The sequence below is a fragment of the Sarcophilus harrisii genome, chromosome 6 (assembly GCF_902635505.1).
Source record: "Sarcophilus harrisii chromosome 6, mSarHar1.11, whole genome shotgun sequence".
Taxonomy (NCBI): domain Eukaryota; kingdom Metazoa; phylum Chordata; class Mammalia; order Dasyuromorphia; family Dasyuridae; genus Sarcophilus; species Sarcophilus harrisii.
The window spans coordinates 177,317,566-177,551,753 of record NC_045431.1 but is presented as its reverse complement, the minus strand read 5'-3'; the positions used below and the strand labels follow the sequence as shown (position 1 = coordinate 177,551,753).

At 44.9% G+C, this 234,188-nt stretch overlaps 3 protein-coding genes across 15 annotated transcripts; 1 reads left to right on the top strand and 2 right to left on the bottom strand.

Annotated features, from left to right (window-relative positions):
* The first annotated feature begins 10,623 nt into the window (after window positions 1-10,623).
* On the top strand, window positions 10,624-54,227 carry PDGFRL (platelet derived growth factor receptor like). Its single transcript, XM_012551934.3, has 6 exons — window positions 10,624-10,803; window positions 17,103-17,400; window positions 44,826-44,977; window positions 49,498-49,788; window positions 51,918-52,057; window positions 53,577-54,227. The coding sequence occupies exons 1-6, from the start codon at window positions 10,701-10,703 to the stop codon at window positions 53,763-53,765; spliced, it is 1,173 nt and encodes a 390-aa protein (XP_012407388.2). The 5' UTR covers window positions 10,624-10,700; the 3' UTR covers window positions 53,766-54,227.
* A 1,198-nt stretch (window positions 54,228-55,425) lies between these two features.
* Window positions 55,426-180,634, bottom strand: MTUS1 (microtubule associated scaffold protein 1). Of its 13 annotated transcripts, none has more exons than XM_031942188.1 (15): window positions 163,610-163,797; window positions 162,903-162,974; window positions 142,693-142,889; window positions 138,224-140,401; window positions 133,414-133,609; window positions 107,188-107,238; window positions 87,204-87,418; window positions 75,939-76,005; window positions 66,611-66,825; window positions 64,390-64,495; window positions 62,531-62,604; window positions 62,333-62,428; window positions 59,966-60,082; window positions 58,279-58,376; window positions 55,426-57,826 (listed from the first exon to the last, which is right to left on the bottom strand). In XM_031942188.1, the coding sequence occupies exons 4-15, from the start codon at window positions 140,213-140,215 to the stop codon at window positions 57,613-57,615; spliced, it is 3,441 nt and encodes a 1,146-aa protein (XP_031798048.1). In that variant the 5' UTR covers window positions 140,216-140,401; window positions 142,693-142,889; window positions 162,903-162,974; window positions 163,610-163,797; the 3' UTR covers window positions 55,426-57,612. The 13 variants fall into 13 exon arrangements, with proteins under 13 accessions (XP_031798048.1, XP_031798047.1, XP_023361440.1 ...); XM_031942187.1 differs by having other exon boundaries at window positions 142,702-142,889; XM_023505672.2 differs by lacking the exons at window positions 162,903-162,974; window positions 163,610-163,797 and adding an exon at window positions 180,377-180,634 and having other exon boundaries at window positions 142,702-142,889.
* Window positions 180,635-210,623: 29,989 nt separating this feature from the next.
* Window positions 210,624-223,158, bottom strand: FGL1 (fibrinogen like 1). The gene is made up of 8 exons (XM_012551932.3): window positions 223,016-223,158; window positions 222,143-222,206; window positions 217,232-217,412; window positions 216,310-216,469; window positions 215,772-215,869; window positions 212,465-212,553; window positions 212,154-212,341; window positions 210,624-210,845 (listed from the first exon to the last, which is right to left on the bottom strand). Exons 2-8 carry the CDS (start codon window positions 222,200-222,202, stop codon window positions 210,686-210,688), a joined length of 936 nt encoding a protein of 311 aa, XP_012407386.1. The 5' UTR covers window positions 222,203-222,206; window positions 223,016-223,158; the 3' UTR covers window positions 210,624-210,685.
* Between the last annotated feature and the right edge of the window lie 11,030 nt (window positions 223,159-234,188).

Below are 234,188 nucleotides of genomic sequence, written 5' to 3'. Positions count from 1 at the left end.
CCTCCTTGTGAGTCTTGGAGTACATCACTTCTCTAATTTAGGTCTCAGTTTCCATCTCTGCAGGGCAGTTGGGTGGCTCAGTGGATGGAGTGGGGTGGACTCAGGAAGACACCTTCATGAGTTCAAATCTGGCCTCAAATATCTTACTTGTCATATGACCCTAAGCAAATCAATTAGCCCTGTTGCCTCAGTCTCCTCATCTGTAAAACAAGCTGGAGAAGGAAATGACAAAGTACTTCAGTATCTTTGCCAAGAAAACCCTAAATAGAGTTATGAAGAGTCAGACTGAAAAAATGACTCAATAACGATTTCCACTTCTATATACTGGTGGGATATACTCCCTACCTCCATCCTCAGCCATCCATCGAAACAATGGACAAAAAGGGAAAGCTATGGCAGCCTGACAAAACTAAGTGGCACATAACTACATCTGATGGTTTAAAGGGTGTTTCATACCTATAATCTCACCCTTCTGTAAAGGGGATTTTCTCACTTTCAAGCTAAATTTGGTCATTCTATTTTGGCAGCATTCCATCTAGCTGATGTGACACTTTCCCTTCCTTGTTACAGTCATAGTAGCTGCTTCCTAGTCTTGTTGGCCTTAATCTGCATCAATTTCTATCCTTGGTAAAGGTTTATCTCTTGTTCAGCACTATATTTGGCTATTCCCTTGTTGATGAGAATCTACTGTGTCCAGTTCCTTGCTATCACACACACACACACACACACACACACACACACACAAAATTCTGTTAGGGCTGTCTTTGCTATTGGGAATACAGGAGGACTGGCTTTCTATAGAACTTTTGGGAATAGGAGTGAGATCTCTGAGTCAATATATGTAGACATTCTAGTGATTTTTTTGGCATGATTCCACATTGCTTCTGGGATAAATTCACGTTTGCTGTGTGTACCTGGTTTTCTCCATGCTAATCTTTTATTTCCTGAGTGTGAGATGCAACTTCACTTACAGTATTTAGATTCATAATTCTCTTATCATTAATGATTTGGAGCCATCTTTCATAAAGTTGTGGAGCATCCTATGGAGCCAAACCAACCAACCAATCCACAGACAGCACCTTTGTGGTGTCACACAAATGAAGTTAACCTCCTTAGGTGTGAGAAAAGATCTTCGAAAAAGAGATCTTACAAGCCATATTGCAAGGGATGTCACATCCAGGGTCCTCATTGATCCAGACTTTCTTAGGCATCCCCATGAAGAACACCTGATTCCCTTCTCCCCATGACTACACATGAGGACCCCCATTCCCATCCCCAAATCCCCCCATCACCATCCCCTAGAACCTAAACTATAAGTAGTGGGGAGGAAGACTTGTGCGCATAAAAACAGTGAAGAGTATTAATCCTGGCATCAGAGGACCTGGGTTAAAATCTCACTTCTGATATAGACTGTGTGGCCCTGAGTTAGTCACTCAACTCAATTTCCTCAGCCTCAGTAACTTTCTATACAAAGTAGCTTTGGATTTGATGGCTTTTCTCAACTCCAGATCTAGGATCTTGTGTTAGGCAGATCAGAGTCCTGTACCCACCAAATGGGTCTGTGGCCTCCCTTGGCCTTTCTGCAGAAGTTGTCCATTCCACTTTTGGATGACCGTCACTAGGAAAAAAAAGTATTTTCTTACACCAAGTTGCAATCTCTTGCCTCCCCCACTTCCCATTGCTTGGGATTCTTCACCATGGGGCCAAGCAGAAATGGACAACTGTCCCCTCAGACTTTTAGACCAGGCCCAAGGATCCCCTTCATTTCCTCCAGCTGGTGCCTGATATCAGCATTCCCCAAATTGGGAACTCATTTTCTCACTGGGAAAATGCACTAAAGGTTCCCAAAATAGACTCAGGGATGTCTCTCGAGTCCATGATGTAGTTGAAGTTCACTTTCCATTTACCTTGATATTTTGGGTCCTAAAGGTAAGGCAACTCCTGAAAGAAGAGCGTGTTCTGAGCAAAGTTTCTCTTTGTTTTATTCTCTCTCCCTTTCTGGAGCCCCAGCTCTCAAGCTCTGCCAGACCCTATATTGTGATAACTGGACCTGTATGGTCTACCCCCAGGGGTTCCATCCCCCAAAAAAGCCCCCCACTCCCATTTCCACAATGCAGGTAGTTTCATATTTAGAAGTCAAGGGTAAAGAGAAGGTCCTAGATTTGGAATCAGGAATCCTGCTACTTCCTAGATGAAATTGGACAAATCATCTGACTTCTCTGGGTCTCAATTCCCTTCTCTGTAAAATGAGGGATTGAAGTAGTCTTTTCTGAGGTGCTTTGGGGGTTCTAAAATGGTACAGTAATGGTGAAATGGAAAATGCCTCATCTTCTGGCGCCCTCTGGGGGCCTCACATGCGAGCCTACCTGATTGTTACAATGGGTCTCCACCATCTCCCTAACTCAGTATGTTAATATAGGAATATGAAATAAATGTTTTAAGTCTGGAAGCTGAAGAGTAACATTCTTCTATCATGCTCACCAGGGCCAAGGTTCCCTTTTATGTTACTTGTTAGCATGGAGGTTGATGGCTGAGCCCATGGAACTCAAGCTGGAAGGGAGCTGTCAGGAAAGAGCATTGAATGCAAGACCAATTAGGAGGGTACAGAAGACTTTCTCAGGAGTGCATCAGAATGAGGAAGGTCTGCAACAACAGCCCACTGGCTGGGGGGAGGTCATGCAGATGAAGGCCCAGGTCCTTGACATCCATTCTATTTGACATAGGTTTTTCTGCCTTTAAGTGGTTAAAAAAAAAAAAAAGGAATATATCTCTTTAACTGGTTCCCCTCATAAAACCCCTGAAGTGAACTTACTCCATTAAGCTAATGACCTTTTTAAAAAATTTATTTTATTTGAAAAAACAGAGTAAGAAAAAAAGAAAAACACAAAAGGAACACAAAACAAAATAAAGGAAAACAAAAGAGAACATTGTCATGTGCCCAGCAACACTTCAGGGAAGATTCAAAATATTTAACAATAAATTAGCAGATCAAGAAAGTAAATATATATATATATATATATGTACATATATATGTAGAAGAAATTATATTCATGAATGTCCATTTTTTCTTTATTTCCTTATAAAGTGTTCTTTGTTTTCTGCTGCACATCTTGTTTACTTTATTCTTTCCCTCTCCTTTCATTCCCCCAACCCCAAGCAAATGACAGTTAAGAAAAGATATATTTATGTATAAATGTGGAGATTATATATACACATACACACCCCCCCACATACACAAACATGTCTTTTCTATCCCTGATTCTTTTTTTTCTAGCAAATTTATTTATTTTTAATACATATTACTCTATGAATTATGTTGAGAGGTAAAATATAGCACAAAAGGGAAAACCATGGGAAAGATTTAAAAAAAACAAAACAAAAAAGAACTGAACATAGCATGTGATTTACATTCATTCTCCTTAGTTCTTTCTTTGGATGCAGAGGGCATTTTCTAACCAAAGTCTGTTGGGATTGCTTTGAATCACTGAACCACTGAGAAGAACTAAGTTTTTTCTAGTTGATTTTCATACATTCTTGCTATTATTGTGTACAATGTATTTCTAGTTCTACTTCTTTTACTCAGCATCAGTTCATGTAAATCTTTCCCGGCCTTTTTAAAATTAGCTTGTGCATCATTTTTTTTTTATCTTCATATACCACAATTTGTTCAGCCATTCCCCATCTCCAACCAATCTTCCACACTGCTGACCCAAAAAAAAAAATCTATACTTGATTGATTGATAATCAAGGCACAGTTCTTTGCAACTTCCTTACTGAAAAATAAATCTATGGCTCCTCATTGCCTCTAGGATAAAATACACCATTTTCCGTTTGGCACAGCATGGTTCCCACCTACTTTTTCATATTGCTTCCTTTCAAGTGTTCACTGTTTTGGTCAATCTGACCCACTAGATATTCCCTAATCCAATATCCCATTTTTGCACAGGCTGTACCCGAAGTCTGGAATGTACTTGTGATTCAATTTTGTCTTACAGAAAGCCCAATCTATCTGTTCAAAGCACAGGTTAGATGCTACTTCCTGCCTAACATCTTTTCTGATGGCCTCAGTGGTTAGTGTTACCGAAATTACTTTGTATAGATTTTGGATTTACTTATTTGTGAACACAACACACAGCCCCCTGTGAGGAATTTAAGCTCCTTGAGGTCAGAACCCAGCCAAGTACAGAACACACTGTAGATGCTTTATTAAATGCTTGTTAAATTGAACCCTTGCTCAGTTTTGCTTTCAGTCAGAAGTTCCTAATCTTTTTTGTAATCTTTTCTTTTCTCCCCATGTTAATCTGGGACTCCTGACCAGAAAAAAAAGTTTTTAAATGCATGTAATAAAATATAGAGGACTAAAAAAGAAGCAAATTATGTTGTAATTTAGTTATTGGGATAGCTAGATAGAGCACCAGCCAGGAGGAACCGAGTTCAAATCTGGTCTCAACACTTCCTAGCTGTGTGACTGGGCAAGTTACTTAACCCCAACTGCCTCAGCAAAAAAAAAATAAAAAAATAAAGGAAGAAAAGAAAAGAAATTTAGTTATCAATATTGAAAAAAATCCTAACCAAGTTCCTGACCTTCTGCAAGACTGAAGGTTTTCTAAAGATTATAGAGATGGTTCTGGGTCCAAGAATAGAAATTACCCCCTTGTTGATTAAGTTCATAACTCAATTGGATTTCAAAGTAAGACTGCATATTCCCTATTAGTCCAGAGGGAAATGTAGTAGCCAAATATGTGAATCCATGACAAAGGACATCAGAGAACATCTCCACTTTTCAGGGAAGGAAAGTGAGGCCTAGGGAGTTTCAGAGATTTATTTGCCCAAGATGATAGTTGCTTGTTAAAGGCGGAATTGGAATCCAGACCCTTTGATTCCAGTCAGGGCTTTTACAAATTGCAGCTTCCTGTTCCTAGAGGCAGAGTGTCAGAGATTAGGAAAGAAAAGCCATTTCTTCTCCTCTTCTTGATTTTCCCTGCTTACCGAGAAGGATGGGAGAAACACCATTCCTTCATGCACTGGACAGAAAAGGAAGTAGAGAAATGCCATTTCATCCTGTTCCCTCCACAGATTTCCTGGCTTGACCTATTCCTGATTTCCTGGGAAGAAGAGAAACAAGATTCATTGTGTTCCCTCCTCCAGTCTCCTGGCCTGCCCCTTGCCTGGCCTGCCTCCAGGGAAAGGAGAGAAACATTTCATCAAGTCCATAACCCTTCCCACACCTCAGCTGCCTAATGTCCAGTGAGGACTCCCCAGTGGGACTAAACCCTTATTAACCTACCAGAACTCATTTCATAATAAATAGCAAAATCCCACCAGTCACATTCTCCTAAACCCCGTAATTCTGACCTCCACAAGTCATTATTCAAACCCCAATGTCCACCTCCATCTCCCTGTTGTTGTTGAGTAGATTTCCAGTTATGTTTGACTCTTCATGAGTCCATTTGAGATTTTCTTGTCCCCATTTGAGAATTAAGGTTTGTATGCACACCTGCATTTTTGATTTCCTTCACAAGCTAATTGTACAATATTTCAGAGTCTGATTCTTTTTGTACAGCAAAATAACGTTTTGGTCAGGTATACTTATTGTGTATCTAATTTATATTTTAATATATTTAACATCTACTGGTCATCCTGCCATCTAGGGGAGGGGGTGGGGGGGTAAGAGGTGAAAAATTGGAACAAGAGGTTTGGCAATTGTTAATGCTGTAAAGTTACCCATGTATATATCCTGTAAATAAAAGGCTATTAAAAAAAAAAAAAAGAAAGAATTCCCAATCCCTTAAAAAAAAAAATTAAGGTTTGCCATTTCCCTCTCCAGCTCATTTTCACAAATGAAGAAACTGAAGCAAACAGCTTTAAGTGACTTGCTCAGGCTCACACAGCTATAGTGTCTGAAACTGAATCTGAACTCATGAAGATAAGTCTTTCGGACTCCATCCCTAAGAGTTTGAGTCCTCTTCTTCTCTTTGGTAGCTAAACTCTTGGAGAAGATGTTCTGCAATGGGCGCCTCCACTCCCTTTTCTCTCATTCTTTTCTCAACTCTGCTTTGGCTAACTTTATCATTCAGATGCACAAGCCCTCGCCAAAATTACCTATGTCCTGTTAACAGCCAAATCTAATGCCCTTTTCTCAGTTCTCATCCTTCTTGACCTCTCACAGCTCACTAGTGATCAGTCTCTTCTCCGTAGATTTCTTTGATTCTATTTATCCTGGCTCTTCATCCAGATTATATTCACTGATCGTAGGTGTCCTTGAAGGTTCCATCCTAGATCCCTTCCTCCCTTTATATTATTTTACTTAGCAATAAATTTAGTTCTCATGGATCTAATGATCTCTTGATTTAATTACCATCCTTCAAATCTCCCTATCTGTGTTGACTTCCAATTGTGACAATTAAAAAGGTTCACGAGACATAGTTTCTGGGTAATTTAATCATTTCATTAGTGATGTCAGCACTTTATTAATAAAAGGATGATCATTTGGCTGTCTCTTTTAGACCAAAGATTCTTAGTGCCTGTGGGGTCACCCCTTCAAAGAGTAGGGGTTCCTGAAAGGTGGCAATCAAGTCTGATTGCTTAACACAATGGAAGGTGTAGGCAATGTTAAAATGAAGGCTTGGGATATGTGTCTTAGGTCACTCAAATCTTGGTCAAAGAAACATCAATTTCCGTATCATCTGTCTTCATAATAGAGACTCAACATTTCCCCATACCTGTCTAAACAAACACAATGATCATTAATATATCCATTAGCCCAAACTTAAATTTTCTTTCACTGTCTGATTAGATCTTGACTTGGGTAAGAGAGATTTCCTACACTGGTTGGTTTCTGGATAAGGAAGTAGAAAAGGAGGAAAAACTTGGTCCTAATACAATAATTAGTTATTTAATACAGAAAGAAAATATTTCTCACACAATTTTATCTTTCCAACTGCTTTTCACACATTTTTAACTGGTTGTCCAGGGTTAATCTCAAAATGTTCAGAGCAGAACTCATCTTTCCCTCAACACTCCAATCCTCAATACCTTCCTTTTGACTGTAGAGGGCACCCCCTCCTCCCAGTCTCTCAAATCACATCCTAGGACTCATCTGGGATTCTTCACTATTTCTTCATATCCCTCCCTGGCAAATATCCAAGGTGTACCCAAGCCCTGTCATTTCCCTCATATATAAAATCCAATGATTCCTTACCTGCTTATTTCCACAGAAAGGAACAAAAAGCAATAGAAAAATTATAAAAGAGATTAGAAATCAAGGGAAAACAATCAGAAAAAAAAAGTTACTAAAATTAATTGAAACAATTAGTAACTTCAATAAAATACCAGGATATAAAATAAATATGCAAAGATCATTCAACCTTTTTGTAAATTAGAAAAAAAATTCCCAACAGAAATAGATTTAAACAGAAATTACATTCAAACTAACCACAGGATATAGAAAACATCTAAAAGTCCACTTTCCAAGGGATAATAGCAACTTTATGGATACAGCTACCAAAAAATCTTTATTGAAACAAACATTGGTTTAAACAAGAGGAGAGGTACTAATTGTTCATGTTTGGGCCCTGCCAATTTAATAAAAGTGACATTAAAATATTCATGTACAGATAAAGTATCATGGCATTCAAATTTCCCAAGGGCAATTTTATGTGTCTAGAATAAAAGTAACTTTTTTTTTTCCTGGAGAAACAAGAGCTCAAGAATCTCAAAAGAATTCATGAAAAAAAAGTGGGAAGGAAGAGAATCTAGCAGTTAACAGATGTCAAAATAAATTACAAAGTAATGATCAAACTGCCTGGTACTAGTTGAAAAAATTAGAAATATTGATTAGTGGAACAGATCAGGAGCACAAGACAAAGAAGCACAAGGGAAAAGGAAAAGGAAAGAGAGTGAGCATTTTTAGAGAAGTCATAAACATATATTCAGAAAATACAATTATTAAAGAACAGTAGATATTTCAAATGATTTTCCTACATTATAAAATATTCAAAACATAAATTCTTTTAAAAACCACACCAAGTCATGTTCATAGTCTAGTTAGATCAGCTTCACCATCTTTTCTATTAAATTCTGCAATATCAATATTAAATGTAAACACAATACTTTAACAAAGCTAATTTGAAAAATAGCAGAATAAAATAAAATCATGATGATATCTTTTAAACACATTTGGATCTTCAGGTTGCACACAATCAGACTACTATTATTTAGTGTTTATACTAATGATGAAAGCCAAGTCATATAAAATTGCTTTGAAATCATCAAAAAAAAAAAAAAAACCTCGTATTTCTCACTTGCAGAGAATAAGCATTTATTAAAAGCACCTACTGTGTGCTAGACATTGTGTTAAATACTTTACAAATATTATTTCACTTGATCTAGTATAAATATGCTTAAATATTTCATCATCAATAAGGATTCCTTTGATGGGGTGGTTCAGTACCTTAGTCTAGCCACCAAAGCCCTCAGTTGCCCTGTATGTGTAAGGAGAAGTACTCAGCTCTCCTCTGGGGCCCAACCTGCCAATGAATGTGAGAGGGAGTGCTGTGCTATACTTATTACAGGGAAGCCTTTTACTTGGTTTTGGGAGAATAAAGGGAAGATGAATGAGAACAATAACACAAATATAGGGGGAAAGAAGAAAAGCTTCAATGAAACGGTTTAAAAATACGCAGGAGAGGAAGAAGTTCAGAAGGAGATTCAGAGGAGCAGAGCAATGTAGAAACACACATCTTAAGTTTGAAATATAGTTTAAAAACAAGCTATAGGTGATGGATGTCCAATGGAACTCATCTTCCTCTTTTTATTCTCTCAAACATCCCTATTATTGCTGAGGGCCACACTGGTTTCCTGTGGGAGTCATGCGTGAGTCCTTCTCTTCCCTGGATTCTCCACATCCAAGCTGTTGCCAAGGCTTGTCAAGTTCACCTTTGCAATATTTCTCCAAGATGCCCCCTTCTGGGCCGGGGTTGGGGGGGGAGGAAGGGGGACAGGAAAGGACTGCCTACTTCCAGTCTCTGCTCATTCAACCACTAAAGTGACTTTCCTAAAGCTCAGGTCTGACTCACTCTCTCTCTCTGTCTCTCTAACACACACACACACACACACACACACATACACACTCCAGTGGCTTCCTACTGCCTCTAGAATCCAATATTCTGGCATTCACAGTCCCTCATCACCTGCCCCCCTCTTAACTTTCCAATCTTCTTCTATCTCATTTCTCTTTATTCATTCTATAATCGAGGCAGAATGGACTTTTTGATGTTCCTTACTTCCACTTCTGTGAATTTTCCATTGGCTGCCTAATATTCCTGGAAAACCTTCCTACCTCCCCTGTCCCTTCCAGAATCCCTTCCTTCACTACTCAGAGGCTCAGATCCCTCCATCTATATGAAACATTTTTAGACCTCAACCAATGCTTCCTTTTTTAATGCCTTCCTCAACACTTCCTTGTTTTTATTCTGTATCTGTATGTTATTTACATATAGATACATAAACAGGAGAGAGAGAGAGAGAGAGAGAGAGAGAGAGAGAGAGAGAGAGAGAGAGAGAGGCAGAGACAGAGACAGAAACAGAGATGGGAGAGACAGAAAGAGAGGAGAGAGAGACAGAGAATGATAAAGCGAGGCATATAGAGAGACAAGAGAGAAAGAGAAGAGGGGAGAAGGAGAGAGGGGGAGAGAGAAGGAGAGGGAGAGAGAAAGAGAGAGAGAGATGGACTTGAAGAGGAAGGGAGGGAGGGAAGGAGAGAGTCAGAGAGACAGAGAAAAACAGAGATAGAGACAAAGAGAAACAAAGAGACAGAGAGAAGATTTATGTATATCTATCTCTTCTATAGAATGCAAACTTCTTGATTTGTCAAGAAGGATTAAGCCTAATATTTATCTGGCATTGTGGTAAGACCTGGGAAGCTAATAGTTACAGACTTAGGGAATCAATAAAGACTTTCTGGTAAAAGTTGGCCACATCTATTAAGCATTTATTAAGCTCCTACTGTGTGCCAGGAACCATGCCAGTATATAAAGAAAGGCAAAAAAAAAAAAAATACATCTTGCCCTCAAGAAGCTTCCAGTCTAATGGGATCTCCCCTAACATGCCCATAAGCGCGGACAAACAAGCTAGTGAGAATAAAGGAGAGGACCAAAGAAGAGCAGTAGGACTGGGGGCACCAAAGGCTTTGGGGACTATTTTCCTTTGGCCTTTGAGTGCCCCAAACCTCCTGGCACCCAGCAAGTACTTAATCGGAGCTTGTTTATAAAATGGCTTTGATAGGAGCCAGAGGAGCTTACATCGATTCCTGGCATCCAGGCCGTGCCACTTACCCGGGAGTGACCTTGGGCAGGTGTTTTCCCCTCCTGCGGCCTCAGTTTCCTCCCCTGTAAAACCAAAGGGCTCGGTGCAGGTGGAGTCCGCGGTCCGGCTTTGGCTGCTAGAGGTGACCCTGAGCAGGTCCCTGCCTCCGCTGATGCCGAGTGTCCTCTCTCACTTGCCGGGACTGGCGGTCTCCGAGTCCACAAAGAGCCCGGGGCAGCAGCCAGGGGCCCGCCCAGTCCCTCCTCTCCGCCCTTCCCGAGAGTGGCCACCAGAGGGCAGGTGAGGAACCCTCCGCTTAGCCGACCAACTCACTCTCAAACGGAGTTCTGCCCTGGCAGGGGGGGACTGGGAGGCGGCTGGGGCTGAGCACGGAGATGGGGCTGGGGCTGCAGAGGAAGATGCTGCGGTCCGGGGGGCCCCGCCTCGTCCCCTCGCTGCTACTGCTGCTGCTGCTGCTGCCAGAGGCACTGTCTGCAGGTGAGGGCTGCACTGAAGTGGGGGGCTGCGGGCTGGGAGTGGGGGGACATTGGCTTCCGAGCTCCGGCACAGATTTCCGCCGAGGATGGAGTCCCCCAAACTGGATACTACCGCCGTGTCTAATCCATCCACGCATCCCTGCCAGTCCAGTCCGTGTCCACGTGTCTGGGGGGGGGGGGGGAAGGGAGCCCTCCCTCCCCATTCCTGGGAACGGAGCCTGCCACCCACCCCTGCAGCTGCTCTCCCACCCTGGAGGCGGTGGTGGGGGCTCAGAAGCCTTGGGTGGGAGGTGTGAGGAGGGGACAGGTCCACCCTCTCCCTGGATTGTCCGAGCTGCACGCGTCCGGCCAGGGAGGGACCGCAAGAAGTTTGCCGCACTTAGCTGGGAGCTCCCTCTCCCTATCTCAATATGCGATGCCCGACCTGGAAAAAAGGCCGGGGAGGCGTGTGTGATGGATGCTGGCCCGAGCTCACCGGGACAGCCAGTAACAGGGTGGGGGATTTGAACCCAGGTCCTTTGACTCCAGAAAGCACATTTTGCAGGGCTTTCCCCAAAGCGAAAAAAGCTGACCCCCAGAATTGATCCAAGTGGAATCGGCTGCGGGGGAGGTGCTGAATTCCTCTTCCCCGAAGGCTTCAGCGGGAGGTGGGGAGCATTTGGGGGGCAGGGGAAGAGGAGGGACGAGGACGGAGAAGTGAGAAGCTTGGGCTGGGGGAGAAAGGGAGCCTTTGCTGGAATGGGGGGCAGCAGCTGGGCAGGTGCACCCAGAAAAGCTGAGGCACTCCATGGTGACAGGATGGGGGCAGGCAGAGGACCTGAGGCAAGGCATAGAGACTGGTAGGTCCCCTCTGTGCCCTGATGCCCCAGCATGCCTTGGGGGAGCCTTCTGGTCCTGTTCTCCTGAGGACTTTGCTAGGGAGGAGAAAGAAGAGGAAGAGGAGGAGGAGGAGGAAAAGAAGGAGGAGGGAAAAGAGGAGGAAAAGAAGAAGGAAGAGGAGGGGGAGGAAGAAAAAAGGGAGGTTATAATGTCAACGACAGTGATCATGACAGTGGTTGAGGGCAGGAGAGATGTAACATGCAAAGAAGCAGATGTCTTCGTGGCTTCCATTGACAGGGGCCAATTTCCAGACACAAGAGGGAAGGTCCCCTGTCCTCTGCCTGCATCCCACCTCATCTGGACACATTCCCCTGGAGAGCAGCCACAGGAGGCTGGAGGAGCAGGGCACCGGGGCAGTGAAGGGCCTGGAGCCTGGGTCTCATGGTGGAGACTGTTTAAAGGAACTGGGCTCTGGCTCCTAGAAAAGAGAGGGTTCGGTGGGGATGTGAGTGCTGTCTTCAGGGCTTTCAGAAGCTGTCCCCTGGAGCTGGGATCAGGCCTGTTCTGCCAGCTTGACCCCCGAGGGCAGAATTAGCAGTTGTATGGATGTGGCTGTGGGACTGGGGGAGAGGAGGGGAATAACAAAATGGCCAATTGAGGCTGGATTCAGGAAAGCCTTCTAAAGAGGCTTCCTGGAGAGGTGGGGAGTAAAGAATGGAGGGCCCACCTGTGGGGAATGAGATTGAGGGATTCCAGTTCTGGAGGCTGGGCCATGGGGGCCTGGAGGTCCCTTCTGATTCCTGAGTCTTTGATATAACAAATGTAGTTTATGGTGACTGCAGAGAGAAGGTAAGGGTGCTTGCCGCAGAGATGGCAGAGGCCGCCAGGGGGTGCTAGATGGGCTTGGGGAGGCCTGCGTGTGAATCCTGGCTGGGACATTTCCCAGCTGTGGGATCCTGGCCGGGCAGTTCACTTTGCTTGGGGGAATAAGAACGTCCTCCTGCAGAAAGGCCCACCCCACCAACAAGAGGGTATGTTTTGGGAAGGTTGCCATCTGGCCTCCTGCTGGCCACCAGGACTCTTGTGTGTGCCAGTGTGGATGTGTCTCTTCCATCATGGGGACTACAGGGCTGATAGTCTTTCTTCTACATGCCTCAGTTTCTTTTTCTGAAAAATGGGCTGGACTAGGTCCTTTCTAGGCTAAATCTGATCTGTGGTCACTTAATTCCTCTGGGCCACAGTTTCCTCATCTCCTCAATAAGAGTGTTGGATTAGTTCATTTCTAAGGCTCCTTCCCGCCGCAGTCTTACTCCTAGGAACATGATTCTCTGAGTCTCATTCTTCTCGTCTGCAGAGAGGGAGTATTGGGCTCTGTGGCCTGTGAGGTCCCTTTCAACTCTGGACTCGGAATCCTATGCCCATTGCCCCCTCTGGGTCTCAGTTTTTCAATCTCTAACTTGGGGATGATAATACCCACTGTCTTCTCTCACAAAGGGGATCATGAGGCTTGGTGACATGTGAGTCTAGCTCTTTGAGGATTATGAGGTGCCCACCTGCTCTGAGGAGGCAGAAGGAGCAGTGATAGATCACATCTCTGCTATTTCTGACTAGCTACATAAAAAGATGGCAGGTCCAACTGCCCTACTGGACCATGATCCTAACCAGTGCCTCCTTTTCTGAGTTGCCCAGCATCTGCCCGGTAATAATAGCCTATGCAAAGGCAGGTTCAGTACCATGAGCCACACACTTGGGAGAGCAAAGCCTCTGCCGATGCCCATCACAGAACAATTGTGCCAGCCTTGGGCCTGTGAGGAAACCTGAGTTCAGGTCTGCTGGCCAGATGGTGCCTGGGAAAAGACCTGACTGTGTGTGTGTGTGTGTGTGTGTGTGTGTGTGTGTGTGTGTGTTTATACCAGTTTACAGAACCGGGAGCCGACCTGGGTGAAGGGTCCAGTGGGGCCTGAAGGAGCAGTTGGAGGTGCTGGCTCAACAGAAGAATCTGTGTACTCTGGCTTCCTGCCTGCAGAGGTTTTGCAGACAACTTCCCCTCCTTACTGCCCTATCCAGGCTGTCACCTTCCCCTAGCCATCAACGTGTAAGCAGAGGATGCCCACATCAAGCGCCCTGCTTGAAATTGGATGAGGGCTTCAATCTGAGAGACAGATCGTTTCCACCCCTTCTGTTGTCTGGGGTCCTCCAGGCTTTTGGCATGGTTCTTGGGCCCAGATGACTATGCACTGATTGTCCAGGAAATGGATTTAGGGCCAGCTTCATGCCTGGTGGGTTCAAATATTTGCTGTGAGTAGCGCCAGTGCCCATAGCCAAAAAGTGGCAGACACAGAGCCTCTGCTTGTCCCCAGAGTCTCCCTCCACTTCCCTGCATCTCATCCCCCACTTCCTAAAAAAGCCTCTGCTGTCTGCACGTGCTTTTTCAATGCCTTGGAGAAAGAGTATGAGTGGGGGCCCTTCTCCATCTCCTTCCCTCAGGTCTGGCAGCATGGAGTGGGACAGGCTTTCCTTCCTCAGGGGCTGGCTCCTGAGAGCTCAGAGGAGGGAAGAAATCTCCTGTTCTGGGGAAAATCCAAGAAACATGTGCCTCTCCAAATGAGCCATGGGCTTCCCCAGGCTTATCTGGAGGTATTTTTCCTCCAGACGGGAAGCAGGGGGGAACCTCCACAATCCTCTTTTTTTGTTATAGGGCTTTTTATTGACAAAACATATGCATGGCTAACTTTTCAACACTGACCCTTGCAAAAACTACTGTTCCAACTTTTCCCCTCCTTCCCCCATCCCCTCTCTTAGATGGCAGATAATCCCTTACATGTTAAACATGTTAAAGTTTATGTTAAATACAATATATACACGCTTATACAGTTGTCTTGCTGCACAAGTAAAAATCGGATTTAAAAAGAAGGTAAAAATGACCTGGGAAGAAAAACAAAAAACAAACAAGCAACAATTGAAAGAGTGTAAATGCTATGTTGTGGTCCACACTCAAGTGTTCTTTCACTGCGTGTGGCTGGTTCTGTTCATTACTGATCAATTGGAACTGACTTGGATCCTCTCATTGTTGAAGAGGGTCACTTCCATCAGAACTGATCCTCATATAATATTGTTGTTGAAGTGTATAATGATCTCCTGGTCCTGCTCATTTTACTTAGCATCAGTTCATGTCAGTCTCTCCAGGCCTCTCTGTATTCATCCTGCTGGTCATTTCTTACAGAACAATAGTATTCTATACCACTTATATACCATAATTTATTCAGCTATTCCTCAATTGATGGGCATCCACTCATTTTCCAGTTTCTGGACACTACAAAAAGGCCCAGTGCAAACATTCTTGCACATACCAGGTCCCTTTCCCTTCTTTAATATCTCTTTGGGATATAAGCCCAATAGTAACACTGCCCACAGTCCTCTTGTACACATGCACTCTTACTAGAAACAAGAGCAGGGAAGGACAAAAAGTCACCAAAGATAGCTCCCTCATGTCATATGGGGGAAACTGAGGCGAAGGAAAATTAAGCCATGAGCTAAGTCTTCCAAGCTGGGAATAATTGGTAGAGGAGGAAAATGTTGGAAGACTTGAGTTAGGAAAACCTGCCCAACAGAGTCATCCCCAAAGTGGAATGAGGTCCCTCTGGAGGAAGGGAGGGAGGAAAGATAGGAGGGACAGAGAGAGAAGAGAAAGAGGAGAAAGAGGAAGAAGGAGAAAAAGAGGGAGAGGGAGGAGAAGGAGCAGGAGAAGGAGAAGATTTGTTGTTGTTCTTCCTGTTTACATTGTTGCCATCATCCTGGAAGTTATTTTCCTGGTTCTGCTCACTTCACTTTGCATCAATTGTTGTTCTTTCCGTTTACATTGTTGCCATCGCCCTGTACATTATTTTCCTGGTTCTGCTCACTTCACTTTATATCAGTTCTCAAATGCCTCCATATTCATCATGGGTTGCAGAGCAGCAGTATTTAATTACCATCACATGCCATACTCTCTTTGCTATTTCTAGGTCTTGCCAATCATAAAAATAAAGATATCCCAGCAGTGTCTTTCCGATTCTGATCTCTGTAGGGGTGGGCTTGGCGTAGGAGCTGTAGGTCTGAAGATGTGGGCATTTAGGCCACTTTCTTTGCAAAGGCTGTGGGGGTCAAATGAGGTAATGTGCCCAATGGGCATTGCCAATCTTAAAGTGCCATGTGATGGTTGGCCAGCAGACATTCAAGCTGCCCTGTCCAGATGAGGAAGCTGTGTCAGAAAGGCTGCTGGCTTCAAAGGATGTGCACAGCTTGTTACCTTCAGCCTTCCCACTTGGATTCCAAGTCAGGTATCCTTCCCCCATGCACAATTCCCCTTCTGGAGTGTCAGGATGCTTTAGGCTCCCAGGTACCATTTAACTCTAGACCATTGTGTCAAGCAGGAGTTGCCACATCTCTCCAATGTCCCATGACAGCCTGCAGATCCTTAACACTGCCTGCCAAGAGCAGGATGGACCCCAACTTCTCAAAGGTGGGCCATAAGTCTAACCCTTATTCCCACACATACTCCTAGTACTCTCCTTTCCCATGTATTTCAGAGCTTCAGTAATGTGTGTCACTGTGAGCAAATGATCAATTAAGGCAGAAATGCCTGAGTTTCTAATTTCTGTGTGACCTGAGCTGTGGCCTGGCTCTCTCTGGGACTCTATAAAATGCCCAAGCAGTTCTAAAGTCCCTTCTAGCTTTGAACTGTGACACCTTGAGGGGAAACAGAAGTGAAAAGGACCCAATAGTTCGGCTTTGTAGAATATAGTGTTATCTGTGAGAAGTGTCCCAAGCAGGTGCCTTGGCCCCTTTTGGCAAACACATGAAGTCTGGGGGCTCCTTCTAAGAGGAATGAGCTTACATTCATCATGGAAGAAAGTGTTAAATTTCAGTAACAACTTAGTGGAAAATAAAGTCATAATTTACTGGATCTTTGGAAATATCTTGTTTGCTTCTCCATTGGGCAGGAAATCTATTCTGCCTTTGTGTTTCCCCAGCACTTAGCATAATGCCTGGCACATAGAAGGTGCTTCACGAATGTTTGTTGACCGACTGATTAATTACCCCCACCTTGGGTTCTGCAAATATCAGGTTAAGAACTCCCTTCTCCATTCTAGATATATAGAGAGACCTATAGCATAATCAGACTTTCATTCTGATTCTAATATTTTCCAATAGCCTAGAGCTGATACAGTTTGGAGTGATTGGGCCAAGGGAGTGCCCATGGACTCTGGAGCCCATTGGGATGATAGGTACAGAAGAAAGGGCACCAGCTTTAGTGGGGACCTCTTTCTCTCTGGTCCCAGCTCTTCCTGAGACAGTGTAGCTCCTGATTCTATGACAGAGTAAGAGGGAGGTGGCTGGCTCCAGTAGGACGATGCACCTGTGTTCTTCATCTGGCCATGGGCAATCTCAGTTATTTCCAAGAGGACCTGATATGACAGCATCATTCTTTCCTCCCTCCAGCTGCTGGCCAAACATCTGCCAAAAGCAAGAGGCCCAAAGAACCGGGAGAGAACAAGATCAAGCCAGCCAATAAGCGAGGGAAGCCGACTCTGGCTCCAGGGAAGGATAGGGACTCCATAGCCACCATGCCCAAAACCTCATCCATCATGATGCAAGTGATGGAGAAGGGGCGTTTCCAGAAACCAGCTGCTACCCTGAGTCTTGCCGCTGGCCAGTCTCTGGAACTGAGATGTAAGGGGAACAAGATCCAATGGCATTACCCTGAGTACCTGGACACCTTTAAGGACTCACGGCTCAGGTAAGCCTGCTGTTTTCTCTTGGTGGGCCAAATCTGTCCTCTGCACTCAAACTTAATTGAGGTCATCTGGAGGGCTAGGACCTCCAACCTGGAAGGAAAGAATGGTTTGCCAGAGTGAAAGTTGTTCATTTTTAGCCAGAATATATTTCTTTTATTCTGTTAAAACTATTCTAGTTACTAGAGACCTTGGAGTGAGAAATATTGATTTTTAGCTACAATTTCTTTCTTTCATTCAGGTAAAATTATTCCAATTAGTAGACATCTTCGTCTAAATCCCAGCCTTTTAAACTGTGAATTGCAATCCCATATGAGATCTTGTGGAATGTGGAGTTATGAAATTCTGATTTCTTTTATTTTTAAAAAACTATTGGACTGAGAAATTCTGGTTTCTTTTATTCTGTTAGTGATTTTTAGCTAGAATTTCTTTCTTTCATTCAGGTAAAAGTATTCCAATTAGCAGAAATCTTGGTCTAAATTCCAGCTTTTTAAACTGTGGGTTACAACTTCATATGGGATCTTGTAACTGAATGTGAGGTTACAAAATACTGATTTAATATCAGTAAATGTTTGATTTGCATACCTATTTTATATACTTATATGTGGGGTCATGTAAAAATTTCTCAGGTACAAAGGAGTTGCAAGTGGAAAAAAATTTAAGAATCTGTGATCTAAATGAATATCTCCCATTTGGGGGTACATCTTGGGAAATGCCCGCTAGGCCATGTCTCCCTTGGGCTGCCACCAGTCATGCCAGCTGGTGTGGAGTTGGGGAAGAAATGCTGGGCTTGTGATCAGGGAAGTCGGTTCTCTCCCAAGCACTAATAATTATGAGCTGGGTGACACTGCCCCTTCTGAACTCCAGTCCCTCCACCTGCCTGCCTCGCTAGCATGGTAGGAAGCTCTAGGGAGAGAGGGCCTGCTCAGCTCTTTGCAGTCACAAAAACAAGCCATGAATGTCTACATGGTTTTGGAGGGAAGTGCTAGAGAGTGTGGGGTGTTATTAAAAGAACTGGAATTGGTCATCATCAGCATTCACTTACACTTCGGGAAACCAAGGTCCAGAAGGGGGGTATTTGCATGTGGGAGAGCCCACGTGTAAGTCATAATAGCTGTCAATTCAAAAGGCCTGAAAAGCATTTTATAGGCATTAGAGCTTCACTAAGAGCCCTGGAAAGTAGGCGTTCCCTTTCTCTTTGAGAGCAGGAAAGCCCATAGAGGGGGTCATTGCCAGAAAATGTCAGAGGCAATATTCATCCCAGGAGTCTCCTGGTTTTTTCATGGGTATCATGGCCTTAACCCAGATGCCCTGAACTGCCCAGAATGCTAGCCTTGGCTTCCCATAAAAGGTTTTCCATTGAGTTGGGAAGTTCTGTTGAGATTTTATTCCTAGGAATTGAGCAACTGAGACCCTCAGGGACATCTTAGCCATCCTACCCCTTCTTCTTTACAGTAATCGTATGTATTGGGGACAGGGAGGGGTAAGAAAGGAATTCTGTGGATTAGGACCCTCAGAAGCCTCATGGGCATTGGAGAGGGTAGTCTGACCAATAAAGGGGGAACCAGGAGAGGCTCTCTAGAGCCCTCCACTTACTATTCAAATGGTTTCTGGGAGCCTTTTGCAGAAGGATGTCAGAACAGGGTCCACTAGATGGCATTCAGGGGCTATTTTATAGCTGTCAGCTTTATCCAAGGGCAGCGGCCCTCAGTGGCAGCAGGATACTTGACAATGAGAACAGAAGCCCATGTGGGTTTCTGTCTGGGGGCCAGGCCAGCCTCTCTAGGAGCAAACAGACACTGATATGAATTAGGATCTGGGCTTACTGGGCTTACCGTGCCAATAAGTGGTCTCATGGGGACTGGTCCTCCAGTGGAGAAAATTCCAATCCCTCTCTTCCCAACCCACTCTATGGGCTTCCAGAATGCCTACCCTGTTCCCTGGGTGCTTGTCCTTGCCCTGATTTTCTTAGGATTTGAAGGACCCCAGATCCTCATGGGGGCTGCCTTTGGTTGCTCCTCAATCTTATGTCACGGGCACTGTCATACTCCCCCATTTCTGGTCATAGAGTTCCTCAATGATAGATTGTCTGCCATTGTTGGTTGTGTGCTTGTGGAGCTTGTGCCCAAGCTGCCCTTTGGGTCAGGAGTAGGGTAGAATTCATAGCTAGAGGATATCACAGAGAGAATGGAAAGATGAAACAAAATAGGCTGTGCTGGCCACCTCAGAAGGGAGAAATAAGGGTTCTGGAGGGCGGCAGGGAGGAACAGAGTAGCATCAGAAGTCCCAGACACTGAGCAGCAACATGATCATACATCCTCTGCTCACCCTTCTAAGTTTTAAAGCTGGTCAGCAAAACTGGGGGCTTCAAAGGACATTGGTTCAGAGGACATTAGCCATCCATACTCCCAATTGGTACAGGGGAGTCTCTCCCCAGGGAAGAGAGTCACTAGTGTGAGGTCAAAGATTGACCTATGAAGAGCTGTACACCTTGAGCAATGGGACTGAGAATGCCCATCATGACACCACACCACATTTCTGCAGCACCTTGAAGTGGTCCACAACTTTTCCCAGCTCCTGAGGAGTGATGGGTACTACAGGGGGTCATTAGCCCCACTTTGCAGATAAAGGAAAAAAAGGTTTATAAGACTCACCCAATGTCACACAGCCCATGAGTCCTAGGCCTGAATTTTGAATCCTGGGATCATGAATCCAAAGGCGCTGACTCCTTTGAAACACTAGGTTGGGGAGACACCTTGGGAAAGAAATAGTAGGGTACTGCTGGCTCTGGATAAACGATCCTTTCTATGAGGCTGGTGCAATGGCTTCCTGATTGAACTCCTGATTCCAGGCTCTAATGCAGCCTCTCCAGAACTGTTGATTTTTCTTTTTTTTTTTTTTCCTTTTGTTTAAAGCACAAAGACTTTTTATTCTTTTTTTTTCAGCTCCAAATTCTCTCCCTCCTCCTCCTACTCCACCCATTGAGAAGGCAAGAAAAATAAAATTCATGACAAATATATGTAGTCAAGCAAAACACATTTCCACATTAGTAGTATTCCCCAAACACACGAAGAAAAAGAAAAAAAATCTGCTTCAATCTGACCTTTGAATCCATTCACTCTCTCTCTCTGAAGGAAGACAGAATTTTTCATCAGGAGTCCTTTAGAATTATGATGGGTCATTGTACTGATCAATTTACTAAGTAAACAATATTATTATTATCTCTGTACATTGTTTTCCTGGTTCTGCTCACCTCACTTTGTATCATTTTACACAGGTCTTTTTTCTGAAAGTATGCATCAGTTTAACAGCACAGTAGTGTACCATCACATTACAATAACTTGTTTGGCCATTCTCCAAATGATAGGCATTCTTCAGTTTCCAATTCTTTACCACTAAAAGAACTGCTATATTTTTATATGTGTGTCCTTCCTCCTTCCTTTTAAAATATAAATTTATTTTCTCTTCCAAATTCTCTCCATTGACCTCCACTCCTTCCCTACTCATTAAGATGGCAAGAAAGATGATACCCATTATACATATGAAATCATCCAAAACATATTTCTGCATTGACCATGATCTGGGAAAGGAGAAAAATAATAAGAAAAATAAAGTGAAAATATGCTTCAATGTGCAATCTGAGTCCATCAGTTCTCTATTTGTAAATGGTAGCAATTTTCTTTTTTTTTTAAACATCCTTTTTAAACAAATATTTTCTGTTCCAAATTCTCTCCCTCATTCCATCCCTTTGCCCACCCACTGAGAAGGCAAGAAAGATGATACCCATTATGCATGTAATTATGCAAAACATATTTTTGCATTAGTCATGTTCCCATCCTCCAAAGAAAAAGCAAGAAAAATAAAGAAGAAAAATCTGCTTGAGTCTATTAGTTCTCTATCTGGAGGTAGATAGCATGAGAGTCTTTTGGAATTGTGGTTGGTCATTGTATGAGTTATTAAATTTTTCATACTTGATTATCTTTACATTATTGCTAGTTACATATTTTTCTGGTTCTGATCACTATCCTCTACATCAGTTTATTCAAATCTTTCCAATTTTTCTGAAACCATCCAATTCATCACTTCTTAGAGTACAATAGTGTTCTGTTATATTCCTCTGCCAAAAGTTATTAAATTATTCCGCAATTGATGGTCATCCTTTTAATTTACAATTCTTTGACTCAATGCTGATTCTATTTTAGAAATGTGATTTTTATCAGAGAAACTTGCTTCAAAGATTCACCCCTCTTCCATTTTCTGCTTTTCTTCTCATTTTAGCTTCATTAATGTTGTTTGTGCAAAAACTTTTTAATGTTATATAATCAAAATTATTGGCATTACCTCACATGAACTTCTTTGTCTTTTGTTCTTTCCTCCTTCACTTTTTATGTCTAAATCATGGATCCACTTTGAGATCATTTTAGTATGAAATGTGAGATGTTGGTTTATGCCTAATTTCTACCATGCTACTTCCCAGTTTTCTGAACAGTTTTTGTCAAATAGTGAGTTCTTGCCCTAATAGCTGGGGTCTTTGGGTTTATCAAATATCAGATTACTGTGAGCATTAATTCTATATATTGTGTACCTTGTCTGATCCACTGGTCAATTTTTCTGTTTCTTACCCAGTACCAAATTTGTTTTGATTAAATAAAGGATAGTATAATATAGTTTGAGATCTGGTACTGTTAGGCTCCCTTCCTTCACATTTTAAAAATTAATTCCCTTGATATTCTTGACTTTTTGTTCCTCCAGAAGAATTTTGTTATTATTTTTCTAACTCTAGAAAGTAATTCTTTGGTAGTTTGATGGTAAAGCACTGGATAAGTAAATTAATGTAGGTAGTGTTGTAATTTTTACTACATTGATTTGGCCTACCAATAAGCTATGAATATTTCTTCAATAACTTAGATCAGTCTTTATTTGTGTAGAGTGTTTTGTGATTGTGCTCATATAGTTCCTATATGTATCTTGGCAGGAGCTCTCCCAAATATTTTATTTTGTCTGTACTTATTTTAAATGGAATTTCTCTTCCTATCTCTTCCTGCTAGATTTTGTTGGCTACATAGAAAAATGCTGATTATTTTTGTGGGGTTTTTTTTTTATTTCCTTCAACTTTGACAAAATTGTTCATTGATTTAATTAGTTTTCTAGTTGACTCTTCCCCCTTCTTTCCTTCCACTTCCATTGAATAAGATGAATTTCTGTACTCAACTCTGTGAGTATGTGTATTCTTTCTTCTTTAAACCAATTCAGATGAGAGAGTTTGTGTTACTCATTTCCTTTCATCTCTTCCATTGCACAAATTCTTTTATGCACCCCATTTTGTAAGATAATTTCCCCCATTTTTCCTCTTCCTTCCTCCCTTCTCCCAGTGCTTTTTTCCTTCTTACCTTGCCTTTTTTTTCTTTTGAGACCATCCCAATAAAATAGACCACACCCAGACCTTGTGTCTGACAGTAGACTCCCTCTAACAACCATTGTGATGTTCTTTTTTTAAATAATAGCTTTTTATTTTCAAAATACATGCAAAGATAGTTTTTAACCATTCACCCTTGGAAAACCTTGTGTTCCAAATTTTTCTTCCTCCCTTCCCCTCACCCCTCCCCTAGACAGCAAGTAATCTAAGTTAAACATGTGCATTTCTTCTAAACATATTTCCATATTTATCATACAGCACAAGAAAAATCAGATCAAAAAGGGAAAAAATGAGAAAGAAAAAAATCAAGCACACAACAACAAAAAAGAAAATACTATGTTGTGATCCATATTCAGTCCCCACAGCCCTCTTTCTGGATACAGATGTTTCTCTCCATCACAAGTTTATTGGAATTGGTTGAATCATCTCTGTTGAAAAAAGCCACATCCTCAAAGTTAATCATCACATAATTGCTGTGTACAATGTTTTCTTGGTTCTACTCATTTCACTCAGCATCAATTCATGTAAGTCTCTCTGGGCCTTTCTGAAATCATCCTGCTCATTATTTCTGATAAAACAATAATATTCTATAACATTCATATACCATAACTTATTCATCCATTCCCCAACTGATGGGCATCTACTAGTTTCCAGTTCCCTGCCACTACAAAAAGGGCTGCTACAAGCAATTTTTGCACATGTGGGTCCCTTTCCCTTTTTTATGATCTCTTTAAATATAGACCTAGTAGAGATACTGCTTAATCAAAGGATATGTACAGTTTGATAACCCTTTAGGCAAAGTTCCAAATTGCTCTCCAGAATGGTTAGTGATGATGTTGCATGTATCCTCTCTCCATATAAGAAAGGATTTTTATTTATTCCATTATGATCTCTCCTTCATGATTACTTTTTTACACTTCTCTTGAGTCTTGTGTTTAAATGTGAAATTTCTACTCAGCTCTAATTTTTCTGTCAGAAAAGCTAGCAAGTCCTCTATTTCATTGAATATCCAATTCTCACCACCACCACAACCAAAGAATTAAAGTTAATTTTGCTGGATAGGTGATTCTTTATTATAATCCCATCTTCTTTGCTTTCCAGAATATCATTCCACCCTCTCTGCTCCTTTAACATGGATGCTGCTAAAGCTTGTGTGATCCTGACTGTGACTCCACAGTATTTGAATTCTTCTTTCTGGTTTCCTGAAGTACTTTCTCCTTTACTTGGGAGTTCTGGAATTTGGCTATGATATTTCTGGGAGTTTTCTTTTCGAGGTTTCTTTTAGGAAGAATTTTTTCTTTACATTTCTTTAAATTTCTACTCTGCTCTTTGGTTTTAAGATCCTCTGTTCATCTTCTAATGTTTACTACCTGTGTGACCCTGGTCAAATCACTTCCCCTCTATGAGCCTCAATTTCCTCATCTATAAAATGAGGGAATTAGATTAAATGATCTCTGAGGTCCTTTCTAGCTCAAGATGTGAAATTTTAGAAGAGACACTTATGTGACTTGGAACATGCTTGCTCTTGTAACAGGGTTGGGACATTTCTAATTGCTTTAGAAATTTTGGTGGCCCCATGAGATGAAAGGCTACCTCTTTGGTTTAGAAAGAGGAGGGAGCAGACCTCATTCCTAGCCAAAGCAAATGTCAGGATTTCCATATCATACTTCCAAGTGAGGAGAGAGGGAGAAAAAGGACAAAAGGGATGCTTCCCTGAAACCATTTAAGAGCAGAGCAGACTCCCCAGAGAGCACTGAGCCCTGCATGAGAAAACCCCTCTATATCATCCCCTTTCAAATTCAGGTTCAACAGATATTCCTTTAGTTCCATTGTGACAGTGAGTGAGAAATCTGTAAGGTGAATCCCAAGTCCATGGTCTGGGGCATTTTTTCAGATCAACCCCTATTAATCAACCACGTAGACTTAATGTTAAGTAGGGGAGTAGAATTAAAAAAAACAACAACATTAACACAGTCTTTGCCCTCAAAGACCTTGCAGTCTAGTCTGGGGGTGTATATATAAGTAAGTGTACATTGGCAGTCAGGGATGCCCGATTTGGAGTCAGAAACACTAAATTCAAATCCACCCCCAGGTACTTACTAACTGTGTGACCCTGCAGAAGTTATTTAATCTGTTTGCTTCAGTTTGCTCATCTGTAAAATGGGGATAATAACCTACCTCATTGCATAAGGTCAAATGAAATCACATTTAAAAAGCATTTTACAAACCCTAAGGTGTTATGTAAATGTTAGTTATTATTTTTATCATTAGCATCATCACTATTACTCAAACATAAAATGATACCAGGAGGAAGCACCATTTGGTGGAATACAGACCCAGCATTCAAATCCAGTCTCCATCACTTGCTATGCATAAAAAACGTAATAGTTTCCACCCTCAAAAAGCTTAAATTCTATTGGTGGAGACATTATACACAGGGGAATAGTGATCAGAGAGGGGCTTTTTAGTTGGGGAAGTTAGAAGGATACTAAGTAGATTGACACCTCCTTTCTAGGAACAATGATAGTGTGGATACAATATGATCCAAAGCTAAGAAGTAAGGAGAGGATGGCAGAGTGCCACTTGCTGAGAGCCCAACCCTCTATGCTTTCTGCCACACTAAACTGAAAGGAATAAGGATGGAAGCAGGGGGACCAGGCAGGAGTCTGGATGAGAGGAAGTGTGGATGTGAACAAGGGTTTGGGTTAAAAGTGAGAGAGAATCTCTAGAACTTGGTGAGTGATTTGGATTTGGAAACAGGGATCGCAAAGCTAGAAGGCACCTCAAACACCTATTATTCTAACACTTTCATTTCACAGATGAGCAAAGTTAGACCAGGGAGACTATGTCTAGGTCACACAGGTAGTAAGCAGCTAATGTAGAATTTAAACTTAGATCTGTCGATTGCACCATGCTACATCTAAAAGAGCCAAAGATGACTCTGAGGTTTTGAGTCTGGGGGCAAGGGACTTCTTTCCCAAGAAATGGAGATATCAGGCAGAGTGGTCTAAATACATGTAAGAACAAGCTCCTTTCAGGTTTCTCCAGCATCTGAAGGAGACAACAATATGGCTAGACAAGTGGCCATGATAATGGCCTGGTCCCTGCACTCAGTCACTGTCTCTCTATAGGCTTTCCTCAACCTCATGGGTTACATGAAGATTGGAAGAGACTTAAAGTCTGAAAACCTGGGGAGCCTGAACCTTCAGAGATGTTTGTTAGTTACAAGGCAAATTACCATCAGCCCTGATGGACTGTCCAACCTCCAGATATGAAACGGGAAGTTCACAGCATAATCAGTCACCAAAAACTAGGAGAAGGTCTTTGACTGAGGTGCCCGAGCCCTAGTCCAGAAGGGGGATCCAAAGCATAAGTTGAGCTCAACCCAACTGCTGGCCTGGAATGAAGCTGTTTCCAGTTGTAAAGACCTTGGAAGCCAGGTCTGAGAATCTCCCATGAGGATGAGGCTGGGAGTTTTCTCCTGGTCCTCAGGCAAGGGGTTTTATTTCTTCTAAAATGTTATTTATTCTTCTAAAAGTCGACCAAGAAAGTTTCTGCTAAGAAATAGGATAATGAAACATCACTGTCTCTTGCACAGGAAAAATATAGTTCAAAATCACAATAACAGAGACTACAGCTACTCATTGTCTTCAAGTACAGAGGAGCAGGAGCCCTTTAAGCCTGGCAGCCCCCCCAGAACAGGAGAGCCTAGAAGGGGATGAACAGGCCTGGGGGGAGCAGCCCTGTGACATGGCCAGAGTCTTCATTAGCTTGCAGAGTCAGGGTGAGGGGTGCTTCCCCTCCGTGTGTGTGCTCTGGACATAAGCATTTGCTCCACATGCCCCAATCACAGTTATTTTCTCCACGTGTGCTTCTTGTGTTTGACCACTTTCTCTCCCAATATCGTTCATATTTGGGGGAAATAGCTTGTTGCCACTTTTTTTTATTATGTTGCTTTATTGATGTCTTTGTTTTTAACTTATTGGGTCTGCCAGCTGACTTTTAAAGGGCAAACAACATCAGTAGTGGTTCGTGAATCTTTAAGGGCTGCCAATGCCCAGAGTGCCATGAAATTGGGTTAACTGTTTGCTGGGGAACTATCCCTACAATTTGGGAGTATCCAAGGGGGCTACAAGTATTTCAGAGAAGGGAAAGTCACTTGTTCAGAGTCATATATTAGCACACAGGAAAGCCAAGAACGTGGGTCCTCTGACCCTGAGCCTAGAGCTTAGAACAGGTTTTCAATAGCTTATTTCTCCAATTCTTTAAGTTCATATAGGGCTTTCCTCACAACCCCATAATTATTCTCATTATACAGATAAGGAAATTGAGGTTCAGAGCATGGCTGAAAGTCACACAGAAAGTAAATAGCTGAGCTGAAAACTGACCCCAGATTAGCTGGTTGCAAACTCACTGTTCTTTCTAACTCACTTCACTTCCTCCCAAGTTGAGGATCCTTTGTAGCTTTGCTAGGTTACCTTCTATTTCAGTCTTATCACTATCAGAATTCCAGAATACCAACCAGAAGTGACTGGATTATAGAATGACTGATTCAGAGAAGGCGGCAAGACCAACGTAAGGATGGCTCCTCCCTGGCCAGCTGGCTTGGGGTTCCACTACCATTGGCTTCAGCATCCTGTACTGCCCTCCCAAGCTAGCCACACAAAGGCAGGGTGGGCCCAGGAAGTAGACTCCGGGGCTCCCCTCCGGCCTTATCAGTCTTCCCAGGCATCCTTCAAGAGGCTGAGCTGGAGGCTGGTTTCAAAGGAGCAAAGAGATGGGTTGTTTTTTCAGTAGGAAGTGTTTACAAATTACAAAATGCTAGCTAAACCTAGAAAAGGGCTGCCTTTAGTTCCTCTGGACCTTACAGCAAGCAGAAGCTCTCTCCTCCCCTCCCCTCCTCTTCCCTACCCCCCTCATCCCCTCTCCTCTTTTTTTCTCCCCTCACCTCCCCTCTTCTCCTCTCCCCTCATCTCCTCTCCCCAGTCCTAAACTACACTTTGCACAAATACTTGTCACTTTTGGTCTGGTGGCCACAGGAAAATGGAAGCTGAGAGCTAGAAGAGATGGAGGTGTGAACAGGGGATCTTGGACAGACCCCCTTCTCTGCAAATCACACTCATCATCACACCTTTATGTGGAAGGTTCCACTGGTCTCTTAGGTTCTTTGTTTGGCTATAACCATATAAGGCAAAGCCAGGCAGAGAAGGAGCCTGCTGCCAGTGGACGGGAGATATTCCCATCACACCAATGATCACATCAGTACTAAAGGTTGTGTTGTGGCCTTCTCCTGCTAGGGCACTCCCTCCCTCCATGTCTCATGTAGCCTTCTAGGCCTCTGGAGCTGGAGCCCAGGAGTTGCTAAGGCCGGGCCTCCCTGCTGTACTTCTTGGGAACTTAGCCAGACTGATCCTTGAACAGTAGACATAGGCTGCCAATGGCCTGTACCTGAAGCCTGATAGGACTGCTGGGGTTTTTCCTGGCCAGCATTAACCTAGAGAACCCACAGTGGCTTTCACGCCACAATGAGACAGCAAAGGAGGAATTGGAACAAGGAGTAATTTAGTCACATCTAACAGCATGGGTCCAAGCTGGAGTTCTGGTACTTTCCTGTGGGACCCCGAGGAGCTCATCTCATTAAACTGTCTCTTCGGCAGAGGTACCCTGACAGTGGGGAAGTGTGAGGGGTGGGAAGGGCTATAGCTATGGAAGTTGTAAATCAGGTAAAAGGTAGGGGGAGCAGGACCAGAATGAGAAACAAAGGAAGGCATTGACCAGGAGTATTGGAGGTCAATGTCTCAATGATCTGTCAAATATAGTGATAGTAAAATTAATATGCTTTCTTGTTTATTTGTTATATTTACTTATAATTTATTCATTTATTTACAAATTTGTAAGACAATTGAAGAAACTAATTCTTCTTAATAGATATACCCAAAAGAGTTCAATTTCTTCCTTTCTTAAAAGATTTAATATTTAATTTCCCCCAATTACCTAGTTCAGTTTCTTATAGTAATATGGTTTTGTAGCTTTCCTGAGTCTGTTTTTACATTTATATAATGTGATTGTTGATCTAGACTATTGTCAAAGAATTTCTGCTCCGAGTTCTATGATGTAGTACTTTATCCTTTACTTAATACTTTCTTTATAATAGCTGTACAAGGTCATTAGGTCAGATTATCCTCATTTTGTAGATGAGGGAACTGAGGCAAAAATCGCAGAATAAATTGTTTTGAGTGACAAAACTAGTAAATGTCAGGTAGAGGATTTGAACGTCTGTCTTTTGACTCCAACATTAGTATTTTTTTTTTGTAGTATATGAACATTTCCTCAAGTTTTATGCCTCTTCTTTTTTTTTTTTTTTATCATATTTAAAGCCTGTCTTCTTGGTTTTTATATGAGAAAGGGAAGCTGGACTTAGATTCCAGTCACTCACTTGTCTGTCTTGCTGGAAGCCAAGGCATTTGTTTTTGCCAGACAAGTGGGTGGTTTGACAGACCAAGATGGCATTGGAAACAGGATTTGGAACCACCTGTTCCCACAGCCCACATATTGGCGCCGGGGGTATTATTTTCATTGTGTTTTGATGTGTCTGTTTTTAATTAAAAACAGTTGGCAGCTTTTGGCTTGCTAGAGAGGCAGTGTTGTTGTGTGGAAAGAGCATTTTGAGTCCAAACATCTGCTCTTTGGTGTTGGGCTGGGCCTGGGGACCCAAATTTGAAAAGCTCCCATCTCAGAAATTGGAAGAGCTGGTGGTTCTGTTCTTTGGAGACTCCTGGAGAGAAGGAGAGGGCTCCAGGACACACGTGGAAGAGGACAAATGTTCTGGCTTTTAATATGACAGTCGGCAAGTCAACATACATGGATTAGGCTCTTACTGTGTGCCAGTACTGTGCTAAGGGTTGGGAATACATAGAAAAGCAGAAAGACTCAACGAGCTTACATTTGAATGGAGGAAGACAACAAACAAAAGGAAGCTGAAAAAAAAAAGGAAGGAATGGGGAAGATCAAGATGCAAAAGATATCCATGCTGGGATACGGTCGATAAATCAAAGAAGAGCCTAGAAATTTGGCTGGCCTGGGGACCCTGCTTAAATGGAGGTTCTAGAAGGAGCTGTCCAGTCAGAAGCTGAGACCACAAGGCTGGAGGATACTTCCAATGTACAAATTTCAGGGCTGGGCTGAGTTTCCCAGATGAAGAGGTTCCTTGTTTCTGGTGGAAAATGCTTGGAGTGCAGCCTTCAAAGGAGGAAATAATTAGAGTTGGCAAATGATCAGCTTAAAAGCTTGATAGAGAGTACTGGGCTAGAATTCTCATTTAAAAGGTCAAATAGATAGTCTTCAGTTTGGTACAATGAAACCTATGGATCAATCCAAAGAATGGTCATTAATGACTAGTTGGCACCTCAGAAGGAAGTCTGTAGTGGAGTGCCCAAGGGATCTTTTACTGGTCTTGTACTGTTTTGCATTTTTATCAGGAATTTAGTGGAGGAATTTAGAAAACAGAGACAATCTGCTTTTTAGCTTCAGCCCTCAATAATAAGTCCTTGATTGACTAAATTTAGGAAACAGTCAACAAGTATTTATTAAGGCACAGTGGATAGCAAGTACATGGTCAAGTACAGATCCCAGGGGCACTCCACTGGAGACCTTCTGAGTTAACACCCTGTAATTACTGATTTCTCAGTAGGTCTAGCCATTCAACTAGCCTTAATTCACTTACTTTTATTATTCTCTGTTCTATCCATCTTTACCATAAGAATAGCATGAGGGACTTTATCAAATATTTTGATAAAATATAAGTCAGTAATATCTGTACTGTTTCCCTAGTCTACCGACCAGGATAATAACCTGTCTACAAAGAGGAAATAAAATCCTTCTAGCCCACTCTGCTCAGTTTGAAGCCATGCTGGTCAGTGCTTTGGGGGTTCAGCTTCCTTGGCAGTAACTGATCAATGCTTTTCTGGATTGAAAGTCATAGAATGAAACTAGCCATGGAAATCATTTATATCTATCTCTCAGCCTTCATTCTCTTCCCTTTTTGGAAAGTCAGGCGTATCACTGCCCTGCAGAAATGCTGGGGTACTTCTCCCAGTTTTCACCCTTCTAAGATCACTGTCAATCTCATGTGCCAAGGAGCTAAATAACCTGGGTCAGGCGGCTGGGTGACCTCTCATTATCTCCTTGCTTAAGAATCAGCTAAGAGTTATCTTCTCTTTAGTCTTTCTGGTCCAACCATCATTTTCCTTGGCAGCATAAACAGAAATAGAGCAAGAATTGAGAATGAGTGATAAAAAGATGAAACCATACAGAGCTGAGCATAAATCCCTGGAGCATTTCACTAGAGACCTCCTTATAAGATGACCTCAAGCATTTAAATGCTTCTTCTTTGGGTCGCAGCTGTTCAGTCAGTTTCAGTATCATTTAATTGTGCTGGATTTATCTTTCTCACATCCATTCTCACTGACCCATCACCTTTGAGAAGCATCTTCTCTCCCTACTTTGAGCTTCCTCTTGTCTTAATGTCTACTTAACTACAAACTCATTTCTTGGCCCTATTCCTCTTGTGAGCCCAGCTTCTATTGAGCTTTAGCAGAGTCCCTGACATTATTCTTAGAGGGCAATGCTATACTTGGATATTTCTCTGTGATTCTTGATCTTGCTTATATCATCTATACTTTATTTTTTAATTTATTCATTTTTAACATTCATTTAAAAAATCAGAATTCCAAATTCTTTCTCTTTCTCTTCCTCCCTCCCTCATTGAGAAGGCAAATAATAGGATATCATTATTCGTGCAAAGTCATGCAAAAGGTTTCCACACTAGTGTATTGGGGGGGAAAGGCAGGAAAAAGAAAGGGCAAAAAAAAAATCTGCTTTAATCTGCACTCAAAATCCATCAGTTTTTTCTTTGCAGGTATATAGTATTTTTCATTATGTGTCCTTTAGAATTACCTTGGATCATTGAATTGATCAGAGTAGCTGTCTTTTTTTACAGTTGATCTTCATTATGGTATAGCTGCTGTTACCATGTTGTACATGTGTTTTTGGTTTTTTTTAACAAATCAAGTTTATTGGGTGAAGCTCCTGAATAATTATATTACTCTCTTTAGACAACAACCCCTTTTTCTTTATGGAATACTTTTTCCTTGTGTCTTGAGGGTTTCATTCTTGAGCACAATCCTTTTTCCTGCTAGATGGCATAGTGGTCTGAAATCAGGAAGACTTGAGCCCAAATATAGCCATAGATAGTAATTGTGTGATCCTGGGCAAGTCATCTACCTTTTATCTGCTTATGTTTCCCCCTAATTAACGCCTACCTCCCAGAGTGGGTGTGAGGATCAAATGAGAATAAATAATTCCTTCCTTCCTTCCTTCCTTCCTTCCTTCCTTCCTTCCTTCCTTCCTTCCTTCCTTCCTTCCCTTTCTGGACTGAATGACCCTTCCTCTGAACTCTGAAATCTCTTTCTTCAAATCTAGGGTGCCTGTTGATACTTGGCTTTCCTTTCCTTCTGTATCCCAAACCTTGATTGGGGGGAGGGGGGAAAGTGCTTATTTTCACTCTAAGTCTTATCATTTCTACCCAGCAATCACTTCCCAGATTTTTGGGACTCCCCAAGGGGGAAAATCAAATTCAGGAAAAGAATTTCCACATTTCAAGTCCTTTGGATTGAAGTCCTTCTGGATTCTAAGTGTTTCCTACAAACAGGCAGTGCCTATCCTGTCTCTGATATAAATTGGTTCTCTAACCCTGGCAAACCATTTAGTCTTGCACTGATATGAAACTCATATAAACGTGGAAGCCCTTAAACTGTATGTAAGGATCCCTTTGGGATGCATATCAACTTAGAAAATCACAGATTAACTTTATCTATGCTCTACTGTATTTTTATTTATTTTGTAAAATATTTCCCAATTACATTTCAATCTAATTCAGTTAATCTGTGGTTTTCCCTAAACCAATAAAATTGTGGGTCCAGTATTTATTCCTATTGTTAGATTTCAGCTTTTAATCTATTTTTAATGGACAATTTTGATTGCTATTATAATCATTTTAGCTGTGTTTGACTCTTAAACAATCCCTTTTAATGTTTTTTTTTTAATTTTTTTTGTTTTTTTTTTTTGGCAAAGATACTGGCCATTTCCTTCTTCAGCTCATTTACCTATGAGGAAGCTGAGGCAAACAGGGTTAAGTGACTTGCCTAGGGTCACAGAGTTAACAAATGTCTGAGGTCAAATTTGAACTCTGGTCTTCCTGACTCCACATCCAATACACTATCTGCTGCTTCACTTAGCTGCTTGAACAACTTTGATTACATGAAATTAAAAAGATTTTGAACAAACAGAAACAATGCAAACAAAATCAGCAAGAAAGCAAAAACCTGAGAAGAAATTGTATCACAAATTTCTCTGATAAAGGACTGATTTATCAAATGTATTGGGAACTAAGCCAAATTTATAAAAAGTAAGAGTCATTTCTCCAATTAACAAAAAGACAAAAAATATGAATAGGCAACTTTCCAAAGAAATCAAAGCTATTAATACTTATATAAAAATGTTCTGTCACTAATAAATAGAGAAATACAAATTAAAACAACCCTGAGATACCACTTTACACCCATCATATTAGCTAAAATGACAAAAGGAAAATAACAAATGCTGGAAAGGATGTAGGAAAACAGTTACACTAATGAACTATTGGTGGAGTTGTAAAATGGTTCACTGGAGAACTGTTGGAATCTTTACAAAGTGTTAAGCCATTGGAGTTGATTTGATCTTAGAAAGAGTTATTTTGGGCCAGAACTTGAAACAAGATACCAGGTGGAACTGATAGAAACAATGCTTGTGTTCACACCTCTAGAGAGCTCATAAGTATCTAAGTACTCAATGGAGTTCACATGTTTGGGAGGATGCAGGGCTTAGTAGGGCTTAGTCCGAATTCACACCTCCCTTAGGGCCAGAGAGCACTCTGGGAGATACCCCAGAATCCCTCTCCCTCCAGAAGGCGGAGTTAACCTTTGGGAGATCACATATATAGGGAGCTTTTGAAGCTTGAGCTTAGTTCTTCTTGTGGGACTGACTGGAGTTAGTTACTTGAGGAGTTACTAGAAACTCTGGGAGCTCAAGAGAGATTTACTTGGAGTTGGAGAGAGCTCTTGGAACCCACAAGTCCTATAAGCAAGAAGCTCTCAGGGCCACAGGAGACTCTGGAAGAAAGCCTACAAGCCCTATCTTCGAGGCAAGAGATTCATTGCATCTTCTACCTTGGTGCTGGCTGGAGGCTGAAGAAAGCAGAGGCAGAAGCCAAGGACAAAGCTGCAAGATCTCTTGGAACCAAGCAGAGAGATAGGGTTTGTGGATTCCAAGAGCTCTCTCCAACTCCAAGTAAATCTCTCTCGGAGAATGATATGGAACTATGCTCAAAGGGCTATCTTTTGATGCAGCAATACTGCTGCTCAAGTTTATACCCCAAGGAGAACAAGGAAAATCAGAAATGATCCATATGCACAAAATATTTATAGCAGCTTTTTTGTGATGGTAAAGAATTAGAGATTAAGGGATGCCCATCTGTTGGGAATTGACTGAATAAGTTGTGATAAATGATTGTGATGGAATGTTATTATGCTAAGGCAGCCTGGACAGGAGCCAGGAAGACCTGAGTTCAAATCTAGTCTCAAGACACTTACTAGTTATATGACCCTGGGCAAGTCACTAAACCCTGTTTAGTCTCAGTTTCTTCATCTGTAAAATGAGCTGGAGAAGGATATGGAATAGGAACCTGGAAAGATTTGCACAAATGGATGCAGAGTGAAATAAGCAGAACCAGAAGAATATTTTATATAGTAACAATGATATTGTACAATGATCAGTTGTGAATGACTTAGTCATTCTGATCAGCACAATCTTCCAAGACCTTTCCAAAGGAGTTATAATGAAGGATATAAGCCATCTCCAAAGGTAGAACTGATGAACTCTTGAGTATGGATTGAATTATATTTTTTCACTTTATTTTTCTTGATTTTTTTGCAACATGCCTAATATGAAAATATGTTTTGTATGATATCACATGTATAATAAGTATCATATTGCTTGATTTCGCAAAGGCTGTGAGAGGAGCTGGAGGAAGGAAAGAATTTGGAGCTCAAAATTTAAAAATAATATGTTAAAATGTGGAAGAAAATTAACCCATTTTGCAAATATGTCATTTTATTGGGGGAATTTAATTCATTTGCCAATTTAAAGACTACATTTGACTTTTTCTCAGTTATTCTGTTAAAAAGGAATTTATATTTTCTTATTTTTGCTATTAATTCAAACTCTTAATGTTTTCTCTGTTACACATTAATGCTTATAAATATTTTGCATTTGATTCATATTTTAACAATCCTCTGTTGCAAAATAATTACGTAAGTATCTTTATCTTGGACTTTTGGCAAAGATCAGAGCTCCCCTTTGGGATTACCCAACCCCATCTCCTTTTCTCTTTGTTTTTTCTAAAACTTCTTTCAAATTCAACATTCTTACACTTTTCATATTGTTAGTGTCTGATTTATCTTGATTTGAGAAGTATGAGTTATTTGGACTCCTTATTTTTTGGCCAGGAGACTTGGAAGATTTCCTTGAAGCACATTTTATATCTAAGCAATCTTTTCAACATTGAAGTACTTTTCACATGTCCTTTTCTCACCTTCCCAAAATATACTGAGGATTACTGGGTCAATAATGATTAGTTCATGGCCGATGCTTCTCAGTTTCATGTCTAGTATGTTCCAATTTCTCCGCTTGTTCCTTGTCCTCACTGAAAAGTCAACTGGAATCTTGATTAATGTTTCTTGATTAATGACTTCTATATTTTTCTCTGGCTTTATGGAAGAATTTTTTCCCCCTTATCACTACTAAGTTGGAGTTTAACTATGATGTGTTTGGATGTGCTGAATCTTAGGTCCTTCCTTCCTGGGATCCTATGGATTATATGTGCATGTCATTTTTTTTTTTTTTTTGCTAATTCAAGAATGTTTTCTTGTATAATGTGTAAGAATATAATGTTCATATTCTCCTATTTTTCTAAATTTTCTGGGATGTCAGTCATCTTAAATGGCTGTGAAATAGCCCAGGCAATAAAATTCAGGACAGCCAAGGTGTTTGCAATTTAGAGAGCAGTTTATTCACCAGCCAGGATGGATCTCTGGATTGAGTTCCATCCTGAACCCAAGTAGAGACAGGCTTATAAGCAATTCTTGTTCTGCCTTGTGGTTACAACAGTGACTCGACTTCTCGCTCGAGAAGGGGCGTGCTGGGGAGCTTACAGGATGTCTGACATTGTTAAGCAAGCATTCCGTCTGAACATAGTTGAGCAATATTTTCCGATAAGCCTGAGACCCCTTGACCCAGGGATGAGGGAGCCAGTCTTTTGTTCATTTCGCTCCCCCCTTTTTATGTTCATAGTTGTGACTCATCTGAGGCAAATGGGGAATAAGTCATTTTGAGGGTGAAAAGTTTCAGGCTCTGTAAGAGGTGAGGCACTTAATTAAGCAGGGAGCTATGAGGAGGAGGAGAAGGAACAAGAGGACTGGACCTTTGATTAGAGTGACTGATACCAGGACATTGAAGCCTTACAACTGGTCTCCTGGTCATCCAACTGCTTATGTAAGGAAGTGAGTGATTGCCTAGTGACCCCCAACCGATTTGACAACTTCTGCTAGGGAGTCCACTGATTTTTCTAAATGGATGATAAGACTCTCTAGAGTCTGAATCAACCTGAGAGCTAAGAAGGCAAATGTAAGGCCGGAGAAACTGAGGCAAGATAGAGATCAGAGAGCTCTCAACATTCTAATAATTGGAGAGTTTGATTGACTGGACAGGACTCTATTCTCAAAGTATCCAGTGATGAATGTGAGTTAGACCAAGGCAGGGGAGGGGTCAGAACATTGAGAGTGGGAACAGCAATCTGGTTCTGACAGCGTGGTGGGAGATACTGGACATTCTGATAGGAGCCAAGAAGTCTGAACTCCTTCTTATCTTGAGTCTCACATTATCAATTTATAACCTTAGAGCAAGTGGCCCTCAGTCTTCAAGGAACCAGAGAGGGGTTTGCAACTAAGGGGATTGAGGCAGAACAGTTAAGGAAACTGAGGCAGAACAATTAAAGAGGACTGTGGCACAACATTCCACACTCTCTCTTCTGAATCCTATGTGAAGCAAATAAACCAAAATAAAACTAGAAAAGAAAAAATTCAAGGACAAGTCTCCCCCTAATAACCCCAGAGTTAACAGCGCACAAAGGCTCCCTGTTGCAAGCATGTCAGGTCCTCTGCAGTTGGGGCACCATCTCAGCCAGAGAATCCAGTTTGAGAGGGACAATTCAGTGTGAGTTAGGTGGTGTGCAGTCACTTAACTAAGTCTCTGCTTAGGCCCTCTGCAGGGCTCAAGGGCTCAAGGCCTTTCAGAAGGCAACCCTCTCCAGGGAAGAAGGGTGAGGCTTGGAGTAGCTTCACCTGTCCCCGCCCAGAGGAACAGACAGGGCTGCAGAAAGGATCAGATTGCAGAGCAGATTATGCAAAGTTAGACCATCAAGGCAGGCAAAGCCCAAACTTTTAGATGCCTGATATTTTAATACAAGATCCTTTGCGATTGCTGAAATACTAATTAATGAAATGGGGTTACAGGACTGGAAAAACAGATCAGAGAGACTTCCAGTCCCAAGACAGTGTCTGATTTCTGGTTGTTTCTTAAAAAAAATAATAATAATAATCCCAAGAACTGAGTCTGCCAGGGCAACTCTGACAGAATAAGGGGTTCCAAAGCTAAAGCATCTGAACTAGTGAGATAGGGGGTGGGGTGGAAGTGCCTAAGGCAAAGTGAATAGGAGCTAGGGATTCATTCTTTCAGGTTAGAAAAATATATCAGTTTCCCCAATGTTCTATCTCTTCTTCCTTTATTTTTTCTCAAAGAAAGGAATTATCAAATGACCATTCCACATATAAATCCCAAGAGTGAATCAAAATCCCTATACATAACAGACTAGTACAGTAGCATTTCCTAAAAATCCCTCAAACATAACAGCAATAGTTACACAGTTTTAACAACTCCCATCCCAAATCTCAAACACACAATAACAGATGACCCAGTCAAGGTCTAACAGTCAGTCATCAACTATTCTCACAGTCTCCCATATCAGTCCACCAGGTGTGAGGGGACAAAGTGTGTGGCTCTCAGTGCATGCAGAGGATGGGTGTGCCATGCTGACAGTCAAAGCTGATCAAGGTCCCAAAAGCAAGTGAATATCTGTGATTTGACACAAATCTAACAAATAAAGGTTAGAACCATCTAAGATAAAAAGACGGGTCCACAAGACTGCTGCAAAATGTGAAGGGCCAGCAGCTTCCTATGTGAAGAGATGACTGCTTTACAGGACAGGCACCAGCTGTAGTCTCAAGTCTTAGCAGCAGTTAAAATCGGCTAAGTGGTCTGTGAGACCACTGTTAATTGTCCTCTTAGCATTTAGAAATTTAAAAAAAACCCAAAACACAAATACCCAATAACAGACAGATGACCATGCTAAATACTTATTTGCCTAAGCATTTAGGATACAGTGATTACATATAATCAGACTGAAAACAGCAAGGCATGACATGGAATTGCATTAACAATCCTATTGACCATTGCTCTGACCATAGAGATCAGTTATGGGAGGAAAAATTGCAAGAACTATAGCATAACATAAGCAGTCAAAACTCAATCTTCAGCACATACAGGATAAAATAGCTTTAACCCAGTTTTATTCCAATAAATTGTCCCACTAACTGTCAGAGAGTAGAGCTTTAAAACTCCCATAAAGCATCAACTAATTAACTATAAGCCCAAGAAATTTTATCTCCAATAACAAATTCCATTCATCAAATTTCTGGTAAATCCTAAACAAATATTTACCATAATCTTATAGTGATAACAGTAAGAAATGTGTCCCTATAAGTTCACAACTTAAACAATTATCCAGGTAGATGTTTCATAAGTAAACATTATACATACAAATCAGTTTGCTTTTAAAATACCCAATACATAGAAAAATATCCCAAATTGCATATTGTCCATAACAGAAACATTTTCAAAAGGACAAAGAAAAACCATTATTTTCAGAGGCCCTTTAAATAACTTCAGGATGACCCAATACAATCAGTTAAAACTTATACAGAATGTCCAAATAGCACATAAGAGTATCTGAAAGATTTTTTAAAAATAGCAATTAAACTTTTAGGAATAATCCTACCAAAGTATGGATCACATTTATGACCATATTCCTCAAACAAGAAAACCATTATGTATCAAGAAACAAATATTCAGTCAATTAACCCAAAAGTAAGCATGTCCCTTTAAATCAGTTTGCTGCACTATAGTAACTTGATTTAAAAAAATTGGATGGAACATACTTAGGGGGGTGAGGGGAGGAGAGGATTCCATGTGGCCGCCCTTCCCTCACTCCTGCACTCCTGGACAAAAATTTCCTCAGGTTCCCCACTCAATTTCTTACACAGGAATCCTTCTCAAGAGGTAGCCCATCAGTTTCTTCCCAAGTCTACCAGATTCCCAACTTTCTCCTTCTTCCATGCTACATACTTAAACAGTCTCCAACAACTTTCCTAACTAGATGCTCCACTGCTAAAGTAACAGAAAGCAGTGGGGTGGGGGTGGGGGGGTGAGTCGAATCTTTATCTTTGAAGACAAAGGATCCTCTTTCCATTTCTCTCTCCCCCACCTCTTCTTCCAGCTTCCCAAAACCATTATCTTACTTCCTAAAATTGTGCAAACCTTTCATTGTTCCTACAAACCAATCCTTCATAAACCACCTGCATTCTTCTTTCCAGTTCTCTTCAAAACTTTTATGATTCACAATATAGTGAATAGCTAGATGACTCCATAAAACATAACTTACAATGTTAACATTTAAACGGAATCAAATCAAATTTTTTACAGACTTTTTTTTTCCTGCCTGAGTATTGTCTGACAGCAATTAGCATCTCTCTTATCTGTCCAAGCAGAGCTTGAATTGTATTGCTCTTTCCCTTCCTGTAACTAAATCAGGCTGCTTTTTTTTTCTTCTCTTTAGTAATAAAGGTATCAATATTTAAACAAATTCCAAGATCTTATCCTCAGAATAAACAGATCTAGGATGCAAAGGCAATAGCAAAATTATTTCTCACAATTTTCAGAATCATCCCAAAGTTCCTAATCAATTTTTTTTCCTGATTCTCAATCAGATAAGGTTTTATTGCCCTCTACTCTAGCAGGCTCTGAAAACTGCTTTAAGGGAAAAACTTTCCTGTCAGTTTAAAATGGCCAAGTTCCATTTGCAACAAATTAGTACAACAGGTTAAAAAGTTTAAAATCACAAGCAAACTTTCAAATAACCAATTCCCAAATTTCTTAATCATTGTTCTTAAAACTTAACAGAGCTCTTAAATTAACAAAACAGACAGACAAATCACACAGAACACATACAACTAGAAGAGTGCTCCCAAAAGGCACTCAGAATCAGATCAGACCAGATGTGTCCAGATTTAGACACCCAGGACCATCACTTGGCGTCCCGTGGAGGTCGGCAAAGGGGCTTTAGCGCTGCATCCAGCCTACCCCACTTGCTACAGATACAGGAGTACTCACCAGACCAGACAGGTGGCTGCAGGATCGTTAGGCAACTGCAGGGGACCCTCAAAAGCTTATTAAGCAGAACTGTTTTTTAGAACGCTCTGTGCCAATTTTGAACCGAATTCAAAAATTTGGGTCTTACTCACCTGGTCCCCAGAAAGAGATTTCTGGAAACTGGGGCTGAGGAACATCTCTTGGTGGCCACCCCCTAGGATCCATAACCTCTTTTGCCCTTCAGGGAGAGGGACTGGCTGTTACCTCCAAATGAAATAGCCCAGGCAAAAAAATTCAGGACAACCAAGGTGTTTGCAATTTAGAGAGCAGTTTATTCACCAGCTGGGAGGGATCTCTAGATCGAGTTCCATCCTGAACCCAAGTAGAGACAGGCTTATAAGCAATTCTTGTTCTGCCTTGTGGTTACAACAGTGACTCGACTTTTCTCTGGAGAAGGGGGATGCTAGGGAGCTTACAGGATATCTGACATTGTTAGGCAAGCATTCCATCTGAACATAGTTGAGCAACATTTTCAGATAAGCCTGAGGCCCCTTGACCCAGGGATGAGGGGACCAGTCTTTTGTCTATTTCAGTTGCAACGTCTATTTTCCATATCTGCCACTTGGATCTGTTTGTTTTCTAATTGTGTGTGGAATGGAATTATTTTTCTATATAATGTAGTTCTTTCCATCTGCCCTATATGGATATAATTCCATTTTTCCATTTCTATGGAATTATGGATATAATTCCAAATTTGCTGTTGGTTGCTTCTGTACATCTTTTTTGTTTCTATTTTATTCTATATATTGACTATTTCCATCATTATTTCCTCCTAGAATTTTTTTAAAAGCACCTTTTAAATTTAGGTTGGGTGTTTACCTTGGTTCAGGAACTCATTACCTCTTACCTGTACTATTTTAAGAACCTCCTGAGTGGAGGGTCCAGTTCATCCTCTATAGAACTTCAAAATAATCTTTCTAGCCCTATGTCTGCCCATCATTCCCTTCTCATCTCTGCCTCTCAGAAACCTTGCTTTCCTTCAAGGTTCAGCTCAGGTGTACCCTCCTCTTGAAAGCCTTCCCTGATTCACCTCATTAAGGTTCTCTTCCTCTTTCTCTTGTTTTGTACTGTACTTATCTGGGCTTATGTTATTTTAGTAAAAAGTATTCTAAGGCAAGAACTACACTGCTAGTCTTCCTGTTCCAGGATATGCCTAGTGGTTTTCAGGAAGTGGGCATTTCACAAAGTATTTAGGGAAGGAAAATGAGTTTCTCCAATGAGTGTTTTAGTTTCTTCGAGTACTTTTTCAATCTATCCATCAGTAAATATTTGTTAAGCACCTATTATGTGCAAGACTCTGTGCTAAGTGCTTGAAATTTGATCTTGGGGTTTTTCCTATAATACAGAATCTAATTTTTTATTTCTTATTTCATGTGTCATTTTCTGTGTATGTAGGGTCTATTGCCTTTGTCCATTTGCTTTTTCTCTGGGACCTTAACTGGACAAGTCATTCTGTATAGGGGTATATTCCTTTGTTGTTTTTTTTTCACTCTATTCATGGGTGGATTTTGTTCCCTGGTCACTTTTCTTCTCTTTAGTGTTTGTCTTTATTATTTCCTTAGTCTTGCTCTTGGCAGATCTCTTACACACCATTGCTGTCTTTCCTGGAAAATCTCTTCCTTTTTGTGAGCCCACCTTTCATCATGTATTCCCCATGATCAGTGATGGTGACTCTGCCGTCTCCTTTGCCCATCCCTTCAATGTCCTGGGAGATGGTCCATAGGAGTCAGGCAATGACTGTGATCAGTGTAAATGCTTATGGATTGATTAGTTGACTTCCTGACTTTTGAGGGAATGCAATTCCGTTAGAGTGAATTTTGGCCTTTCAAGTCCAATAGTTGTCCTCCTTAGTAGAGAGAAGTCAAATGACATTTAAATAGCCCAATCTTCTCTTGGCCATCACTCATCGCCATCCCATTGGCTCCAGCACATGGTTGGAGCCTCATCTTTTCTCTTTATAAAGAAAGGGCTACTTTTTGTCTTTAGTTTTCCTACTGGACTTAGTTCAGTGCAGGTCTTGGCACCTCTGACCCTTTAAAACCCTGATATTTTGTCAGTTAATAAACATTTATTGGGCACCTACTGTGTCGAGGCTATGTGCCAAGTACAGAGTATACAAAGAAAAACAAAACTAAAATGAGAAATGTGAGAAAACACATTTATCTTAAGTACAAAAGTACAACTTGCAAAAATTGTGTACATAGAAGAGGAAGCCCTGATTAAATCTGAAAAATCTCTGTCCTTACAACAAAAAAATACACTACTACTCTAGTTAAACGAAAAACAAAGAAAGAAAAAAGACAAGTCTTGGTCTTAAGCAGTTTGTAGTCAAATAAAAGAGATAACATGTGCCAACAATCTTTTCCTTTCACCCACAGTCACTATCCCTTGATTCTATCTTGTATAAACATCTTCAATCTCTCTAGGTATTTCCTCCAGTCCCTTTTCATGAGAACCATCCCTGCTTATGTCTTTCGGGGAACGTCCCGCTATCTAACTCCTGAATCTCAATGCTCCTGAATTTAATAGGAAGCCATTGAACCTTGGCTAGCCTTCCTTTAAGCCTTCTGTATTCTGTGCTAATATCTAGGCCATGTACCAAACTGTAACTGGCTTCCTTTTCCTCCTCTATGCTGGACTTGCTGCTGGTCCCCAAAGGTCTATTTTCCTCCTCCATGACCAGATCCACCTTGGAGTACATCGGAAAGAGAATAGACTCAGGAACCAGAGGACCTGGATAAAAATCCCAAATGTGATGCTTATAACCTGGGTGATCTTGGATAAATCACTTCTCCCTGGGCCTCAATTTCCCCATCTGTAATAAAATACTTTATAGCCTCTGAAGTCCCTTTCAGTTATAGAAATATTGTTTATCCTTCTTGGTAAAAATCCAGTCAAGAATATCTTTTCCCTTCTTGTCCTTTCCAGTTTTTGAGAAATGGAATTATGAAAGCAGATTGAGAATGTGTCAGCTCTTCTGCTTTTGGAAGAGGGAGGAAGAGAGCAAGCCCTTAACCTGACTAAGTCTGACACCTCTTCTAGTGAATTCACCTCCTTGGAGATGCTTCCTAATTCACCCAGTTTACAACCCATACCTTCTGCATGGGTAATCTGAGTGCCACATCTAATGCCATTGGTTTTATAGAGTATGTGGATTGGGAATGATGCATAATAATATTTGGAGACTAGAGCCAGTCTGTGACCGGTTTTAAATGCTAAACAAGGTAATAGGGAGAAAAGAGAGCTTTTTGAGCAGAAGGGCATAGTCAGCTATGTGATTTGAGGATATTAGTATGGGAACTTGTTCAAGAATGGCTTGAAAGAGAAAGAAATTTGAGGCAGAGACCAATTAGTAAGGGATTAAATACTCCAGGTCAGAGGTAATAAGGGCCCAGACTAACTAAGGTGGTCAATGAATGAATGAAGCAGTTTTTATTATGTGCTTGCTGTGTGCCAGTGAATACTGGGGATTCCAAAAGAAAAGTGAGTTAATCCCTGTACTCAAGGAACTCATATTTTAATTAAGGGAGATAGCATATAAGGGAAGGCTCAGTAGCAGGGCAGTTAGTAAGGTCTACTGGTCCTCCATTTTACCAGGATTGTAGCTGATGATGTCTTGATATGACCAGCCACTTTGGCTCCTGAGGGAAGAAGGCCTGACCTATCACTATAGGGAAAGTGTTGAGGTTAACCCACGGGGTCTGAGTGAAGTCAAGAGTCTGGTTTCTCTCCTGAAGAGGTGGGAATGGTGACAAGGTCAGTGTCTACTTCTAGGGGAAGGAAGACAGAAAAGAGAAGGGTATCCCACAGCACTTTCTGGATGGGATGCTGGTCACTGGTGAAGTGAAGGATGGGAGGCCCCAGAAACTGTCATTCCTACCCAGAAATTGAATCCCATCCTCAGACACCATCTTGAATTGGCTAAAATGCTCTTGCCAAAGGCAATGGATAGCGCTCTAATTTAACAAATTCCTCTGGAAGTCTCATGGGAGTTTTCTTCCTTTGAAAACAATTTTTATTTATGATTTATTTAAAAGAAAGATGACTCTTCCCACCCCATTTTTTCTAAGAGCTGAAAAGGAAAATCTGTCCTCAGGCTTGGCCCTCACTCCCCTCTCCACCCAACCTTTCCTTCCTCTTCCTCTTCCTAGTCCCTGAACATATTGTACGGTCTTAAATTGTCCTCAGGATGTCATTAGAGAAGGCAGCTCAGGCCCACCCAGTGAGTCATAGGGGGAAGGGTAGCAGAGGGGGGTCTGCCAAGAAGCCCTTCTGTCCACCATGTCTGACCCCACCTCACGTCTGTTCCATTATTAGTATGAAGCAACATGACCGCTATGGGCAGCTTATCCTGGTGAATGCCACGGCAGCAGACACTGGGGAATACAGCTGCTGGCAACAGGTGTGCAGTGGCTATGTGTGCAGGAAGGACGACACCAAGACTGGAACTACCTACATCTTTTTTACAGGTAAGACACTGGCCCCAAGACCCACATCTGCTCTGGGCCCTCCTCCCAACATGGGCTCTCACAGGCTCATCCCTCCTAGTTTGACTTCCTGTGCTGGGGCCTGTCAAACTCTAAGGTCTTGGAAAATGGGCCTGAGGTGAGGGCCAAACTGGACAGCCACAGGAAGGCCACCAGATGGTCGTGTTTGGGGTGATCGCTGCAGCAGCAGCTGGGGATGAGCAGAGTGGAAAGCCAAGGGAGGACCGATACAAGACCAAGCAGGCCTGAACTTCCCAGCCTCTCCAGCTGGGCAAAGAGCCCAAAGGCTTTCCCAGATGTGGTAGATGGCAGGGACTGAAGACCCAGAGCTTTCCTTATATGATCACTCCACAGATCATGGATTTAGAACAGAAAGAGAGCTTAGAAGAGTGTGAGTGATCTGATCACACACACACAAACACACACACACACACATTTTACAAATGAGGGAACTGAGGTCCAGACAATTGAAGTAACTTGCTTAAGTTACTTTGTACTACTTAGTAAGTAGTCAAATCAGAATTTGAACCAGATCCTCTGGCTCTTTCCACTGCTCTCTACTCCCTCACATGAGACAATAATATTGCCTTCTATCGAGTTAGAGAATTGTGTGGGAGTGGGTTGTGGTTTTTTTTTTGGAGGGGGGAAGCACTCCTGAAATTTTGTTATATTCCTTAAGAAAAAAAAAAAAAAGGAGAACCAACTCTTCTCCCCCATCCTCTCCCTCCCAGCTGTGGATCCAATTGAAGGTTTCAGAAGGGGCTTACTGCTATGGAATGAGCTCCCCAATCTGCACCATGTGAACTTGGCAATGAGGAGCAAAGAGAGGAGCTTACAACCTCACAGGCAAAGAGGAGGGGCTGCAAGAATTATTACCTACGATTTACAGAAGAGGAAACTGAGGCACAGGGAAAGCCATATCAAAGATGCTAAGGAAATTGACAGAGAGACAAAATGGTAGAGAGATAGAGAAAGAGAAGAATAAATGACAGACAGAGACAAACAGGCAGAGAAATAGAGATGGATAGACACAGACAGAAAGACACAGAGAGACAGAGACACAGAATGGCAGAGAGATAGAGATAAAGAGACAAGACAACAGAGATAGAGAAACAAAGACAGAGAGAGAGAGAGAGAGAGAGAGAGAGAGAGATGTGGCAGTCAGTGTCCAGATAAAAACTTCTAGGCTCATCTTTTTCAATTTATCTCTTTTCCCTAGCTCTCCAAGCTGTCTGTAGCAGATACCAAAGGAAAAAAAGCCTTCTGTTTCTGCCTCTACCTCATGGTTCTGACCCAGGATCTCTCTCTGTCCCACTTAGATTTCTTCCCTCCTCCCCAACGTGCACAGCCCTCTGTCCCTGCAGACAGTCCTGACCTTGGAGTCAGACCTGTACTATCAGACCCTGGATGAGTGATTCCATCTTCCCATTTTACAACTGCTGGGAAGTGGCTGAGGCAGGCTTTGAAGTTGGGTGCTCTATTCTCTAAGTTACCTTGATGTTTTCCTGAAAGAAGCAAGATAAAAGAGGTAACTAATAAAAGGAAGGTGATAAAGCCCTCAGTCCCTGGTGGCCCTCTGATCTAGTTACTTCATTCCTTTGGGCCTCAGTTTTCCTACCTGTAAAAAAAGCATAAGAAAGCCCACACCATCTCCTTTGCGGGATTGTTGTGTGTTTCTTAAAAAGTTCAAAGTGCACTAGGTAATGCAGTTCATAGAGCACTGGTTCAGGAGTCAGAAGGATCCCTGTTCAAATCCAGCCTCAGATACTTGACACTTGCTAGCTATGTGATCCTGGGTAAATCACTTAATCCTAATTACCTTGCAAAAAACAAGACCAAAGTGATTATTTTTCAACAATGCACCATAACAGTGGAGCACCAAGTTTGTTGTCTTAAGTGCCAACTTTGAATCCAGCTGTTCCTTTCATTTAGTTGTGAATCTTTTGACCAATGAGGTCACTGCCAATGAGTCTTATTTCCATGGTGTATAAAATGGGACTGGCATTTATTGTCCTGCTTCCTTTCAACATGGTGGAGGGTTGGAGGAAGGCATCCATGTACCTCAGGATTAAAATCCAAGTCCTCTCACTTCTTCCCCTGTATTTCCCCTGTTGGTGTGTGGGAATACAGGCTGATTGTGTGCAGTGAACTTCAGGCTGGGCTGTTATTGAGTGATTTGTTAACAAAGCCACTGTTGCCCATTTCTCCACCCTGGCATGCTCAGGAGCTCTTATGGGGGTATCTTTGCTTCATCATTTCCTCACATAGTAGGACCACTTTGCAAGCTCCTTGAGGGCATATGACAACTGTGTGTCAGCTGAGAGGGGGGCCGTTTACCCTAGAGGAGAGGAAGGAAGGAAAGAGGAAGGGAGAAAGGGGGAGAAACAGGATTGTCTTCAAGCATCTGAAGAACCATCAGTCATTTGGGGGAGACAGGAAACTTATTTCAGAGGACAGAACGAGGACCAACTGGTGCAAATTTGGGCTGAATGGAATGAAAACATTGCCAACAGTGGGGGTGATTCTGAAGTGGAATGGATGCCTTGAGATAGAGTTCCTCATCACTAGGTGTCTCCTAGCAGAGGCTGCATCAGCACTTCTCAAGGTTTAGAGAAGAATCGTGTCCAGGCTTAGATCAGATGAGATGTCTCACAGGCCCTCTCCAACTCAGAGATTCAAAAGTACCCAACTGGCTTTAGGCTTTCCCGCCATTTTGGACACATGGCAGCCCACTGCCTCTTCTAGTCATTTGCATCAGTGACGATGTCTCCTATGGCATTCCTCCAGTTGCATGCTGCAACCTCCCTGACCCCTTCCTCTCCTGCATGACACTCCCTGCATGGGGTGGCCCTCAGCTCTCCTGAAACCTATACAGCGTTCTTTCAAACCAGAAAGACTTTCAGCCTGAGCCCAATCAATGTAAGATCACTACAGGACCAACATTGATGAGTGTGGAGAAGCTCATTAGCAAAAGGATGGACAAACCACTTGTGAAAGAGATGAACATGTAATGGGGGTCACCATATTGAAATTAAAAGCCAAACTCCATTTTACTCAAACTTACTCCAAGAGATGTTAAAAAAAAAAAAAGAACTTCTTTGTTTTTAAAGAAAAACAAATTAGAAAGATTTCTCCAAACCACTACTACTAAGAGAAATGTAAATCCAAAGAACTCTGAGGTTTCACTTTTGAGGGCAGAGATGACAGATAGTCAATGCTGGAGGGGCTGGGGCAAGACAGGATCACTGTTGCTGGAGCTGTGGATTGGTCTGACCATTCTGGAAAGCCCTTGGGTGTTATGTGAAGGAAGGGACTAAAATAGCCATTCCCTTTGGGCCACAGATTCCACTGCCAGGAATATACCCCAAGGAAGAAAGAAAATCCCCCATCTCCTTAAATATTCATGATAGTGCTTTTAGAAAGCAGGAACCAAGTAGCTGTCCATCATCTGGAGAATAGCTAACAAGTTGTGGTGTGTGAATGGAGCAACATATTAACTACTGTGACTGTGAGGCACATAGGGGAGTTTGAAAAGACATGTGATGGATACAGTGTGAACTCATCAGAACCAGGGAAACAATATAGATGAAAACAACCACAATGTAAATAGGAAGACTTATAATCACAACAGAAAAAACTGAACAGTTGGGGATCAAATCGAAAGAAGAGATGAACACATATGTACCTCCAGGGCAACTAGATGGTGCAGTGGTTGGAGCCCCATCTCTGGAGTAAGGAGGACTTCAATTCAAATCCAGCCTCAGATATTTAACATTTAGTACGCAAAAAGAAAAAAAAAAAGACAGAAAATGTACGTCCTCTCCCTCCCTCTTTACTGAGGTGGGGGGTGCCTTTCTGGATATAGAACACTGCATATACTATCATAATTGGTGGATGTATTGACTAATTTTGCTAAACTGTCTTCCCTCCCCCCTCTCCCCTTTCTTCTCTTTCTTTGTTACAAGTTATAACTCTCTAGGTAGGAGAAAATACATTAGTGAATGGATGTGATATAGAAATCAATAGATATAAATTAAAAAAAAAACCACTACTGTTCTTCCTTTTAATAGACAGGAATACCACTGGTTGCTAGATGGGTAAGATGGAAAGAGGGAAAGTAGTTTTCCTACTCACATTCCGGGCAGCCCTCCCCAGTGCACTTTTCTTGCTGGAGGAGTCTGGGTGGGTGACTCTGAATAACCATAATGCACATGCTTCTCTCTGCAGAGAAAGGCAAGTTCTTTGTGCCTTCTCCCAGCTCCTTTGGGTGTGATCTATCTAAACCCAGACAAAGAAGTTGTTGTCCCTTGCCGGGTGACCGTCCCATCAGCCAAGGTCACTCTACACAGGAAGTTCCCAGCCAAAGAGATCCAAAGCAAAGGCAGCATCATTTATGACATCAAGAGGGGGTTTGGGGTGTCCCTCCTCAATGCACTCTTCTTGCTGGAGGGGCCTGGGTGGGTGACTCTGAATAACCATAATGCACATGCTTCTCTTTGCAGAGAAAGGTGAGCTCTTTGTGCCTTCTCCCAGCTACTTTGGCGTGGTCTACCTAAACCCAGACAGAGAAGCCGTTGTCCCTTGCCGGGTGACCGTCCCATCAGCAAAGGTCACTCTACACAGCGAGTTCCCGGCCAAAGAGATCCAAAGCAATGGCAGCATCATTTATGACATCAAGAGGGGTTTTGTTTATCTGCATCCTCAGCTTGACCAACAAGGGGTGGTCTACTGCCGGGCAGAGGCCCATGGGGCCCCCCAGATTTCCATCAAATACCAGCTGCTTTATGTTGAAGGTAAGAGATGTGTTGATGCTTCTTCCAGGGTGTCAGCCATAGACTTAATTTCACATCAGCCATTTAGGAAAAGTGGATTATTTTCTAGCCAAGAGTAGAATGGACTGTTTCATGAAGTAGTGAGTTCCCATCTCTGAATATGTTCAAGTGGAAGCACTCTTACCACTTATCTGGGATGCTGGAGTGGGGATTCCTGGCCAGATTCAGGTTAGATGAGGTGACCCCTGAGACTCTTTCCAGCTCTAAGATTCCATGATTCAATGTTCATTTTACAGAGGGAGATATTGAGGCAGAGAATGCTTAGGGCAGGACTTCTTAAACTTTATTGGCAACTTATTTTCACCCAAGAAATTTTTTACAGGACCCTGGACATATAGGTATATAAAATAGGCATAAAAATCAAAGATTAACTAATAATGAATTTTAATTTCATGACCCCTTATGGGTCATGATCCCCCATATGGGATTGTGAACCACAGTTTAAAAAGCTGGGACTTAGGGAACTTTCCCCAGAAAGGGAATGCTTGAGATCAGTAGTGAAGGAACCATTTTGGGGAATGGAATCTTTGAGGTTACCATTTTTCTGGAATTAGAGCTAAGAATTAAGGACAAAGTGTTTCTAGCCTTTAGAATCACAGAATCTCAGAGTTAGAAAAAAGCTAAAAAACATCAGGTCTGACCCAGACCCAAACAGGAGTCCCCTCAATGACATCTTAGCCAAATAGCCTTGATCACCTTATGGGGAGCGTACTACCTTAGCCCTCGAGCATCTGAGACCCCACACAATTTCTTCTGGGCTGAACTCTCAGATTCAGATTTCCTTTTGCCTTTGCCCCCATGCTTTCTGAATTCAGTCCATAGCTCATTGTCCCCTCCCATGTCTCCTTTCCTCATATTTCAGGTTCCTCATCCTGCATATCCGATGCACCCCTTGCTAACCTCACACACATATGCCATCCTTGCACACTTTTTCCTCCCTTGACTCACATACATCCAGGCAGCATAACTGCCTCTCCTCAAGAGAAAAAGCTGGGAAGCCTTATAAAGCCACAGCCTTGCAATCTGGAATTATGCCCCAAAAGTTATCAAACTGTGCATACCTTTGACCCAACAGTGCTAATACTGGGCTTATGCCCCAAGGAAATACTAAAGAAGGGAAAGGGACCTGTGTGTGCCAAAATGTTTGTGGCAGCTCTTTTTGTAGTGGCTAGAAGCTGGAAAATGAATGGATGCCCATCAATTGGAGAATGGTTGGGTAAATTGTGGTATATGAACGTTATGGAATGTTATTGTTCGGTAAGAAATGACCAGCAGGATGAATACAGAGAGGCTTGGAGAGACTTACATGAACTGATGCTGAGTGAAATGAGCAGAACCAGATCATTATATTCTTCAGCAACGATACTGTATGAGGATGTATTCTGTTGGAAGTGGATTTCTTTGACAAAGAGATCTAACTCAGTTTCAATTGATCAAGGATGGAGAGAAGCAGCTACACCCAAAGAAAGAACACTAGGAAATGAATGTAAACTGTTTGCATTTTTGTTTTTCTTCCTGGGTTACCTTCTGAATCCAATTCTCCCTGTGCAACAAGAAAACTGTTTGGTTCTGCACACATACATTGTATCTAGGATATACTACGACATATTCAACATATATAGGACTGCTTGCCATCTGGGGGAGGAGGTGGAGGGTGGAAGGGAAAAATTTGAACAGAAGTGAGTGCAAGGGATAATGTTGTAAAAAAAAAATTACCCTGGCATGGGTTCTGTCAATAAAAAGTTATTATAATAATAAAAAAATGGTTAAATTAAAAAAAAACAAATAAGCATAAAGATGCAAAGTAAACCCATGAGTGGTCATATCTAAAAAAAAAAAAAAAAAAAAAAAAAATCCACAGTCTTATTGGACTGAGAGCTTAAGGGCGCTCAGAAACTACTTCCTCCAGTCCCCGCTTTTGCAGAAGGCAGCATTGGAGCCTATATAAATTGGACCCAAAGGAGGGGCCCAAAGCAAATCAGCAATAAAAAGAGAGTGTTCAATTCCTGGGTCCACATCCCATGCAGGCCAGGGTGTTAGCTCTGCTTTGCTCCTAGTGTGGCCCTGACTGAATCTCATGTGTCTACTAGTCCCCAGTGGGCCCCCTTCCACCACCATCGTGGCCTCCTCCAACAGGGTGAATGGCGGAGATGACATTACTGTCCTGTGCACTGTCCTGGGCGAGCCAGATGTCGAGGTGGAATTCCGGTGGATATATCCTGGGCTGAAGGTAAGTGGCCCCTGCCCCTCCTCCAGCAAGGAAGCTGAGCCTTTCAGAATGCACTGAAGCTTCTGCCTAGTCAGGAAGGCAATCGGGAAGTCAGTCAGCAAGCATACAGTGCCAGCTACTGCGCCAAGCATCAGAACACAAGAAAGCTCAAAGACAGTCCCTGATCTTAAGGAGCTCATTGGGAAGGCAGCATGCAAAATACTATTTGCATCTCCTAGGGACGGTGTGAGCCTTGTGCTCAGGGCACAGCTGCAGCCAGCTGCCTGCCTCAAACCAGAATGTGGCCCAGACTCCTGCTGGTCCAAGTTCAGGCTCTTGCTATGGGGGTGCAGCCTTCTCCAGGGCAACTTATGGCCCCCCAACTTCAGCTGATCTTGCATCCTATGGTCTAGAGATGAAAGAGACCATAGAGATCATCTTAGCCCTGTCAGTGACAGAGAAGGAAACTGAGATACAAGGGGATTAAAGGTCTCCACCAAGGCTACCTGGAAAGAAAACTTCTCTGTAGTGAAGTTCTCTGCACAGAGAGAGGGAATTGGGGTGGGAGGATGGTAGTGAGTCGAGAGGAAGCCCTACTAGGTCCCTGAGGATTATGAAGTGCCACCAAATTACAGTCTTTCTCCTCTTCAACTGACTCCCTTCTCCAGACTGGTATTGCCCTTAGCTGTCCCGTCTGTGCCTGGCAAGCAGATCAAATGTTTGCCGATTGAGGGGCTTTCAGGACCCTCTTGGTCTCCCACTTGTGATGACTGTTTTACATCGGTTACACATCTGCAGGAAAGAGTCATAGTCCATACTGGTGTCTCTTCTATCCATTTCGTCTCTCCCTCAGCCTCCTGTTCATCACTTAATTAGGCATCTTTTGCCTTTCTTCTGTTTGGGAGCTAACCTTTGCTCTCATGAGTTTATAGCCTAATTGCTCAGTGATAGCCTAGCTAGGGACTGTTCCCATGTGACTCCTTCTATTAAGAGATCACTGTGATAGCTTAGCCAGGGACTGTTCCCATGTGATTCTGTTAAGAGATCACTGATTTGATTTGATTTGATTTGCTGTTAATTGGTAGATTGGGGCCTTTCAAGCTTTTTGCAGAAAGCTATCACTCTACTGAGGCATGAGATTCTAAGCCGTCTACAAGCCTTTCATTTCTCTGGCCCAAACCATATTGAACTGAGTGTCCACATTTTCTTCTAGACTCACTTTTACACCAAAGCTACTGAGGATTAGTGGAGCCATTTCGTGTCATACTCTCCATTGCTGGCATTGAATCCCCTTCCTCCTTTGCTTTGCACAGGGGTTTCCCCACCTCCTCTCTTAAAATCCCCAGCTCTCTTTAACTTTAGGAGCAGTCTCCAAGTAGAGGCTAATCCCAGCCTACAATTGAGATCACTGCTGTGTCCCAGGGCTCCTGTGCTGTGAGGATGTGAGCAATATGCCATGTACCCTGGCCAGCCCGTGCTCCCCAGGGCTCCTGGCACCTCCTGTCTCACACACCCATGTGCTCCCTCTTTTGTGAAACAGGATGAAAGGCCCGTGACGATCCAGGACACATGGAGACTGGTCAGCCGAGGCCTTGGGTGCACCACGCGGCTGTCCCAGAGTGTCCTCGCCCTCCAGGACTTTGAGACCATCGACGCTGGCTACTACATATGCACAGCTCAGAACCTGCAGGGGCAGACCACCGTAGCCACCACCGTGCAGCTTTCCTGAGTCAGGCAGTGAATAGACAGTCATTCCAAGGTCTGGTCTTATAGGGAACTCAGATAACAGCTTACATTGATGCAGCCATTTGAGGTTTCCAAGGTGCTTTACAAATAGCGTCTTCTTTGAGCCTCATAACTGTTCTGGGAGCTCGGTGCTATTATGATCCCCATTTTACAGATGGGAAAACAGGCAGCGCGGTCGCGGCTCTGCCAGCTTATTTGGATCTGTGCTTAGCCAAAAGCCGCTGCGCCAAGGTTTCCGTGCCCATGTGTAGGTCTCAGACAAAGGCCCCAGCCAGACCAGAAGCCATCAGGTTCTTGAACAGGGTGCAAGCCCTGTTCCCACTCCCCATAAGACTTGGTTTGAAGGGGCTTACTTCCATGTATTGGTCTTGAATGAACACACTCACATGTACGGAGTTTGAGTAATATAATCGCTGAATAAAACATCGTTTGTTTAAAAGGTAAATGACTTGCGTAGCCTTGGGCAAAGCTGGGTGGTCCCTAGGCGTGACCTGGAAAGACTAATTCCCTCAGGTTGTGCTAGGAGAGTCGAAGCCACTTTTTGACTGGTAATTGTGGGATCCCAGATCTGGGGCTGGAAGAGTCACTTAGCTCACCCCCCACATTCTACAAAGGATAAAACCCTAGCCCCTTCTCGTGCCTCATCTGGCTATGGAGCTGGTGCTGAGTTCACAAAGGCAATGTAAGCCCTGGCAGGGCCCACTGAGGGCTCGGGGTCTGACCTGCTTTTTTCTCAGATTCTGTGACCTCTCAAGAAAGGGTTCTAAGCTAAGTTGGCTCAGGAGCACTGCTGTCAGCAGAGGGAGGGGCAGCGGAGTGATATCCCACTCCAGACTCCCAGTGTGCCTTCGGTGTGGAGATCTCTTGACATAACCTCAGTTTGATAGCACTTCCTCACTGGGATCCCGAGGTGCAGCCTAGAGGGCACATTTTGCTGATGAGAAAAGAGGCTAGAAGTGACTTACTCCAACCACCTAGTTGGTCAGTGCCCTAGCAGGGATATAATCCCAGGTGGTTTAGCCCAAATTCTTGCTATAGTGTCCCAGTTCACAGTATATTATTACTAATTTTTTTTCTCTTTGTTGAGGTAATTAGGGTTAAGTGACTTGCCCAAGGTCACACAGCCAGGAAATGTTAAGTGTCTGAAATCAAATTTGAACTCAGGTCCTCCTGACTCCAGGACTGGTGCTGTATCCATTGCACCAACTAGCTACCCCTCTAGTTCACAGTATTTTAAAGCTGAAAGATACCTCAGAATTCATCTAACCCAACTCCTCCTGCTTATGGAAGTAGAACTCTGCAAGGTGGACTTGGCCAAGGTCAGAATTTGAACTCGGGTTCTGATTCTAAAGTCAGCGATCTTTCCTCTGTCTGACTGCCCCCCGGACTCCATGGAAACAAAGCTGGAGCATAAACCTGCCACTGTAGATTCCATGCTCTTGAGCTAATCCACCCCATTGCTTCTCTAGATGAGAAAACAGATCCAAGAAGGTCATTCCCCCAGTGTCACATGTAGGATTACAGCCCTTGAGCCAGAAGGAGTTATTTATTCAAGTCCTCCCAATGTTCATACTCTGGCCAGGGAGGAGTAATTTTCTGTGGCTTATATTTTTGAGAATCATAGATAACTGGCCAGCAACAAGAAAGCTAAGTCATGTTTTATTTATTTTAATACACACAAACAATTCAAAATACATCAGCTCTTTCCCAAGCCCTAGCCCCCTAAATTTAGCACAATTGGAAGTTCTAAGGGTCCAATTCTAGCCCCTAGGCCCCATCTTTCTAGGTTGCATTCAGAACATCTCGGGGGAGGGGTGGGCTAGGTTCCTAAGCCTTGAACTCCTAGGTAATAGGGCACAACAGGGTTGGAAGACATGAATGTGGGAGGGCATTAAAACTGGGCACAGTCAGGGGTGCTCAGCACTGGCCGAGTCTCAGCCCGACTCTGCCCAGCTAGTCCCCCTGCACCTCCTACAATGTAGACCTGGAAAAGCATCTTCAAAAAGCCGTTCTCCTCCTCTGCTTCTCTATCTTCCACCTGGCTCAAGACTGGAGCAGCACATGTCCCCAGCCCTAAACCCTGCAGCAGGTGCCTGACCATGGGGGCCAGAGCAGGACAGCTCCAAGGAGATGGAGAGAATTCCGGCAGAATTCCACCCCCACTTGGAGCCTGAAGAAATCTGGCTTTCCAACCATCCCTACAAATGGAAAGATTACACATACAACAGAACGTTGGAGTTTAAACATGAGACAAAAGAAGGAATTATTACAAATCAACATGCCTCCTGAATTTCGACTCGCCCCCTGGTGTCCAAAGTTCGTGATGGCTGCCTGGAGGGTTCCCAGATTCACGGCTCATTGGCAACACAGACACAGATTCAAAGACAAGGAAAAGCCACAGTCTGGCTCTTCCGGTCCCCAAGCTTGCCTGGGGTGGAGAAGAAAGCTGGGGGAGCCGGGAAGGTCTCTCATAGAAGTTAGAAAGGAACAACTGAACAAGCCAAGGGCCCCTCTGCCCTCTCTCCAGAATTTCGCTAAGACGGACCCAAAGCTGCTATTTGGGGCTCCCATCTGGCTCATCCTAGCCAATACCTCTCTCCTAGTATATCAGTGTCTGCCCTTAAATACAGGCTTATGGTTTGCCTCTTCCCAAATTTTACTATTCAACAATTTTTCCACGCTGCTTCTCCAAATCAGCTAGTTCTGGACTTTGGTAGTTTATAATGTTAGAGTCTGGCCTTAAGTTTTTTGGGGAAATGATTTTCATTCCTGGAAAATAAGCTGGTTCCGGGCGAGCATATTAATTACTCTTGTCCCAGAGAAAAGGAGGTAGAAGGCTTATGTCATGGCTTTGTAAAGGAAAGGGGAGTAGAGAGAAGAGAGGGGAGAAGAGAATGAAAGCAGAAGGGAGGAAAGAGGAGGAGGAGAGGTAGCTCCCGTCTGTGGGTGACTTCAGAGCAAGTTAAAATGAGGAGGTTGGGGCTCCAGGGGAATCCCTGCCCCTTCTTCCTTCCTTGGAAGAATTGCTCCAGGACCGAAGTACAAGAAGTAGACCTTGCTCCTGGGGACCCAGGGAGACACATTAGTGTTCCACCTCTGTCCACAGCTAGAAAAACAAACCAGAAGCCAGTGATGTGTGTTCTCTCAGAGTACAGGGGGGTCATTGAAAAGTACAGAAATCACACTAGTTTCAGTTCTCACCGCTGGGCTTTCGATTTGAAGGGCCCCAATCTCCCCAGAATGCAGACTCAAAGGCTACCGAGTCAGGGTCCCCATGCTCCCAAACAGCCCATTCTTCTCCTTCTCCTCATGTCAGTTCTAACCAGAGTGGCCATGGCTAAACCATCCACACCAGTTCTGCAGCTCTCCATGTCCCCTCCAGAGCCAAAGGTGATGGCACCGGCAAGCCCAGCGTTAACCCCACTCCCCCAAGCCCACAGGAGGCCCAAAGTAAAAGCGTCTATGACAAGGAACATGAGAAAGGTTATACTCTATGTGAAGAGGCCCCTGAGCTGGTTCTCCCCCAGGCAGGGTGAGAAAGGCAGCGAACGAGACTCGTCTGGCTCGCCAAGTGCTCTGTGCATCAATGTCTCTCCCTGCGTGCCTGCGCAGGCGGCATTCCTGAAACCTTGGGGGCTGGCGGCAGCCAGGGCGGGCCAGAGGAGCCATGCCGGTGGCTTGCGGACTCCAGTGAGCCGGGTCAGCCGCCACCCGAGCCCCTCACAAGGCCGTCGCCAGCCCGAGTCCTGCTCCCATGAGTGGTGGAAGGGTCAGTCCCCTGGCCGCCAGGAAGCACTCTCGGGCAGCCGTCAGCCTGGGTTCCAGAAGGGTCATCTAGGTGAGCCTGTGGGGCTGGGGAAGGAGGCAGAATTCCTTGGGGAAGAGAAAGGCAGCACCGCAGATGGGGGGGATTTCTTGGGGCTGCACAGGTCCCCGTTGTGCAGCTTCCATAGCAGTTCCTCGTTCTCCATGGACAGCCTCTTGTTGACCTTTGACTCCTTCTCCAGGGACTCTTGGAGGACGGCTTGCTCTGTAGACAGTTGCCTAAAGGATGGGGGGGACAAGGACAATACATGGGTGTCCAACACAAAGGTCTGGCATCCAAAAGGAATGGAAAAACTGATCTGGGCTCTATGGAAACCAAAGGAGAGAGGAGGGAGAAGAGTGGGAGGGAAGGAGAAGAGGAGAAACAAGAGAAAGGGAAAGGGAGACAGAAGAGGGGGGGAAGAGGGGAAAAAGGAGGAGGGGGAAAAAGAGGGGAGTGGGAGAAAAGAAAAGGAAAAAGGGGGAGAGGAAAGAGGGGGAGAGATGGAGAAGAAACAGGAAGAAGGAAGAGAGAAAGAAAAAGGGAGAGAGACAAAGAGAGAAGCAGGAGTCCCAGATGATACTGACCACATCTACCCTGCCTTCCCTTCCCTCATGAGTGATCCCTCTCATTTCTAACAGCAGCTCAACCAGCTGAGGGAGGCCCTGAGGTTGAGGCCGGGGCATCTCACCTGGAGATGGCCATATGCTTGTCCATCCGCGCCTTCAACTCCTCGTTCTCCTGCTGAACTCTCTTGAGCTTGTCCACCAGGGTTGTGTTGTTGTCCACCTTGACACAAAGCAGCCGGTGGTCAGAGAGCATGTATGTATGGGCAAAGACAAACTGCCCTGGCCACCCAGAGCCTGGCACGTGCAGCTAAATGCACTGCAGAGAGAACCCCACAGAGCAAAAAGAAAGCCCCTGGCCTCTGATGGAGTTAGCCAGGGATGGCTAGGTGAGGGTCCATCCCAGTCACTGCATCTCAGAGCTGGAAGAAACCTCAGCTCTCACCGTGGCCAAACCTGCTCTGGAACAAGAATCCTCTCCCAGATGTCTCTGATAAGTGGCCCTCCCAGGAAGGGGGAGCTCACCACTTCCCAAGGAAGCCAGGCCCCTTATGGCTAGCTCTAGTGCCTTCCCACTCTCCTCCCATCATTCTGGCCCACAAAGAGTTTAACAGGGCCAGCCTGGGGCCCATCGACTACCCTGGGCCTGTGGGGCCCTGACAGACACAATACAATGGGTGACCCAGCCATGCTGGCCTTCTGCTGCCTCAGTGGGGGAAGGGGTGGCCAGGCTCTGACAGCCCTCAGTGCCGTGCTTTCTCTAGTTCTACATTTCCTTCCACCAGATGTTGAGGGAGTCTCCAGCAAGGAACCGGGCTCCTCTGGACCTCCTTCTCGAAGCTTCCTTGTGCCTCTCAGAGACCTTAGCTAAGAACCAAACGGCTCCCCAGGAGGGATGCTGACAACATCTGGACACCGAGGTCCTCCCTGCTCACTTTCCCAAAGAAAGGCCTGGCCCATGGAGAATATGCTTCCCAATAAGGGGAGCAAGGACCAGACCCAAGAACCTATTGTTGTGGTGCCCGGGCGTCCGCAGGGAGAGGCTCAGAATGACACACCCAGAAGATGGGTCAGTCAGTCAGCAGGAGGACTTGACCCCAGGGCCAAGGCTGGCTGGCTGCTTGTACCCTGCTTTCTACAATGATCAGTGTGCTGCTGAACAGAACGGGGAGGTCAGACATAGGAGTTGGAGTTCTCGTTGGGGGGTTGCTTTGTTAGCCCTACCCCAGATCTAAACCACCCTCCTAATGACTGGGGCAGCCAAGGCACCAGCTGGTGCCAGTCAGAGGCTAGCACAGCCAGGGCAAGCCCACGCCAGCTGCCGCCCTCCCCAGCCCATCCCCCACTTGTGCTGATGCATGTGGTTAAATAGCTGTTTGGAGGCAGCTGTGCTCCAGGGCAGAGGCTGCTGAGCCACAGTTGTCCTGCCACAGACCCCGTCCCAGTGGCTGGCAGTGTGGCTTGCCAAGCAGACCCAACCCAGGCCACTTAGATCTAGCTCAAGTCCCACGCCCAGTGCCCTCATCATTCTAGTCCACAAAGAATGGGAACAGTTTGCTCCTTCCTCCATGCAAGCCCCTAGAACACCCTCTTGGCAATGCAGGAGGACCCTGGCTGGCCACGAAATATGAGGACCTTGGCTGGCCATGGTAGGTGATGACCCTGGTTGGCCATGGTAGGTAATGACTTTGGCTAGCCACAGTGAGTGAGGACCCTGGCTGCCATGGTTGGTGGAAGGCAGGCCTCTCTCGGCATGCACATACTGGGCTTCAGGGCAAGTGGCCACATGGTGGTCTGGGGGAGGGAGCTCACCAGCTTCTCCATCTTGAGCAGTTTGACATCTTGCTGGTGCAGCTTCTCGTTCTTGATCTCCAGCACAGCCTTGAGGCTCTCCAGCTCTCGCTCCAGATACATGATCTGGGGGTTCTTCTGCAGAAATAAGTGGAGAAAGCCCCAAGGTCAGCTTTGGTCTCCCCCCAAGATGCTGCCCTCTCTGCTTAGAACATGCTGCCTGCCATTCATAGAGTGTTCGTAGCTCAGGAGCCTACCTGGTATCATCCCGAGTTTAAAGCTTGGGAAACCAAACACCAAGTAGTAAAGTGGTTGCCCTAGGTCTCTCAGCTAGCAGGAGGCAAAGCTGGCACTCCAAGCCTAGAACTATCTCCAGGGCACCTCTCTGCCCTGGCGCCCTATGACTGCTCAGAAACAGAACCAAAGCAAAGGAAGGCTGAGTCAAGTCAGGACACTGCTCACTGCTGGGTTCTGCCTTCCCACGTCAGGGGTAACTCCTAAGCCTCAGCTCCTCTTCTGATACACCAGGGGATGGGCCTGGAGGATCTTTAAAGGTCTTCCCAGCTCAACTGGGAGCACAGGAAGTAGAGCAGGAAGGGAACAGAGCCATGAGGAGCCAATAAGAGAACCCCATCATCCAGGCTCCCCAAAGAGTCAGCTCAGGGGCAGCTGGTGGCGCAGTAGATAGAGCAGCAGTCCTGAAGTCAGGAGGACCTGAGTTCAAATGTAGCCTCAGACACTTAACATTTCCTGGCTAGGTGACCCTGGGCAAGTCATTTAACTCCAATTGCCTCAGGAAAAAAAAGGGGGGGAGAGGTGGGGAGGCAGGGAAGTCAGCTCAAGGAAAAACCCATCTGACTTGTACTTCCAGAAAGAGACCTTGGAATCATTAGAGAACTACAAGGCACAATGAGAAGAGAGCTGGTCCGAGGACCTGGGTTCAAATCCTGACTTGACTATTTGTAATCTGTAATTTTTCTCTCTGATCAGAAAATGAGAAGGATTGAACTAAACATCTTGAATTTCATTCCAGCTCTGGGTCTGATTCTCTGGTTGAAGCAGTTCTCTCAGTGAGGAGGAAATGTCACAGAAGTGACATAGATGCCCGGCCACATGGCCAGCTAAATATGGGGACATATTTATCTGGACATTTAATCTAGCATCTTTTTTCCATTAGGTCACACTGCCTCTATTCCAGCTGTCACCTTCACCCTTACATAGCGTGTCTCCCCTCTGCTCTCTCTTATATTTCTAATCCATTCTTTGCGGCCAGAATGAGCTTCTTTATCCACTGGGCTGCTCGGGCTATTCTTGTGCTCAAAACTCTTCTGTAGCTCCCTGGTCCCTACCAGGCAAAGATCTAAGTAACTCTTTGACTTGGCTTTCGACATTGTTGCTTTCCTAGTCCCGTGTCCCGTTGCTCTCCTCCAGACACACTTTAGGTCAAGTTGAGCTACTCACTGTTACCTGTACACCCTTCTCCAGCTCTGCATCTCTTGTTCCAGTCGTTCCTCTGTGGGGAATGCCATTCCCGCCTTCCTCTCAGCTGTTATTTATTCTTTCTCTAAATCACACTGCAGGGCCTCTTTTTTTGCAGGAAGCCCCTGAGGAGGACCCTTCCCGGCACTGTTCTTTCATTCCCACTTGTTACTTTGTATTACCCTCATTGGTACCTGTGTCAGTCCCCTCAAAGTACCATAAAAGCAAGGGAGGGCTAACTGAAACCTTGTATCTCTCCTCCAATCTTGAGCATGGGAACTTTGCACACTGTAGGTGCCACATGCAGGCACAGCACACAGTAGGTGCTGAGTGCTTGAGGTGAATTTTTTTAAGGTCACTTTTTAAAAGTAGCTTTTCCAAGCCTGACACCGATCTGCTCTGCTCATTTCTACTCTCCTCCAATCCTGAGTGTGGGGGCTTTGCACACTGTAGGTGCATACAGGAGGTGCTGAATTTTGAGATGAATTTTTTAGGTCACTTTTTAAAAGTAGCTTTTCCAAGCCTGACACCAATCTGTTCAGCTACCTGTAGGAGAGTTCTACTCTCCTCCAATCCTGAGAGTAGGAGCTTTGCACACTGTAGGTGCACACAGTAGGTGCCGAGTGTTGAGGTGAATTTTTTTTTAGGTCACTCTTTAAGAGTAGCTTTTCTACGCCTGACATTTTTTGTTGTATTGCTCATTTCTAGTTTCATATCAGAGTCATCCCCAAAGCCACTGTAGAAAAGTCCCACCCTCAAATGCATCCCTAAAGCTGACGTAGACAAGGACCCCCTAACACATGTCTAAACCTGCACCCAGACACATCCCCAAAGCCACTGGAGCTAAGCTTCCCCAAATGATAGGTTTTCCCCTCCATTCCCGCTCCCAGAGGGGCTGCCATCACCTACCAGGTTGGCCTTCTCCCTGGAAGCTGCTTTCTGCTCCTCCAGTTTGAGTTTCTCATTCAGAGCATCATTTTTACTCTTTAGATCATGGATTTCTTTCTACAAACAAGACAAAGACAACATAAGACAACCGAGGTAGCAGAAAAGTAGACATGAAATGAATGAGCAATCGATCTGGCCACACTCTGGGGAGACACTCACCTCTAGTGACTCGTGTTTCTCTGACAATAACTCCTCCAGGGACTTCTTCTCTAGGTCATGACACTCCTTGATTTCTGAAAAGAGGAAATGCTTCTGAGGCCAGTCACCCACCTTTCTAGGAGACCAAGCCCTGCCTCAAGATGACCCACATTTATACTCTTTAGGGGCTCCACCAGCCCTAAGCCAGGGTTTTCCAGATTGGCTTGGGCCCTGAGCACTTGTAGTTTGAAGAATATGACTGATGCGAGTCCTTACTGGGACTCCAGGGAAGCTGAGGCAAATGAGGTCTGTGCTCATGGCTGGTAAATTTGACCCCCACAAAACTCCATGGTAATAACCAGCTGGCTGTAAAGACCTGTGAGCATTTTTTCCCTGCTTGGAAAAAGAGGAAGCTAATATGAGATCAGTGGGTTAGGCCTCATTTCCATTAGAAGGGACAAACTCCATGAGTATGACTTTATATTTCATCTCTGGAGAACACCAGCCCTGACTGTGGGGGGCCTTGGGGTGGGAAGCCTTCCCCAGTTCCAGTGCCTTCGCTCTCTTAATCTGTCCCATTTTTCCTGAACAAGGCTTATTTCTACATAGTTGTTTGAATGTTGTCTCTCTCATTGGACTATAAGCTCCTTGAGGACAAGTACTGTTTTTTGTCTCTTTTTGTATCCCTAGTGCTTAGCAAATGCCTCGCACATGGTAAGGGCTGTTTATTTCCCAACAATCTAGAATGAGAAAGCTCTTCAACACAAAGTCCATCCCTCCGCAGACAGGCTGGAACCCTCTCTGGCCAATGTTTCCCATAGAAACCTCCGTTCTTTCACAATTCCAAGTGTGGCTCATGATGCCACCTTCCCAAGCCCATTTGGCCAAAAAGTTCTGCTTAGGGATGGAAAACTGGACCTGACTAGAAGACAGGCTGATTGTAAGTCTATGTACATATCCTACCCCTTTGTCCCCCAATCCAAACCAAGCTCATCCTGGGAGCCTTGATGGTCAAGAGAAATGATCTCCATTTACAAAGTCCTGCTCACATTCCCATCTACTCAGTCTCAGGTTCATAGGAATGCCCCCTCTTCAATTACAAGAATTATACTGACAATAACTAGCATTTATAGATTGCTTTAAGGTTTGTGAAATGCTTTAAATATCTCATTTGAGTCTCACAATAACCCTAGGAGGTAGGTGCTATTATCCCCATTTTACTGATGGGGATAATATTTACTAAGGTACAAAGAAGTTATGTGGCTTGTCTAAGGTCACATAACTAGTAAGTGTCTCAAGATGGATTTGGATTCAGGTCTTCTTGACCTCAAGCCAAACATCTTCTCCACTGGCCCAAGGACCAGTCTCTCAAAATGTCCATAAAATTCAAGCATATAGCACATCTAAAGCAATCCCAATAGACTTTGGACAGGAAATGCCATCTGAATCCAGAAGAAGAACTAAGGAGACTGAATATAAATTAACACATGCTATGTTCACTTCTTTGTTCTGTTTTTTTTTTTAATCTCTTCCCTTTTGCTCTGATTTTTCTCTCTCAACATGAATAATGATAAATAATGTATTAAAAAGAAAAAAAAGAAAGAAAGAAAAAGCTATTATTTTTTTTTTAAGTATGGCATAAATGGGTTTCTAGGTCATTCTAAGTCCAGCGCTCTGCCTCCCAGACTAGTCCTGAAGAGAATCCTCTGTACCCCCAGAGGAAGGACCCGGCATTAGTGGATGATCACATTATGAGGAGGATCCTGGAGGGAAGCTAAGGAAGGCAGCAGACAAGTGAGTTCTCAGGAGGTTTCTTGCTGAGCTAGTAGTTGATGCTGGCCCATCATTGGCCATTTGTGGGAAGGTGAGAGTATTCTTACCTGTGAGGGAGGCTTCATATGCTTTCTTCAGCAAATCGACTTGCTCCGAATGGCTGGACTCGATTTCTAACTTGAAAGCTTCATGGGCAGCATTTAGGTCATCAACCTGCAAGGGAAAATCCTATTAGAATCAGACAGCCAGGGTACTTCATATAACATTAAAACTAGGGTGTCACCCCCTCAGGAGCACACAAACCCAACTGTGGCCTGTCCTGGGCTCAGTCTCAGGTCAGCTTGGCTAGGGGAAGTGGCTTCTCACCAGCTTTTGGACTGCTAGGACCAGAAGGTTTTCATCTACAGAAAATAACTGAGATTCTCTAGGAAGGGGTGTTGACATATTAAGGTAAAGGGCCCCAGCTTGTCTGGAATGCTTGGAAATAATCTTGGGTCTTGGGGCAGGGAGCAGCTCTCTCTGGCAGCACCAGGGAGGAACTGGAGATGGGGGCCAAGAGGGAAGGGCAAGTGTGAACCTTAGATTTCTCTTAAAACCAGAGCTTTGGAGTGAATTTAATTTCAAGTGCTAATAAAACCAATTAAACTTAATAACTAAGGTTTTTTTAATGACCAACATATAGCTATCTGGAACTCAGCTAATCCCTTGAGTTGTGTCCCCTTTTATAATCTCAATTCTTTTATCACTGTCATATGTGTATTATACACGTATGTACAAAGGGATATACGTGTATCAATGTGTGTACACACACAATATTGTAGCCAATGTGTATACAGACCTTCTGATCCTGCTTGACTGACAACAGGCCCTGTGCCAGGCACTTGGCATCCCACTCAGCCTCAGTTCCACTTCTATGAAACTAGAGGGCTGGGCAGGGGTCCCTCATTTGTCCTCCTCCTCCCAAGCCCTGCTCCATCTGGGCACGGGGTACTAGGTGATGCTCAGTCCTCTAAGCCAAGGGCAACAGAGTACAGGATGGGAGCTTAGTCTGTCTGTGGCCCCAGGACCCTCTGGCTGAGTTCTCATTCACAAATGGGCCATTAACCACTAGAGGTGGCAGCTGAACTAGAGCAGGGTCTTAGTTAAGCAATTAGGGAGGTTTAGCTGGGGCAGCATGAGACTTTGGCAGATCTAAGGAACAGTTGTGTCCAAAGGACTGTCAGTGACATGGAAGAAGCCTGACCCCAGAGGCAGAACCAGGAGGAATGGGCAGGAGCTGCCTGGAAGCCAAACTGGGCTTGGGCTAGACAAGACCTCCTCTCAAGGGGAGCTGTCCAAGGGTGGGATGAGCTGCTGTGAGAGGCGGTGGATCCTTCCTCCACATGGAGGCTGGGTAACCACCTGGCCAAAACTGCATGCATGCTGTACTTTCTGCCCACTTCCGTCCTTTTGGAAATCTGGCTTTCCTCAAGGCTCACTTCAAAGCTCACCTCCTCCAAGAGGCTAGTCCCGAGTTCCCCAGCTATGGGAATTCACCCCATCCAACCCACCTGTGATCGTGGCGTATCACCCCAGTGGAAGATTAAGTGGGAGGCTGTATGTTCTAGGATACAGAATGCTGGTATCTGGCACCAGAGGACCCAAATTCAAATCCCAGGTCTTCTATATAATATCTGAATGAATCTGGATAAGTCCCACTTGGGCTCAATCTATACAATTCCTTCTAGGGCATGATCCCTGGGACCCCTTGTCCATGATCCCTAAGTGTTGCTTTGTATTTCTATCCTTAGGGCTTGACACTTAATAAATTCTTATTGATTAGTGAAAATGGCCTCCCACCCATTGTCACAGACAATTCAGTTCACCTATGACACTGCATACAGAACTCCAGCCACAGATGAAAGCCTTGGGGTGCAATGGGGTCTTGGAATTAGGAGACCCAGTTGCATGATGGCTGATCCCCCTTCTCTTTGAGCCCGTTTCTTCAACTATCAAATGCACACATGGCCATGGCTTCCTTGTAAACCCTCCCCTGGCTCTATAAATGGCACTGAATAGACGGCAACAATATTTCCCATTAGAACTTGTTGACCATCACGGCAGGCCTGGGGCTTTGTAATAACAATCATAGTGACAAGCTGTACTGTGTCAAGATTGAAAAAACACATTCCTCCTAGTAGCCCATTTGCCAGGCCACAAAACTGAGGCTCAGAGGGCTGGCCCAAGGATTTGTCACATGGCAGTTCTGATCAGACCTCCACAGCCAATGCCCCTCCAGGCCATCTCGGGGTCCCGGCCCACCTGGGCCTCCCATTCTGAGCCACTGACCTGACTCTGCAGCTGGGCTTGGTACTTCTGCACCTCCTGCATACACACGCTCTGCAGCCTCTCGCACTCGCCCGTGTAGTGCTCCTTCAGCTGGCTCTCCAGCTCCACCAGATCCGCTTGGTGCTGCTGGTTGAGCTTGTCCACGAAGGCCTGGCACGCAGTCTGCAGCTCATTCCGGGCCTTTTCCAATTTCTCACAAGCGGCAGAAGCAGTGACTATGGCGGCATTGCAGGAGGAATGGGAGACAACAGGAAAGAGTCCTCACTTTTCCAGGCTATGAGAGGCCCTTTTATTGGACTCCCAGGGACCCGCCTAGCCCAGAGAAGCAAGGCTGGACCAGCAGGCTAGTCCCTGGGTGAGGGATGCTTGGACCAGGCTGCGGTCTGTGAACTAAACTCAAGGAAACTCCCCAACAATCAATGTGATCCCAGAAGGGAGTGAGCTCCCTGTTCTGGGAAGTCTCCAAACAGAGACTGCATAAGCACTTGGGATGTGCAAGTGGGGATGCCGAGACCCTTCCAATCCAAGATTCTGGGACTGCTGCAGCCATCTCGGAGCTGGCGTGGGGCCATCCCAGGGGCCGTCTCGTATGTGAGCAGGGACTCTGCCAGAAATCCGGGGCCAAGCACTCATCTCGTCTCTGTGAGGAGGCGGGCTCCCCTCCCAGACTGTTTGCTCCTGCTGGAGACTTAGGACTTAGACCTACCCCTGCGATTTCTGCCCTTGGCCTCGCGTTCTGAACTCAGGTTTAAACAAGGTAGGGCTAATCATTCAACCATGGAAGTACTCTTTAAGCAGCTGGGGACAGCTGTGTCATCCTCCCCTTCCCAAGTCTTCACATTACCAGCTAAACCCCATCATCACACACACACACACACACACGCGTGTCATAGCCTGTCTCCAATGAGGAAACCAGTTAGCATCCAGTGGAAGACATCAGCCAAGAAAAGACAAGGGAAGGAGCTGGGGTAGGTGGGTAGCTGGGGGTAGGGAAGCCCTGCCATTCCCTCTTCTTTGAGCTTTCAATTCTTCTCTGTAAAAGAACAGGGTCAAATGAAAGCATCATCTGCCAGCCCTGATTATCACTATCCCAAGCACTGAATTCTGCATTGCTCAATCTCAAACCACGGAATCCCAGTGGAGGGGCCCTGGCAGAAGCAGCAAGCCCCCTCCCTTTTAATCCTCTCCAGAGCTACGTGCTAAGACCAGCTGAGAAGGACTAAGACAGACTGCTCCTCACACAACCAGTAATGGCCAGATGGGGGAATAATCTTCCTCCTTCCCTCTCTGTCAGAACTCTGGCATCTCCAGGTCCTGGCTAGTCCAACGAGAACCTAGAAAACCAAGGTACAGGAGGGTGCTGACACAGCCAAAGGGCCCCAGAGACACTCATCACCACCATGTGTGATACCCTGGGATCAGGGACACTGGTGGCTTTTGGCTTGCCTTGTCCTAGCAGACCTGTAGATGCTGGAGGTCCCAGATGGGTCAACCACATGCTCGCAGAACATCAGATTTTTCAGAATGGCTAAAACTTGGGAGTCGGATTCCCATAAAGAAAATAAAAAGTGGTTCTGTCTGGCAGGTCCCATTGTAGGTCAACACTGTGGCTTCTCTTGGAAAGAGGAGGCACAGAGGGGAATGCTCCATATGGAGAAGGGCCAGAAGGTGGGGCCAGGCTTTTTGGTAAGGGAGTTGGAAAGAGAAATTGGGGCCATGAGATGGGAAGGCTCTAGGGAGTAACTATAACTTCTTGAGAAGTGGCTGTTTCTGAAAAGTACGGGAGGAATGGTAGTGAGGTCAAAATTGCAGATTAGAAGCAACCTAGCCGAACTCTCCCAAAGTTCCCTCCAGACAACTTTAAAGCCTCAAAATGAATTCTGTTATCACAGTTTCAGAGCCAGAGTGAAACATTCTTCCAGCCCAAGAAGAGTCTAGCAGGAGAAGTCTGTAACATTGGGGTAGAGATCTGGTAGAGGCTGATCTGGAGTCTACTCATGTGGCGCCGGCAACAGCTGCCACAGCAGCAGTAGCAGCTTCCAGAGTCCTCAGCCCAGAGATGGTGAGGGGGTAGGACAACTGGTCAGGAAGAGATTACAGGGGACCCTTTGCTGGCTCTGGTGTGACTGGCAACACTACTGTCCATAAGCAGTTGTGGGCTGCAGTTGAGGAGGAAGAAAAACACTTGGGGGTCAGTCCCAAGGGAGCAGGGATCCTGATTACAGTATCAAAACAGAGAAGAGTGCTAGTACATTCAGCAGCAGTAGCCCTTTCTGAATAAAGACCAGAGAGAATGACAATAATTTACAAAACTTATGGGATGCAGCCAAAGCAGTTCTTAGGGGAAATTTTCTATCTCTAAATGCTTACGTGAATAAAATAGAAAGAGAAGATCAGTGAATTAGGCATGCAACTTAAAAAGCTAGAAAAAGAACAAATTAAAAACCCACAATTAAATACCAAATTAGAAATTCTGAAAATCAAAGGAGAGATTAATAAAATTGAAAGTAAGAAAACTATTGAACTAATAAACAAAACTAAGAGTTGGTTTTATGAGAAAAAAAAAATAGATAAACCTGAATAAATCAGAGGACAGACAAGGAAAACAGTGACAACTTCTCTCCCAGGATGACACCATCTTGGAAGCATTGCAGAATCCCAGAACTAGCTCTGAAAACAATGGCACAAAAAAACCCGAAGTTTGGGATAGTGCTTCCCCATTCTCAGGTAAGCAGAGCCAAACTTTAATAAAAAGTTTAAAATCAATAAATTGGCTGAAAAAATGAGCAAAGAGAAAACAAATAAAAACAACCAAAAAAAACATGACCATGAAAAGGTACTATGATGGTATGGAAAATCAATAATGAAACTCAGAAGAAGTGAACAATATGAAAGCAACTACAAGCAAAGCCACAAAGAAAAATGCTAAAATTCCTAAAGTGTTAAAGAGATAAGACTGGTAGAAGAAAAATTTGGAAAAGAAATGAATGATGCAAGACAATTATAAGAAAAGAGTTAACAGCTTGGAGGCCCGAAAAGATACTGAAGAAAATAACATCTTAAAAATCAAAATTGGCCTATATGTTAAAAAGGTTATAAAATCTCAATCAAGAATAATTTCTTCAATTCCTTCCTCAAAAAGGTTATAAAATCTCAAATGTTAAAAAGGTTAAAAAATCTCAATCAAGAATAATTTCAATTCCTTCCTCTCTCCATGGCCTATCCAGATCCTGATTACATACATCTTCAGTTTCCAAGCCATTCCTCCTCTTTCCTCAGGGAGTTTATACCTTGGGCTAGAGCTTTCCTCTCCACTCCAGCCCCTGGCTCTCCATTCAGTGGTTATCCCATGCAGGTTTCCCCCAGTGCTCTGGCTTCTGCTCTATCAGCATACCTGATTTGGAATAGGGATCTGGGTTCTGACACCAGTCCCAACACCTACCAGCAGCATGGCTATAAGGAAACTTCCTGGTGTTTCTCTAAGTTGAGAACAATAATGTCCACACCACCTGCCTCACCTGGGAGCGACAAGAACCATGCTACAAAAGTGTCAGGATTCTTTCCTCTGTGACCACCAGGTCAGGGTCACCAGCCTCCAAGGGCAATGGTGAAGGGTCCCTGATTGAAGGAACAATTTCTTATTTTTTAAGGACCCTAAGAAGACATCAAGCCCAATGAATACTCCCTTGAGCAAGGAAACCCTATATCGTTATCCTTGGGAGTGGTCATCTGGTTTGGGCATGAGCCCAATGTATAAATGGTTCTCTGTGAGAAAGCAAGAGCTTTAATTGCCGGGAGGTTTCATCTTTCTAGCTAGCAAAAATCTGCCTCCCTCTAACTTCTCCCCATTGGCTCTAGTTGGGTTCCTTAGGACCAGTAAGAAGAGTCTTAAACGTCAAAGGTCTAGACTGGAAGGGACCGTGGAACATCTACATCTTAAAGGTGAAGAAACTGAGCCTGGAGAATAACAACAACTCATCCAAAGTCTTTCATGGGTAGAAAGGAGAAACATGAGACGAATCCGGGTCCTGTGGCTCCGCATCCAGCAGCCTCTCACTGTGTCACACTGGCAGGCTCTCAAGAGGATCCTTCCCTCCCTCAGCCTCCACTGCCATGTACATTTGTGAAAGACGGATGACACTGGGCCAGAGTAGAGGCAGGAAGACCAATAAAGGAGGCTGCTGTGGCCACAATAATGCCTCAGGACTGGGAACGGAAAACATGTACCTCGTGGCACAGAGGTATTGCCTCTTACTGCTGTAAGGTATAAGCTCCTGGTCCTGGAATGCCTTTTAGATGCCTTTTAGGTTCTAACTCCAGCCAGTGAGGCACACAGGGGGCTCCTCCCAGAGGAGTGGATGGGGAATGATGCATTAGGTAGTACAAGGCTGGGGAGAGGGGACAGGGAAGGGGGTCTGATGGTGGGAAGTCATTCCTCCTCAGAAGATGGTAACATGGGGTGCTCCTGGAGCATCCAGATCTTTATAGAGTACAAGTTGGGCTGTCCCTACTTGACTCAAACAGAAGGAAAGCTGCTCAGGGCTCTTTCGCTGCTGATCGATGGATCCCCATTATACCCCAAACCCCCCAGAGCACATCCTCTCCACTCAGCCTAAGCTACGATTTCCCATCACTGACAAGAATCCCAATTTAAAACCTGGTGATTCAGCATCACCTCCTCACATCCCATCAGGCAGAGGGCTCACAGTGGAAAGCTCACTCGCAATTATCACCCTTTCCAGGCAGGCACTAATTGGGCTCGGTGGATATAATATTGAATTATAGTTCAAGAAGATTGCTTCTCCCCCTCCTCGCTTCCCCTGCCCCCACAAGGGGTCATAACTAAGCTTAGCCCCACTCCTTCCTTCCTTCCTTCCTTCCTTCCTCCCGGTCCCCCACAAGGGATCATGACTAAAGGCAGAAAAGATGTCCTCTGGCCGGGAGGGAGGATGGTTGGCTGGGAGGCTCACCTAGGAGTACCAATAATGAAGGCTGGTGTAGCTACGGTGACTGCTTCAGAACTGGGAGGGAAAACAGATGGGCTTCAAAGGTAGCCATCGCCATGTGGATAATGAGTCACTGGCTAAGGGCGCTTCCTGGAGGAGGCGGATGGGGAAGGATGATCAGGCAGCCCAAGACTGGGAAGAATGGGGCGGCCTGGACAAAGGCCTGGTGGTGGGAAATCACACTCTGGGGCTGGGGCTGCCCAAGCAAAGCCCACAAAGAGCTGGTAAACCTCCAGAGGGCAATGACCGCTACATCTCTGGTCCTGCGTCCTCACTCTGGGGCCTGTTACAGGGCGCCTGGCACACAGTAGGTGCTTCATAAATGTTTGTTGATTGACTTTGTAGTGTCAGGACACCGGGACATCCCTGTTTCTTACCTAAGCCAGGGACTGTGCCTTCCTCCCTCCCTGAGGGCAAATCAACTCACTTATGGTGGCCATCCTCTGGGGAAAAGACCAACTGGTCAGCAAGGGAGGGCAAACCAGTCAAAGGCCTGGCTCTTGCCCACCATCTGGCCCCTCCCCCTTCAATCAACAGCAGTCTTGCTTCTGGAAGACATGACAATAGACCCGCCCTCCCCACCACTCCCCAGGCCAAAACTCTTCTTCCTAGCCACCATTCAAATGTCATCTCCTTGAGCAAAAGCAGGGACAGGCTCACCTGTCTTCCCATTCCTACTGCCTAGCACACAGTAGGACTCATCCGTCTTCCCATTCCTACTTCCCAGCACACAGTAGGACTCACCTGTCTTCCCATTCCTACTTCCCAGCACACAGTAGGACTCACCCGTCTTCCCATTCCTACTTCCCAGCACACAGTAGGACTCATCTATCTTCCCATTCCTACTGCCTAGCACATAGTAGGTACTAAATGCATGCTCATTCATTCTTGTGACTCCAGAGCCCATGGTCAGTGACTGACTGCCTTACACCAATAACTTGGTGGAAATAAGCTCCCTTAAAAATAAGCTCACAAATCATTGATCAGCACACCCAGGGGTGTCCTAAGCTAAGAGGCAGGAAGTAGAGAAAAGTCTTTCCTACACTAGGCTGGAAAATCCAAAGGGGCCAGAACTAGGCTGTCACTTAGCCATCTGCGGGCAGTGTGGGCAGGAGGATGACCCGCTGAATCACAGGGGCAGACGGTCAAAAAAGGGGCACCCGTGTGCAGCCTCTGAGGGCAAAGCGCACATGCTCTTCTCTATGGCATGGGCAGCAAGAATGCCCTTGCGCCAGGCTGTTCCTGCCTGGATGGAAAATCATTGCTGATCTGGAATAAAATGCTCAGACACGGTGCCCCACCAACGGGAGCCACGGGCATCTCCCTGCCAGCGGGTCATGATCTGACTGCCCAATGAGGCGGGCTCTCAGACCATCTCTATCCATGAGGGCTGCAGCAGCTGGGCATCCCACGAGGAGGATGGCTGGGGCTTCTCCCCACACTATTCATTGCCAGCCCTCAAAGCACACATGGTTATCGGACCCTGGCCCAGCCTCTCCCCTGTGCCTCTGATTGCCTCAAAGACCTCTTCATGACCATTTCTGGTCTCTCTCTTTGACTCTCAGCTCTTCTGGGGCCCGAGATCCTCTGGGCTGTTTCAAGGGCATCTGAGGCAGCCTAGCCCAGCCGCCACAGCCTGTTATGTAAGAGCTTCAAACCCCCAGTAACCGAAGGAATCCGGGGGATCAGAGCCTGATATTGGCTTTCAGACTATCACGAAAGCAGCCCGGGAGGCCCTTCTCACCTTCACCACACCTGAAAGGGGACCGGCCTGGGCCAGGGACACACAAAGACGAGGGGGCAGAGGAGCCCGGGCCCCAGACACAGCGTTCTTACCTAAGCCAGCCGGAGGACTCCCCATTGAAAGGGGTGTGAATGCTCCTAGTGTTCTGGCCAGAATGGCCCCCTGTGCCGGTGGGGAGGAGGCCAGGCTGTGGAATGGCCCCTTCCCTTCCTTCCACCTCAGAGACAAAGGACGCTTCTTTCCCCTTGTTTCTTGACCTTGCGCTTGCCACCTTGTCTGGGGTGCCCACAGCAGGAAGCGCAGCAGCCCCATCGGGGCCCCAACGTCTCCCCTGCCTCTGCAGCCTCTCCCAGCTCAGCCCCTTTTCCCTGCCCACACGACCTCTACCTGGCTCAGGCCGCCTCGCCTATCCCAGGAGCCTCTCGGTGGTCCGCTGGCCCAAACCCAGCCTCCATACAGCTGCCCAAGGAATATTCTCAAAGCATGGGTATAATCGAGTCCCTCCCCTGCTTGAAAAGTTCCAGCGCCTCCCTACTGCCCGCAGGACCGAATACCACTTCTTCTCCCATCTAAAACCCTCAGTCTGGCTCCAAGTACCCCTCCGGCTTCCTGAAGTGGCCAAGAGCTGATCATGGGAGAGTAGCTCTGCCCAAGCCTAAGGTCCCTGCTATGGACCAGTGGAGCTACCACTCCCCTCTGGTGTCCCAGAGATGGATTCCTGGTCACATGGGGCCCAAAGGAGGCCCTTTTTGCCAGCCTTCCCACCTCTGGGATGCTCCAAAGGCCTGAGGATGGCACAGGAGAGGAAGGGAAGGATGAGAGACAAGAAACACAACTCCTTTCTGGAAGAAAATGAGAGCAACATCACCAAGGGGTCCAAGGAGCTCGGTCCACGTCTGACTCTCCCTGGTTGTGGCCAGCTCCCCGTGGCCAGGCCAGGCCATCACCTTTATCACCCTTTCACTGCACACACACGTTCACACACATGGAAGCCGAAATGTCTCCCCCGGTCCCAGACAGTCTCATGGGACTCTAGCAACTGCTGGAAGCCGAGAAGCCAAGACCCTGGGGAACCTGGATACCCCCCATCCTCTACCTCTGGTCCCCGTCTCCAGCAGAGCCACTACCGAGATGGGGAAGCTGTCAGCCCCCTTCTCCCACACTGCCTCAGGGGCCCAAGCCCCTTCCCTGCTACATCCCTTGCCCTGGTTACAGTATTAAGTGAATACAGATCATTGCAGTTTTCAGTCAGTCAATAAATAAACAATGATTAAGCCCCTATTATGTGCCAGATCCTGTGCTTAAGTGCTAGGGATCCAAAAAGAGGTCAAAGTCAGTCTCCGTTCTAAAGGGCTGTCCACATCATAACCACATGTGGGTGGCTGGAATGCATCCAATGCCCATTTTACAGATGAGGAAACAGTGTCAAGAGAGCAAACTGAGTGGCCCGAGATTATGCAAGTTAAGTACGAGAGTCAAGACTCAAACCCAGGCCTTTGTAATTCAAAGTCTAGGGCCCAGCAGCCAGCCTGCCTATGTGCCCCCCCCCCTCCATCTCGGGGACATGCAGGAATTGCTTGAATAGCCCAAATGTGTGTGCTACACCAGCATCTGTGAAACACCCCCCTGAACCTACGAAGAATCAGACGAAGGAGGGGCATAAAGGCAGCTGGTGGCCCAGGGTGGGGAGTACCAGTTCAGGTTCAGATGCTACCTCTGTGACCCGGGCAAGCGAAGCGTTTGCCCTAAGCCTCAGTTTTCCCCTCTGCAAGGGGCCGGACTGATCACCGTCCCAGGGGAAGGCAGGCAGCTCCTACAGAAGCCACTGCAAATGAAGGTTGGGCTGGGTACCAGCAATGCCGAGTCATTGCCCCCACTCTCTGGACCGGATCAGGTCTTAGTCATCGGCCTATGGATCACCCAGAGGTGCCAGCAATGCGGGGAACTCCAGCCGAGCTACCTCCTGAGACCCCAGAGAAGGGGGGTCTTGGCTGGGGTGAAGATTGAGGGGTGCAGGGGGGGGGGCCTACAGTGAAAGTCAAACCACGGTCCGCGCTCAGGCAGACCCAGACCAGAGACAGGGAGAAAAAGACAGCCTGAGACAGGGAAGAGAAGGACAGAGAGAAACATGTAGGACAGGCAGACAAATAGCCATAGCCAGACAGAGACAGAGATAAAAGCAGAGACAGAGACAAAGAGAGACAGAGGCAGAGAGAGATAGACACAGAGACAGAAAGAGACAGAGATAGACACAGACAGACAGAGAGAGAGAGAGAGAGATGCAGAGAGAGAAACAGACAGAAGCAGAGAGAGACAGAGGCAGAGAGAGACAGAGACAAAGGTAAAAGCAGAGACAGAGACAAAGAGAGACAGAGGCAGAGAGAGAGAGAGAGAGATGGACAGAGACAGAAGCAGAGAGGGAAACAGATACAGAAAGAGTGAAACGGGCAGACAGACACAGTGGGGTGTTCACGGGCCAGCCCTGGGGGGAGGCCACCCCACAGGTGTGTGAGCACACACACACAAACACTCTCATACTTCCTCACACACACCCCCTTCCCTCAGCCCCCACTCTTACCCAGCTCTCCCCGGAGGCTGACCAGCTCCTGCGATAGTGCCTCGTGGTGTTTCAGAGCTTCCTCCCTCTGCGGAAGAGACACATCGGGTTACCAGAGCGCCCGCACGACGGTCCCTTTCAATCAGACCCACATTCGTTATCGGGAGGAAAACGAGAGTCCGCAGGGAGCGGGGACTGAGGAGCCAAGATCTGAATCACTCAGACTCCGTTTCACCCTGTTACAAAAACAGGGGCGTCCCTGCCGTGGGTGAGGGAGCGAGGCCGGCCCACCTCCCCCCAGCCCCGTCTCTGTTTCTTTATGGATCCCTGGCCGGCAGCACAGCCAAGACCCGGGTGGGGCTGGGATGGCTTGGGGGAAGGGAGGAGTGGGGGAGGGGGCTGTGCTCCCCCCTGCCTCCCCAAGGCTGGCCCCTCCCAACAGGCAGTCCAGCCGTCTTCAGGCTACTTTCAGGCTGGGGCTGAGCCACTTTGCCACTGGCCGGGTAGCCCCCTCCCCCTTACCAAGAAATCCCAGCCCTCTCCCCGCACCCTACCCCCAAGGGCACAGGAGGCGACTCTGCCCAAGGTAAATATTTGATGTCCCGCTTCCTGGGCTCCCCGGGCAGGCCCCGAGCAGGCACAAGTGAGCACTTCTCGTATGCTCAGATCCACCAAAGTTTTACGCCAAGCCCCTCCCGGCTGCCGGCACCGGGAGCCTTCGGAGGCACAGGGGGGGAAGCGGGCTGGAGGGGTCCCACAAGCAAGCCCAGCTTCCTGGGGCTCCCCGATTCTCCTCTGCGCATCCATTGGCTTATCCGAGAGCAGACCCCTCCCCCGGGCCCTGCCCCGGCCAGTGCCGGGAGAAGGGGGCTCAGCAAAGCCCGGAGCAAGAAGCTGTCAGCCCGCAATCACAAAGGCTTCTGTGACCCTTTCCCTCTGGTCTCCTCAAGAACAACATCCACATGGACACGTGGGCACGCACCCAGACACCCGCCCCCTCTTGGGAGCCGAGCTGCACTCCCTCCCGTCTGCGGAGCAGAAGCCCCCTCACAGGGTGGCACCGAGGGCCAGAGCCCACCTGGCCAGGCAGAGGTCCCCCGGCTTCCTGCAAAGCTGCCCCGGCTCCTGGCAGGTGCAGCTGCCTCCCTGCGGCGCGGGCGTCCCGCCGGCCGCTCACCCAGCAGAAGCGGGGCCCCTTCCCGGGGACTGGCCACGTGCCCCAGACCTCGCCCCCCGACCCCCCCATTACCCTGGTCGCCGCGCACGGAGAGGAGAGGCACGGCCGGCTGCCCGAGCAGCCCATTTCCCGGGCGAGGGCACAGGTGGCGGGCCGCGCCCTTGGCCAGTGACAGCACAGTAGGCAGGCAGGTAGGCAGGCGGGCAGGGTGGGAGGGAGAAGCCAGTGCCGAGACTTCAGTTACCTTACGGGCTGACTGCCTCCTCCAGCTCCCTGGCGCTCAGGCTCCTCTCCCAACACGGGCAGGACACTGCAGCTCTGGCCCTCCCTTCCTCCCTCCCTCCCTCCCTCCCTCCCGCAGCAGTAGGGGAGTGCTCCCTTAAAGCCACAGCCTGTAGGCCAGCCAGGCCTCCCGTCACTGATGAAAAACGAGCCCCAGACACGAGCCTCATCGATTGCCACTTCCTCAAATATCAGCTGGCAGCGGGGGAAGAGTGAGGGACTTCGTCCCCATGGATATCATCGTGGGATGATGGGGGAGGGGGGGAGGGGAGTGAGCGAGGGGCTTTAATTGAGGCCATTCACACTCATTAACATAAAAGGGAACCTCATTTCTGGAATTCTGAAGAGAGCAGCAAAGGAGGCTGGGAAGGAGCCGGGATCATGCAGCAGCACGTCCCTGAGGAGCCCCCTGGCCACTGGCCGAGTGGGCTTGCCATAAACCTCATAAGGATGCCTCAGAGGGCCCTGGGGATGCCAGAAGCAGCCGGGGTGAGCTAACGGGGAGGGGCACAGTGGTCCACACCAGCAGACCTGTTAAAGAGGGGGTCTCTGGGAGATGTAGCTGAACAGACTCTGCCAGGGGAAAGCACACTCATGCCCGCTTGAATCAGCAAACACTTATTAAGCACCCACTTGGGTGTGCTAGGCACTGGCGTTCAGGTCCCATCACCTCTCACCCGGACTTTTATAACAGCCATCTAATTAGTCTTCCTGCTCCATCTCCCACATGACGAACAAGCACAGAAATAATCTCGTCACCGCCCTACTCAAAAACCTGCCATGGCTCCCGACTGCTTTTGCCCTGGCATTCAAGGCTTTCCACCACTTAGCGCCAGCCCCCATTTCCTGCCTCATTTCACATTATCTATTCCATCCACTCTGCTCTGGCTAAATAAGATTGTGAGTCATTTTGGAATCTTGTCCTGCCTTTCCTGGACTCTAAGCACTCACCCAGGTCAGGCCTCATGCCTGAAATAATGCCCTCTAATCTCTTCCTGCTGAGATCCCCAACTTCCTTCAAGGCCCATTTCAGATGCCACCTTCTCCAGAAAGTCATCCCTGATCTCAGCTGCCTTCCCTTCCACTCTCCTGCCTCTTAAAGCACAGGCCTTCCCTTTGTCCTCATCACGTCAATCATTTGTCACGTTTACAGATGTGTGTCCCAGCATATTCTCTCTGCAAAGGCCTCATGCTGTGGGGGCTTCTGGTTCAGAGCCTTGCCCAGAGAAGAGGTTTATTACGTGACAGAAAGGGGAGAGAAAGGGGAGCCTGGAATCCATCCATCCACCAGGAAGGATGCACTCTGAAAGTAGGTGTGGCCTTGTTGCCACTGGAGGTTCTGGGTAAGAAAACACCAGAGCTGTTCTGAGAATTCAACCTGACCTGTCTAAAGTCTCCCTTTTGTGTAAAGCAGCCCAGAGGGCCAAAGGCGGGAGAGAAGAGCATCCTTGCAGAGTCTGGCACTTTGGGAGCCCCAGCCATGGCACATGGGCATGTGGCAACATATGGCCAAACTCTAGTGTTGTTTCTCCCCAACACACACACACAGTCCCAGAGAAGCCTCCCCTAGATGCCTGTGAGCAACACTGCCCCCCCCCCCCCAATGACATTCGTGGAACCTCCTGACAACTCTCAGCACCTGGTTGTAACTACTGGGAATCAATCATCTAGTGTCCTCCAGACAGATTCATGGGAAACAAATGAGAGCTTGAAATAAGCACCTGGACACTTCAGAAGGGCAGAAGTTCCCAAGAGGTGGGATCTAGAGTTAGAGGGAATCTTAAAGCCCACCCCATCACTGTACAGAGGAAGGGACTGAAGCTCAGGATGGGAAAGGGACTTGTCTAAGATTACTCAGGTAAGGGGCAGTTAGGTGGTGCAGTGGATAGAACACCAGCCCTGAAGTCAGGAGGACCCGAGTTTAAATAGGACCTCAGACACTTAACACTTCCTAGCTGTGTGACCCTGGGCAAGACACTTAACCCCAATTAGCTCAGCAAAAAATAAAATAAGATTACTGAGGTAATATGTTGCAAAAGTGGAACATCTAACTCCTAACCATTGCACAACACTACCTTTAGATGCAACAAAGGATATATGGAAACATCATGTTCCATCAACTTCTGGTTCAACATGGTAAGGAGGGCTTTGTGAGGAAGAAACAGTTTGGCATCCATGCAAGTGGGCACTGTGTCTCAAGAGTACTGGGTCTCATTTCTTGATCCCCCCATTTAAGTAGGCTTCCTACATTTTCCCATCTTTCAAACTCACTGTTTACACCTGCATCCATACTCGGGCCCTCACCAACTCAGGTTGTCCATTTCCCCTGCTTTTGAGTTCCAAATCCTGTAATTTTGCCACTAGAACATGAGACCTTTGCAGAGAAAATATGCTATGATAGACAGTAAGTATGACAAACAAGGAAGGTCTGGACAAGAGGATTTTGTTGTGTATTTGAGAGGAGAGTTGATGGGAAGGCAGCTGAGATCAAGGATGATTTTCTGGAGAATACATTTTCAACTAGGAATGTCCCTGCCAGTCTCCATATTTAGACTCCTCTGGCACACTAATGCTCCTAAAAGACCAGGGACCTATTCAAGCCATGGACAACCAGACAGGGAGATGGGGAGGGGTGTCATGTAAATGTGACTCCAAGAAGAGATGACTAGCCCACATGCTACTCTCTCTGCCCCTACAAGGTTAAAAGAACTAGCAGAAGATATGTAGGGGAGATGTTCCACGAGGGCTTTGTGAAAAGACACAAGAGCCACATAAAAGAGGCCCAGTGGAAGGGTTTCGATCTGTACTGCCCAATGATGGTGCACCCAAAGTCCAAACAGACTACTTCAAAGACTACTACAAACAGCACTTCACCCTTGGATAGCTCCCCCTGCTCATGAATTAAGTTTCCATTTCTCTACCCAGCCTCCTGTTCCCCCTTCCCCAATATAGCACCTCGTCCTCTCCACTCTTCTCAGGTTCTGCTATGTCTTGGAGGCCCAAGTCTCGCCCCTCAATAAAGACCTTCTTCTTAAGTGCTGGGTATCCTCTGTGCCCCTGAATGTCAGCCCCAATTGTGTATTTGGTGCACATAGCTGCTTTAGGATGCCCTGCATGTCCTGTCCCTTCACCCCCAAATCCAGATGACACTGACCCCTGGGCTAACTTCCACAACATCATATTCAGCACCTCACAAGTATGACCCCCATATATTCCTCTGGTAGCATAACAATCTTGGCACTTCCACTATGCAGAGGAGGACCCAGAGGTGCTGAGAAAAGTGACCTGCCTAAGGTCAAAGGAAAAGTGAAGCCCAATCTCTACATTCCCATCTCCAGTCTGACAGCTGCTGAGCCACATGTCAAATCTCTTTCCAAGGGGCTATGGCTGCACTCTACCAGGCAGCTCTTAATAATGGTATTGAAATCCACAGCCCAGACCTCCTGCTCTGTCCCTAGGGTGGTCCTGCTCCCTCCTCCAGTTCTCTTTCTCAGCATTCCAACCTCACACATTCAGGACCTTTGGGGAACTTGAGCTTTCTAGTCTTGTGTGTAGAAAATTACTCTCTCACCCTGCACTCGGTCAGCCTTGACCCAACACTTCAGCGTGCCCAGTCTCCTGTATTTCCTCTCTCTAATAATAAGGGATCTCTCACTAATAAGAAGGGATCTGAATAGTCCTGATCACCCTACCCTTCACTACCCACCCAGAGGCAGATCCTCTCTAGAGAAAGAACCAAGGACTAACCTCCCATCAGCACTGACTATTCAGGCTCAGGCAGAGGGAAGCTTTACTGCCTATAATACCAATCTATTTATAGAGTGCCTCATGCACCTATGGAATCTGGGCCTAAGGCCCAAAGGACCCATACATAGTGGAACCAATCTTAAGCATTAATCTCCCTCAGCACTTTTTTTTTTGCTTATACCATTCCCAACCTGAGCAACTCTGGGAAATAAAGTTTGAAAATAGCATGTATGATCTACTACATCCATATACACATATCCAGGAGTGTATATGTACACATAAATGTAGATATGCATAAGTATATACATATCTACTTATCTACTTTTCTATCTGTCCATTCAGCTATGTTCCTCAAATCCTGTACACATAAATGTAGGTATGCATGATATACATCAGTATGTACATATCTACCTATCTTTCTTTCTATCCATCCATCATCCATCCATCCATCTATCTTCCTCAGATCCTATATAAGCACTTAAGGTAACATCTGCATCCACTGGGCAGAAAACAGTTTTTCCTCTACCTCACAGAAAATATATGATGGGGAGGGGTGTCATGTAAATGTGACTCCTCACAGAAAATATAGGCTCATAGTAGTCCATAAACAATCAATGTTATTTCCCCATTTCTTAAGCAAGTCCCATCTTCCCCCAGGTTCCTCCAGTTGCACAATGTGACCTCATGATTTGAGTTCCCCTAAGAAAGAACTTGTTTAGCAAGGCAACCTGGACATTCCAATGGATACCACTTTTAACCTAGAAGCCCATGTAGCTGATGTTAATTCCCTGAGGACGTGACTTCCCAGAAGGCAGACAGCCCCCTTTTCACTGGACTTGTACAATCCAAATATTCCCTGGTAATAAGGACAAAGTCCGGGTCTTTTGGCCCCTTATTTCAAGGCTAAACCTCCCTCACTGTTCTGCCAGCTTCAGTCACATGTTTAATAGAATCTAGCTACAGCTGCCCAGGAATTCCTTTTCTCTCTCCAGGAGGCTGGATTTCAGCACTCCCCCGCCAAGGCTTTTTTCCCTCCCTCTTTCCAGGAAGCTGGGGCTTAAGTACCACCACTCCTCAGACCAGGGGCTTTACTCCTCAAGGATGAGACCTCTTGGGCTACCCATTTATGCTTCGGGCTTCCCAGGGGCCCTCAGCCCATCCCCAGAGCCCAGTCTACCTTTGCTCTGTTGCTACGTCCTGTGACCTGGCACGTCTCCAGGAAGAGGCTAAGTGGATGATGGAAGCCCTCCTTTACAAGCCAGCACAAAAGCACAGCCCCTCCCACCAGCTCTGACAATCTCCTCATCCCATCACCAAGTCTCATTGTCCTCTGAAGGAAGAGACCCTCCAACATTCCAAACAAAGGGCCCCCCCTGACCTTCCCTTCAGCCACTTGAACCAGCAGAGCCCCTTAAAGCCCTGGGTGGACACAGAAGGATGCTTACCTAGCAAGGCCAGCCAGGCTGCTTGGCGAGGGTCTCGCCTCCGGTCTTTCTAGGCAAGATTTTAACGTTAACATTTTGTTATTCTGATCTTTTCTCCTTATATAGAAAAACTGAAAGCAAGGATTGCACGAATCCTTTGCAAAGGGCTTGGAGTGCAACTGCTACTTTGTTCTCAAACTATGTAACAAATTATTCCACACTCATTTCTAAGCTGTCCTGCTTATCAGCGACTCCCTCTGGACTTCCTTCCATTCTCTTCTGGGCATTTCGAAACATTCTACTGACTCCCCTTTCTTTTCCTCTTTGCCCAAAGGTTTGGAGGCAAAGCCTGGTGGCCCCTAGCTTACGTGGTTGCACCCACACAAGAGGCTCAGAAGGTGGCCCTGCTTCAACTCTGCACGCATTGTGCCTCTGAGGACCCTGCCCTGGCAGAGACCTTATGAAATGCTCCTACTTAGCCTCTTGCATTAAGAAGATAATGAGCTGCTCCAGGGGGCATGAAGAACCATAATTTAATTAGGAGGCCTGCACATGAGACACTCTGTCTGCAGGCAGAGCATCAATAACCCCAGTGGCTGGGAGCTGTCCCCTAGCATGAGGGATTGTGGTGACACATGATGGCAGGGGAAGGACATAAGAGCTGATGGGGCACATGGTGGGGCTCTGCCAGCTGCCTGATCTTGCTCAGCTTTGCCCGAGCTGCTGTTAGAATCACTTGGACTCTTTCTGTGGCTGAGGTTCCCCCCAAGAGCCATCCTGGCAGATGTGCAGGGTGAGGCTCCTTCCCTTTACCCACTCAGCTTCCCCAGTCCTAGAGATGCTCTAGCCACTTTCCACTTGCAGAAACAGGTCAGCCATCAGGTTGATGAAGAATCAACCATATCAGGATAAACTTGCACACAATGAAAACTTTGTATATTTTAACCGTGTTTAACATCTATTGGATTACTTGCCAAGTAGGGAGGGGATGGGGGGGGGGGAGGAGGGGAAAATTTGGAACGCGAGGTTTTGTAAGGGTAAATGTTGAAAAATTATCCATACATATGTTTTGAAAAAAAAGCTTTAATAAAAAAAAAAAAAACTTTGATTTTAATTAGGATTCTTCAACTGGCACAAAGTCTGCCAGTCCAGATGGGACAGCAAGACTTATCAAAACAACCAAAAGGCACACATGAAATCCAGCAGCCCATCGGTCCAGAAGCTGGGGATGCAATGCTCAGGTAATACCCAGATTCAAAAAGCTTGGCAACATCCTCACCCACTATGGCTAGGGGGCTGTAGATATGAGATACATATAATCATTAAATACCTACTATGTGCCAGACACTGTTACTAAGCTCTCGGGATACAAAGAAAGATAAAAACAGATTAATGGGGAAAACAATATGCCCACAACTGTTCATAAACAAGATACAGCATACATGGCACATAGGGAAGCCACCGAAACCTGGGGCTGAGAAAGGACTCTTGGGCTGAGATTTGAAGAAAGCCAGTGAAGTGAGGAGGTAGAAAGAAGGAGGAAGGACATCCCCAGCATGGGGGGACAACTATGAGAAAGATGACAGATACAGCATCTCAGATATGTCACTTAACCCAAGGCTGGCCAAGGGTGTGGCTACACTGACAAACTTTGGGGATGGGAACAAGGATCTTCCCTAGCAAATATTCACTTTTTTCCTTTTCCTGTCTGGTTTCCTCCAAGAGCCTCTAAGACTCTATCTCCTGCATGACCCAATCATTTCAATCAACAAGCATTTACTAAATGCCTGCTGAGATCCAGGCACTATGCTAGGCTATAGAGAGACAAACCCAACTATAATACTTCCTATCCTCAAGCAGCTTACATTCTGTATACCTCGATAGACATGTATAAGATACACACCAAGTAGGTAGCAAAAAGGTAACCTTTCACTGAGGATGTAGGAATTCATCAGCTGTTTGAGAAAACAGGTCTCTGTTAAAAGAGGTGTCCGTCGTTGGCCCAGGTTAACAGGAGAAAGGGCCTCACCAAACTTTGTTCCTGGGTTTCCCAAACAGTTTCTATAATTCCCCTGCACATCCCTTCCCCAAAGAATCACAGATTCAAGTCTGAATGCCATCATGAATTGTTGGCCTTTTAATTAATTAGTCCCTGACCTCACCCCAACCTGTGGGGCATCTTCAAAGTGGAAGTATCCCGGCCCAGAGGGATGGAGGAGAAGGTGGAGAAGTTAGGCAGGTTTTGAATTTCTAATCTTCCCAGGGAGCTTCTTGCTCTCTGACTGTCTCATTATTTATCTTGGGTGGCAGCTCCTAATTAGTCATGGCTGTCTTGTCCCCTTCAGAGCAAAGGGCATTCTTCATTGCTTGAGAACACAAACAAGAAAGAACAGCTATAGTTAGCATTGCCCCCATCACTTTCTCGCCGGTCCCAGGCTAAGCTAGAAGCCATCCTGGATGGCTGCCGGGTTTCAGGGAGGCTCAGAAAACTGAGAGTTGCTCCCACCCATCCAGCCTCATCTTCCCACTTAACCCAGGTAGTTTACTTAGCTGCTCCTTGGGTTTGGACAACATGGCAGCCAACAGCTCCATTCCTTCTGATGAAATGGAGGTTTCACCATCTGCCCTGCTGAAACACCCTGTAGGGCTCTGGCACCAGCATCTGACCCACTTACATCACCTGAGAGCCTCTGAGAAACTTTGCACCTGTTTCACAGGTGAACCTTCTTCCACATGTCATCTTTCCCATTTCAAATCAAGGCTACTCTAGTTTAGAGTAGGGACTGCTTGATTTTTGTATTTGTGTTCCTGGCATTTAGCACAGTGCTGGATAAGCACTTAATAAGGGCCTTTTCATTCCTTTTTAATACAGCGCACACACACACACATGCAACTTTTTTGCTACCCTTAGTTTCCTTGGTCAGTCTCAATTCATTCTGAGCTTTAACTTTCCTAAAAAAAATCACTTTTATGGGACCTTTCCTTTTCATTTTCCATTACCCACCTTATAGCCATCATCTATAAAATCTAAGTTAGTTGGAGAGTCCCTGTGGAGCCTCATTGGACTCTTTACACAAATTCTATTTTTCTTCCTTACTGGAAATATCTCCCTTTGGGTCTTCAGAATTTCATTCCTGAGCACCTCCCTTCCTTCCAGAACTTCCTTTCCATGTAGCATTTTATGGGCGTCAACCCATCTCTCAGCACTTAGCACGATGTCTAACACAAAGAAGGTGCTTACTACATACCAGCTGACTGACTTTCCTCTGAAAGACCTAGCTGGACCTGACATCAAGAAAATTCGTGTTTAAACATCACTTCAGACATTCTGACCTGAATCCAAAACATCTCTTTCAGCCTCAGTTTCTTCTTCTGTTAAATGAAAAAGGCTAGACTCTATGGCCTCAAAGATCCCCTCGAGTACCAAAGCTATGAGCTTTAGTCCTACTTGTGGGTCCTAGCCAAATTACTTAAAAATCAGCCTTCAGTCTTCTACTAAGATGAGGAGGTTGGGCTTTCTAAGGTCCTGCTCTGTAATTCTCAATCAATGATCCTATAATCCCTATATTTCTCAGAAGGCTACCCATTTCATTTATTCCAAAAAAAAAAATAAAGAAGAGGAAAAGGGTAGAAAGTATTTGATCTCATTAACCATCGAATGACATATTTTAAAAGACATCCTAAAGCTGACTTGGGTGACCATGACCTTTTCCGTTCTTCTAAGCAGAAATCCTCATCCTATGACGTGCAATGTTGTCTGAAAGTCCCAGTCAAATACTGAAGAATACATAATTTTCATGCCCATGTTAGGATCACATGAGCCTATGAGAAAAATTTCTCCATAAAAGGTTCCTATATCCTATATTCAAAGTCAGGGGACACTTCTCTACCACATCAATGGCACAGGTCCACAGATAACATTACTTTCCTTTACACAGCTTAATCAGAGCTCACTGAACCATAAGACTCTGAGGAGCATCAACTCTCCCCTAGAACAACCCAGCACAGCCCTTCAAAAACATGGCACCACCAATTCTACTGGGAATGAAATATACCAGAAAATGCCAACAAATCAAAGATGTCAGGAATGATACTGATTGTCTGACACACCAAAATCTTCAACTGGCTTCTCCCAAAGAATTTGCTTCTGAGGATGGCAGCGTCTCTTTGTGAGGGGAGATACCACCACTAACAGATACTTTGTTCCCCAACATCTAGCCCAGAAGAAGACCTTTATGCACCAAGTAGACTACTTTTGGATGAATTATGGAAGAAGAGGGCCAAGAAGAGCATAGTATAAGTAGAGCTGGATGACCCTTGCACTGCTCAGCTCTAGCAGATCCCAGAACCTTTGAAATACCAAAATTCTTTAAATACCAATAGAAACCTTTAATCCTGGCAGGATATGAAAAGGATAAAAACAAGGTCTACTTTTACAAGTTTGATACGAAGAGAAAATGGAGAAGGGGGGATGAAGAAGAAGAGGAAATGACACAAATCTTGCCATTTCTGAGAATAAAGCATTCAAAGATATCATTCTGACCAGCAAGTTCTGCTCAGAATCTCCAAATCTCAGGAGAGGATGAGAGAAGTGTGATGGTACTCATGCAGAAATCTTTCCCTAGCACCCCCACCAGTGGCTGCCCACTGTCCTACCTCCGACAGCAGGTGCTGGATGACCACAGCCAATGCTTCCAACTTGTGGTTCCCTCCCACGAGAAGCTGCTTGAGATGCAGGATGACTTTGCCTTGGTGCTCACATTTTGCTCTATAGGAGGCCAATCCCAGGGCTTTTTCAGTAGAGAGAGGATCTGGAGAAGACTGGGACTGGCTGCAGGATGTCCGAGGGTGCCTCTGTTTGCTCTTTTCAACTGAAAAAAAGAAAAGAGATTTTTAGGAAGTGCCTCAGAAAGATCATTTTCACTGTCAAAGGCACCTAGAATCAGGACCCAAAAATGCCTATGTTGCAATTCCATTGTGTCAAGAATCTAAAAGTCAAGACAACAGATTGGGGAAATAAGGGAAGGGAAACAAAACAGCTTTGATTTCAGAAATACAATTTGGTCCATGCTGAGCATTGGTCTTGTCCAGCAGGTTCTGGGTTTGTCTTGTTTAAAATGCAACCGGCAATGGATAGAATTACTTTCACTTCAGAATCACACCCAATCACATCACCCAGTGAAACTGGGAACAGAGAAGATCCTATCCTGGTCACTTCTCAAGGCCAGGGAAGCTTTCAGCTGGGAGAGAAACAAGAAGCAAACAATGATGAAAGCTGTTAGGTGAGGAGGTGTTGGGATGAGAAGCAGCAACCCAAGTACGCGAATGCAAGTGTGAGCTCCTGTTCTGGCTCCTTCACAGAAATGGAGGGTTAGAAAGCAACCCAATGGCTACCTCGCTCAAGCCTGTGCCTCCAAGGAATTCTAGGCTTATCACACCTGACGAGTGCTTGAAGCCCTTCAAAGGGGCAGCCTCGTCCACAATGGGACAGCTCTGAATGGCACTAACCTCAAGCAGCCTCTCTGCAATGTCTCCCACTGCTCCTGGCTCTGTTCCATGGGGACAGGAGAATCACCTTTCTTCCCCCTCTAATACTGCAGTTCCATCAACCTCATCTCACATGAAAAGGATGCTCTGTAGCCATCACAGGTCACCTCAACCTTCTGGGTATCCTCAGACCTCCTGTACAATGAGGGTCAGTATTTGATGACCCTTGAAATTATTCTAGCTCTTAAAGGCTATGACACTGTCATGGAACTAATGGTCCCTCTTTTCTCTTATAGGGAGGAGAACAGATTGTTCTGAGGGACTGGACTTCTCCTAAGGGAAGGAATCCTGAAAATAGTAAGTATAGATAGATTGGGGTGAGGTGGGATGGGTCGCTAGGAGATCAAGAAAGGTTTTCCTCTTAGAGGAGGTGAGATCAGATGAGCCCCGATGGAGATGAGGGATTCTACAAGGGGGAGACAAAGACAAAAATGTTCAAGGCATAAGAGACAACCCAAGCTGAGGCACCAAAGGAGAAAATGAGATACTGAGTGGTCAAGGAAAGGTCAGTTGTTGGAGCCAAAGAGGACTAGGTCAAAGTAAGAGAGAGCCACTGAGGCTCTTAGAGCAGGAGAGTGATGTGATCTGATGCTGTCCTGAGCAGCCATGTGTTCTACAGACACCAAGAAGCTAGTTAGAACATTTCAACAGCCTGCTAAGAAGTGATGCTAGCCTGAACTGTGGTAATGGTGGGGAGAGGGCAATGTTATGGTAAAAGATCAGTTTAGGGGCAGGAGATAAAGAGGGCTTGTAGGCTGTTAAGAGTGAACATTATAGCAATTAATCAATGAGCATGTATTAAACACCTACTATGTACTAAACAGCTAGTCAGGAAACAATGAATCATCCTGGCTCCTAAGCAGTGTTCATCCTAGAGATCCAAGATGTGGATCTATACCGAGTAGATACAAGGAATTATCAATAAAGATACAAGGTAATCTGAGAGGGGGGACACCAGAAGGAGGGGAGGTTTGTGTGTTAAAGGAAGAGAGGGATTCAAAACACTGATCAAGCTCATTAAGGCTGTGGGAGAAACGGGATGGAAAGAGGCCATCGATCCTCAGAATCGACCCACCAGTTATGGCCGACCCTGAAGACTCCTAATAAGGAGTCCCAAGAGGAGTTATGGAAATCAGCAGGACAGAAAGGAACATGAATGGGGATCAAACTCAACTCACAATGTGCAGACTACGGAGGCCAGGAAGTCTACACACAGGCCAGGTAGGCTGTGGGTCCTGGACCAAGCACAAGAAGGCAACACCCATCACAACAAAAGACTTGGGTGGATAGGGGCAGCCTAGGATGGGAGGAGACTACAAGGGGGCTTTATATCTCCCAGAAACCCATGGGAAACACCAGCACTGGGCCTGGCTTGGGGATGTCAGAAGACCAAAGTTCCCTTCCTTGTCTCTGTAGCCCTAAGATCTAACCCAGATTCTGTTGGGCAATGCAGTAGGTGCTTAATGAATGTTCGTTGCATTCAACCAGACCAAAGATTGGTCAGAATAGTCCCCCAGAAGCCTGAAAATCTTTCCCTTTGAGATTGTCTTATAGAATGGAGGCCCAGGAGACACGCAGGGAGGGGCACACCCCATCTGTAAGCTTACTTGTACTGTTCTGGAAAGCTCACTACCCACTCACCCGTGTCACTATCCCTGACATCTGGAAGCTGGGAAGAGGTCATGGGAAACAAGCAAAGAACATGGTTGATTTCCTGTTTTGATGAACCCAAGTTCACACAGTCATTCAGGGAAAGGACAGCTCGGGACATCTGCCTCATAATAATAATGACGATAGCAAACTTTTGGGTAGCACTTATTTATGCGGAGCACTATGCTAATATGATCTCCTTTGCTCTTCACCATAACTTTGGGAGGGAGATGCTATTAGCAGCTCTGTTTAACAGATGAGGAAACTGAGGCAGGCAGCAGCTAAATGACTCTCCCAGGCTCTCACAGCTAGTTAAGTGTGTGAGGCAGGATTTGACCTCGGGTCTGACTCTGGAGCGCTTTGGTTTCAGGGGAATGAGAGCACGGGGAAGAGGGTTTTCAGGTGTGATAAAATCGGTGATTCTCCATGCAGCATGGCTCCTTGGGAACCTCCAATATCACTAAGGCATGGTTTGTGTTTGTGGTGCTACTGAGCTGGGCTAAGCCTGAAGTGACCCTACCAGCTGGCCCCAAGCCTAGATTTTAAGTGACATCATCCTCTGGGTCCCAGCCAGGGACAGATTTCTAAAGTCACAAGGAGAGTGTATCATTTGAGTTACAACCATTCCCACCAACTGAATTTATTTTCAGCTAGATCTGACTTGAATAAAAAATACTATTAAGCACCTAGTAGGTGCAGAGGAACATGAGGGAGATGAGACTGAGAGACAAGAGAACATGTGAGGGGGGAAGGGAGGAAAGAGAGAGAGAGAGAGAGAGAGAGAGAGAGAGAGAGAGAGAGAGAGAGAGAGAGAGAGAGAATGAGAATGAGAATCGATCCATTGCAGAGACAGCCCCTTTGACAGGTAATAAAATTCCCCATCCAGAAAAATGTCTAGAGACTCCTAGGAATCATTCCCTCAAGGAAGAAATTGTGGGGGTCTAGGAAACTTCTGATTGGGGGCTTGTCCTCTTCTAGACCCCCTGACTCTCCTCCTGCCTGCATTATACCCTTTTTCTGGGATATTCTCTACCTAGAACCATCCACACTTTCCATGCTGCAAACTCCCAGCTTCCTAGCCTATCAGGGGAGAAGCAGCCTCCCCTCAAAAACCCTGGTGCCCACACCTGCATCTCCCAGCTTCCCTGATGCATGGAGTCAGAGCAATCCCATCCTTTGGAAGCCTGGGGCAATGATGTGTCCAGGGCCAGGGGGCAGCCCCATGGAAGCCAGGCCAAAAGATCATCCCTTTGGAGGCTCTAGTAACAATTCTGGGCAGATCTCTTTCCCTTCTCCGGGGTCCTAAGACCCCAGCTAGCTCTTTCAGGGTAGTCTTCTATCTGTGTTTAAGTACTAGTTGCTGCCCCAAGTTAGGGAGAGGTTTGGGGCTGCTCCAGTTGTGGAGATGGGTCAAGTTGCCCTAGTCCAGAGGTGTTGCCTATGGTCCTGATTGGTGGAAGTATCTTGTTAATGTCTCTCTCTCATGGACCTTCACACAAAGCCACACAGCTGTCTCTGCAAGAACCAAAATGGGCCAAATGAAGTCTTGTTCACTCCAGGCCCAAACGAACGACTGATTTAAGTCCTGCAAAGTCTCCTTTAAGGTAAAGTACTGGACATGAACAGGAATTGAAGCCCCAGAGAGGAAGTGACAGGTAAGAAAGATGAGGGAAGTGAGAGGAGGATTTGCATTTGAGAGCTGTCCTTTCAAAAGGTCAGATGCCACAGACTTTTCTCTTCTCCAGCCAAAACCAAATGTTTGCTGTTATTCCCTAATGGGCAGACTCTGTCTTGGTGATTGGACTTTCGTATGTACCTTGGGGTTGGCCATGGCTCCCCTGTGAAAGGCCAGAAATGTAGATACACAAGTAGAGGAGACAATGACTTGACCCCCTTCTCCACTTGTCTCTCGGCCCTTTTCTCTACCCAATCACTCCCCAGTATTCTCTCATTTACATCAGAGAACTGAAAAAACCTGAAGAACTTCAGACTTTGGACCTCTGTAGTTACTAAGCAAATAAGCATTCTCTGACTTATTGACTAGCCTTCATCAACTGAAACATAAAGGCACTTGGAACACTTGCCATAAGTGAAGGTGAGACTTCTGGAGGATGGACCTTCACTCCTGGACCAAAGGCCTTAGTTGGACAAAAGGCTCCTTGTTGGACAGCATCTGTCCACAGATGCACAGGGAGCTGCTCTTCCTTCCATAACATATATACATATACACATATGTGTGTGTGTGTGTAATATATATATATACACATATACATACGTATGTGTATGTGTATCTTACCACTTGGGGAGGTAAGTCTTTGACAGCTAGACATCAGAAGGAATCTGAGGGAGGTTTTTTCCTTGGCTCCCAGGCAATGCTTCCAAATGAGCTGGGGAAAGGCTAGGGGCTTTAAGGTGGTACCCAAGGGATGTAATCAAGATGCTCAGAGGACATAAGTAAACAGGATCCTCCAAGGGCTTAAGGACAGTTAAGGTTGGTTATAAAATGAGAGAGACCACCGCCAGGATTTCTTTCAGCTGAACCGGAAACTGGAGGAAGTAGAGATAACAGCATGAATTTATAGATGACAACAGAGCAGGTGGGTGGCAGCAGCAGCTCCCAAAGACTATAGTGGGGCAGGTGTCAGTAGAGCAGCAGTGGTGTAACTTTAGCAGTATCTAGCAGAGGTTATGAAAGCAGCAGTCGGGAAAAGGTCCATGCTGACTTCTCTGTATCACATCAGCAGCCCTATGGCATCACAGACAGGAGCTGCCCTTCCTTCCATAACATATATACATATACATATATACATATGTGTGTATATATAACACTCTCTCTCTCTCTATATATATATATACATACATATGTGTGTATATAACTATATATACATGTGTATATATAACTATATACATACATATATACACATACATATACACATACATACATATATATACACATACATACATATATATATACACATACATACATACATTTATATATATATATAAAACTAAACATATGCTCCTCTATGTGTGACACTTATGTGAATCCATTCCCATCGATAGGTCATTTATCAGAGAAGTCACTCCAGTTTAAGGAGAACATGTTTTGTTGTGACTTTTCTTAACTTTGTCATTTCACCAAATGCCTTTGCTTTGAACTAATTTCTGTCTACTGGCTGATTATTAAGATTACACATGATGGGGGGCTCATGAGCTCTGGTTTTAGGGTTATAGATCCACAGGAAACCATCCCCTGGGCATCCATTCCTCGGAGAAGTCACCGTGCTAGCGAAGAACATTATTGAACACTAGGTTTAATAGCTTCGCATTCCTAGATTTGTTCTTCATGAGCAAAGGTCATGAAGGTCTCCTGTGCATCATTTCATCACACAGCTCTGATATACCAAATATTTCTTGCATCCTTGAGCACTCTCTCCATTGACAAAGATCACATGTACAAAATGAAGAGGTTAGATCTGATGGTCTCTGGGTCCTTCCTAGCTCCAGATCTGAGATCCTGACCAATGGCTCTCTATGACTTTCTAAGTGTCCTTCATGAGCTTTTGTGCCCGGACAATTCATACTTGGGGAGCAGCTTGCACACACCCTCCTGGTCACGCTGGTCCCATATCCAAGGGATGTCCCACTTAGGAAGCAATGCTCTCGAGTTTGGCTTCTGCTGCCTTGTTGTGGGTAGCCCCAGGTACTTCTTCCATACTAAGGGCACAGCAGTATCAGGGCCTGGCTTGTAAGCTCAACTATTTCTGAAACAAAACGGTTTCTGTTGATGTGGTTTGTCTGACAACAGAGGCATAGAAACCACCAGTGTTTTTTCAGTTTGAGGAAGAGGCCTTCAAAAAATTCCTCAGAACTTCCTCCCATCATGAAGGCAAAACAATGGTGACATTTCAGAGGCCCCTGTGGCAGCAGTGGAACAGGGAAAAAGGAGAGGAGGAGGAGGAAGAGTAACAGCAGCATTCCTAGAGTGCCTCGAGTTCTGGGCAGCAGTTATGCTTCCTTGTTCCCTTCCTAATCACATTTTACAATTTACTTTCCTATGGATCAGTACATTTATCCTTGATGTATTTTTTTTAAGTAAAAGTGAAAATTAAAGGAAAAATAGATAAAATGAAAGATTAAAGAAGACTATAGAATTGATTGATGAAAATCTACAAATTTTAACAAAAAAATTATCAAGTAATCTGATAAGAATGAGGAAGTAGAAAAATCAAATGATCAAAATAATCTTATCTAATCAATCAATTAATAAACATTTATTAAGTTTTTATTATATACCTGAAACTATACTGGATATGGGAGATAATTGTTTTAAAAACTGCTGGTGGATCCTACCAAGCATTTAAAAGCAATAAATACTTATGGTACATAGATTCTAGCATAAAACTATAACCAAATAGAATTTTTCAGAGGTTCAGAGACAGCTCAGCATCAGAAAAACAATTATCATGTCCCAAACCGCATGATTACACTAATAAATACAGAAAAGGCCTCTAACAAGGCACAACACGCATTTATGCTAAAAACCCTAAAAAGCATAGTCAAAGAAGAGCTATTTTTACTATGATAAAAGCATGTATCTAAAAACTAAAGCTAACATTAACATAATTCTAGAAATGTCAATCAGAATAACAATACCAGAGGGGAAAAATTAATGGTAAGAGTAGCAAAGAGGAAACACAATTGTCTCCAATTTTCAGAAGACATGATAGTTTAACTAAAAATTGCAAAGAACAATTAAAGAGAGAAAATTGATAGTTTTAGTACAATAGCTGGATACAAAATAAATCCACAAAAATCAAAAGCATTTCTTTGTAGCAGTAATAAACTAGAAGAGAAAATAATAGAAAGGAAAATTCCATTCAAAATATTTACAAAATACATAAAATATCTGAGAATCAATCTCAAGACTTATATAAACAGAAACATGACACACTGTAAACACATAAAATGGCATGCATAAGTGGAGTGATATTCATTGCTCATGGTTGGGCTATACCAATAGAATAAAAATGATGAAGTTACCTAAAGTTAATGTGTAGACTGAGTGCAATAGCAAATTATCAAAGGAATAATTTTATTGAGCTGGGCAAAATCAAAACCAAAACAACAACAGCAGCAACAACAACAAACCCCCCAAACTAAAAAACCAACATCATTTGGAGGGGGAAAAGTTCTAGAACTCAAATAATAAAACAAATAAGAATGATCCAACCTAAGTTATATCATAATTCATCAAAAGTGTTCATCAAAACTATCTGATAGTGGTTTAAAAAAATACAAAAGTAGATCAGCTGAGTAGACTCAGTCATGAATAAGTTCAATAATCAAGTATTTGACAAATTCAAGAATATAGATTACTTGGGAGAAGAACTCCCTCTTTTAGTAGGAAATGGGAAACCTAAAAAATAGTTTGGCAGAATTTAGATTTAGACCAATATATATTACAATAAGTCCAATAGATACATACCAGAATATTAGACATTACATTATTGAAGAAGGAAAAGGAAAACATGATCAGATCAGATATCTTTCACAGCTCAAGTGATCACAAGATAAAATAGATTGTTTTCTGATGACATAAAATGGAAAAGCTTTTGTGTAAAACAAAATCTATGCAGCTAAGATAGGAAAGGAAGATGCTAATGGGAAAGAGAAATTTCCTTATCAAATATTTTTGATGAGGCTTTAATAGCTAAGATATGCTGGAAAGTCACACAAATTTAAGAACAAGAGACCCAATAGACATGTCCAAAAGATATGAAGTTTTCAAAAGAATAAAAACTATTAACAATGTAAAAGATTGCTCCAAATTCCTAAAAAGAAGAGAAATATAAATTAAAATATCTCACAAAAGTTTTGTAGTTTTGAGCAGGTTCAATGATTTTGAAAAACAACATGGAGTTTATGATAAAAATCTAGACAAAAACATCCACACCTTTTGCCCCAGGGATCCCACTGCATAGCAGGAATTCAAAGACAGAAAGATACATGTAGATGCTAAAATATTTACAGCAAAATGTGTTTGTGTGTGACTGTGTGTGTGTGTGTGGTTCATGCCCCTGAGGCATGGAAATATGCTACAATAAAAAAATATGCTACAAATTAAAGTTGGAGGGGATCTCAGTAGACACCTAGTCTAATCTCCTGATTTTATAAATGAGTAAACTGAGGTCCGGGATAGGAGCTGGTAGGGACTTAGCCTGATTATACAGGGAGCAGTAAGTAATAACAATCATTAACATTTATACATTATTTCAAAGTTTACAATGTGTTACCCCGTTTGATCCTGTGAAATAAGTGCTATTATTGTACCCATTTTAAAGATGAGGAAACTCCACTAAGAAGCTATAAGGTGGATTTTGAACTTAGGTTTGCCTGGCCCCCAATTAAATCCTCTCTCCACTGCCCCACACCCAAGAGAGCCCAGCTTTGTCCAGCTCTCAGAGTGAGCAATGACCTTATACAAAGACTTCGGAGGGTGTGCCCTTTGATGCCCAAGGCTCTCCCAGGAAGGGTGGTACAGACTCAGACTTTATTTATTCATGCTTGGTTCCTCACGCCTGCTGGCTGTTACTCTGGTAAGGCACCATGTTTGGACTGCCACAACAACAATAACCATGTTCCCTTTCATTCATTTCTCTCAAGTTTGTCACAAAAATAAGCTAGTCTCTGAGGCTGAGCTGGAAGGGGAGGGAGAAAGAGGGGGCAATGGGTGGATGCTCTCCTGATCCCTGGCTGATACTGGTGCCCAGGGAGAGGGGCTGGCCAGAATAAAGGTACCTTCTCTGCCCCAGTACCCTTGCTCTCATCCTCCTTCGCCCATGCTGCTGACCAGCTGGGGCTGCTAGGCTCAGGGATTCCCAATTGGAAAAAGCTTGGATTTGGGAGGGAAAGGGGGGGCATTGGGCCTGAAGTCCCATGGCCTGGGTTCAAGTTCTGGACTCTGGTACTTATAAATGTACAATGGTAAACTATCAGCTTCAATTCCCTAACCCTTAGCTTCCCCGACTGTAAAAATCAGGAAACTAGTACAGGTGTGTGTGTGCGTGTGCTTGTATACTTCCAGGTAGGACCAGCGGTCAGGGGAAAGCTGATGTGGCTCCCCAGGAGGAGAGGGGACCCACAACGAGAGCCCTGGCTCTATTATAGATTTAGGTCAGAGATGACACATGGAGTCTCACACCTGGCTTGCTGCAATCTGTCTGGGGAGGCAGCGACCCTGGGAGAAGCTTCCTCCCCTGTCACCACAGGGAGGACTGAGGTGGGAGAAGTTGTGCCATTGGTTCGGTGATGTATGGAGGGATAGACAGCCCTTTGCCAAGGCCCTGATCTGCAGATTAGCAGCCATTCACATCCCAGGGGAACAGGGGTAAGGGCATTGAGGGAATAAACAGGACCCCTCGTGAAGGGACAATCTCCTTCTACCCTCCTCCACAAGCCCTCTTTGTATTTTCTGAATGGAAGAAAATATCTCTCTGCAGGTCACTTGAGACCCAATGAAGTGGGCAGGGCTTAAAAGGCCCTCTGGGGGAGAAGCTGCCCAGTGGAGCATAACAGAACCAAACCCAGGACATGCAGATTCTGACCCTTGGACCTAGTGCTGAAGAAGGGTCCTCATGGACCTTCCCTGGATCTCACCCCAGCTGTCACTCCTCCCCTTCCCAACCCAAACCCAAGAAAAGACTCTCCTCAAAACCCCTATACTCTGGCTTCTCACCTCAAGCCACTGAAACTGCCCTCTCCAAAGCACCAACTGACAAATCCATTGACTTTTCTCAATCCTCATCCCCCTCAATCTCTTTCTGCAGTCTTTGACATTATTGATCCCTCTCTCCTTTGCTAGCTTCTCCTATCTCTCTGGCCCGCCTCCTCCTGTTTCCTCCTGGATGCTGCTCCAGATCATGTCCCCTAATTGTATATAGACTCGTATATACACAGGAGGGGACAGAGAGCAAGAACCACAGGATTTCCCTCTACCCCTAGCACAGGGACTACCTTAGAGCATGTACTTAAAAAGGGCTTATTAACACCAAGACCACCAACCCTGGGGAGAAGAGGTGGATTCCCTCTCACAGCCTAGGATTTCTTAGCCCAGTTCAAAAATGTTCTGTCCTCCCTGTTCTGCCTTCCAACGTAACGATCAGCAGCATCCAGGGGGAAGTGTGGAGGACCCAACCAGAATCGTGGCCAATGGAATGGAAAATGGTATATGGGTCCAAGTATCACTGTGTAGGGAAGTTGGTGAGTGACTAACAGAAAGTGGTCGAAAGCAAAAGGGGATTGTGGGGGTCCCATCAGCACTGGTGTAAGGAGAAGGAGAATTTGATGGCTTCTGAGATCTTTCCCAGTCCAGCTCTATGCTCCTCTGAGAGCCAGAGAGAGATCTGTGTCCCACAAGTCCTATTTAGGACACTGGTACGGCTGACCTGGGAGTTAAAATATTCCTAGCCATTTCAGGGTCAGAAAAGACCTACAGACAGGAAATCTCTGGAAGACTTTCTCCACAGAGCCAGATCCCTCAGTTTCCAAATGGAGCAGGAGCTCAGGAAGCAGAGAAATATCACACCTGCCCTGCTAGATGGGCAAGGGCCCAGGTTCCCTTCTTAGTGACTCACTCAGCTACACCTTAAGGTGATGGGGAGTGGGGTGTGAGGAAATGAACAACTCTGATGAAGCTCCTAAGAAGCCTCAGCTGGGGGCCAGCTCCAGTGCTAGGAGAGTCCTTCCAAGCTACTGCTGGGAAGCTTCTTGGGAAGGTTTCCTTCTTACTTCCAGAAATGGAAGCTTCTCCCCAGTCAGAAAGTCAGGAAAAGTCCTTTTGGCCACATCGAATGGTTCTTCTCCTGGCATTCCCATCATTTGAACCCAGATCCTGTGACTCCCAATGCAGATCTCCTTGTATTATATCCTAGCTGCCTCCATTTGAATGGGGTCTGAGGCCAGTTCCATCCAAGGTCACACAGATAATTTAAGTAGCACCCCAGAAAAGGGCTTTCATCTCTCAAACTCTAAATGTTTCCCCTGGGCTATCCTGGACACCCCATTCTTTCAGCTCTGGGATGGCAAAATCTAAGAAAACTGATCATCACAGCTGTAGTCAAGCGAGAGCCCCCCTCCCCAATGTGTTTATAAACACCCAAGAAATCAGAGGCATTTCCAGGGAATAAGGAAGGAGGGAGTTGGTCCTGCTTGAATTCCAAGGAAATGAGGCTGCTACTGCTGGGGTTCAGTGCCAGCTTCTGTGATCCCCTACATTAAAAGGTCATAAAGTTTGGACATGGGCACTCAAGGTGAACCCAGCCCTGCATTGTAAGCCAGGAGAGGCAAGCCGACCTGGCTATAAGGGAGAGATGAGGGAGGTCAGCTGGGTGACACATCTGTGCCCAAGTTAGGACAAAAAGAGGCCCAGGACCAGAGCCAAACTTTGGAGTGGTCAGGGAAAGTCAGGAGACGGCAGGGGAAGAAGCAGGCCCAGAGAAAAAAAAAAGCCTGCTCCAGAAGCACAGCAGCGTAAGCCGGAAACGTCTCCTGGGGCCAGAGATCAGTAAGAAAAACAAAGTCTGCCCGAGGGATGATCTGTACATAGGAGGAGAGGAAGGATTCCGGTGTGTCTGCATGGCTGCAGTGCTGTGACCATCAGAAGTGAGCCCAAAACACCGGCAAGAGACGCCTCTGCTTTCCCAGTTATTCCAGCCATTTTGAATGTGGGGATGGGGCCCCTGGGTCTTTAAGCAAAGAGCTCTGTTTGCAATCTGTAGTCTGCAAAACACATTACATTTGATCCCGTCTCCAGCACAGATTAAATAGAACACAGATGGAAAGCAGTAGAATTTTGCGATACACAAGTCTGGGGCTGACTTCTCTTTGAGAGACTCCCTCCCCTGGCCAGCGCTGCTGAGCCCCAGGGAGAAAAGGCATCTCAGATGGAGGAATTCTCCAGCTCTCCTCCGTCTGAGCCAAAAAAAAAAACAGGCTACCAATACTAGTCTCAGAATCTCTGAGGAAGCATGAGGAAAAAGAGGAGGAGGAGGAGGAGGAGGAGGAAGGAGCTAGGATTAGCCAGCAAGGAAGAGGTCCAGTGGGAGGGGGGGAAAGGGGAGCAGGAAAAAGCATCTCAGACCCCCTTGCCTGGCCAAGGAGAGCAGTGCTCTGAGCCAGCTAATTATCTAAGCCTCAGTCTCATGAAGAAACACACTGTCCCTAGCTCAGAGTGAGACAGGTTCCACAAGCCACCCCACAAACCACAGCTAGCAAGAGCTAGCCCTTCCTAGGCACCCACCTTCATGGAAAATCAACGCACTCTTCCTGAACCCCGACGGGAGCCGGAGATTCCGGAGCAAGCCCTTGGCCGTTAGCCGCACGTGCATATTGGACAAGGAAAATTTGGGCAACAGGAGCATGTCTTCGGGAAGATGTGGGCAAAAAGCAGCTCCAGTGGATCATCCCCTGCCACCTGTGAGAGCCCGGCTCTGGAGAAGGCCACGCGAGCTAGGAAGCACCAAGTGAGCGAGAGCACCAGAACAGCACAGGCAGGAGCGCCCGAGACGGCCCAACGCTTCCGACGGTCACTTTCTCCCCCAGATGTTGCCCCGGCGCAACCCTCGCTCCCTGACTCCAGGCTCCTCTGGGCTGCTTGGCCCCCGACCGCTGGGTTACATCACACTGTGCACGGCTGCTCTGTTGTGGGACTCATTAGGGATGCTCTTGGGGAGGAGGAGGAGGAAAGGGGTGGTCACACCAGCTGTGTGTATAAATACCAGCCAATAACGGCCCGGATCCTGTCACCAGGCTTGGGAACTGCTGAAGAGAAAAGGACTTCTGCCCTCCGGGAGCCAGATGTTTCTTTCCTGGACACACGAAAGGACTGTCCCGCTGCTGGACAATCTACTGAGTGGACGCCTGTTTGCCGATCTCTGGGGGCCACTGGCCTGGGAGTTGATGGCGCCCACATGATACAGAAACAGCTACAGGATTGTATTGAGAAATCCATGTATTGAGAAATCGATATGTTGAGAAATCCAACAAACAACTGATGGAAGCTTCCTCCATCCCAGAATCTCACCCTGTCATCTCTTAGAGGTAGAAAAGGGCAATAAATGGGGTTTTTGCAATGACAGCTAGAGAGCAAGGAATGGTCTACACACTCTCAATGTCTGGCAAAGCTTAAAATCACACGAGACACACAGCATCTGTTCGTGAGAGAATCAATCTGCCAAACATGATCTGCCAATTAAATCTTTCATTCATTAAAGGCCCAAGACATTCCAGGTCCTATGCTCACTTAGCCCTGAGGTTCCCATGACAAAAAAAAAAAAAAAATCATCTATTTCTGCCCTCCTCATCCTTGACACTAAGATTAAAAGGAGAAGTGATGAAGGAAAGGAAGGAAAGACCTCAATGGTCTTCACTTCCCTGCCTGTTGGCAGAGTTCCCTCAGAGAGCCCTTCTCTTTGGCCCATTTCTTCCATCTTTAAGTTGGATCCCAGCTGACAGGGCAGCACCTAAATGAAGCCTGGGACTGTGTTCTGATCCAATCCACTGTACTGGGCAAGAGTTCCTGATAAGTAAGAATGGCCAACAGGAAAGAGCTAAAAGTAGAGAATGGTCTAGAGCAGAAAAAGGTCCCCACAACCACAGAGGACAATTCTCCCATTTTCCAGATGATGGAAGTGTAAAATCAGGCACAGGCTGGGCCAGGGTCACACAGGAGGAACAAGAAGAAGTCCCAGACTTTGAACCCAGGGCCACAGATGCCAAACCCAGTGTTCTTAACCCTCACAGAAGTCTTGGCTCCTTGGACGCCAATCCCATGCCTATACCAGTCTTGATGAAAGGGTTTGTTGTGGACCAAATACAAACAGCCTGCTTATTGGGCTGGCAGCAGCAACAAGCTCAGAACGTCAATGCTAGAGAGAAGGGGCTCCTCTTGAGGGAACAGACGCCAGCTACAACAGTCCCATGTGCAGGAGAAACGGAAAAAAGAAAGCACTTTTCAGGAGATCCCTGGGCTTTCCCAAACACCATCTGCCACCTGGTGGAAGCAGCCAAGCATAGGGAAAGCAGTCACTGGCAGTGTGAGGAAAAGGGGGCAAAGAAAGTGAGCTCATTAACCCTGAAATTGGATCATTCATGACCAAAGGACCACATGCACTGCTGGAAGGGACAGCAAAGGCTATCAAGTCCAACCTCTTCTTCCGAGCCCAGGGAAGGGGCTCCTCAAAGGTCACAGAGGTAGAAAGTGGCAGAACTGGCATTAGACTACAAATTCAGTGTTTCTTAGTGAAGGCGAAGCAGAGGAAGGCTTTATTTTACTTACCAGTGAAAAAAATAAATCAAATTGACTTGGGATTTGTCAATGAGATGAGGCTTTGCTTTTACTGGACAATAAATGCCATCTTTTCCAAAATTGGATAAGGGGAATTACATATTTGTTCAAATAATAGCTCCTGAAGTCTTACAAAGACAAAAGCACTTGAGCATTACAAGGATGAACACCTTTTTTAAATAAATTACTCCGATTCTAGCACCAGATCAGAACTAGTCAAATTATCTAGAAAAGGCCATGATCTTTAGGAAAGGAGCCAAGACTGCCAGCCAGATTCCCCAGCCACATCGGACTGCACAAGAGGGCAAGCAAAGCATTAGCCCTGCCCGTCGGTCTGTTTGAATGATGTGCACTTAGCGACCAGTCAAAAATGTATTTATTCTTTAACCTGTGTGCCTCTGATGAAGATAAATACAAGTCTTCTCTGCCAGAGCCAGTTCCTGAAGGATGGAGGGTTTGGAATCAGTCAGGGGGCTTTGATTTAATGAAATATATATTACACACATACACATAAATGTTGGAACTGGTGGAGTGAAAAAGTCTTGGATTTCAACTCTGCTCTGAGGCTCACTAGCGATGCGACTTGAGCAAATCTCCACCACTAACCATCTTTTTCCTAAGTCTGGACAATCAGCAAAACCATGAATCAAGCCCCGATTTGTGGAGTGTGATGGTGTCTGAGATGTAAATGATCAACTGAACATTTGACAGTCAGCTCTCTCTCAAACCTGGATGAACTTGCTCCATCATTGCCCTAGGTCTCTGGTGAGTATTTTCTTCAGCTCATTGTCTAAATTTCCCCTCCTCAAACTCCCTCTCTGGCCTTTTTCCTAATTCCTCTTCTTCCACCTCCTTCAGCTCACGCCCTTCTCTCTCCCCCTTCTGCCATACACTTCTATTCTTGAGCATCTTTCATGGGTATATGGCCTGATCTGAATCACATACAGAATGTCCTTTCTCTGAAGGAGGCAGAGATCTGAATCCACACGTCTGCAAGCGTACGCTGAACCCTCTGGGGATGTTCCTGCAAGCTTTAGGGATCTCCCTCGTGGTCCTCCCAGTCATGTACTTAGGATGGGCACTTAGCCCATCCCATAAACTCCTGGCTCTTCCAACCTCTGAGTACATGGCAAAACCTGCTCTGCCATCTCCTTTGTTGCCGCTCCACTCACCTGTCAACTCTGTTCCTTTAAGAAAAAAATGTCAATATTGACCAACTTAGTTCCTCTTCCTCAGTCATTAACCTCCTGGACCCTGGAGGAAGGGCTCACACTAGGAATGCCTCTGAGAAGTATGTTCCCCGCACTCAGGACCTCCCCATCACTGTCAAGACCAAAGTTCAACTGGGAGGCCCCGGACTCGGAGACACTGTGAATCCTTTGTGTCTCAAGTGGCCCCAGTTGATAGAATGTGAAATCCCCTCTTTCCAGTTTTGTCTCTCACCAATAGTATCAGTATGATAATCCAAAAGGAGCCCAAGCAAAGCTAAAATGTTAACTCCTGAAGATTTAAGGCTCCACCACATCCAGCACCATCCTCATGGTATAAATAAACCTCATCCCCACTCACCAAAGCCCCCATTTCAGGGAGCCCCCTCTCTGTCCTTCCCTACTGCAGCAGACTGGGCCTGCTCTTAGGTCAACTGAGGCTCAGGATGAAATTTTAGTGACGTAGAGAACACTCAGATCAGGGAGGAGGCAGAATAGGGAAGATGAAAGAGGAGAAAGGGGAGGCAGAAGGAAAGGAGGAAATAAGGAGAGGAAGGGAAGGAAAGATGGCTGAATATAGTGCTTCAAAAGGTGAACTCAGAAAACAGCTCTTTAGTTGGGCCATTGGGCTTAAATACTTATCCAAGTTAATTTGGTCTCTGGGGACCAAACTCTCTGAATACAGTATTTTTAAAAATACCTCCATCAGCCCCCAGAGATGTCTCTTGAATCTTATAGAACTAGGAGAGACCTTTGAAGAGGAGGTAGGGAGATGCTGGGGACACGGAGCTAGCTCACGAGAGCCAAGTTCAAATCCCACTTGTAATACAGCTAGGGCAAATCCTTTAGTTTCCCTGAGCATTGTTTTCCTCTCCTGTAGAACTGGATTGACTTCTGAGATTTTCCTGTCACATCAAAAGCTCTCATTCTAGAACCCTAACCTAGTCCCTCATTTCCTTGCCATTTTCCAAAGGAGGAAAGAGAGAGCCTATAGTCTACCAAGTAAAAGTTCATCTATGATAACCTTGTAGGATATAAATGGAATGTGCTAATAATGGGACTGAACTAGCCATATTGAAAACAAAAGCTCTGTCTAGAGGAAGTGGGAACTTGGCCCACACCCAACTTACTGCAGCAGACTTGGGCCACAGATGATAACAGACGGAACCCTTGGCAGCCCAATCCCAACAAGGCTGAAGGGTCTCCTGCGCCTTAGATCCTAGAACCCTAGCAGCTCACCAGCCTGCCAGAGGAGACATCAAGCCGGCTAGCCCATAATTCCCTCCCCAGCTTTATCTCTACCTAGAAAAATCCTGCTCTGAGAATCTGTGGGAGCTGCCCCCATTAACCAGATAATCCTGGGGGGCCACACCTGGCTTCTGACACACCATGGCTCCCAAATAGTATCACTGGGAGACAGGTCTCATGGACAGTGCCAGCCGACAGTAACACCAGTTTTATTTAGCGTGCTGGCCCCGAGCTCAGATGTCAGAAGCTCAAAATACCTGCCCTCACTGCACCCCAGGCTGTCTGCCCTTGCCACGCAGAGACGGGTTCTGCTTAGCTGAAGGACAGTTTGGGGAAATTCAGCTCAAAAGGAACAGTCCAAAGACAGGCCATTGCTGTCTCTGGACATGAGGAGGGCCACCTATTTCGAGCAGATCAGCAGAAATGATCCAAAAGTATCCATCCACTCCCTTACTCAGAACCTTCTTAAGGGCATGGGGGAGGGAGAAGAGCCCTCAATACTGATTAACGGAATTCATTCCAAGTCCTGCTTCATTTATTAGATGAGGATCCCTTGTGATTGAGTTACAGAATGACCAATGACAGGGCTCAACTAGTGAAAACGAAACTCAGAACTCTCTGGTGGATTAATTAAAGGCGGAAACTAGATGTGAACAGACCTTAATCAATCTGGAAGGGTCTCAGCCCAGAAACAACTACAAATATATACTCAAGGAGAGCTCCATAAGAACTGCACAAGGGGAAAAAAGGTTCCAGAAGCTTCAAGTTACCACTTATCACATACACTTTCTAAGCTCAAGCCCATTCTTCCCAGAGGGACTATGGGAGAATATTTCCCTAGGTCCCTACATCCTGCTTTGGGAAATGTTATGTATTTTTCTCCCTATGCCATCTTGGTAAATCATCCCCCTTCCTAAAAGCTACGTATGTCTGGTTGCAATCATTGGGGAGCACACTGGTGAGGGCTCAGGACCAAAAGTATAAGGAAACCAATCCTAATCCCTCAGAGTTACTCAGACTCTTGGGAGAGAGGTAGTAAATGCCCTCTGGAGTCCCCACCTAGAAGTTCCACCGGCAGTTGGGAGAGTGATTTTACAGTTAACACTGGGAACTATAGTCTTTGTCTTTTTTAAGAACTAAAGAAATCTCTCTTCCCAGAAACATTTATAAAGCCTCCCTTCATTTCTTTGAAAAAAATGGAGAGGGAGAAGCACTACAGGGGAGGATGATGCATACCCTTTCAGAGTGCTGGGCTGGCTGTTTTTTCTTAGCTAGTTTTCTTTGTTACAAAAAGATGGCTTATTGTGAGTAGGGAGTGGAGGGGGAAGCCTGAGGGAAGGAAAGAAGGAGGAAGAATTCCTGAAAATGACTATATTTAAAAAGGCATCAATAAAATTTTTAAATTTTTATTTAACCTTTAAAAAAATAAACATTTATAAAAAGAGAGATTCTAAGAACTGTAGTTTTTCTAAAAGTCAAGGAAAGAGCAACTATTCTCCTTAATATTGTTCCTCCAATTTTAGATTGCCCCGAGTCACATAGATGCTGTATTTCATATCTCTTGGGCATTAATGAGGAGTTACTCTCTTGAGAGTGAGTATGTACTTATACTGCCATCACACACAAAAATTAAGACCTCATCCACAGTTTCAAGACTATCTCTCCCCCCTCCCCATTATCATAATCTTATTCTATACTTTCTGCCCATTTTCAAACCCTGCTACTTGCCCGGACCCCCCTCATCCCCTTTCTCCTGAAGCTTTGACTCCTTCCTAGGCCTAGAACTCTGAGCTCTCACAGGTGAGTTTTCTCCTTATCTTATTCAGAACCAGACCTGGCACTTTACAAATTTGTCTAAAGCCAGGTACCATTCATTAGTGCCCATCCCTATGGCTGTCCCCCATTAGATCAGCTGAGAACATAATGCTGGTTGAGAGTTCTTCCCATCCATTTCAACTCAATTCAACAAATCTAAAATATTGCATCCCCAGTATTCCTAGCACAGGAAGTCCCAGAGCCTGATCTCAGGGAGCTTACATCCTTCTGGGGAGTAAGAGAGTTACATGGGTAAGCAAATACAATGAGATTTTCGTGGGGGGTAGCAAAACAAGCGAAAATACAGATGAAAATACAGATGAAGGAAATGGAATTCTAAGAGTTCATGGCAAAGAGGGAGAGCCTGCCTGGCGTGAGGCACAGCCTATGCAAAGTACTAGCGATGGGAGGTGGAAAGCATCAAAGAGCAAGTGGACCAGTCTGACCAGAACAGGGTAACTGGAGCTGGGAAATGGACTATCTGTCTGGAGAAAGACAGGAGAAAGATTATGAAGGACTTTAAAGGTTTATTACCAGAAAGAGGAGTGTGTTTTTTGTCCTAGAACTAAACAGGGACCACTGATGCTTCTGAAGCAGAAATGGCCACCCTACATCCCATCTTTATGTTGGTGTGAAGGCTGATGGGAAAGCAAAGCCAATAGGAGGCCAGAACAGGATGCCCGAGAGCTTGGAAAGTCCAGTAGATGGGCAAAGAATACAGCAAAGCCAGATCCATTTCACCCTCTGATGTACTGAAGGAAGCACCAATACACATCTCTCCTCCCAAACAATCCCCATAATTCACAATTTAAAAGTGGTTACTCACCTGTGCTAAGCACCGCAACCAGACTGGGGGATACACTTTTCCTCGATGCACCTGGAAAAACCAAGAAAAACAGATCAGCTGCATACCTGCAGAATTTGTATGAGATACAGCAGCCAAGGACAGCAAGAATGGGGGCTTTCCACTGACAGCGGCTGGTGTGAGTCTGAGTCTGGGGGGAGAGCATGACCAGGAGCATGGAGTACAGAGGGATGGACAGATAGGTGGGGCGCCGCCAGCTTCCCCCTTTTCTAAGGGCTAATCCAGCAGGGCTGGGGAAAAGGGCTAATCTACTTAACCCACGGCTACAAATGTAATCTCACCAACTGCCTTCCCGCCCAGCCCCGGCTGAGGTATCCCATAGCACCTGCCCCTGTCCTTCACCTTCAGGACAGACAAGACACTCCCTGCTGCTGTCCCAAGAGCTGGCAAGGTCAGAAATCCCTTCTCCAAGCCTTACTTAGTGGTCAGCTTAGAGGAGATGCTTTAAAGCATCCTTGGGACAAGGGGAATCCAAAAATATAGACAGAAGCCTTGTGTCCAAACAACGGCACCACTGTGCTGAAAATGGAATCATTGGATCACAGAGCAAGCAGTGGAAAGGCCCTAAGAGGCCATATGAGCCACAGGCCCTGAGAGAGAGAGAGAGAGAGAGAGAGAGAGAGAGAGAGAGAGAGAGAGTGAGAGTGTGTGTGTGTATGTGTGTGTGTGTATATGTGTGTGTGTGTGTGTGTGTGTGTGTGTCCTGGACTCTTGGGGTAGCTAATCAGTGAAGCCTGTGGAGCCCTTTCTCAGAATAAAACTTTTAAAATACATACAATAAAAAAAGAATTCAAATGAAATGCCATGTGTAAAAGCTATTATTATTATTATTATTAACTATCATTTAATCCTCACAACAACACTGAAAGGCAGGTGCTGTAATTGTTTTACAGCTGAGAAACTGAGGCTGACAGAAGTTGTCATCCAATTATTCTAAGGCTGAATTTAATTTGAACTCACATCTTCCTGACCCTGGTGCTCTCTCCACTGCACCATCAACTACTTCCCTATTACTGGCAAAATCTGTCCGACAGAGGTATTTTGCAGACCCCAAAAGTACATGTTGGATTCACAGAAAGTCCTTTGTCCCTGGCACTTGGCCCTATTCTCTCTGAAAGCAGCCCTGGAGCCACCTCTGGAGGGCCAGTTCTCTCCCCACTATCAGCACTGAGTCCACAGCCTGGGAGCAGATGGGTCAGGATGGTTGGCATAGGGGTCCAGGTGACACCTTTGGGAGCCAGGCCCACAGCCTCAGGGAGGCTGAGCATCTTCCTACAGAGCCATGATCCTCCTGAGGTTGATCTCTTGGCCCAGCCTAAATTGATGATTTCCAACTCCCAGTGGGGAAAGGCAAAAACCGCTCCTCCTTCCCCTTCCCTCATAGTCACTCCTGTGACTGGCCTGCTGGCCAGCTATTGGGAGGGAACGTTGTTGTGGGGACAAACGCCAAAAAAGACTGGCAACATCTCTCCTCAGAGAAGAAAGTCAAGAAAATGGGACTTCAACTTCTCTGGTCCCCATCCTTTCCTTCCTTCTTCTCAGGTCAGTTTTCTGGTTCATAGGGAGAAAGCTGGAGGCTGGACCAGTGTTCATATTGTCATAGAGATCCCAGAGGAGAAGGTTCCTTCATCAGTACCTCTTCTAGGACCATTAAGTCTTAGGAAGCAGCCCATGGCCCCAAGTGATTAAAATACTTGTCCATAGTCATACAGCCAGCGTGGGACCCAGTTGGACCCCAGTCCTCCTGGCCACAAGTTCAGCTCTGTTGTATGTGCCCTGAAGTCTTATCAACTTCAAAATGAAGAGAAATGCAGACAGATATACACACACATATTCATGTGTCCACCTATATACATATATGTGTATACCGAAATACGTGTATATGTATAACTACAACTATACAAATGCCTCCTACCTTCTGGTAAACCTTCAGTATACTGCAGGTATAATGGATAGCATCATTGGCAGTCATAACAGGCTCATGCTATAAATTCCAATCTTTTATCTCATTTCATCTAATTATGGGGAAGGAGCATTAAAAAAATCAAAGTAATCATTTAAAAATAAAAGAAAATAGTAACATTTATTGGGGTGAGAAATAGAAAACATTTCCCATTGTGACAGATGGAGATATCTTCCACACCACCTCCCATCAGACACTAAATGTAAATGACCCTCCATCCCTGGGAGCTGTAGCCACCCAAGGGCACTGAACCAAGCGAGAGAAGCCAACAGAAAGTAGGGCAAGTTCTCCAGCCTGAGGCGTTGGAGATGGAAATCCCTGGCCAGCCATCAAGAGTCAGGGAGAGTCAGGAAGCTGGTCCTGGTCCTAGGCTGATGCTGCCCTGCTGTGTGACCGTGGGAAGCCCCTGCTAAGCCCCTGCTCCTCTGTGATCATCTGCTTCCTCTTGGGTGGATTGAAGGGATAGACCCAGGGGGCCCCCCAGCTAATCTAATTAGACAGCTAATCAGATCAGCTAATCAGCCAATCACGGGGGCAAAAGAACAAGGAGTCTTGTCCTGTTCCCAGCTCAGCTCCTCGAGGCTAAGCCAGGAGAAGGGGGGCTTCGGCAGGACCCAGTCCCCCCCCCTGCAGCCTCACACCCACCACAAGCCTTGGACCCAGAGCCTCTCCCACCTAGTGAAACGAACAGGGACTTCAGTCAAGATAAATAAAAATGTGATAATTACACAGCCCTTTGGGGGCTAGAAATCACTCTGCAAGCTCTTTCTCTTATCTGAGAGCCTCACAGTGCCAGGATTTTACAGGAGGATCATTGAGGCAGGCAAACATTAAGGGCCATGAACACTGTCACATAGCCAGGGGCTGCATTGAGACTGAACCTGGGTTAACTCCAAGTCCACAGCAAGTCAGGAATCATTCATCTATCCCCAGGGAGGGCTGGGAGAAGGGGCTGAGAAAGACAGCTTATAACCAATAGGAACAACTAGGTGGAAGTCACCCACAGGGCATATGCGCACACTTTTTTTCCGATAAGGGAGGAAGGAGAAAGAGAAAGTATTTTTGTTCATTATAAAAATTAATTTAAAAACATGTATGTATATTTTTAAACTATCAAACTAATAATAAATTGGATTATGAATTGACTCCTTAGAGGCAGAGATGCTTCATTCTTGGTCTCCGCTTCCCCAGAACCGAGCACACAACTGGTGCCAAATTAATGCATCTGGCTGAACTCACAGAAAGAAGTCAGAGCACATGTATAAAAACTTCAGACACAGTGGGGTGGGTAGGTGACGACTTATCTCTAAGGCTCCCAAGGCTGCTTAGGTACCTCCCTCATTCTCCAAAGTCCAGAGAAGGCGGTTCTGTTCTTATCCAAACTAGCCCAGTGATCATAGACCCAGCCGAGGAGACAGAGAGAGAGAGAGAGAGAGAGACAGACAGACAGACAGACAGACAGACAGACAGACAAGCAAGACAGGAGAAACAGAGATGAGAAAGACAGAGACAGAGATGAGAGAGACAAACAGGCAGAGACACAGATATACAGGAAGACACAGAGAGAAAGACACACAGAGACAGAAACAGAGAGGAAACAGAAACAGAGACAGAGAGGAAACAGAGACAGAGACAGAGAGGAAACAAACAAGAGACAAGAGAGACAGGAGAGATGGAGATGAGAGAGACAGAGAAACAGGCAGACACACAGGAAGACAGAGAAAGAGAGAGAGATACACACAGAAATAGAGACACACAAAAAGAGATTCAAACACAGAGAAAGAGAGACACAGAGAGAGAGAATACATATATTGCCCACCACTTACAAGGTGCCAGGTGCCATATCAAGCACAGGAAGAAAATGAGACTCTCCTTTTCCTCAAAGAACTTACATTTTTATGAGAGAAGAGAGAACTCAAGGGGACTAGAATGCTGAGGGGGTGTTTGGGAGGCACTGGGGTGAGCAGAGCTCACCTGAGGGGCGGGGGCCCATCTAGAAATGGAGAGCAGGTCTCAGGACAGTGGGCAGGGGCTGGCCTTGGAGTCTTGGGTTCAGGTGCTGCCACAGAATAGCCATAGCAGTCAGTCTGTCACACGACTAAGACTATTGCTGTTGTCCTTTGTGCTCCAAGAGGACCAACATGACATCACAATGTCAGGGCCAAGGGAAGGTGTGGTGTCTGGCTCTGGCTGAGCAAACCTATACAAACTTGGAAGGCTCTAGCACAGGTTGGTCGCCAATAGGACTGTATGGGAGAGAAACGTCTCTAAGACTGTACAAGGCAGTAATGAAGGTGTCAGCTTGCACCAGGCGGGGCACTCTCCATCTACCTTCCATGGACACTGGGGTTCTCTGGTGGGTCTCCTCCCCTCACCTCTGGGAGCTCCATGAAGGAGGCCCTGGGGCTTAGCTCCCTGTAGAGGCCAGAACACAGCAAGCAATCAATAGATACTCTCTGAGTGGCACCAGTATGGTTTGTAGTGGCAGGAGCCTTCTTGGAAGGAGTCAGGAGCTCCTTGGCACTTTCTGCCCTCTCTCCCTCTCCACATGTCCCTCGCACTCACTGGGACTCTTCCTTCCTCAGGGCCCTAATTTAGGTAGACGTGATGGCCCCACCTGCTGCCCCCTCAGCTGGTTTCTACTATCTCTGATCTCCTGCACCCACTGTCAGCCAAGGCAGCCCCTCGCTCTCTTAGCCTGGGACCCTCGCTTTCAGATCCAAATGCCGAGCGCTGGATGGACCTTAGCAAGAGGCGGGACTGGTGCCCATACTCACTGGCTCTGGGTGCACGGCCAGACCCAACCATTCACCCTCAGCTCCCTCCCTTGGAAATGCAGGACTCAGACCTCAGCTTGCCATAGGCAAGAATGTTCTCTGTGACCTTAGTGAGTGACTTCATGATATCCCTGTGCAGGGTTCAAATCCTACCCCTGCCACTGTGTGACTACATCTATGTGACCTCCAGAAAGACATCACCTCTCTCCTTGGACCTCAGTTTCCCTATCTGTGAATGAGAGAGGACGACTCCATGGTCTCTTCAGTCCCTTCTCAATCTTCCAATTAGTTTGTGCATCCCCTGTCCTCAAATTGAATTTACTTATTAGTATTCAAATTTAAAGCTGGAGAGAACCTAACAAGCCCAGACTCCTTGTTGTACAGATAAAGAAAATGAGGCAGGGAGCTGGTGGAGTGACTTGCTAGCAAATGTTTGAGGAGGGATTTGTACCCAGGGCTGGGTGACTCATTCCTCTATTACCACATACACATCATAGGCTGTAGAGTTGAAGCTTCCTGAGGGAAGAGCTTTTCTGTCATCACCCTCAGTGTCCAGCATAGCTTATGCTTCTAGTAAAGGTCTGTTGACCTTGAAGTGGAAGCCCACCATGAGGAGAGACCAGTACAGAAGGAGGGACTGAGCAGAGTAGAGAGCAGAGGCTGGAGAGAGGAGAGAGGTCCCCAAGAGCCTAGCGAGTTCTCCCAGGACCAGGCAGAAAACCTGGGCTCCATCAATGAGAAAGTCTTTTTAGACAAACCAACCCCCAAACAAACAGTAAGATCTGCACCCACACCTGCAGAGGGACCTTGATACCCCTGAGATCTTTGCAAAGGAAAGAAATGCAATCGTGTGAGAGAGAAGGCAAGAAGCCACCCAAGCTCACTCAGAGTTCGACACCTTGTAGTGATGAGAGTAAAAATACTAAGTAACAATAACAACAACAGTAGCATTTATAGAGAGCTTTAAGGAGCACCAAACACTCATTTCATCCTGAGAAGCAGGGGCTACTATCATCCTCCATATTTCAGATGAACAAACTGAGGCAGACAGAGGCTGTGCCCAAGTTCACACAGCTGGATACCTACAGCTGGATTTGAACTTCTCAATTCCAAATCTAACACCCTGTCCATGGTACCACCTAGTGGCCACAAACAATACCAAAGCTCTAGTCCTGAAACACAGGGTTTGAGCTGTATCTCACATGCATTTATCTATTTATACACATATCTAAGACATATAGTCTAGAATGAAGGCAAAATTCCAGTGGCCTTGTGACGGAGAGAGCCATCTGCACCCAGAGGGAGCACTGTGGGACTGAATGTGGATCACAACAGAGTATTTTCACTTTTTGCTGTTTGCTTGTTTTTTTTCCTCATTTTTTCCCTTTTTGATCTGATTTTTCTTGTGCAGCATGATAAATGTAGAAACATGTATACATAGAAGAATTGCACATGTTTAACACAGATTGGATTATTTGCCATCTAGAAGAGGAAGTGGGAGGGAAGAGGGGGAAAAACTTGGAGCCACAGGGTTTGCAGGGGTGAATGTTGAAGACTATCTTTGCGTGTGTTTTTTATTTTTCTTTTTTTTAATCAAAGCCTTTTATTTTCAAAACATATGCATAAATAATTTTCAACATTCACTCTTTCAAAACCTTGGGTTCCATATTTTCTCCCTCTCTCTTCCTCCCCCTCCCTAGACTCAAGTAATACAATATACGTGAAACATGTGCAATTTTTCTAAACATATTTCCACAATCATCATCTTGCTGAACAAGAAAAATCAGATCAAAAAAGAAAAAAAAATGATAAAGAAAACAAAACCTTTGCATGTATTTTGAAAATTAAAAGTTGTTATTTTAAAAAACATTTTAAATAGAATGAAGGCAAGAACACTACAAAGAAGGATCCCTTCATTAAGGGGCTCAGGCCTAGGCCCATTCTGGCTTTTATGCCAGGTTAAATAAAACTTGGTCCCATAGCTGACATCTTATTACTGCTCTGGATGCTTGTAAAAGACTGGGAAGAAGTGTAAGTTTTTTGAGAGAGGCAGGAAGCAAATTCAGTGCCAATCTCTGGCACATAGTAGGCACTATATGTCAATAAATGCAATTTTGTACCAAGCAGACCTTGGTGAATGGACTATATCCCCAAGGGGAATCCTAAAGAGAAGCATAGTCTATGGAGGTTATAACTTAGAGAAGGTCCCATGGTCACAGTGAATCTCATTCACTGTATCAGGGAATAGGTCCCATCTGACACAAGGAAAACTTAATATACTTTTGATCAATCCATTCCCAATGGCTATATTCCCCTTGAACCATAACCTACACCTACTGAAATCCTAGTGACCATCCTAGTGAAGGTAAACTTCAATCTATCCCTGAAAACTTGCTAAGCTAATAGTATGTTCTCCATGTCCTCTGAATTCAGAGTCTACTGTTGGCAGCTGTCTTGGGCAGGAATTCCATTCTATTGGAACACATAACTATCTGCTATCTTCTCTTCCCAACAAGACGGCGAGCTCCTGTGGGCAGGACTGAGTCTCATCTTTCTAAGTATCTCTCATTGCCCAGCACAGGGCAATGGTGCTGGGTTCATCTTTTTAAATGCTTATATTATTCCAATAGACTTCTGATGGAGAGAGCCATCAGCATCCAGAAAGAGGACTATGGGAAACGTTGTATTTTCACCTTTTTTTGTTATTGTTTGCTTGCTTTTTTTTTTCTTATCTTTTTCCCTTTTTGATCCGATTTTTTTTGTGCAGCATGATAAATGTGGAAATATGTATGGAAGAATTGCACATGCTTAACATAACTGGATTACTTGCTGTCTAGGGGAGGAGGAAAGGAAAAGAGGAAGAAAAATATGGAACCCAAGGTTTTGCAAGAGTGAATGTTGAAAATTATCTTTTCATATATTTTGAAAATAAAAAGCTATCATTTAAAAAAACAATTAAAATTAAAAGCTATTATTAAAAAAAAAAAAAAACAATTGGGGCAGCTAGGTGGAGAGCAATGGATAGGACACCCATCCTGGAGACAGAAATTCAAATCTAGCCTCGGACAGTTGACTTTTACTAGCTGTGGGATACTTAACCTGGGCAAGATACTTAACTCCAACTACCTGATATTAAATAAATAAAACAACTGTGTCCCACTACTGGTCTTAGGGTACAAGGAGATCAGAGACAGAAAGGTTTCTGTGTATATTCCTCCTATCAGTACAATTGAAAATAACAAAAATGCAAGTGAATGCCCATCGACTTGGAAAAGCAAGACCAAGCTTCTATAAGTGAACACAATGGGATGTTGCTGTTTTGTAAGAAATGACTATCAAGGAACTCCAAGAACCATGGGAAGATGTGTGTGTTGGGGTAACAGGGCTGGGTTGGATTGCTTCCCAACGAGCTAGACATCGACACTACAGCTCTGGGGGCAGCTCCAGGGCACGAGGCTTTTGGATGATGCTCGAACACGCTATGACTAGAACCTGAGCCATCTACTCTGTGGGTGGCACAGAGCCACAGAGGGAGGAAGCTTCCAGAGTCTTTCTGTGCTTTGGGAAACAATTGGTGCTAGCTCTCCCTCAGACTTCTGGCAAGGAGGTGGAGACTTCTCCCACCCTTCTCTCCCTTAGCCCCAGCAGCTACAAGGGCTACTTAGGTATATCTGAATCTGGATTTCAAGCACCAGGCTGCCCTCGAGGGAAAGACTGGGAGGAGTGCAGCTAAGGGCAGGTGTCCAAGACCAGAGCAAGCTTTCCAGAAGTTCTGGACTTGTGGCTACCCAGACATGTGTGCAAGAGTATTCCCATTCATTCAGTAACCCCACAAAGTGTTACGCACTTAAGTGTCTGCCCAGGAGCACTTAGGATGTTTAGTAAGTGAGGAAGGAAATAAATCTTTCATCTCCACTCCTTAGCAGCTACCCAGAAGGGACCGTATTCATCCCTTGAAAAGAAGATGCTACACATATATTGTATCTAGGATATACTATAACATGTTTAACATGTATAAGACCATCTGGGGGAGGGGGTGGAGGGAGGAAAGGGAAAAGTCAGAACAGAAGTGAGTACAAGGGATAATGTTGTAAAAAATTACCCAGGCATATGTACTGTCAATAAAAAGTTATAATTAAAAAAAAAAAAAAAGAAAGAAAGAAAAGAAGACGCTAACACGAGCCATCCCTCAATTTAATATAAATGTTTTCTAGGAATGTGGGCCAATGACCCCAAGGGGGAGAAAGTTCTGATTCTCTTTTGAAGGTCAAGTTTACTTTGGACCCAAGTCCTTTATGGGAGGGGGCAGCCCCTAAGCTTTAAGTAACAGATTGAGGCAAAGGAAGGAAGCGTATATGGTAATGAAGCAGGATAAGGAACAGAAGGCCAGCGCTCAGGACCCAAGGGTGGCCAATGCAGGCTCTGGCAAACAGGTGAGCATGGCAGATGGGACGAGGGCTCTCCCCAAGGGTCTTCCTTTGTTACAACATGAGCCAGGGATGGACACGAGAGACGATCACAGAAGAAAGTTTAAAAGAACTATCCCGGCTCTGCAGTCCAAGGCCCTGGGGTCAAATCCTACCTTTAAAACCTAGCCTACCCAGGCAACCCCAGAGAAATTCTCAACTCTCGTAGCTAAAGGGCTATAAAACCAGGATTTGGCCCCAATATTTTCCGAGATCCCTCCTAGATTCAGAGCTATCATTTTCCTTAAAAGCAACTGAATGGTATAGTTGCAAGAGCACTGAGTCTGCAGACAAGAAGGTCCGGATTCAAATACAGCTCTGGATGCTGGGTGTGCCTTACAAAAAGGAATTGGACAAAGGAAGAAATGAGGAAATCAGCTCTGGACAAACGTGTCATGCTTGCTGGGGGCCAAGGAACTCTGCTAAGACTTGGGGATCAGTGCTTCCTGATTATATCTTTCTACATATAAGGACCACAAGTTTCAGTTTTCCCATTTGTAAAATGGGGATGAGTACCTCTGGCATATTCCTCACAGGATGGCCAAGAATATCAAGTGTTAACACTATTAGGTAAAGTGGTCTGTGAACCTTAAAATCACACTCAGACTAGTAACAATCATTCTAATAATTCTCTGGATATTTCCAAATCCTTTTTCTAAACATGTGATGTTAACATCAGATGACCTAGCAGCACATTTTTTGGATTAAATAATTGAAAAGCATTTTATTTAAAAGCCAAGAAATCTGCAAGCAGATTGAGCAATGAAGATTTTCTGAACCCAAAGAGAGCCTTTGATGCCTCATTTTTCAAAAATCTCCGATGGGTCTGAGTAACACTGAGAAAATCTGACTGATATCACACACACACACACACACACACACACACACACACACACACAGAATGGAATTCATATAAAACCTCCATTAAGCAAACATCCCCTCAGTACCAGCCCTTCTAGAGTCAGCCTTGTGTCCATCTCTTCAGTGTGGAGTTGGTCTCGAGGTTTTTTTTTTATCCCTGTATTTGACCATTTACACATCCAGATGCAGACACCTGACACCATCCAGTCCCAAAGGGGGAAATCCGGGCAGCCCAAGTACCTGTTACAGCTGAGGGGGAAAAAGCTCCTGCTACTGCCTGGCCCTGTCCACACCCCTCCTCACTTGCTCTCAAGCCCTCCGAGCCTTCTGAGCATCTCCTTAGAGTATCCAGGCTGCTGCTGCTCTACACTAGTCAGCTAGCTCACTTTCCCTGACCCGGTCCTGAAGGCTGCAGCTAAGGGGCCCACACAACAAAGGAATGAGCTGACTTGGCAAGAAGCCCCCAGCCCCTCCTCTGCTCGCAGAGCTTTCAGCCACTCCAGAAACAGAATTCTCCATCAGCACGACCTTTCTTGGAGGGAGCAGAAATGTCTCAGTTTCATCTTTTATCATCCCAGGCACGAGAAGAAAGTATAACTTGGAGTGTCCATCTCCATCTCCCTCTCTTTTCCCCCCCTTCCTTTCTTCCTTCCCTCCCTCGGTCTGTCTCTCTCCCTCCCTCCCTCTCAGACACACACACACACACACATACACACAGACAGAAAGCAAACTTATTTCTAATGGTAAACCTTCTTGTCTCTCCCCAATATATTACACACAAAACTTATTTATTTTTCCATCTTTTCTTTTCCCTTGGGATTTAAAGCCCATATGACACCCCTTTGGGGAGGTAGCCCAGGTTTGTGGGGAATTCCGTGGAATGCATGACCAAGACCTTAAAGCTCTCCTTCCCCATCAGCCCTGACCACGCCAAGATGCCCATCTCCAACTTCACAGCAATACCTCCCTCCAAAAAACCTCCAGGAACTATCTTCCCCTCACCTGGACCGCACCCCCAGCTCCCTCTGAGGACCACACTGCCTTAACCCTTAGGACACTCTCAGAAAACACAACACTACAGGACACAACAGGACAAAAGGAAAATCAAAGCAGAAGTCAGTGACCTACTTCTTCTTCCCGTAAAGGCAGCTAACAAAGGCGCCAAACAAAGGCTGTAGGAGCCCACCACCAGCAAGGTCAGTAAGGTGATATCATAGTGTCGCTGAGACTCGGCCGGAGGGGTCAGGGTGGAATTGATGAAAACTCGGGAAGAAACCTCCGTTTCTGTGCAGCTTCGAAATCCTCCGGGTCCGGTCATTTAAAAGGATCGGAGCTAGCTCAAGCCTGGTGAGCTGCAGCCATGTTCACTCGCTCCCACTCCTTCTGCTCGCTCTGAGTGAATTGGGGGGGGGGGGGGGCGCATATCTGTCAGCTTGCTCCAAGGTATGCAAGATCAAACAGTGAGGAGGCAGAGGACAGGATCAGGGATGGAGATGCGGAGCCTGCCTCTGGAGGGCATCTCCACAGCCGGCGGTTCGGAGGGCTCTGTGGGAAACCCCTTTGGTGAGAGGCACCGAAGAACACAAAGCATCTTACAACCTCCTTTGGAGCTCCGGTAACGGCACGGGGAGAGAATGGCAGAGTCAACATGGCTGTCAGCTTCTCCATAAGAAAGGCTGGCTCCCAAATACCTCGCCCACAGCCGGAGCCTGGCCCCTAATATCAAAGTGCCATCAGCCTCTAACTGATGCAGCCTGGAGGAATAAGGAGGGGGGAAGGATGTAGGAGGGGGGGTCCAAAGGCAGCACACACAGCACAAGTCCTGCATATCAAGTCGCCTTAGCATAACAAGGTTTGTATTATTCAAGTCACACACACAAATACATGAATAACAGGCAATTCATTCTATATCATAACATATCACCACAGATTCAACTACACCCCAGGAGAAATATCTTTAAGGAGAAAAACTTAATGATAATCCATTTTAATCCCTTCTATAATGCTTCTTTTGCTACCTGATGTAAAAATTCCCAACGTGCCATACATAGCCTTAAGGTTTCAATTCTATGACTACTATCTCTGAGGGAAAAGAGGGCAAATTAAATCTAACTCAACTTAGCCAGCATTTATTAGACGCCTTCTCTATACAAGTCCCTGAAAAGATCTAAGACACAGAGAGACTATGCTAGGAGCATTTCATTCAAATGAGATCTCTCTAGGGATTGCTCAAATGCAATCCAATCAGCAGGTTTTCCCCAATGCATCAGAATCTTCAAGGCTCCACTCCTCAAGCATCCCTCCTGAAGCCTGTCTAGCGTATTATTCCCAGCAGCCTTCAAACACAGATCAGGTATCCTAGATGAACAAAGTCTTTCCCCCCGGATACCTAATTTCCTTGTATACCTCTTCCCTCTCTCACCCCCTCCCTTCCCTTCCACAAAGAATTGTTATTTCCATCTTCATTTCCCCACCCAGGATTGATTCACACCAGGAATCAATGTTAGGAAAACTATGAACATAATAGATCATATGTTAATAATACAAAGTCACATGATTCTTTCAAAATACTTTAACCTTGTGGAAGAAAGAAGAGGGGGTAAAATAACAGATGCACACGAGTAAACAAAGCTTTGACCAACATGCAACACCATTTCTGTTACTAAAAAATACAAAAGTGCAGGCATACAAGAGTGTTTCTTTAATATGTGAAATAATACGTACCTAAAACCAGCAGGCACAAACTAGACAAAACAATAACTTCAGCAAAGCAGAAGGATATAAAATAAATTCATGCAAATCACCGGTCTTTTTAAGTATTATTAGCAAAACCCAACGGAAGAAATAGAAAAAGAAACTTCAAAACAAGTAAAGAATGTAGAAAATACCTAGGAATCCACCTATCAACACATACACAGAAAATATGTAAATATGACTATAAAACACTTTCCAAATAAAGATAGACCTAAATAGATGGATTGATATTAACTGAACATGGTTGGGCTGTGACAATATAATAAAAATGCCAGTTACTATCTAAAATGCCAAAACTACCTAAATACTACCTAAAAATAAATACCATGCTGATTAATGGATTACTTTAGAGTTAGGGAAAAATAAGAAAACTCATCTTCAGATTCAAAATATTAAACTTTGTAAGGGAAATAACAGAGGGAAATGGCAAGAAAGGGTATCTAGTAGTACCAGATCTCAAAATTATATGAAAAAGCAGTAATCAAACTTATTTGATATTGCCCTAATAATCAATGGAATATATTAGGTACAAAAAACAGAGAAGTCAAATGAGTATAATAGCCCAGGCTTGGATAAACCCAAAGATTTTAGCCAGAAGAACCAGGATTCCAATTTTTAACATATAGTGATTGTTTGGGCTTTAAAAAGCTCTATAAAGTGTGTGTGTCCTGTCAGATTGGCTAAGATGACAGGAAAAAATAATGATGATTGTTGGAGGGGATGTGGGAAAACTGGGACATTGATTCATTGTTGGTGGAGTTGTGAACGAATCCAACCATTTTGGAGAGTAGTTTGGAACTATGCTCAAAAAGTTATCAAACTGTGCATACCCTTTGATCCAGCAGTGTTACTACTGGGATTATATCCCAAAGAGATTATAAAGAAGGGAAAGGGACCAATATGTGCACGAATGTTTGTGGCAGCCCTTTTTGTAGTGGCTAGAAACTGGAAACTGAATGGATGTCCATCAGTTGGAGAATGGCTGAATAAATTGTGGTATATGAAAATTATGGAATATTACTGTTCTGTAAGAAATGACCAACAGGATGATTTCAGAAAGGCCTGGAGAGACTTACACGAACTGATGCTGAGTGAAATGAGCAGGACCAGGAGATCATTATATACTTCAACAACAATACTAGATGATGACTAGTCCTGATGGATCAGGCCATCCTCAGCAACAAGATCAACCAAATCATTTCTAATGGAGCAGTAATGAACTGAACTAACTATACCCAGAAAAAGAACTCTGGGAGATGACTAAAAACCATTACATTGAATTCCAGTCCCTATATTTATGCACACCTGCATCTTTGATTTCCTTCACAAGCTAATTGTACAATAATTCAGAGTCTGATTCTTTTTGTACAGCAAAATAATGTTTTGGTCATGTATACTTATTGTGTATCTAAGTTATATTTTAATATATTTAACATCTACTGGTCATTCTGCCATTTAGGGGAGGGGGTGGGGGGGGGTAAGAGGTGAAAAATTGGAACAAGAGGTTTGGCAATTGTTAATGCTGTAAAGTTACCCATGTATATATCCTGTAAATTAAAGGCTATTAAATAAAAAAAAAAAATACAAAAAAAAAAAAAATATATAAAGTGTGTGTGTGTGTGTGTGTGTGTGTGTGTGTGTGTGTTCAGTCATTTTATAGGGTGCAGGGTTCACTCAATAGAGTCGATTCAAATTACCCTAAACATAGGACACAAGCATTTATCTTATTATATTTCTGATTTTGTTTACACCCCCAACTAGAGAGTGTTCTCTTGGCTACAGAAATGATAAATAAATCTTCCTGTTCACATCCCAGTACCTTTTAAAAATTCCTTCACCACAGGATGTCATACTCCCCTAAATGGGTGCTCACCCTCCCATATTCTAGAAGGATACATGATAATGGTCTTGGAAGAAACATTAGATCTTCCTACTGAAAGGCAAATATTCTTTCAATATTTATGTCTTAGATATTGTGTGCCCGGCAACAAGAAGATTATATAATGATCAATTCTGATGGACATGGCTCTCATCAACAATGACATGATTCAAGCCAATTTCAATGATCTTGTGATGGAGAGAGCAATCTGCACTCAGAGAGAGGACCATGGGAACTACATGTGGCTCACAACATAGTATTTTCACTCCTTTTGTTGTTTGCTCATATTTTGTTTTCTTTCTCATTTTTTTTCCTTTTTGATCTAATTTTTCTTGTACAGCATGATATTTGTGGAAATATAGAAGAATTGCACATGTTTAACATATATTGGATTATTTGCCATTTGGGGGGGAGGAGTGAGAGAAAGGAGGGGGAAAAATTGGAGCACAAAGTTGAAAATTATCCATGTATATATTTTGAAAACAAAAGGCTTTAATTTAAAAAATAAGCATAATAAAAACATCATGAAAATTTTTTTAAAAAAGAAATTATGTGCATTTTTCTCCAAAATAAAATGCATTTATGAAGGCAAGAAAAATAAGAATGTCTATCATTTAGAGAACATTAAAAATGTTTCACAAATCCAAGTAAAGGCTGCCAGGAAGGCCCTGGGCTTTTTAAGCTCAAACTCCCATGGGGTCATAGGACCCTAGGGCTAGAGCTGCCATTTAGATCAAGTCCTTACATATGCAGAGGAGGAAATTGAGGCTCACAGAGAAGTGACTTTCAGAGTTCCAAGTTGGAAGCCCAAGTGATCCCTTGCCTACCCCTAACTCTGATTGAATCATAAGGTTCTTTTAGGACAAAGTTATATCTAAAAAGAACTGTTAAAGACATTTGGGAAGGAAGCCTGGGAGAGAAGTGAAAGGACAGAGGATGCAGGCCTTCCACTGCTATTTCAGGAGCCACAAGGAAGAGTATTGGCCAAATGAGCCTGTTCAACATCTTCCCTGAGCCTCAGTCTCCTATGCTGTAAATTGAGGGGCCCCCCATGTTCCCTCTCAGCTGGGATCCTGGAACAAGGCTCACTTTGCTAGCACAGATCCTGTTGAAGTTTAAATGGATTTTTAAAAACATTTTCCCCAATTACCAGCCATTTATTTCCTCTCCCTCCCAATGCTGGTTCCTAAAGCCTTCACACTCTACATAACAAACAGCATCTGCCCCACAGGACTGGAGACAAGCAGATGGCAATGCTGGGTGGGGCTGGGCCCTTATCACCAGGGGGCACTAGACCATTAAGAGTCACCCATCAGCCTACTGTGCCTGCCATTTACCCAGGGTACCTGCTCAGTGGCTAATCCTCAACTGGAAGCAATGCTCATGTATGTGACATCCCCCTCTTCAGATAGCCCCAGCTCCCTCCCCATACCTCACACTGGGCCATTCTGGGCCTTAGTCATGGCGCAAGCCTCCTAGTGCCACCTCCCAAGCACTCTCTGTGCTCTCCATCTCTTCCTTCCTCCTTGAAGATAGTACCTCTGGCACAGAGGGGGTCTGGAGGGAATGAGATTAAAGGAGGGGAAGAGGCAGGGCCTGGAGGGAGGAGGGCAGCCAGAGGCAGGGTCTGGGGGGAGGAGGGAAGCCAGAGGCAGAGTCTGGGGGGAGGAGGGAAGTCAGAGGCAGGGTCTGGGGGGAAGCCAGGAGCAAAGATGATTGATTAGTCATTTCCTAAAGTAGCTTTTAGACATCAAGGGTGGACTAGCAATTTTTCAAGAGGAGACATTCTCAATTTCTACCAAGCAATCAGCTACAAGCCCCCAGTGTCAGTAAACAGCAGCTCTGCTGAATCTGTATAATTGAAACAAGAAAGGCAAAAGGCCCGCTACACTCCCCTTTTTCAGAATCTCCAACCTGCAGCCGGAGGCTGTCCCCAGCAAGCAGGCAGGCTCCCGTTTCTAGGGACAATCCCTAACAGTCCCAGAAATTAGCCAGGTTTCTAACACCGGCTCCCACGTATGTGATGGGGTCGGGGGTGGCCTGACAAATATACCGTCCCATTTTTTGGTCCCCAAAATGGGTTTCTCCGATTATCACACAACTGGGTAAATACCGATTTATTCTATTGGGTCAATCCCTATTTTGTTTAAAGGACAGATGGAGGTCAGAATGCAGGTTGCCTGACTACTTCTTCAGTCCTCCAACTCTCTCTGCTTTTAGTGATCACCTCCCAGTGCCCCCTTCATTCTTTCTTCTTCTTCCTAGCCTCCCAGTAGATTCCTCTTCCCACCCCTTGCTGGTCATCAAGCCTATGTTTCACAAAACTGTTAAGGAGCTAAATGAAATGCATCCTCTGGACTGGGCTGGAAGTGGGACAGCACCACAATGATAGGATCTGGTGGGAACATGTGATCAATAGTGGCAATGGAGTCTCCTCCATCCCAAACCACCCTGCTCCACATGCACAGCAGCCCTGGCCAAGGAGGAGACCCCTACTGAATCTTACTCAGAGCCGGCCTGGGCTTGCAGCTTGCTACACTCAGGCCCACACTATAACTGCTCCAATCTACAACACAAACAAACCTCAGCACCCCAGGCACTCCCAGGGTAGAATAAGTCTTTCAGTACCTTCCTATCTCCCTACATTTCAACATCATTGTTAGTTTTGATTCCTTCTTAGCCTTTTATAGATCTCAGTCTTATTCCCCCAACTAGAATAAATATGTGTTCCTTGAGGACAGGGTTTGTGTCCCATAAAGAGGTCCCTGGCCCCCTCAATGCTCAGCACAGAGTCATCACTCATTAATTATTACCCGATCTACTCCTCCACATGCCAAGTGAAGAATCTCTTTCCACGTTTTCTGGTGGGTATAGCTAACCAAGTGACAGTTATCTAAACCACCATGAGTCATCCCTCTTTTTCCCCAACCTGTTAGGTAGGCCTAGGAGGGCAGAGCTGCCTTCCCAGGGTGGCAAGGCTCAACAAGTCAGGGAAGCTGCCTGCATCCTCGGAGGAACATTCATCATTTTGTCTACGCGTGCACCACACTGCCCAACGTTGGGTCTGTCAGAAAGCAGTCTGGTCCTCATCTCACCAGCCCCGACTTCCATCCGCTCCCCTGGCCCTTGGTTAGAGGGTTAGTCTTCCTTCCTCCTTAACCTCCATCTACTCCACTTCATACATAAGTATGGTCATAACCATTAGCCAACAGGGGCATGGCATGAACCATTCTGAGAGGGGCTTAATAAGTAACTCTTGGAAACTGAGGTCAAGCAAGATGAGAATTATACAACAAAACCACAGACAGATCCATCCATTTATCCTATTCTGAAGATGCCCATTGGGTTTTCGACTTGAGCAAAACCTGTCAGTGTGGCTTTCTCCCACAAGGATTTGAGCTTTCATACCTAGGGAGCTTGTGGACTCAGCTTTTTGCACAGACATGTGGCCCCATGACTAGGGCCCTGTATGGGGGCAAAAGAAGCAAGGATCATTAATGGCGATGGGTAGCAGAAGGACATCACAAACAACTAAAAAGCATCTCAAATGGCCTCAACGGGGAGATCTGGACTCCAAGATCACAGCCACCTCCTGCTTTTCTGCTATGTTCCTTATCTGAAGCAGGAGCTCTAATAAGCAACCACAACACAAAGATCTCTTGCAGAAGCAGTCATGCTCACTTAGCCCCAAATTCAAGGCTTTCCAAATTGGAAAATTCATGAATTGAAGTGCATTTCCTGACACATGTAGTATGTTTCATGGAAGAAAGAGAGAATAATCCAAATAACTCAAATAGAAAGCATATAGGGGTCACTAATCTGTAGATAAGGCCACAAACTGATGGTTTTATTATTAACTATTTTGTTGTAGTTTTATTTTGCTATATATTTCTCAATTGCATTTAAATCTGGTTCAGGCATTTGGTAATATTGTGACAGCTCTATTATAGAGTATCCTCCCTGGGCAACAAAAGTCAGTGTTTGGAACATGCAGGTCCAACAGGAAAGGGAGGCTAACTCACAAAATGGCACCCTCAGGGACCCCTTTTAGAAAAAAGGCATTACTCCATAATGCCAGGAGTTGCCCCAATCAGAAGCTCAAACTGAGGTCTCTTTCTTGAGAAGGGGAGGTGAGCTGACATACATTTGTTTATAGCCCCTGGATCTTCTGCCCAAAAGACTGTCCTGTGTCCAATATGCATTTAGGAATTTTAATATTTATATGAGATATAAGACCTCTTCTTATCCACAAATGCTTACGGACTAAGTGACAGGTATTTTCAACATCATTGAAAGTTTTCAAATAGATGGTCACTTAAAAGATTGCTATTTACATTGAATTCATCAATTCCTGAGGACACCACCATCCCCGAGATTCTTCAATTCTACTTTTCTATGGAAAGGGGTCTGGGTCTGTGGTTAAAGGACTGGGGTCAAATACAGGCTTCTGCCATTTTTAGTTTTCTGTTCTTAGACAAGTCACTATTCTTTCTGTGGGTCTCACTATCCTCATTTGTAAAATAGGGAGCTTAAACAAGATGATTTCTAAAGCTCTTTTCCAGTTCCAAATCCTACAGTCCTAAGATCCCATGTTTACCTAAGATTTTTTGTTTAAATACATCAAGAGAGGAAAGAAAAACCTAACTGGGTCAGGAATAGATATTTTATATTTACATTATTTTGCATAACATAACCATTAGCTATTTCAGAATCCACCTTATTCTTTGGGTGTGTTTTTTTTTTTCAAAGAAAAGGAAAAACTATAAGCAAATTAAGAATAAAATGTCTTAATAATTAGTCAGAAATCTCAATTAAATTAACAATGATCTTAATATTGGAGTAAGGGCCTTATATTATGGGCCTTTAAAAGGAGTTGGGCAATGGTTACTGAGCTTAGAAGTTAAAGCCAAGAACTAAACCACTCCTGAATGCCCCTCCCTTGTTTTCTACATTAAAATTTAATGATTCATCCATTCCAAGACCTCACTGAGTGCTTTTATACACACACACACACACACACACACACACACACACATACACACACACAGATACACACACTTTAGTCTCAGCATCATGAGCTTGGCGTCTGCCTCCTACATTCTTTAGGGAAAGGCCTGGAATGGCAGGCAGTTTGGGATGACCTAGGATATAGCCTGGGAGAGAGAAAGAGAAAGTCTCAGAGCTCTCCAAATATTAGCATAGAGGCAGCTCTCCCCAACTTGCCTCACCGAGTCCACTGTGATGAGACACAGCTGCTCCTCCCTAAGGTAGATGCTAGCCCTGCTCATATCCCAGTTCTGTGGCTGTGCAGAATCACCATTTATGCAAATCAAGCCCGGAGCCCCCATCCAGCAGCCACCACTGCCTGATCATGCAAGCCTCAAACCCAAACAAAAGCATTTAATTAAGACCTAAAATAGCATCACTTACAAGAGTACATGGACACAGTCTCTTGGTGCAGGGGAAGATGAAGGGAAGAAATGGTCAGGTGGTCCGCCATTTCCTCTCAGCATGATCTTAGGCTGGGCTAGAGAGCTGGCTGTTTCAGACCCGCAGGATGCCTTGGCTGCCGCTCCCTCCATCCACGTTCAGTCAATCTCCTCCTCCCATCCATCCTCCCCACTCTAACCCAGCCCACAATTTGCCTCTTTATCTCTGTTTTCTCCCATGGGGCTCCCTTGGAAGGCCGCCTTCAGTGAATTTCTCTCTGCTCAGCAACACCCAGGATGCCCCGATGTTGAACCTGGTTCCTCTCCGAGCCCTCTCGTCTCCTGATGCTAGCTCTGCTCTCTGGGCAAATCACCACACATCACCTAGCTCGCTTGCATCAGAGCTCCAGGCCCTGCCCCTGAAGTTCTGACAGACCACTTCCATGGATGAGAAATAATCTCTTCCCATATCACCTAGCAGGGTGGAGGCCCCAGCTTCTGAAAACCCAGAAAAACTATACAGCTCAATATAGGTTTCTAAGAGTATGCTATTCTGGAAAGGTAAGAACTCGAGCTATTGTGCTTTTTTGTCTATTTGTAGAAACAGAGTTGACTTGGAAGGGATCCCAGAGGTCAAGTCTAGTCCCCCCTTTTTGCAGAAGAGGGACCTGAGATGTCCAGAGAATGGTAAAGCCTTAGAAAAGTCAATAGTCAAGGTCATAGTCAGTGGTAGAACTAAGATTTGAACTGACTCCAAATCCAGAGTTCTTTCCATGGCCCCACTAAATTCAGCACCTCTTAGAACTGAGTTCTACAGAAGGCTTTGCAAGGGTAAATGTTGAAAAATTACCTATGCATATGTTTTGTAAATAAAAAGCATTAATAATAAAAATAAACAAATAAAGATAAATTTTGGGGAAAAAAACTGTGTTCTAATTTTGTTTAGTCATTTTCAATCATGCCTGACCCTTCATGAGCCCATTTGGAGTTTTCTTGGCATAGATACCAGAGTAGTTTGCCATTTCCTTTTTCAGCTCATTTTACAGATAAGGAAATTGAGATAGATTAAGTGACTTGCCTAGGGTCACATAGCTAGTAAATGTCTGAGGCCAGATTTGAACTCAGGGAGAGGAATCTTCCTGACTCCAGACCCCAACACTCACTGCACCACCTAGTAACCCAAGACTAATTCTGGTTAGGGAACAATTAAGTGTACTTTCTGCTTTAAGTTCAAATACATATGTGTGATCATGTTAATCTGCTTTCTACAAACCTCTATTTACTACATAAATGAAACTGCACTGTAAGAATCTGGAATACAAACAAGGTCCCGTCAATAAGCTCCCGGAAACACCCACTGTTCTAAGCCAGGGTTAGCCCCCAAAACTCCTTCACAACCACCCCAGCCATGACAATAAGTAGTTTCCTCTTACACCCAAAGAAGGATCTTATTCCCAGTCCTGGGAGTTCTAAAGGTTTATTCTAAGCACCAGCAGGTATAGGCAGATCGTTACCATAGCATGCTACAATGTTGTTCCTTACAGAGATTAACAGTTACAATGTGCTTTCCCATCACAACCCAGTCAAGGAGGTCCTGAAAGTAGTGTTTCTGTTTTATAGATGAAGAAAGCAAAGCTTAGAAGGAAAGCAATTCAAATAAGGAGTAAATTGCAGATCCAGTTCTCTAAGTCACTGACTCAAAATCCAGTGTTCCTTCCACTCCTCTCACAGACCAAGAAGGTAGGAGGCTTTGGGGTGCCTACTGATGCCTCTCTTTGTTCCATTAGGACACCGCTGCACCCCACATTTCCCATTATTCCTGCTCTGCTCTACATCTGCACACTGGTGTGCCCACCCGCTTACAATCTCTGCAGCAATCAGTCCCCAGACTCTGGGCTCTGGCCAAGGGGTCCAAGCAGGGCTCAAAAGTCAAGCCAGAGCAGCCCTTTCCCTGAGGGAGATACCACATATTCCAATGCTGCAATGACCCCAAAATCTCTCCAGCACTTCTACCTGGCCATGTCCTCTGCTCAAAACCCCTCAATGAATTTCCTCCTGTCTCCCAAGGCAAGGTAAAACTCTTCCACGTGACATTCAAGGATGCCGACGATCCAAAACCATGTTGCCATGGAAATCTCTTCTCTGATGATTCCCAACCCACCAGAATGAGTGATGTCAGAGTCAACCTTATAGGACTCCCGACTGTACTATTGGAACTCAGTTTCTCCTCTTCTCCTGAAGGATTTGTAAGATCCTATAAACCCAGCTCCAATGCCAACTTCATGAGGTTTCCTTCAATTCCCCGAGTTCCCTAGGTGATACAGTAGATAGAACATTGGGTATCGAGTCAGAAAGAAATGAGTTCAAATCCAGCCTCAGTCACTTACTTGTTTGTGTGACTCTGGGCTTAATCGTAATCTCTTCCTCAATTTCATCATGTGTAAAATGGAGATAATAAACAGCATTTACTATTCAGAAATAAAATGAGATCATATTTGTAAAGCACTAAGCACAGTGCCTGGAACACAGTAAGCACTTAATAAATGCTTATCTTCTTCCCTTGCTCCCTGTACATTTAAGTGGAGTTCTATCTACTGTGAGTACTAACTACTGAGTACTACGGGGTACTGCCTACTGCCTACTCATAGATTCCTACATTTCATTTTTCTAGAAGTACTTAAGTCCAAGGTGGTCACTACTATTAATAACAATAATAGTAATAGCATTTATATAGAACTTTTATAAAGGTTTACAAGTCACTTTGTAAATATCTCATTTGATTCTCTGAAGAGCCCTTATTATCTTCATTTTACAGATGAGGAAACTGAGGCAGAAAGTTGGTGTGACTTGTCCACACACATTTGAGACTGGACTTAAACTTAGGTCTTTCTGCCTCCAGGCCCAGCAACTAGCTGCGGATCAGTCAATGAATCCTGGCCAATTGATTGTTACACAAACACTCAACTTCCCCAATTCCTCAGAGCTTCCCACAGAAGCTTAAAAGAAGCTTAAAGCTGGACTCATGTCTAAGGACTACCCGACCATCATCCATGCCGAGTGTTCCTTCAGCCTCCACTCAGGCTTCTCTCTCTCTAAATGTATTAAACCCCTCCCTGCACACACACACACACAAACACACACACACCCTCTCACGTGTATAATGTTTTACACATTTCTAAAGTGCAGGTGATGTTAGGATTAATGCCGTAAGAGCCCCATTTTATGGAGGCAGATGCTGAGGCCCAGAGAGGGGAGAGGATTTAGCTTCTAGTCAGACCTGGTTCATTACTACAGCTGATCATTTTATGAATTAAAAGAGCCTATAAAAATCATCACTGACACAGGCTCCCCACCTGCAAGCCACAGAACTGGACCCTGCAGCATGAAGACCAGACCGATGGGCCCTCCTGAGGTTCCTAGCCTTGAAGGAAAACACTGAAGATATGAATCACCCCTCATCATTGCTCCTGGAGCCAGGCAAGGACATATACTTGGAAAGACCATCAGATCATAGAAATAACCTTGGAGGCCACTGAGCTCAATCCATTCCTCACTTTTCAGATAAGGAAACTGAGGAAGGATTAAATAACTTGCCCAGGATCACATAATGTTGGAGGTTGGATTTGAATTCAGGTTCTCTTAGATCTGAGACCAAATCCCTATGGACTACTCTACAATGCCTGTCGCTCTGAGTGAAGCTTCATGGGAGTCACTGTTTCCCTGACAGAAGCCTTGGGTACTAAGCCTGTGAACAATTAAATGAGGCTTCCAGAAACAAAAATGCAACACCCCTTCCCCTCCACAAACACACACACAGACACTGGCCATGCTTCTGCAGAGCTAACTGAAGCATTTCCTGTGGTACTATCTCTGAAAGGACGGAGGCAAGCACGAAGGTGCCATGAACATTTTTAAAGGCATCTAACACAAGACACAAGCCAGATTTCGAATAGGCCTTTGAAGGGGCCTTCAAGCTCCTCCCCATTTTCTCCTCTGGACAGAGAAGCCAGCCCTTATATACAGAAGCCGAGTTGCTCAAGGCTGGTGTCCAGTTCAATCCCATGAAGGAATTGATAGAAAGCGAAGAATCTGCTGGCTGAATTCCTGCTGCTTTCCTTGGAGCTTCCTCAAGAAGAAGAAGGAGGAGGGGGAGAAGGGGAGGATGAGGAAGAAGACAAATAAGGAAGGGGAGGGGCAGGAGGAGGGCCACCCAGCTGATGCCCATTTGGTTTCCATTTCCCACCAAAGAAGTCCTCTTGTACATGCCCACTGGACACTTGGCTGACCCTGCTTTCTTAATTCTAGTGACCAGCCTCTCTCCATTCTGGCAAAGGTCCTGACTAAAACCATCCTGATGATTTTTTTTAAGGCAATAGGTCTTGCACAGAGTCACACAGCTGGTAAATATCTAAGGTAGGATTTGAACTCATGTCCTCCTGATTCAGAGCTGGTGTTCTATCCTCTGTACCACCTAGCTGCCCCTCCTAGATGAGCATCAAGGAAATACTGCCTGAAGTAAGTCAGTGAAGTTCAGAAGAAAGATTCTAGGGGTTCACTGGAGGCTGGTTTGAGGAGTGTAGAAAAAAGAAGATAGATATTATTTCCTGATGAAACCACATCAATCATTTTTTTTTTGGGGGGGGGGGCTAAAGCAATTGGATTAAATGACTTGCCCAGTGTCACACAGCCAGGAAGCATCAAGGGTCTGAGGACAAATTTGAACTCGTGTCCTCCTGACTTCAGGGCTTGGTGCTCTACCATCAATCTTTATCTTACAAAAAAGATTCTTGAAAAAAGTCTTTAGTACTTTGAGTGAAGTGAAAGATGAAGTTATTTGCAGTGATAGCTAGAGGCAATGGTGGCTTTAATATTCTATCTGTAACTAAAATAATGTAAACAGTTTACATTTTTGTGTTACTATTGATTACACTGTCAATAAATTATATAGTTAATGAATTTAATGTCAAATTGATCACAAGAGATTAGGAGTTTTGCTATATAGATATATATGCTTTCTAATGTTTATGGGAAAAGAGAGTTTTTTTCCAAGTTTATTAAATAATACATAATAAACTGGTGCAAAGACTTTAAATTAGTTGGTTAATTAATATGCAATGTTGTGACTACAGTTATTCATGAGGAATATACAAAGATAGCCCTGGATTACCCTGGATCTCTGATTAGAATGAACGCGGTATCATGCTTATAAGTAGGCCGAGAGGCGTCCTACAAGTGATATTGGTTGACCTTATAAACCTTGTTATGGGGAAAAGCTAAAACCCTCTCTAATGGAGGAATTCTCAGGTAATTTCTCAAAAGGCCTCTTACCAGCATGCTCAGCTGGAAATTGCCAAGGAGGCACCAAAGTCCCCTTCTATTTGTCTTTGGGACCTCAGTTACTATTTATATAAAATGGGGAAGAGTAGTCAATCTGGACACTGCATAGCCTCAGGCAATCTACCTGTTATTCTGCAAACATTGCTCTTTTCTTACTTGGACTTTTAATATTAAAGCAATATAGAAGGGAGGCAGGCAGCCCAAGCAGGTAGTTTCCAGAACCTGCCCTCAGAGATCTTCAATTTGAAACCTAAATCAGAATTGTAGAACCAGGGGTCATACCCCAAAAAGCAGGTCCAAAAGGCTGGGTCTTCCTGGGCACCGATTCATGCCCCAATATGCTATAGGGAAGGGCTATATTCCAGGAAATAGTCAAGAATCTGGGTCAGATCATCAGCCCTAGGCCTTTGCTTTTGAGAAGCCATATGAAGCCACAGAGAAGGACTGGCTTTGAAGTCTTGAAGCCCTGGATTCAAGTCCCCCTGATACATTTTGGCTATGTGACCCGGGCACAAGATTTAACTACTCGGTTCTCACAAAAACAAGAAATTACAGGGGGGCTGCAACAATGGAGAGATGGACAAGATCCCAGGTAGTAGGCCCAAAATAGAGAAAGCACTTGGCTGGCATTTCCCAGATTTGCCAGGAGAACAGCAGAGACTGGACACAGAGCCACCTCATGTCACCAATGGCCCAGACACCCAGGGGTACCGATTCTTACCAGAAGTGGACCCACGCTTGGCTCTCTGGGAGGATAAAGCTTGCTCAGGGTAGAAATTCCTGGGCTCGGTGCCTCGCCTCCTACAGGAAACTGAAGGCCACACTTTCATTTTGGGAACAGGTATTTTACTCAGTCCCAAGGGATCATGCTTAGACCCATTCCTGTCTATGACGGGTGGCAATTTCCGTGTGGAAGCCTGTGGGAAAAGAGAAAATGTTTAATCTCCATAACTGGGCTGATCTTACTTTGTTTTTTAACAGTAAAAACCTAAAAGTAAAAATTTAGCCGAAAATAGGGGTCAGGGAACCTGGATCCAAATTTCATCCCTAATTATTTCTTGAGGCCTTGGAGAAATCACTGAGGTTCTCCCAAACTCAGTTTCCTCCAATTGAGAAGCTTGACAGGACAAGGCAATATCAAAGGTCCTCTTCACCTCTCAGTCCCAGGAGACAGTGGCAGGGAACATTAGCTCTAAAGGGTAAAGCTGCTTTGCTTCAATCACAATCTGGAACCCTCTGGGAGAAATACTGGAGGAAGGGATAGGTTTGTTGCCATGGGCTTTGGGAAGAGCTTCCTACAGCAATGACTACCAGACCACCAAGGGCCAGGTTGACCACCATAATGGGCAAGGCTGCAGGTAGCTGACCCAGAAGCAACTGATCCCAAACTCCCTGGCAGCCAACACTTCTCTTCAAAGGGAGGGCCAATTTAGCCCTTAATATTCTAGGGGGACGACCAGGAAACTAATGGATCTCTTCTGTTGGAAACAAAAACAAAAACAGCCAAACCATCTCATAAATGGAAATTTGGGGTTTTTATTTAAAACAAACAATCTAGCCACTGCCTCCTCCTGCAACTAACAGATGTTGCCCCAATTAAAGGAATAGTCCAAATGCCATGCTCTGTATCTGTCTTACTGTCCAGCATAAATACCTCTAGGGTTTGATCAGATGAAGGAGCAGAGTGATTAAGTACCAGACAAGAAGACCTAGATTCAAATCCTACCTCAGACATTTACTAGCTATGGGAAACCAGCCATGTCACTTAATTGCTTTGTGACTCTAGTTTCCTCATTTTAAAAATGAAAAAGCTGGACTCAATACGAACACTTAACGTTCCTCAAGAAGACTCAGGCAAGTCCTAGATCTCCTAGTCAAGCTTAACCCAAGTGTCGCCCAGTGTATCCAGCAATAATGATTCAGGCCGAGATGAGAAAGGGCTTGGCCCCCACCATCCAGCCTCAAGCTAAGCAGCAGAGTCAATTCCAGTCTCCCTAGAGAAGATAGTCTCAATTGAGATACTTGAAAAGATGGAAAAGAAGGGTGGATCATTTCTCAAATCTAGGAATCAATTTCACATAGTAAATACTGACTGAGGAGTGATGGAGAGAAGCATCAGTAGTCCAAGAATAAGATCTTCCCACTTCCTATTCAGGACCACACCAACCCCAGGTTTCTGGATATCCATTCTTTGCATGGCCACCAAATGATGGCATTTCCCCTCTCCTCTCCATAAAACTGCTTAAACTTCTCTTACACACAAGGTCTTCCTCACAAACTCAAGCTATGACCCCTGAATGACAAAGCCTCCATCCAAGCAGAGCAATTAATTCTTCTTCCAGGGATAGGTCTTTCCATACTTAAAAAGATAACAGCGCCCCATCTCCTTTCAACTAACTCTCATTATAGCCTAGTCTTGAGACTCCTTACCATACTGGCCACCCTTTATCCTCTAGACACTTTCAAGGTTGTCACCATCATTCCTAAAATGAATCTGGATCTGAACATAACTTCTACTAAGAGTTTGAATGAGTCACAGGTCAGTGAATGGAACCAATACTCCATGGCACCTTTATTTTTCCTGAAGCAACTGTGGTTAAGTGACTTGCCCAGGGTCACACAGCTAGGAAATGTTAAGTGTCTGAGGCCAGATTTGAACTCAGGTCCTCCTGACTGTTCCTCCATGGCACACTTAATGGCCAAATACTTGCACTTTTTCCCTTGCATAGCTGCTTTATGTAGAATCAACAGTCCCCACAGATTCCCAGATACACACTGTTCTCTGGCCATATCCCGCCCCCATCCTGCAGTTGATTTTTTAAATGCAAATTTAGGATTTTATATTTATTTTCATCAAATTTCATCTTATTAGATTTAATCCACCATCTTAGGCAGTTGCCGTCTTTTGAGATTTTACTTCCCATATCTAACATGCTAACAATTCCTCCCAGGTTTGTGTCATTAGCAAATCTGATTAGCAAATCCATCTTTGCCTTCATTTGAATCATTGATCAAAGTGTTAATCAGCACAAGGCTGACAGTCTCCACCAGAGACCTCCCATAAAGCTGACATCCACTGGTTAGCGACCAATCCCTGGGTCTGCTCCCTGGATGAGCTCCTGATGCACTCAAATGCTCTGTTAACCCAGAGAGCCATTCTGCTGCCGGCCCACAGCTGAAGCCCTTTTTTCTTGGCAGAACCTAAGGCAGAATATACCGAGGATCAAGGCTCACCTTCCATCTCGCTGAGTTTCTCCAAAGTTTTCCCTTTCAAGTAACCTTATGACCACCTCAGAAATCTCCAAACTAAGAGGTCATCATCCTAACAGGTCAGTGTTTAGAAAGGTCATCAGTCTGTTAGGTGAAGAGGATCTTTAAAAAAAAAAGATGATAAGGAATGAAGGCAAGGGTATGAAGCAAAGGTAAACAAGGAGGGCAATCCAGGCGGGCAGAACAAAGAAGGGAACGGCATGGAGACGAGATGGGAGGTTGTAGGCGAGAAACAGAAGGCCAGTTTGGATAGACCATAAAGGAAGGTGAGCAATACATGAGACTTGGATGATAAATTTGTGAAGGGCCTTTAAAATAAAACACCAGTTTATATTTCTTTCCAGAAGCAGAAATTCAATCTCCATTTATTAAGTACTTACTGTATGCATGGCTGATCACTGTGGATACACTGAAGGGATAGTCCTGGCTCCAAGTCAAGGAGCTCACATCTAACAGAGCAACAACTAGGATATGTAAGCTACAGACTAGATAAATCGGGGACAATTAACAGAGTGACATCCCTAGAAACAGAAAGGGCTGGGAAAGACTTCCAACAGCAGTTGGGACATTAGGTAGAACTGAAAGATCAAGAGTGGAGGGGGGAGAGCATTCTGGGCTTCAGGGATAGCTAGAGAGAATGCCCAGAGGAGAGAGAGAGAAGTGGTGTTCATGGAACATCCAGAAAGTCGGAGGCCCTGGTTGGCAGGGGACATGTCAGGAAGTGAGATGTAAGATTGGAAAGGAAGAAGAGGTCAGGTGATGAAAGACTTTGAATGCCAAACTGAATATTCTGTATTTGCAAGGCTTTAGGGACCCACTGAAGGCTGCTTAGTCACTGGGGAGGCAGAGGTGATATAGTCTGAGCTGTACTTTAGGAAAATGGAAGACAGAATGGAGTGGGGAGATATGACAAAACAAAGAGGCTTAGAAGAATCATGGCAACAGGCAATTTTGGAGAGGACTAGCGAAGATAATAAATTCTGTTTGGACCTTGGAGTCAGGAAGACCCAAGTTTAAATTCCATCTCAGACACTTGCTAGCTATGTGAGCCTAGGCAAGTCACTTAAACCCTGTTCTCAGTTTTAAATATAAAATGGGAGAAAAATACTACCTGCTTTCCAGGATGTGGTTACATATATTAAGACTTGCTCTTATGATTATTGTTCATGTCCTTGTTTAACTTCTTCAGTCCCTCAAAACATGTGAGCTTTAATGATGATACAGAGGCTAAAGCCCCCAGTCTCAGATAAGATCTCCTCATCTAATCCTTCTCACACGGGAAGAGACTTCTCTATGGCCACTGAATCCTTCAGGATGTTCACACAACTCATGTCAATTTGCAAGCAAATTACATTCTACCTCCCCTCACCACTGAGAGTGAGATTTAAGCAGACAGCTATAAATGGGTGCCAAGTGCTAGCAGATCAATCTCCTCTGAGCTCTTTCCCTCTCTTGGAGCCCATTGGTCTCTTCCAGTCCCACAATCCCACACTTCTGGGGCCCAAATGGAAATACCAGCCAAGCTCAGCAGTCTACATGAGGAAGATAGAGGAACAACCCAAAAGCTGCAAGAACAAACCCCTCAGTTTTCATCAACAACCTCCTACATGGCTATAGTTCATCCAAGTTTGCAAAAAGCATATATTTTTTAATATTACTACCCCCATTTTAAAGATGAGAAAACTGAGCCCTAAGAGGGTGGGTTAGGGGATTGCCCACAATCACATAGCTAGTAGTAAGTGGGAGACAGAGAATTTGAACTTGGGTCTTCCTGCATTTTACTGACTGGCTGACAGAATTATTAAGAAACCTTCAACACAAATCCCCCTCCACTTATTTATTTATAGTCTTTTTTTAAATTTTTCTTTAACATTAGCCCTTGCAAAACCTGTGTTCCAATTTTCCCCCCTTCCCCCACCCCCTGCCCTAGGATGGCAAGTAGTCCAATATATGTTAACATGTTAGAAATATATATTAAATCCAATAAATGCATACATATTTATACAATTATCTTGCTGCACAAGAAAAAGCAAATCACATCAGAAAAAAAATGAAAAAGAAAAAAAAATGCAAGCCAACAACAACAAAAAGTGAAAATGCCATGTTGTGATCCACACTCAGTTCCCACGGTCCTCTCTGAATCTCCCTCCATTTAGAAACCAGCCATCTTCCCAACTGTGGTTCTGCCTCCAGTGACTTTTGAGCTACTTTCTGGATTCCTCATCCCACTCCCCTCTGAGCCAGACCCAAGGAGTACTTACCAGGGCAGGATTGCAGGCCGGCGGAGCCATTCCCAGCTCTCCCTGCCCTTCCTGGGTGACCAGGGGCACTCCCACATCTCTGTCCTTACTCTTCTGCCTCTCGGTGGGAGCTCCATCAGAGGCAGGAGCTCGAGGCTCTTGCTGAGTGGATTCTGCCGTTTTCACGGGGGTATTGGGGGCGTCTGCGCCCTTGTGGGGCCCCATGGCTCCAGCCCCAGACCCAGGTAGGCGCCCTGCCTTGGACGGATTGGCTCGGGGGACGCCTCCTCCGTGGTGTGCTCTCAGTTTCTGAGCTGCTCTCGGAGTCTCGTGGGAAGCATTTCTGGAATGAGTTGTGACATGTATGACCTGGCTGCTAATGAGCTTAAGGAGGTGTTGCCTGTGGCTCTTCCCCGGGAGGACTTCTGCCTTGGCAGTGGCCTTGCCCTCAGCTCTCCTTGGCGCGCTTTTCAAGGGAGACTCGGCCACGGGGGGCCCAGGAGTCAGCCTGGGATCCGTGGCCGCCACTGCCACCACTGGTGGCTCTCGGGGCTGTAGCACGGCACGAGAGATAACTTTGGCTTTGACATTCTTGAAGTTCGGCCTGGGAAAGCTGATTTTCTCCATTTTGTGGAGGCCGTTTCCTGCTGCTGTCCCCGACTTGGGGGCTGGTTTTCCCAGGACTTTGCTGAGAGTGGGCTTTAGTGCCTTTATGGGGGCCAGTTTCCTGTTGGGGAGCTTGACCAGCTCTAGGGTGTTTTTTTCTATTTCAGAAGGTTTCTCCTTTGCTTTATCAGGAAGCAAGATGGGAAAGGTCTCGTTGGGGCACCCCAGGATAGCTGACGGGGGACAACTAACATCCTTGGGGCTGGAAGCGCTATCTGCCATCTCCCACCCCGACCCAAGCGATGGAGCCGCTTCCCAGCCCGGAGAAGGACCTCCTGCTCCTGGGGCTCCCACAGGGTGACTTATGATTCCTAGACTGCTGCCGGGAGAAGCCAACTCATTCAGCGGGTCTCCTAGCTGGTGTCCCTGTTCTTCGGGGTCACTGAAGGGTGGTCTGTCCACAGGACATTCAGCCTCTGACGGGGTACACAAAGTCTGCAAAGCAGGCTCACCGTTTGGTTGGTCTTTATATAAACCAAATTCCTGGTCCGTTAGAGATGCATAGGGAGCACTAGGACCTTCCAGACCTGGCTCCGGGGCTTGGACCTCCTCTGCTTTGGTTATTTCCTGTTGGAAACCATTGGTGAGAGTTCCAAGGAGCTTCTCTGAGGAGTGTGGGCTCTCATCATTGGCAGTGGCATCCATCTGCATGCCCGTGTCCGATATAACCAGGTACGTGGTGTTGGAGAGCTCAGAAGGCTCCTGGGCAGTGGTCTCCAGGGGGGTTCCCGAGCCCCCACTGGTTGACTTCTCGTTCATCACACAGATCTCAGAAGAAAAGGCAGGGGTCACTGGCGGCTGGCCAGGTTGGGGCAGGCTTCTCGGGGTATCTGTCATTTCCAGGGTACCCGGGCCCTCGCCCTTCATTTGCCACCCTTCTTCCAGGTTGAGTAAAGCATGGCCCATCGTCCCATTAGAATCTCCACAGTCGTATCTCCACTCTCCAGGCATGGAGGGCTGAACTCTCTGGGTTTGGGCAGCACAAGGCTGGGCACTGTTATACTGGTACTCTGGCTCCAACAGGCCCATCTTGTCGCTCACCCAGGGCCCCCCTGGAGCCTCACCACGTATCACTGACAGAGACTGTGCCTCCCGATAGATGTCCTCATCCCCAGCAAGCACTTTGGCATGTGAACTGGTTAAGGAAATCCTTTCCCCATCAGCCCCCAGCGTGTGCAAACAGGCTTCCTGAGCGTTCTGGGTGCCGAGGTGGGGAGCCGAGTCCCAGCGTGCATGAATGAAGGCTGATGGTGCTTCAAGTGCCAACTCATTCCCACATTTATCTCCTTGAAATAAGGAAAGCTGTGAGCCTTCTCGTGCTTTCTCTTCTGAATTCTGATTGTTCATTCTGAATTAACCGTTTCAGTTGGTTCAATACAAAGCCCCTCCAGCTGGAAGGTGAAGAAAAGTCAGCGCCCTAAATCACCTAAAATCCAACTTGTCTCCCGTTCAATGAGAAGGCTTCCGTCCCAAGACGTGCAGGCCATGGTTCTTTGTCTGACATTCACCAGGAAGGGAAACACACCTTGTTTCCTAAAATAAATAAAGAAACCTCAGTGTAAATTAAATGTCTGAGAATTACTCATCCTCACTTGACAATGCTTGCCCATTGAAGATTCAAGCTTGGAAACAAAAACTCACTCACCTAGGAGTTTATTATCAAGTTTCTGACCCACACCCTTTCCAGGGTCCCCTCCCTAATGTGGGGACCAGGAGCAAGGGGGAGATAGGGACTAGGGCCCCAGACACCCTGACTCTGCCCCAGCTGCCCTTTCTGCTCTGAGAGCCCCTGGGAACAATCCTGAGCACAAGCACTCCCCGCCAAGCACAGTCAAGGTTCATCCTCCAACCTGAAACCAGGAAAATGGGAGGCATGTATACTTGGGGAATAGACAGAAACACAGAAGTCCTTCTACATCTGACGTGAGGAAGGTCAAGATACCAAGAGCCAGATTTACGTTCCATTCTCATGTCATGGAAGTTAATGATGGGGGCCGGCATATTCTAGACATGGATTCTGTTAAGCCCTCAACCCTACCCAATCCTCTCCCATTGTCAGAATCCCACTGATAAAATTCCTAATGGAAGTCCAACCAGAGAGAAAGAATTTAAAACCCAGAGTCGTACAAGCTTGAGAAAAAAAACTGTCAACAAATAAATGCTCTTGATGTGTTCACTTCTTTTTTCTGTCTTTTTATCTCTCCCATGGTTTTTCCCTTTTGCTCTGATTTTTCTCTCCCAACATAATTCATAAAACAATGTGTATTAAAAATAAACTAAGCTAAACAAATAATAAAGAAATGGATAGATAAATAAATGAATAGATGGATGGATGGATGGATAGATAGATAGACAGGTAGATAAATGCTAGTGTCAAATGTGACTGAAACTCAAGCCACACACAGTGTGTGGCTACAAAAAGAGTTTTGAAAGGTCCCCAAGACAAGGCAACTCAAGACATGAAGTCAAAGACATTCAGGAAATGCTGTGGCTCCCAGGTGCCATGCAGATCCAAGACAAAGTCTTTTCAGGCTGGCACTGACTAAAAATCCTAGCTAAGTAATCCTAGTACGTAAGAAAGGGGCAGGCAGACTCCAGGGAAGCTGGCCTCCTGACCCTCACATGTGTGTGTCTCTTACCTGTCCGCTCCTTCCCCTGTCCCCCCTTGTCCATCCAATCCCATTTTCATGTTCTTTGAAAAATAGACATGCAATTCAGGCTGGCCAGGGAATCTGTTTCTCCACCACAGAGTGGAAGAGCAAGAGTGCCTACCCTGAATCCAAACACATTCAGAAATGTACTTTGTGTCGTAGGCACAAGACAGCATTGCTCATGGATGTACTGTGAGTCCCCAGGAAAGCTACTGAGATACTTATCTGATTGGCCCTCCCCCTCACTCCCCATCTGGCCTGCTGTTAAGAATGTCAACATAACTCCTCCCTTAGATGGATTCTGTAGAGCATGCAGACTTCACTGCAGAACACGGCATGTTCCACATTATTTCTCAATCCTCCTATAAGGTGACTAAGGTGACTTATAGATCCAGTTAGGGGCAAGAACACCAGCCCTGGATTCAGCACCAGAGTACTTGGATTCAGGACCAGAGTTCCTGGATTCCAATCTCACTCCTAAGGTTTAGCAACTCATTTTAGCACCAAAATCTCTACTTCCTCACCTGTAAAATGAGGGGGTTATAGGGTTATGGCATGAAATGATTAGCTCAAATGATATTTTATTTTTTCAACTACATATACAAATAGTTTTCAACATTCATCTTTATAAGACTTTGTGTTCCAAATTTTTTGCCACTCCCTCTCTTACTCCCTCTCTCCCTGATACAGCAAGCTCTGATATAGGTTAAATGCATGCGCTCCTTTTAAGCATATTTCCATATTTATCATGTTGTACCCAAAAAATAAAAAAACAGACCAAAAGGGAAAAAAACAAACTTTAAAAAGGTGAAAATACTGTGCTTCAATACATATTCAGGAGATAATTTTTTTAAAGCACTTTGTAAACTTTAAAATATTCTATAAACATTGGCTATTATGGTAGCTATAATTTATTATATCTACTCCTATTTAATCCTCACAACAACCTAAAAGGTAGATGCTATCATTATCCCCATATTACATTTGGGACTGAATCAGACAGACATTAAGTGATTTTCCTCAGACTGAATTTGAATCTGGGTCTGGCTCTGGGTCCAGTATTCTACACACTACTGGCACTTTCTCTTACACCTCTTAAGGGGCTATAAGTCAATAAATCTTAAGGAATATGAAGATTTGGGCAAGAATCTGAGGACTCAGCATCTCAGATACCTCACTTACGTGCCTTCTTTCCAGTTAAGGATCAGGAGTACTCCAGAAGACAGAGGTCACTTTGGAAAGCAAGCAGTCAGTGGTCTGTTCTTTCTCTGATCCCTGCCTTCAAGCACTCTCCATATACCAGGGCTGTGGGCCTCAGCACATTGTACCTCCCCCTCCTCTGCACTCCAGTTCATGCAAAAGTTTAAAAACTATTAAAAGAAAAAATTAAAATCCCCCAATTAATTACCAAATTAAAAATACTGAAAAATTAAAGGAGAGATTTAATAAAATATAAAGTTAAAAATAATTAAAATAATAAATAAGACTAGAAACTAGTTTTATGGGGGAATAAGCCTAATAAGACAGAGAAACCATTGGCTAATTTGACTTTTAAAAAAGAAACAAATCAAACAAGAGCGAATCACAAACAAAGTCAATTCACTGCTAATAAAAAGGGAAATGAAAGTAATTATTAGGAAATATTTTGCCTAATTCAATGCCAATGAATCTGACAATCTAAGTGAAATGGATGAATATTTACAAAAATATAAATTGCTCAAATTTACAGAAAAAATACTTAAAATAACCCTATTTTTAAAAAAAAGAAATTCCTCTCAAGCCATCAATGAGCTCCCTAAGAAAAATCCCCAGAACCAGATGGAATTCACAAGTAAATTCTACCAAATACTTGAAGAGCAATTAATTCCAAATCTATATAATCTCTTTAGAAAAATAAACAAAGAAGGAGTCCTACTAAATTCTTTTTACAACACAAATATGGTACTGGTACCTAAAAAACAGAGAAAGAAAACTAGAGACCAATTTTCCTAATGTAAATTAATACAAAAATTTTAAATAAAAAACTTGCAAAATGATTACAACAATAAATGACAAAGATCATACACCACAACCAGATGATATTTATACCAGAAATGTGGGGCTGGTTCAACATTAGAAAAACTAATTAGCATAAGTGACCATATCAATAACAAAAACCACAAAAATTACGATTACCTCAATAGATGCAGAAAAATTTTTGACAAAATACAACACATTTTTATTAAAAAAAAACTGGAAAGCACATAAAGCTTTCCTTAGTATTTGGAAAGCACATAAAGCTTTCCTTAGTATTAAAAGTAAAATCTTTCTAAAACCATCAGTAAGCATTAACTGTAATGGGGATAAGATAGAAACTTTCCCAATAAGATCAGGGATGAAACAAGGATGCCCATTATTACCATTATTTAATATTGTACTGGAAGTGCTAACTACAGCAATAAGAAATTGAAGAAATTAAAAGACAATAAGTCTGCAGACAACATGGTATTCTTCGAGAATCAACTAAAAAGTAATTAAAATAATTAACTTTAGCAAAATTAATAAATATAAAATAAACTGACAAAACATTGGTATTTATTTTACCAACAAAGCCTAGCAGCAAAAGATAGAAAAAGATATTTCATTTAAAATAATTGCAAACAATATTAAATATTTGGGTGCCTGCCTGCCAAGACAAACCTAAAAACTATATGACCACAATTAAAAACGCTTTTTACACAAATAAAGTTAGATTTAAGTAACTGGAAAAATATCAATTGCTCATGGATAGGTCAAGCCAACATTACAAAAATGAAAATTCTGCCTCAATTTTCTAATTCAGTGCCATATCAAACTACTAAAGAATTATTTTATAGAGTGGAAAAATAATAAAATTCATCTAGAAGAATAAAAGATCAATAATAGCAAGAGAATGAATAAAAAATGTGAAAAGAACATGTTATGTATATGATGTTTCAAACTGTATTGTAAAGCAATTATAATCAAAATAATCTTGTATTGGCAAAGAAATAAAATGGTGGATAAGTGGAATCGATTCAGAACACAATATACAGCAGTAAATGACTACAGTAATCTAGTATTTGATAAACCCAAAGATCCCATTCTTTTGGGACAAGAATTCACTATTTCACAAAAACTACTGAAAAAACTAGAAAGTAGGCACAGATCAACATGTCATACCACATACCAGGATAAGGTAAAAATCCATACATGTTTTAGACAGAGTGCTATCACAGAAAGTTAGGGGAGAAAGAATATTTTATTTATTAGAATTGTAGATAAGAGAATTTATGACCAATAAGAGACGAGGATGATGGGATTTTTTAAAAATGGACATTAAATCAAATTTAAAAGGTTTAGTACAAACAAAACCAATGCAGCCAAAATTAGAAAAAAAAGCAGAAATCTGAGACAAGATGGCAGAGTAAAAGCAGAAAATTGTTCACTCTCCTCCAAACTGCTCCAAATACCCTTAAATAATGGCTCTAATAAAATTTTAGAGCATAAAAAAACCAAAAAACACAGAGTAGAACATTTTCCAGCCAAAGGCAAGTTAGCAGCTCAGCAGAAAAGATGGGTGATATCAGGGTAGGAGTCTAGCATGCGTCCTGGTGCAGGGTGCATTGTGCACCCCGCACCCAGCTGCAGCCTGGCCCAGCCAACCTGTGAATCAGTGACAGTCGTAGTGACTTCCAGACCTTTCAGCCCAGAGACACCAAAGAGGACCTAGAAGGTCGGCAGAAAAGGTCTACGAAACCAGAGCAGGAACCTACCGGGCAACCCCTGCACAGGCCCAGACTCCAGCTCCAGCTGGACCCCAGCATCAATGAGGTGGGACCTCTGAATCAGCAGCAGTGCTGGAGATTTCTGGATCTTTCAGCCTTGATACATCAGGGAGGCCTCAAAAGACAGTGAAGAGGATCTATGCCAACAGGATGGGAGGCTAGTAGGCAGTCCCAGTGTAGCCTGGTCAGCAGAGCCCAAGTCCAATCTAGCATATTAGATCTTCAACAGCTACAGTGGGGAGGGGACACATCTAACATCACCAGGACATAAAAGAGTACTTGAAGTCAGATTCCTAGGATTTCTGAAAACCAATGCACAAAATTCCTGAAGCTTGGGACAGTGCATTCTCCATCCTGGAAACAGAGCCCTAGTTTAACAAATTAAAAGCAGAGTAATAGGCTAGGAAAATGAGCAGAAAACACACACTTAGAAGATGATACAAAGTCAAAGCTTAAATCCAAAGTCTACAAGAAAAATAATTGAATTCACTCCCAAGTGAGTCCCAAAAGGGACTTTGAAAATCAAGTAAGAGATAAGAGGAAAAAATAGGGAAAAAATTGAGAGATCTACAAAAGGAAATACAAAAAGCTAATGAGAGAATACCTTAAAAAGTAAAATTGGCCAAATGGGAATGGAGGTACAAAAGCTCAGTGAGGAATATAATTCCTTAAAAAACAGAATTGACCAAATGGAAGCAAATGACTTTATGAGAAATTCAAGATACAATAAAACAAAACCAAAAAAAATGAAAAAAATAGAAAGAAGGAAACTGGGGAAATGTTTTGACAAAAGTTTCTCTATTAAAGGCTTCACTTCTCAAACATATAGAAACTAAGTCAAATTTATAAGAATATGAATCATTCCCCAATTGATCAATGATCAAAAGATATGAACAGCACAGTTTTCAGAAAAAGAAATCAAAGTTATCTATAGTCCTATTTTTTAAAGTGCTCTAAATCACTATTAAGTAATACAAATTAAAAAACACTGAGATAACCATTCAAACCTATCACATTGGCCAATAAGCCAGACAAGGAAAATAACAAATGTTGAAAGAGATGTGGGGAAATTGGGACACAAAGGCACTAGTGATTTAATTGTGAATTGATCTAACAATTTTGGAGAGCAGTTTGGAAGTATGCCCAAAGGGCAACCAAACTGTACATACCAAAAGAGGTCAAAGAAAAAGAAAAAAGGCCCATATGTACAAAAGTATGTATAGCAACTCTTTTTTGTGTGTGGTTGCAAAGAATTGAAAACTGAGTAGTTTGTATTTAACATATATTGGATTATTTGCCATCTGAGGAGGGGATGGGGAAAAGGAAGGGAGAAAAAAATTCGAACACAAGGTTTTGCAAGGGTGACTGTTTAAGCTGTACCAGATCTAAAAGTATATTATGAAGCAAGGGTCATCAAAACCATTTGGTACTAGTTAAGAAACAGAGTAGAACAAGTGGAACAAGTTCACAAGGTTCACAAGACACAATAATCAATAACTAGTAATCTAGGGTGTGATAATTCCAAGACCCCAGCTTCTGGGATAAGAACTCATTATTTGACAAAAATTGTTGGGAAAATTGGAAATTGGTGTGGGAGAAACTAGGCATTGACCCACACCTAACCCTATACCTATCTTGAAATGGCTTCATGATTTAGACATAAAGAGTAATACTACAAGCAAGTTAGAAGAACAAAGGATCATTTACCTCTCAAATCTCAAATTTATAAGAATTCAAGCCATTCTCCAATTGATAAATGGGAAAAAATGATATGAACAGATAATTTTCAGATGAAGAAATTAAAACCATTTCTAGTCATATGAAAAAGTGCTCCAAATCACTATTGATCAGAGAAATGTAAATTAAGATAACTGAGGTACTTTACATACCTCTCAGGTTGGCTAAAATGACAGGAAAAGATGGTGAATGTTGGAGGGGATGTGGCATAACTGGGACACTAATACATTTTTGGTGGAGTTGTGAACTGATCCAACCATTCGTGAAGTCAATTTGGAACTATGCCCAAAGGGCTATCAAATTGTTCATATCCTTTGATCCAGCAGTGTCTCTAATGGGTCTGTATCCCAAAGAGATCATAAAAAAGGGAAAAGAACCAATATGTGCAAAAATGTTCGTGGTAGCCCTTTTTGTAGTGGCAAGAAACTGGAAACTGAATGGATGCCCGTCAACTGGAGAATGGCTGAATAAGTTATAGTATATGAATGTTATGGAATGTTATTGTTCTATAAGAAATAATCAGCAGGATGATTTCAGAGAGACTTATATGAACTGATGCTGAGTGAAGTGAATATACAGCAACAAGATTATATGATGATCGATTCTGATGGACGGGGTGATTCAGGCCAGTTCTGATAGTCTTTTGATGAAGAGAGCCATTTGTACCAAGAGAGGATTTTGGGACTTGAATATGGACCGCAACATAGTATTTTTATTTTTTTATAATTGTTTTCTTCCTTATTTTTTCTCTTTTTGATCAGATTTTTATTGTGCAGCATGATAATTGTGGAAATATGTGTAGAAGAACTGCAGATGTTTAACATATTGCACTTCTTGCTGTCTAAGGGAGGGGGTGGAGAGGAGGGAGGGAAAAAAAATTGGAACACAAGGTTTTACAACAATGAATGCTGAAAATTATCTGTATTTGTTATGAAAATAAAAAACTTTAATAAAAAATTATCTATGCATATATTGTGAAAAGAGAAGCCTTTAAAATTAAATACTTTTTAAAACATATAATAAAATTGAGTAGCTGCCCATCAATTAGGGAATAGCTGAACAAGTTGTGGAATAATATAATTGTGATGAAATACTATTTTACCATAAAAAATGATGAGGGGGATGGTTTCAGAAAAACTCAGGAAGTCCTACATGAACTGATACAAAGTAAAGTGAACAGAACCAAAACACTGTGCATACATAGTAGCAGCAATATTATACAATAAAAACTTGTGAGTGACACTTGGCTATTCTCAGCCATATAATGCACAAAGACAATTCCAAAGAACCCACGATGAAAAATGCTATTCAACATCCAGCCATTCTGGAGAGCAATTTGGAACTATACCCCAAAGAGATACTAAAAAAGGGAAAGGGACCTGTATGTGCCAAAATGTTTGTGGCAGCCCTGTTTGTAGTGGCTAGAAGCTGGAAACTGAGTGGATGCCCATCAATTGGAGAATGGTTGAGTAAATTGTGGTATATGAATGTTATGGAATATTATTGTTCTGTAAGAAATGACCAGCAGGACGAATACAGCGAGGATTGGCGAGATTTACATGAACTGATGCTGAGTGAAATGAGCAGAACCAGGAGATCATTATATACCTCAACAACGCTACTGTATGAGGATGTATTCTGATGGAAGTGGATTTCTTCAACAAAGACAAGATCTAACTTAGTTTCAATTGATCAAGGATGGACAGAAGCAGCTACACCCAAAGAAAGAACACTAGGAAATGAATGTAAACTGCTTGCATTTTTGTTCTTCTTCCCAGGTTATTTATACCTTCTAAATCCAATTCTCCCTGAGCAACAAGAAAACTGTTCGGTTCTGCACACATATATTGTATCCAAGATCTACTGTAATCTATTTAACATGTATAGGACTGCTTGCCATCTTGGGGAGAGGGTGGAGGGAGGGAGGAGAAAAATCGGAACAGAAGTGAGTGCAAGGGATAATGTTGTAAAAAATTATCCTGGCATGGGTTCTGTCAATAAAAAGTTATTTAATTAAAAAAAAAAAAGAAAAAAGAAAAATGCTATTCACCTCCAAAGAATCATTGGAATCTGAATACAGATTGAAGCATGATATTTTCATTTTATTTTTCTTGCTTTTTTTTGCAACCTAGCTAATATGGAAATACACTTTGCATAATTTCACATGTGTAATTAATATTACATTTTTTGTTTTTCAGGTGGGAAAGGGAAGGGTAAAAAGGAAGGAGAAAATTCAGAACTCTTATTTTTAAAAAAATGAATGTTCAAAAAAATACAGAGAGAGAGCAAGAGAGAAGAGAGATGGTCAAGAATAATTTCCAAAAAAATCAAACTCCTGTCCCTAGCCCTACTCAGAAATCCTTTTTGGCTGCCTGATAACCCTCGGGGAAACTCAACATATCCTTCCTCACTCCAGCTAGGACACAACCATACCTAACAGGGTTACTTTTGAGTCTTCACTTGGGGGGGGGGGGGACCAGGTCAAGCTGTTCTTTCTGGGTCTGGCAGCCAGCTGCCACCCTCAGCAAGCCAACATGCTCCCCAACATCTGGGCCACGTCAACCTTGAGAGACAATCTCAGAGGCCAGTGAAAGCTACAGAGGCTTAAAACCCAACATGGCCCCAGGCAGTCAGCCTGGGAACCTCCCCCCAGCCACTCCACACCACACCACACCACCCTCATTTCACAACTCCACCTCAAGCCTGATGCCCACATTCTAAGCTACCACAACCTGTCCTGGGGCAAACAGAACAGGTTGACCTAGCTGGGGAGGGCAGCATGCTTCTACCCCCCCCCCCCCAAGAAACAAATCCAAATGAGTCTGCCTCCTTTCCGATTTCCTAAAGCCCTAATTATTTGCCATCACGTGACTCAGGAGAAACCAAAGCATCAGAAAGGGTTTAATGCGTTTTCAAATGGTTGGCAATGGAGATGAGCTACTTAGTAGGGACTTTTAACAATTCAGAAGGCAAATGCAGACCTGAAATAACGACCATTTACAAGTTCTTGCTATCCTTGCTGTTGAGTTCAGGGATTAACTCTACAAACCCTAGTTTTGTGTCAAGATCCCCCCGTTGAACCCCTCCTAGGTACACTCCCAAACCAAAGGTTCTCATTATTGGACCATGAGCTTCTCAATTGCAAAGACCACCTTTTTGACTTCCTTTGAATTCCTGGTGCTTAGAACAGAGTCTGGCTTAATAAATACTTGGTGACTTGACTTGATTCCAAGATGGCGGGTGACCTTCCCAAGTCATTAAGATTCACTGACTTCTCTCAGCAAAACTGGAAAAAAGACAAATGCCTCAATCCTTATGGCTAAACATCTTCAAGGTAACAATGTGACTCTCTGGACAAGGTCAATGTTTCAAGCCCACAAGTTCAGAGTATCTTGGATCTCTAGCCAACAGAGTCCTGAAAGGTCACCCTGAATGGCCAGTCTTCTCATTATAGACAGCAGTTCCAGGGAAGCCCAAGATTTGAACTCAAGTCCCACATCTTCCCTTAAAACCTTGGAAACAAAAGGAGTTCTCCCAACTCTGGGTTTCCACTAGAAACAAAAGATTGATTTCCAAGTCTCTGTGACAAAATGAAAAGGATCATTGGTATTAATAACAATAATAGCAATGATTAGCAATAATACTAATAAGACACATATGGCACCAGGAAAATTTTAAAATTCCTTGCACATCTTATTTAAATCTCATAATATCCCCCTGAGGCAAGTGCTCCCCACTTGGGAGATAGACCCAGACCTATGATTTCATGGGTTTATGAGAATACCAGGTGAACACACTCCTTTGACCAAGACACAGTCTTAGAGCACTGTCTGGGGCATGGAAAGAATTTGCACAGGATCACATAGAACATTTCAGGGGCAAAGTTTGAATCCCAGGTCTAGGAGTTATGCCCATTTATCTTCTTCCTCACCTTACCCCCATTTTACAGAAGGGAAAACCAAGTCTGAATAAAATAAAATAATTTGTCCATGGTCACACTAGTAGCAACAAGCTTCAAATGCAAGACTCCTGACTCCAAATCCAACAAGTCATTAAGGATGAACAGACAGAGGAGAAAGGAACAATTATTGGTTCAGAAAAATGTTTTGGTGTTGTTCACACCCAAGTCAGCCTCTGATTGGCTCAGTAAGATGAGTAGGTTTTCTTTATCTAGAAACAGAACCGATATTACGTAGGAATAAACTACAGATCACCTGAATAGGAAGAAAAAATAGATGAAGAATCTAGGAAACAGATTCCACACACTGAACAAAACGATGCTATGGGAGTACCAGGAGCTTTAACAACCACATTTCTGCCAACAGACAGGTGCCCTTTGAGCCCTCTTACAGCCCAACTTCTGTAAGGTGAAATCATTTCCTCTCTCTGGGCCTCAGTGTCTCATCTGTAAAATGAGGGTGGGTGGTAGAGGGGATTCCTGCAACCATGCCATCCAGCCCCAAATTTCAAGAGTGTCTGTCTCTCTTTATCTCTTTCTGCTTCTGTCTCTCCTCTCTCCCTCCCTCTCTCTCTCTCTCTCTCCATCCATCTGTCTGTCTCTTGTCTTTCCCTGTCTGTCTCTCCATCTTTCCATCTCTCCATCTTTCTCTGTCTCTCTCTCTCCCCGTCTGTCTCCATATCTCTGTCTCTGTCTGTCCGTCTCTCTCCATCTCTGTCCATCTGCCTCCATCTGTATCTGTCACACACACACTTTACCTGATCATGTGCCTGGCACATAGCACACAATAAATGCTCAGAAGCCAACCATCCTGACAAAATTAGAAGTACCTGGCCCTTCAAATGCCACCTGCCATCACCAGGGATGGCATTAGGTTCCCAAAGACAAGGCTCCTAGCAGAGACGCCGTGGCACATTCCAAGATAAAAAGGATTGGCCTGGCACTGTGGGTTATGAAGATAGAGAACACAGGCAGAAAATCAGGAAAACTAGGATCCCAATCCCTTCCGGGTGTCTGACTTGCCCCCATGTAGCACAATGCCCGGTGCCCAGCAGGGCTTCATAAGTGTCCGCTGGCCCTTTTCTAACAGGCTGTGTGCCTGCAGGCCAGTCACTTAAGGACTGGGTAATCCCTCCCTCACATCCAAGTCTCACAAAAAGGCCCTGCACTTAGTAAACATTGAAACACTGCACAGAAGAGATGAGGGACAGGGAGGTACCCATAACTATACCCTTGGTACTAGGAGCAGTGGCAGTGGTGATAACTCATGATCCAGCCTGATGGTTATCCAAGAACCCCTTGCTAAGTTCCCGGATGATGGGGTGGGATGAGTAGGAGATGGGGTACATTTCTGGGGCAAATATGGGTCACAAAAACTACAGAGGGTCAAGGGTATAATCTGCCCCTAAGCAGGCCCTCTTTCTGCTGGGACGCCGCTCCCACCGACTTTTCTTACCACAATCACTGGTTCCAATATCCAGCTTCGACACACTTTTCTATTTCCAATTCCCTACTCTAAGGGACCATCTTCATTTGCTTTGTTTTTTTGTTTTTTGTTTTTAATTAAAAATATTTCACTCCACGTGGGCACAATGTCTTGGAAGACTGTCCTCGAGAGTCTCAGGTAGCCTCAGGAGAAGGCTCTTTTGAACCCTGAGCAGATACAATCCAATGACCATCCTGCCCTGTTAGTGCTTGCTGGTGGCACCTGCCAACCTCAGGCCAGTGGAGGCCCTGAAATGTTTCTGGTACTAATTCAGCCCAAACACACACTGGTGAAGGGCCTACTGTGTGCAAATTCCTGCATCCTGGAGGCACCTGAGGGAAGGCTGCGGGACCACTTTCTCAGAACCTAAGGCTGCTGCTACCAATCTGGGGAGGCTGGGACAGGGTCGAGCAGCTGCCAGCAGAGCCAGCCAAATTCTGATATGGGCAGTTCCCTCCCTCCTCTCTCTGAGCAGCCCCAGCTTCTAAGGCCTGCTGGTGCCCACCCATAAGAGTCTGTATTCCAGGGCTGCCCTCTAGCTCCCTTTCCCCACCAAAATTCAATTCAGGGTACCAGTGGGTAGCAGGGATGTTAACTTTACCCTACCAACAAGCAGCATTTACCAGAGCATTTACAAACAGGCTCGTGCTTGCCTTTATATGAGACTCAGGGAACCTCACAAATTATTATCCCCATTTTATAGCCGAGAAGAACCAAGGCTTGCATCAAACAACTTTCTCACAGTGGCCGCTAAAAGAGTGCCCAGAGAGCAGGGTCTGAAGTCAGAAAAATTAGAATTCAAATCCAGCCTCAGGCACTTATTCAGAGCAGGTTGTCTGACCTCTGTCTGCCTCAATTTTCTCAGCTGTAAAATGGAAATATTTGCACCTACCTTCCAGGGGTGGTTGTGAAAATCAAATGAGATAACTGTAAAGCACTTAGCATAGTCCTGGGCACATAGTAGTCACTTAATAATTACCACTCTTATGGTCACATCTTAACATGTGTCAAAGATTTGAATCCAGGTCTTGGTAACTCAAAGCCCAATGGCATCCAAAAAAGGGGGACAGGGAGGGGGAAATGGCATCTCCTGTGCAGCACTGTCTGAGCAGGACAGCAGGACCAGCTGTGACCCCAAGGAAATATTCATCTAAGGAGGAGGGATTTGCACATCCCCACAAGGGCTTAGTAAAAAGCAAGGAGTGATGGGACAAAGAAGGGAAGTGGGAAAGTGCTCCGGGACAATCTGAGCAAGGGAAAGCCACCACTGGCTGGCTGGGGGTTGGGGGCTGCCTGGAGCAGGCTGGGGTCCTATTCTTGAGTTCTTAGCCCTCCTCTGCATCGTGCAGATGCAGTTTCCAAGAGGCCCGGCGTCAGCTCAAACCAGCCAGATGTGCATTCTGCACCTGCACCCCAAGGAAAGGTCCCCAGTCACTAACTGGACCACTTTGGAGGCAGCAGGACACAAGAACCTTCCTGCTTAGTTTTCCTGTATCCCTGGGGCTGAACCGGCATCAGACGCAGAGCCAAATTAAATTAGCACACAGATCATTTAACCCAGCCTCACTTTACAGAAGAGGAAACTGAGGCTCTCAGTAGGTGACTCTCCTCCAATACCTTCCCCAAGACACAAAGGGAACAGCAAAGCTTAAATTTAATTTAACTGAATGCCCATCACCCCAGGCCCAAGTTTTGTTTTTGTTCCTGGCCACTGACTGCCCTGGCAGAGGGAATTCCCAGGGGAGGGAAGGCCCTCTACTGACATAGTCTCTGCACCCTCTTAGCAGCTTGTTTCCTTAGAAAGTCACTGACAGGTTCATCGCCCACGGACAGGGAGAGAGGCTGGACTTGGAGCTAGGTCTTTATGGCTCCCAGGATGCCTCTCTACCCACCGGACCACACTGCCTCTCCCTGAATTACTGCTCCCTGAACTGGCTTAATGCTCAGCTCTTTTATCCTTGTCCTAATTTTCTCCAAAACACACCCATTTATTACATTTAAGTAACTATTGTTTGAGGGTAACCACTAACACCTTTTTTGTGCCCTGCCCCTGTGCTTCTCCAAATCACATTTTTAAATATCTGACAGAAATGCTCAAATGAGCTCAAGGCAACTGAAAAGAAACCTGGCATTTTCCCCCATCCAAAGTCCTGGCTGCCTGAGCTCTATCCCGACCCAAGGAAGGGCTACTCTGGGGGCCGAGGGGACAGTCTGGGGGAAATGTCCTGGGCTCGGGCAGCAGGGGGCACCCCAGGCCTGAGCAGTGGAGGGAGAGAGGAAGGTTTGTCCAAGCTCACATGAGCAGATCTGAATCCAGGACCTTTTATTCCATGGTTAGTATTCTTTTCCACTGAATGGAAGAGAGTCTCTGTGAGACCAGAGAGAAAAGCAGAAAGAGTGATGATGAAGCTCTAAGGGGGAGGGGAAGAGAGAGATAGAGACAGAAAGACAGAGAGGAGGAATGGAAAAACCGAAGGAGGAAAGACAGAGAGAGAAGAAGGAAAGGAGGGGAGACAAGAGACACAGAGAGACAGACTGAGACAGGATAGAGAAAAGGAAGAAAAGGTGAGAGAAATAGAGGCAAAGACAAAGAAAGAAAGAGGCAAAGAGACAGAGAGACAAAGACAGAAACAGAGAGAAAGACAGAAAAACAGGCAGAAAGAAAGAGACAGAGAGGAGGAGGAGGAGGAGGAAAGAAGAGGAAAGAGACATACAGAGAAAGAGACAGATAGAGAGACATACAAAGAATGTATGAGCAGGCAGCAGATATCCCATGGAAACCTCTGGCTCAAGGAAAGGAGTTGTTGCTAGTGCTCTAGGGAGAGAGGGAAAGGAAGGGGAAGAGGGGAGGGGGGAAAATGAGGGGAAGGGAAGGAAGAAAAAGAGGACTGAAGGGGAAAGAGGGAAAAAGAGGAGGGGAGGGGAGAAAATAAAGAGGATGAAAACAGGGGGGAAGAGAAGGAAGGGAAGAAGAGGGGAAGGAAAAGAAGGGGAGGAGGGAACAGAGAAGGGCTCCCCCTTCTCTTGGGAAGAGAGGAAGGAGAGGAGTAGTGGAGGGGGGGAAAGGGGAGGAGGAGGAAGAGAAGACTGCTCAGATAACCTCTGAGCAGACACCCTTAGACAGGCTCCTAAAGAGCATCAGTCCACCAGATTCTCCTTCCCTACCCATTGGAAACAGGCAACTGACCAGGGCAAGGGCACCAGCTTTATACAAACTGACTCAAGCATCTTGAAATTAAGGGAGATCAGCAGGAGAGAAATGGGCCCCACACAGAACCGCATGAAAACCCCATTACTGGTAGCTGTGTGACCTTGGCCAAGGCCTGCCCCCCCCCCCCCCCCCCCCCCCCCCCCCCAGGGCTTCCTCAGGCTCCTCCAGCATAAGATGAGAGTGCTAGTGGAGGTGACCCATGAGGTCCTTCCCGGCTCCAAGGGAGCTCACCCAGTGGTGAAACAAAACCCCAGAAAGCGTGGGAGTCTGACCCCCAGCACTATTTGGAAAATGGGTCTTCCTTCCCAAAATGCCAGCCACCCCCACCTCCCCATACACAGGACAAACTTAGACAAGCTTCCGTCCCTCCCTGCCCCCCATGCTTTTCCTAGAAGAACCTTTGAAGCTTTGTTTTTTCCAGGCCATGCTCCTTTGAAGGAGAACAGGTCAGACCCATGAGCTATTTCCTGTGGTTCTGAGAGGTTTGCAGCAGGGCAGTAGGAAAGCAGGGCCCTCCCTCACCCCCTTGCCTACCCTAGCACTGACCTCGGGCACCTGAATTCCCAAAGATCAGAGAGGCAGGGATGGACGGGTCTCCATCATTCCCGAATCTCAACCTCCTCACTTTGCAGCTGAGGACAAGAGCCCCAAGATCACCCAAGCAAAATTTGGCTGGATTTGAACTCAGATGCTCTATGCTCCCCAAGCGCCCGTCTGCAGCAGCGGCTCCCCCTTCCCAACACCAGCCGGCTCCCCTGCAGAAGCTCAGCTCCCCCAGTCCTGGAGCCTCGGCCGTAAGAGCGTCTTCTCCGTCTCTGGAACCCCCGCTTAGGTCAGGGGCTACTCCTGCCCCCAGAGCCAGGACTCAGAAGTTGAGTAAATAAATGTCTTATCAAGCACCTAGGACGGACCAGGCGCCGCACTACGGGTTTCACAAATAGTTACGGCAATTACTCCTCACGAGGAGGAGCCGGGAGGGGGAAGGAGAGACGGAAGGGAGAAGAGGAAAGAGCAGGAGAAAGGAGAAATGGGAAGGCGCGGGAGGGGAAGGTCGAGAAAGGAGAGAAAGCGAATACAAGAAGCGTAAAAACAGAAGGAAGAGAGGGGGACAAGCAAGGGAAGAAAGGAAGGAGAAAAGAGGAAAGAAGAGAAAGGGGAGGAGGAGAGAGGAAGAGGAGGAGCCGCAGACGCCGCCGCACTCCCTCCTTCCTTGGCTCGCTCACAGACTCACCCATTTGGGGGCCTCCCGAGGGGGTCCAAGTTCAAGTCCAAGTGGGGCCGGCACGAGGGGAGCCCTTGCGGGGGGCGCCGTCCTCCCGGGGCAAAGGGGCTGGGGAAGGGGGGCAGCCTCAGTGGGTGACCGCCTCCCAGCCCAGCTTTGGCCCGCTGCGCAGGCAGGCGGGCAAGGGGCCAGCGGCAGGAGTCGGAGACACCCCGCCCCCTCCGGCAGAGGTCTGGGCCGGCCCCGCCAGGGCAGGCGAGCGGTCAGTGGTCCTGGGGAGCAGCAGCAGCCCGGCGCAGTGCGCCCGGGCATCCGCCGGGGGCCGGCCTGGGGATGCCCTCCCGGTTCTCTCGTCCTCGGCCCCGGCAGCCCCTACCCGTCCCTGGGCTTCTGGGCACCCCCTGGGCTCCTAGGCTGGCCCCAAACGGGAAGCCGGCAGCCCTGGGTCTCCCAGGCACCGCAGTCCCCTGCCGCAGAGAGCACCCCTTTCACTTGGGCAGGGATCACTTCTCCAGCCCGCCCACACACACTCAAACCCCTGCCCCGAACCAATGAGCAGGTACCTCTCCTTCATCCCCGGCCGTCTCTCCCCAGCAGCTCACGTACACTAGGTGCTTGACAGAAAGGCATTACGTCCGATAGGCTTTCAAAGCCCTCCTCCCAACAGACCCCGGAGGAGTTTACATTTGATCCTTGGAGGTCACAGACTAGTTGTCTAATTTTATCTGGTGCCATAAAGCGTGCCTCACTGAGATTGGTCATGTTGGAGTCCCGGGTTTATGGCCCGAGCCTGCTGACTCTCTGTACTACCACAGGGAACCAGATACACACTCATGATTCTTCACTGTCCACAGCTGAACTAACTCCACCCACCAGCCTTCAACAAGGAACCCCAGCTTCCTTCTGTACTGACCCAGACCCAGATGGGGGACTCCCCGATCACAAGGACACGAAGGACCCAGCTCAAATGAATTGCCCTCTGCACAGTGCCCAGCATCTAGTAGGTGCTCAATAAATGCCGAGTCTCTCCCCTCTTCCCCTACCAGACCATACAAGGAGAGCTCAGTGGGTGGCCACCCAGGTACCAGAGCTCAACGTTGCCCCACTCAACCCCCCTCCACACACACAGCACAGCAGCTTCTGACTTCTTCATAATCCAATAACAATCCCTCACATCAAACACCAGACTGGGAAGCTGGGGAACAACAATGCTTCAAATCACCTTACTCAGGTAAGTAAACAAACCAAGTTTTCCAGACTCAGAATTTCATAATCACTTCCTCCAGATTGAATCCACTCAGAGAATTTTAAACACACCCACAAAGAAGGAAGTGGAAGAAGGAAAAATTACAAGAAGTACAAGGACCAAATCCCACATTGATCCAGAAACTAATTCCTTGAAAATCCCTAAAGTTAAAAAAGAAGTAAATGATGATTTTTTAAATAGGGTGTAGGAAAAAAAAATCTTTAAAGGAATCCTTTCTTAAAGAAGATTTATAAAATCAGTTTCTTTAGCATCTATTAAAGAATTAGGGTTATGCTGCCTCATCCAGCCACTACAAAACTACCTTGTTAAGAAATAAAACTAAATAGTCCATAGAGCATAAAAATGAAATACTAGTAGCTGTCCAATGAGTTTCCTATGAAGCCATATCAAGAAAAACCATTTTTTTAAAAATGAAGTATTTTATATTACTGACATCAATAAGGCAGTAGAGGTTGATATGAAAAGTTATTTCAGCCTTGGAAGCTGCCCTTTGTCCCTGTCATGAAAGTTTATTCATGAAGGTTCCCGAGAAAGGAAAGCAGAGAAGAAGGCATAGAACTGTGCTAGAAAACCCCAAATGTCAACAGATTGCCTTCTTTCAACCCAACTCAAATGGCACTTCCAAGGCCCTCCCCGAATTGTTCATAGGCCTGTGCACCCCTCCGAAGGGGAGCTCCTGGAGACCGGAGCCTGCCTCTGAGCTGCAAATCCCTGCGGCTCCTGCCCAAGTACCTCATCCATCCTGCCACCCAACCACAGAAAGGAAGGGCTGGAAGGGACTTCGGAGCTTACCAGTCCAACCCATCCCAGTCCCAGGTTACCAGCTTCTTGGAGATCTCCCAGCATGACGAGGAACCCACCACCTCCCAAAAAGCCCTTCCACTCTGGACAAAATCCAATTGTCAGGAAGTATGGTACGGCACTTCCCTGCCTCTTCCACAGGACTCTGCCCTCTGGGAGGAAACAGAAGGGGAAACTGTTCTCCCATGTCAACTCTTTAAATACATGTAGCCAGCTACCACGCCCCCTCCCTGACTCTTCTCCAAACAAAGCCCCCTCAGTCTTTTAATCCAGTCCTCACAGAGCACCGACTTAAGGTCACACTCCTGCCGGGGAGGTGGAACAGGACCCAGAACAGAGTAACTCTCATCTCCCCTTCCTAATGCAGCCCAAGATAGTATCAGCCTTATTGGCTGCCCTACCGCACAGCTGGCTCACATTGAGCACACATTGAGCTTAGAGTCCCATTAAAACTGCAATCTCAGCCCAAGAGTGTCAGTTTTTAAAATTCTGTGCCATCCTCCACTCATGAATTCCTCCCCTCTTATCTATTGCTCCTCTTCTCTCCAAACTTCAGTCCTACTCATGAACCACAGAATTCTCCCATTCTCTCTCTCCCTCTCCGTCTCCCTTTCCCCCTCTTTCCTTCTCACACTCTTCTCTCTTCCCCTTCTCCTCCCTCTTCTTCTTTCTATCTTCCTCTCTCTCTCTCTCTCTCTCTCTCTCTCTCTCTCTCTCTCTCTCTCTCTCCCCTCCCCCTCCCTTTGCTCCTTTCTTCACTTGTTTCTTCTTTTGCTTCTCTTCTTCTTCTTTTGCTTCTTCTCTCTCTGGGTCTGTGTGTCTCTCTGTCACTCTCTTTCCTCTCCCTCCTCCCCATTCCTTTCCCTATCATTGATTCCTTTAGTCCTGCCTTCAAACAAGCCCAATTTTTTTCCTAACCTTAAAAACCCTTCATTAGACTCTGCCACTCCCTCAGGCCATCATCCCACCTCTTCTGTTTCTCACTCAACTCACTGAAAGAGTTAAACCAACCTCCTCCCACTCCTAGATTCTGATACTGTCACTCATTCCATGGAGCTAACCACTCCCAAGTCCCCAGTGACTTCTCAATCACCAAATATGATGGTCTTTCCTCCACCTTTCTGCTGCACCACATTTTCTACCTGGAGACCATCTCCACCCTGACTTTTCAGAACGATGCTCCCACCTGTTTGAGTGCTCCTCCCATGTGAGTGCTCCTACCATTTCCTCTGCTGACTCATCTTCCAAACCTTACCTTTAACTTCAGCTGTTCCCCAAGGCTCTAACCTGAGACCTCTCCTCCTCACCTTCTATAATCTCTTGATAACATTTTCAACTTCCAGGGATTTAACCACCATCTCTCTGCAGATGACTCCCTGATCTCTCTCTAACCCCAGACTCCCACCTGAGCTTCATCCATCACCAATGCCTGCTGGTTACTTCAAGCTGCATCTATGATCCAGAATCACTTCAAACTCAATATATTTCAAACAGAGCTCATTCTCTTTCCCTAAAGTCAGCCTTTCTGCTGAAGGTGCTTGATTCTGACTCCCCAGGTTTAGAACCTCATGGTCAGTCTCGACTCCCACGCTCCCTGAGTCCACATGTCCAATCAGTGGCCACACCTTGCCCTTTCTGCCGCCACACCGTATCTCAGGTCTGACCCCTCTCCATTCATACACCCCTCCCTAGCCAAGGGAGTTACCCACATCAGGGCCACAGCCTCCCCTGGGCCTGCCTGCCTCCACTCCACCCTCCACACTGCTGTTGCTGATTTTACTAAGTACAGATCTGACCATGTCACTCTCCTACCCTGCCCCACCACCTCTCCAGCTTCATTCTCTGTAGTTGCTCCAAATCTCTCTTTCCCCCATGTCCCATCTGTGCATCCTCTCTGGCCATCCTACATGGAGTGCACTCTGCCCTCACTGCTGCCTCAGAGTCTCTCCATTCCACCAAGATGCGGCCCAAATATCACCTTCTGCATGAAACCTTTCCTGGTACCCACAACATTCAAGCTCCTCCCTCCTAGACAGCCTTACGTTTTATCTACTATGGATATCAATATTTATTAGCTTCTCCAAATTTCCTTATTTCAGTTGAGAACACTGCCATCTTTCCAATTCTCCCAGATTTACAACTTCAGTGTCAAACTTTATTGCTATGTCCCATCAATGGCCACAGCTTGCCATCTGTCTCTAAGCCTCCTCCTCTCCTGTGTGTCTGTCCATCCCTCCCATAACCAGCCCTCTAGATGAGGGTTTCTTAAATTTTTTCCATTTCCATTTTTTTATAAAAGCTGTTTATTTTCAAAATATATGCATAGATAATTTTCTTTTCTTTCTTTCTTTTTTTTTGCTGAGGCAATTGAGATTAAGTGACTTGCCCAGGGTCACACAGCTACATAGATCATTTTCAACATTCACCCTTGCAAAACCTTGTGTTCCAAAGTTTTTTTCTTCCTTCCTCCCACCCCATCCTTTACATATATATATATATTTTTTTTTCTTGTGTACCATGATAATTATAGACATATATATATATATATACATCTATAATTATCATGGTACACAAGAAAAATCAGATCAAAAAGGGAAAAAATGAGAAAGAAAACAAAATGCAAACAATTTTAAAAAGTGAAAAAAGTGTTTTGATCCACACTCATTCCCACAGCCCTCTCTCTGAGTGCAGATGGCTCTCTCCATCACAAGCCCATTGGAACTGGCCTGAATCACCTTGCTGTTGAAAAGAGCCACATCCATCAAAACCAATCATTATATAACCTTGCTGCTTGCAACCCATTTTTGCCCAAGAAATTTTTACATGACCGCAGGTATAAAACTATATAAAACAGGTGTACAAATCAAACATTTACTGTAATAAATGCAACTCCTTTCACAATTTCACAACCTCTATATTCAATTTTGAGACCCCATATGGGGTCATGAACCACTGTTTAAGAAGTTACTTGGTCAGCCCCATTCATCAGTCTGCCCTGAACTGTCACCGCTTAGTCAAGCCGCCTCTGTTTCCCCATGCAGCTGACTGCCAAGAAGACTGTCCTTAAACACAGGTGGAACCATGTCACCACCTTCCCTCCTCCATAAAGTGCAAAGTTTTTCAATCCCCATTATTGTAAAATAATATATGTTATATTATATATTTGACCCCTAGGAACAACTTTCCTGTTTGGCCCTTAAAGCCCTTTACCACCTGTCCTTTCCTACCTTCTCTGTCCCCTCAGGCCTTGTTCCTCAAACCTTCTCTAGGTCCAGTCATGCCGGACCACCTTCTTGCTGGCCCCCTCACACGCCAGACGCTCCATGTCTCATCTCTGTGACTGTGCCATGGCCAGCATGCAACCCTCCCAGGGTAGAACTACATATAGCACTTGAGAATGATACCCAGGCCCACTCTTGCCTAAAGGAGTCTTTCTTGACCACAACGAGCCTCAATCAGCCTCTTTACAGCCTCCCTTCTTGTTCCTGTTTCTGCTTTCTGATGATTCCCAGAACAAAGTGAATCCTCATCCCATGAGCCCCTCCAAGTACCCCTGCTGCCTCAGACTTCCCCTCCAGGGTCACCCCACATACAACTTCTATGGGCATTGTACGATCTCTCCCTGATGAGTTCCCCGACGACGGGGATCTCCCTCATCTCTGTACCCCCAGTGCTTAGGACAGAGCCTGGCACAGACTCGGTGCCCGTACGCTCCACATTTTAGCCCCAGTGGGCCCAGAATGCCCCCCATGTAGCTGGGGTGCCGCCTCCTGATTTCAGGCTTAGTGTGCTCAGTCCCAAACTACCCACATGGAACAATCTGGGCTACTGTTGTTCCCCTAACCCCCCAACAACCCCCTTCAGAACACAAACTCAGAAGGGCCACAGTTTTGCCCCTATACCCGCAGGCACTTACTAATCTGTCCCACGGCTGCCCTCGTCCTCCGTGAATCCCGCAGCCCGGTCACTTCCAGCAGGAGTGTGGCAGCTGGCGGAGGCAGAGATGCCAGTCATGGAAAAGGGAACTCAGCCTTGGACCAGGTGGGGCAGGAAAGGGAAAGCTGTCTCCAGGAGGAGCATCCATGGGCTTGGCAATTAATTATATTATGGGAGGGGAGGGAAGGGATGAGTCGTGGTTTCTTTGGGAAGCTGGGAAGAGATTTTAAAGGTGGGAAGGGCTTTTGGGTTCAATTTAGAGATAAGGAAATGGAGTCCCACCTTTTGAAGTGTCTAAAGCAGGATTTGATTCCAAGACCACTGCTACCTTGGTGTTTGGATGCCAAGATGTACCAGTGGGCTCAAGTGCATACAAGGTCTGCTGACTGAACTGCAGAGCTGGGGCCCCTGTGTTTGCTCACCCACGGCCCACCCTCCCTGCTGGCGAGGAGTACCCCTCCTGCAGAAGCCTCGGCCCCTGAAAATCCTTCCTTGGCAAACCAAAACCCAAAGCTGACACGGGGCACCTGGGGCTCAGCCCCACACCAGGCACTCCCTGGGGGGAAGCTGGAAGGCCTTTTGCGGGCTGATCACCTGCTCCTCTCTAACTCGGGCTTCGGGTTTGATCCTACAAGCAGGAGCCAAAGGAAGGGGCTTGGCCTGGGGTCTGCTGCTTGCTTCACTCACCCCACCATCTCCCAGGGAGACCCTACAATCCACACCCAGGGCGAACCGGGGCCAAGGCCAGGGCCTCCTCTTCACCAGCAGGATCTCGGCTCAGACCTGGGTCCCTGCCCTCCTGGGGGCCAGCCTGGGGCTTTGGGGCACTTCCTCTGGCTCCTCCCAGAAAGCTCCGGCCAACACAGACTTTGCTCAAAGGGCCCATTTGTCCAGTGCCTTCAAACAATGCTCTTCTGTGACATCAGGCAGCTTGAAAAAACAAGACATGCCTTTCCCTTTCTGCTCCAGAGCCTCCTGGGGCTTCCTGAACCTTAGAAACATCCCAGCAAGTTCAGTCCTGGCCAAAAGACCCTGGCCCTGGGTCCCCCCAAAGCCAGGAAAGCCTCCTTGGGCAGAATCTGCTCCTAATTAACCTCTTCCTCCTCCTCCTCCTCTTCTTCCCCAATTTCCAGAGTGTGGCAAAGGGCCCAGCCCAGTAGTTCCCCCACCACACATACACACTCCAACAGCACTGCTATTTTTAGGTTTCTGCCCGCCAAGTTCTACTGGACCCTGAGGCCCCCTCCCTCTCCCCCAGCCACCCTGGTACAGGCTGTCCTGTCCTGCCCAGCAGATGAAGGTCCAGACAACCAACCCTAGCTCCTAAGGCTCCCCTGCAACCACAGCCAGACCACCCAAGCTCCATATGTAAACAGGCCCGGGACCTCCACGTGGGAGCTATAGCAGGGTGGGAGGCAAGGGCAGTCAGAGTCTACCGACCAGATACCAGGCCCTGCTGGGCTCCCACACGAGTCTATGAAATAGAATCTCAAGTAAGAAGAGATGACCGAAGCCTACAGAAAAACCCCAAGGATCCGGAGAAGGGGGAAACCATCTCCTACAGGGAGCCATTGGGTAAGAGAAGCTTCAGGAGACAAGCAGGATTTCACCCAGTTCATACCATCCATTAACCTGTCATCCATAAGCCTCCACGTCCTCCTCCCTCCTTTCTCAGGAACTAGGATTATTAAACAACTGACATTTATAGGAGCTTCAAAGGCTTCAAAGTGCTTCAGAGACACAGTCTCATCTGAGCCCTAGGACAATCCTGTGAAAGAGGAAGCCACGTCTATCCCCATTTTACAGAGGAGGAGACTGAGACTCGGAGGAGGTTAAATGGACTTGCCCAAGGTGACCCAGTTCAGAGACAGAACTGAAGTCCAAGGTCTCTGTGTATGTTTCTCTCTCTCTTCTACCCCCAATACTAACCTATAAATAATACCCTGCAACACTGTAAAATGGCATTTGTTAGGGTCTATTTGTATGGAGCACTGGACTTGGAGTCAGCAAGATCCAAGTTCAAATCTTGTCTGAGACATTTAACTACCATTTGCTTCAATTTCCTTAACTGTAATATGGGGATAATAATAGCACCTACTTCCCAGAGTGGTTGTAAGTATCAAATGAGATGTTTGTAATTTTATTTTTGTTTGTTCAGCCAAATCTGACTCTTTTTGACCCCGTTTGGGGTTTTCTTGGCAAAGATGCTGAAGTGGCTGGCCATTTTCTTCTCCAGCTCATTTTATAGATGAGGAAACTGAGGCAAAAGGGGTTAGACTTGGCCAAGGTCATACATCTAGCGAGTATCTAAGGCTAGAGTTGAACTCATGAGCATGAGTCTTTCCTGACTCCAGGGCCAGCCCTCTATCCACTGGGACAAGCCTAAGAGCTTTCAAAGGGTCACAAGCCTGGAAGAGCTGCCAATTTCAAAAACCAATGTTTTCTATCACATCAAACTTTCCATGAAGAATGTATGGGTGCTGGGACCTTTGATTCATGTTCTATAATGAATTAAATGACTATCAATCTTTCTTCTCACCAGAGGATATACTGAAATCTTCCTGAGGGCAGGGAACAAGGCTTCTTCTTCTTGTCTGTCTGTCTGTCTGTCTGTCTTTGTCTCTCCCTCTCTGTGTGTGTGTGTTTCTCTTTGTCTGTCTGTCTCCCTCCCTCCCTTGCTCTTTCTTTGTCTCTCTCCTCTTTCTCTGCCTCTCTGTCTCTTTCTCTCTATATGTCTCTCTCTCTCTCTCTTCCTCTCTTTCTTCTCTTTCTTTCTTCCTCTCTTCCTTTCTTTTTCCTCTCTCCTCTTCTGTCTGTCTCTCTCTCTCTTTCTGAGCCTCTTTCTGTCTCTGTTTCTGTCTGTCTCTTAAGTCTGTCTCTGTCTCGGTCTATCTGTCCCTCTATTCCCCATGTCTTCCCATCTCTCCCATTACAGACAGTCCACATGAGGTGACCCTACAGAGGGAGGGAGGGAGGGAGCAGATGAGGAATTGGATGGGCTTGGGTAAGGGGAGAGAGGCAAGGAGGCTACCACTGACTGACCATTCTAACTCATGCTTCTACAAAGGAGAATTCGCATTCCCTCACTCATTGAGGAGCTGGAAGGAAAGCCACCAGATATAAGTGATTGTGTTGGCTGATGACAAAGGCCCTCTGGGAAGATTCAGTCTTTTTACAAGAAGCACTTATTAACCCAAAAGATTTTTAATTACTAGAGGGAGTCAAGGAGAACCTTTTGAAAACCCAGAATCACAGAATGTTAAAGATGGAAGAGAACATCTAGTGCAAAGAGCTTATATTTTACAGATGGTCTCCATCTCCTACAAGAGGCCTTTCCTCATTCCTCCAGCCATTAGGGCACCTCCCCCTGATCCCTGCCTTCCAATCACCATCAACAATTACTTTTAATTACCTTATGCATGCTTTTGGGCTGAGTTATGTGTCAATTCAAAATCATAAAATATGAAAATGGGAGCCAATTTGGCCCCAGTTACACCCAATAAAGCATGATCCAACCTCTGCTTCAAGAACTTCATGGAGGGGAAGCCATCATTCCTGAGACAAATAATTACTTTTTGAACAACTTGAATTGTTAGGAATCTTCATCTATTAATGGGCTTAATTAGCTTCTCTTCACCCTACCCCCACCCCAGTGTTCCTGGTTCTGCCCTGGGAGCTCAGAAGAACCAGCCAGTCTCTATTCCCCATGTCAGCTCTTCCAGACCTTCAAGAAAGCTAACCCTCAGTCTTCCCTCCACGGCATTCAGCATCCCTGGTCCTATTTTACAGACCTCCTATGATACTGGCCTCTTCTGGATACTCTCCAGCTTAGCCAGAATCCTTGGAATGGAACAGAATTCTCCCGCTGAGATTCAACTGAGGCAGAGTTCCCTCCTGGAAGCCACACCTCTCAAATTCATCTCTGTCTCTCTGTCTCATCTGTAAAATATAAGGTTCTTGGATTAGATGCTCTCTTCCATCATTAACATTCTGTGATTCCAGGTTTTCAAAAGGTCCTCCCTGGGCCTCCTCTACTAGTCTGAACACATTATTGAGCATCTCAGGCTGGGAGATCCCTCCCCACCCACTATGATGTTTGTAGACAAACTGTTGTCTAACCAGACACACGCCCCATTCACTTGGGAAGGTGACTATTGAACCCAAGTGATTCAATTGCTATTTTCATTCATTGCTATTTGTCTAATTCAGTTCAGCCCTGTATCTGTCAAGATCATTTTGAAGGCTCATTCTTCCATCCAAAGTTAGTTCTTCCAGCTTAACATCCCTCGAGTTCCAGTTCCAATTCATCAATGATGGACAGAAGCAGCTACACCCAGAGAAAGAACACTGGGAAATGAATGTAAACTGTTTGCCTTTTTGTTTTTCTTCCCAGATTATTTTTACCTTCTGAATCCAATTCTCCCTGTGAACAAGAGAACTGTTCGGTTCTACACACACATATTGTATCTAGGATATACTGTAATATATTTAACATGTATAGGACTGCTTGCCATCTGGGGGAGGGGAAAAGTCAGAACAGAAGTGAGTGCAAGGGATAATGTTGTAAAAAATTACCCAGGCATGGGTTCTGTCAATAAAAAGTTATAATTGTTAAAAAAAAAAAAAAAATCTCTTGAGTTCACTTCCCTCTGGACACAGACTTTTAGGGGATGTTTGTACCAATTATTCTTATTGGACTACCTTCATAAAGCTCATTAAGTTTGACTGACTGGTTGATATAAATGGATGATGGGAGAAGTAGTATCAGTGGGGGTTTATGTGAGCAGATTTGGAACAACAAATAATCTCTAAAGAGAAACCCTCATAGTAACTATTCTAAAAGTCACAGAAGCAGTAAGGAAGAGCTGAAATCCTGGTTTCATCTCAGGACGAACCCAGAAAAACACTGCCCCTTGCCCCCAGTGACTTGCCAAGAAAAAAGTTACAAAAATATTGTAGATTTTCCTCAAAACTGGAGTCAGGGAGATTCTTAAGTAACCTCAGCAGCCAGTAGAGTGGGATTATCCAGAGAAATTGTGCCCATACCATCTTCTACCTTAGAACTTGGGAATTAAGCTATAAAATTTATTCATATCCAAAATGAAGGAACTGCCAGGTCAGGTCATTAGCCACACCTGGAGAGTCCCAGAAAAAGGTAAACAGAGAGGAGAAGGTGGTGAAGGAACTTGGAGGCCAAAATCCAACTTCCTTCTTAAATGAATGAATGGATACCATTTATTAAGTGATTTCTGTGTGCAAAGCACTGTGCTAAACATTAAGAAAGCACACAGGAAATTAATGATAGTCTCAAGGTGCTCCCCTCCTGATTAGGAAATAGGATATAATTTTTTTTTTTTTGTTTCATGGATGAGGACTTTGAGGAAGAAAATGATGAAATAATTTTTCTGTGGTTTCCCAGATTGTAAGTGGTCAAGGTGGATTGGAATCCAGATCCTCCTTGTTCCAAACACATATTCTACCATGCTGCTTCTAGGGTCCCAAACAAGAAGGGCTGGCTTTCTTGCCCCAGAATTCAGAACTTGGAACATAGGACTAGATGTGACATACAACCCAGTTTAGTTCTGGCACCAGAAGGAAAAAAAAAAGCTTCCAGTGAGAGCTGTCCAAAAGGGGATAGGGGGTGGAGAAAGGAAGGAGCTTCCCATAATAGGTGTCATTGAGCAGAGGCCCAATAACTCCTACCAGGGGCACCAAATAGGGGTTCTTGAGGATATGGGTTGGGTAGGATGGCTTCTGAAATTATGGGAGAGGCAGAAATCAAAGGAACAGTAAAGCTAGATGAAATACCTGGCTAAATTCAATATCCCCTTTTTTGGTGGGGGTGGATGGAGCAGGGGCAGAAAGTTACTTCTAAAATGAAGTCCTTTCTTCAAACATAAGTATGTCCCAACCCCTGCCCAGCCCATTCCCGGAGGGCTAGGCTAGCTGTCTCCCCAGAGTTACAACACGTCTTCAAAGTCCACTTGGCTGAAATGAAATAAATTTTCCATTCCGACTGTGCCAAGGACACATCGTGCACCCGAGGGAGAGCTGGTTCAGCTCCTCCTCCCTCTGCTACCTCCTCCTCCCCACCCCCCTGCTCCCCAGGAAAGGGCAACTTCCTTCTACCTGCTTCTTGGGTAAGGTATCCAGGTGGGGCTCTTCCTCGGGAGACCCGATGTTCTGATTCAAAGCCTCATGTTCGTCACCAGCCCCTGCCCAGTTCCCCGGCTTCCGGCTGGCCCAAAGCAGCAGCCTGGAGAAAGCTGGCCAGCCCTAAAGATAGCACTGCTGGACATTCCTGGTGCCGCCTAGGGCTGGAGAGCTCCCTGACCTTTATAGAGGCTGCTCCACTTCGAAGGGGAACCAAGGCCTGGGGATGGAGGGAGGGCGATTCCTCCTGGTTCTAAGCAGCCCCTGTCTCCCCTTCTCTGCTCTTCACTGTCCTGGGATGCTTCCAACTCCCCACTGCTCCAGGGCCTTCCTGCAGATCAGCAACGGGGACAACCAGCAAGTTTTCTTTGAAGTGGCAGTTGAGTAGGAAGGGAGGGAAGAGTGGTGACAGACTGGAGGACCCGGAGTAGAAGGAACCCGAGGCTTCACCCAACAGCTAGGGAAGGGCTGGGAGCCTGGAAGCCTTCTCTGATGCCGCAGGAAGTCAGGATCGCCCTTATTGTAAAATTCTCTTTTCTGGTCTAGGTTAGACAAAGAACAAGCCCTGACCCATCCCTCTAAGCCTGTTCAGCTCCTCTCCTGTCTCCTTCTCCTATAAACTGCCTCAAATCAGGGACCATCTAACTGGGTTTTATATCCCTGAAGTTTCTTAGTAAAGTGCTTGATACACAGTAAGTACTTAATAAATGCTATCTCCTTCATTCCTAAATGTATGACTTCCCTCCAATTTCAACAGTAATGACAATCCTTCAATATGCATTTATTGAGTACCGAATGTGAGCCAAAGACTGTGGCAGGTGCTGGGGGATATAAATAGAACTTAAGAAATGGCAATACAGAGGCAGCTAGATGGCACAGTAGATGGCATACTGGCTTGGGGTCAGGAGGACCTGAGTTCAAATCCAGCCTCAAACACTTAACACTTTCTAGCTGTGTAATTCTGGACAAGTCACTTAACCCCAAGTGTGTCTTGCAAAAAAAAAAAAAAAAAAAAAGGCAACACACAGGAAAATCCCAGCAACTGGACTCTCCTGAATGATCCCACGTGCAAGTTTTGAAAGAGAGATGATAGGCTCAAAAGGTCATGGAACCATGAGAATCCAGTTTCTAGCCCTTAATCTTCTCCTCTGGTCTACTATCCATCACTGGGCAAGACCCTTCACTGGATAGGTTTCTTGCTCTGAGAAACAAGGAGGATAAGCTAGACCATCCCTAAGATCTTCTCCAACTTCAAAAATGGCCACCTCAATGTTGAACTGAGTGGATATCTCCATCAGGACACCCCATGGATAGCACAAACCCATCATGTCCAAAGCTGACATTATGCCCGTCCTTTAACCTGCCCTCTCTTCCAAAATTCTCTTTCTCTAGTAAGAAGTAGTTCATAATTCCAGAATAATTTTTTTAAATTTTATTTTTCTGGGTTAATAATCTATTTTGTCTCCCTCCTCTTCCCTGCCATCCTTCACACCTAATCAATTTTTAAATGTCAATTCTATCTCTTCAGACTTGTCTCACATCCCTCCCTGTGTCTCTGCTTCCTAGATGATCTCCCTGCCTCCAGTCAAATCTCTCCAATGCATGCTCTTTGGAACAGCCATTCCTCAGGCACAGGTTTGTCTGACCCACCCCCTTCCTCCTTAGAGTCAGTGACCCAGCCCCTCTGCTTGCCAGCTCACTAATCTCTGTGCCAGCCTTAAGACACAGTGCTCCCCTCCAACAAACTGACCATCTGACTGTTTCCCAAACTCAACAGGCGATTTCCCATCTCCCTGCCTTTGTAGAGATGGTCCCATAAGCGTGGAATGCCCTTCTTTTTCTAGAAACCCTGGCTTCCTTCAAGGCTCGACTCAGCTACCAATTCTACCACAAAGATGCTCCTGACCTCCTTCCTCAATTGTAAATGCCCTCTCCCTCTTCAAATTTTTGTGCTTTGCTTAGCTGAGGCCAAGCTCAAAATACCCAAACAGAATTCATTAGTTTATCACAGTTGCTTTACCTCTCTCCCTACTACAGTCCATCCTCCATTTAGCCACTAAAGACATTTACTTAAAATAGGTCTGATCATGTCATCCCTTACTCAAGAAACATCAATAATACTAATTATCATTTTTCTTATTATTGTAATAACAACTTAACAGTTAGTCTTCCACATCACAGCTTTTCCCATTATGGTTTGATATTTCATAGGGATGGCATAAGAAACCAAGTAGGATTTTTTTTTTTGAGGGGGGGGTTTGCAAAAGCAGTAGACAATACTCAGAAGCCAGCAGACAACATAGAAAAAAGATTAGAAACTCAGAGATGCATCTATGTATTAACATCAACATATTTTATCTTTTAATACCATAATAATTCAGACTTCTCTATGCAGATTTTCCAGATCAGGGGAGGAATCATGTCCCTAGATCCCATGATGTGGAAGGGAGAACTATATATAACGGTTTAAACTTTGCAGAGCCCTTTATGTTCATTAAGTTGCCAGCTCCCAGCGGCTGCCTACTACCTCTAGGAATTCTTGGGTTATTCAAAACCCTTCAGCCCCTGGCTCAAAGATTATTTGGAGGCCTCATTACTTCCCTCTACATAGTCCATGATCCATCCACACTGGCTTTCTGTTGCTCACACTTAACTCGTCACCTCTCATCTCCATGCCTTTGTACATTGGCCCATATATTGCTGTGCATTCTCTCCTTGCCTCCAATGCTTAGCATCCTTTACCACTTAAACATTGCCTCCCACCTGCAGCTTTTCCTAAACATCTCCCCCAATCCAGCTGCTAGTGCCCACCTTCTTCCCCTCCCAAAACACCCCTGAATTTATTTATGTTATATGTATTTCCTATGGCTGTCCCTCCAGCCCCCTAGGCCAATAACCTCAAAATCTCATTCTCCTTCATCACATCAATGGCCACACATCTTGATTCTACTTCCTTCAATATCTTTCAATCCATTTCATCTTCTCCCCTACACAGTCCTCACCTCAAAGGATTAGACTATTGCAATGGCCTCCTAATGGGTTTCCTTATCTCCAGTCTTTTCCCACTCCCAGCCCTGCCCTCCAAACCCCCTCCCAAACATCTGCCATTTCCATAAACTCTCAGGATTCCCTTCTCCTCTGGGGTGAAATAAAAAAATTCCCTCTTTCTCCCTCACCTTTTATTCCCCTTGCTCCCATCTTCCTCCCCTGGTAGCCCTTCCAAACTTTCTCTTCTGTTCCCCAGCCCCCCACAGTGGAGGACATCCCTTCTTACTTTACCCCTCAAAATGGGGCTATTTGACATGACCTGCCTCTTCTCCTCTTCTCCACATCTCATAACCTCTTGACTTCTTTCACTAAGAACAAGGTCTTGGTTCCCTCCTCTCTCACTTTCTCCTGCAAACTGTCCCTTCAGTCGTCCCCTCTTCAATTTCTTATTAAGTTACTGGTTCCTTCCCTATTGCCTTTGAAAATGGCAGCTCGGTAGCTCAGAATCAGGAAGATTCACGTTCTTGAATTCAGATCTGGCTTCAGGCACTCACTGTGTGATCCTGGGCAAGTCACTTAACTCTGTATTCCTCAGTTTCCTCATCTGTAAAATGAGCTGGAGTAGAAAATGGCAAACCCCTTCACTATCTCTGACAAGGGAACCCCTAAATGGCCTTACAGGAAATTAACACACAACTGAGAACACCTAAATACACTGCAACACAGCTTCAAAGGTGCCCAATCTTTCTCATCCTTTATAAAAATCCAAAACATGTCACTAGACCCTGCCATCCCTTCAAGCTATCATTCTATATTTCTCCTCCATTTTGGTCTTCTCAGCCAAACTTCTAGAGAAAAAAAAAGCTTTTTTATTATTGCTATATCACCTTCCCCTCCTCAACTATTTGCAATCAATGTGGCTTCCAACCTCATTTAACTGAAACTCCTCATTTTCAGACACGATGGTCTTCTCGTTCCTCATTTTCTCAATCCCTCGGCTGACTGTGATACTCTTGATCGCTGGCTCCTCCATTCCCCTCTCTGGGTTTTCATAACATTATTTCTCCTGCTCCTCCTTCCTGCCTGTCTAACTACTCCTCCTCAGCCTTCTCTGCTGGCTCACTCCCCCTCATATCACATCAGCACCCGTGGGCGTTTCCCAAGGTTCCTCTTCCCTTCTCTCTTTCCACATTCTCTCATCTATGACTAGGCTGCCATGGATTGAAATTCTCTTTATGTAGATGATGCATAATTCTATCTCTTCAGGATGTGACTGCTGAGTGGCTGAGAGATTTCTGGAAGCAGAGAAGTAACAGAAAGTACAAGCTTTGAATAGCAAATGAGAGGCCCCAAAAGCCACTGGGGAGGGAGTACCCCTGATGTGTCCCCAATGTCTCACTACTTGCAACTCCCAAAAGCTTTTAAGGGACAACCTCTCCAATAACACTGTTCTCTCCCCACTGGACCTGACATTCCACCTCTCTATCAGAGGGCTTTCTATGACTCAAATGAATCTGTATAACTTCTCCAGTGACTGTTTTACTGCTTGCTTTGCTAAATAGGTTTGCTCACGATCTGTGACTGTCTTTGTGTAATAAGTAGTTAGTGGGAGGAGAGCTAAGATTGCTGAGATTAAGCTGTTACTTTCCAGATTTGGACTTTTATTTCAAAGGCATGAACAGAAGATGGAAGCAATGGCAGATATCTTAGCACAAATACAAGAGTAACAATATTAAGAGAAATGGCAGAAGTTCCGACAACAAAAAGATAAAAGAAGGCACTTCAGTTAGAGAAATGATTTAGCTACATTATGCATTGCAATCCATTTACTTGAGATTAAAAATTTTTAAACAACTTTAGCTGTATTGATATTAAAATATTGAATTTACAATAAATTCTTTTAAAAAGAAAAATACAGGAGAGTTAGGGAATGATTTCTCAGTCATGACCATCCACCAGCTCCCCACAAAGGTAGGGCTCCCTGCAAAGCAGATCTATAAACACCCATTACATGAAAGCTGCACCGCTCTATTATAAACTGTCTAAATTACTAGCAACTATTGAGTCAATCAGTCGATACACAATGGTTAAGGACCTACTATGTGCTAAGTATTGGAGATACAAAAAGAGACAAGAGTTCCAGCCTTTGTAGAGCTTGTAGTCTTTACCTCTCAGAGCCTCAATTTCCTTATCTGTCAAATGAGGGGATTGGAACATGCTTAATTCCTTGAGTCTCAGTTTCCAAATCTGTCAAACAGGAAATTGTACCTAATTTCACAGAAGGCCCTTCCAGCTTTAGGTGCCCTGTGCCTATACCCAAAAGCTCTCCAAGACTCCTTCCATCCCCCTAAGACTAAAGCTTGGTCATTGACTCTAGCAAGCCAGTCCTAATCAGGCCCCTAAAGCCATTGTTTGCTCACCACTCATACCCATGCTCTGAGTGGTTTCAAGGCATGATGCAATCCAGGATGAAACCCGGCTTTAGAATGGCTTTCCAGGAGAAGGAAGAACAAATAGAGGTGACCCCTGAGGGCTGGCTCTAACCATGTCTCCTCATTCCTCCAAATCCAGGGCCCTGCCCAGTTCCTCAAGCCTTGCTCAAGTGTGCTCAAAAAGAAAGCAGATCTATTACATGAGAAAGCAGCCTGCCCAGGAAGGGGGCCTAGTCCCAGGCCTCAACCATCACTCATCACCTGAGCTCTGCAGGCTTTGTGGACAGATTCCACCCCAGGGGGCCCCGGACACCCAGGGCAAGCCCCACCCCGACTCGTGTCACGAAGCTCCAGCTCAACTGAACACTTTAGTCCGAGTCCCATCCCCCACCGCTCTTCCTAATTAGAAGGTTTCCATCTACCCTGTTTCTATTTCTTCCCCTGAGAGCTGAACTGCCCAAGGGAGTGGTGCATCAGGTGGGGCACGTTCTATCAATTCTATATGCCTCTGGTTATTTCTGTGTCACGGTCCCCTTTGAAGGAGATCCCCTTGAAAGCAGAGATCACATTTCTGCCTTCCTAGGTATGCCCAGGTCAGTGCCTGGCACATAGTAAGTGCTTAATAAATGCTCATTGGCTAACCGATTTCCATCCAGCATTCAGTGCCCAGGAGGGCAGAAGCTCTGGTAATAGATTTACAGATGTCATAACTTCAGTACCCTGAATCAGCCCTCTGGAAAAGTGGGCATGGAAGAAGGTCCCACCTTTTCCCCAGCTCTCAGAGAAGTGATTCGCTGGGGTTAAATATTTCCAGGGCTCCTGGCCATTCGCAAGATCAGGTTACCATCCAACAGGTGGCTGGAACCCACAAGAACAAGAAGCATTCAGGAGGTGCTGGGACCACAACACAGTCAACCGCTCATCAAGAAGCCAGCAAAGGCTTTGGGCTCTACCCTGGGGCTCTGCTTTGGGGCCACTGCAAGGTGCCAATATTTTGGACTTTGGAAGATCACTTTGGCAGATCACCCATTTACACAAAAAGTTAAACATTAATTTTCTTAAAAAAAAAAAAAAAAATCACAAGCTTCTATCATGGCTGCTCTCTATTCTATGCCAAGGAAAGGAATCCTGTTTCCAAGAGAAATAAACTCTTCCAGATATCTTCCTATGGATTTGGACTCTTAGAAGAGGGCAGAATCCCTGTCTCCAAGAAGGCAGCCTTGTCTCTACTGCTCATCTGTCCCCAGGCAACTCTGCTTGGAATGAGTTTGAGACACCACATGGGCTCAACCCTCCACCTGCATTTCAAGGCCACCCAGACTTCGTTACAGGAGGACGCTTCACTTGGTTTGCAAGGATTATGTTTTTCACCCTTCCCCTTTCCAAGTCCCCAAGAAACTTGCAGCCTAAATTATTCCTTCATTGCCAAGAAGACTCCATTTTACCCAATCCATAAGGAAACATGTCTTCCAGGTCCAAACACAGAGAGGACTCTGGATGTAGGGTCAGGAAACCTCAGGTAGTCACTAAGGTTCTGGGCCCCTACCTCAGTTTCCCAGGCTGTCAAACAAGGACCCGTTCGCCTCTAAGGTATTATCCAGCTCCAAAATTAGGCCTCTCTGTTCAAAAAATAATGTTCATGCCTATTTTAAGGTGAGTTCATTTATGTTTCTAATTCAGGTGGCAAAGTTAGGTTATGATTCATCAAAGAGGTCAACAATTTTATCCTGGACACAGACAGTACTGGGTACAAACACTACCAAGCCAAGAAGGTACACTACTCTGCAGATGACTGCATTCAGAAAGGATAGATCAAATCTAAAAACATGAAGTTTGAAGACTGAGCCTCACAAGCACAGGATGGGGAAGGCATAGCTAGGTGGCAGCCGGTCTGACACTGATCTCAGTCTCAGTAGACCCTCAAGTCAACCTCAATATGCAAGGGAAGAAAATGCTGATAGGACTTGAGGCTGCTTTAATAGGGACAGGTAAGAGGCTCAGGATGAAGCTACATAATCTGATCAGACCACACCTAGATCAGTTTGAATTCCACATTTTCAAGAAACTAGGGTCAAACAAAATAGGGAAGGACCAGAAACCACACCCCCTGATGAAATGATTAAATTGGCCTAAAATGAATTAAAGAAGTTTAGCCCAGAGAAGAAATGACTGGGATGGAGTGAGGGAGAGGAAGAGGAGAAGCAGGGAAGGACAGGAAAGACCACGTGCACTGATCCTGAGCCACTAGACCTGAACCACTTTTCTGGAGCTGCTCCTCCTGGACATCCCACTGCAACCTTTTCAAGTGTCCTCCATTATCAAATCAGAGATGGACCAGTTGCTGCCTAAGCTCCTTTTAAATTCCTATTCCATAAATTGGAATTCAGGTCAGGAAGACCTAAATTCAAATCTTGATTCAGACACTTAACAGTTGTGTTAAATGTCATCTCAATTTCCTCATCTATAAAATGGGTATAATAATTGTGGCTATCTGCCAGACTTGTTTCAAGGATTGAATGATATATTTGTAAAGTGCTTACTTAGCACAATATGGGACACACAGGAAGCACTAAATACACGGTTAGACCTTTCCCTCCCTCTCATATATAAATACAATTTGTTTGTTTATTTGGAAGGGGGTGGGAGGAGCACTCACTCCCCAGGGAAGCAATGAGGAGGCTGGAGGAGGGGGAAAACAATCCTGTCCCCTTGAATCAGAGGCTCAAAACCTGCCTTTGAGGCTTATTATGTGTGTGGCCTTAGGTAGTCCCCAAAGCTCTTTTACTGGTCAAATGGGGGTTGAATCAGAAGGCCTCAAGTTCTGGGCCTCAAGTTTCCTTATCTGGAACATAAGTGACTGAATGAGATGATCTCTGAGGTTTTTCCTCCCTCCAACTAAATCTGTGGCCCAATTTTTGTACTTGGGCAAGTTGGTCCCTGTTCCTATTCCCACAGAAGTTTCCTTCTCTGTAAAATTAAAGGTTGCCCTCTCCAAAACAGGGCTGAGATCCATCCCAGTGGGACCTCCGTCCCAGAGAGTTACATGCATCTGGTCTCCCCCCAGTGCTCCTCACTCATCTTGGTCATACTTGGGTATGACTTTTCTTCATCTGCCTCTCTAATGTACCTGCTATGTATCAGAGAGTGAATTTGTGTCTTATCAGCCAAGTGGATTAGAAGGAGGTTCTAACCCAAAGTGTGCCCCTCCTCCAGCCTTGGACTGTGTGATGAATGAATGAGAGGTAGTTTGAGCAGATCTCTCCTATCCAGACTAGATCAGTCTAGAAAGGACAGAAGAAGGGCTTGTTATCAGCCTGTAGGAACAGATAAGAAGCTGCTTGTAGTACGAGATACACATCCACTTTATCATGGTCATATGTTACCCAGGGATGCTGGGGGCCACCTCATTCCTAACTGGAAGACAAAGTCCACCAAATCGGTCTTTTCACTGCTGGCCCAGCTCAAAAAGTCTCTGCTTTTCTACCACGGTAGGCACTAGCAGAATTTACATGGCCTGCAAGGCCTTGGGACCATCCCTATAGTCTCTTACAACAGTTTAGAACTTTGAGAGAAAGAAATTCAAGGCCAAAAAAGGATTGCGAGTTATATAAAGGCCAACGGTCAGAAAGAGAAAAGGAAGGCTCTCACAGGGCTTTTGGGCTGTACTAGTTGTTCCTATAAAAATGTAAAGCATTACAAGGCTTAGAAGGTCTCAAGCACACTGGGTGCTCATATACAATAATAATAGTGGCCTTGAAAGCCTTACGCAAGTGCTTGGAGGGTATGTAGCACTTTTTGTGATTTTCTCGTGGAAAAAGGTATACTTCTAGTCATCTATGGAGGCAGGGAAACCAAACTTCCAGAGGAGTCGTACAAATGGCTACATGGAGAAACCTGGGTCTCCCTTGGCAAATTCCAGCAGGCTTTCCACACAGTCTCCTATCTACCAAGCTTTCTAGGAAGCCAAATACTTCAGGAGATGGGATGGATAGTGATATGCTTGACTGGAGAGAATGACAGCCTAAAGGAAATCTGCATCAGTTTAGGAGTTCCCACTAAAGCTTTTTCTTCCTAGATGGAAAAGTGAGCTTCAGACCAGCTCAGTCCAAATACCACCAACACCTTAACCTGAAGGCTTAGTTCTGGAGAAGATTTATTGTTTCTATTTATGTCTTAAAAGCCACACCTTAAATCTTTCTCTAGCCTCAAGCCAGAGCTCCAGTCCTAAAAGGGGTCAACAGGAGAAAGTCATTCATGGCTACAAAAAGTCAGGAGGAAAGGAGCATTCTCAGGCCCCCAAAGATTCCTTCCCACTTCCTTAGGTCTTAATGTACTCCTATGATCAATGGGTGGCCTTCCACCAGGCTCAGGAAAGCTATAAACAAAGTCTCAGGCATTGGTGAGGCACAATTGGGAGAGAGGCTGGGAGGAGAATCCAGGATACACACAAAGTTTTCTCGGCAGCTCTCTATGCCTGGCCAGTGCCAACCTTCAAGGCAGGTTGTGGGCTCCTGCCTTCAGGGAGCTGATGCTCTCCCAGACTTAGAATTCTGAGACTTGGAAGAGTAACATTAATATTTGACATTATATAGCAGGTCCTAAAGTTTGCAAAGCGCTTCCCCAATTGCTCTCATTCTGTCCTCAGACCACCCAGGGATGGGATGGAGAGGACGTTATATCACTGTTCCTTGAGGCAGACAGAGGCAGACCTGTCCAGAATCCCAGTTAGAATGGTCTGAGGCCGAATTTGAACTTGGGGTTTTCTGACTCAGGTCCAAAACTCTAGGTACGTAACATCCCTTAGAAGCATACTCTCCTTGATAAAAGGATTTAGGAGGCATAAAAAGCCTTTTCCTAGAACATGGTAGAAAAGAGTCAGACCCCCTTTCTCTTCATTAAAGAGAACCCTGAAAGCAGTCATGGAGTAGGAGCAGGGGCACAGGGCAGACTTAGAGAGTGCCAGATAGGGGCTAGAATCTGGCCTTAGGCCCATCCTGGCTGGGGAACCCTGGGAGAGCTCCTTGGCTGCTGTGTGCCTCAGTGTCCCCATCTGAAAATGGGGATCATAACAGGATCCAAGAGAAGGACCTCAGCCTGGGATCATGAAAGCATTACCTAAGGGACCCGAGGCAGCCTATTGGTCAGTAAGACATTGCTATAGAAATGGGAAATGCTCCTATTTTGCAGATGCAGAAACAGGCTGGGAGCAAATGGGGGGAACCCCTTCCCCATACACATACTCACAGATTCGGAACACACACACAAACACACACACAGATTGCCGAGGCCAACCCGGCTTCTGAGTTCAAGGGCTGGGAGGGCTCCTAGCCCCTTCCCACAATTACAGAAAGGGGAAGGGCGGGCCCGGGAATCTGACCAGTTACCTATTTACCAAGTCTCAAACTCCCCAGGTTGCGTGCTACCGAGGAGATTCCTGGCCTGGTTCGCATGCGGGATCTCCTCGCAGGGGGCTGGCACCAAGGGAACCCAATTCGTAAGAGAGGCAGCAGAACCTTCCCTGCTCCCCTCCCACCAGGGCTCGGTGCCCGCGGGCTCCGGGACAAGAGTGTGTCTGTGAGCGCACTGCTGGCGCACAGGCTGGCCCAGACTTCTCTACGGATAGCTGGGGAAACTGAGACCGGGAAGCGCAGAGCTCTAAGGCAAAGTCCCCCTTGGAGGGAGTGGTCAGGCCGGCTGTCCCTTGGAGACGTGCCCTCTTCCCCAATCCGCCCCCCAACACGGCCGCGCACGGAAGGCGAGCCAGGGCGCCCAGAGCCGCAGTGCGTCCTCGGACCCGGCCCAGAGGGAGACCGAGCCACAGAGTCACGGGCTGCCCCTCCTCACCTGCTTCCCGCCTCCGCCTCCTCGGCCCTGGCCGTACCTGAGTGCTCGCGGGGCTACCAGTCGCTCCATCCCAAAGCCCGGAGTCCGGGTCCCAAACTCTGTCAGGCCTGGGACCGGGGCCGGGGCCGGGGCCGGGGCCGGGCTAGCCGCTCCTGCGCTCCAGCCACAGCCTCCGCCGATTTCAAAGCGTCCAGCCGCTGCAGGGTCAGCCAGTGACGCGCACCCTCGTCGGGGGTCACTCTGTCCGCACCTGGGCGACCTCGGCCGCCCCGCCCCCATCCCGTGGCCGCACGGCCCCGCCTCGAGCCCTCCTCCCGGGGCTCCGCCCCACGTGCCCGCCCCTCTGGGTCTTCCCCACCACCCCGAAGTGTCCGGCAGAGTCTGGAGTCCTTCCACAGCGCGAGCGCCGGCCCTGCGTTCTGTGGGCCCGCCGCGGACACAGGTCGCAGAGTTGGGGGTGGCTCTTCATTTAGGGTCACAGCCTGAGGACTGGGCAGCCCAGAGGCAGGCATGGCCCGGCCCCAGGTCACCCAGCAGCCCGGGGTGGCCTCTGTGACTAGAGAGTTTAGCCCTTACACGGGGAGGGGAGCGGGGGAGGAGGAGGGAGAGCAGTGTTGGAGGGGAGCATGGCAGCGGGCTCCGGCGCCCCTCCTCTCCCCTCCTTCTCCCACCGGCCTGGCCTGGCCCCTGCCGGATGCCTCGGGGCAGGTCCCGTGCCAGCTCCTCGGAGCTCTGACCCGCGGGTAACCCTGAGGATCGGACCCAGCCCTTCAGTCCCGGCCGCCTATTGTCTGCCGTGCCAGGGGAACCTGTTTGACTTCATTTTTTCCAGGAGATACAAATGGGGGGGGGGGGGAGAAAAACCCCAGCCCTGAGCCAAGAGCTAAGGGATCTCGGGGCTCCCGTAGCCACCTGGTTCTGGCGTCCACCTCTGCTACCCCCACCAGGGCCACCCTCGAGATGGGGGCAAGCCGCCAACCCCATAGCCACTGAGGAAAAGGGACCTGAAAATGACCTTTGCCCGGGGCACCTTGGAAGTCACACAGTGACCACAGGTTCAAAGGGCTATTTGTCCAATTTCCTCATTTAATAGACGAGAAAATTGACAAGTGTCAGAAGCAAATTTGAACCCAGATACTAATCATTGCTGGGGCTTGCAATCCATTTGCTAAGTTAAATGACTTTGGACAAATCCCAATCACTCCCTAGGTCTTTTCCCTCTCTGTAAAACACTCAGTAGATTTGATGATCTCTAGCATGAGTTTTTAGCTCTAGAGCTGGGATCTCAGCAGCCTCTGATCCAACCCTCTCCTTTTACAGGTGGGGAAACCGAGGCAGAAGTGACTCCTCCACACTCACATTTTGTGCACCATCATCTACAGCCAAGACCCTAAGGGCAGACCCACAGCTAATAGTCTCCCGGCTACCATCAGCCTCTTTGGAGCAGGGGTCCTGGACCTGTCCCAGGTCCTTTGGATCTTTCTGTAAAAATTTCAGGAGACCTGGCACCAATTCCATTTTCCAGCTAGGAGCCTGACGTCTAATTTTATTTGAACTATACATCAGTCCCTCTCTCCCTATTGTTTTCCTTTGACAGATGAGTATTACAAATAGCCATGTGGTTATTAGTACTCCACACCACAGACCTGAGTCACTCATCCCTGGCATCCATTCTGGCACCTCCCTGCCCGGCTGGTATTCGATTGTTATGTAACCCTGGGCATTGAGGTTCTCCAGCTGGGGGCTTATCCCTTACTACACACTGAGCTCCATGAGGGCAGGACCCAGGCTTTCCCTCATCTGTGGCCCTGGTGCTGAAGGATAGCATCCTATTTGTTGAACATAGATGGCACCAACACTGATGGGTGAGGGACCAAGGAAGATGAGCCCATGAGCAATCAATGGCTGTCTTTTTTTTTTTTTTTTTTTTTTTTAATCAGTGAAATTATTGGCAGAGTTGTGAACTCTGGAGCCAATCATTCTGGAGAGCAATTTGGAACTTTGCCTAAAGGGCTCTCAAACTGTGTATATCATAAAGAAGGGAAAGGGACCCACGTGCAAAAACGGTGGCAGCCCTCTTTGTAGTGGCCAGAAACTGGAAACTGAGTGGATGCCCATCGATTGGAGAATGGCTGAATAAATTGTGGTATATGAATATTATGGAATATTATTGTTCTGTAAGAAATGATCAGCAGGATGATTTCAAAGAGGCTCAGAGAGACTTACATGCACTGATGCTGAGTGAAGTAAGCAGGACCAAGAGATCATTATACACGGCAACAAGACTATACAAAGATCATTTCTGATGTATGTGGCCCTTTTCAACAATGAGATGATTCAGGGCAGTACCAATGGTCTTGTGATGAAGAGAATCATCTACACCCAGAGAGAGGATTGTGGGAACTGAGTGTGGTTCACAACATAGCATTCTCACTCTCTCTCTGTGTTGTTGTTTGCTTGCATTTTATTTTCTTTCTCATTTTTTTTTCCTTTTTGATCTGATCTTTCTTGTTCAGGAAGATAATTGTATAAATATGTATGCATATATTGATTTAATATATATTTTTTTTACCATGTTTACCATATATTGGATTACTTACCATTTAGGGGAGGAGGTGGGAGGAAAAGAGGGAAAATTGGAACACAAAGTTTTACAAAGGGTCAATATTGGAAAAATTATCCATGCATATGTTTTGAAAATAAAAAGTTTTAATAAAAAAAATAATCAGTGAACACTTCCCAGCTCCCTTCTCTCTCTCTCTCTCTCTGTCTCTGTCTCTCTCTCTCGGGCATTTGACATTTTATGGCCAAAGGAAATAACCCAAAGCATCATCTTCTGAGGAGTGACTCACAGTTGGGTCAGAGCCCCGTGGCAGAGGAAGGCTTTACTCCCCTTAGAAACTGTCTTCCTCTAGAAGAGATTTGTTTGTTGTGAATGGGTGTCCTAAGCAGCCAGCCGTGAACGTCCCTCCTGTGACCAATCGGAGTATGATTGCCCTTGGTCTTATTCATAATCTGGGGGCAACTTTCCTGGGCAAGACTAAAAAGTGCTTGTGGATCAGGTGATTTTCTGGGTAAATGAGTCCAGCAGGAAGGACCATGTCCATTCACGTGGCCCAAGCCACGCTCTCATTCCCAGTTCTTACCCCCTCTTCCACTAGGTAAAGGCTGCTATGTGTCAGAGTGGGTAGAATGGAGACTTGGAATTGAGTTCAAATCTAACTTCTTATATTTAACAGCTGTGTGATCCTGGGCTGCAGGCTGCTCATCCAACTGCCTCAGGCTACCAGGCAGGTACGTTTGGAGAGCTAGTGTGGGTGACAGAGCCAGAGAGGGGCTGGATCAAGTTCTGAATCCCCCACCCCTATCCCGGTCATCTCTGAGTGGGCAAAGTCAGGGCCAGGCCTGGCCACCAGAACACACCCAAAGCTTGAGCCCAAGATTCTGCCAAGGAGTATGGGAAAAAGAAAACATGACCCTTACCGGATCTGACACTCTTCTGTCCCATGCAGCCTCTGTTCCAGGGGCACGGTCAGAGAGAGAGTAACCAGCCTGTGATTTTGTTGGTCCGAGCCAACATGTGGACTTAGAGAATGGCAGAGGGCAAAGGGTCCAAGGAAGCAAAATTATGTCAATCATGTCCCTGGCCAGAACCTCAGCCCCAGAGAAGCACTCCAGGGAGTGTGGAGCAGAGCCCTGAACCCCAGTGTGGGTCTCTCTCTAACCCTCGAGCCCCCCAACTCCCCAGGGGGTATTTTTCCTAAAGGGAATCCCCCTGTTTGTATCTACCCTTACTTGTACCTACATCCTGACATGCTCCCACCCACTCACTATTCTCATCCATCACTATCTCTGGGCCCCTCACTCTCCTTCCCACACACAGTTGCTGAGTCCCTGGCCCAGATATCACAGGCTGGCCTCCCACCACCCTGGCTCCACAGAGAGCTCCCGCCCAGACCTCAACCCACAAAGCAGCATGAGACAGTAGACTTGGCCTTTGAGGGTTTGGGGCTCCAGTGCTGCCTCAGGCCCTTCTTAAACTGAATTTTAGATTTGTCAGCCATCCTTTCTGGGAGCTCTCCTTTCCCCATCTGTAAAATAGGTATCATGCTTGCTCTGCCTACTTGACTCAGAGGGCATAAGTCATGAACATGATATTTTGGATAGATAGATGGATGAATGGATAGACAGAGATAGATACACAAATAGACAAACAGGTGGTTAGATAGACAGACAGACAGACAGACAGATAGAAAGATAGATAGAGTGATAGATGGATGGATAGATAGATAGATGGGTAGATAGATGAATAGATAAATAGATAAATGGATGGATAGCTAGATAGATAGAGGATATAAGAGTCAGGTTGTTATTAGGAGACTGGTTCTCTGTAGATCTGCTGCCCTGCTCATTTCAGTCATTCATAATGTCAGTCCCAGAAGATCATGATGCGGATTTTCAGGGTATACTAGAGAGACTACCAACAACCATGGGCAAACCTCTTCCTGCTCTGTGCCTCAACCTGACAAAGCTGAGGACCTTGAACTAGATGACCTGAGATAACTTCCAGCTGGTGCAAATAAGATCAAGTCATTTTTATTAATCTCACAATGAAGAGGCGGTGGGGTACAACTAAGGAGCCCTGGTCCTGGCTTGGGAGAATCTGAGTTGAAATCCCTCCTCTGACACTTACAATCTGAGTGACCCGAGTAGATTACTGAAACTGGGTTTCCTTTCCTGTAACATGAGGGAGCTGGATCCAAGAGCTTCTGAAGTCCCTTGTGGCTCAAGAACAAGGATCCTGTGATTGGTAATGACCTCAGAAAGATCTCAGAGCAGTTGGATTTGCCCAAGTGGCAGCAAGCGCACAAGTGGGCACACACACACAGGGTCGGCTCAGCCCCTGGCACAGGAATGTAATCACAAAACAGTTTGGGATCATAGTCCTAGATCTGTAGCTGGAGGCTCCTTGCAGATCAAGTGCATTTTGTAGGTGAGGGAACTGAGATGCCTGAGAATGGCAGGGACCTGACCATGGTCCTACTGCTAGGAATTATCTAGGTAAGATTTGAACCCAGACTCTGGGACACCAGATCCAGGATTCTTTTCCATGTCTCTCTGTAACAAGCCACAGGAGGCACTTCAGAAGAACAGCCTCTCAGGAGGCAGAGGCTTTCCAAGTTTCACCATTAGCTGATTACCATTCATTTGATCCACCCATGTAACCGAATCCCCAGCCTGCCTTCCCAGGGCCATTATTCCCATCCCGAATGTCGGCCTGTCTGACATCAAATATTCATCTTCTCCTGTGTTCTCTGAAAAGTGAATGAATGCAGTTTCCCAGGCCCTCCCCTTTGTCGAATGGCTCACGTGTCCCTGGGAGGGAACCCTGTGCTCCCATCCATCCAACAGCATCAAAGGCGGGCAGAGGCCCGATTGGGAAATCTGTGGGCATATTATTCTTTCTCCTAAAGAAAACCAGAGCAGGTGAGAGCTGGGCCAGACCCAGAGACCTTTGAATCCCCAAATGGCCAAAGCTTCTAGTGGACCGTCAAGTCCAGCGGGGGGGCACAGGGTGGTTTGCCAGGCAAGGGACCCAGCCATTGTACCAACCTGGGACTTGAACCCTTCTCATCAGAAAACCTGCCTCTGTACCCTCAGGACTAACTGTAGTCCCTGGAACACCTTAGGAACTTAATCCATGTATATTGGCTAATAGACCGACAAGGTAAGCTTCCAACAAGTTCCACAGGCTGTTCCAGCATGAGAGGCCCCCCATTACCCACTTCTCCTGTGTAACAGGTTACTCCCTGCACACGCCCATGATGCCCTTCTCTGATTGCCCTTGGCTGACCAGAGTCACGGATAATCTGTTATTCCCTGGCAGCCTTATTGCACCACAAAAAGAAGATAAAAGTCGCAGAGATGACATTTTTGGCAGAAACTCAGGGTCTGTTAAAATGTTGCAGCATTGATAATCAAAATTGGTGCAGTGGATAGGGCACCAGCCCTGAAGTCAGGAGGACCCGAGTTCAAATTTGGTCTCATATTCTTAATACTTCCTATCTGTGTGTGGGACCCTGGGCAAGTCACTTCACCCCAATTGCCTCATAAAAAAAATTTAACAAGAGACACCAACATCATGAGACTCAAACCCAAAAGGTCATCTCACTCAAGAGTTCTCAAAGTGTGGTCCTGGAGTCCCTAAGACCCTTTCAGCAGGTCTGTACATTTTAATTTCTATAACCGTAAATAACAAATAAAGCTCACATAAAGGAAAACTCTTGGGGAATTTCAATCATTTTTAAAAGTAGAAAGGGGTCCCCAAACCAAAAAGTATAATCTAACCTATCATTTTATAGGTGAGCAAAGTAAGACCCAGTAAGGTCCATTTGTCCATAGCCCCAGAAGTAACAAGGGACAGAACCAACTTTGAGAACCCTCATTCTCACCCTTTCAATTCTCCTCACACACGGTTTCTGACAATCATAATACAGACCCTTGTGCAGGCAGTAAAAGTAACTCATTTCCTGTCTCAGGGTGCACATCCTCTATGCTAGGTATCTTTATTTCTTAAAACACAGCATTAATTAAATATTGCTTCACCTGCCATATGTCCAGGAAACCCTTGTTTAACTTAGTTGATCATTTTCCTGCCCTTTATTTAGACTCCAAATATTGTTGGGGAAGAGAGAAAAGCCAGACCTTCAACAATGAAGTAAGGGCCTATTCCCCCAGTTTGCCCAAGTACCAATGTGGAGATGGAGCCCTGGCAGCTGGGAAGAGGAAGGAGCTTCTGAGAAGGTTTGGACCAGATCATATTATCTTTATTATTTTATTTTTATCTATTATTATTTCCTATTATTTTATTTTTATTTATTATTATTATTACCTTATTACTTTTATTATTTAAAAGGGGCAGCCACAGAGCCGGGGCTTGAACCCAACCCCTCTCTTTGAAGCTTTCCCTGTGTAAAGGCTCCCAGGACCCGAGGCTGGCCAGCTGTGTGAGGGATGACTTTGAAATGGAAGAGACTTCCTCCCCATTGCCTGGAGTTTGGAATATATGGATTCTCTTCTTCACCTCCCCCCTTTCTGAAGCAGTTGGAGGGTGCACAAAGCGCTCACAAGGGGAAGGCCATCATCCCGAGGTCCTGCCAGCCCTGCCCCAAGTCTGACCTTACCCCTGGATGGACTGGAGGTCACTTCCCACCGCAGCTGGCAGACCTGCTGGTCTCCCCATCACTGGTAGAGTGACAGTGGCAAAGGGAGAGGGAGTCCCTCTCAAGGCTACATGCAGGGTACATAGGACTTCAGAGGGCTAGAGCTGCAAGCGAAGGCCCTTGTGTCCACCCTTTCATTTTACATATGGGGAAACTGAGGCCCAGAAATGACTTTCCTCAAATCACACAGTCAGGGAACATTCAAGTCGGGACTCAAACTCGTCCTGCCTGCAAGGCCACCATTCTCTTGACTATGTCACTCTACAAAGTTCATAGTTCTGGGCACACTGGCAAAGTGAGGGAGCAAATAGCATCTGTTCATCTCTTTGCACCCCATCCCTCTGGATTTATAAAGCAGTTTACAACTACCTGCAAATAGGAAGGGGCCAGCAGTACAAATTCTCTTAGTCTCATTTTAAAGGAGAGAAATTGAGGCAAATTTATCACTTTTATCATTTTTATTATTTATTTTAAAGGTGAAGAATGAGGCAAATTCATTACCTTTTATTATTTTATTTTTATTTATTATTATTACTTTATTATTTTTCTTACTTAAAAGGGGATGAACCTAGCCCCTGACTTAAAAGTTTCCACTGTGTACTCCTGATGAGGATCAGTCCTGAGACTGGCCAGCTGTAAAACCTACCACAAGTCATTTAATGTATGTGGGCCCCAGTTTCCCCAACTATTAATTGAGAGTCAGGTCAACTGAGTCAGGAAGAGCTGACTTCAAATCCAGCCTGAGATACTTTCTAGCTATATGACCCTTGGCAAGTCACTTCACTGCCTGCTTCAGTTTCCTCATTTGTAAATGTAAATTTGTAAAATGTAAATGTAAAAAAGTCAATAGCCCTGACTCTCAGGGTTGTTGGAAGGATCAGATGAAATAATATTTGCAAAAAGCATTTAGTACAATGCCTGGAACACAGTAGGTGCTCTATCAATGAGTATTCCCTTCCTTTTCTCTCTCAGGTTTCTCCCAAGTCTGATCAGCCGGGATTCCAAACCTGAGAGTGATTTTCCCTCCTGCTTTCTTTGTGACCTTGAATATCCATGGGGCTTTCCAGGTAAATTGAGGCTAAGTGAGCCCTGTCTCTGAACTTCTACACTTGGCTATCAGAAGGCACCAGCAGATCAACCCATTTAGCAGAGAACACAAACAAACTCCTCCCTCCTCCATCCAGGGCTGCACATTCTGGGAGAGCAATGGTGTGGTACCTCTCTCTCCCCTGCCCCCAGCCCCATACCCCACCCAGTCCTATAAATATAGAAGGATTTTAATAAGTGATTTTTAAAAGACTAATTGAATTAGAGCTGGAAGGGTCCTTGGAGATCAATGAGTATGACCTGCTCTTTTTTAGAGAGGAGAAAACTCAGAGCTTTCCAAGGTCACACAGGTATTAAGTGACAGGGACCAGCTTCAGATCCAAGTCTACAGGATTCTATTTGGTTGATGACATATGACTCCTGAAAAATAAAAGAATAAATTTTTAAAAGTCAGATTTGGGTTCATATGATTCTAAAAGCCAGTCAATTAATCTGTATTTATTGAGCACCTACTATATATGAGGGACTGGCAATACAAGGAGAAACAACAAAATAATCCTTAATCAAAGGAAGCTTTTGACAAGCAGTACATATATAGTACAAGATAATAAGACAATTATTAAACCCTTGCACTATGTTAGGCAAGATATGCTAGTGCCACAATACATACATATACAATATATATATATGTATATACATATAATTCATAGAATTATACATTCTATATTCCCCATGGTATATAAGTACATATTTATCATATAATTTATTATATATTATATAACTATATCACATTATTATATAGTATATTCTGTTATACTAATATATTATATTATTATATATTATATTCTATATAATGCTATATTGCATATTACATTATTATATATAATATATTATAATATAAAATGGTATATTAAATATTAATAATACCAAGATAAATGACTTATAAATGAAAGTTAATTTCAAGGTAATCTGGGAAGGAGCATGTCAACAGGTAGGGGGATCAATAAAGCATCGCCTTCATGCTGAAATTGATGCTGGAACAACCTTTTAAAAGAAGCCAGAGACAATGATAAGGTGAGAAGGGAGGGCATCCATGGCAGGGAGGATGGCCCATGAAAAGGTGGAGTGAGGAGAGAGGGACATCACTTGTGAGGAGCCAAGAGAAGACTTTTTGGGTCATCATTAGGAAAGACAGATTGGGCCAGTTCCATAGATGCTCTGATGATTGTTTGAATCCAAGCCCAAGAGCAGGGCTCCTCTCTTTGTTCAGAGGGCCAGGGCTGGACAGTGCCTCCCAAGGCTTGGGGCCCATCATGGCCTAAGTGCAGCAGAGAGGAGAGAGATCCTTTCTGGGGAGAGTGGGAAAACCATCAACTTTGGGCAGCAAGGTGCACAGTGAACAGAATGCTAGACCCGAAGCCAGGAAGACCTGAGCTCAAATCTGGTTTCAGACAAGCTGGGTAACAAACTGGGCAAGTCACTTACTCTCTTCCTGTCTCACTTCCCTTCTCTGTAAAATGGAAATCATAAATAGCCCCCACCTACTAAGATTGATGTGAGGATCAAATGAGATAATAATTGGGAAATGCTTAGAAATACAGTAGGCATTTAATAAACAGTTTTTTTTTCCTTTAGGAAATTTCCTTCTGCTCTTGAAACATTGTTTCCCTTCAAATAAAGAACCCTGATTTTCTAAGGTGTATTTTAACTAGAATTGTTGCTTTCATGAATGTATGAATTCAAGAGTATCAGAATTGGAGCAGTGCTGGGCACTGGTCTAGGTGCTACCCAGGAACCCCGTCCTCGAGCTGCTTCTATTCTGCATGGAAAACAAGACAGATTGTTGTTGTATGACCACAGGAGGACATGGGCTCTGGGCTGGATAAGGCAGCATTGAAGAGAACTTAATTGGCCGCAGGGAGATCCCTGTGAGTGGGGACACATCCTCAGGGCTTTTGAAGGTGAAGATGGGAGGAGACAGAGGGTCTTGGTGACTTAAGTTAAGACCTAGAGGTCAAAGCACAGAGCTGGGCTCAGGGTTGCCGAATACCGGGAAATCTCAACCAGTGCAGGGGTTTCAAGCGGGGAGATAATATTAGGGAAAAGTGGGATTTGAAAGCCAAGTGAAGGGATTCACAGAATCAGAATTTGGAGCTAAAAGAGCCCTCACAGGGTATCTGGTCTATCCCTCAGGGCAGGACACTGAGCTCCCAAACTGAAGGGATAGTCCCTACAGTTGTCTCAAATGTTCTGGGCAAATCCCAGCCCGGGGTGCACTCTGGGGAACAAGGTCCTGTCACGCCAAAGGCAAGCTTTCATGTTTGATTATATTAAATTTCATTTTACTGGATTTGAGCCGATATTCAAGATAATCAGGGTGCTTTTGAAGCCTGTCATTCCAATGGGCTGGTCATCCCTATTCACTACTTTGGTATCCTCTGAAAAAGTAATGATCACGCAGAAGTCATTGAGAAACTGTGCACCCCAGAGTCAAGAACCAGAGGACCTCACCAGAGACCGGCCTCCAGGAATGATTTGACTTTGGGTGGGACCATTCAGCAGGTGCAGCTGTCCTGTTATCTGTCCCATCTCCCTCCAATAAGGGGCAAATTCTTTCCCAGTACACAGAGCATCCTGCCCTTGGAAAGGGTCAGGCGTTATGTAGAGTCGCTGGAGGGACAGGACAGAATGACCTTGAGAAATCTATCCCATACTGCCCAACTGTGGAGAAGGATATGGGCTGGTGGACAGATATTAGCAGAGAACAGTATGGAGGCTAGGAATAGATTGGGAACTAAAAAATCATTGGATAAATAGCAGCAATGGGATCAATGAGCCAGCCAAAGCCCATTCACAGACCTTTCCTTCCCCTGCTTCTCCATCCCTGGGGAGGGTCTTTCCTTCCAGTCCAGAAAAGTGGAAGTTATTCATTCCCCTGCGCTTACTACTGCCATTTGCAGCTGGTAATTAGAGGCTTTGTTCCTTTAATTGCTTACACACGTAACCAGGCTGTTTGAAGCTGCTATTAAAACTTGATGATCATTTAGCACGAGTTTGGTTACTCGTGACTGTGGACAATAAAATTGACAAAGAAAATCCTCCCACCCAAAGATTGGATTTTCCTCCCGAAAGGGCTGGAAATGAGGGTGAGCCATTGAGAGAAAGAGTAACAGAGACAGTCAGGGATAAAGGCAGTTTCTGTGATTCTTTGGTCATACATTTGAATCTATTTGAACCCAATATTGCTTTTATGAACTTGGAGAGGTAAAGACAGTGGTTCTCAAACTTTTGTTTTCAGTATCTTTATCCTATTAAAAATTATTGAAGATCTCTCTAAAGCATTTTTATCTGGATTATATTTATAGACATTTATCTTATTGGAAATAAAAACTACTTTTGAATTTGTAGACCTTCTAAAAGGGTTTCAGAGATCCCCAGGATTCTCTAGACCATACTTTGAGAACCACTGGATAATGAGATTCATAAAGAGCCAGAAAGCCCTTCAAAGCTGATGGTGATGGTGGAGATGGTTGTGGAGGTTGTTATTGTGGTAATGATGGCTGCGGTTCTTGTGGTTGTGGTCCGCTGTGGATATCTCTGTAATCGTTTCACCTGAGGGCATCCTGGTAGTAAGGAGGCAGAAGCTGCTGAAGTTGGGGGTCACCTTGCCAAATATTGGGGACTCTGTACTTAGTGTTTCTGGGGGCCTTTCCTCAAGCCCCTCCCAAGTTCCCTCTAGGAACTACATGTGGATTTTTCCCTCACAAATTCTGTCACTGAGTGGTCACTTCCCCACCTTCATCTTCCTGTCCATGATACTTCATCTTGTAGTTCCTTCCCTAACCCCAATGTCATCCTAGACTCCTCACTCTCTCTCACCCCCCAGATGTGACCAAGGATTGCCCAATTTACCTTTGGAGCATCCCTCAGATATTTTTCCTTCTCTCCTCTGACACTCTCCCCACTCTGGTCCAGACCCTCATCCTCTCACACCTGGATGGTTGGAATAGCTATTGGACAGGAGGGGCAAGGGTCTGCCTGCCTTAAGTCTCTCCCCTTTCCAATCCACCCTCCCATAAGCCAATAAAGTGATTTTCTAAAGCTCGGGTCTGATCATGTCACACCCCTACTCAATAAGCCTCCAGGATCAAATACAAAGTGCTCTGTTTGGCATTTGAAGTCCCTTTTAACTTCCCCTCCTACTTTCCAATCTTTCTACACCCTATTTTTCCAGTCTTTGATCCAATGACATCAGTCCTCTGACTGTCTCATGAACAAGATGCTCCATCTCTTGGCTCTGGGCATTTTCTCCTGCTATCCCCCTGCCTGAGATGCTCCCCTCCTTATTTCTGCCTCCCAGCTTCCTCTAAGTCTCACCTAAAGAACCAGGGAGGGAGAAACATTCTGGTTTCTTCTGATTGATAGTGGTAGACTACAGGTGTGGAATGGGGCATACATTCTCAGCCACGGTCCATGTGTGCATTCGTTTTCCCTAAGTATGCTATAGAATTAAAATAAAAATAAGGATACAACTTAAATTAAGGGCTACAGGAAGCTAAAAATAATTCAGTGACTAGAGTAATGGGCTTGAAATCAGGAAGACTTGAGTTCAAAACTGATCTCAGATACTTAATTGGTTGGGTGACCTTAGGAAAGTCACTTAATCCTGTTTGCCTCAGTTTCCTCATCTGTAAAATGGGCTGGAGAAGGAAATGGCAAACCACTCCCAGTATCTCAGCCAAGAAAACCTCAAATGGAGTCACAAAGAGTCAGACTCAACAATAATAACAAATTAAGGGCAAAGAACTGATGATGAAATATACTTTCCTCATCTCAGGAGAATTATGATGAATTCCAGGAATGATATAAAGCATACCTTCTCAGTCATGGTCCAGGACTGGGTCTATTTTATTTATTATACAAAGAAGGGTGGGAGGCAGGGCAGTGTATATGAGTGGTATTAACAGTACAAAAGAATCAATAAGCCTTTTATTTATTTATTTTAGAAAAAAGAAATTGGGCACAAAGAAGAACTCGAGAGAAAGCATGCAATTGGATTCTGTCCATATGCATTTTATCAGTGCTAATCTTTGAAAACTTCTTTTAGTGTTCTTGTTTTATAGCATTGGGATAGACCAAAAATAAAGAAATGTCATGGTTTGCTCATTTTGAAAAATAGTAATAATAATAACAATAATAGCTAGCTTTTCTGTGTCACTTTAAAGTTTACAAAGTGCTTTACAAATATTATCATGGATCAATTCTGATAGATGTGGCTCTTTTCAACAAGGAGGTGATTCAGGCCAATTCCAATGGATTTATGATGGAGAGAGCCATCTGTACCCAGAGAGAGGACTGTGGGGATTGAATGTGGATTAAAGGATAGTATTTTCACCTTTTTTATTCTTTTGCTTACTTGCCTTTTTTTTCCTTTCTCATGTTTGGAAATATGTATAGAAGAATCACACATGTTTAACCTATATTGGATTATTTGCTACCTAGAAGAGGGGGTGGGAGGAAGGGAGGGAAAAAATTTTGAAACAAAAGGTTTTACAAGGATGAATACTGCTTTGCATATATTTTGAAAATAAAAATCTATTATTTAAAAAAAACAACAACAAATATTATCACATTTATCCTCACACCAATCCTGGGAAGTGAGTGCTACTCTTGATTCCTTGTTACAGTTGGGGCAACTGAGGTACACAGTGGTAGAGTGACTTGCCCAGGGTCTCTCAGCCAGTAAGTGTCTGAGGCAAGCTTTGAACCACATCTAGCATTCTATCCACCATGCCATCATTATCATACACAGCAGTGGTATGATAGAGAGAACAGAAGACACAAAGTCAAAAGATGGAAGTTTTAATTCTATCGGTTTTTCTGGGAGTCTTTGTTTCCTTATCTGTGACATAGAAATTTAAAATGTTTGCCTTAGAACCAGGAGATCATTGTACACAGAAACAAGATTATATAATGATCAATTCGGATGGCCATGGCTCTCATCAACAATAAGATGATCCAGGCCAGTTGCAATGATCTTGTGATGGAGAGAGCCATTTACCCCCAGAGAGAGGACTGTGGGAACTGAGGGTGGATCACAACAAAGCATTTTCACTCTTTTTGTTGTTGTTTGCTTAAATTTTATTTTCTCTCATTTTTTTCCTTCTTGATTTAACTTATCTTGTGCAGCAAAATAATTATATAAATATGTATACATATATTGATTTAACATATATTTTAACATGTTTAACATATGTTGGATTACCTGCTGTCTAGGGAAGGGGGTGGAGGGAAGAAGGGGAAAAATTGGAAAATAAGGTTTTTTAGGATTCAATGTTGAAAAATTATCCATGCAAATATTTTGAAAATAAAAACCTTTAATAAAAAAAGTTTGCCTTGCCTACTTTAAAGGATTATTGGGAGGATCCAATAAAAGAAAAAGTTCTGTCCAAAGAGTTCTGGGTTAAGTGGAAAGCTTTCCCATTCCCCTTTATTGCTACACCAACTTACTTCCCCCTATATCCAGTCATTAGCTCTCTTCTGACATTTCTTTCTCCATGATATCCTCTCTGTGCCTCAGTTTCCTCATCTGTCATCATGACATCTTCATTTGTCCCCTCCCCTCTACTCAGCCTGATTAAGGCCTCCATCATCTCCCGCCTGAACCCCAGCAAAAGCCTCCTAAATGTTCCCTCTGCCTCCAGCCTCCACCATTTCTAATCTATCATCCACTCTCCTGCCAAAGTCATTTTCCATACCATGTAATCAGATCTCCCACTTGGAAGGAAACACAATGTTTCTGTGGTCCAACCTAGATAAAAGAGAATCTCAATAAGGTACCCAACAGTTGGACATCCATCCTCTACTTGGGGAACTTTGAGGATGGCAAACTCACTACCTCCTGAAGCAGCCCAGGACACTTTGGGAGAGCTCTGGTTCTCAGGAAATAGCTCCTCTCATTTGGCTTCAGTTGAGCTCTTTGTAACTGCCTTTTGTTCTAATCTCTGTCAACAAGCAGAACAAATTAATCAACTAGTCAACAAGCACTTATTAAGTGTGTACTGTATGGAATGGAGAGTGGATTGTAGTGGGGAGAGACTGAAGGCTGTAAATCCAATTAGGAGGCTATTTATGAATGGTCCCTGAACTAAGGTGGTGGCTTTGGGAATGAACAGAAAGGGTGGATAGCTTTGAGTGACACTGTTTAAAAAGGTTTAAAAAGGGAAGAATTTTGCCTCCCTTCTCTCCATCCAACCCAAAATTGCATTAGCTTTGTGGTGGACACGTCACCCTGCCGCTGTGAATTATAGTCAGTTCACATCCACAAATCTCTTTGAGACAACATACTGTTCAATCACTGCCCTCTCCCTTCTCCATCCTGTAATGGTGAAGTTGATTTTTTGAGCCCAAGAGTAAGACTTTTTACATTGATAACTCTTGGGGTTCATCTTATCAGCATCAGTCCATTGTCCTACCTACATACAAAATGGTTTTGATTCCTGATCCCGTGATCCTGCAAGCCTGCTGGGAATCCCTCCTAGAGCTAATGCCCTGGTGAGATTACAGTTATGCCTTCAGTTCTTGGTACAAATGTTAAACTGGGTTGTGTAAAGGTTTCAGGAGGACTAGCATCTCTAGTGGGAAAGCTTCCAAGCTCTGTATATGGCTGCTCATTCACCACTGGTGTCCACCTGGTACTCACCTCTCACCTGGGGCTCCAAGAAGCTACGGCATGCACAGTAGGTACATCCCCAGTAAATCTTTTCAACAGCCAGCATAAGCCACAGTGAGGATTTATCTTTTTGTGGTGGCCAAGAATTGGAAATTAATATCTATTAATTAGGAAACTGCTGAACAAGTATATGAGTGTAATGGAATATTTATTTGTTTATTGTTTATTGTGCTATAAGAAATGAGCAGGAAGATTTCAGAAAACCTGGGAAGGCTTATATGAATTACTGCAAAGGGAAGAGAACTTTATACACACCAACAGCAACATTGTACAGTGAATCAACTGGGCTGTTCTCAGAAATACGTTGATCCAAGACAAGTTCAAAAGAGTTGAGAGAACTGATGGAGTCTGAATGCATATTGAAGCATATTCCTTCCACTTTGTTTTTTCATTTTTTTTCCCCTTGAACTGATGCTCAGTGAAATGAGCAGGACCAAGATTTCATTGTACACAGCAACAGCAAGATTATATGATAATGAATTCTGATGGACGTGACTCTTTCCAACAATGAGATGATTGAGACCATTTCTAATGATCTTGTGATGATGAGAACCATCCACACCCAGAGAGGACTGTGGGAACTGAGTGTAGTTCACAACATAGCATTTTCACATTTTTTTTTCCTTTTGGCCTATGACAAATATGGAAATATGTTTAAAATGATTGTGCATGTATAGCCTATATCAAATTGCCTACTATCTTAGGGTAGAGAATGATGCTGCAGGGAAGAGATAATTTGAAATTCAATTTTTTTAATGAATATTAAAATTTGTCTTTACGTGTAATTAGGGAAAAAATGCTATTTTAAGAAGACACCATTTTGGAGAGACATAGAAATGAAGTGGAAATCCAGTATTTAAAACAAAAGCAAAAAACATATGCTATAAGTTGTCTCCAAACCTCCACATTCCATTTCCTACCTCCCCATGCCTGGACTGTAACCACTAAGGGCCTAATCCTCAGCACAGATATAATTTCCTCCACCATTCCTTCCCTAATTCCACATCTCCTTCTTCTCCATCTTCAAGTTGCCTTCTCGTGTCTTTACTGTGTACTAGTTCTTTCTCTCTAGTGGATGTTATATCCTTGAAGGTAAAGATCATGCCATATCTGCTATGTCTCTAACATCTAGCACAATCCAGGTGCACATTAGATATGTTTTAAAATGTTTGTTGGGTTATATTATTGCTTAACCAAAAACACTTGTAATAACTCTGTGGAAAGAGGGGCAGTAGGGATGTCACAGACTACATTTCCCATGACTTGGGGGCTGTAGTGAAATCACTCACTGAAGGAAAAGTAAGAATCCATCTAATTCAGTGGTTCCCAAACTTTTGTTTTCAGTATCTTTATCCTATTAAAAATTATTGAGGATCTCTCCAAAGCGTTTTTGTTTATCTGGATTATATTTATAGACATTTACCATATTGGAAATAAAAACTATTTTTGAATTTGTAGACTCTCTAAAAGGGTTTCAGAGATCCCCAGGATTCTCTAGACGATACTTTGAGAACCACTGATCTAATTCCTATGAGGTATGAGCTCATGACACAGGTTGACTGAGTTGTAAGGGGACTTCTGGGGAACAGAAAAAGAATAGGAGTTCATCTCATGGGATTCTTCTTGGGAAGCTGGGGATGGGGGCTGCCTGGAGATGACCTTGACCACATGGACCAGTAATTCCTGAAGCTAGCCAAAAAAGGATGCATGTGGAAGAAGGGCTGCATCTAGCAGCAGCAGTACTCTGCAAGCCACTGTGTCAAGTCTGTCTGAAAAGATCTTTCCTATCATGTATCTTAGGGGAACTCATTTCCCAGACCACTGAGGGAAGGGATCTGAGATTACTTGCCTTTAGCAGTAGGTGTTATAGGGAAAACTGTGCTTTTTATTTTTTTTAAACTAGTCATTCTTGGGCTGACAAATTTTTTTTTTTTTTATATCCAGATCTTCTCCTTGCCCAGGTCTGTGAGCCCAATGAACTTGTGATTCTGAGTTTAGCTTCCTGGTTTCTAGAACAGGGTGGAGGCCCTTTTGCCCATCCCTCCATTCAGGCCACATTCCAAAAAGATCTCCAGTCAAGTTAAGGATCTCCAGTCAAGTTTGTCCTAACCCAACTAAATCCCTTAGATTCCAATCTTTGGGCATGTGACTTCCTTATCCATCCTCTGGATTTTGAGAGATGAGTACCTTCCTTGTGCCACAGTTCTCTTTTAATGTCCTGACCCAGTCTCCCTAATTGTCCTATTTAGTTACTCTGCCTCAGGACCATTTCCTCTTAATGTTTGAGGGGATAAAGGTCTTTATCCATTTTAGACATCAGTAGAATATCAGGAGCCTCTCCAGTACCTCCCATTATGCCATCCTAGCTGCCTCCCCCCATTAGGTCATCCCCATCCTGGTACCTCCCCCATTATGTCATTGTTCTTGTTACCCTATAAAAAATCTTGTATTTGACATTCGCTCTGGATCCATTTGGTCCCAGTAAATCTCTCCATTAAAGAAATTATTAAATTATTTTCAAATCTGTATCTTGCTCAGTTTCTCTGGCTTTACACTTTCTGGGAAAAGGGGGGATCAGAGAGATTCTTTCTGGCCCATCCCCACATTCAGACCACATTCCAAAAAGATCTCCCAGTCCAACTAAATCCCTGCTAAGATTCCAGTCTTTGGGCATGTGACTTCCTTATCCAATAGTTCATCCCCTCTTCTGGATTTTGAGAGAGATTGGTACCTTCTGGGAAAGGGAGATATTCTTTCTTATATGTGGTATGAAAGAGATATTCTTTCTTATATGTGGTATGAAACCTGTGGTCCGTGCTGAACCATTCCCATTTGGAGATGAGGAAGACCCTCGGGGGTCTGACTGAGAAAGTATGTGAGTCCCCATACCCCATCCCTACCCCAGCACACTGCCATGTTTGCACGGCGCCAGGAAGGTTGCCCCCAACCTTCTGAGGCATTTTCAACCAGAGCTGCCATGGCAGGGAATTCTTGGGCTGGGGGCCAGTGCAGGGTTGAACAGCTCCTCATCAGTATACATGTTTTCCATGGAGAGAGCGCCTGTTTGCCATTACCCCAACTTTACAAGTCCAGAACTGGGGGAAGAAGAAACCACAATGTTCTGGCTCCCACATGGCGTCCCTGAGGGTTGGGCAGGCATCCGTCAGGTTGAGTGGTTTTCCACATTGTAAAATGCACATTTTCCATGTAAATGACTCACTCGGGAGCCCTGGGAGAGCCTGCAGACAGTTCTGGGAGCTCCCCTGCCCCACCCCCTCATTTCATCCACAGTCCCAGGACCCAAATGGAGGTTCTGCCATAGTTACCGGCAGACAATTGCTAAGGCTTCCTTTGCCATTGTCATTTGCCCATGGAGACTACAGCCACGGGAGCTCGTGTCTGGAAAGACTGGAAACAAAGGAGGGGGACCCTCCCCCAGATAGACAGTTTGGTACTCAATTCTCACATGCTAGTGGCCCATCAAGGGAGTAGGGTCACATCAGATATCACTGGAGCTGCATAATGGATGAAATCTTCCAGCCCCCAGGGACCGATGGGGATAGGACCCCAACCCAAACAAATGTAGTTCAAATGAAGACATTGCACCCCTCCTCTGCGCCCTCTTTCTCCTCTCTGGGGCTCCCCTTTGGGGCTTGAGGGCACTGACGAAATCTTTCCAAGATGAGTTTTCCTTTTCTACCCTTCAGCTGGCTGGCAGCTCTGTCCCAGCTCCTGATCCTTTTTCCCTTAGTCAACATTCTGCCCATCTGCAGCAAAGCTGCCCTCTGGGCTCTGCTTACCCAGAGAGGCTGCCAGGAGGCCACATGACCTTCCTTGGCATTGGATTCTCAAGGCGTGAAGGGCATGCAGACCCAGGACCAGCTGCCACCTGAAAAGTGATTCCTCTGCCTCCCAGCACTGCCCTTTAGGTCCTTAAACTATCTGTGCAATTTGGAACTATGCTCAAAGAGTTTTCAAACTGTGCACACAGTGTGTCTCTGCTGGGTCTGTATCCTAAAGAGATCTTAAAAGGAGGGAAAGGGACCCTCATGTGCACAAATGTTTGTGGCGGCCCTTTTTGTAGTGTCCAGAAACGGGAAATTGAATGGATGCCCATCAATTGTCAAATGGTTGGGTAAATTGTGGTATATGAATGTTATGGAATATTATTGTTCTGTAAGAAATGACCAGCAGGATGATTTTAGAGAGGCCTGGAGAGACTTACACGAACTGATGCTGAGTGAAATGAGCAGAACCAGGAGATCATTGTGTGCAGTAACAACCATATTATACAATGAACGTGACTCTTTCCAGCAATGAGATTATTTAGGCCAATTCCAATAGATTTGTGATGGAGAGAGCCATCTGCATCCAGAGAGACCACTCTGAGAGCTGAATGTGGACCACAACATAGTATTTTCACTCTTTTGTGTTGTTGTTTGCTTGCATTTTGTTTTCTTACTCATTTTCTTTCCTTTTTAATCTGATTTTTCTTGTGCAGCACGAAAATTATATAAATGTTTACATATATTGTATTTAACATAAAAATTGTAAAACTGTATGTGATGGCAAGCAGTCATCCACAAGGATTCATTTATTAAGCAACTGCTCAATGCCAGGCATTGTACAAAGCACTGGGGGGAAAAATGCAGAAAGGAGGTAGTTCTGACCTTCAAGGAGCTTGTTGTTTGTCCTTGGTTCTTGTAGAGGTCCATGACATCAGGGATATGCAAAGGAGGGAGGGCTGTGCAAGGTCACCTGCCTCACCTTCCCCTCCAGAGGCATCTGAGTCCTGTGGTCAGATATAGATCAGGATGACTGGAAATGGCCCTGGTTGCCCTGGGAGACCTCAGCCTTTTTAAGTTAAAGTCTTCCATAGTTCTTTTCAACAATGAGGTGACCAATTCCAATGAACTTGGGATGGAGAGAGCCATCTGCTCGGACTATGGGGCCTGAATGTGGATCAAAGCATAGTATTTCCACCTTTTGTGTTGTTTGCTTGCTTTTTTTTCTTTCTCATTTTTTCTCCTTTTTGATCTGATTTTCTTGTGCAGCATGATAATTATAGAAATATGTATAGAAGAATTGCACATGTTTAACATAAATTGAACTGCTTGCTGTCTAGGGGAGGAGATGAGAGAAGGGAGGGATAAAATTTTGGAACACAAGGTTTTTCAAGGGTGAATGTTGAAAACTATCTTAGCATATATTTTGAAAATAAGAAGTTATTATTTTAAAAAAAGTCTTCAACAGGTCTCAGACTGAGGTCCCATTCATTCAGTGATTTAGGTTAGGTAGCAATTGAGACAAAGAATCTCCTCTTTTCTCTTAATTAAAAAAATCTAAATAAACATTGTAATCAAAGGAGATGTGTAAGATCGGGTTAGGGGGCTCCCTGATGAGCACAGCCACTAACAAGGAAGTTTGGTACCTGTCCTACACCTTTGAGTTTGGGGCCCTGTAAGTGGTCAGGGAGAAGGACTCCCCAGGATCACACAATCACTATAGGTCCAAAGCAGATCTGGTATTCAGGGCTGTCCCAAACCCATAGAACCTCAGAGCTGAAGGGACCTCGGTAGCCATCCAATGTAACTCATTCTGAAAAGGAATGCCCACTTCAGTATTTCACCCTGTACTGGAAGACCTCCCATGAAGGGGACCCCCTCTCTCCATTCCCTTTGGGACAGCTCTGATTATTAGGACCCCAAACCTGAAGTGGTCTCTGGGCACTTGGCTTCTGGTTTTGTCTCTTGCAGAATAAGGACCATCCCACTCCTGAAGGCCAACCTAGCCCACTCCCCACTTTCTGTAGACTAAACATCCCGTTCCTTTAACTGCTCCTTAGATGACATGGACTCAAGGTCCTTCACCCGGCTGGCTGTCTATTATTCTCCACAACTTAAACATGGCACCCAGAACAGAACAGCTCAGTCCTCCTCCAGATGAGGTCTGAATAGACCTAAGCTGCCTGACCCCTCAGGCCCTCAGTTTTCCAGTCCATAAAATGGTAGAATTGGGAAGATTGGGGTAAGAGCATCCCAGCTCCAGATTCAAGGTTAGTTCTCTGATCTGACTGTGGTTGTGTCCAGGATGAAAAAAAAAGGGGCAAGGGTTTAGGAGGGAGTGGAACTGGACCCCAAGGCAGCAGCTGAGTCAGCTCCATGCCATGGTTTAATCATCACTTTCTGGAGGCCAGAAGCCATATGCTAACCTTTCCCAAGGAAACCCGATCCTAGAAACTCACCATAAATTTCTCCTGCTCAGCCATTTGGGGCTACCTATCGCTCCAGGTATAGGGCAATGGTACTATGGAAAGCCTTCTTTGGAGAGCCGGGAGCCATTGAGGAAAAGGACACAGAACCTCAAGGAAGGAGCCACAGCATCCCCCTTTTCCCAGCCAAAGGTTAGTTTGACTGGCTCCTCACACGTGTCATTCCTGGATCTCGGGAACAGCAAGGATCTGAGAGGCAGATAAGCACTCAATGCTGATCAATGATTTGATTAATAAGCATCTTTAGGTGTCTACTTTGGGGATGCAGCAACAAAAGCATACAGGGACTACTCACATTCTCTCAGGGGACAACACGGAGCTAGACCCATAGAGAGAGAGCCCCTAGATCTGCTTAACTCATGTAGGGAAAGCCCTTTTACCAGTTTGTATTTTTGGTTTGCTGCCTGGAGAAGTGAGAGATCCAATGATTGCCTGCGGGACCAAAACCCACAGCTTCCCAGCTCTGTGGCAGGCTCTCTGTCCACTGGACCACACTGCCTCTGTGTCAGAATATAGAGAATGAACACAAACTCCATCCAAGGCTGTCAGGAAAGATGGAGGATGTTAGCAGCCGGGGGTAGGGCAATGGGGACATTAGGAAAGGATTTATGTCAAAGGGAGTGTCTGAGCTGAATTTTAAGGAAAGTAAAGAAGGTTTCCAGCCTTCCAAAGAAACAATTATAGATGGAGCATCAAGGGGAGGAACAGCCAGTTTCTCTTGACCTGAGACTGAAGAAAGGGGAGTAAAGCAAAGGGCTTTGTATGAAATTCTGAGGCAACCCTAGGGAATCTGGAGAATCTATTGAGAGGGAAAAGTGAGTTCTTTGTTTAGGAAAATGACTGGCTTGAAAAAGGGGAGGCCTTTGAGGCAGGAAGATCAATAGGAGGCTGCTGTGGCCTTCAGAGGAGAAGGAATAATGGCCTGTACCTGAAGGTGACTGGGTGAGTTTGGAGGAGCAGTTGCATAGAAGGCAACCTAGTACAAGCTCATTGTTTCATGCTGTGCAGGAGAGAGTGCTGGCCCCAGAGATTAGGGGCATTTCATAGCTATGTGATTCTGGGCAAATCAGTTTACATCTTCTGCCTCTATTTCTTCAACTCTAAAATGAGGATTATAACAGCCCCCATTCACAGGGTTGTTGTGAAACTCAATACAATGTCTGGCACATAGTAAGTGCTTAATAAATAATTGTGCCTTCCCTTCCTTGCTCCCTTGTACTCTCAGAACTTAATACAATGTATAGTATACAGTAAGCACTTAATAAATGCTTAGTGTCTGGTCAATAGTAATTGTTTCATTCTTTGCCCTTGAACTCCCAGAATTTAGAATAATACCTGATACATAGAAGGCACTTAATAAATACTTAGTGTCTGGTCAATAGTAATTGTTTCATTCTTTGCCCTTGAACTTGCAGAATGTAGCATGGTGTCTGGCACATAGTAGGTGCTTACTAAATGCAGGTTCCCTTCTCCCTTTTCCTTTCCTCTTTAAATGACTAAATAAGAAGAGGAACCAGTTAGACTCCATTCCTCCCTGGGCCTGGGGGTTGCACAGGCTGCTGTCATGCCCTTGTACCCTGTCCTCAAGGAACCTAGGAATGGCTGCAAGACCCAGACCCATGACAGATGTGTGTCTGGCATTTGAGGCCCTAACAAGCCCACTGCCACCAATTAGAAATCGTGAAAATATTTTTGAAGCTTGGAGGCCCAGGAGACACTTCAGTGAACCAATAAGCATTCATTAAACACCTGCTGTATACCAGGGACTGTGCTAAACCAGGGGGATACAAAGAAAGGCAAAAGCCAGTTCCTGCTTTTGAGGAGCCCCCAGTCATCAGTGTCTTGGGGTTCAAGTGCAGTGAGTCACTTCCTTTCTCTGAGCCTCAGTTTTTCCTTCTGCAGGATGGGGCCCACCTTTGCAGACATCCTACCTCCCAGGGTGGTCTAGGAGAAGTGCTTCATAAGTTCCCTATAAATGGGAGGCATATTATCACAAACTGGGCAAGCCGGGTCCTTTCTTAAAGATAGGGCTCCTCCTACTCCAAGTACCAGTTTCTTGAATAGAAAAAGGCGCTGAGAACTTTTACCTTGGCCCCCAAGAGAGCTGTGTAGTGAGCTGCCTATGGGAGGGCCCTGCTCTGGTACCACTGGATCTGGAGGAGAACAAGGGCCCAGGGTTCTGGCACATGGCAGCCGGCTTGGAGAGCTCCAGAAAAGTTCCTGCCCCCCCCCACCTGCTCCCTCCCCTGCCCAGCGCTCCGGGAATGCAGCTAGAGGCTGGCTGGACTTCCCTGCAAGCCATCCTGCTGCAGCCAGGCAGGGGCAGGGGAGGGGGAGCTTTCCCTTTGGGCCAGGCCCATGGGGCATTCCAGAGGCAGTGAAGGCCGGCTCTCCATGGTCAGAGGACCTGGCTTCCAACCTGCCCTCGACATTCGTTACCTGTGTGAACTGGACCAAGTCCCCTCAGTCCCAAGACTCAGTGTTCCTTTCTGTAAATGAGTGGAGGGGAGGATCTGAGGGTCTCTAAGCTGCTATTAAGGATTTTTCCCAGGTTCAGGAAGCTGCCATCCTGGACTTGCAGGTTCAGAGCTGATGGCCCCTCATTTTACCAAGAAGGGAAGAGGTCCCTTGGGGCTGTGCACTTTCTGAGTTGTCAAAGGAAGAACACTTCCTTGGGAGAAAAGAACCTTTTCTGAAGGGTTTGCTGGAGTCCGGACCCCAGGTATCGTGCTAGGGACTCAATGCCAATGTGAGCCAGCCTCTGCCCTCAAGGGGATATCACTCTCAAGAGGGGAGACAACACACAGGGAGAGAATTTAGCTCCTTACCAAAAGCAGTGATGCATGGATTTGTTTCTTATTTTACTTTCTTATTTTTTTAATTAAAGTTTTTTATTTCCAAAATATATACAAGGATAATTTCCAGCGCTCACCCTTACGAAACCTTGTGTTTTAATTTTTTCCCTCCCTTCCCCCCACCCTCTCCCCTAGATGGCAAATAACCCAATATATGTTAAACATGTGCAAGTCTTCTATATATATTTCCACAATTCTTGCTGCACAAGAAAAATCACATCAAAAAGGAAAAAAAAAAGAGAAAGAAAACAAAATGCAAGCAAATAACAACAAAAAGAGTGAAAATGCTATATTATGAACCATGCTCAGTTCCCATCGTTCTCTCTCTGGGAGTAGATTGCTCTTCATCACAAGATCATTGGAACTGGTCTGATCTTCTCATTGTTGACAAGACTGATCATTGTATAGTCTTGTTGTTGCCATGGATGATGATCTCCTGGTCCTGCTCACTTTACTCAGCATCAGTTCATATAGGTCTCTCCAGGACTCCCTGAAATTGTCTTCCTGATCATTTCTTATAGAATAATAATATTCCATAACATTCATATACCGTAACTTATTCAGCCATTCTCCAGCTGACGGGCACCCACTCAGTTTCCAGTTTTTGCCACTAGGAAAAGGGCTGCCACAAACATTTTTTCACAGGTGGGTCCCTTTCCCTCCTTTAAGATCCCTTTGGGATATAGGCTCAATAGAAATACTGCTGGGTCAGAAGGGTGAAAGCCCTTTGGGAATAACTAGGATGTGTTTCTGGCCTAGGATGAAGCGACCTGTTGGCCAGGTAGATGGCCAGGAGGTGGGGGCGGAAGCAGGTGCCAGTGTGAGCCTGTTAGAACATGGCAGGCAGACAAGTTTGCCCTCACTCATCACCGATCTGGACCCCTCAGCCCCCGGCCGGGAGTTTCCAAGGTGAGTTGCAAGGAGGTGGATCGGGAAGCTGGTGGGCTGTCAGGGAGGTGCCATTCCAGGACTGACCCAGAGCCTGGCACACAGTAGGTGCTTCTCTAAGGTGCCCAAGGCGGAGAGCCCGGATTCATCCTAGAACTGCCAGAAGGGACCCAAGGGATCACTAAGATTTCCTCAGCTCAAACGCTGTGTGGTTTTCCCGTGACTCCCCCAAAGGCAGGCTGCAGAGCTGGGGCTGTGGGTTCCCAGTCTGGCCCGCTGGCTCCGCCATGCTGCCTCCAGCGTGGCGCCTTTCCCCAGCCCAAGGGAGCATCGGGTGGATGCTTCGGTGGCCCACAGTTTTCCCAGCAGGTGGACGTCACCAGCCTGCCTTCCTTGCAAGGTGAGGCTGCTGGTGGGTGGCGATCTTGGGCTCCCTAGGTAAGGCAGGTAGATCTTGCCCCTCCCCCCTGGGGGGTATCACATCCCACCCAGCGAGTGGGCAAGGAGTGGGTAGCTGCCCGAGGGCACTGGCCACTTGCCCACCCCCTCACAACCGAGTTTAGCAGACAGCATTTCCCAAGCCGCCTCCTCCTCCGGCATCTCTCCCTGGCGCTCGGGGGCTGCCCCCGAGTTTGCAGGGGAGACCGGCATTCCCAGAGAGCCCAGCGCCAGCCCGCAGCGAGGATCAGATGATTGATAGAGAGACACAGCCAACTGATAGACAAACAGAGATAAAGCATTGACCAGATCCTGTGTGCCCAGTACTGGGCTGGCTCTGGTGCACTCTAGATACAAATACAAGCCAACAAGTCAGTCCTGTCCTCCACAAGCTTACACTCCAAAAGGGGAGGAGAGATGAGCAGGTACACACCTGAGGTAGGGAGAGGTGCAGCCAGCAAGTAAGTAAAGGCAGAAGGGAAGTGATCATAGCCGGGGTGTGGTCCAGGAGAGGGAATCCCCAGTGAAGAGAGGGGGACTTCAGAGCAGGGGTCGCTCCAAAGTGGGAAGAGCGAGAAGGTAAATTTCAGAGAGCTGTCAGGAAACCTGGGATCAGACACTGTCTCTCATTTACTTCTTGTCGAACCTAACAAATCATTTGATTTCTCTCATCCTGTTTCTTCATTGGTAAAAAGGGTGTTGGGAGGAGGCGGAAGAGCATGGAAGAGGAATACACAAGTGCGTTTTATTTTTATGATGTTGGGTAGAACCATAGATGTAGCTCTGGAAGGGATCTGAGAGGGCCCCTGACTTCCATCCCTTCATTTAACAGGCAGAGAAACCGAGGCACAGAGAGAGTTTCAGGGAGGTCTTGCTGACTTGTGCAGGGGGATGGAAGGCCGCTTTGCTCCCTGGACTCCCTGAACTGCGTCTCATCTTCCCAGAATCCCTCACCTGGGATGCCCCCGGGGAAGGCTGGGTGGCTCAGGGGGACCCCAGGAAGGCTGGGTGGCTCGGGGACGCCCCCGGGCGGATGCTGGGAGGACTCCACATTTGGGGAAGGAGGGGAGGCAGGTCCAGGGAGGAAGTGGGTTCTGCATCCCGGCCTCCTGGTAGGGCTTCTCCGGTGCCACGTCACCATAGGCCCTTCTGGGCACATTGCAGCAGGCCAAGAGCTCCACCTAGCGGGGGACGTGCCCCAAATCCAGGGCCAGCGAGGCAAGTCCTTGAATAGCATCATGCTTGTATTGGGTTACGTGCCATCCAGAGGAGGAAGGGGGAGGGAGGGGCGGGGAACATTTGGAACACAAAGCTTTGCAAGGATCAATGTTGAAAAATTACCCATGCATATGTTTTGGAAAATAAAGAGCTGTAATAAAAAATAATAAAAAAAGAAAATTCATTGTGCTTTCAGAAAATGACGGATGGGCAGCTCATCAATGTCTCTGCACAAGTCACTCAGGGCCACCAGTGCCAAGGACTTCTTCAGGGCTCCTCCTCCCTCCTGGCAGCTGCCCTCCTCCCCCCTTTTTCTTTCTTTCTTTCTTTCTTTCTTTCTTTCTTTCTTTCTTTCTTTCTTTCTTTCTTTCTTTCTTTCTTTCTTTCTTTCTTTCTTTTTCTTTTTTGCCGAGGCAATTGGGGTTAAGTGACTTGCCCAGGATCACACAGCTAGGAAGTGTTAAGTGTCTGAGGTCAAATTTGAACGCAGCTCCTCCTGACTTCAGGGCTGGGGCTCTATCCACTGTGCCACCTAGCTACCTTCCCCCTTTTTCCTTGGGCACCAGGGCAGTCCTCCAACAAATCCTCTTCCTCAGGGAGCTTTCCTGCCATCGCTGCTCCTTTCCTAGTCCTCCTCCTTTCCTGGGCATCAGTGCCCTGACCGTGTCTCCTTGCTGGTGAGGATGGAGAGAAGCAGGCTCACACACACACACTCCCGTGTCTGCCCATTGCCAGGTGTAGCTTAGAATGAGTGCTCCCTGAGGGAGGATGGCTTGGTTCCTGTCTGGGTATCACAGCCCCAGCCCCAGTGAGAACTTAACAAACACTTCATCTCTCCCCCCGCACCTGGCAGTTCTGGATATGTGTTAGGGGTTTGACAAATTCTTGCTGAATAGTGTGAAGCCCTGGAGAATATCACATTGGTGTTGAATCCCAAGGAAATACTCCTACAGAATAGGAGGGATAGGGGGGCGCTAGGTGGGCAGTGGATAGAGCACCAGCCCTGAAGTCAGGAGGACCCGAGTTCAAATCTAACCTCAGACACTTAACACTTCTTGGCTGTGTGACCATGGGTAAATCACTTAACCCTAATTGCCTCAGCAAAAAAGAAAAAAAGAAAAAGAATTGCAGGGCTAGAGATTCAATTAGAAAATGATAGTATTCAAACACTTTTGGAAAGTGGTATTATTGGAATCTATGTTGGCCCTTAGGCAGACTCTAAAATGGGGTCTTCTGGATGCCTTGGGCACAAGCTGGTGAAGAACCCCAGAGGCCCCTTGTCAGAATCATATTCAATTAAATACGTGTTCAATTAAAATACACAGGATTACAAAGTAAGCCTGTTATATTAGAATGGAGTTATCAATTTGTTTTAAAAACAAGTTCACAGACCCATGGTTAAGAACTCCAGGTCTAGAAGATGGGCCTTGTGAGCAACATGGAAGGAAACAATCATTACTTAATTTATTAAATCAGGTCCAAGCAAATAAATACTGCATGGGAATTTTATGGGGAATGTGCCACGCCACACTTACCTGGGTCTCCACCCTTATATTTTCTCATCTTTCAGCAGGAGCTTCCCAGTGTGAAAGTCCCATAAGTTTCTTAATGACAGGAATTATTTATTTTTGTATGCCTGGTGCCTAATATAGAGTCTGGTATACAGTAAGCACTTCATAGCTGCTTGGTTTTTGCATGAAATTAAGTTGGTTCTGTTCCATAGGTGGGATTAGCTTGGATAAATTCTTCCTTTCTAGATCTGGATATAAGTTGTAGCATTCCAAAGGGAAAGCGTGCTAAACTAGAAGTCAGACCCAGGGGGAGTTGCTCTGGGGGAAATTGTTCTGGTTTTGACATGTTGAAATTGGAGATACTTTTGAGACATCTAGACACCCAATAGGAAGCTAGAGATATCAAACTGGGACTCAGGAGAGAGGTAAGGGCTGGATGTACAGATCTGGAGTCATCTGCACAGTGGTGATGGCCGAAATCACAGGAAAGGAGATCAGGAAGAGAGAATGTAATGAGAGGAGAGGGCCTAGAATGGAAAGTGGCAGCATGTGCTCCCCTGCTCAAGAGGCAGAGATGTGAGGAAGGCACCTATAAAGGAAGTCAGTTAAAAGAACAACAATGGGGAAATGTCCCAAAAACCTAAGAAAGAGAGGAGACAAGGAGGGTCAGCAAGGTCAGCAGTGAGGGGAAGAGACGGAGAGGCAAAGACAGAGACACCCAGAGAGAGACACCAAGTGCCAAAGAAATTTGAGATTAAAGAACCAAAACCTTCCAGGGCCTCATCTCCACTCGCCTCATCCTCCTGGCTGCCCATCTTTCACTCTCCAGGTGATGCACATCCTGCCCTGGGCTTAAGCCTCCCCCCCCCCCCCCCCCGGCAGTGATCAGCAAAGGGGTGGCTGCTGGTCCTGGCCCTCGCTGCCCTCCCAGAGGCATGGTGTTGTCTCCCTGACTCGACTATAATCTCCCTGGGGCAAGCCCCCACAGGACTCACCACTTTTACCCATTAGGTCACCCCCATTTTAAGGTAATTTCTTGTTACATTTTCTTTTCTGCAAGTGTGCTGAGCGATAAACGGTGAGACAATGACCAGACAGCCATTTGAAAAGCCCCATCATTTTAATACAGAATGGCGGGGAAGGAGAGCGCTCACAGCGCATTTTTAAATAACATTTGGCACAAAGTCTCTGGGCCGGATCTTCATAACCACGGATTTCAGAGAGTACCACCAGCCGTGCCAGGTGTACCAGACGATGCCGTTGTCCGTCTCACCCGTGTAAGCCCCTCTGTAGTACAGCCCGTTGAGGTTTGCTGAGTGACACCTGAGGGGCAGATAGAAGAATGGGGTCTTAGGGACAAACTTCCTCAACCTCATCTGTGGGTGACACAGAAGCTGGGGACAGAAAAACGGGGTCCCCGCTCCTCTGAGAGGGGCGGGGAAGTGTCCTGACTCTGAGATCCCACCATGGTCAAACATACAAACACCCAATTGTTCTGTGACTTAGAGCCCTGGAGGGTGACTCCCCTGAACTCACATTTACTCTGTGAAAGAGGAGGATTTGAACTTGGCTCTTTCTGGGGCTCTCAGTCCCTTCCCTTTGGATTGGATCCATCCCTTCATTCTTATATTTTATACTGTCGGCCAAAAATCTCCTGCACCATCTAAAGGCAGGTAGAGCCTGAAGCAGAAAAACACTCCTGTAGCCTCAGACACCGGGGTGTAGGGCAGATCACTTAACCTCCCTTTGCTTCAATTTCTTCATCTGTAAAATGGGATTAATTACAGCATCTGCCCCCCAGAGTTGTGATGAGAATCCAGTGAGATCTCTGTAAAGTGTTTAGTTCAGTGTCTGGCACATAGTAGGTGCTATGCAAATGCTAGCTATAATGTTATATAAATTTTATTGTACACTGTTTATTAATATTTGGGCATTTATGTGGCAGATTGGCTGGAGAAGGCCTGAAAGACTACCAGGTTTCAGCCTAAATAACCAAATTGTCGCAAGGTTGACCTAATTAGAGCCTGCTTTCCTTTCTCCCTGCTCTCCAGATGGCTCCTTCCTGGGTTCTGGCTGCTTCACTATCAGGAGGCTCAAATTACACCTTTGTACTTTTCCCAGTTTCAGATGAGGAAAAGGAGGGAGGTCCACTTAGGCCTGGGAGTTAGTGAAGGCCAGTGTGGCTTTTCTGACTGCTTGTCTTGGGACTTAATGGGCAGGGAGGAGGGCTTGGTTTGAAACCCTGGCTCATTGGGTTATCCTAATGAAGTCCAGCTCCCCAGCCCGGACTCTAACACCCTCCCTAATACCCCAACCCTGTCCCTGTTTGGGGACAGCAGCTCCCAGAAAGTGCTTGGTAAGAGGCAGAGGGAGCCTCCCATTCTCCTGGAAGTCCCCGCTTGCTCCCAGAATCCTTCCCAGTCCCCCATTCACTCCAGCCCTTCTGGGACTATCTCACATTGCCCTTGTTTCTAGCTTATTGATACCCAGCTGTTTGAATGGTGCTAGATGGTGAGGAGGCCGGGAACCAGGATGCTTCCTAAGCATCCCTAGCACATCACCCAATGCCCGTACACAGAAGGTGCCTAATAAATGCTCTTTGGCGGACTCGACTCTGAAGGAGTTCCATACCTGTTGTACCACCAGCCGGCCCTGTCCTCCTTAGCGCAGTTCCCTGAGTAGTTGTCATTATCGCGGTCTCGAGTGCTGAATTTCATCCGCAGGTGACTGGCCCACCATTGTACCTCCGGATGGAAGCTCCCTGCGAGTGAGTCCCCGGCTGTGCCCGAGTACTCCCTGAAGCTCAGCTCGTAGGAACTCTGAGGGAGAAGAGTCAGCATCCTCAGCCTCCGCCTGGCCCAGAGAGGGGGCCACTGGGGAAGAGCGTGGAGGGGGCTCCATCAGCCCCTGGCGCCTGAGCCGTTTCACAGCCCCCTTCTTACCTTTTCGCTGCCAACTCGGAAACTTTCATACTGCGCAAAGCGGTGCTCCCCTTCAAAGTCGGCCAGGTCGATCTTCAGGGTGTAGTCTCCTGCACAAACAAGAAGCAGACGCCCATCTTCGGCCAGCTCTGGTTCTGCCCAGAGCCCGAGACCGGATGGGCCACGGCAGGCTGACCGTGGCTGCTCCCAAGCAAACCCTGCTTTCTGGAGAGCCAGCGGCCGCCACTCAGCTAAGGGAGTTTCCCAGCCACTGCTCCATCGGTGTGAGATCCAGGAGGAGGCCAATAAGGCACAGGGGAGGCCAAATGGGTCATGTTCTTCTGCTTACAGATATAGAGAATGTGGGCTCCCAAGGAAGGAGGGCCTGAGTTCAAATCCAGACTCAGACACTATCCATGTGACCCTGGATTAGTCAATTAGTCCCAATTGCTTTGCCCCCCCCCCAAAAAAAATGAAGAACATAAGGAAACAGGGAAAGATATGAAATTTCATGGAAGGAAACTCGCCCAAGTTAGCATTGGAAGAAAGGCCCTAAGGTTTGCAAAGCACTTGCCTGTATCATCTCATCTGAACCATCCCAAACCTAGCAGGAATGCTATTAATCTCCCCACTTTTCAGGTGAGAAAACCGAGGCTCAGAGAGTTTAAGTGATTTGTCCAGAATCACACAGCTGGATTTGAACTCAGGTCTTCCCAGAAGGAAGAGCACAGAATTTGAACAGAGATGTAAAATTATGAAGCACCAGGATGACCAGGGCAGGGAGGGGGTGGTTCACAAGAGGTAAAGGAAGCACGTTCCTAGTTGGCTGCCGGTGTCTACAGGAAGGTCAGTTGTGGGAACTGAGTTTTCCTTGCCTGGAAACCAGGGGACCCTGAAGGACCAGACAGCCACCCATCCCCCACCAGCTGAGCCAGGACCAGCCGGGGAGCTGCACAAAAGACCAACTGAGGCTGGAGGTCAGGGAAACCTTCTGAACAGGGAAAGGTGGATTCCACATTCTGGAAGAGCAATGGGCTTTAAGAGCTGGTGTCCTGAGATCTCCAAGCACTTATTGGGTACTTTATAATGGAGTGGGTGCTGTAGTGGATGGGGGCTAGGTGGGCATCCAGGTGACCTGGTTTTAAATCCTGCCCCAGAAGCTCAATAGTTGTATGATGCTGTCACTTTTCTCAGAGACTCAGTTTTCTAATCTGTAAAATGGAGACAGAGCTTGTAGTTTACTGCCCTACCAGGTGGTTGTGAGACTCAAATGAGACAACAGATGTTAAGTGCTTCGTAAAACTAGAAACTTTAGAAGAGTTGTTAAGCAAAGAAACTCCCTGAAAGGCAGAGGGTAGAAGAAGAGATGCCTGCTGCAGCCCTGGCCCCAAGACTGCTCTTCATATGGTCCGTGATCTCAGGGATCAGGCAGTTTTCACATAAGAGTTCATTTTGGTACAAATTTCTATGGAATATTGATTTTACAGGAAAAAAGCCGTAGCCAGTCAGTGCATTAATGCACCAACACTAATGTCTCCCCACCTCTGTCTGTCTCTCCCTCCCTCCCTTTTTCTCTCTCTCTTTGTCTATCTTTCTCCATCTCTCTCTCTCTCTCTCTCTCTCTCTCTCTCTCTCTCTCTCTCTCTCTCTTTTCCTTCTCCCTTTTTCTCTCTCTCTTTCTCTCCCTGTCTCCCCCCTCCCTTTTTCTTCCTTTCTTTCTGTGTCTCTCTGTCCCTGTTTCTCTCTTCCCTTCCCTCTTTCCTTCTCTCCATTTCTCTCTCCATCTCTCTTTCTCTTTCTTTCCTCCCCCTTTCTTTTCCACTTGTTTAGGATCTTTTAAACTAGACATTCATGGTTTTCTTTCTGAAGTCAGACGTTTAGAAGCCAGTCCCCCTCCTTCAGAAATGTTTGAATGTCCAAAAGAACAAAAGGGTTGGGCCCCAGCAGAGAGATGCTGAGGCCCTGCTGGGCAGGTTTCCAGGGACTTTGTGGGGAAGCCAGTAAGTGGAAGCAGCCAGCCTGAGAGGGAAGCCCCTCCAGGGAGGGGCAGGGTTCCAGCAGCTTCCAGTCCAGAGGGAAAGAAATCTGGGGGAGGGCAGGAGAAGAGCAAAGCCTTGAGCAACCACTTGTGCTGGGACTCTGGTCTGCTGGCTCAGAGAATGGGAAGGCGTCGCCCTGTCGCAATATTAGTTTCAGGGCTGGCCAGTGGTCAGCCCCTTGTAACAAGGCCTAGCCCTGGGCTGGGGAGCGATTGGACACGGGCTAAATCTGCGGCCAAGCATGACCAACTCTGTAGGAAGGTCTAATTAGTCCTTACAGGGCCTGAGCAATCCTTGGCTTGGTAGTTGCCCTTTATTCTTCAAGAGGACTTGTTGGACTCAATCGTGTCTGACTGTGGCTGATCAGGTCATACAAGCAAGGACCCCCAGGCCCCAGACTAGTGGCCAGGAGAAGTCTAAGGAAGACTCCCAGCCAGCCACATGTGGGCACCAAATGCCTACATTAGAGGGGTTCTGCCCCCAGCATCAGCTATCCCTGAGTCCCTCCCCCCGTGGAGAACCCAAGAAAACAGGGGTTTCTGCTGCCTACAAATGGAGGATTCACAGGGGACAAGAAAAGGCTCAGACTGAAGGGCTCCTGTCTCCCTCACTCCCTCTGCCTCCATCCTTTTCATTCTTTCTCCCCTTTTTGCCTCCTGTTTCTTTCTTTTGTTCTTTGTTTATTCTTTCTCTCTTTCTCCTTTATCTCTCTGTATTTCCCCTCTGCTTTTGAGTCTAACTCTCTCTTCTCCCACCTCCCCTCTTTGCTTCTCTCTCTCTGTCTCTCTCTCTGTCTCTCTCTCTCTGTCTCTCTCTGTCTCTTTCTCTCTCTCTCTCTCTCTGTCTGTCTCTCTCTGTCTTTGTCTCCCTGTCTCTGGTTTTCTCTTTCTCTCTCCTCTCTGTCTCTCTATCTCTCTTTCTCCATTTCTCACTCATCTTTCTCCATCTCTATCTCCATCTGTCTGTCTGTCTGTCTCTCTGTGTCTTTGTGTCTCTGTCTCTGTCTCTCTCCATTTCTCTCTCATCTTTCTCCATCTCTCTCTTGTCTCTCTCTCTCCTTCTCTTTCTTTCTCTGTCTCTGCCTCTCTCCATCTCTTTCTCTGTCTCTTTTTGTGTCTCTGTCTCTGTCTCTCTTTCTTTCTCTGTGTCTCTGTCTCCCTTTCCCTTCATCAATCTCTGCCCTTATCTGAAAAGAAAGCATCACCAGGCATCCTCCAAACACCTTAAAAGTTTCAGGTTACAGGAATCTTCCTGTTGAACAAAACAAGATTTCCCTACATCCATCTTACGTTGGGTGGACAGGAAGTGGAGATTTCTATTGCCAAGCCAGTATTCGCCATTTTTTTGGTCAAAATTTCCAAAACCTTTTTCATAGTCATCCCAGTTCCTGAAAATCCAAGAGAAAACCACATGTAGCTGTCACCTGCCTCCCCATCTAGCCCTTCCCCACCTTGTTCCTCCTCCCAGCTCATGCCTGTGATCCCAAAGCACTTTCATACATCTAGAAGCACTGACATTTCCCTTACACAGATAAGCTGAAGCCGGAGAAAGGCAAGATTGGGCTAAGACCACTGAACACATCAATGAAGGAGCAGGATGAGAACCCCATTGTCTTTGCCTCTAACGCAGGCTTTTCCCATTCTTTCTAACTCACCAAGGCCCACTTTTCTTTGCTTTCTTGCTCATTTTGGGGAAAAGGTATTAGTGCTCAGTATTTTGTCTTAACGGGAAAGATGGAGCTTCACCTGCATTACTAGCCACGAGGTGACCAGAGCGTTGAGCTCCACCTCCAGCTCTAAAGCTAGCCTGCATCGCGGGTCGGGGTACCTGTCAAAGTTCTCCGAACCGTCCCAGCGCCTCTGTATCACTGTCCAGCCGCCCCCATCCGTCATGTCGCAATAAACTGAGAACTCCTCCGGACTTTGCAGGGGCTTGATTTTGTAGAAACCACTGAACTTGTGGCCATCATTGAACACCTCCGAACAGTCTGTCGGCAAAACATCTGTCAGGAGACTCCCAAGAGTGGCCCCAAGATTCCCTTCAACAAACAATTATTCCCTCACTGTCATAAATACAGAAAACATTTTAGAAATCTAAGATCTCAGAGAAGGAGTATCTGCTCCAAGGAATGGATTAGAGACTGAAATTGGAATTATTGGATCTAGGGAACCCCTAGAGGAGCAATCTCCTTCAGCAACCAGAGAGCAACACTCTCTGGTGATCAAGCCCGTGAATTCTACAGACTCCTCAGAATCATGGTTTTAAATGCATAAACAGAATATTCAGGATTACAAAGGAAACCAAACCTAAAGAAGTAATTAAGATTAAAAAAGAAATACAAATTCCTGGATCCCAAGTTATACAGCTGGAAAGTGTCCAAGGTGGGATTAGAATTCAAATCTTCTAAACTGGGTAAAATGATGGATTGATCTGACTACCTCTGTAAATAGGACCACAGACTATGAATTTATCGTTAATTACATATATATATATATATATTCATCTTTAATTTAATGAATTTTTCTCATCTACCTCAGAGAGAGCAGGGAATAGAATTCCACCCCATAATGGGGTAAAAGAGACAGATTCAGGACTGAGAAAGTGCTTCATGGATTGTTGCTTTGTTGATGGGCTGGGAAGGAAAGTTCTGCTGGAAGAGCCAGAGCCCTCCAATCAGGACACCTTAGCTATGGACAGAGATAATAAAGGCCATTGGGGAGGCCAAGGGAAGGCCCCCACTCGGACTGACCTGCGTACTGCCTCCTTCCCCTTAGGCGGGGGATGACCTTCAAGTCTCCTTGGTCCATCAGCTGAAGTTCCTGCTCCTGGAGAAGCTGCTCAATCTTCACCTGCTGCTGCTTAACCTGGGCCTCCAGGAGTCTCACCTGGTCCTTCAGCCTCTGCTGCTCCTGGAGGCAGCTCTCCAGAGCCTGGAGGGGAAAATAGAGCTCTCTGTGATGGAAGATGTGGCTGACTTTACCGAGTCATCACCTAAAGGACCAGTCCTGGTGTCTTCCCTGGCACCTCTCACCCCCCAATGTTCCCTCTGTCCAAGCTCTGACCACTCTTCCCCATATGGCTGGGCCAGCATGCTGAGTATCCTGCCCACAATGGCACATCCATGGCTCATGAAGCACAATAGCTGCTAGAGCACGGAAGGCCTCTGATCAGTGTCTGAGAGTCACCTGCCTCTGCCAAGGAGAGCCCAGGCACCTGTCATCCCTTCATCCTTTCATGTCCATGAACTCCATTTTATCCTCAACTTCTAATGCTTCCTGACTCCTTATATCTAACTCACTTGCCACAACATCTCATCTTCACACCATTCTGAGAATGGCACTCCCCTACCACTCAGATTGCTTTATATCTGGGACCAAATCATAGAATCAGAGTCTGAAATTATCTTAGAAGCCTAATGCCATCCATAAATGAAGAATTCCCTTTTAAATCTATCAAAAAGAGATCAAATCACCTTAGCTTGCAAATTCCAATGAAGGGGCACCCTGGGACTAGCTATTTCACTTTGGGACAGCTCTCATTATGGGAAGATTCTCCTGACATCAAGCCTCAGTTTGTCTTTTTTATAATATTCCCCATGATCCTTGTCCTTCCCTCTGTGGCCAAGCAGATGTAGCCTAATCCTTCCTCCAGAGGACAGCCTTTCTAATACTTGAAGGCATCAGTTGTGTTTTCCTTGGATCTTCCTTCATCCTTGCTTCCTTCAAGTACCAAGTAAAATGCCATCCTCTCCCGGCAGGCTCTTGCCATCTCCCCGGATGCTAGCACCTTCCTTCTATGGTTATCCAGTTTTTCTTGACTATAACTGATTTGTACTTAGTTGTTTACATGCTGTCTTCATACTAAGAAAGTAAGCTCCTTGAGGGCAGGGGTCTTGTCTTTTTTTGCATCTCCATCACTTAGTACAATGCCTGACACACAGTACTTAATATATTTTTGTTGGTAGCACACCTGGGCAGGGGAACACCAAGTTCAGTACCCTTCTTTTTTTTCTCTGTCCCTTAGTGGCTGCTCTCTCATGTGGTTATTTCTGTGGCTCTACTCTATCATCCTTTGGAAGACAAGCAGCTGCTTCCTCCTCAGGACATTAAAGAGTTCTCCCTTAAGAGTCTGCAATCTGTAATTATGGTTTTGTTTTGATCTCCGAATGCTCAATCATCCTTTTCCTTCTTCTCTTTTTATAGACTTTCTTCTGTCCTCAGGTCACTTTTTCCCTCTGCCCTTTACAATCCTATTTTGTCACATGGAATTCATATATTTGTTCCTTTGAGGAACACTTTGTTATCTCAATAACCTTGAGTCCCTTCACCTTCTCCTCAAGGAGAGAGGGAGAGCTGTCTATACTTGGAACTTAACATTCTCTTGTTTATGATTTAAATAATGATTAAAAATCAAAAACGTATCTTTTTAGGATGGAAATGTCATATAATCAATGCAAGTCAGTACACAAGCTCTTTTGTTTGTGAAATACGTCAGACAGGGGTGTGCTGAAGATGGCTCATACAGGTTTGAAAACGGATTGTTAAATTTTCAAAGGTAAGCATTTAAACCTTGGAAGTAAGCCAATTCCACAAACTGGGGCTTGACTTTATATTTTTGTTGATTGTCCTGACTTAAGAAAGTAATGGGGGAAATGTTAATGATGCGGATTAAACTGTAAAGTGGTGTCCCACAAGTTTTTTTTTTTTTTTTTTTTAATTTGTTTGATGAACTAAACATTAAACATTTACCAGCACAGTTCCAGCTTCAGGTTATTTGAATCTTATTTCCTAAGCATTTCCTTAAGACTTCTGTCTTTGAAGACTTTTGGGTAACAAAGTGGATATAGCTCTTGGCTTGCAGTCAGGAAGGACTGAGTTCAAATCTGGCCTCAGATGCTAGCCATATAACCCTGGGCAAGGCATTCAACTCTGTTTGCCTCAGTTTCCTCATCTATCAAATGAACTGGAGAAGGAAATGACAAACCATTCTTAATATCACTGCCAAAAAAAAAACCCAAATGGAGAGTTGGACATGGCTGAACAACAATAATAACTTGATAATAACACTCAGCTTCCTTTTCAACAACCCCTCTAATTCCTTTCCACTTTGGAAACAGCTAATTTTTTGTCTCACTGTTGTCTTTTACTTATCTATTTGTTTAACTTACTAATAGTTCTGCTAACTTGCCTTGCCTTGCCAACCACCTTTCCCTATTCCTTCCCTTTGATTCCCTGTTATTGTTCAATTGTTTTTCAGTCCTGATTGACTCTTCCTAACCCCATTTAGGGTTTTCTTGGTAGAGATTCTAAAGTAGTTGGCCATTTCCTTCTACAGCTCATTTTACAGATGAGGAAACTATGGGAAACTGTTATATGGCTTCTGGTCACCCAAGTAATTAGTGTCTGAGGTTGGATTAGAAACCAAGAAGATGAGTCTTCCTGACTGCAGGCCAGGTGCTCTATGTACTGGATCACCTAACTGCTCTCCTCTCTCTGGGTCTTACCCACTAGTCCTACTTCTTCTTCAACCTTCCTTCACCTGAAGCCATAAGAGAAGTTTAGACTTCCCTGAATAATGTTTTCTTTCCAGTTTTCCTCCGTTTCTTCCAATTTCATCTCTTCCTATCCAATCCCTGGCCTTCTTAACAAACCAAACTCTTCAATACTTTCACAATTTCCTTCTTACCCAACTCAAGCTATCTCTCTTCTCCTGCCCCTTCACAATAGTCATCTCTGACTATGAACATTTCATCTACTTCTGCTAGTTTGAGCCAAAGAAGAACTTTGCAAATATGAATGAGAAGTGACTCCATATCTACAGTGGTTTTAGCAAAATAGCTCCTTTCAGCTGTTTTGCTGAATTTTGTTAAATGGTCACAAAGCACAACAGCATCCTTATTCCATCTGACTATCAGAGCCATTCTGAAATGAATTAAAAGGCACTCACCAAGCACCAAGATTTGCCGGGCACAGAGCTAAGCAAAGAGGATCAAAACACAGGCAAAAAGAGGCTTACCTTACCTTTGAGGGGTTTACATTCTAAAAGCAGAACAAAAGATAAGAAAGATAGATTCAGAAGTAGAGGCAGAAGTGTTTCTGATAAAGGCCTCGTTTATAAAAATATAGAGACCTAAGTCAAATTATAAGAATACAAGTCATTTCCCAGTTGCTAAACAATCAAAGGATATAAACAGACAATTCTGAGATGAAGAAATCAAAGCTATCTATAGTCATATGAAGAAATGTTCTATATCACTATTGATTAGAGAAATGTAAATTAAAACACCTATGAGGTACTACCTCCCATATATCAGATTGGTTAAGATGACAGGAAAAGATAATGATAAATGTTGGAGGGAATGTGAGAAAACTTCTTTATTGATCAAATTGTAAACTGATCCAGCCGTTTTGGAGAGCCATTTGGAACTATGTTCAAAGGGCTATCAGATCTTTGATCCAGCAGTGTCACTATTGGCTGTGTATCCCAAAGAGATGATTAAAAAAAAGGGAAAAGGACCCCCACAGTGCAAAAATGTTTGTAGCAGCTCTTTTTGTGGTGGCAAAGAACAAAAAATTGAGTGGATGCCCATCAATTGGGGAATAGCTGAATAATTTATGGTATAAGAATGTAATGGAATATTTTCGTTCTATAAGAAATGATGAACATGCTAAGTTTAGAAAAGCCTGGAAAGACTTACATGTACTAATGCTGAGTGAAGTGAGAAGAACCAGGAAAACGTTGTACACAGTAACAAGAAGATGGTGTTATGATCAACTATGATAGACTTGGCTCTTCTCAGCAATGCAGCAATCCAGGACTTGGAATGGAAAATAGCATCTGCATCCAGAAAGATGACTATGGAGATTAAATGAGCATCAAAGAATACTATTTTCACTTTTTTGTTTGCTTTTTTTTTCTTGTGGTTTTCCCCTTTTGTTCTGATTTCTCTTTCCTATATGGAAATATATTTTAAATGATTATACGTGTATAACCTAAATCAGAGTGCTTGCTTTCTTGAGGAGGAGGAAGGGAAGGAAGGAGGAAAAAAAATTGGAACCCCAGATCTTGCAAAAATGCATGTTGTAAACTATCTTTACATGTAAACAGAAGAATAAAATACTATTAAATAAAAGAAGAAGCTGGGGCAGAGGAGAAGGAGCATGTCTTGGACATTCCCAGAAAATGGCATGGTGCATTTAGGCCAGGCAAGAAAAGGTAAAAATTCAGCAATAAGAGAACCCAGTGTCCTAGAAGAAGTATGTCTGACCTTGTGGAAGAAAGGATGCAAGTAACATGACTTGGAGATAGTTGGAAGAAGATACTTGTCACAGAAACACTTATAGTTCCATTTAAGGGAAAAGAAAGATCAAGTCTGCATTTATATAACTAATAAGTTCTAGCACTAGGACTAGAACTCAGATCTCCTGGCTTTATATTGCCCATTATACTTCTCTTAAGAGCTAAGATTTTCAGCAATGAATCTATTAGGCTTTTTGTTGTGCCCACAAACTCCCAAAGGGAGCAAGAACTCTGTATCTCTCCCAGCACACAGAAAAAAGATTTGCTGAGTGAATGAGTAAATGAATGGTTGGATGAATGAGTGTCACAGAGAGAAGCATTACACATCCAACCCCTTGGGAATGCCCATTAGAAATCTCACCCAGCTTCTCCAGTCCAACATCAAAGTCGCTGCAAGGATCACACTGAACCAGTTCATCATCTTCCTGTTGGGAGAAAAAAAGTCACCAAAAGAAAATTAGTCCAAGATTTCCTTTAGGACTAGGTCCATACTCTGCTGGGACAAAGAAATCAGGGTCAATTTGGGTCCTCTCTAATTTGGGGGACTCTTGGACCCATTCTGGTTGTCCTCCAACTGGGAGAAGGGGTGGGGACAAAAGGGAAACAATAGACCCTGACTATGACATAATTGCAGCCTGCTGTTGGGAAATACTGTTTTTTCTAATTTGTATTTGTTTTGTTTGATAAAGCCCACAGCCATTAATGGTGAGTTGCCATTATTCTATAAATTGGGGGAGGTTGAGATTGAGATAGAAGTTGCTCCAAGAGAAATGGGGGCTCAAGCTAAGTAAAGAGAGAGTTTGTCACTTGTTAGTATTTCTGAGACTAATGCAAAATAGACCCTCCCCCAGATGATCATTGAACTTGGAATGAGAGGGAGTATGGAGATAAGGCAGAAGTTCTGGTAAGTAGCCCTGCAGGTAGCCTAACATCCCATCCCACACACACACACACACACACACACACATTCTGTCTATGGGACTCAGCTGTAGTAGCCTGGGAAGGGAAGACCAGGGATTGCTTTTCCAGTGACTGGCTATTTTGAGAGCCAAATGGGGAGGGGGAGGAGCAGGAGACTACCCTTGCAGGTAAAAGAGACATGGTATCCTGAGCCCCCCTTCCCAGGTAGATGCTGGACCTTAGCAAATTATCTCTAAGTAAAACCCAGCAAGTTCATCAGGGGTATTAGCACACGCCCAAAGCCCCCAGGACAGAGACCAATGCTAGGACTTGCCTGAGAAGGTTCTCCAAGAGTGAGTGGGGCAGCCCAGGCTCCCTGCGAGCCTCCTTTCTCCGGGATTCAGGACACTTGGTGGAGCAGCCTCCGCCAGCTGTGCCCCAGTTAGACTGGGATCCAGCGAGCGCCGGGGCTGCCTGAAGAACTGCTCCGGAAGCAGGGGAGCCCTGGCTGCCGGCCAAGAGTCAACACAGAAAAGCATCGATTTACCGGGAAAAGAGACCCATGAAAGGCCTTCGGGCCCAGTCCGGGATATCCACAGGCTAGGCTTTTGTTCAGACCTTATGAAGACGTGAAGTTTGGTTTTCTTTATAAACAGACTTTTGTGGCTGCTGCCGTTTTAGGGAAAGCCTCGATGGATGCTAATAATCGGATGTGTGAATGATCACCAGTCCAACATTCCCATTTTTACAGGTGAGGGATTGAGAGCCAGACTGCTGAATAATCTGAGGAAGGCCCTCAAGTAAGGACAGTTAGAGAGCCCATGGCTCCAAGCCCTCCTGCTCTTATCTAAGGAAGAAAAAAGCCCTCAAGCCAGGTCAGTCTTTCACATTATTTGAGAGTAAAGGAATATGGATTGTAGTCTCCCAGAGATCATTCCTGCTGAAGCTTAAGCCCTCACCTTTTGTGCTTCCAGAACCCTGAAATTCCTTTCTCTGATCACCAGATTCCATTGTCCATCTCTTAATGCTTCCTGCTCCCCAATCGATGCTTTCTTCTCACTGGGACTTCCACTGGCGGGGGTGCTGGAATCACCTCAGACCAGCTAAGAGCTGATTGTTAAATGTTCAGTGTGAGCATTATACCTCAGAAACAAAAAACATTGTAAATCAGTTATTAAAATGTTGTAAGTCATTGGTGCATAGTTTTGTTGATTGTCTAGACTTAAGAGAATGATGGAGAAAATGTTAATAAGTCAGATTAAATGTAAAATGTGTCCTGAATACATTTTTTAAATGGAGAGCCGGTTGTTAAACATCTATCAGCATATCCCTGCCTCCAACTGCCATGGCCCCTCAGTACTTTCACAGGCCATCACCCCTGTTTTTGATACTTTGCCTTCTCATTCCAACCTCACCCTCCACACTCAATTCTGGTCAGTCTCCTGTCATTGCTTAGATCTTCCATTCAGTTATATACAAATACGAACAGGAAGCACTCCCCCTCCCTGCCCATCTCACTCCTCCATTCTAATTTGAGCTGCATCTAGCTGAAGGAAGTCAGCAAATTCAGACATGACTGGTCAGATCTGCTGCCTTCTGGACCTCAGGCTGATCAATTCTGATGGACGTGGCTCTTCAACAATGAGATGATTCAGACCAGTTCCAGTGGTCTTGTGATGGAGAGAGCCATCTGCACCCAGGGAGAGAACTGTGGGAACTGAGTGTGGCTCACAACATAACATTCTCACTCTTTTTGTTGTTGTTTGCTTACATTTTGTTTTCTTTCTCATTTTCCCTTCATGATCTGATTTTTCTTGTGCAGCAAGATAATTGTATACATATGTATAGAGGGATTTCACATATTTATCCTATATTGTATTATTTGCCATCTAGGGGAGAGGGAGGGAAAAAATTTGGAACACAAGATTTTGCAAGGGTGAATGTTGAAAATTATTCATGCATGTGTTTTGAAAATAAAAAGCTTAAATAACTGTTAGGACATGTATAAATATATTGCATTTAATTTATACTTTAATGTATTTAACATGTATTGGTCAACCTGCCATCTGGAGGAGGGGATGGGGGGGAAGGAGGGGAAAAATTGGAACAAAAGGTTTGGCAATTGTTAATGCTGTAAAATTACCCATGCATATAACTTGTAAATAAAAAGGTATAATAAAAAAATTTTTTTAAAATAATAAAAAATAAAATATAAACAATCTGCCCTTAAAAAAAAAAAAGAAAGAAAAGAAAAAGCTTTTTAGAAAAAGCTTTTTCTTTCTTTCTTTCTTTCTTTCTTTCTCTTTCTTTCTTTCTTTCTTTCTTTCTTTCTTTCTTTCTTTCTTTCTTTCTCTTTCTTTCTTTCTTTCTTTCTTTCTTTCTTTCTTTCTTTCTTTCTTTCTTTCTTTCTTTCTTTCTTTCTTTCTTTCTAACGAGCCAGGAAGTTCAAGTTTATTTCTCCCTCTAGGAGATTTCTGTTTCCTCTTCCCTTTTCGATGACAGAAATGACTAATTGGATTTTCTGATAGGTTCAGACTCAGTATTCCCAGAACCTCCCACAGACAAGCCCTGCAGAACTGGTCTCCAGTGACTGACTACATTCATCTAGATGTACAGATATGTAGATGTTGTTTCACTTGTCAGACTGGGAACTCCATGAGGACCAGGACTGCTTTTGTTTCTCTTTATATTCCCAATGGAGCTTATCCCTAACTTTAATCACTGAATGGCTGTTGCCTCAATCAAAGTGAGACCTGTTAAAGCCCTTCACTTAAAAAGACCGGAACGGGGCCATCTCCAGGTGTCCTGATCTATATCTGGCAACTGGACTCAGGTGGCTCTGGAGGGGAAGGTGGGGCAGGTGACCTTGCCCAGCCCTCCCTCATTTAAATCCAATTCATTTGCATGTCATGGATATCATCTCCCTGATGTCATGGTGTCCTTCTAGAACCAAGAACAAACAACAACAAAATGCTCAAAGCCACACAAAATGCTTGGCGTGTTAGTCGGAACTTAATGAGTACATAGGGATTGATTCTTGGTAAAAATAAAAATGTGCAAAGTGCTGCAAGTTAATCACTGGCCCCATGGAAAGGCCCTTTTCTTTGACCACAGAGAAATACAGAAGCTGTTGTTCCCTGACATCCAGAATGATGCAGAATACAATTATCACTTCAATTAACCCCTGAAGTCTTTCCAGGCAGGCTCATTGTTTATAGCAGCAAGAGATCTGGGTTTAATTAGTGAGTTTAAGACATGAGGACACATCAGCTTCTTTAATGGCCTTTTGTGACATTTCAATCCGCCAGAAACCCCAATCTGTCATTTTTTTCCTGACCCATTTCCTATTGTTTGCAGTTTGTTCCGGAATTGACTCCATTTCCAGTAAGGTCCACAGGTTATGTTTGCTTTTGTGTCCTTCTTTCTCAATTTCCAGAATTCAGCACTGCCGGTCTCTGTTTATCTCTGTTGCCATCACACATAGTCCAACAGCTCCATTACCCAGGGGTCACAAGGCAGCTCATGGAAAATCTGGACCTGGTCTTCCTTACGTGTGTATGGGCACATCAACTCAGCAGGGCCCTAGAGATGCAAGGTCTATGAGTGTAGACACCTGAAAATGGAGGATGGGAACAACTATCTGGAGAATTTAAGCTCCGAACCAGACATAAGTGAGAAGTTTTGGAGTTCCATCTCTGGCAGCTGAGAGGTCCAATAGACAGGTCTCTGAATCTAGAGTCAAAAAGTTCCATCTTTGTACAACTGCCTCAATTCCTCACTTATGTGAAGAAAATGGTTAATTTCTTAGTCTAGTGAGTTAGATTTCACACACTAGGAAATTTGTTCATATTGAATAATCAGAGGAAGGCTTCATAGAGAGTTTGTGAGAGGACATGCTCTAGCAGGGGTCCTCAAACTTTTTAAATAGGGGGCCAGTTCACTGTCCCTCAGACTGTTGGAGGCCGACTATAGTAAAAACAAAAACTTTGTTTTGTGGGCCTTTAAATAAAGAAACTTCATAGCCCTGGGTGAGTGGGATAAACATCCTCCACTGCCGCATCTGGCCTGCGGGTTTGAGGACCTCTACAGCGTCTAGAGTCATATAGGATAAGAGAGTGTGGATGGGCTGCAATCTGCCTTGGAGGGAGAATCCATACTCATCAAGGATGAGTCAATACCTTCCAGTTGCAATTCAATTAGCCTGTTACACTGAAAGTCTGTAAAATGTTAGTAATTAAACTGCAACAGCAACTTGAAGAAATGAGGAATTTTATCCAAAGCTTCAAATCAATTCAATAAAATTATTACATGCCTACTATGGATTAGAGACTAGGAAAAGAGAGGGGAAAAAACACAAAAAGAACTCCTGCCCTCAAGGGCTTACATTCTTGAGAGGGGAGGAGTACAAAATGTACGCAGATAATTAAGTAGAAGGTATGGCTAAGGGAACATGAGCACTCTTAGGGGGACCAGGAAGGGCAACCCAATGACACTGATACCTGCAAGAGTCACAGTTTATCAACAATACTGATCTCAATCCTTTCATGTCTCCATCAATGTGTTAAGTTGCTCACATGTCATGGTCTTCTTGCAATGATCCTGTCCCACTGCTGTTGGTTGGTCCCTGACCTGAATTTGTCTCAGGAATGAAAATTCTTTTGCCCAGCATTCTAAAGCCACATTTTCCACTAGTAAGCAGGGGGTTCCCCAAGAAATCTAAAAAGATGTGAATGAGATGAGGTGAGATCTTTCAAGACACTTGTGAAAATCGACTAAGGCTTCATCTGCTTCAGAGTTTGAGTAGGTCTGAAGGACTTTAAGCATTGAGTCAAGGGCATACCTAAGTCCCCTTCCTGCTATCCTCCCATGACATCATTTTCTCTCTATTTTAGTCAAATATGGGCAACTATGTACTTATTGGTCAAGTTCAATTTCTTGGGTAGTTCCCTAGTTTAGAATGTAAGATCCTCAGCCAATAAGGATGAGGGTCAGTGGTGGGAGGGGGTATTTGCGTTAGGGATAAAAAGTGTTGACCCTGCCCCCTACAGTGCCTCCTCCCTTAGATTGTCTGCTCGATGGGTAGGACGCCCGATTCTTGCGAGAACGTATAATAAATTTTGCTTTGCTTTTAGATATTTCTCCAACACATCCAACCTCCTTTTTTTTTTTTTTTTTTTTTTTTTTTTTTTTTTTTATTAAATGGTGACCCCCTCACCATTTCTGAACCACACAGTTGGTTGTCATGAGAGGAATGAGGTTTCATTCCAAGTCCCTGATTCACTTCAAAAGTTTCACTGTCTTGCCTCAGTAACTAAAGCAAGGTTAAATTCTAAAGCCCCCCACAATCATCCCCTTTGGTGTTCATTGCCATCTGATCAGGAATGTCTCAGGCTGAATCTCCTTATCAAGGGAACGTCGTCCTTCACTAGGAGATCTGAAAAGCCTTCCCTATTGTAGGCAGCCTGGAAATCCCTCCCGACCTTCCCAGAAGTCTCCTCCTTTCTCTTCACTGCTTAGTTTTATGATGGAGCTCTACAGCTCTACAACTGCTACTGGGTGGAAGTCTCCAGTAAATAGGATCCCAACCTCCCAAGGTAACCCCCTTATCTGCTGGGAGATGTGATAAGGGAGGCTTCCCTGGCTTCCAGAATCAATTGGCATCTTGGTTGCTCCTGGTTCTATCCTCAGGAGATTGAGGAGAATAAATCAAGCTGGGTCAAACCAACCAGCAGTTAGTAAGTACTTACTGTGTGCTAGGTTCATAGAGAGTAGGCAACAGTTATTAAACACTTACACTGTGCCAGGCTCATAAAACTAGTCTTTCTCCCATGGAACAGACCTTCTAATACTTGACAAAAGAGCCCCAAGTATTCTCTTTTCCACATGCAATATTGCCATTGCTTTGAGACTGATTGACAGATGGCAAGTTCCTGGGGGCCCTTGCTCTCCTATTTGCCAAACTTTGGATGATCTCTAAGCTCCTCTATGTCCTTAAAATAGAGGCCCAAACTGAACATAATATCCTTTCTACCATGGCAGAGGACAGAGGGACCATCAACCCCATCACTTTGAACATTGCTGTTTGTTGTTCAGTCATTTTTCCATCATATCCAACTCTCTGTGACCTCATTTGAGGTTTTCTTGGCAGAGGTACTGGGGTAGTTTGCCATTTCCTTCTGCGGCTTATTTTTACAGATGAGGAAACTGAGGCAGAGTTAAGTGACTTGCAAAGAAAATACATCTAGTAAGTTTTTGAACTCAAGAAGATGAATCTTTCTGATTCTAGCCCTATCATTCTGTGCACTATGGCACCACCTAGCTGCCAATCCACTTTGGATATTTCATGCCGCTTAATTCAGTGCCTCTTTCACAGATTCTCCCTTCTTTGACTTTTGCTCCTATTAGGGGTCTTCAGCACACCTATGGATGCTGCCTCCAGCATTCTCTCTTCCCAGTTTCCCCATCTCCTCATTTCCCATGACCACCTCCTCTATTCCTGTTTGCATAATAATAACTAGTATTTATATAGCTTTTAAGTATTTACAAAACACTTTACACTCATTAACTCATTTTTTGCATGTCTTCTATACATATTTCCACAGTTCTCTTGTTGCACAAAAAAAATCAGATAAAAAAGGAAAATAATGAGAAAGAAAACAAAAAGCTAGTAAACAACAACAGAGAAAGTGAGAATGCTATGTTGTGACCCACACTTATTTCCCACAGGCCTCTCTCTGGATGTAGATGGCTCTCTTCATCACTGCACAAGTGGAACTGGTCTGAATCACCTCCTTGTTGAAGAGAGCCCCATTTATCAGAATTGATCGTCATATAGTATTGTTGTTGCCATGTACAATTATCTTCTGGTTCTCATTTCATTCAGTCTTTCCAAGCCTCTCTGAAATCATCCTCCTGATCATTTCTTACAGAACAATAATATTCCATAACATTCATATACCATAACTTATTCAGCCATTCTCCAACTGATGGACATCTACTCATTTTCCAATTCTTTGCCACAAATAAATGGATCCATTTCCCTGCTTTAAGATCTCTTTGGGGTATAAGCCCAGTATAAGCACTGCTGGATCAAAGAGGATGCACAGTTTAATAGCCCTTTGGGCATAATTCCAAATTGCTCTCAACTCCACCAAAAATGTATCAGTGTCCCAGTTTTCCCATATCCTCTTCAATATTTGTCATTTTTTTCCTGTCATCTTAGCCAATCTGACAGGTGTGTTGTGGTATCTCAGAGTTGTTTAATTTGCATTTCTCTGATCAATAGTGATTTAGAGCACCATTAAACCATTACTAGAAATGATTTTAATTTCTTCATCTGAAAATTGTCTGTTCATATTCTTTGACCATTTATCAATTGGAGAATGGCTTGAATTTTTATAAATCTTCCATTAACAAAAAAAAAAAATTTTTTTAATCTTCTATTAATTCATTTGCTCCTTAAAATAATCCTTGGTGAAGTGATAGGTGGTTATCCCACTATATAGATGAGGAAACTGAAGCTGAAAGAGGAAAATGACTTTTCCAGGGCTATGCAACTACTAATTATCTGAGGCATAACTTACTAAGCATATTGCCATTCATGATAGCTAATTTCAATGGATCCTTGCTCTAGCAAAGCAGTTCTTTAATTGCTCCTTAGTTGACTCTCTTATGTCATTCTCTCCCCCAAATTCTAAATCTTCTCTTTTCTCAAGCCCTCCATATATGTCTAGTCAGTTTCGGTTGAGAAAAAAAACCTTGCCTCTTATTCCTTTTTCCCTCTTCCTTTTATTTCATAACCCTTTGACATCATCTCATATTCCTCTTCTGCCCAGCCTCTGACAATGAAGTTACCTATGATCTCATGTTTCCATCTCTTTCAGGATAAAAAACCCTCAATTATTCCTTCTCTCTTTCTCTCTCTCTGTCTCTCTCTCTCTGCATCTCTCTTTCTGTCTGTGTCTTTCTGTCTCTGTCTTTCATTGTCTGTTTCTTTCATTCTCTTTCCTTCTCATTCTCACTCTTTCCCTTTCCCTTTCTCCCTTCCCCTCCATCTCTCTGTCTGTCTGTCTGTCTGTCTGTCTCTCTCTCTTTTTCCATATCAACTCGTTTCTTCCCTGATTGCCTTCAAATATGCCCAAATCTCTTCCATATTTAAAGGGCTTTCACCAGACCTTTCCTACCATCCCTCAAATTATAATCCCATATCTCTCCTCCTTTTTCCTGTCTAATAAAGAATGTTATCCTAAGCAAACTGAGAGAACATGGAAGTGATTACCTATCAGATCTATGAATCAAGCAAAACTAGTGAGGCTCACAGGAAATTAAATGGATAATTTTGGCTATAGGAAACTGAAAAAGGATTTACACAAAGCAATGCAGTCAAGATCAGAAAAAAATAACATGTTTGAGAAAGGCCACATTTCCCAAATATATAGGGAACTGAACCAAATTTATAAAAGTAAATGTCATCCCCCAATTGATAAATGATTATAAGATGTAAAGAGGCAGAAGAAGAAATCAAAGTTATAGTCATATGAAAAAATGCTCTAAAAGTCACTAATCACTAAAGAAATGCAAATTAAAACAACTCTAAGGTACTATTTCGCTACCTCACACACATGGCCAACAGGACAGAAAAGAAAAATAACAAATGCTTGGATGAGGAGTGGAAAAATTGGGACACTACTGCACTGTTGGTGAGATTGTAAATTGTTCCAATCATTCTAGAGAGCAATTTGGACTATGGCCAAAGGGCTATAAAACAAAGCATACAGAAACTAGGCATTGACGCACACTTAACACCGTACACCAAGATAAGGTGAAAATGGGTTCATGATCTAGGCATAAAGAATGAGATCATAAATAAAATGGAAGAGCATAGGATAGTTTACTTCTCAGACCTGTGGAAGAGGAAGGAATTTATGACCAAAGAAGAACTAGAGATCACTATTGACTACAAAATTGAAAATTTTGATTATATCAAATTGAAAAGTTTTTGTACAAACAAAACTAATGCAGACAAGATTAGAAGGGAAGCAATAAACTGGGAAAACATTTTTTACAGTCAAAGGTTCTGATAAAGGCCTCATTTCCAAAATATATAGAGAATTCACTCTAATTTATAAGAAATCAAGCCATTCTCCAATTGATAAATGGTCAAAGGATATGAACAGACAATTTTCAGATGATGAAATTAAAACTATTATCACTCATATGAAAGAGTGTTCCAAATCACTATTGATCAGAGAAATGCAAATTAAGACAACTCTGAGATACCACTACACACCTCTCAGATTGGCTAGGATGACAGGAAAAGATAATGACTAATGTTGGAGGGGATGTGGGAAAACAGGGACACTGATACATTGTTGGTGGAATTGTGAACACATCCAGCCATTCTGGAGAGTAGTTTGGAACTATGCCCAAAAAGTTATCAAACTGTGCATATTTGATCCAGCAATGTTACTACTGGGCTCATACCCCAAAGAGATACTAAAAAAGGGAAAGGGACCAGTATGTGCCAAAATGTTTGTGGCAGCCCCGTTTGTAGTGGCCAGAAGCTGGAAACTGAGTCGATGCCCATCAATTGGAGAATGGTTGGGTAAATTGTGGTATATGAAAATTATGGAATATTATTGTTCTGTAAGAAATGACCAGCAGGATGAATACAAAGAGGATTGGTGAGACTTACATAAACTGATGCTGAGCAAAATGAGCAGAACCAGGAAATCATTATATACGTCAACAACGATACTGTATGAGGATGTATTCTGATGGAAGTGGATTTCTTCAACAAAGACAAGATCTAACTTAGTTTCAATTGATCAAGGATGGACAGAAGCAGTTACACCCAAAGAAAGATCACTAGGAAATGAATGTAAACTGCTTGCATTTTTGTTTTTCTTCCCAGGTTATTTATACCTTCTAAATCCAATTCTCCCTGAGCAACAAGAAAACTGTTCTGTTCTGCACATATATATTGTATCCAAGATCTACTGTAATCTATTTAACATGTATAGGACTGCTTGCCATCTCGGGGAGAGAGTGGAGGGAGGGAGGGGAAAAATCGGAACAGAAGTGAGTGCAAGGGATAATGTTGTAAAAAATTACCCTGGCATGGGTTCTATCAATAAAAAGTTATTAAAAAAAAAAAGAAAAAGAAAAAGAAAAAAAAAAAACAAAACAAAACAAAAAACAATGCCTACTCTTTGACCCAGAAAAAGCATGACTAGGTCTGCATCCCAAAGAGATCAAAGAAAAGAGAAAGTTATATGTACAAAAATATTTGTAGCAGATCTTCACGTAGTCACAAAAAATTGGAAAATGAGGGGTTGACTATCAAATGGGGAATGGTCAAACAAGTTGTGGTATATGAATACTTGTCCTCTTGTCCTAAGAAATGATGGGCAGGATGCTGTCAGAAAAACCTGGGAAGACTTACATGAGATAATGCAAAGTGAAAGGAGCAGAATCAGATCATAGCATATATATATAGTAACAGAAATGTTGTAGTGATGATCAACTGTGAAAAACTTAGTTACTCATCAAGACAATGATCCATAACAATTCCAAAGGACGCATGATCAAACAATGCTATCCACCTCCAGAGAAAGAACTGATGACTCTGGATACAATTTGAAGCATGTTTTTTCCACTTTCTTTATTTTTCTTGCTTTTGGTGGTAAGATGGCTAAAATGGAATTATGTTTTGCATGACATCACATGTATATAATGGGTATCATATTGCTTGCTTTCTCACTGATGAAGAAGGGCTAAAGGGAGGGAGAACATTTGTAATTGAAAATAAAAATGAATAAAAAAATAACCTTTTTTTTAAAAGAAAAAAGCTCTAAAAATTTTCCTTTCCTCTTATTTCTCAACTGTACCTTCACTGTGAATATCCTCAAATCTTTCCTAGGTCCCTTTCTAAGTGTTTTCTCAATAACCTTGTCAGCTATCATGTATTAATCATCTCTTTGCTAGAAATGCCCAGATCTACATATCTAGCCCCCTTCTCTCTCTTGAGTTTCAGACTTCCATCACCAGCTGACATTTCCAAGTGAATGCCCCAGAGAATCTGAAACTCAAGGTCAAAATATAACTCATGATCTTTTCCCTAAAACCCTCCTTTCTTCTAAGCTTCACTGATTCTGTCAAGGGTTCCATTGTCCATCCAGTCTTCCAGGTACCTGCCTTCAATGTCACCCTCAATTTTGTAGTCTCCCTTACCCCACAAGTCCAATCAGTTTCCATATCTTGTCCTTTATCCCTCTATAAACTCTCCCAACCATCCTTCTTTCCCCACTGACACTTCTCACTTTAGTTCAGGCTCTCATCTCCTTCACCTGGACTATTCTAGGGCTCCCAAACCTCTTCTCACACGTCTTTCCACCACAATCTACCTTCCAGCTGACTAAGTAGTCTTCCTTAAAGCAAATTTGACCACGTTGCTCCCATATACAATAGATTATAATGGCTCTCCATGTCCACTAGGAGCAAATGCA

What these genes read in the sequence shown, in the direction of transcription:
- MTUS1 (XM_023505672.2), bottom strand. Translation starts at nt 140,215, where the DNA reads ATGAACAATCAGAATTCAGAAGAGAAAGCACGAGAAGGCTCACAGCTT. An exon ending in TCCAGCACCTGCTGTCGGAG is followed by an intron (nt 76,006 to 87,203) that starts GTAGGACAGTGG and finishes TCTCTTCCGCAG; the next exon opens with AGGGAGGAAGCTCTGAAACA. An exon ending in CCAGGGAGAAGGCCAACCTG is followed by an intron (nt 60,083 to 62,332) that starts GTAGGTGATGGC and finishes TTATTTCTGCAG; the next exon opens with AAGAACCCCCAGATCATGTA.
- FGL1 (XM_012551932.3), bottom strand. Translation starts at nt 222,202, where the DNA reads ATGATGAACTGGTTCAGTGTGATCCTTGCAGCGACTTTGATGTTGGAC. An exon ending in GGTTCGGAGAACTTTGACAG is followed by an intron (nt 215,870 to 216,309) that starts GTACCCCGACCC and finishes TTGGATTTTCAG; the next exon opens with GAACTGGGATGACTATGAAA. An exon ending in GCCGGCTGGTGGTACAACAG is followed by an intron (nt 210,846 to 212,153) that starts GTATGGAACTCC and finishes TCTGCCCCTCAG; the next exon opens with GTGTCACTCAGCAAACCTCA.
- PDGFRL (XM_012551934.3), top strand. Translation starts at nt 10,701, where the DNA reads ATGGGGCTGGGGCTGCAGAGGAAGATGCTGCGGTCCGGGGGGCCCCGC. An exon ending in CCAGCTGCTTTATGTTGAAG is followed by an intron (nt 49,789 to 51,917) that starts GTAAGAGATGTG and finishes TGTGTCTACTAG; the next exon opens with TCCCCAGTGGGCCCCCTTCC. An exon ending in GGATATATCCTGGGCTGAAG is followed by an intron (nt 52,058 to 53,576) that starts GTAAGTGGCCCC and finishes TTTGTGAAACAG; the next exon opens with GATGAAAGGCCCGTGACGAT.